This window comes from Pomacea canaliculata, linkage group LG3, assembly GCF_003073045.1.
Source record: "Pomacea canaliculata isolate SZHN2017 linkage group LG3, ASM307304v1, whole genome shotgun sequence".
Lineage (NCBI taxonomy): Eukaryota > Metazoa > Mollusca > Gastropoda > Architaenioglossa > Ampullariidae > Pomacea > Pomacea canaliculata.
The window spans coordinates 37,883,794-38,085,837 of record NC_037592.1 but is presented as its reverse complement, the minus strand read 5'-3'; the positions used below and the strand labels follow the sequence as shown (position 1 = coordinate 38,085,837).

At 40.6% G+C, this 202,044-nt stretch overlaps 14 protein-coding genes across 34 annotated transcripts; 5 read left to right on the top strand and 9 right to left on the bottom strand.

Annotated features, from left to right (window-relative positions):
- Positions 1–572: 572 nt before the first annotated feature.
- LOC112560229 (zinc finger protein 595-like) lies at positions 573–6,401 on the bottom strand. Its single transcript, XM_025231915.1, is given in 4 exon segments — positions 573–3,368; positions 3,371–3,879; positions 3,882–5,535; positions 6,131–6,401. Coding segments are annotated over 3 exon segments (1,593 nt in total). The 5' UTR covers positions 4,036–5,535; positions 6,131–6,401; the 3' UTR covers positions 573–2,438.
- A 362-nt stretch (positions 6,402–6,763) lies between these two features.
- LOC112560411 lies at positions 6,764–11,067 on the bottom strand. 3 transcript variants are annotated; one of them, XM_025232255.1, is made up of 3 exons: positions 10,961–11,067; positions 9,798–10,184; positions 6,764–9,454 (listed from the first exon to the last, which is right to left on the bottom strand). In XM_025232255.1, exons 1-3 carry the CDS (start codon positions 10,983–10,985, stop codon positions 7,836–7,838), a joined length of 2,031 nt encoding a protein of 676 aa, XP_025088040.1. In that variant the 5' UTR covers positions 10,986–11,067; the 3' UTR covers positions 6,764–7,835. The 3 variants fall into 3 exon arrangements, with proteins under 3 accessions (XP_025088040.1, XP_025088041.1, XP_025088042.1); XM_025232256.1 differs by having other exon boundaries at positions 11,015–11,063; XM_025232257.1 differs by having other exon boundaries at positions 10,995–11,056.
- Positions 11,068–13,552: 2,485 nt separating this feature from the next.
- On the bottom strand, positions 13,553–15,610 carry LOC112560222. Its single transcript, XM_025231899.1, has 4 exons — positions 15,404–15,610; positions 14,796–14,979; positions 14,011–14,218; positions 13,553–13,723 (listed from the first exon to the last, which is right to left on the bottom strand). The coding sequence occupies exons 1-4, from the start codon at positions 15,574–15,576 to the stop codon at positions 13,713–13,715; spliced, it is 576 nt and encodes a 191-aa protein (XP_025087684.1). The 5' UTR covers positions 15,577–15,610; the 3' UTR covers positions 13,553–13,712.
- Positions 15,611–19,061: 3,451 nt separating this feature from the next.
- Positions 19,062–38,057, bottom strand: LOC112558512. Of its 4 annotated transcripts, none has more exons than XM_025228988.1 (4): positions 32,501–33,031; positions 22,006–22,189; positions 19,624–19,833; positions 19,062–19,235 (listed from the first exon to the last, which is right to left on the bottom strand). In XM_025228988.1, the coding sequence occupies exons 1-4, from the start codon at positions 32,629–32,631 to the stop codon at positions 19,185–19,187; spliced, it is 576 nt and encodes a 191-aa protein (XP_025084773.1). In that variant the 5' UTR covers positions 32,632–33,031; the 3' UTR covers positions 19,062–19,184. The 4 variants fall into 4 exon arrangements, with proteins under 4 accessions (XP_025084773.1, XP_025084775.1, XP_025084777.1 ...); XM_025228990.1 differs by lacking the exon at positions 32,501–33,031 and adding an exon at positions 22,611–22,862; XM_025228992.1 differs by lacking the exons at positions 19,062–19,235; positions 19,624–19,833; positions 22,006–22,189; positions 32,501–33,031 and adding exons at positions 30,078–30,212; positions 30,993–31,202; positions 37,255–37,438; positions 37,873–38,057.
- LOC112558513 lies at positions 24,477–28,404 on the bottom strand. Its single transcript, XM_025228993.1, has 4 exons — positions 28,200–28,404; positions 27,681–27,864; positions 25,757–25,966; positions 24,477–24,614 (listed from the first exon to the last, which is right to left on the bottom strand). The coding sequence occupies exons 1-4, from the start codon at positions 28,322–28,324 to the stop codon at positions 24,567–24,569; spliced, it is 567 nt and encodes a 188-aa protein (XP_025084778.1). The 5' UTR covers positions 28,325–28,404; the 3' UTR covers positions 24,477–24,566.
- A 3,343-nt stretch (positions 38,058–41,400) lies between the features above and the next one.
- LOC112559663 (LIM domain only protein 7-like) lies at positions 41,401–123,256 on the bottom strand. Its single transcript, XM_025230998.1, has 24 exons — positions 122,345–123,256; positions 111,128–111,201; positions 109,790–109,859; positions 94,008–94,117; positions 81,006–81,048; positions 65,787–66,530; positions 64,972–65,129; positions 63,915–64,059; positions 63,101–63,706; positions 61,964–62,084; positions 57,391–57,558; positions 56,996–57,123; positions 56,789–56,881; positions 55,455–55,821; positions 54,176–54,564; positions 52,928–52,990; positions 51,266–51,357; positions 51,133–51,142; positions 50,691–50,968; positions 50,374–50,492; positions 49,748–49,887; positions 47,687–48,965; positions 46,970–47,134; positions 41,401–45,238 (listed from the first exon to the last, which is right to left on the bottom strand). The coding sequence occupies exons 1-24, from the start codon at positions 122,456–122,458 to the stop codon at positions 45,213–45,215; spliced, it is 5,502 nt and encodes a 1,833-aa protein (XP_025086783.1). The 5' UTR covers positions 122,459–123,256; the 3' UTR covers positions 41,401–45,212.
- A 10,526-nt stretch (positions 123,257–133,782) lies between these two features.
- LOC112559662 lies at positions 133,783–144,102 on the top strand. The gene is made up of 5 exons (XM_025230996.1): positions 133,783–134,033; positions 135,194–135,403; positions 135,650–135,776; positions 136,589–136,609; positions 136,642–144,102. The coding sequence occupies exons 2-5, from the start codon at positions 135,280–135,282 to the stop codon at positions 137,819–137,821; spliced, it is 1,452 nt and encodes a 483-aa protein (XP_025086781.1). The 5' UTR covers positions 133,783–134,033; positions 135,194–135,279; the 3' UTR covers positions 137,822–144,102.
- A 936-nt stretch (positions 144,103–145,038) lies between these two features.
- Positions 145,039–150,390, top strand: LOC112558883 (mitochondrial ornithine transporter 1-like). 8 transcript variants are annotated; one of them, XM_025229624.1, is made up of 9 exons: positions 145,611–145,651; positions 145,849–145,880; positions 146,079–146,192; positions 146,625–146,861; positions 147,308–147,482; positions 147,867–148,039; positions 148,147–148,308; positions 149,583–149,671; positions 149,978–150,119. In XM_025229624.1, exons 1-8 carry the CDS (start codon positions 145,626–145,628, stop codon positions 149,660–149,662), a joined length of 999 nt encoding a protein of 332 aa, XP_025085409.1. In that variant the 5' UTR covers positions 145,611–145,625; the 3' UTR covers positions 149,663–149,671; positions 149,978–150,119. The 8 variants fall into 8 exon arrangements, with proteins under 8 accessions (XP_025085410.1, XP_025085412.1, XP_025085414.1 ...); XM_025229625.1 differs by lacking the exons at positions 145,611–145,651; positions 149,583–149,671 and adding an exon at positions 145,039–145,166 and having other exon boundaries at positions 146,085–146,192; positions 149,978–150,390; XM_025229627.1 differs by lacking the exons at positions 145,611–145,651; positions 149,583–149,671 and adding an exon at positions 145,107–145,166 and having other exon boundaries at positions 149,978–150,390.
- A 258-nt stretch (positions 150,391–150,648) lies between these two features.
- On the bottom strand, positions 150,649–162,020 carry LOC112558881. 4 transcript variants are annotated; one of them, XM_025229618.1, is made up of 9 exons: positions 161,985–162,020; positions 158,242–158,373; positions 157,472–157,554; positions 156,849–156,982; positions 155,521–155,616; positions 155,252–155,390; positions 154,352–154,849; positions 153,853–154,084; positions 150,649–152,889 (listed from the first exon to the last, which is right to left on the bottom strand). In XM_025229618.1, the coding sequence occupies exons 2-9, from the start codon at positions 158,290–158,292 to the stop codon at positions 152,581–152,583; spliced, it is 1,542 nt and encodes a 513-aa protein (XP_025085403.1). In that variant the 5' UTR covers positions 158,293–158,373; positions 161,985–162,020; the 3' UTR covers positions 150,649–152,580. The 4 variants fall into 4 exon arrangements, with proteins under 4 accessions (XP_025085403.1, XP_025085405.1, XP_025085404.1 ...); XM_025229620.1 differs by lacking the exon at positions 161,985–162,020 and adding an exon at positions 161,290–161,338; XM_025229619.1 differs by lacking the exon at positions 161,985–162,020 and adding an exon at positions 161,172–161,294.
- On the top strand, positions 162,018–168,978 carry LOC112558879 (E3 ubiquitin-protein ligase TRIM63-like). Of its 4 annotated transcripts, none has more exons than XM_025229612.1 (6): positions 162,018–162,132; positions 165,071–165,641; positions 165,825–166,157; positions 166,850–167,020; positions 167,690–167,865; positions 167,988–168,978. In XM_025229612.1, exons 1-6 carry the CDS (start codon positions 162,068–162,070, stop codon positions 168,319–168,321), a joined length of 1,650 nt encoding a protein of 549 aa, XP_025085397.1. In that variant the 5' UTR covers positions 162,018–162,067; the 3' UTR covers positions 168,322–168,978. The 4 variants fall into 4 exon arrangements, with proteins under 4 accessions (XP_025085397.1, XP_025085398.1, XP_025085399.1 ...); XM_025229613.1 differs by having other exon boundaries at positions 162,053–162,134; positions 165,076–165,641; XM_025229614.1 differs by lacking the exon at positions 162,018–162,132 and adding an exon at positions 162,412–163,494.
- A 762-nt stretch (positions 168,979–169,740) lies between these two features.
- Positions 169,741–178,530, top strand: LOC112558882 (protein SGT1 homolog). The gene is given in 14 exon segments (XM_025229621.1): positions 169,741–169,813; positions 169,901–169,949; positions 170,906–170,996; positions 171,245–171,314; positions 171,529–171,599; positions 171,828–171,881; positions 172,779–172,807; positions 173,373–173,446; positions 173,669–173,765; positions 173,968–174,049; positions 174,052–174,071; positions 174,246–174,351; positions 175,200–175,387; positions 177,156–178,530. Coding segments are annotated over 14 exon segments (1,059 nt in total). The 5' UTR covers positions 169,741–169,793; the 3' UTR covers positions 177,264–178,530.
- A 577-nt stretch (positions 178,531–179,107) lies between these two features.
- On the top strand, positions 179,108–186,754 carry LOC112558878. 3 transcript variants are annotated; one of them, XM_025229610.1, is made up of 6 exons: positions 179,108–179,186; positions 180,167–180,271; positions 180,567–183,468; positions 183,798–184,020; positions 184,333–184,532; positions 185,114–186,754. In XM_025229610.1, exons 3-6 carry the CDS (start codon positions 180,647–180,649, stop codon positions 185,718–185,720), a joined length of 3,852 nt encoding a protein of 1,283 aa, XP_025085395.1. In that variant the 5' UTR covers positions 179,108–179,186; positions 180,167–180,271; positions 180,567–180,646; the 3' UTR covers positions 185,721–186,754. The 3 variants fall into 3 exon arrangements, with proteins under 3 accessions (XP_025085395.1, XP_025085394.1, XP_025085396.1); XM_025229609.1 differs by having other exon boundaries at positions 180,164–180,271; XM_025229611.1 differs by lacking the exon at positions 179,108–179,186 and adding an exon at positions 179,214–179,323.
- Positions 186,755–187,410: 656 nt separating this feature from the next.
- Positions 187,411–189,387, bottom strand: LOC112558886 (RING finger protein 150-like). The gene is made up of 3 exons (XM_025229630.1): positions 189,056–189,387; positions 188,400–188,615; positions 187,411–187,720 (listed from the first exon to the last, which is right to left on the bottom strand). Exons 1-3 carry the CDS (start codon positions 189,243–189,245, stop codon positions 187,527–187,529), a joined length of 600 nt encoding a protein of 199 aa, XP_025085415.1. The 5' UTR covers positions 189,246–189,387; the 3' UTR covers positions 187,411–187,526.
- A 1,140-nt stretch (positions 189,388–190,527) lies between these two features.
- LOC112560764 lies at positions 190,528–196,236 on the bottom strand. The gene is made up of 7 exons (XM_025232812.1): positions 195,555–196,236; positions 194,455–195,152; positions 193,917–194,135; positions 193,171–193,494; positions 192,826–192,984; positions 192,291–192,577; positions 190,528–191,909 (listed from the first exon to the last, which is right to left on the bottom strand). Exons 2-7 carry the CDS (start codon positions 195,106–195,108, stop codon positions 191,729–191,731), a joined length of 1,824 nt encoding a protein of 607 aa, XP_025088597.1. The 5' UTR covers positions 195,109–195,152; positions 195,555–196,236; the 3' UTR covers positions 190,528–191,728.
- Between the last annotated feature and the right edge of the window lie 5,808 nt (positions 196,237–202,044).

The window sequence follows — 202,044 nt, the reverse complement described above, 5'->3', positions numbered from 1 at the left end:
TGGTGCACTGGAGAGCGGTCCGGTGGCGCAACGGTTAGCGCTGTTAGCGCCTGTCACCAATACAGTGAAGAGTTCATTTCTCGTCTGGCACGCTGATCTTTCTCTGCACGTGGTATCTGTTTACAGGGCTGGCTGCTTGCCGTAATATAGCCTTAGCTGCTGACACGGCGTAAAACACCAATTCCCCCCCCCCCTGGTGCACTGGCACAAGAATACACAAATGGCTCTTCCGTTCAACTGCATGATTTTATCTGTTGAGTCTGTTGTTAGGTATCTAAAGATACTGTAATGCACAACACCAGTTTCATTGCCTTCAGCATGAAAATACCTCATTTCACATCTAGACATTTTTTCTGTTTAAATTATTGTGAAGAATAGCACTAAATTTTGTAAATAGTTTCATTGATTGAAAAGAAGAACGTGGGATATTGATAACACTCTTGAGATTAACCAACGTAGTAAAATAATTTCATTGATTTTCTTGTCCAGATAAATAGAAAACAAAATATACATATAAAAGATGTACATAATCAGAGAGCAGTCATAAAAAAGCATTTAAAAATAACATGAAATAAATTGTTCATACATATACTTTTTATTTCAAAAGAATTTTTCTTTAATTTCATACATAACCTTTACTTGTATGTATGCATAAATTTCTGTAAAGAAAAACTGGCAAAAATAAAAAATCTGATATACTCACATCACAGTTTGTACCATACAAAACCGATCTATTTTGGCTAAATATGCTTTACACAGAAAGTAACAGAGTAAAATGAAATGGTAAAATATTTAGGCTTCAATACTGAGAAAAAGGGTAATAAGTAGAGAATAGCTCACACTGAACTGGACATCTTAACAGTTGCTGTTATAAATGTATAAGAGTAAGCAGCCATCATCCGTTCAGTATTGGTTTCGAATCCAAGAGGAAGACTAAACAAGCAGTGTAGGTCAAAATCATATTGTATAGCAAAAAATCTTTTGATATCCTTTGCACTTGGTAATATAAAATCTGTGATAGTTTATTGCACTTCACAACTACCAGTCATTTGCAATAGAGAAATCGTAAGAACAATAGCATAACAAATGTAAAATAATAACCCTTTCACCAATAAACTTAGCACTCTGAGTGAACCAGAATAAAACTTGCCCTGAAAAATTAAAGGCAGGGCATATATAATTCAAAACACAAGGATTGCACTTGACCACGCCAAATATCTGTCAAAGGCTATAATGTACATTCTTGTATTGTGTTTTGGCACTAGTAACCAAGGAGAGTATTGCATTAATAATATAAATACTAATATGTAAGACAATTTATCTCTCATACAAATGTATTGATGAGCATGTCATTCTGCATTTTATAAAGATGACAATACCTGATCCTTCTAGTTAATGATGCAACTTTTCAATTGTACACAAAGCACACATGGGTGCGAGTGCACACACATTCACAAAAACCCTGAGCACACATGCAAAGATCAGCTCCACTTTTTTTTTTTCAAAATCTTCACATTAACTTATAAAGGATAACCCTATAGTCACCAATCTCCACAAAGTAAATGAGGGGGGGGGGGCCTAAGGTTGGGGAAGACTTCATCTTTGACAGTGATATTTTGAACAAGACTCTGGCAAGGTTCAATACCAATTGTCAATTAAATCTGTACATATCTTCATCATTTTATGGGATAAGAAAGTTTTTTTTTTTTGCCCAATACATATATACTTACAGATAATACATGTACGTCAATGAACAGACTGTATCATTTAGAACAGGGGTGCCCAACCTATGGCCCGCGGGCCGGATGGTGCCTTACCCCACCGCTCATTTTAACTATACACAACATAATTTCATTTTCAACATCATGATTCTGGCAAACCCGCCATGTTCTGGTCTGCAAGACTTTATATCATGTCTCGTGCAGCCCTTGGGATAGAAAAGGATGGGCACCACTGATTTAGAATAACATTCTTGTTAAGGCTTCTAGAAATAAAGCAAATTGCAAGTGTAGCAGTAAAGACCAATCAAGAACATCTATGTTATGAACAAGAAATAATAATAAAAAACTGTTATCAGAATTGTAATTTTCATATGCTATGGCTACTGATTTTTGTGTTGGATAATTCATGAAATCTTACAACCACACATCCACACCAAATGAACTTTTAAGACTCATACATCACATTGCCTTAATACAGTAAATAAACAGTTTAAAATTATTAATCTCTCAAGAACTTTGAGCTTGCTTTTATATTGCACTCTAGCAAATATTTAATAAAGAAACGATTTTTTTAAAACTAATTCCAAGAATTACTTTGTATTGTCCAGGAAAGGATGCAAATGGCAATAACAAACCATTCCATGAAAAGGTCCTTTCTTCTTAATTTTTAACCTGCGACACATCTTTTCCCATTGACAAAAATCTGTAAGTCTTTTTTCATGTATGCCTTCTCAGATGCGAAGTTAGACTATAGCGCTTTGAGAATGCTGCCTCACAGTAAGGACAAGTAAACTGCAGTTCCCCAGCATGTGTCTTCATGTGGCGTTTTAGGGCCCCAGTCTGAGCAAAGGTCTTCCCACAAAGCTTACATTTGTATGGTTTCTCACCTGTATGCACCCTCATATGCACGGACAGTGTGCTTGACTGCCTGAAAGCCGCTCCACACAGACGGCAAATAAATGGCCGTTCACCCTTGTGAATCCTTTCATGTAACCGCAGACCTGTGACATCCATAAAAGCTGCATCACACGCACCACACTGAAAAGGTCGTTCATTTTTGTGACACTGCCTATGGGCTGTCAAACTTCCTGAGTGTGCAAAAGTTTCTCCACATTCATCACAAGCATAATTTGATTCCTTACCGTGGACAGTATTCATGTGCCCTTTAAGGAATTTTATTTTGGTGAATGCTGACGGGCAAACTTTGCACTTATGAGGGCGGTCTTGGTGAGTCTTCTTGTGCTGTGTCAGAAGCGGCTTGCTGACAAACCTCTCGCTACAAATGTCACATGCAAATTTAGGGTCTGTAAAATGAGATTTTCTGTGTGATGCTAGACTACTCACTTGAGAAAATGTCTTTCCACATTTGTCACACTGATGTGGACGAGCAGTATTGTGCATCTGCCTGTGGCGCTCAAGGCTAGCAATGCTAAGAAAAGAAGAATCACATTTCTCACACAAAAATGGTCGAGAACCAGTGTGATGCAAGATATGCTTATGAAGGCTACTTTCTGATGTGAAGGAGGCTCCACACTGATCGCAAAGGTGTGGAAGGTTGTCATTCACCTTTTCTGCTTTGTTTTTCTTGGGTCTTCCAAGGTCAGTTTGTCTTTCCCCCGCATCTGGGTTGGAAACCCATGGTGCAGCTTGTGGCGTGACAATGCACCAGGTTGGGAGAATGAAGCCCCACATAGTTCACAGCAATATGGCCGCTCCCCCGTGTGAATTCTCATGTGAATGCGAAGATTTCCGCTCTGAGTGAAGGCTGCAGGGCATTGGTCACACTTATGTGGGCGTTTATCAGCATGAATGTTCTTGTGTCTGTTAAGACTGCCCAGCTGAGTAAACCCTGCCCCACATTCACTGCAAGAAAAGGGCTTGCCTGTGCTTCTGCAATGACTAGTCTTGTGCTGCTCCAACCGTTTTTGCTTTGTGAATACTGTGCCACAGGTTTTGCAAGCAAAGCGTTCCCTGTGAGACCTCATGTGGTTTTCTAGATTACGCCGCTGAGCAAATTCTCTACCACAATCTTTGCATTTGAATGTTTCTCTACCTATATGAATTTTCATATGCCGTATCAATCCCATGGTTTTTGAAAAAGCAGCTTTGCACAGTCCACAACAATATAGTTTATGGGTCTCCAGATGACTTTCATATCTGCTTTGTTTGAAAAGGATTTGATACATTCATTACATTGATAAACAATGCCTTGAGCACATGGTTCATCAGCCTGAGTAGGATTATTCTCTATTCCTTCGCTTAAACTAATTTCAAGATCTTTAGAGACAACCTCTCCACCAGAAGCAGCTGCCATTGCTGTGCCACCTAATGGAACAGGATTCTCAATATTTAGATTCTCATCAGTTAACTCAGCAGTCACTTGCGCTGAAGAAGCTGATATGTTCTTTCTCTCCAGCACAGCAATTTGATTTTTCTTGTTTAACAGCTTCTGAAAGTGATTCTACTCCCAATCTGGAAGATGAAAATGAATCAATGGTTCTTTCTCTGCATTTTCAAGGGTTCTGGAGATAGTCCCTTCGTGTTCCTTCAGATCAACTATTTCTGAAAACAGATCCATGTTTTCAAAAGGCAGATCCCAAGAATTAAAGTTTTCATAACCAAGAATTACTTCTCCATTATGAAGATGTGGAAGAAGGGTTCCATTATCACTGGTGGGCAATCTATTTGGAGCAGAATTCTCACAAGCAAGTTCAGCTGTAGCTTTTGGAGCTTCTACTTCGAAGAAACAATGATGATGGCACTGCAGGAAGTGTGCAACAAGGTCAACCGTCATAGAAAAGGTACCATCACACTGGTCACAGCAATGACGATGTAGGGCGGGAGTGGTGCTCAAGGTATTTTCACATTGATCACAGTCTTGAGACTGGACTATTTGTGTTCCCAGTAAACCTGTGATTTGCTGAACCACTTGCTGTGTTGTATCCTTTTTTAGGTCCATCATGCTAGGGTCTTGAAGGACTTGGTCAAAGGAGAAGGGGATTAATCAAAGGTTCACAAAAATATAAAAAAGCAGCATTCTCAAAGAGCACCAATATATTGGATCAATATCAAGTTTTGAAAGCATTATTAACTGATAGAAAAAACAGTGCACTAAGTGGAAAGGCAACCACAGTAGCTGCAGTGCCAGTGGTCCACTTATCTGGAAGCATTTGTAGCCCTAATAACCAAAAAAGTATTTCAAAAGCCATTTTTGTGAGTAAGCTGAGCATTCAGGCTTTTGAAGTAACAAACCTAAAAGCTACACATTGTAAACTTTACAAAACATCAGTTGTCACTGAAAAATGTAAAGTTGCGCTGTTTCCCATATATAACCCTGACGAGAACAGAACATTTGAAATCTTCAGTTCTCTTCAAGAAGGATTGGTGCTAAATATATGTCAGTTTGAAGCAACCACTACTGTTTGCATTTGCAAGGCCTCTCACTGAAATTTACACCATATTCACATATCTAACTAGAGACAACACTTTATCTTCACAATTAATTTGTCATACGCAATTAGAATTGGTTCTTTGCCATGAATTTTGCAGAAACAGCCCTAGCTGTACAATAACAAAAAATAAAAACTTACCAAAAGATGCTCACAACAATGTACAAAAATGGATGAAATTCATCCCACCCAGAATATTTTACCCCTCCCTAGCACTGTCAGGCAGCATTTCAAAAAGCAGATTGGAAGATGATCATTCCCTTTGGTTTCCATGCCAATATGACTCCCTGTATGAACCAATGTCATGGCCAGCCAAGGACACAAGCTGCTTAGTAGTTTGTAGACATCTTCCCATTTTGCACATGCTGCAAATACCCCGTTTCAGATTACATTCAATTGCAAATATGGTCTGATATTAAGCACAATACTCAACGTTAATTGTTTATTATAAACTTTCAAATTTATTTGATTCCTAATATAACTTTTTAAATGTAGGAAAAGTACAGCTGCAGAAGTTTAATCTCATTTTTGACTAGTTTAGCATATATCTAGGATATCTAAATATATCTATATCTGGATTAATAAAAAGCACTAAAAACTCTCTAAGATTATGAATTAAGTATTTTTCAAGATGTACAGAGATTTGTTTGATCCCATAAGATAAATGATTACATGGCAATATAAGTAAACGATAGCTCCCTTATTGTAAATGTTTTTCATCTCTCTCTCTTTTGTTAATGAAATATGAAAACGTTCACCTACTCGGTAGTAATTAGAAAATCACTTTTTGATCATCAGTTCATTTGGGCATCATCATGCCATTATCATGGATCAAACTAAAATAGTCTTTGCAATGCTTTGGTATCGCTCGATAGATAGATAAAAGGGAGTTACAGCTGCAATCTTTGCTACATATAAAGGCTTATAGCTGCACAGATATAAGAACCAAGATCGGCTTACCACGAAAACCAGCGGTGACCTATGGTAGGAGAACGCTGTGACCTTGACGTGCAGCTGATAAGATGAACTGGATCAGTAAGTGCAATGGACCTAATACAAGTACATCCTATAGCAAGCGTATCTAGATATGGTGATCTATACCGAAGAAGCAACTTTATTCAGTTGCATGACATCAACTACACCGTCTTCTTGCTGCTTTTCTCATGCAGTTTCAGCAAAGTTCACAGAGTAGCTTCCCTCCGCGGCCATGAATAAATCACTTGCTGTCACATGATTACCATATTTGGACATTATCGTCTGCTGTGCACGATCACTTCTCCACGCACAAAAATCTTTTCTTGCTCTCTCCAGACTATTTTAAGGATAATTTATTAGTTCATACCTTTAATAGCTCTTCCTCTGTATCTAGGTCTCTCGATGTAGATGACTCGCGAAGGTTACCAGTCGTGTTTGATGTCTATGATCTTTAATGGATGCAGGGTTTTTTTTTTTTGCAAGTGAATTAATTGCAAACTGATCATCACTTTAAAACGCTCGTAGTCTTTCTACACACACATATATATATATACAGACTGTCGCAGATGAAAATAAATGGCATGACTGAATCTACAGGCGCATATCAACACTCATGCAACACAACCTGGAAAAATTTTGAGAATTCACTTCATTTAATGACTTAATAGACTACCGTTTTATGACAAGATCGCAGAATTTCTGTTTGAAAATACATAATGATGACACAGTTACCATACATATAAGATGCTGTACATATGATTCTTTAAAGAAATGCAACAGCTACCACATAGAGCTTGCACAGAAAAAAGGTTACTGTTCTGTACAACACCAGAGAAAGCATAGACAAGAGCAGTCTGTCATCTCTTGCTTTCAGAGGTTTTTACAAAGTATCCAACATTGGCAACACTTAATGACTTTAGCAACCTCAATATAGAATTCACACCATGACCAAGATAAAGGAACCAAAGACTAGAAATATGAGAATTAAGTTCTTAAACACATCTTTTTTCCAAGTGCAAGTGACTGAGTCAGTGAACTAAAATATGTTCTCTCTTGGAGGTGTGACTTGCAACTGTATATATACAGCTAGTGTATAATTTTAAGAGATTGGTTGAATGTTAAAGAAATACTGATGTTATACTATGTATGCTTCACAAATGTATGTAAATAGCTAATGTATAATTTTATCTGATTGAATGTTAAAGAAATACTGCTGTTATACTATGTATTCTTCACAAACCATCCTCAAAGCCATTGTCATAAAAGCGTATCTATAAGAAAAATATATCCTTTATGCACAGTGTATTTTCAGACTTTAGAACATTATTGCCATGTGTCCACAACAACTTATGACGATTGCTGATGCCATGAGAGAATTACATTCTGGAGGTCAGGTCTTGTGTGCACCGGAGAAAATGAGAAAAATTTATCTACATTGATTTTTATTTAAAAGTCTTTGGAAACCTTAAAAATGTAGGCAAACTTTAGCTACAGAATAAATACACTGCACAGTGAACTAAGAAGCATAGAATTATCAAAAGCTCACTTTCTAAACTCTATGATGCAGGAATGTGTGGACTAAAGACATTTTAAACAATTCATCAACAATCACTCAAACTACTCTGATCACTTATAATATTTAAAATAACAAGTCACACATTACTTTTACACTTAAGGCAGTCATATTTTGTCACACTTCTTCTGAAGGATTGCTCTCTGATAATTTAGATTGTTTCCTTCTAGAATCTCCTTTTGTTGAGAAGTGTCTTTTGCGTGTTTGACAAAGTGTTTTAGGATCAACTTTCGCAACTTCAAATGCTGATTTGTTTTTATTTGTCAACTCTGGAGTTTTAGCAGCAGTAATTGTTGAAGTAACTGTATTCATTATGCTGTTCAGGGTATGATCATCAATTGCAGAATTTACCACGTCAATCAAATCGTTTATTTTATGCAAAATAGCTGTTCGTAAGTCTTGAAAACTGTTGCAATATTGTGCATTGTCAGTAGAATTATGCTGCTTAAGAAAGTCAGTCTCTGAATCTCCCTGTCCTCCTTGATCACAAGATGATGGCAAAGCCTCCATGGTAGGACCAGTTGAAAGTGACATTTGTACAGCATGGATATGTTTGCAAGGCAAACCTTGAGCAACATGATCAAAACAAGTGCATACAAACATAAGTGAACACACACCACAGGCTGTACAAATCTGTTTGCACTTGCAAGAGTCATGTGCTGCCTTTTTAACAAAATACTGCTTTGCACACGTTTCATCTGGTGAGTGCACCACCCACTCATCTTCCTTTTTGTGTTCAACTGTGAAATGTTTTGAAACAGCTGATCTGTGCCTATTTCTAATGTCTCTCATCCTCATTCTGTGTGCTGTTTCCCCATTCTCCATGTCTCGAGCTTTCTCATGTCCCATATGGTCTAAACAAAATTCAGCCACTACTTTCTTTGTTTCACAGCAATACTTAACCGTTATGAAACATGTGCATTTACCAGAAATTTTTCTGGAACCTTGACTTCGTTTTGCTCTTTTTCTGTCTGACTCACTGACCAATTTTGCTTCTCCAGAGCGACAGCAGTAAAAAGATTCCTTCACACATGAAATACTTTTTTTCCCCCCACGAACTTTTACAAAATCAGCCATACTTTGTTTCTCTGCTTCTTTTTTAAAATTCTCAAATTCTTCCTTACAGTTGAATGCTATTTTGCTTATTTTCATGTTTTTTCCATGTGCATCATTGTAGTGCTGAATCAAATGTTTTATAGACAGAGCTTTAACATTGCACAGCATGCAGAGGCAAGTGCCTTCGGTCACTGGAACTTCTCTGCCAGGATGCTGTCTTTTGATATGTCTGAGAAAATTTGATCTGTCTGACAGAATCATAGCACAATAAGGGCAGACTTTTCTTTTAGGGGAGTGGCTAAGGGCAGAGGGACTAGCCAGTGTGGTCACAGAACCATCTGCATGTGATGGAAGTGAAGATTTCCTTTTCCTGTTTGGTATTAATGTTGGTTTTTGTCTGGCAACAGATGGTTGAGCTGATGTTTCTTTGGCATTGATAGATAATCCCTCACTGGTACTGGATATTGATGCTTGATTCTCAGCAGGTAATGAACAGAGTTTTTGTCTGGTGTTTCCATTTACCAGAGATGGTGCCTTGGTGGACAGTCCTTGACTCTTCCTCAGTGATAGAGGGAAAACTCGTCTGGCATTTCCAAATGCTGGAGGTAGTGCCTTGGTTGCACTCAAGGGTGGTATTGGTCTCTTGATGCTTAGTGGCGGCAGGGTTCCTGTACACCTTACTAGACAGAATATAAATATCTCATAAAGGGCCATTCTAATCAAAATAAAGACTGCACCTCTTATAAGTAAAAAGAGAAAAAAAATTATTGGTCATTTCAAGAATGAAAATCCAAACAGGTAAGGAATATTAGGATATAGCACCAAGTGGAGCTGAGGAAAGCTGAAGGAGAAAGGAAAAAAGAAAGTTTGTGGAATTTATACATAAATTTATCTTGAATTAAGCATATTTTAAGCAGCATAATTTCTCATAATAACCTAAACACAATTTATAGCCAAATATAATCCTTCACTTAGCTTTATTTATTTACCCTCCACACATATACAAAATAAACATGTACATACCTAGTACAAAGAGAGTGGAAACCTTGGGAGATGATTCTTGTCTCAGGTTTCCACACTCTGGAAGTGGTACCATGGGGGTGTTGGTGGGTACTGTTTGATTTTCAACAGGTAAGCATGATGCTATTGCTGGTGCTCTGAAGGTGTTCAAAGATAGTTCTTGGCTTTCAATAAGTAATGAAGATTGATCTAGTCTGGCACTTCCACATGCTGAAAGTGGTGGTTTTTTGATGTTAGGGGCTGGTGCTTGGTTCTTGACAGATGATAAAGAGGATTCTTGATGGATGACCATGAGATCATCCAAAAACGTCAAATCAGGAATAACCCCAGGCTTTGAACATTCAGTAGTGAAGCAGAATTTTTCAGGAAAATCCATCGTCCTTTGCCTACCTACAATTCAAGTGAAATGTTGTTTATAAATAACTAAAAAAAATCACACACATCCATCTAATGTCAGCATTTTAACATCAGTCAATACTATAATGGCAATATGGCATAACAGTTGTGGCAAGCTCTCTTCGACCACTTATCATATGTATACAAAGCAGTACACTGAATAATTTAGCTCTCTACCTTTCTTGGCTGCTGAGGATTTAACACAAATTCTTGATTATCATTTAAAAATGCCTTTATTATGGTGGTTCACAATACCATTAAAAAAGATTTGAGTGTTTATTATTAATAGTAATAGTTCAGTTTGCTCCGTTTTTTTCTTCTGCTGCACTGTGTCAACGGAGTATGGCTTTCACGTCATAGCCTAACATTTTACTTATCTTCTTGAATGTGGTTTCCCTTTAGTGACGAACTAAGAATATTGCATTTTTATTTTCTAAAATGTACCAATCACAGCATGATCGCAGTAAGATTATGCTGTGTTCTCATCGACAGTTTACACAATCTATAAGGCAGGTATTCATCTACGTAACGACATAATCACTATGATGCAATGCGGATTTGTGACATTGTTATGATAAAAGCACTGAAATGTTAAGGGAGATATGAACATTGGGTTAAGAGTTTGCGGTAGCAACGAGAGACTATCACAGAAAGTGTTCAACGGGCTGAGCTGTTAGCAGCTTGCCAGCTTATTATTATTTTTTTAATAAAGGAAAGTCTGAGTCTTTCAGTACATGAAATTCCTGTTTAAATAACGAGGTTACACTTACAATAGTTTCTAACAAGCAAAATCATAGACTTTACGAGCACTCAACGTTCTTCACCCAACCCGAGTCCGTAAACCGGAAATCGACCACAACAAAATGCGGATACACTCACCAGACGCTTATTGGCTGGCTAAGTCACATGACTGTCACATGCTAGTCTTAGCAACGGACAAATGCAAATAAATCGGTTCTCTCTGTCTAATTTTCCCTCTTTAATCCCTTTGTTGTATAGTTAAGCAGTGCTTTAATTTCCTTTCTTTAAATCCAGGGGGTCGATATTAAATTATTAAATATATAAGCACAACTTCATTGCTTATATATTCGATCTCATATGTTGATGGAGGTATGAAAATTGCTCCCGCTTTACGATCTGTTGTATTTTCAGATAACGAACTATATAACTTATGTGAAGTAGTGCTTAATGTATTCCAAAATCACCTCAACTCCCCTGCCGAGGTGCTGCTAGCTGAAGAACGACCTGCGCATGGCTTCAGAACAGACGGGAGCAAATTTTGGGCAGCTGATCGAAGTTGGACAATCAGCACGTCGCATCCTTATAGAATTTTTTTTTTAAATCCTAACACCAGAGAGAAAACTTTACCACAACTTCAGCGTTTTAAAAGGTGTATTGGATAGAGTCTGGCACGAGAGGCTGTGCATGTGATGCAGAAATTCAGAAAGTTAATTATGTTCCAATGAAACGTGACCATAATTGCGGGCGATGCTGTCTGAAGCAGTCTATACCTCGATCCGGTTTTCAAACTTTTCCAGACGAGTACCACTTTCAAAATTCGAATTGACCGAATATATGACACGTCCATGCCAGCATATACGTTCTTGCCCATGAATATGCCGCTGTAGTTTTAACGTCGGTTAGCATTTTACGGTTGGTTCCCTAACCAACGGTCGTTAACTTTAACGTGGGTGATTTAACCGACGTTCCATGAATATAAGCCGGCGTCAGGATATTACGCCAACCAGACTTACCCTTGTAATCCTGATTGATAGCACTGTGCATATATATATATATTTACAGCGTTTATCCAGCTGGTAAGTGTGTGGGATCTGTGGATGTTGTGGCCGCCGGGTCACAGCTATAATATGAGTTAAAAGTTTGTTAGACCGTTGGTTGCGATTTAATTATGACCATATGCAAGGCTCCACCAGCAGTAATGACAACACACACACACACACACGCGCGCGCGCGCACACGCATATTTTGTTTAAATTTTGGTGCATATATATGTTGGTACACGTACCACAGTTTGAAAACCGAGGTTCTATACAAATCAGTCCCCGACATTGTGTGAAATAGCATGGTGTTGAAGATTACGTGCTTGGGGTAGGTGGGGTGCAAACAGTCCACAGGTATATATATATACGCCCCTGCCGAGACTGAATCAGAGACCGTCTACTAGTCCAGGAGTGAAAACCATCATTATAATGATACAGTAATAGTTGATGAAAACTCACTTTGATCCACCCTGATCATCTTGCAGCACTCGTCCATAACTAGGCCGCCATCATACAGTCTAATTTTTAGCAGGTTTAGGTAGGCAGTAAATCCCACTTAAAAGTATATCTATGACCCCTTTAAAAGAGCATGGTTAAATTGATGTTGATATGGATATTTTCAAGAGGCTGGTAATTTTTTCTATTGTGTAAGTAATGTTCAAGTTTGTAAGTGATTGCCATCTGCATGAACTTTCCTCATGCCCAGCCTCTTTCACACTATCACAATTAAGTTATTGAAAAGCCTCTTGATGTGGAATATATGGTATCGCAGTTCATAACACAATATAGTTATTTTATTTTTAGGATGTTGTAAAACTGACGCAAGACAAATTCTTCAATATTTCATAGCAGTAATGGTTACCAGGACAGTGCACGAGGGGCTATGTCATGTGATGCAAAATGTAACAACGAAGAGGGTCTGGTGCAAGTCAAGTCATGGAAGCGCTGTGTAAGAACTCAACTAGCTCAGTAATGTTGATAATGAAATGGGAGCTGACTTTCACACGACAGTCGGCGCCAGTCAAGGGTTTGTATATCTGCCATATTTTTGCGGCTGTAGGTTTTCTTAATAAGTTAGAACGTCACCAAGATAACGGAAAAAAGCAGCCCATAAATTTTGTCTGTCAAAAATTCTAACTGACCATCTTGGACTGGAACAAAGATATAAAATACAAGTATTTAGTAACTTTGACTGGACGTGCTTCTTAAATGTGTTCAAGGATTTCTTTCATCAAAGTTTTATAAAAATAATAAACTACAAATCTAATTTAAGTTTGAAGACTTGAAATAACAGGAAATATAACGTACAAGTAATTATAGTCGCACATAGACTCTCAAAGATTTAAAATTAGGAAAGTGTACTTTGATAAATAGCCTGCACTCTAATGAAATATTGGGTATGTAGAGGGGTGAGTGGGTAGATTGATGTGTTAGTGTGTTTAAGAAGAAGTAGTCTGAATAGCATCGGGAATCTTCAAGGTACAAGTTCTTTCACCAAGAATGCCACGCACGCACGCACACACGCACGCACATTGCATGGAATCAGAATATAAAAACAAATCTCACAACAACTGTAGCAGTTTTGTTTTATTGGATTTTGTTTGATGCCAACTATTGTTGCATGCAAAAGGCACTGGTTTGCAGCAAGATGATAGTAACTATTTGCCTAATCACTATGGCAGATAAATTTACGAGTTGAAGTTATAAGAGAGCTCTCACTAATTTGAAAAGGCAGCCTCCGCTAACGGCGACCTGCAATACAAGAACAGAAGCATCCAACCTTAGATTGCTCACTGGCTGTAGCTATTGCACGCAATCAAACAGCCAAAACAATAGTGATTCTTGTTTAAATTACAAGGGAAGACAAACTAGGATATTTAAGGGCAATTGAGAACTTTCTTTTGAGATTCTTAAAAAACAAAATGCGAGAACGTGTTTACAAAGACTCTAGTGCATTAATCACTACTGGAGATACAAAAACCTTCATCAGTCTATGTTTAATAATACCATTTTAAAATTATTTAAAGTAGAACTCATACCTTCAGCCCTGCTTTTAAAGATTCCCAAAAAGCTGAGCCCATGGCACCGAGGACGATATCTCTGATGATTCTGATGTCTGCCAATTGAAGATCGCACAGTCCCGGCGCCCCACCACCGGGGGACAGATAACACGTCACATGCGAATCGAACGCTGTTGACTTTATCTGTGCATGGCGAACCTGCGATGAGAAGGGGAACCAGTTTGACCTGAAACACACCATGCTAACATATTATGAGATGAAGTGAAGAACTGTCGGAAAAGAACTCCAGTTTAAAGCACCAAAACGATCATCGTCCTAACGAAAACTTTGCTACAAAACTGTCCGTCTTCCTGGTCCGAATCCTACAAAAATTGACAGTAGGCTTATTTTCTTCAGCATTCTCCTTTAAAAAAAAAAAAAAAATTCAAGAACGATATCAGTAAATCAAAGGCGAACAGCACTCCCTCACAGTGTCATTTTTGTTGTTGTTGTTGTTGTTGTTGTTGTTGTTGTTGTTGTTGCAAGAGGAGATCTTAACACACATAATACATCAAGCAATAAATTGTAAAGATGATTCGTCGTTGTTTTGTTTTTTTTCGGTGCAAGAAGATCCTTAGAAGTAAAAGATGCAACTACCTGTAGACAAGCTGCTCATCTGGTCAGCACCATGTCACGTCGGGATGAGGTAAAGTTTTACAAATGAACTATTCCCATATTTCATTGCGGCTCTACATTTGTAATCATCTGTCACAGTTATCACGTATTTCAACTGTCAACACGTCATACAGGTGAGCAAAGGTTACCTGTAAACATTTGCGCACTGCGTCGACCCACTGCTTGCCCTCAGAAGAGAATCTGTTGTAGTTACTGTTGAACAGGTTACAGTACTTCTCAGCATATGTAATAGCATAGTCGTCTGGTGTGCCTTGGCAAGGGATGCTCGCCTCCAAACAGTATCTGTACCAGCTACAGTTACCGCCGGTGGGACTGTCGACAAAAAAGGCAAGTGCAGGAGGAAGCAGCTGATATTAAATTTTATTTTTATTAGTCACAAGAGTGTAATATTCTTACTTGATAAAGCGTTTCACTGTTGTCACACAATGAAGTTTTTGCTTCTTTCTATAATTGATTTATACAAAAATATTTAAAGCCATTGGTCACACGAATACCCTATACAAAGTTTTGATTTTTAAAAATAATTTTATTGTTGTGAATTGATTTTAAAATTCTTCCCTTTAGATGAAAACTAATAATATTTATATTTTTATACTTCAGATAGTTGCAGAAGTCTATTTCACCAGTACAACTCAAGTTTACCTGTTTTCTTATATTTTTACAAGAAAATATTTCGATGCTGTCTTAAACTATCCGGTATAATATTGCTAGAAGCAAGCAGCTCCCTTTTACTTACGTGTAGCAGTCTGGGCCGATTGTTGCTTGTCTCTTTGTCTTGTTACTCGGGCGTCGGCTGACGACGACAGCAGAAACAGGACGACAGTTGTTGCCAACAAGGCGAAGGATGCTAACCGATGCATTTTCGTACTTAGCAATCAGAACCTTCACTAACCGAGAACTACCCAGCATTGAGTCTTTATACAATTCGCAACCCGAATGCTCCCCTCCCCTTTTCTATCTAGCAAAAAAGAAAAACAAGTTTTAGCTACGGTTGTGAATACTCTCAAGGAAATTATAAAAAATACTGTAGATAAAAGAAATCGAACGAGCATTTCGAAATTGCAAGAAATTTGCAAGAGCTCCACGACCATCTTTTTCGAAAACTCCTCTTTTAAATTCCTTTTTTTCTGTTTCTGATTATGGGAAAAAAAAACCACAATACCTCTGACCTACAAGTTCTCACCCTCCCCCTTCAGCTCTCCTCGGACAAAGACCAAATCTCCCGACACTGTGATTTTTCAAAAACGCTGTTTAAGCCAACATCTGCTTCATGCTTTTTCCAAAAGTTTCTTCTTGATGTCAGTACACGTGGTTATGTATAGACTAATTGTAATAATACTATTTGCTTTCCTCCCACTACCTTCCTAGATGTTTTGCTGACAAGAAATTCTCTCGCCTACACCAAAAAAAAGCTTCTGCTTGACAGCAAGTGAGTATACTGCGTTGTGCATAGAAAAACCGTAATACAACTATCTTTCCTTTCACTACATTTTTAGATGCTTTGCTGACAAGACATTCTATAGACAAACAGAGTTGATTTGTAGAGATACATTTTTATTTGCTGCAGTTCATATTTTCGTGGGGTGGGGTAAAGCTAGTGTAGAGAACTGTGACTTCTCTCATCTTGTGCACGGTGTGTAGAAGGTTCAGCCAGCTCTTTCCGCTGTTATTTTCTGTCATTATAACTTACTCATTTACTTTAAGCAACAAAAAGTTATTTTCGTAAGAAGTATAATAATAAAAAAAGTTGGTATCTGTGATACGTGGGGCTGTCTCTTTCTCCGCCCGGGGTCACAGCCCTCCCGAGTATAAAAAAGATCACGAAAGAGAACCCTGATTTTATCTACATATACTATGGCTTCTGCGATCGGGGCCGGCGCCACGCTGTGTTGCACCCTAGGCGAAAGACAAATGCTTTGACCCCACACCATACAAAATGACCAGTTATAATATTTATTTTAAAATTTATTTAGATGCCCAGGTCATGCTTTAAACATAATTTTTTCTTGCTTTTTAGCTGTGCACAAAGAGTTATAAGTTTCTTGAGATTTCGCGCATTTGCCAAGTCATGGTCAACAGATAGTGTGGCCAGCTCGATCACTCTGTTTTGCAACATTCTTGACCTCACATAATTTTTAATTATTTTTAGTTTTTAGAAACTTTGAACTGCACTGGCAACAGAAATAGGAAGGGTCAATAAAATATTGAGATCACTACAATATTCAAAGAGGGAGTTCTGAGTGTGACAAAATCGCTTTCCCAGTTGCCTAATCTTTCCGAAATAATGAGTTTAGAGTCCGGTACAGTCTGCCTGTGTCTGGCTCTTCCACCTTTTTGTATCGGCTTTTTCATCAGCTACTCCGTTCACCGACACCGTTCTTACCGAGTGAGAGGAGCTGGACAGGAGGGATGGAGAGGTTTGAGAGAATCAAGCGTTTTCCTTCTTTTGTACATTTGTGATGTACAGCACGAACAGTATATTATCCATCAGCACAGTCATAATTATAAGGGCTTATTTTCACAATATCTATACAATGCATTATGTACTGAAATGATATACGGAAAATTGTGTGTCGGGAGGGAAGGGTAGTACTGTATTAAAAGTTTTCTTAGCTATTGCTTTATCTATATTTTTGTTTTGGCACGCATATCAGTGAAACCTAGAGGTAGCAGGCAAAATATCATTGTATATATCTCTGTTTCTGTAAGAAGTTATTCCTATAACAAAAATATATATTGTGAGATAGCTTTGTAGCTATTTATTAAGGTATACCTTGCAACGACGCTACTTTTCACACTTATAAGGCTCTCTCCTCCTGCTGTTATTTGATATATGCTTTACCCAGGGCAAGTGTGTCCTGTCCATGAGCTGAATAATTGACGAAATACTCTTTCCTTGCATACGCTTTCAAGCAGTGAGGCTTAGACTTACAAACATACAGACAGCACATACGTTTACACTGACACACATGCGCACGCACATCAGGTCGTTGACTGTCACACGCTCTGTACATCTGTCACCGCCACGTCGCGGCCAAAAACGACTGCGAAGTTTAACACACAGGTTTGTGCTGGGAATTACACCGAACTGTGAAAATTTGTCAATGTTACAAAAAAACGAGAGATTCCAAGGCCCTGTGCAGACTTCTGTTGATATCTGTGTCAGTAGGACATGTAATCGGCAGCAGATCAGAGGAACAAGCTGCCGCCAGGAAAAAGGTAGTTTCTCTGTCACTTGACTGATAAAAAAGTTCCACAAAAAGATTAGAGGTGAAGGCATGGACACGCTATGGATGCAGGGAGTCATAATAATAATATTGGGAACTTATAACGCGCAGCATCACGACCAATATAGATCGCACTCTCAGTGCAGACCAATAATGATAAATGAAAGATAACAACCAGTGGACAGTGAGTTACGTATAGACACACTGAACAACATAAAGATGAGGTACAAGATAACAGCCAGTGGACAGTGAGGTACAGTATAGACACTGAACATTGATGAGATACAAGAGTAGAACGTAAAGCAATGGGTGAAGGGATGTAGATACTGTAAACAGTGTAAGATGGAGTATTTACATGACGGTTAGCACGACAGACGGTATTACCAGGGAGTTAAGAATAGTACTTCGTGAAAAGATACATTTTCAGAGAGCGTTTGAATGTAACCTTGGAGTCCGAGTGGCGAATATGATGTGGAAGAGAGTCCCACTGCTTACCAGCACGGAGGTAAGATGTATGTCCATTGTCTTTGAGGGAGGGATGGATAGATTGCGGGAGTCTGATGGTACTTCTTCTTTGCACAACTTAGAACTTCCAACGAAACAACAGTTTAACACACAGTTAAACATTTCAAACAACTTAGAGTATATGCTACACAATGGAGAACTTGACAGTTAATGGACTATGAGAGGTGAGAGGATGAGCTACACAAGATATTTTTTGAGGAAAGAAGTTTAAGGCGGACTTGAGAGCTTTGAAAGTAGCCACAGTTTGGACAGAAAGGGGCAGAGACAACGAGATCCTGCTCTGGGGCAGACGACCTCTCCGGCCCTTTTGCATGGATCATAAACTGTAATCGATGATGATGATGATGGTGACGATGATGATGATGATGATAACAGCAAGTTGTTTTATATAGCGCTTTATCCCACCATCAAAGGCAGGCTCAAAGCACTGTACCAAAACACACACACAGCTGATACATGAAGTAAGTAAAGTTCATGGTTTCTGAAGAATTATTGTTCCGTGCGCGTGCACGCACATTGCTTGGAAGCAGGATATACGAAAACTTGGAAACTTGGAAACTATTTACAGGTGAGAATAGAAAAGCTAGGGTAGTAATCGCTTACATTTCACCATTAAAAAACAAATCTCACAACAACTGTAGCAGTTTTGTTTTATTGGATTATGTTTGATGCCGATTATGGTTGCATGCAAAAGGCACTGGTTTGCTGCAAGATGATAGAAACTCCGTGCCTAATCCCTATGGCAAATAAATTTACGAGTTGAAGTTAAGAGAGAGCTGCCAGTAATTTGAAAAAGCACCCTCCGCTAATGGCGACCTGCAACACAAGAACAGAACCATCCAACTGGCATAGCGATTGCACGTAATCAAACAGCCAATAAAATAATGATTCTTGTTTTAAATTACAAGGGAAGACAAACTCCGGTATTTTAGGGCAAGTGAGAACTTTCTTTTGAGATTCTTAAAGAAATGCGAGACGTGCTTACAAAGACCCTGCTGCATTTATCACTACGGGAGATAGGAAAACCTTCATCAGTCTGTTTTTAGTAATACTTTTACCCTTACCATTAGGCGACCAGACAAGAAGCCCGTGAGCGCCACTCTCGCTTAACACGTACCTAACTGCATAAACTATACTTTAAAAGCTTGATCTGTGCTGAAAAATCTTGAAACCATTTTAAAAATATTTAAATTAGAACTTGTACCCTTAGTTCTCCTTTTAAAGAGTCCCAAAACGCTGAGCCCATGGCACGGATGACAATATCTTTGATGACTCCAATGTCTGCCAATTGAAGATCGCAAAGTCCCGGAGCCCCACCATCTGGTGTCAGATAACAGGGCACGTGCGAATCGAACGCCGTTGACTTTATCTCGTTGCATGGCGATGCTGCGCGGAGAATGGGAACCAGTTTGACCTGAAACAGACCATGCTAACATATTACGAGATGAAGTGAAATGAAATGAACTCGAGTTCAAAGCACTAAACTGAGCATCGTCCTCGCGAAAACTTTGCTACAAAAACTTAGTTTGATGGCGGCGCGAAACGTTTTTATAGCGAACAATGGGCTAAAAAACTTTCGATGAAAAAATTAATATTCTTTAATCGTGCTGGGAATCTAGAATCGCCTTTGTAAGCGTGAATAAAAGGACAGTAGTAAGTCATTCTGTATTCTCGGTTACTCTTTCACTCTCATCTATGTAGGGTCAGTGAGTTTGAAATGACGTTACTAGAGGAAGCGTTTACAATATGACAACATGTATAATAATAATTGTCACGTACGCCGGCTCTGACACGAGCAACACACACACGAGTCCTACGAGTTCTTTCAACACATAAAACAACGATTGCCTGAGGCTGTCCACATCATGTTAATATCACGTTAATCAGGATTTTACGACATAGAATACAGATAGATCTATTTATACGACAATGTCTCAGTTCTTTAGAGAAGATGGTCAAAACCATCTATGATAAGCAGACATCTAGTAATGCCATAGTCTCTACTTTTAATTATATAGGTATATCACTCTCTCAGTTTATAACTTAAAACAGTTTCCAATGTTCTAGTCCGCGGTGTATCAGTTCTCATTACCTCTTCAACATATCAGTCGTCTGTAACCATACTCACAGTGCGTAGGGTGGTCGCCCTTTGCATCTGCAGTCAGAATACGAATAACACAAATCACACTGGTAATCTACTTGAGGCGGATTTTCTTTTCACAAGGGGTTAGCAAACTCAGTGTAGCTCAGCGACAGATGACACTCCAAGGCCGTACACAATTGCCGTGTCGGGGAGGCGGTTCCTACTGTCACAGTAGCGGTACTCCAAGATGACGACACGGAGCCAACGGAGCACCGAGCCCACACACTGCTGGGTGTTTCACCGAAGGCGATCGAGGAATCGTCAAGATCTAATCCTCCTCCAAAAAGGCTTCAACACAATTTGCCCGTACACGAAAAAACCCTTGACTAGGCAAGGAATTACTTCTTAAACACTTCTCCTCTTAGCGCACGCACAATTAACGTCCTTCCGCCATTTTGTCCCTCAAAGCCGTCTGCTTCTTCTATTTCTTTGCTAGAGTGATCTCCCTTTGCCTGCTGACATTCTCACTCACTCTCCATTACGTGTTATTTCCCCTTGCAGTTCACAAACAGCGAAGGGGTTACACTACCCTAAATATTGTCGTTGCTCTGCTGAATAAAATCTTTGTAGACCAAGATGTTGATGTAGTACAGTTACAATCTACAGGTCGTAATGATGTTGTTTCTTCCATGGGGAACACAAGCAAGATCAATCAGTAGTCCATAGTAGTGATGGCTACTTGACTAGAGAAACCTTTACGAAGTCAGGTAGAACAGACGAGTTTAAGGTGAAAAATCTTTGATTGAAAGACCTCCCTGCTCCGATGGAATACATCTGTAGAAATTGTGACCAGTTACAGCTCACACCTCAAGGTAATAAATTAAATGCTTGGTCTGTGGCCAACACAGATCAACAGATACTCAGGCCAAGTGTACATTACATAATCAAGAGACTACTGGGAAGTTTATAGTCAAAGACAGAGAGAAACTATTCAAACATGATCGTTTGACGTTGATGAAAGGTAGTGACGACTTGAAAACCGCTATGGGGTCAGGTAGAAGAAACCGGTAGGCGATTCAAAGTTAGGAAGACGTGGATGAAAAATAAAAGTCAAAGTCCCCCACAGTGAAGACGAAAGAGAAAACACTTGCCCATACAAAGGTCACCAAAATAACAAAAAAATCAAACAGAAATACACGAAAAACTGATTTGTCGTGTTTGGTTTTTTGGTCGGTGCAAGAAGATCCGTAAAAGATGAAACTACCTGTAGACAAATTCCTCATCTATCAGCACCTTGAGTTACGTCGGAATTAGGTAAAATTTTACAAATAATCTCTTCCCACATTTCATTGCAGCGCTACATGTACAATCATCAAGAGTCACCAGCTGAAAAAGACAAAGCTGATCAGATAGTATATAGAGCTAATGCTACACTGCAACCTCATCTGTCACAGTTGTCACGTATTTAATCGTCAACACGTCATACAGGTGAGGAAAGGTTACCTGTAAACACTTGCGAACTGCGTCGACCCATTGCTTGCCCTGAGAAGAGAATTTGCCATAGTTACTGCCATACAGGTTACAGAACTTCTCGCCATATGCAATAGCATAGTTGTCTGATGTACCTTGGCAAGGGACCCTCTTCTCCAAACAGTCTCTGTACCAGTAACAGTCACCGCCGGTGGGACTGTCGACAAAAACGAGGCAGTTACAGAAGGAAGCAGCTGATATTCAAGTTTATTTTTATTAGTCACAAGAGCGTAATATTCTTACTTGATAACGCGCTTCATTGTTTTCACACAATGAGGTTTTTGATATTCTTTCGATAATTGGTTTTTACAAAAATCTTTAAAGCCGTTTGCCACATGAATACCTGATACAAGTAATTTAATTTTAAAAAATAATATAGTAGTTCTCACATGATTGTAATATTCATCTCTTTAGATAAAACTAAAAATGTTTATAATTCTTCACGTAGTTGCATTCAAACATCATTACAACTCAAGTTTACCCGTTTTCTTATATTTTTATAAGAAGAAAATATTTCGGTGGTGTCTTAAACACTCCGGTATAATATTACTAGAAGCAAGCAGCTCCCTTTTATTTACCTGTAGCAGCTTGAACTGATTGTTGTTTGTCTCTTCTGTCGTGTTACTCGGGCGTCGGCTGACGACGACAGCAGAAACAGAACCAAAGCCGTTACCAACAAGGCGCAGGATGCTGACCGATGCATCTTCTCATCTGGCGATCCGAACCTACACTAACCGAGAACTACCCGGCATTGAGTCTTTAACAGTCTGTGACCCGAATGCTTCCCTCCCCTCTTCTATCCCCCTTTTTATGTCCCTTACATATCACCTGTCTCAAATGAGTGTGGAACATCTGCAACAGATGGTGTAAATAAATACAAGTTAACTCTTCCAGATTTTCCGGAGCTTCAAAATCTACAAAACTGTTTCAGACACGTGACACCGATGTGATTGTCCTTCTATGTTTCGATGTCGGACTACACTAACACAGTTATCTTTGAAAATATTTTGAGAATCCTCCAGTGTCGAACCTTTGCTTGTGTGGGTATTATGGGTTTTTAGATTGTTGTTTTAGGACCCCCTGTACTCTCGCTTCTGTCCAAACCCTAATCCCACGGCAAAAAAGGAAAACAGCTTTTAGCTACGGTTGTGAATACGCTCAAAAAACTAACAAATATTGTAGCTGAAAAAAAATCGAACTTGCAGTTTTAACATAATATGGAAGGTAAATGTTTATCTACTGTGCTATGGACCATCTGCTAGGCCCGCATATTACATTATTAATGAATGTATACTATCTTTTATGTTATATATATAATATCTTAACAGTATGTCAGTTCAGGAAACAGGAAATTTGCAAAATGTCCGAGACTATCTTTTTCTCAAAAACTCCTCTTTTAAATTCCTTTTTTCTGTTTCTGGTTTATGAAAAAAAAAAGAATAAAACGAAATATCTCTGACCTATAAGTTCACATCCTCCCCAACAGCTCTCCTTCGCGGACAAAGACCAAATCTCCCGACTCTGTGATTTTTCAAAAACTGTTTAACCTAGCTCCTGTTTTATGCATTTTCCAAAAGTTTCTTCTTTACAGCAAGTCAGTACAAGTGGTTATGTATAGAATAATTGTAATAATACGATTCGCTTTTCTTATTTTCGTTTTTCTTATTACGTTTGTTTACTTTGTATTATGTTTGTGGTTTTTTTTTTCTTTTTTCTTCTTAGTATGCGATTTAATCCTGCCTTTAATGGTGGGGAAAAAGCGCTATATAAATTCAACATATTATTATTAAACGACAGCGATCTGATAGCAGACGCTAACTGCAAGCTGTAACCAACAGACACAACTTGAACTCAATATGGAATGGAGACCAGCCCTGAGGAGAGCAAAGTTATGGTATTGGCCACTACAAAGCACTACAGATAGAGTACAGCCCGAAGAGATAAACAGTTTTTAAGTAACTTGTGGGCCGCGACCCTCTCTACAGACGACAACAGCTCCACGACAGACATCCGCATCAAGCTCGCGACAACAGTAGCAGCTGTACAGGGTCTGGTGCACCCACATCATCAGGTTTAGTATGAAATAAAATTTGTACAAGTTTCTCGTGGTACCAATCCTGCTTTACAACACTAGTTCACTCATATACAAAGTAAACTACAGACACGCCATGCACGCTCGGGGTAAGAATGAGTCACAGTGAAGTCGTCTTCTGTAAAGATGTGTCTTAAGTTCAGACTTAAAGGATGTCAAAGAATCAGACTGTCGAAGGCTGAGGTAATCAGTTCAAAGTTGATGGGCTCGGTAAGAGAAAGACCTCTGTCCATCCGTCTTTGTCTTAGCTAGTGGGATATAGAAGATAGAAAAGAGACTATTTACAGGTGAGAAAAGAAAAGCTAGAATAGTAATCGCTCACATTTCACTCTTAAAAGCCAAATCTCACAACCATCGTAGCAGCTTCGTTTTATTGAATTTACTTTTTATCAGGGATTGTGGTTTTTCGTGGAAGAGTCGTTATAACTCCCTCTGGTGACTACTATTTCACCCAGGTGGGAAAATGGTGAAAAGTGCACCCTCCGGTGACCTAGAACACAAGAACAGAACCATCCAATCTTATATTGCTGACTAGCTATAGTGATTGCATGTAATCAATCATATTCAGTTATGTCTATATGACCACAGTTTAGAACAACAAAACAGTTATGGAGGTGGCTTTTTCGCTACTCTATAAAAGATGCACACTTACGTTTCTCTGGTCTACTTGACTACGGTTTCCAATAATCGGTTTAATTTTATATTTGGGTTCAACATTATGCATAATACTTTCTGTTATTCTGCTTGTTGTTGTCACTATTGCTGCTGCTGAATTAACTCGATTAACTTTGTAAATTCAGTTTGGTAAACATTGTAAACTATCAAAATCCAAACAAAACTTTTCTCGCTATTGGTTAAGAAAACACTCGCACCCGTACGACAAAGTGTGTTGTTCAATTTTTTTAAACTTCCGAGGGAAGATAAATTCGGGTACTTTATGGCCGTTGAATACTTGAGATTTTTTTAAAAGATGTGAGGATGTATTTACAGAAAATCTGCTGAATTTGCCACGACTGTAGACATGTGATGAAAAAGTTAATCATTCAGGGCAATTATACTCGGGAAGTGTGTTCAGTTATAAAAATAAAGACAGAATAAGTGCTAGTTACAAGATAAGGATAAGGCAAGCGGTACATCATAGAAAACTTAAAAGCACGCAGTTTTACCTCTTGGTTATTCTAAAGACACACACACACTTCAACTGAGCAGCTGGACTGCAGATGGTACAAATGATCTCAAGTGCCTGTTACTTCTGCATGCAAGCATAGAATACCGCGTACCTGAGCTCAGTAAAACGGATTCTCTAAGTAGTAAATGTTCTGGTATGGACGCCTTTCTAATAATTTGCTGAGAAAAAATAAGCTACATTCATCCTCTTGAGACCGATTACTTTACAACATATAGAGTATAGACCATACTGTTCAAACTGTTTTCATCATGGACGGACAGACTGCAGAACCAGCAAACGGAGAAAAAAGATGAAGGACTTGCAGTGAATGACCGATACAAATTACATAATGACTGATAATATATGTTCGTAAACGCAAAACTACATTTTAAACGCTCGATCTATGCTTAGAAATCCGTAAACCATTTAAAAAATATATAAATTTGAGCTTTTTTTTTAAATACCAGCGCTGCTCCTTTTAAAGATTCCCGAGACTCTGAAACCCAGGCACTGCTGATGATATCTTGGATGACTAGGATGTCTGAAACTGGAAGATCACACACCCCCAGAGCTCCACCACCTGGTGTCATATAACAGGGGAAGTGAGAGTTGAACGCTGTTGACTTGATCTGGCGGCATGGCGGAGCTGCGCGGAGAAGGGGAACCAGTGCGACCTGAAACACACCATGCTAACATATTACGAGATGGAGTGAGGAACTGTCGGAAATGAACTCAGCTTCAATGCACTAAACTGAGCATCGTCCTCGGTGGAAAACGTTTTTGGTGAAGCTAACGAAACTTCTTAATTAATAGTATTTTTTAATCGTGGTTGGAATCTTGAAGGCCATTGTAAGCGTGAATAAAAGGACAGTAGTAAGTCATTCTGTATTCTTGGTTACTCGTTCACTCTCATCTATGTAGGGTCAGTGGGTTCAAAATGACGTTACTAGAGGAAGCGTTTACAATATGACTACATGAAAAAAAAAAAAAAAATCATCATCATCATCATCATCTGTGAGCTTTCATAGGGCGACTCCCCGGTCAAAGCCTGGCTCACCACGCTTAAGAAAAACAAAAATACAAAAGTAAAGAAGAAAATTCTGCAGCTCTGTCATTGCAGCTAACGGAAGACTTTGTCGTTGCTCTGCTGAATAAAATCTTCTTTGTAGCCCAAGATGTTGATGTAGTACAGATCGTAAAGATGTTGTTTCTTCCATGGCGAACACAGAAAAGGTTAGTAGTCCATAGTAGTGATGGCTACTTGACTAGAGAAACCCTTACGACGTCAGGTAGAAAAGACGATGTGAAGGTAATTCATTGATTGGAAGTCATCGCTGCTCCGATGGAATACATCTTTAGAAATTGTGACCAGTTACAGCTCACACCTCAAGGTCATAAATTCAATGGTTGGTCGGTGGCCAACACAGATCAACAGATCAAGTGTACATTACATAATCATTACATAATCAAGAGACTGCTGGGATGTGAATAGTCAAAGACAGAGAGAAACTATTCAAACATGATCGTTTGACGCTGATGGAGGGGAATAGTAATAGTAACGACTTCAAATCGTTATGGGATCAGGGAGAAGAGACTGGTAGACAACACAATGTTAGGAAGAAGTGGATGAAAAATAATCGTTTTACATACATATTTTAAAGTGTTTTTTTACTATGAGTACCTTTTAATATGTTTCCATACAATATTGCGTTAAGCGATAGATAGTTGAGGTGAAACGTTCTGAAAAAAAAATTTCAACTCCAGAATCAGGTTGAATTTCATAGTGAAATGTTCGAGTTAAGATGGCGTCATGGAAGGAAGATAATCAAACAAGGCTAAGAGTCCGTCTTCGGTGTCCGAACCTATAAAAATGACAGTAGGCTTATTTTATTTAGCATTCTCCTTTTTTTTATATCAAAAACCTCAAGAACTTGCTATCAATAAATCAAAAACAGCACTCCCTCACAGTGTCATTTGTTGTTGTTGTTGTTGTTGTTGTTGCTGTTGCTGTTGTTGCTGTTGTTGTTGTTGTTGTTGTTGTTGTTGTTGTTGTTGTAAGAGGAGATCTTAACACACATAATACATCAAGCAATAAAAGCGTAAAGCTGATTCGTCGTTTGCTTTTCTTTGTCGGTGCAATAAGGTCCTTAGAAGTAAAAGATGCAACTACCTGTAGACAAACTGCTCATCTGGTCAGCACCGTGTCACGTCGGGATGAGGTAAAGTTTTACAAACGAACTATTCCCACATTTCATTGCAGCATCTACAATCATCAAGAATCATCAGCTGAAAAAGCCACAAATTGGTCCGAGGGTATGTAGAGCTAATGCTACACTACAGCCTCGTCTGTCAAACCGTCAACACGTCATACAGGTGAGGAAAGGTTACCTGTAAACATTTGCGAACTGCGTCGACCCACTGCTTGCCCTGAGAAGAGAATCTGTTGTAGTTACTACCAAACACGTTACAGAACTTCTCAGCATATGCAATAGCATAGTCGTCTGATGTGCCTTGGCAAGGGACCCTCTTCTCCAAACAGTTTCTGTACCAGTAACAGTCTCTGCCGGTGGGACTGTCGACAAAAACAAGGCAGTTACAGGAGGAAGCAGCTGATATCAAAATTTATTTTTATTAGTCACAAGAGCGTAATATTCTTACTTGATAACGCAAATAATGTAATGTTTAAAAATAATTTAGTAGTTGTCATATGATTGTAATATTCATCTCTTTAGATGAAAATATTTATAATTTATTCTTCATGTAGTTGCATTCAAACAGAAGTCTATTTCACCTGTACAACTCAAGTTTACCTGTTTTCTTATATTTTTACAAGAAGAAAATATTTCGGTGGTGTCTTAAACACTCCGGTATAATATTATTAGAAGCAAGCAGCTCCCTTTTATTTACCTGTAGCAGCTTGAACTGATTGTTGTTTGTCTCTTCTGTCGTGTTACTCGGGCGTTTGCTGACGACGAGAGCAGAAACAGAACCACAGCCGTTACCAACAAGGCGAAGGATGCTGACCGATGCATTTGCTTATTTAGCAATCAGAACCTTCACTAATCGAGAACTACCCAGCATTGAGTCTTTATACAGTTCGCAACCCGAATGCCCCCCTTCCCTCTTCTATCCCCCTTGTTATGTCCCTTACATATCACCTGTCTCAAATGAGTGTGGAGCATCTGCAACAGATGGTGTAAATAAATACAAGTTAACTCTTCCAGATTTTCCGGAGCTTTAAAATCTACAAAACTGTTTCAGACACGTGACACCGATGTGATTGTTCTTCTAGGTTTCGATGTCGGACTACACTAACACAGTTATCTTTGAAAATATTTTGAGAATCCTCCAGTGTCGAACCCTAGCTTACGTAGGTATTATGGGTTTTTAGATTGTTGTTTTAGGACCCACCTGTACTCTCGCTTCTGTCCAAACACTAATCCCACGGCAAAACAGCTTTTAGCTACGGTTGTGAATACGCTCAAAGAACTAACAAATATTGTAGGTGAAAAAAATCGAACTTGCAGTTTTAACATAATATGGTAGGTAAATGTTTATCTACTGTGCTGTGGACCATCTGCTAAGCCCGCATATTACATTATTAATGAGTGTATACTATCTTTTATGTTTTATATATATAATATCTTAACAGTATGTCAGTTCAGGAAACAGGAAATTTGCAAAATGTCCACGACTATCTTTTTCTCAAAAACTCCGCTTTTAAATTCCTTTTTTTGTTTCTGGTTTTTTAAAAAAGAAGAAAAAAAAAGGAAATATCTCTGACCTATAAGTTCTCACCCTCCCCAACAGCTCTCCTTCGCGGACAAAGACCAAATCTCCCGACTCTGTGATTTTTCAAAAACTGTTTAACCTAGCTCCTGTTTTATGCATTTTCCAAAGTTTCTTCTTTACAGCAAGTCAGTACAAGTGGTTATGTATAGAATAATTGTAATAATACGATTCGCTTTTCTTATTTTCGTTTTTCTTATTACGTTTGTTTACTTTGTATTATGTTTGTGTTTTTCTTTTCTTTTTCTTCTTAGTATGCGATTTAATCCTGCCTTTAATGGAGGGGAAAAGTGCTATATAAATTCATCATCATATTATTATTATATTATTATTATTAAACGACAGCGATCTGATAGCAGACGCTAATTGCAAGCTGTAACCAACAGACAGCTACAAAGCACTACAGATAGAGTACAGCACAAAGAGATAAACAGTTTTTAAGTAACTTGGGGGCCGCGACCTTCTCTACAGACGACAACAGCTCCACGACAGACATCCGCATCAAGCTCGCGACAACAGTAGCAGCTGGACAGGGTCTGGTGCACCCACATCATCAGGTTTAACATGAAATAAAATTTGTACAAGTTCCTCGTAGTACCAATCCTGCTTTACGGATGGCAAACGCATGTACACGCTCACTTTCACAACACACACATACCCCGGGTCACACAGGGGTTTACAACACTCACTCATTTAGAAAGTAAACTACAGACACGCCATGCACGCTCGGGGTAAGAATGAGTCACAGTGAAGTCGTCCTTCTGAAAAGATGTGTCTTAAGTTCAGACTTAAAGGATGTCAAAGAATCAAACTGTCGAAGGCTGAGGTAATCAGTTCAAAGTTGATTGGGCTTGGTAAGAGAAAGACCTCTGTCCATCCGTCTTTGTCTTAGTGGGATACAGAAGATATAGAAGAGACTATTTACAGGTGAGAAAAGAAAAGCTAGAATAATAATCGCTGACATTTCATCCTTAAAAAACAAATCTCACAACCATCGTAGCAGCTTCGTTTTATTGAATTTACTTTTTATCAGGGATTGTGGTTTTTCGTGGAAGAGTCATTGTAACTCCCTCTGGTTACTAAAATTACGGTTTGAAACTAAAAAAGTTGCGAAATGCACCCTCTGGCGACCTGGAACACAAGAACACTAGCTATAGTGATTGCACGTAATCAATCATATTCAGTTATGTCTATATGACCACAGTTTAGAACAACAAAACAGTTATGGAGGTGGCTTTTTCGCTACTCTATAAAAGATGCACACTTACGTTTCTCTGGTCTTCTTGACTACGGTTTCCAATAATCGGTTTCATCTTATTGTTCGGTTCAACATTATACATAATACTTAACTGGATTAACTCTGTAAAATTAAGTTTGGTAAAGCATTTTAAACTATCAAAATCCAAACAAAGTTTTTCTAGCTATTGGTTAAAAAAACACTCGCACCCGTACGACAAAGTGTGTTATTAAATTTTTTTAAACTTCCGAGGGAAGATAAATTCGGGTACTTTATGGCCGTTGAATACTTGAGATTCTTTTTAAAAGATGTGAGGATGTATTTACAGAAAATCTGCTGAATTTGCCATTACTGGAGATATGTGATGAAAAAGTTAATCATTCAGGACGCCTTTCTAATAATTTGCTGAGAAAAAAATAAGCTACATTCATCCGCTTGAGACCGATTACTTTACAACATATAGACCATACTGTTCAAACTGTTTTCATCATGGACGAACAGACTGCAGAACCAGCAAACGGAGAAAAAAGATGAAGGACTTGCAATGAATGACCGATACAAATTACGAATGACTGATAATATATGTGCGTAACCGCATAACTATACTTTAAACGCTCGATCTATGCTTAGAAACCCGAAAACCATTTTTTATTAAAATATATTTTTTTTAATACCCCTGCTGCTCCTTTTAAAGATTCCCAAAACTCTGAAGCCCAGGCACTGCTGATGATACCGCTGATGACTCCTATGTCTGCCGTTGGAAGATCACACACCCCCGGAGCTCCACCACCTGGTCTCAGATAACAGGGCACGTGAGACTCGAACGCTGTTGACTTGATCTGGCGGCATGGCGGAGCTGCGCGGAGAAGGGGAACCAGTGCGACCTGAAACACACCATACTAACGTATTACGAGATGGAGTGAGGAACTGTCGGAAATGAACTCGAGTTCAAGGAACCAAACTGAGCATCGTCCTCGGCGGGAAACGTTTTTGGTGAAGGTAGCAATGAGCTGCAAAACTTCTTAAATTAATAATATTCTTTAACCGTGCTGGGAATATTGAAGGCCATTGTAAGCGTGAATAAAAGGATAGTAGAAAGTCATTCTGTATTCTTGGTTACTCGTTCACTTTCATCTATGTAAGGTCAGTGCGTTTGAAATGACGTCACTAGAGGAAGCGTTTACAATATGACAACATGTATAATAATAATCATCATCATCTGTGAGCTTTCATAGGGCGGCTCCCCAGTCGGAGCCTAGCTCGCCACGCTTAACAAACACAAAAATACAAAAATAATACATAATAAGTCATGCAAACAAGTGAAAGCTGATTTGTCGGCGAAAAAAGGTCCTTAGAAGTACAAGATACAATCCGGTCGGATGAGGTACAATTTGTACAATAAAGTTTTCCCATATCTTATTGCAGTGCTGCATCTGACTTTCAAGAATCATTGCTTGCAAAATCCTGAACTCGGTCAGAGGGTATGTAGAGCTAATGCTACACTTCAACCTCATCTGTCACAGTTGTCACGTATTTAACCGTCAACACGTCAAACAGGTGAGGAAAGGTTACCTGTAAACATTTGCGAACTGCGTTGACCCACTGCTTGCCCTGAGAAGAGAATCTGTTGTAGTTACTGCCATACAGGTTACAGAACTTCTCAGCATATGCAATAGCATAGTCGTCTGGTGTGCCTTGGCAAGGGACCCTCTTCTCCAAACAGTCTCTGTACCAGTAACAGTCACCGCCGTTGGGACTGTCGACAAAAACAAGGCAGTTACAGAAGGAAGCAGCTGATATCAAAATTTATTTTTATTAGTCACAAGAGCGTAATATTCTTACTTGATAACGCGCTTCAATCTTTTCACACAATGAGATTTTTGCTTTTTTCGATAATTTATTAATACAAAAAATCTTTAAAGCAATTTGTCAAACGAATACCCGATACAAAATTTAATTTTTAAAAAAAGTTTAGTAGTTGTCTTATGATTGTAATATTCATCTCTTTAGATAAGAATATTTATAATTTATTCTTCACGTAGTTGCATTCAAATAGAAGCCTATTTCACCTATACAACTCAAGTTTACCTGTTTTCTTACATTTTTACAAAGAAAATATTTCGGGCTGTCTTAAACACTCCGGTATAATATTACTAGAAGCAAGCAGCTCCCTTTTACTTACCTGTAGCAGTTTGAGCTGATTGTTGCTTGTCTCTTCTGTCGTTTTACTCTGGCGTCGGCTGACGACGACAGCAGAAACAGAACCACAGCCGTGCCAACAAGGCGAAGGATGCTGACCGATGCATTTTTCATCTGGCGATCAGAACCTACACTAACCGAGAAGTACCCGGCATTGAGTCTTTATACAGTTCGCGACCCGGATACTCCCCTCCCCAACTCCACCTTATGAGTCATATCCGCTTCACTTACTTATTACTTGTGTCAGATGAATGTGGCATATCTGCAAGAAATAAAATAAAAGCCATGTATATTATTCCGAGTCGCCAAACATCTTTCTCCCTCTATCCAAAAATCTTCAAAACTGTGTTTCAGACACGTGACAACGAAATGACTTCCCTTCTAGGTTTTGAAGTCGGACCACACTAAAGCAGTTATCTTTGAAAATATTTTTTAGACTCCTCCAGTATCCAATCTTTGTTTACGTTGATATGGTTTTTTTTTCTTAATGACCTACCAGCTCTCTTGCCTCTATCCAAACCCTAATCTCACGGCAAAAAAAAAAAAAAAAAAAAAAAAAAGGATAGAGCTTTTAGATACGGTTGTGAATATGTTGAAAGAAACAAAAAGTGTTGTTTTCAAGTGCAGCTTTATGGTAAATGTCTGCTTGTTGTGCACTGTAACATCTTTAGAGCCAGCACATTACATTACTAAATACTGTATAATACCTAACAATGTCAGTGCACAAAACAGAAACTCACACCCCGGACAGGACATTTGCAAGACGTCCACGACCATCTTTTTCTATCGGTCAACTCAACTTTCGGAATTAATTTTTTCTAGTTCCCTCTTCAGTTAAACAATCCGGTCAGGAAACCAACACACGCCATACCTCTGACCCACAAGTTCTTCACCTTCCCCGCAACTCTCCTTGCCGGACCAAAATCTCCCGACATTATGATTTTCCAAAAACTACAAACAGCTTGAGCCAAGCATCTTTTGGCATTTTCCAAAAAAAAATCTTTCTTCAGAGCAAGTCACTCCACCCTATATTTGTAGAATAATATCGTAATGCAACTCGGTTTTCCTCTCACTATAATATTCCTAGATGCCTTGCTGACAAGAAATTCGCTCCCCTAAAACACAAAGGACATCGGATTTGCAAAGATAAATATGTTTTTATTTGCTGCCATTGATTTATATCTTTCGTGGGGAGGATGGAAGGCTTCGGCGTTGCCAGTGACAGCACCCAATGGTTTACCAGCAATGAAGACTTGTCGAAAAGCCTATTCTCCGACCACACGAGCGACCAGCCCGATCCCTCCCTTCCTGAGGCGTTTGAGAGCGTGACCTCAGTCAGCCTGCTGCTGAGACTTCGAGGCGATGACCGAGAACATGTCACGACCAAAAGTCCAAAGACTATATAGGAAACGATAATATAAGGTCATATTGTTCATCAACCTGTAGGACAAGCAGGATGCAGGTGTCCTCAAGCAAACGGACAGGAAAGTGACATTAAATTTTCATGAATTCTGTGACCAAATACAGAGGATGTCTTGTCAACATCGCTTCTTCAAATTCATCATCTGCGCCTTTTTAATTCGCTTTTCTTCCTCCATATCCTTCTTCCTTGTAATTGGGAAAAACTTGTCTCCTTTTTTGCTTTATTCCTAATTTCTTTTTTTTTTAAAGTGAAATTTCTCTTTGCTTTCGTCCAGATGCTTGTCACAAACACGGATGCGTTTTTCAAACATTAACGCGGAACAAGAACTCGGCATTCTTTCAACAATCCTGCAGAAAGGGCTTTCTTGTTATGCATCTTCAGGTTAGAATTGAAATTGAAATTGACATCTATACTCTATATTTTTATAATTATGTTTTCGTACCATGATATGTGATGTTTCCATCCGCATCATTAAGTTTTATCATAAAAGTTGTCTGTGGCAGCAGCTTAAAATTTTTAAATGTCCACACTGGTAACATAGGTTCAGTTCACGACAGCCGTGCCTTCAAGACCTGCGATCTGTACCCCCCTCAGTATGTAGTAGCCCCTATGTCCCTTTCCTTCTGTTTTCATGCTTATAGTGGCCAGGGGAGGTGCATTTATGGGGCGCCAAGGAGAATTTTCCTATCTATAGCTATATGTGCATTTTATACTTGTAGAATTCATTCTATAGCTATACAATTCATTCTATACGTATATAATGTATTCTATATTTATACAATTCCATTCTATATGTATACAATGCATTCTATAGCTATATATTTCAACGAGCTCAGTAATGTTGATGACTAAATGGGAGCTGACTTTCACACGACAGTCGGCGCTCGTCAAGGGTACGTCTATCACCTGTTCTTTCTTATATTCGTGAAACCCTCCACTACCATCATTTCCATCGGTATAAACCTGACTTGCAGCCTACATCCTATTCTCCTGAACATTTCAAGGTTGAAATGTACCTGGGATGTGTTCCACAAAAGGAACATCTGAATAAAAACAGTAATGGAGCTGATGTTACGTTCTCAGAGGGCACCGAAACACATCGACAGTGATTCTACACCTTTTTTAATTTCGTATTACGTTTGTTTACTTTTTATTATGTTTGTGTTTTTCTTTTCTTTTCTTCTTAGTATGCGATATGATCCCGCCTTTAATGATGAGAAAAAGCGCTATAGAAATTCAACATATTATTAATTATTATTATTATTATTATTATTATTATTATTATTATTATACTACAGCGATCTGATAGCAGACGCCAGCTGCAAGCTGTAACCAACAGACTGACAACTTGAACTCAATATGGAATGGAGACCAGCCCTGAGGACAGCAAAGTTATGGTCATTGGCCACTTCAAAGCACTACAGATAGAGTACAGCACAAAGAGATAGACAGTTTTTAAGTAACTTGGGGGCCGCCACCCTCTCTACAGACGACAACAGCTCCACGACAGACATCCGCATCAAGCTCACGACAACAGTAGCAGCTGGACAGGGTCTGGTGCACCCACATCATCAGGTTAAATATGAAATAAAATTTGTACAAGTTCCTCCTAGTACCAGTCCTGCTTGACGGATGGGAAACGCATAGACACGCTCACCTTTACAACACTCACTCATATAGAAAGTAAACTACAGACACGCCATGCACGCTCGAGGTAGGAAAGAGTCACAGTGAAGTCGTCCTTCTGAAAAGATGTCTTAAGTTCAGACTTAAAGGATGTCGAAGAATCAGACTGTCGAAGGCTGAGGTAATCAGTTCAAAGTTGATGGGGTTGGTAAGAGAAAGACCTCTGTCCATCCGTCTTTGTCTTAGTGGGATGTAGAAGATATAGAAGAGACTACAGGTGAGAAAAGAAAAGCTAGAATAATAATCGCTCACATTTCACTCTTAAAAAACAAATCTCACAACCATCGTAGCAGCTTCGTTTTATTGAATTTACTTTTTATCAGGGATTGTGGTTTTTCGTGGAAGAGTCATTGTAACTCCATCTGGTTACTAAAATTACGGTTTGAAGCTAAAAAAGTAGCAAAATGCACCCTCCGGCGACCTGGAACGCAAGAACAGAACCATCCAAACTTATATTGGTGACTAGCTATAGTGATTGCATGTAATCAATCAAATTCAGATATGTCTTTATGACCACAGTTTAGAACAACAAAACAGTTATGGACTGCAGAACCATCAAACGGAGAAAAAAGATGGACTTGCAGTGAATGGCCGATACAAATTACAAAATGACTGATAATATATGTACGTAAACGCAAAACTTCACTTTAAACGCTCGATCTATGCTTAGAAATCTGGAAACCATTTAAAAATATATAAATTTGAGCTTTTTTAAATACCCCTGCTGCTCCTTTTAAAGATTCCCAAAATTCTGAAGGCCATGCATGGAGGAGGATCCCTTGGATGACTAGGATGTCTGTCAATGGAAGGTCACATATCCCCGGAGCTCCATCACCTGGTGACAGATAGCACGGCACGTGCGAATCGAACGCCGTTGACTTGATCTGTTCGCATGACGAACCATTTATGAGAGGGGAACCAATGCGAGCTGAAACACACCATGCTAACATCATGAGATGAAGTGAGGAACTGTCGCAAATGAACTCAAGTTCAAGGCACTAAACTGAGCATCGTCCTCGGCGGGAAACATTTTTGGTGAAGGTAGCAATGAGCTGCAAAACTTCTTAAATTAATAATATTCTTTAATTCTGCTGGTAATCTTGAAAGCGCGAATAAAAGGATAGTAAGTAAATCTTTTTGTATTTCCGGTTACTTGTTCACTTTCATCTATGTGGGGTCAGTAAGTTCAAAATGATGTTATTAGAGGAAGCGTTTACAATATGACAACATGATGATTATAATAATGATGATGATGATGATGATCACCATCATCATCTGTGACCTTTCATAGGGCGGCTCTCCGTTCAGAGCCTAGCTCGCCACGCTTAACAAACACAAAAATACAAAAATAATACATAATAAGTCATGCAAACAAGTGAAAGCTGATTTGTCGGCGAAAAAAGGTCCTTAGAAGTACAAGATACAATCGGGTCGGGATAAGGTAAATTTATACAATAAAGTTTTCCCACATCTTATTGCAGTGCTGCATCTGACTTTCAAGAATCATTGCTTGCAAAATCCTTAACTCGGTCAGAGGGTATGTAGAGCTAATGCTACACTACAGCCTCGTCTGTCACAGTTGTCACGTATTTAACCGTCAACACGTCATACAGGTGAGCAAAGGTTACCTGTAAACATTTGCGAACTGCGTCGACCCACTGCTTGCCCTGAGGAGAGAATTTGTTGTAGTTTCTGACATACAGGTTACAGAACTTCAAGCCATATGCAATGGCATAGTCGTCTGATGTGTTTTGGCAAGGGATGCTCGCCTCCAAACAGACTGTGTACCAAGTACAGCTATTGCCGGCGGGACTGTCGACAAAAACAAGGCAGTTACAGGAGGAAGCAGCTGATATTCAAGTTTATTTTTATTAGTCACAAGAGTGTAATATTGTTACTTGATAACGCGCTTCATTGTTTTCACACAATGAAGTTTTTGATTCTTTCGATAACTGATTTGTAAAAAATCTTCAAAGCCATTTGCCACATGAATACCTGATACAAAAAATTTAATGTTTGAAGTTAATTTAGTAGTTTTCATATGATTGTAATATTCATCTCTTAAGATAAAAACTAAATGTTTATAATTTATTCTTCACGTAGCTGCATTCAAACAGAAGTCTATTTTACCTGTACAACTCAAGTTTACCTGTTTTCTTATATTTTTACAAGAAGAAAATATTTCGGTGGTGTCTTAAACACTGCCGTATAATATTACTAGAAGCAAGCAGCTCCCTTTTACTTACGTGTAGCAGTCTGGGTCGATTGTTGTTTGTCTCTTCTGTCGTGCTATTAGGGCGTTGGCTGACGACGACAGCAGAAACAGAACCACTGTCGTTGCCAACAAGGCGAAGGATGCTGACCGATGCATCTTCTCATCTGGCGATCAGAACCTACACTAACCGAGAACTACCCGGCATTGAGTCTTTATACAGTTCGCTACCTGGATACTCCCCTCCCCAACTCCACCTTATATGAGTTATATCCGCTTGACTTACCTATTACCTGTGTCAAATGTGGCATATCAGCAACAGATGTAAATAAATCACAATTTATTCTACTGGGTCGCCAAACATCTTTCTTTCTTTATCGGAAAATCTTCAAAACTGTTTGAGACACGTGACAACGATATGACTTCCCTTCTAAGTTTTGATGTCGGACTACACTAACGCAGTTATCTTTGAAAATATTTTGAGAATTCTCCAGAGTCCAACCTTTGCTTACGTTGATATTATGTTTTTTTTTTTCTTAAGGACCTACCTGCACTCATGCCTCTATCCACACCCTAAACTCACTACAAAAACAGTAAACAGCTTTTAGATATGGTTGTGAATATGTTGACAGAAATAATGTTGTTTTCAAGTGCAGTTTTAACATAACATGGTAAATATCTGCATACTGTGCACTGTAACATCTTTAGAGCCAGCACATTACATTACTAAATACTGTATAATACCTAACAATGTCAGTGCACAAAACAGAAACTCACACCCCGGATAGGAAATTTGCAAGACGTCCACGACCATCTTTGCCTATCGGTCAACTCCACTTTCGGAATTAATTTTGTCTGTTTCCCGCTTCAGTTAAACAATCCGGTCAGGAAAGCAACACACGCCATACTTCTGACCCACAAGTTCTTCACCCTCCCCGCAACTCTCCTTGCCGGACCAAAATCTCCCATTATGATTTTCCAAAAACTACAAACGGCTTGAGCCAAGCATGTTTGGCATTTTCCAAAAAAAATCTCTTCTTCAGAGCAAGTCACTCCACCCTATATTTGTAGAATAATATCGTAATGCAACTCGGTTTTCCTCTCACTACATTCCTAGATGTTGTGCTGACAAGAAATTCGCTCCCCTAAAGCACAAAGAACATCGGATTTGCATAGATAAATGCGTTTTTATTTGCTACCATTGATTTATATCTTTCGTGGGGAGGATGGAAGGCTTCGGCGTTGCCAGTGACAGCACCCAATGGTTTACCAACCAAAGAAGAAGACTTCTTGAAAAGCCTGTTCTCAGACCGCACGAGTGACCAGCCTGATCCCTCCCTCCCGGAGGCGTTTGAGAGCGTGACCTGCTGCGACGACCGAGAGCATGTCACGACCAACAGTCCAAAGACTAGGACACGAAAATGCAAAGGTCATATCGTTCCTCAACCTGTAGGTCAAGCAGGATGCAGTTGTCCTCAAGCAAACGGACAGAAAAGCGACACAAAAATTGTAGCTTTGAGCTTTCATGAATTCTATTGCCAAATATATACATAGGTCTTGTCAACAACTTTTTAATTCGCTTTTCTTCCTCCATAGCCTTCTTTTTTGTAATTGGGGAAAAAACTTGTCTCCTTTTTATTTTTTTGCTTTTTTTTAAAAAGTGAAATTCCTCCTTGTTTTCGTCTAGATTTTTGTCACAAACACGGATGCGTTTTCAAAACATTCAAGCTGAGCAAGAACTGCGTTCTTTCAACAAAGAGCCTGTCCAGGTTGTTTATTTGTATATTTGGCGGTGCTGGGCCAGTCAACAAGAGGGAGGTAGCCGTTCGGTCGTTTCTCAACCCAGTCCTGTCCCTTGATCGCAGGTACATCCAGGGGCCAAATGCCCTAAGTGCTGTGGCGTGTTGCATAACACGTAGCGAACCGAGCGAAGCTAGCGGCTAGGAAGCTAGCGGTCCCTGTGCAACGCAGAGCTCGCCGGAAGACAGAGCTTCAAAATGGCAGACATGGGGCGAGGCGAGGTTTGAATGCAGTTAAGGAAGCTACACCCCTAAGTGCTGTAGCCAAGCTTTCGCAAATGAATACCGAACTTGCGGCCCACCTGTCCACAGAAGTAAATCAGGACAAAGGCGAAAATTCCAATGCGCACATGGTCGATTTCATTGAAGTTCCACGATACTCGACGTACCAGTTTAAGTCTCACTTTCGAATGTTCCGGGCGCCTTTGATGTAAGTTACTGTAATAAAATTTAAATAAAGTAAAATGTAATAGACAATAAAATATAAATAAAAATACCAAAATCAATTATAGGGAATGTGAACGTCTTAGATATATATATAAATGCATGCACTTGTCTATATGCTCACACACACAAGATAAACACAAACTTTCATAGAAATCTTTTGTGAATTTTTTCACGTTCTCGAGGCTTGTTCTGAGCCTGATTTGCCGCAGGAACGAGGGTTCAACAATAGAACCAAACTTCTTAATTTGCCACCTTGTGGTCGCTGGCAAGTAAGGAGTCCTGTCTCAGTGTGGCAGATTGTTTTGCAATGAACAAGGGTTCACCACACAGGTGCGTGATGCTGATCTGCAGGACACTCTTTGCAAAGCAAGACGATGTCATCTAATGGCCAGAAAGGGATGCCCTTCAAAAGCTCGCTGAAAACTGGGAGCAGAATTAAAGCTGGAATGGGAGTTGTAGGTGCTCTTGATGGCACCTATGTCCACATTCTTGGAACTACAAGGCCAACAGGGGAAAGTTATATATGCAGAAAGGGCTTTCCTGCTATGCATCTTCAGGTTAGAATTGAAATTGAAATCTACAATCTGTAGCAAGTCAAAATTCAAGTGCGATTGTAAACTAAAAAAAAAAATCACAATCCAAAGATGATGAAGAAAAATGTTAGTATTTTTATAATCATTTTTACTTATTATGCCATGTGCTGTTTCCATTCGAATCATCAAGTTTTGTCATAATGCTGGGCTGACAGGCTCATGGGCTGAATCTCGCCCCGTAAGTGGAGCCCATCACACTTGATTAATTGTTTAGCAATGGTGAAGGCTGTAAAGCGAAATAATTATGTGCATATAATTACGTCAAGCTGTTTTATGAGAAAATTTTCATTTTTAAGAACTTGATGCTGCAAGTCTGGAAATTCCATGTTCATCAGACTCTCAGATCATATTTTTCATGTAACCACACATATACACACATAACATGCATAAAACATGCACAAGCGCTGTTATTCTGCACAGAGTACAGTTTTTGAATATTTTTGGAAAGTGAATAGGCTTACTATTTTTATGAACTCATCAGTTACGTAGATATTTATTTAATTCAATTATGTAAGTCTTTTCAGGCATGGCAATTTGTTTTAGTTATTTCTTTGTGACATTTTCCCCTAAGACTTCTACAGAAATCAGTATAACATCTCCTTGAGATACTTTTAATGTGCCATTTCATACAAAATCCTGTCTGTAAGATTCTAATCTCCCGTCATCTGACACTCATCTCCTAACCAGATAGACTAAAATAAGCATACACTTTAAAAAAGCAAATTTGAAACATCCAAAAGTACTTCTTGATGATAGTCACTGAGTGCTGCAGTCACTGTCCTTGTAAATGTTCAAGTACAAATTTAGCAAAATGTTTTCTTCAGTGTTTACAAAATCTAAGTAAACCACGATGGTCACAAATTCAGTATAAATGCAAATCCTTTATGGGCACTTTATAAAATACTATAAGCGCAAATGTGACAACACTTTAGATTTCCCTAAATATAAGGTGACCAGACGTTTCGGAAGTCACCGACAAAGAGTACCCCCAAAAAAGTGAAAAGCGCAAAGGAAGGGTGGGGATAATTTGCTCTGAAAGGTAGTTAACTAGGAGACAAATATAAAATTGTTAATGAAACAGCGATAGGCAAATGCCAAAATCAAAGGCACAAATGCGAGTCAATGTATGATAATTAGATTTTTAAATACAAGCTGGACACTGATCGACTTTTTAGATGAAAGCGGAACATTTTACGAACAGGCGAGACACGAGGTCAAAGGCGGGACTGCCCCGCCTAAATCGGGCCATTTTATAAAATAGAATACTATTAATGAAGCTTTCTACGTGTACACAGTCTGGACTAGCAAAATCCAACTACATAGTGTACAAGCACTTAATATCATTAATCTAGCTTTGAACGAAAAACAAATTTCAAGTTCATTTGCTTTGTTTTTTGTATGGGCACTTTGCAGCCTTTCTATTCAAGATCCTTTCTGTTCTGCTCAATTTTTAAGATTCTTCCAGTAGGCTATAACCTATAAGACAACTTTCGAAGTAAAAGACTGCAGACAATATTGGAGATTTAAGGGAAAGGGTGAGTGTTGGGTAGGGGAGTGAAACACTAAAGAGGTTCACCAATATTGTCCAGATTGTTACAACAGTCTAGCATATTTAATGTCTAATGGTTTGACAGGCCTGATGCACCAATATGAAATAGTAACAAATTCCATCAAGCATTGAGTACCCAGCTTTCTACAGAAACTAAAGAAAACAAGCAGTCAGCACTAATAAACTGTACATACTCCTCGTTTTAGACAAAATAAGCATTTATTCATTTACAGCAAACTGCATGATTTCAAAATGGCAACGAACTGGAATCAAATCACTTTAGCTAGGTACAAAACACAACCATTTGTGAAAGAGGACTGTTTAGCCATGGCACTGCATAAATTTATGTAAAGAAACAAAACTATGTTAACCTGTACATGTTTAAATTGACTACTGCTTATGCACAAAGTAAAATGACAGAAGGAGCAATAGATGATTTAGAAACCAAGTCTGCTGTGAACTTGAAAGTCAGCATCACTTCAAATGGTTAAGCTCATTCTTGCGGTTTCCTGTAGTTCTGTCTGCTTGTACAAATTGTGTGCTTCACAGAGTCACATTATCATGTCAAATTTTCTTTTTGTGATGCTTGTGAGCCCAATGCCTCTTCCTTCAGCTGAAAACTCCTGTTGTAAACAATGTTTCCTGGTTTCACATTCTTGAAACTTGCTATAAGCGGCTGATGTATTTTATGAGAGAATACATGGTTAAACACATAGAGCAGGGGTCTGGACTGCATCCACATCGAAAGGCACTACTATGGGCAGGGAGTATATAAATTTTAAAATATGGCAGAGGTAAGTATGGATAATAGAACATGTAACATTAAATATACAATGTAAATTGCATCCCATCTCCAAAATATTCCTGTTCCATCTCTCCCTTGAAAATTTTGCCAGCAGGCTGACATTGATTTTGCATCCTAAAAGATTATTTGCACGAAGAATAACTAAAGCTACTTCTGATCATGATAGGCAACCTTAAAACAGTTTTTAGGGAAATTAGACAATGGATGAAAGATTTATTGGCAAATATTTTATAGGAAAGGTAATCACCAAAAATTTTCTGTGCACTAGCCAAATGAAGCAAGATGGACAGCATTTGATAACATGAACGACATAAATTGAAAATCTAAATGGCGAGTTGTTCGTGTGGTTATTGCATCTACAGACTTGGAATCTTTCTTTTTAGTTCCAACTGTCACCCTCCAAAGCCCTGATTTCTCAATCTGATAGAGCCTTCAAGCTTGACAACTTACACTGCTGCAATGCTGTGTCAGTTGGCAAAATAATTATTGTAAAAGGGTAGCAATTTTTATCTTTCTCCCTCACTGTCATATATTTGTTCAGAAGTCGCATACATACAAAACAACAGCACTTACATCCACTATACACGTGCATCCATATGTGACTTCACCGTCTGTAATCCAATGAATGTGTCAGGCATGCACCTGCACTTCATACACACCTCTTGATATGAGCTTGAATTTCTCTTCATGTTAGCATGGAATAATTCACTTTATGGTCCAACATGGGAAATAGATATTTTCATTCACTTCCAAACAAATGGTATGGAGAGACCGCCACTATTATTAAAATGTTTTGCACCTTTAAAAACCATACATGAAGTGCAGCTGTAATAGTTCTCACCAACCAAATGTCACCATGCTCATAGGCGGCTAAAATGGCAGAGAACATCACAAATTTCCAATATCTGAACACGAAATGATTAAAACACTAACTAAATGCACATATGATTTCACTTTTAATCCAGTTATCTGTGCAATACATAAAGATGATGTATGCAGCCAGGATCAAAGTTGTTAAAAAAGAACCATAGATTTGGTGTACAGATCTTTCTCAAAAACAGGTCCAGAAATATGAACACATGTAATTCATTTGCTTCACCATCACCATACTTTGCACATCTTGCAACTTTTAAGCTTTCTCAGTGTGTTATTTCTGAGATACAAAGACTATTGACAACAAAATGGAAGAGTTATAAAAAGCAAACCAGGAGCAAATAATGATTGGTCCAGGGGTTTGATAACTATATTGAAACTGGAATGCTACCTTAAAACAAGTAAAAAGTGGTGTACACCTATGTTCCCAAGTCATGTAAGAAGATTTGTGAAGATTAAGGAACAGGTACTGTTGTGGCCCTATGCTCCTTGAGGAGTAACAATGAATACACTAACTGAACTAAGGGACAGGTATTCTTCAATGCTGCTTGATAATGCTAAAAAAGCTCAGTAGTATATTCTGCTTTCAGATGTCTTTTGTCCATTCTCCTTTTCTGAAAAAAAAATGCTTCCTCACAATATGAAACTCTGTACATCATGATTTAAAAACATTTAAAACATTGCTCTCCCATGTATTCTGATAATGTCTGAACCTTTTTATAACGTATTATAATTTTTTTAAAATGTTGCAGCACTTTGGATTGTGTTTCAGATAGGATATTTCTTGACAGGAATAAAAGATTTTTCTGGAAAGTACTCCGATTTTCTCTCAGATCCAGAATTCTATGGAAACCAAGGCTCATAGGAAGACTGGAACCAGTCTAGCTTAGTAGTATCCAATGATTTCTATTTATGAATGGAGGACATAATGACCTTCCTTTCCAATGTAGGAGCTAAAAATTTTTTAAAATTGGCTTCGGAGGTTTTACATGTTGTATCCTTCTCACAATGTCGATTGCAAGCTTTTTCAGCAAATATGAATTTTGACTACAAACTCCAGCTTAAGTGCAGGCATTCTATACACACAATACAGTCTGCACTGCACACTTGAAAAAATATTGTACAGCCTCTATTTCTTGATGTCATGTTCACATGTATTGCCCAGATGTGATCTTGGATCCTACAGCACTTTTTCTGGGCTTGTTCTTTTTTGTTTTTCACTCCAGTAGAAACACATAGCCTGAAACCACAGTTTAATGCACTTGGAATGAGCAGGAAGTGAGTAGAAGGGCAAAAGTCATGGAAATCTCACACCTTGCTGAATTTAAGTCCAGCTGCAAATAAAGAAAAATAAACTGTTGACACTGCTGTTGCGTAAGAAATATTTTTTTCATTATTAACCAAGCACTGACATACTTCATATTTTGGTAACACTTAAATATTAAATTACAGTTCTAATCTACAAACTTGTAAAATTTCAATATCGTAGATAGTTGCTCCAACAAATTTTGTGTACTACTACTTATATGAACAGAAGTGAACTTATGCACATGCCTTAGACAAGGCTTAGTGTCAGGTACCTTTCTACCTTTGACACAGCATCAAAGCTATTAGAGGTCTAACACAAGAATGAATTTCAAAAACAAACTGTAACTACATTTTGCTAGTTCATGTCCCACAGATCACAGCCTGCAGACATGTGAGAGCTTTGAAAATACAGAAAGTTTGGTTTGTGAATACATAGAATAAAATATATCTTGTAGATTCATGCTGCAGCTCAGGCAAGCAAAGCTGTGCCGTCATCCCAAATCTCAAAATATTAAGAGGAAACGCATATGTCTTGCTGCAAATACTACTCTAGTACTGTACAGTTTCTCCAACCAGTTAAGTTGCTTGTTAGGCCAGTTTTCTGTGCACAGGCAAGGTAAGTGTGGTGTCACTGTGCACCCACATGAAGAATTGTTATTTTTGTGTTGAGGTACATGTGCAAGACAATAAAGGAAATATTTATGGGTGCTTATTAATTAATGGGATTTAATGATATAAATGTTGGGTGATTAACGAACCAAAAGCAATCAGCACATTAAAAAAGCTGAAGACAATGAGACACAAATGCAGGTTGTTATATCACTTTAGGTGTCAGTGAGCAGTACTATGTGTGTAACATGAACTAAAGCGTTCCCACAACTAGATTATACTTGCACTCTTTGGTCATGGAATGGTGTGCTGTCTTTGTCCTGTGCAAATGAATACATACAACAAAGACTCACATATAATAAAATCCCTCAACAGAAATTAGAAAACCAGCACCACACCAGCACATGCCACAAAGACAACCAATAGTGACAAAAGTTTGTCACATATACCTAAAGGAACTGAGGGAACACTACTCCCTAGGCTCCAACAGACAAAGAGTCATAGGCCTACTTATAAGACCATACACTGCAAAACATGCTTCTACAACAGAAAGCGAGGGAAGATTACAGGTGATGGACTGACAGTTCAGACTCATTTAAAATGTGAATATGCTGAGTAGGGCAGAGGGTAGGAAAGTGTAAATGTGTTATAAATGGATGATGCCAAACCTTTAATTATTATTAGGTCACACTTTAGTGGTTATTTTTTTAAAAAAAAAGACCTGTGAAATTTACAGAACTTTTTTAAGTTTTACTGATACATTTGATACAAATCCTTATTTAAATGTCTTTTTATATAAACAATGTGGCTTTTCATTTTTCAAAATGAAATTTAAGCAAGATTTTCTGAAAAATTTGTTGTTGTCCCTGCAGTTTTAAAGTTTCAAATAATGATATTCTAAAAATACAATCTTACTAATTCTTTACACAATAAATAATAATAGTTTAAAAAAGCCAGGATTACTGAACATCAGAAAGTTGAGTGAGTTGCTTCCAAGCAATATGAGGTATATGTCTTTGTTACGTCCCATACACAATGCTGGGATATGTCTCAATAGTTCATCGGTCCTTTACCGTGAGATTCTGAAGAGACGCGATGAGGCCTTACAAAGGAGGTGCAAAGCTAAAACCTTCCCACACGCCTAATACCTTCATCATTGCTGTAGCAGTTGGGGCAGTGCAGTTTGTTCACACGAACTCGCACGTCTGCCCCTTGATTTCCACTGCCTAATGGCGTGTGGCACACGTAGCATCGGAAACACTGAACGTGGTAATAGAGACCAAGAGATTCTATCACCATTGCTGCTCCAAATCCTGTGCAGAAAGTGACCCAATAAAGAGAATTAAAGAATGAAAAGGAAATGCCACAAAGATGAGATGACCAAGTAGACTTAATTAATACACTTAGGACAAATCTATGTATATGTATACAAAACCATGCTAAACACTTAACAAATGAGTCATCAAGGCATGGATGGTCAAAAGATCTGAAGTATACTTCTACCACATTTATAAAGTAGATCTTACAAGTAAAATCTTGACAAGAACTCAAGTGACTACACAACTTTTCATCTCTCTAAGATGCTGCTGACTATCAGCTTCAAAGTACTCCTTCGGCAAACCATATGTTAATCTCTGCTCCTAGAGTTTGTAATATATATGTGTTCATAAAGTCTAAGGTATAGATACTTCTAATTCAATCTTTCCATCAGATATTTTCCATGTGTATATCACAGCATTTTTACTTTGCTGCTAATGTTCTTCGATTGTTACATTAACATATTTCATCACTAATGTACTTAAACTCTTTGAACTCTGATTTACTCAAGCAGCAGCACCATGGTTCTGAAAACTTAAGGCCCTCACCTAGCTCTTGGGTGCAGTGGGAACACCTTTGTTTTCCACTGATCTCATTGCCATTGTCTCTATATGACTCTGGAGAAGGTGGTCTGTGGGCAGGTGGCACCATCTCTGAGCGTGGCCCAGAGCTGTAGCCAAAATTAGCAGGCAGAGTCTGTGACATAGAGTTTGGCAAAGTGTAAGCTGGTTGATGGTGGCTTTGGGAAACAAAGTTGGGATCCTGTGGGTAGTTGTTACTGTTTGAGCCTCGAGCACCAGCTGTTTTTTGTAACAATGTTTGTCTGATTTGAGCAGGCATGCTGGATGAGGCTGGCTGGTCCAGACTTTCATCTCTCCACCGATTATCAAGCCTGTCCATTGCAGGTTTGATGGGGCCTGAATGCTGGGATCTACTTGCTCCTTGCCTCTCCGACGTTTCATGGATACGCCGTCGCTCGGCTTCCTGCACCAGCCAGTGGTCTTGAGGACTGGCAAACTGTTTTCTGTACATTTCTGACTGATGTGATGATGCAGTGGGCTGCTGTCCCCGATCTCCACCACTGCTGTAGTCCAAAAGAGCCGGTGGATTGTCCTCTTCCTCTTTTGAACTACCAATCCACTCATTGGAACTGCGAAACTTGGCACGTGGGACAGAGTTAAGTGAATGAATTTGTCCTTTGCTTGGAGCCTCCCTCCTCACAGGTTTGGCTGTGGATAGCTTGTCACTGGATACGCTATCTGTGGGTGATAGAGGTTTGGTCTGCAGAGGAGTGGCTTTTCTGTTCATGGCCACCATGTCTTCCCTTGACAGCTGCTGACTAGTGGAATCCCGTGGCAATGGGCTCGATTTTCTCTCAGCATTTTGACTTGATGGTGGCCATCGAGGAAGACTGGACTGACTGGCTGTGGCAGGCTGATGATCACTTCGCCTTGCTGGAGAAGTAGAAACACTAATAGATTTTGAGTTTTGAAGTGAGTCTGACTTTTGGGTATGGTATGTTCCACTGCTCTCCCTACCTTTGTCTAAAGATGAAGAGGCACTAAAACCTTGAGGCTGACCCTCCAACCGTCGAGTCCCTGGCTTGACTGAAGATGTATATGTAGGTGATTCCCCCCTACTTCTGCTTGAGACCGTCTCAAACTTCAAAGGTGGCTCTGCATGCACAGCTAGTGATGAGGTGGGCAAAACATTGGGTTCCTGCACAAACGTGGCTGGTTTTATCTGCTGTTGTTGCAGCTGTCGCCGCTCTCTTTCAAGACGTTCTTGTTCTTGTTTAAGTCGTTCCTGCTGCTGTTTTAACATTTCCTGCAAGCAGATGCTTGTACACATTAAAGTCAGCAAGTAAAACTTTGTTAAAAGAAAAAGCAAACAATGAATGAGCCTTGAAACATATTTCTAAAAATGTGACTCTAAGAGGAAATTTTGAGTTGCTAACTATAAAGATTACAGCCATGAAATTTTATTTCGGTAAAATTGCCTTTTACAACCCAGAAAATGTAACAGGCTAAAAATACATTGTTATAAACCCTTTAAATTTAAGCAGCTAAAACAAAAATGGTTAACTGAAGTATTTATTTTGATGAGCACTAAAATGTGACACAGACTATAAGACATACACATGCATCTATGCTTGTGTATGTGAACACATAAATGCAAACAAAATGTTTAGTCACTATCATATCCGATCCAGTCTAACCCAAAAAAGAGTGAAAAATTTAGAAATGTAAGACAAAATTCAAAGGTAAAGAATAATAAAATGAGGTATACAACAAGTTTCTCAAATTATAAAAAGAGAGCTGTATACAGAAATATATGTATTTATAACAAAAATAAAAGACAAAATCCATATGGACAGAACAGAATGAAGCAGCTTGTAAAAAAAAAAATAAAAATGGGATGTACATTAATACCAATTACTAAAAATACACTAAAAGTCCAAATACAAAAAAGCCCAACAAACCAATAATTCTTTTTCTTACACTTTCTTCTCTTGCAACTGCAGTTCAAGCCTAACTGCCAATCATATGTTTGCACATTTTATAGCACCTAACAAGTGGCACAAGCCAAATAAATGCCATCTACTGTACCTCCTGCCTTCGCAGTTCTTCTTCTTTGCTGCGCAGGCGTTTGCTGTCTTCATCTTCGCGACGACGACGCTCTTCCTCAATCTTCTGCAGCTCTTCTTGCCGGATGCGCTCACGTTCTGCTTCCAAAAATGCTTTTGGATCTGTAAAAGGTGATGAAAATGCGATTCATCTTTACTCAATAAACTACAACATTTACAAATACTCCCTAGCAATATAACTTGGTCTTCCCAAAATGAGCTAAAAGAAAGGTAAGAAATCTGAACAAAAACCTTGAAAAACCTGCTTTATTAGGATAAGGTCAACCATCATTTGTGAGAATAGAACTAAAAAAATAATGACACTAAACTTCATAACTTAAAGATAGAAAATACATTCAAATTCTACTTTAGAAATTCTATTCATATTTCATAGGAAAACTACAAAGACACTGAATACAGGTCACTGGTTCTGATATAAATGAGAAAAAAAAAATACCTCTACAGTCACAGAAGAACCCCTAAAATCCAATAAAATGTGTATTGATAAATAAACAAAGCCAAAGAATTTTTTGTCATTATACAACACGTTGACAGTTGAATGCAATAGCTAAATTTCCTCCCAGTGGCTTGCTAGGAAAAGTTACTGACCAGTAGGTGCGAGCACAATGGGCTGTGTAGAAACAAGTAAACCATGTGGAGTGTCCATCTGGTTGATTTTCAGCTGGATCTGATATGGCTGACCAGGCAGCCCTGCTTCTAAAGGAGGACTGTATGCATACAAAAATGTTTAGATAACAACCTCATCTAAAAAAAATTATACTCTAAATACATACTCATGTACACTAAATGAGCTGTTTTTCATTCTTGGCATGTGTGTACACTGAATGAGTTTTAACAAATTCTTGCAGAGCTCTGGTTTTTTTTAATGGTATTCAATCTGGACTGTGAAAGCTACTTGTACCTACCTTGTATCTTCCCCACAGTTGCGAGGATCAATAATCAGAATTCCAGGCTTCTGTCCAATGTTTCTGCCTGGAAGCTGCATGGACACTGTACTCATGTGACTTTGTGGTGCACTGTGTTGCTCTTGCACCTGGTAACTAGGCTCCAATATGTTTTCAACAGGGCGTGGAGGTGAGGCAAGTGATGTATCTGCAACGTCCATGAGCCGAGCTCTGCGCTGAGCACGCCTCTCCTCCAACTTCCGCATCTTCTCTATTTCTGGGTCTAGTAGCTGCTGCTCCTGTCACACAAAAAGTAAGCTGGTTATGTTATTTGCAGCCTAGCACCCTTTTTCAATAAAGACTCACAGAGCATCCTATGCCATGTTTTTATGACAATCAAATCTTTCTTCCCCTTCTGGGCTATGAAAACTAATATAATACCAAAATAAAAGTCACCAAACACCAAAAGATATCTGCCATTGTAGAAATTTACCCCAAAATCTCAAAACTGTACATTCACCCTAAAATAAAATTCAACTTGTTTTACTCTTAACCATGCAGTATGACTTTAACGACATCTTGTACTGATAGCTTACCTCTTTTTGCTTTTGTCGCTCTTTTTCTGCTGCCTTTGCAAGTCTGTATCATATTGGTGTTTCATCTGATTCTGACTCATCTGAAACTGCCTCTGGAACCATACCAGGTATTGCTAAATAGCAATGCAAATTTTTAAAATATTTTGTCTGCTACATTTAAATTCTTTGTAAAATTATATACAACATATCATCTGAAGCTTCACCACTGTGAAAATCATCACAAATTAAGCTAAAAATTATGAGTTGATTTACATATTTTTACAAAAATAAATTATCTTAGTAAAAACTTTATGCATAAAACAGTTAACTCCTCCCAGTAAAATGGAAAAAACCAACCCCAGAGCAGCCTTTTCTTATCATTCCAAGCCTATTTCACATAGCCCTGGTAAGAAATGTCAGTGGATGGAAAAAAAAACTATTAAAAAAGAGCATAAAAGTACAAGCCTCCTTATTACTTTATGTGTTACATTTAATGCAAAATATTCTACTTATTAAATTAAGGAGTAAACACATCAAGTTTATGAGTTAAACATAAAAAACAATAGAGGAAAAAAACTTTTAAAAAATCAATATAATACAAATATCTTTTGTCTCATAAATGTTTATTATTATTTTGTCATTTAAAAGTTATAAAAAAAGAAAAAGGAAGTCATTAATCAATGTTATGTTTTACAATTTTTAATACAACTACAGAGTATTTTGAACTATTAGAATAATTTTACAACTAAACAAGCATCAAAACCAGTAATAAAAAAGGTTGGTTGATGATAAAAGAATTAAAAAAAAATTGTTGAGTCATTTTCTGCAATTTCACAAAGATTATCCGTGTCCATTGCTAAAAATTATTTTTAAGCTTATTAAATGTTTCCTAGATTAATAACCATTCATAAACAAAAGAAAAAATATGAAACACCTTATGTATAAACTGACCCAAAATTTTAAATAGTGCTCATGCTCTGTTTGGAAATAATTGATAAAAAAGTAACCACACACAGTCTGCATTACAGCTGAATGGTTGCAATGAAATTACTGTCGTGTGAAACCAAGATTTTAAAAAACAAAGGTCTGAAAATTAGACCTTAAGTCCAATTCTGAATTAATGTGATACATAAGCAGATGCAAATGCATGATAAAAATACGATTTGTGCTGTCACACTGCATTGCTTGATTAAACAAAGGCATGGCATTTTCATAATTTTAATTTAATTCAGTGGTTATACTTTTTACCTTCTGCTACATTATGCTGACCTATTTAACACATGTACAAGAAATTATAATATAAAGAATTATAAACATTACTTGGGAAAAGTGTGTATGCAGGATTTGGTATCCCAGAACAAATAGGAATTATTTTTATAAAATTAATGGAAATGTGGTTCCCATTATTTATTATCGAAATGATTTTCTTATTAATTCCAATATCAAGGTTCAACTGTAATAAATACAATAAAAGGAAGCATATATGCAAATGAAAAGAATCCCAATACTTCGGAGTTCTCAGAACACTGAATTAATATTAGGGATATGGATTATAATGGGATTTACATCAAAGGAAAAATTAAAAAGAGGCAAAGTGGGCAAAGGCATGTAAGAAAGGATTAAGATGGGTATGGAACAAACAGTAATACAGTAATTAAGGGAACCTGCATGGATATACACTACCTTGTCAACGTGAAACTGTAGTTCTACTGCATTGTCACTCTGGCTGGTACTGACTGTGACAGGCTGGAGCAAAATGTGACAAAAAATAAGGGATGCAGAGTTAGTGTATACAACGGTACAACTGCCCATGCTGTTAGTGAATGGAAAAAGGAAGGCAACAATACAGACCTACCAACAAAGTCTCCATAATTTCCAGCAGAATGGAAGTTTATGTAGTCCAATATAAATATAAGTGCAATTTCAAAAGATTTAAACAGGAGATGCATGTTTAAAAAAAACTTGGCATTATCAATAATTTATGACAACAAATAATACTTGCAAAATACATAAAACGCAGAAAGCTGTAGTGAAATATATTAGTCTGCCTGCTAGCATTAATCATGTGTGCAAGTTTATATTTTGACTTGCAACTCACATCAATCATTACACTCCAATATTTAATTTAGTCTTTTAAGATTTTCTCTGTAATTTCCTAACGCAAGTGCTGGATGTATCATACTCATACCAAGAGGTGAAGGTACTGTTACAGATTCTAAAATTAGAAATCTGCCTGTTAACTGACAAAATTGAACATTCATATGTATTTAAATTTTCCTTTAAGACAGCAGCATTAATGTTGCTACTGTTAGGCATCTTGTTACTACTGTCCATGCAGAAACTATCATGCACAAAGCAGTGACTTACTACTCAGTCCTGTAACATGCAGGTTTGTTTACAATAATATTGCTCATTAAATAATATTATAAATGCGTAATTTGTATAGCGCGTGCTCACGCTCATAAGGAGCATGCTCTAAGCGCTTGAGACAAGAATGAAACATAGACTACAAAGGAATGTATGGATGAACAGCAGTAATGATAACTAATGAAAGACAAATACACAAAACGCAAAGAGGAATCAGATAACACGAACCAAGAGTTTTGTGATTCAGCAGAGATGAGTATGGAAGTAGCAATTAACAGAAAAGGGGTTTGAGGGAGGGGTGAAAGAAGTGTAGCAGTCTGTGAACTATAGTTAGGAGTAATGCTCAAACAAGAGGTGTGTCTTCAGTGCATATTTAAAGGATTCAATGGTGGATAGGCGGCAGACTTGAAAGGGGAGAGGGTTCCATTGTTTTGCTGCATAGTAACTAAAAATCCAAATTATGTTCTGATGACAGGAATAGCTAAGATACTTTCACTTTATAAATCTCAAAATATTTTTCAGAACCAAGGGGACTAAACTAAGAAGCTTATAACTGTTTGTTACCTGCCGCTCATCTTCCTGCCGTTGTTCCCACTCCTGCATTTTTTGTCGCTCGCTTGAAAGATTAAATGTGTGCCTTGGGGCTGCAAGAGGTGGCTGACTCTGCAGTGCAGCACTGTAACTGGCTGAAGCTTTATTTAAAATCATGTCATCTTTTCTCACTTGACCATCCTCTACCAACTGTCGTTCTGATGACGGCTGCGGCATAGTTGATGAAAATTTAATCTGGTTATAAATCTGCGGGGAATCATCCGATTCAAACATATATTCTTCTCGAACTCTCTGCCGCTGCCATTTCCGAAGAACTGCAGGTGGTTGGAATCCAGAACCACTGCCATCTGAGTCCTGGTTCTTGTGGCTATTGACAGATGTACTCTCACTGCTGGCTTCCACTGTAATAACATATAGGTTACAAAGATTATGGTCTCCAAGCCTTCGGGCTACATAAATCTGCATCATCATCATCATGAAGTAGTTTACCAAGGCATAGCCTTAATGCCTAAATTAGTCATTATTCTGCCTTTGGCCTTCTTGTCAGTATAAGATTAGGCAGAGGGAGTTTTCAAGTTACAGGCCAGGTTGAGCTTGCAACTAGTAACCTCTGAGTAGGCTGACTAGCAAGCTGTGACATTTCCCCATCATAACGGAGGAAAATGGTACACCACTTTTCTTTGTGACAAGACTATGGGTCCCACTATCCTCAATGCCTAATATTGAAGACAAATCTTTAATAGATAATTCATTTTGAGACTGTAAGATTGTTTTCTCAAGAATACAGCTGCCTTACTATGCAACATAATAAAGTCATGTCAACAATCCTTTTGAGTTATCCAACTGTGAATATTTTAGCTTCAGCTGCTTATGTGACTGAGGTAGCCATGGTGGACAGCAAGTTTTGTGATTAAGGTAATCATGGTAGACAGCAAGAAATGTAAATTAATAATTGCTTTGTGATGTAAGCATGTGGATGGAGAGGCATGCAACTTATTCTGACAAATGACTTGACTGAGCTATGCACATAAAAAGATCTAATATTAATAATAATATTAATCCTCTTAAACAGGATCAAACAGTTTGGTTTAGACTGGATCATAACATGACTTTAGCATGCTGCATTGCGAATAAAACTGAGGATGAGTCTGCACAGATCAAAATTTTTCGATTACATTCTGTTAGTAAATGCATGAAAGCTGTCACAGCTTGCCACATATAAATTATAAAACCCCTCGCCAACTCTCCATATTAAAAATAGGACCTCTGAAGGAACAAAAGGAACACTTACAAGAAGCAATTGATGAGCGGTCGTCTTTGCTGTCTTTTAAATGTGAATCATCTGCAACTTTCTTGTTCGCTGTTATTGTTGATCGCATCTCTACTGTCACTTCTTCTGAAGGCATTGCTCCCCCCTGCTTCTCAAGCCTTCCTCTTTCACGGATACGTGGTCTCACCTGAACTACCACATCGTCAGACTGCTCTTTCTCTTTGGGCAATGCATGTTGTTCTAACTGCACAGAATACTGGACTGCTTCTTGAGTAGGAGTTTCATCAAGGTTGCTAGAACTGTCTCCCTTATATGGCTGCTGAGGAAAGGTCTGTGCATCATAACCACTGTCAGAAGATGTCTGAGCTGGGTCCTCTCTTCTTTTACTCTAGACAACATCAACAAAGAATGATGTCTTGAAGTAATCCGGCCGTCAAGGCTAACTTTGAAATAAGGCTCTGTGCGGGTGTGCATGTTCACACGAATAAGCTTAACTCAAATGAAAAAGGCAGATCCAAAAGATTTTGCAGGCCATATCAATCCCAAGACAAACAACATGCATTGTCATCTTCTAAAACAGCACTGGATAACCTGCTAATAGATTATATTTACAGCAAAAAAACCAACATAATTCTATGTTTACTTAAATCCTAAACGTTTACATGAATCCTGTAACAGCATAAAACTATACTGATACATTGCGGAGTTGTGACAAACAAGCATCTTTGACTTTTTAAAAATTAAAAACACAAACACTAACAACAAAAATGAAAACAGACAAAATGCCTCTTTGTTTTTTTTTTACAAGAAGGGATTCATAGCTTACAACTGAATTGAATATGAATTAACATTTTCTTAAAATACTTTCCTAACCCCAAAATTACAAAGTTATTTTCAGAAACACATGCAATGACAATTGAGTGGCTAATACACATTATATGCTCCTTCAAATCAAGTTTCTTTTTTTAAAAAAAGCAAATTTTTATGGAATTGTTGGAAGAAATTAACTGTAATGATGACATCATAAAAATGGGAGTGTTCTGAAAAAGAACATCAATTCTTTCTTAAATATTTGTTTTCATGTGTTTAAAGATCTGTTTAAATTGAGCATTTATGAATTGTTGGGTGCTTTAAAAAATACTTGTGAATGATTCCGTAAGATGGTACAAAATATCATAGTAAGCATCCATGGTTTTGACGAGCTAGGAAAAAAGACCCTTCCCCCAAAATAAAACACCATGCTGACAGGAGACCAGAATGTGTGAAAATGAAAGTGCCACGAGACCATACAATCCAAATTTCTAAGCAGCTATTGTTGTTGTACAGTGTCTAATGTCATTCATTCACAAGCTCACCTGTGTTAATATTGGAACTGCATTCTCAATTTGTGCTTCAAGCCATTTCCTCTCCTTTTCCAGCTGACTTGTAATAGAAGTTCCCTCAAATTTCTGTTGACAGTAGATATGACAAACTTCTGTCACATCAACACTAGAATATAATAAGTATGTACACTAAAAGATTCAGAACATAAAGAATCTGCAATGAAGGAAATCACTCAATACCTCCGTGTCTTCTCTGGAATCCAGACTGTCAAAAGAATTTTCTGGTCTACCAGATGATTTTGAAATGTTCTGGTCAGGAATGCTGACCTCTTCATCACTAGAAAAGAACTCATCTTCTTCAATCTCATCTGCAATGGAAAGATCATAATATCATATCAAAACTAAATTTCAAAGTATTTAATTCTGAATAGAATTTGCTATTCCATAGAACAGTCCAGTTGTAAGCAGCAAATGCCCAAGCTCAACTGAAACTGGCATTGCGCTACACCGGAACTGAGTTGATTGGCTACTAGCTTTCCATTCCTTTTGAATTTGTGCATTTCCCCATTTTGCTTTAAAAAAAAAAAATACTGAGACAAAACACAACCACCACAATGTTCTACAACAGCTCTTACCTCCCCTTGATCCAAGGTATCTTTTCACTCGAAGTTCAATCTGACCCACACTGACAGCATTTTTGACTTTCTGTTCCAGTTCAGCCGAGGTCAGCTGAGCAATGCTTTGTCCATTAATGGACACAACCTCATCTTTTGTCTGAAGCTCACAAACATCTGCTGCACTACCTGCAACATCACAGTGAAGTCTGTACAACACCACAAATCAGATGTTCGTGCGAGCTTTAGAACTGATTCAATATTTTATAGATCTTAAATCCATTCCGGTATATCTGTGCACACACACACACACATATAAATATATGTACATATACATATTTTACGATATAGTATGAGATATATATCTAGAAAAATATAGTTGGCAGCAGGAAACAATTTAATGATTATATAAAAGTTATTGCTGACATATGGACTGGCGCTTGTTAAGCTAAGGATATGGTACTGCTAGGATGATGTTGAATCTGTGCAATGTGAAGTCAATATAATGCAACATCTTTGGCATGAAATATCAATATCCATAATCAGCTTTTCATAATAGGCAACAAGACAACAGTGCAGGTATTCATGGATTAGCACACATTTGATAAATATCTAATGAAAGTGTAACACTTACAATGTACAATATTCAATCATTTGATTAGAATAATAGAATTTAACAAAGTGTTTGATAAAACTTTAAATGTTTGTGTATATATATAATGATTAAGCTGCAATAGTACTCATTTAAAAAATTAGTTTTAAGAATCCATTGTGCCTAGTATACAGCCATCTATTTTTCTAACATTTAATATAATATAGTTTAAAATCACTAGTTCTTTGTATGGGCAGTAAAAAAAAAAAAATTCAAATAAGCAAAAGCTAACTACAGGATGTAAAAGTTTACAACATCAGAAATGGTCACAATATTTTTTTTTTAAATACTGCAAGAGAAAATAAAAAATTAAAACTTTAAAGCTACGGGCAAAGCATGATACAACAAGCAAAGTACTCAATATTAAGTACATTTTGAAACATAACAGGTGTTCACAATAATGAGGGGGTGGGTGGCTGTATAGGAAGAATATCGACTCACACCAAACATGTCACCATTTCATGTCTTTCAATGGTAAATATGAAAGTATTGCAATCATTCTAGAAATTTTGAAAACTTTAAAAATTAAAATAATATGCTAAGATTTTTTTTTCTGTATTTGCCTTAAATCTTGCCAAGAGCAGTTTCAAAATTATTAAAGAATTTAAAATGCATCTTTTGAACCTATTTAGTTTAGTCGTTCAAAATTGTTTTAATGACATAAAGTGACCAAGATAGAAAACGGGAGTAATAGAGAAGAAAAAGATAAAGGAAACATGCACTGAATTAGTTTTTAGAAGAATCACTACATGACCCGGCAGTTGAGAATCATGAATGAATGTTTTTTAATACTGACAGAGTGCAATGTAAGTGTCAAAGTTAGTAAGCCACACTTGTCAACAAAAATATACTGTGTGATGAGCAGTCTGTCAGATCAGGAGTGGATAATCCACAGCTTTGCCTTATAAAAATATATATATAAGATAGTTTACTAGAGAGCACAATGATTAAATACACATAATATATGAAAATCAAAGCTTTAAACTTCAAAAAAAAAAAAAAAAAAAAAAAAAAAAAAAATAGAAACCAAGTCACTTAAGTCATAGAAAGAACTGCACTTTGTGAAAGGAGTGCATCATGAGACTGATTGTTAGCCTCCCCTTTTCTGTACTCACTAACACACATACATGCCTGCAGCATCACACTTTAACCTTATACATCAAAATTAAATAATATCAACGTACTTTAGACTGAAGCATCCTGGATGGTTTTCAGAATATTTTGTATAAAATATTGCTTACACATGGTAATTTTGACATCTTGAACACGCCTACAAAATAGATGTAGATAAATATTTCCTGTTGCTTAAGTCTTAGTTGGCTATCAGCTTTGGCAGATATATACCTATCCACTCCTGTTATCTGCAGTACACGCTTACTGTTGAAACAGTGCAAATTGGGGAAAATAAAAAAGTGCATGTACATTATTACAATGATATCATTTGGCATAATTACACAGACAAACCACAAAAGGATAAATAGTAAAAACATACATTTCAGCAACTACTTTGCCTAGCTTTGTAAACTAAATGCTAAATGTCAAACAAACACAAAGAAAGCTGAGTTCTAAAACTTCACCCTCAGTGACTCACCACGCTTTATTTTGGGTAAATCTGTTTGATGGAAGATTAATAATTAATCAGTAATGTTTCCAAATAGAAAAAAAAATTCTGCATGGACCAGAAGATATATTAATTTTGCAAAGTTCTGGATGCCTGTACACTGTGGTGCACAAAAGGATTTTCAGCAGCATCATGTGTACTAAATTGTCAGAAATCAAACCTGGCCACTTTGTACTTCAAATGTGTACACTAAACTCTGTCAGGCACCAAAGTAAAACTTTCATCACTTTTCTTACTTAAAGCATTTTTGTCCACATACTAAGTTAAATCAAGAGCTACCTTTGTGAAATGTGTATTACTGTGAGAAAGCATCAACATGTTAAAGCATAGAGATCAATGCAGTAAAGACCAAACTGATGACTAACAACACTAACAACAGAAGCATAGACGCCAAACTCAAGGGCAAGATGCTAGAGGTAGTTGAAAGTTTTGAATATTTGGTGTAAATTGTCTCAGACGAAGGCTTAAAACCACAGTTACTTGCTATGACATACAATAATAGCTCTCACCAAAGAGATACACATTTGGAATGCCAATAGCATCTCTCTATACTGTATACAGCCATGTAAGACTTGAACTCTGATAATAGAATTACAAAAGAAAATACAGCAAACAGAGATGAGATGCTACTTAAGGAGCATTTATATCTCCAACAAAGTTTACAACAATGATGAGGAGATAAACAATTACAAAATAATTGGGCCCTTGAAGGACTTATTCACAGATAAGATGTCAGCTGAAGTAGCATGGGTATGTCTCAAGATCACTGGGACTTGCAATGACGATTCTACAAGGATTAGTACAGCATGCAGAAGATGCAGAGAAAAGATAAAATGGACAGACACATACAAAAGTGCATCCCAGAGAATGACAAGAAAATTATGACAGTTGGTGAGAGTTTGATGTAATATCAAGTGCCCCTACAACCAATAAAGACTCTGGGACTGTTGATGGTGATGTTATAAGTATGAATGTCTTCCTTTATGAACTAAGAGAGCTTTTCAGGAGACATCTTTATATCAAATATGTAAATGTAAATCGTGGCTGCAGAATATGCCATAGCATTTATCACAGTTGAAAATTGCCAAAATAAAGAACCCCAAGGAGCATAGGTAATTTTTCACAGAAAAACATCCACAGTAGAAAAAAATAAATCACTGTGATTCATAGCTCATATGTCCCATTACCATCATCATGTTAAAGTTAAAAATTGTACAAATCTGATAACTGTTTTTAGAAAGATTTAAAGTTTATTGGATTAGGGACATGACATATAGCTGACATGTTATCATCAGATGGAAAGATTGGCAGACGGCAGGACGATTGTTTCTTTTGGCGGTTCGGGGTGGTGGGTATTCACTGCTCTCTATCACATGAATCAGGATGCCATCTCCTGGACTTCCACAGCACTGAAGCTGGTGTACAATGCAATATTTTATCCCATCCCATAGATTTACTAATAACCTCCCACCCCCTCCTCCTCATTATACATTTGTACACAGATGATTGTAAATGAAAATGTTCATATTCCCTGTAAAATACATGCCTGCAAAGCAGCTAAAAATTGTATTCATGTTAACTTTAAATTTTTTCAATGTATAATGCTTGGAACTTTAATTACGAGAGATTTCTTCTTATTAATATTTTAATAAACGAATAGGGGCCACGAACATAAGTGATTCACTATGTCTAGGGCACAAAATATGAAGGGAACCCACTCCTCTCCTTTGAGAATTTTATCTCCCCTGATCTAACTAACGATACAGTACACTGATGAGAAGCAGCTACTGAAAGTGCAGGGGGAGTAATTGACCACAAGCCCAACTTTTTTTATAGCTCCACAGTTGAGTGCACTAATGACTAGATTACAAAGCCACCCAATCATTATTATTATCATATGTTATACGAGTTGGATTCATGTAAAATATTACATAGGAAACATGAACCAGCAACAAGGCAATTTTGTGACTGCTTTATCCCCAAGCAGACCCAATAACAGTTATGAAAATTTAAGTCATTTATGTAAAGCATTGTATGAAAGTGTATTAAGGAAAGATAATGGACTGAATAGACAAGGCACCTGCTGCTTACATAATTCTGACCATTCACTCTGAAAACCATTAAAAAGACAAAACAACCAACACCAAAGCCCAGCCAAACCTCACTGTCATTCAGTATTATGATTACCAGGAACAGTAAGAATCATTCCTTCTAAAGCCAATGAAACAGTTTGCACAAAGACCTTCTCTGAGGGCTTGCTATTCACTTATACATTCATGAGTGCACACACAAAATAGCTACTCTCAAAGCGAAATTCTTACCAAGTACAATTTTCTCCACCACAACAGCTTGCTTTTTGTCAGCTCCACCTGACAGGGAAAATCCAAATCCCTTTTCATTGTTGGGTTTCTGACTGATCTTGATGTTCTTTTCAACATAGTCCTGTAACAATAGGGGGGAAGCATAATGAAGTATTAGGTATAAAGTGTGTAGACAACAAAGCAGAAATTTGCAGACTTCTGAGAATGGCAATTTTTAGGCAGGGACAGAAATATGACAACAATTCTTCTTGTTATGAATTTAGTTCCGACAGGATGCTACCTTTTTTTTTTTTTTTTTTTTTTTTGGCAATAATAGAAAAACTGAAACAATTATATGAAAAGTAAGAGTGAATAATTCTACAAGATCTGTTAAAGTAGATACTAAACAATTTTTTGAGCATTAGAAACTAAACAATTTTTTGAGTATATAAAATACAGTAAAGTATTAAACAAATCTATTGAGCAATCTTACTTGAAACATACAATGTAGTTTACAAAATTCTAAAATCAATACAATAATGCTACTCTGTTCAAATAGAATGTTTCATGAAACATCAGATGGCTAAATACATGGAACAATAGTGGGCCAAAAATTGATGGTAAACTGAAAAAAACTAAACTGATAAATGGCAAAAATATAAAAGACTGCCTGACATTTTTAATTACATTAAGATTTTAGTAACCATTTTTTGCTAAGATCTGATTTTGTTGCTGATAAATCACACCTTAACATATCATGTTATTTAAGAACAAACTAAAATAACACTAATGACATTAAGTACTTTCATGATAGCCTGAAATTCCATTTCTACAGACATTTACTAACATCACTGTATATATTACCTGCAAGGAAAGCCTACAAATAATTTATGCAATTTCATTTAACGTTGGCTAGTCCACCATACCAAAAATATAAAATAATCTAACAAAAAAAATTCCTGTGTTAACAACACTCTCAAAATATGAGGCTATTTTAAAGTTCCAACATCTAAAATAAATGGGTATTTGTACAAAAAGTTGCCAAACTATGCAAGACAGACAGCATGATAGGTAAGGACACAGATTACCTGACTTCAAACCTCAGAACTGACAGAAAAAAACAAACAAAACAAAGACCAAAAGGGAATAAAATGTTACCTTTCCAGAATTTCTGCCACTAGCATAAACATTTCCCGCTGAGTGCTTTGTCTCCCTGTCCTTAGGAGTACTCCAGGAAGACATTCGATTATCATCAGCACTCCTTGAAAACTGATACGAATCCACACTTTTGGAACCATCCTGATCAACACTTTTTTGGAATGATTTGGTATTAACATCCACACTGTGCTGCGCTCTGCTCTTTGGTTTTGCTGTATCCTCCATCTGCTCGTAGCTCTTTGCCAGATTGCTGAGCCTGCCCATGGATTTGGTCAGAGATGCGTTGGCACTGTTCCTGTCATTTTCTTTTGCCACACTCTCCCCACTCCCACCACGTCGCTTTACTGTCTCACTGTTGTTTGAGTAAGTTGCACTTTGGCCTGATAATCCAGAGTGATGCAACCTTGATGATACATCAGATCTGGAAGGTGCTGACTCATTGCTTACTCCACTGAATCTGGAATCACTGGCTCTTGTAGAGGACTCATATCTGTTATTGTTCCTGTCTCCACTCTGTTTAGTCTTCTTGTCATCTTCACCACTGTCTGAGTCTTCTGTCCAGTTTGCCATACCAGACACCTGGCTTGCCTGCTTGCTGCCACTCTCCTACAAAAGAGTATTTTTTAAAAATAAACCTGCTGCTGCATCCAAATTTAACAAAGAATGTATTTACCTATAAAAAATCCTTTCGGTATTACACGCATGAATTCTACGTTTAACACATCCAAATTTGTTTTGTTTGTTTATTGCTATCAACAGATCTTTTAGTGTTATTCATACATGCAGCATGTGTGTGTTCTGCCCCTTTACATACCCAAGATGCTTCTGAATGTTCATTAGTCTTCTGCATGTAGCTGTTTTCTTCTTTTTCAGCAACAATGGGTTCAAAAATATCATCCTCTTCATCATCATCCTCGATAGGGTAGAAACGCTTGCTTCCAGCTGATTTTCTCCTTTCTCTGCAGGACAAGTAAATTAAGTAAAACTTAACTGAACAAAAATCTTAAGGTTCAGTACAGAAAAATAGGTGTTATGTGTGTTTAATTTTGCTCCTCCAAACAGTAAGCAGACTAGAAAGTGTTTTCCAACTTGATCTGAGTATTTATATTTTAGTATTTTATTCTAAAATACAGAAATTCTTTGAAAACATTTTGTGGCAAGCACAGGATCCGGATTTTTTTCTTAGAGATATTTAAGATTTTTTTCCCTGGATGATTAAGTCAAAGAAAGTCTTTTTGCAGACTGATTTTCATTTTACTTTTAAGTTAATGAGAGCTTGTGGAATTCTTCTATATGCACGACCCATGAAACGTTCCCCTTTCCTACTGAATTAATCAGCACTTAATATAACAATCCTATGATTTCTTCACCTAGGAAATAATTTCCCTTTCTTCCCCCTCCGCATTATCAGAGGAGCTCATTGCTGAACTTAATACTTGCATAAGAACTAGGGTAGTCTAATTTCATACAAGAATGTAACTTCTATCGCAACGATCTAAGAACACTTTACAGCTCTACCTGGGTGCCCTTACATTAAAGTGGTGTAGGAAGCAGGGAGGCAAACGGAAGGGGGGAGGGTCAAAAAAAAGATACTGAGGCGGCAAGAATGTGATTGTTGTGAATGTCAGCATGGAGTCTGTCCTCACAAAGCCGAGTATCTTCCTACACCACTGCATTATACAAGGGTGTCTAACCATTACCCAGGAGAGCTGTCCTGGACTGGATACCTCTCTTTTTCAACTGACTCTTTGTACCCGAAACCAAAGAAAAAAATTTCCCATGAAATTGATTACAACCACCATTAAGGAAAGGACAATGATGTTAGCACACTCATGTCTAAGTTCTAATCATCTAGTTTTCTAAGTACATGCCTTTCTTCCTTCATTTGTGAATAAGTTTTGGTGCCAACTGTTGACTTTTGACCATTGTTTGTTTCTTCTTTTTCTCTTTCCATTTGCTCCAGTGCTTCCTTCAGCCCATATGACTTCTCTGATTGACTTTTTCTCCTATTCTTCCAGCTGGCCAAGTTCTAAGATGATTAAAAAAACAAACAAACAAACAAAAAAAACGGTTACAAAGGATTTCTCCAGCCACTCTCTCTGTATTTGTTTTAAGCATTTATGCTTTTACTATTCTTAGTCGGCGACTAAATCTTTTACATTTTACAGTGAATATACACAACTGTTTTCTACATTATAAAGGATAAATAAAAATTTAACAGACTGAATTTCTTTAAAAAAAGGTGATTAAGAAGTGGTCATAACTGAATGGATGACTTGTAAGATAATTCCCAGCTCAATGGCCAGTAAGCAGCTCTCTACTACTAATTAAAAGATTTTCTCAGTCCACTGGTGTTAACAATGTGGTCAGATAATCTAAATTCGTTCTCCTGACTTTCAATGCAAATTATGTTGGCAATCACAGTGGACTGAAAATTCTAGGTGACACTTATTAGGCCAGTTTTTTTTTTAAAGTAATCTGATCAAGAAATAATCAATCATCTGTTCAACTTGCATTCTTAGTATCACTGGCAATAATTATCTGCACAAAACTAAAACCACCAAAAAATATCAACAATAATTGTAAACGATACATACCAAGAGAAAAACAACAACAACAACAACAAAACAAAAAAACACACACACACAGGGCAATGACACTTTTCAAGAGAGAGGCTGGTTCTTACCGACTGCCAGTCGCTTGTATCCTCTTCTTTGAGAGGAACGACTACACTTTTCTTGGTCTCTGCTGCAAGGCGCATTTGTTGCTCGGCCGTGATGGCCAATACTGTGGCGCCTTTACACTTGACAAACTGCAGTGGGTCTGTGGATGCCGAGGTGCTGGTCCTGCGGCTGGACGTATGCGTGCTCAAGCGGCGGCTGGGGTGGGATTCCGTGCTGTCTGACGACTGCCGAGAATGGCTGCCGTACATGGAGCCGTCCGCGCTGTCGACAGAGGACGACCTCCGGTTTGACATGCTGGAGGACAGGTCCGGGCTGCTGCGGTACATGGCACTGCCTTTGTCGTACCCGTACATGGAGGTACTTACTCCAGAACGCCGACTGCTGCCTTCTCCTGAGCGATTGAGTGCAGAAGCACTATCGTACCTGGAGATAGGCATCCCGTTGATATCGGTATCGAACACCAGTCCCTCTAAGCTGTCCTCCGAGGCTTTACCATAGGAGTTGTTCGAATCGTACGAACTGTCGCGAACGTGCTTCGCCCTCGGGTCGACGGTGTCTCTCATAGAAGCACTTGCACTGAAGTGCCCATTAGATTCCCTAGCACATGAAGACCCTCGCAAGACCTGCCTGTCAGTCAGGAAGCTGCTGCCGCGGTGTACGAGGGCCGCGAAGGCACTCTGATCAAGTTTGGGCCCGGAGTACTGTTGACTCGAAGCTCTACCCAACCAGTAGATTGTCACTGCAACCTGCAATCAGCCAGCAATAATTCTTCCCTTAAGGTCACGAGGCTTCACGAGGATAAAAAAAGTTACTCAATTCGCATTCTGCAATACAACTGTCACTGTCATTAGCGTGTTGTGGATTCCATTTCTGAAGCACGCAGATGATTATAAAGATTACACTTAATTACACACCCGCAGCTTAACCCATATCAAGAGTTTCGCCAAGGTAATTCCATATTTAAATTAGCACAAAACAGTAATTAGCCATAAAGACAATGTAGCTAAATGTCAGCTATTGACACACGAACATTAATAACTCTCTACACAATATTTTCGGCAGTATTGTGTGAAAATAAATTCCTATCAATAAAGTATCAAAAATAATCATTTACTCTTCAATTTGCATTGCATATATATAGCTAGTTTTTTTAAATATAAAAAACCAACAGCTAAAGTATTGTGGTTTACGTGTCTTATGCAGCAAACAAATTTGATGTTTAACTAACATCTACTCGACCTGTTCTAAAACTAACTTTGCTTACTGCCAATGTTCGCCAAGTCAGTGTAAACAGCCTGACCGCCTAAAGCCCACACAAGACTCTCTCATCCCCTTCTGAAAACTCTCATCGTCTTCCGCAAATATCCCGACGTGGAGATGGAGGGGCACGCCACTGGCGAGGCATGCAACATTAAAATGCTCCTTGATACCGACGCGAAACTAATTCCGACCGCACGTGCAGATGCGGCTCGTCGCGAGATGAAAACATCAAACACTTGGTAGCCACTTCTTCCTGCTTCCTCAGGTCTCGTGGCCAAAAGGCGGCCCTCGCCAAACCCTGGGCAAGAGAGCGGCGACTGCGCTCGTCCCAACGTACCCACACATTCCTGGTGACTCGGTGTGCAGAACGTCGCCCAACAGGACATGAGCAAAACGCTCGTACCACCTTATCGTGCAGTGACACCCCACCTACCCACCCAACACACCCTCTTGCCTCCACACACCATACCCTCTCCTTACGCAATGCCGTATATCAAGTGGTTGAGCGGTTTCAGTCCATGTTAAGGCACTGCAGTGAAGCCTGTACATACGTGACAAATGTTTCATGACACAAGAATGTGGCCTAACTATATCAGCAGGCATTATTTAAAAAAAAAAAAAAAAGAGCGGTAAATAACAGCTGCGCTCACATCCCTTTCGGCGTCATACCTCTCTTGGGAAAAGTGCATGTCATAATGTACTCTCGCCAAAGCCCTCTGTGGAGACAGACGAGCCTCGGATGCTGAGGCGTCCTGAGAGGTCATGGCAGCTCAAGCACCTGGGAGACAAGGGTACGCGGGTTCATCTCACTACAAGAATGAGTTGGTCCGTCGCCATGCTCTCTATCATGTTTGGCTGTGAGTACTGGTAACACTGTCCATGGTACTCGGCACCCCCGACACACAACACCCACAGGCTTCTGACTCGACGCTAGGCGCGGCTTCTCACCTTTTATCCTCAGGTATGAGTATCTGATTTACAGCAACCCGACTGTTTACCGCGCCCCAGGAATGTGGAAGAACTTGCCCAGGCAAATCATTGTTGGCGATGAGCGGCTTGACGCCGGTGTCACACTGCATGTCATCGTACAGGTCGGCGACCACGCCGGGGGCAGTTTTTCACCCTTGCCCTCGACGAGGGGATGCGTTTGTCTATTTTCATCCTCTTCCTCTTTCATACAATACTAAGGTGAATGGCGCTGCAGAAATTACGCGACTCATAGAATAGCCTTTTCTTCTCTTTCTCTCTCTTTGCAAAGATGTGACAAAGATAACTGTCATAAGAATGCACATATTATTTCAATACATTATCTGCCACATACTCAGAATGTTGCCCCCAATACCAGTCAGTACAGGTTCCAAGTACCCGGGTTGTGTCGAACAGCCGGGATGTGAGGGATTACTTACGCATTCGTCAGTCACAAGACTAACATGTTTACAAAGGCAGTTAGGAATTAGCATGCTCGGTTTTAATTTGCGCGAACAATTCACAAGACTGACAAGTTTTAACAAATTTGTCTCTAGTCCGTTGCATCCGGGTACAAGAAACTGCTGCATAGAAGCAATAGCAAGACAACAGGCGCGACTCCTCCCATCCACGTCTTTCTCCGTCAATTCCAAGTGCAATAATAAACAACAATAATTTATACAGCGCAATATCCCTGCCAGCAGTCTAGTCACTGCACTGAGCACTATTCACGAGAGAGTCACAATGATGTAAAACAAAAACAATGCGATACATTCCGCAGTCCGTGTTCTCTCATCGCAACTGTTTGTCAACCGATGTTGAATGGAATGCCGGTGTGAGTGGTTCCTCACTGCTCCCCCTCCCCAAATCGTAACACGAAGTGTATTTTGTGATGGACACAGCATTTAATACTATTTATGATCGTCCAGTGATAAGCGCTTATTTTTCGAGACATTGCTGAGTATCGGCGGAATGTTTTCGATGCAGTACTGAGCTACTGTGATATTAATACGGGCAAAGGAATGTTGTGGGGTTGTGTACGTGCTTCACAAAGTTATCTAGTTACCGACTCCATGATGTTTGCGATTATGTTTCTCTATTACAGTTTCTCACCATGCTTTCTACGCAAATGTGCGCACTCATGCTTGACGTGTGCGCGTGGTCCACAACTGAGAAGTCGGGCGACTTGATGATTATTTAACCAGTTGAGAGATAACAATGTTAACCAGCTGACCGCTGCTTTATTACACAGACATCTAGCAATGCCATCAGAACAGATCACTCAGCCCATTATGTGTACTTCATACTGCACTCTTTAATTCTCTATTAACTGCATTTTGAGCATGTAATGATGATACTGTTCATTCGACCTCTTGCAATAATGGATTCTGATTTCTTGAGCAGCTGAAGACTAAATCAGCCAGAGAAGTGACAGAATTTTAATTGGGAGGAAAGTTAGAGACAAAAAATTTTGATTTTACATCCATTTTTATATCTGTTACCAGTTACACGAAGGCTTAACAATTATTTCTGGTTTAATAATTTGATTAACGTGGTTCGAAAAGCTACTACTGCAGATTTCTCACCGGGTGGGCAAACACCCTACGCTTATTATCATAACTGAAAATACAAAGAAAGAAAGTTGTAGAACTGAAAAAAAAGTTTATCGATTCAGTCTAATCCTTCGGTGGTTTATATCTCCACTCGTCTCTTTACTATGAATCTTTTGTCCTCTCCCAAAAATTGCACCTCCACGAAAACTTTTATTCGTTTTCGCCCAAACACTAAAGCCCCCAAAAGCTGAGGAAGCTTACAACAGGTTTACAGGTATCGCCGAGGTTAAATCCTACCACGAACGTTGTCTCCACTTAATCACACGTCACTAGGACTACCCCTGATCCCTTGGTGACATGCTGACCTGCGACAGGGATGCTCCGCCCTCGCCTGCGATGCCAGAACCGCAGGCATTCTCTGCCCCTGACAGTGCTGTCAACACTCCAGCCTCGGTGGCCATGTTGCGCGTTCAAGAGCTGTCTCTTATGCAAACACGACTGGGACAACATCTTCACAGGACACAGGCGAGACCCCTGGGCGACCTCGTGTGGCAAGGCGACTACAGCACGCCTATACCAGGCTTCTAATTATGTCAACAGGCTCAAGAATGCTACCGAAGATTCTTCAATTTCATTACATCTCCGGGGTCTCAGCAGTTTGTCCACTGGGCATCAAATCCCCCTCCCCCCACAAAAAAAGAGAAGCAGGGTTTGGAGATGAGCTTGTCTGTTCGAGTGCTCTTACTCCACAGACTACAGCAAGTCTCGAGCAACGAAACTAAAATTAATTCTGGCAATTCAGCTTCCAACTGGAGTTTGTGAGGCTCTGGTTGGTTTGGTTAATTTGATAATAGCGCGGGAAGTTCGATTATAGAAAAGGTGATGGAGGAAGAAACAGAAAAAACTCTCGAGGAGCTGTGAACAGGTGTCACAAATGGAGAGGAGTAGGAGAAGAGATGTGAGCAAACGACTTTATGACCCTGACAATGGCAAGCAAACGTCTAACTTCTACGCAACATCCCCCCCTCCCCTCTCGGTCTCAATTACCCTCAACCCTTATCAACTCTGCAGCGTACCGTTGACATGCAAACTACCATGTCTGGTCTATCACTCGTCGGGACGAACAGTTGTAGTGAGAAGCCTGAGTCACCGAAATCAAATCGTTACATGTCCACACTCTCATCTCTCCCTCCCAGTCATCAAGTAAAAACACACAAAATCCCCCACACGGTCACTAGCACGGCCTCTTGGCTAATTCTAGCCTCTACCACACGATTGCGCCTGGACATCGTTTGAAGAGAGTAAACCTTTTTTTGTGTGGTCCCTGAAACTTGAAAGCTAGGGGTGAATTTGGACAGGGACTGCCTTCCCACGCATTGGGGGTAGGGGGGAAGGGGTGTCTTTTTGCATTCCTCGACGACGAGTCAAAGGCACGCAGTCGAGGGCGCAGAGGTGTGACGTGTATGTGAGAGAGAAAGGGTGACGTATGAACCTGGCTTAGCCGCCAACAGGTCTTTGATGCATAATTAGGAAGGTCGGCTTGTTCCTGGCAGCTTTCCTGCCACCCACCGTCACTGCCCCTCCGTTTAGCCTCCCCCGCCCTCTTCCCCACGTGTAATCTTCCCAGTCTTGTACTGACCTCTCTGACCACGACCTTCAAGCAAAACTGTCGCTCTCTCTCTGACACACCCTCATAAAAGCCAGCGGTGAAGAAAAGCTTGTACAAAGCTGTTGCAATGCCTTTCTTCAAGACGTAATAACTCCACCCGAACACAGGAGCGCAGGGTGTATGGCTGACAAAACGACCGGTTCTGCTCCATGCACAATAGATTGACTTGGCGATAAGAAACTTCCACCTAACCTGTCTGTCAATCCTGATAAGATTCGGTGCACGGGAGAAAAATATTTCTAAATAAAGCTTCACCCCGGGACGTCCTATTACAATCAGGACAAAAGCGACGAAGCAGGGTTTCTACAGATGTAGGGAAGACTACCTGTATAAACACCGCGCCTACTTTGATGTAGCGAAGGTGTGAAGCACCAGGTAAAACACGGGTAACCAGCATTCCACCTGAGACCTCGCTGTTGTTTGAGTCACACATAACGACGATGCGGAGGATGGGGAGTGGGAGAATAATCAGGATGAAGTAACAGGCGGCGCATCGCCAGCCAGACCTGCGCGTTGCCATGGGCAACAACTCATCGCACGCGAGCATGACGAGACAGCAGGTCGTACCGTGAGGACAGTCCGGAAGGGAGTGATACTCAAACATATGTACATACATTCTTCGGCATGTCTCGGGACACGAAAGAAAATCAGTTAATAATCTTGAATAAGGAAGAACACGAATGATGGGTGAAACAGGTCAGAGGAGGGTGAAAACGTCAGCTACAATAGAATGTGTACAATATACACACATTACAAATCTGAAAGTGATCACAATAATGAAAATGCATGGACTCAGTAACCTAACTGCATTTCTTCGAGAAAGACAACGAGGGCATTTGACGTGCCCTTTGACCTTATAGCGACAGTTGGTTGTTTAGCTATCTCCACTGACGTCATAGCTTATATCCTCATTTTCTTCCGACCTCCTTAATTTATTATGCAATCTCCCTCGCCGTCAAGCCTGGAGAGTAAATTACTTTTCACGCCACGATATCATGCCAAGACCAGCGCTACCTTTGATGGGGCAAAGGTCAAAGCCTAGGTTCCTAGCGGTTCTTACTGCCAGAGCCCCTCCTAGCCACCGCTACCTGCAGTGACACCAGCAGGGCCACCGCTACCTCACAGAGCCCTGCGTACGAACAAGCACAAGAATGCTGGGTGTGACTGCAGATTCTTTTTAAAGTGGTTTATTTAAACTCAGGGGCGTTTACTTGCTGGAAGTGTGAGACTGCGATACAAGGACACGACTCCTCACATTCCGCGAATTGAAAGAGAGAGAAAAAAAAAATCCATAGCTACAGTGGCGGTTAAAAAAATTAACAGTGGCAGGGGAGGCAAACTGTATGCAATCTGAACCAGGTGTTTAGCTTCTTCCTCCATGTTTAGTTTTAAATGAGATGTTTTGCTTCGTCCATGTTTAGCTTTATGCCAGGTGTTTAGCTTTTTCGTTCATGTTTAATTTTAAGTCAGGTGTTAAGCTTTTCTTGCTCACACCCCAAGAACCAGAACGCTAGGTTCGACACCAGAAGTTCAACAGGCGACACAGGTGTGTCAACACTCCTCTGAATGACTGGCTTTTTTAACAAATAAAACCAAACGATCAGCCACACCCCCCGCTCCATACTTTCAGTAGACGACTTCACAGATATATTCTTCCACCAACCATGTAATCCTCATTACAAACTCCCGCGTCTAGTCAACATATATCGCCGATCCCTATGTAAGTGTGTGTGTGTAAGGTGGGGAAACCGTTCTGTTCATCAAATTAATAAATCATCATTTCCTCTACAGTAAACGCACAGGTCCCATCCAGTGGTCATCCTGATGAGCCAAAGAGTGAGATACAATATCTCACGCAGCTTCAGTGCAGCCAATAACTTTGATGAGACCGGGATAGAGTACAGAAAATAGACCAAAACACCTTTTTTCCCTCCTGATTTATATATATACACACACATTTTATATCAGACTTATTTATTGTGCCCAACTCACATAAACCCTCGGTAGGTGACGCGCACTTTCATAACCTCATTTCGATAAATTGATCGATAAGCTAGTTGTTTTTTTATGTACTCAATAGGCTTGTAGCAACGACGGGAATTGCAGCCACGAGCCAAAGGCTTACAGCATAATAATATATAATATATATGATATATATTTATATTATAAATCCCTAACCACCCCAGCAATAAATTACAACGATCCGACACTTTTCACTGGTGCATCAGTCCGTTACCAAGCAACCGAAGGTAAATGGAAATGGCACCGCGGGGACTAGCACACTCTGGCACTGCAACCTCTGCGTTCGATGATTCTAAGCAGCCTTTACCTGGCGCACACCCATCAACCTGTCTCGAAGACCAGCGGCCAATACAGGCGGGGGTGGCGGGGGGATGAGATGAGAGGAACGAGCTTCCGCCCTCAACTGCCGTGAACTCCGCGCTGCTTCAGTGGCTAAGGTCAGGCCGTCAGGCAAACATCTACATTCCCAGACAGTCAGATATGGCCTTCACCGTCAGGAGACGTGGAATAATTACACCTGGGCAACAGCTTGCAATGTCACGCTGTAGGCATTAGTCACGGCAAGTGTCTCGCCGCCTGACATGGCGATCGAACAGTGCCAGTGTCACCCGATTATAAACTTACAATCCTACATGAACTGACACAACATGCAGGTATTTCTGGCACTGCCAGCACTAGGAAGACACTCGTCAAAACAAACTATGCGATATTAAGTAACCTGTCTTCTTCAGCCACATTGCTGGGTAGGTAAATATTGCCGTGTTGCCTGTACCTGAGATAATACAGGCAGGTTTTTGTCTTATCATACATACATGTATATTAATATTTTATCAGGGTGGTGAAAATTCCCTGAGTGTTAGTACCGAACACAGGAGTCTGGCGTCTCGATCGTTAAGCGAACAGGTAAGCTAATGAGAAACGACACCTTACCTGGGCTGTTAATCTCCGCTATTCCCGAGTTAAAACAACCGCAACACTGCCACCTGTAGCAGAACGGCAGGCAGGTGAGTTCCCGTCAGGTGTCACGGCCACAACATCGGCGATCTCTTTGCTCCTCACTGTGTAGCGCGCGCATGTCAGGAGGGGGCGTCTGTCCCGTAAAGATCGTCGCTCGATCTCTCGCTCACCAGCAGCACGCGCCACGCGGACGACGCGACTAGCAGGGGGAGTCCAACCAGCCTTCGTCCGCTGTCAACGGGACTCGGTGCGGCCGTTAGGCGGTGCAGTGGCGCGCTGCACAGTCCTCCCGCGATTTGAAAAAACAACTTGATTACGTCCTTGCGGTTAGGCTGTGTCCAAGCTACAACTGCCAACTTCTGGCTGGCCGACAACGCCAAACTTTGGCTAGACCCACCACCCCACCACTACCACCCTTACCTGACGACACTCGTGCCAGGGAGTCACGTGGCGTTGTGGCGAGTTGCATGAAGTGTCTTAAGACTCCAGATTGCCGAAAGTAGCGGAGAAGCCATCCCTCTCTCTAGTTTTCACTAATGACCTCTCGATGGACCGTCCATGCAAGAGGTCAAGATTACAATTACTCCGTGCCCACCTTGTTTGTTTGCTTATTTTTTTTCCACAAAACTTTGCACTGATGTATCAAAAATAAAAGATTTAATTTTTTAAACGCCTTTTTTAGTTCATTTTCCACGAACCTTCACGTGTGTTGCTCCTCAAGACCTGGTTGTAGGTCGTCCTAACTCTGGTGCCGGTCGTTGGCTGCAGAAGGCTACAAACACATCATAACACAGATACCGAGCCCGTCGTGCACCAGGTTGTTGACGATGTCGCTTACCATGTGTGTGTGCACCTAGACCTCACCTGCATCATCGGTCGCAGCCAAGAGGGGCTGACACGACCTGTCAGCATGATCGAACACTTGTCGCGCATTTCTCGGCTCTGGGTCAACACAACCGTAAAAAATTCCTGACCGTCTTTATTTTTGGGCAATAAAAACATACCTTTGATACATCCATCAGGCTACGTGCTGCAGGTAACTTTACGATACGATGGGCCACGCAGGGGGGAGGGCAGCAGGACTGAAGTGGGGGGTGTCTCTGAGACTGTGTCAGCCGGATAAAGCTCTCAAACTCACTTCGCAACAGTGTATACCCTTCACCGTGTGCTCATGTAATGCAACAATGGGGAGACATTTCGCAGGCTCGGTGACAGGTTGTATTTCCACCCTGATCCTTAGCCACAAAATTGAGTAATCTTTGTATTTATGATGCCGAACCGGCTACCTACTCTACTGAACTATTTTATTTTAGACTGTTAAGGTGAGACAACTCTCCGTCAGTGCCTCGGCAACAATACAACTATTCGCGAGGTTTAATATCGTTCTTCATCGGAAAATATGGACAAACGTTTTTATTTAACATATTTATTCATCTAGTCCTGTTCTCCTATCATCCAGCAAAGAATGGCTTTATGCGCCTAGTCTTCCACCACGCACATAACAGTGCAAACAACAAACAACCATTTGAAGTGGTGCCACCCATAAATTTTCTCGTTCACTTCTCTTAAAAACTTTAAACCAAGTTTCAGTTTATCAAAGTCTCCCCCACCTCACAAACTCCCCCACCTGTACTGCGGTAGTTCTACAGCGCATGCGTCATGCAGTCAGTCCCTCGTTCACGACTCACGCGCCACTCAAGTACTCCCGTCCTCACAAAGTGATCTCCCCTCCCGCCCCTCAAATTTACGGCAGGAGGCGCTCTGATCTCTCGCATACCCGTGCAATGAGACACAGAGGCTGTCGATGGGATGGTGACTAGCCATCAGCACACACTCATTGCTTGTCGTCACACAATGCATTGCTATAAGGCCCTACAGTCCTGTGTCATGACCTCTTATCCCATGTAGCAACCATGCGGATTCCTCCACCAGGACCCTTCCTTTTCCGAGTCCACACACGAAAAACTGCTTACAAACAATCCTGTCTCCACCTTGATGGTAATCTTCACAAGTTTGTCGGCTACTCGCGATAACAAATAAAACATTCACAGGAAAAAAAAAAACATGCGAGTGCCCCAAGACAAAATCTGCCAGCCATCGACACATATGACCATCAGATCATGCCATCTCTGCTAATGGCAAAGCACTGCCAAGGTGGCCTGCATGGTCCTTAGACTAAAGAGACTTCTATTATCGGGTTACATGCGTGCGCCAACACCTGCAACAGCCGGAAAATCATCAAGCCGTGTCCATCAGCTAGACATACCTGGGGCCGTAGTTATGAAGAACAAGTCCACGCAGTCCAAGATGAATAATTGCAAGTAAAATCCTACCAATGGAGAACACATACAGGGTCTAGCTCCCGAAGATGAAGTACACTTGCATGAATCACAATTAAGGTGTGCAGGCTTATGTACCTGTCACTGCTGTAGCAAGCACCTGACAGGGTATGGTACATGCAAGTCCTTCCAAAGCCTATCTCGCCCCTCCAGCCAGCATTCTACCCGCGAGATCAAATCCCGTGCATTGGAAATGACGAATTGGAGAACTCTGATACTAGATAAAACTGATGTTATGAACACTGCTGCTCTGGCATTTACAATGACTGACCCGGGTGGGATAAAAGACCCTTTTTTTTGAGAGGTGGGGGAGATGGTGATGAGGAGAGGTGTAGCTGAAGGCCCCACAACTCGTACCGCTATATTCAAAGGCACGGGGTGCCACATTCAGGGTGCTCCCAAAGGTGCAAGTTTATTCTTTACATTATTCCGTTCAGGCTGGGGGTCAGATAAAACTTTCTCGGCGAATAAAAGACCGGAAATGGTGTGCCTGGTAAACAACACCTACTGTGACGTCACCAGCCCTTTTGAAAGCCGGTGAGCGCACCTAACAGCCTTCATGTAACCCCTGCTGACAGTTGTTATCGATACAATACAAGTAGTAGTCGCCTCTTCGTCTGCACACGCCTCACTCATGCACACGCAAACCCATTTACGCACGCATCCACACGGGGCCACGAATGCACACAGAATATATTCTTAGTCGGACAAATATTTGAGCAAGTTTAGCAAAGTTTTTACATGACGGTTATATTTTTTAAAAAAAAAAAAAAAGCTTAGCCAAACTTGGACCCACCTTCATCCACGTTTGTTCGGCGAAAAAAATACTTAAACCAGCGACAAGATAAAAGATTAAAATGTTATAGTGATACAAAGTTGGAGGGGGGTACTCATACAAATGCTTACACCTTTCAGGGCGGACAGTGCCCTACGGCGGGTGAGCGAGGGGTGGGGTGGAGAACAAAGAAAAGAGAAACGCCCAAACCAGTCACACACGACAGCCTTTCATTAACTCACAACAACGAGCATCGCCTCCTTCCATCATCTGGCCTCGTGTGCCGAGAGTTTAGCCAGGGGCTGGGTACAGCGGAGGCCGAAAGCTAGATGACTAACGCTGATCAGTCAGCTTATAAAATGCGTATTAAAAGTATGTGAGGACAGAAAAGAAAGCCCCCGTCCGCACAGCGTTTACATGAACCACAGCTCAGACGAATACTTTACATTAAGGTTAAAGGTCACGATGGCTTTTAACCGACACGCTACTCTCATCGCTTTCATGTTCCATTTAAGAAATATTGGTACTTGTAATAGTTTAATGCTTTTTGAGGGAGGGTTCGAGAGAGACTAGTTAAAATACAGTGCTAGTGTCAGCGAATAAAAGCAGTCACGTGACAAAATGAAAAAAAAAATTCATTGGTTGTGACAGAGTACACACATTACGACGATGAGAGGGTGGCTGACATGAATCACGCAAGATCGTGTTACACACAATTTTAAAATCCCCGAAGTAGCTTTTTTTTTTATTGCGAAACAGGGTGGTAAAAATACATGACACGAGATCAAGCCGAAAATAAACATTCAACATGTCCAAGGGGCTTCAACAATGGCAAAAAAAACAAAAAACAACCAAACAAACAAAAAAACAACAACACAAAAAAACCCAAAACAAACTGGAAACAAGAGGGAAAAACTGCTACTGGAAAAAAAGAAACAATTTTACAAACAAACAAACAAAAAATAGCACGACGAGAGTAAGAAAGAATAAAAATACTAAAACGAGTACAAATTACTTCTTTAAAAAGCAGAATATAAATAGGGACTGGCTTGAACAACGGTCCGATAACTGGCTAACAATAAAGACATCGCATTAGCCAATTTCCAAAAGACAAAAGGGGGACAGGTGCATAAAGTGGAGACTAGCAAAAAAAAAAAAAAGCTGCAGGAAATATCATAAAATGTCAAGGGAACTCACAAACCATCTCATTCAGACTCGATCTTTGTGAGTGTAGGCAAACTATAAAGGTGTCAAAATCACTATTTAACAAAAGGTGCACGGAGCTCACGCTGACATCCATGAACAGAGGCTCACACTTTCATGAACAAGAGAGGGAGGAGGGGGAATCTTTCAAATTCCATCTTTCACCAGGGTTCGCCTTCAAGTACACCTATAGACTGGTCTGTATGACTGCCAAGCACAGTGTCACTCGTCTCATTAATAATGCGAGGAGAATGCAGGTGTCAAGGGTGAGAATGACAGAGCGCCACATCAGCCCCCAGCTTTTTTCTTTCCAAAAAAAAAAAAAGTTTGTTTACGAAGCGCAGGAAGGGAGTGTAGACCCTCAAAGCCAAGTCTTGTTGCATGAGTTGGGGGCGACAAAGAAAAGGTGATGAAAAAGTAGAAAGAGGGTATAAACCACTTTGGTCACCCTACCCCCGGCTTTATTTTCCTCTGACTACGATAGTCTCAGTTGTCTAAGACAGCAAGTTGATTATTTTTATCTTATTAATAAATAAGTTATTTGCTTGTTAATTTTTGTTTTTATGGTTCGACTTTAGTGACAAATTTTCGCCCTGAAACTTTGCTGTTTGAGAGTGATGTGTTGTTACAGTGTGTGTGTACACGAGGTATAGCAGTTGCACTCCGGTAATGTGCCGATCACCCGGTAAGCGAGAACCGGTTATCACAGGTTCAGATCTCAGTCCTCATTTTTATCTCGCCGTCACGTGGTCGTAATAGCTGACATCGTAAACTACCCTCCCCACAGGAAATGCGAGATAACGGCCGTTTTAACACAGCTGAGGCAACCATGTTAGGCAACTGGGAGGCCACAGCCCATATAACCGATACCTGGAGTCCCCCTCAGATCGATACTGGATGATCGATTTCTTTCAGTTACAATTCAAACCCTCTTAGTTTATGAAGAGCCGAAAGGGACTATGAACGAGTCAAGCTCCAAACTCCAAACCCTCGACCAAAGCCTTCACCACGACATAGCACTAGGTTCAAACCCGGTTTCAGTTTCACGCAAATGATCATTTTTTTCTGTCAGCAGCAGATCTTGCAATAATAAGCTAGAAGACGAGTTCGCCACAAGTACCCTACAAGAGCAAGACCTAGCGGTGACGAGCGGTTTCCGGTACTCAAAGCTGTAAACGGTAATAAATGGGTGGCGAAGGGGCGATGACGAATTCCTGTCTTATCACAGCCCCGCGGCCCCTACTTGCGCAATCAATCAGCTTCCAACCAATCACTTGTAAGTCGGGAGGTGAACTTGCAAACCGGTTCTGTGCATTGATCTTTAGAAAGCAAAAAGGCGTTTCATGGTTTAGGGAGGGTGTAATGGGGTGGTGGAGGCCAGCTACCCCAGTTCAAGCGGTCTGTCTGTCAAAGCACCATCGTACTGGTCTGGATACACATTTTAAAACCGTGTATAAAGCTCGAACTCTCTCCCTTACTCTCGGAACAGCTTTCGTCACCTGACAGTGAGGCCAAGGTACAGTCAACAACTCAGACTAACATTGTCGGTCGATGCGCGTAAACTGTTGAAAAAAACTGTTTGCCCTGTCAACAACAAGGATACGAATAAAATGATTTAATGCAAACTGACATCACGATTTCTTACCACGACTCCATCCCACCTCGCTAGAAAGTTTGCGAATAGAGGTTGGGGGTACGAGGAGGTGGGTGCGGAGAGCGTGAAGGAAAGGGGGATTAAGATTCATTACCGATGACTCATCAACTGGCACGAGACACCAGTAGACAGCCCGAGTTCACAGATGAAACAAGACACAAACTGGCCCACGGAAAAAAATACATATGTTTGTGTGTGCGCGAGAGAGAGAGCATAGAAGAGACAGAGCAAGGGATCAAGCGAGAAGAAGAAAAAAAGAATGATGGAGGAGGGCTGTGTTGTGACGGAAAAAGACGGATCCAGTATCCTACCCCCACCATTCCACACTTCTTTCACACACTGTCACACAAAGAGAGGAAAGTTTGGAAACAAAACTCTCCGGTGGTTTTTGGTCTTTCAAGCACAGCAGCGAGCGCGGCGTGCTCCTAAGTCAGATTAAAGCCATTCCACGGATGCACGAGAGGCAGCTACACAGCATGTTGAGAGAGGGAGGCCTTTGTTGCAACTTATGTCAAGACTGTGGACAATTTGTGTGCCACGACAACACCACAGGCCTGCATGCATGCCACATCCCCTCCAACCTCCAAAACCCAGCCCCGTCCTCTGCTCATCCATTGACAGCAGTTTGTCGAGTGGCTTGTCCCTCTCGTTTTGCTATCTGCTCTCTTGTGATCAGCCAAAACCACCGACACTTTTTTAGGGATGGGGAGAAAAGGATAAAAAAAAACAAACAACAACAAAATCCGACAATTGTGTAATGTATGTGGGAACGTGAGGAAGGAGGAAAGGATAAACAAACAAATAAAAAACAAACTGTACATACGTTCCGCAGTCGTTTGTCTTGCTCCTCCTTAAGGTGGTCAGACCTGAAAACATAAATCAGCATCATGATGTACAAAGACGATGAAGGACTTTGGCATAAAACTTACATAAATATAGGACATGTGAAAGTACACGTGCTTGCTGGACACACAAGTCGGTATGACACACTGTCGTCTACCTTTAGTCCGAGGTGCAGGGCCCAGACCAGAGCTAAATTTAGCAAGTGACGTCAACGACGGCCGACTATAAGTTCCATGCCGCCATGTTCTTTTTTTTATAATCAAATTGTCTGTGCTTGGTTCCGAGCGCCTTAACTACGCCGCTTGGGAGCACAGTCTCAGTAAAGGGGACATAAGAAGATAGAAAATGACAGTTATTCCTAAATCGGGATATTACTCTAGGAATTTCTGGAATATCTTTTTTCCCTATGATACGCAGAAAATAATTGTTCGCAACCGGAAGGCAATGCGTTAAAGGCTACATGGAGGGGGGGGGAGGGTTTGCATCGCTCCTTTGCTTTCAAAATCGTATTAGAATAGTCTGGGCACGTGATGAGGATAATGAAAATTGCCAGGCTGGCTAGCACTATCGTTAGCTAGTATGCGGACACAAACACACAAAGTTGAAGTCGGTGAGACTACCTGATGTTTTGTTATAACTTTCAGGGTGACGTTGCACGGTTTGAGTGGCTTTCTTCCAATGGGTTATTCTCAAACTATACTCACACGACTATTTAATATGCTAACTGTGTATCTCGATCGCTGATCTCTCCTGCTTTCCTTTGTATCATTCTCACGCCATCTTCGCACCTTGACGCGCCCCCTTATCAGTGAGGGTGATCAAGGCACATCGAACTCTTCCGCTGTCCTCGCAGTCTCGGCTGGCCTTCAGTTTCGGCTAGCCTGCTGTTGTTCCTGCAGTCACCTAACCCTGGCCCGCTGCCCCTGCCGGTTCCACAGATCCTCACAGAGCCCATGTTTAACAGGTGCACGTGCCCGTGGACGACACTATCCTCCCCACTTCATGACAGAACCTTAATTTGAGAAATGCCCTCGGCTCAAGCTTCCACAAGTTCTATTAAAATAGTAGATTAGATGCAAAAACGCAGGTTGAGCTATAATTATACATGGTGCAGCACACTGCCTAATGAAGTGGTCGCAGACAGGAGCAGTAACCGAGCTCAGGCACAGTCGCAACCACCAGTGCAAATTCGTTCACCTCCGCGGGCCGAGGTCAGCTCCCATGGATGCTGAGGTGGGCATGTCGCCCAAATTCCAGAACGATGACCCAATGTCGTGCAGCGGAAAGGTCTTCAACAAAAAAAAAAAAAAGAGAGAAAAAAAGCAACTTTCCAGTGAGGGGACAGCCATGGTGGCCTTGGCGTTCTGTTTGAGCTTTGCAGTGAGTCCGGATCAATCTCATTTGGGCAACACTTGAAGGGAGCTTTGTTTTCCTTTCAAGCTGCCGGTGGCTCAAAAGTAGTATCCAAGTGTTGTGAGCTTCCCATCTTTCCTGTTTTGTCCGAGCTCTCCACGTGATCGTTCTAAATTGCAGCCAACTGAGAGCTCTGTAAACCTGACACCACAGAGTGACCTCTATAGCTAATTACTGGACATCATCATTTATTCATTTATTCATCAACGGTTGTTGTGTGGAGGGTGGGAGGACCTGGACAGACGCAACGGCTGAAAAGCCTGTCCTTACCGTCGGTGAGTATGTTCTGGAATGATCAGTCCATCCTTCGGATCGCCCACCTTCCAAGGTCCCACCTAAAGGGCAATCTTGATGGGACACCGCATCGTGAAATATTTATGCCTCGCTTTTGCAAGTATTACTTACAAGCGAAAAGAAAGAGCCAGCAGAAGATCGATCTAAAAAAGCAAGAAATGAAGGAGCAAGCTGATAAGTCAGTATATTTCCAAACAAGTCTGGCATAAGCTTTCTATCCTTGCATTCTGTGTACATGAAGGTTTCGCCACTTTACGGCCGCCTCCTAAAAACTGGTGAAGTGTTGGATTTCCATGATAGTCTGCATGGTCAACAATGGGTGGTTCATTACTGGGGTCGGCTTGCAGCATAAAGTAGTTACTAGTGTAAATGTTCCTCTAAACAAAACTGACGAGCCTACAGACGATTAATACGATTAAATGCGAGACCGCACGGCGCCATGGGACAAGCGGCAACAACTGTCCTCGCAATACCATAGCTGTCCTGAATGTAGTCAGCCATTTTGCTACAAACCAGCCTATCCTATCTGTACCCTGCAGTCAGCTATTTCTCATGTGTCTGTGTTTTCTGTCTGCGCTCTTGTCGGATGCATTCGACCCGACATCACACCTCTAAGACCGTGACCAACTGACATTTTATGTCCCGTGCTATCTTAATCACTGCCGGAGGCCTCGACAGCAGCTAGTGTGTCAGGGTTAGGGGTTCGAGAAGGGGTGTAGGGGTGTGAACGATCTTCAATCTACACGCTTACCTCCAGGCGATTCTAACTTCGCCTGGCGATCAAAGAATAAAAACTCGATCTTGCTGATTACATTAAGCAATTTATAGCAGGCCGAGTGGGATCGGCAACATCCCTTCTCCCCCCAGCAAAATAGCAACAGTCTCACGGAGGTAAGCCTTAGTACAAAAAGTGCAATGTCGCTGATCTCTTTCACCTGACATTGTAATAAGAAGTCTTTTGCCAAAAGTTCTCTCTTAATATTTGAGTAGACCAGACAGGAAGTCACCCTGGGTGTGCAATGGTAACCAATGGGTTCGAGCGATTAAATGACTTTCAAGGGTTACTAACAAGTTATTTTCTTCTCTCTGCACGGACAATGAAGAGCAGAAGGTTACAGAAGTAAAGAAAAAAAGTTTTGCAGATATCACAGGGTCTCTTTGACATAGTTTGTGAAGATGATGATGGTGGTGGTGGTGGTGGTGGTGGCTAACCAGAAAAGCAGACGTTGAAAAAGGACCACAGAGTTCATGTATCCTATTTAAGACTATTTTCACTATCTGCATTTATTGTTTCCTGAGTGAAGTCCATCAGTGCAACCAATGTTGGTATTCCCAACTCCGCAGGCTGTCCACAAGCTAGCAGTGCAGACAGGTAGGTCATGTTGACTCGTTCACTGCTTAATGCACCAGACATGATTAGGCGGGTGTTCCAAGGTAAATCCAGACCACTAAATTCAACAATCGGGAAAACTCAACAGCCGGTTATAGTGCTACTGTCACCCACACCAAAGGCGCCATTGTAACAGCATTCATCAACCTGCACTTACTGTCTCCACTTCTGTCACAAATAAAAGAGACGTTGACTGTTTACCTTGCCACTGTGCTTTACTTTCACAATAAACAAGGAGTAGCTGCGCCAAAGGCAGCAAAATTATCAAGTCCAAGCTAGTCTCTTCACACAAAGTCTGTTTTCCCCCTGTCAGCAAAACAAAAGAGCTACAGTTCAAGAACTCGAACCTTGCCGTAGAAACGGATGCATGTTCGTCAAAGATACTGAATACTAATACTTTGTAGTATTATACTTTATTATAGTATATACTTTGTAATACTTTGTAGTATCTTTCGGTGGTTAGACTAGCAACAGTTGTTGTTTGTCTCTCTGTTGATCTCACCTCCCAACAGCTGCTGTCTAGTAGCAAGCACGGGTGATGTGTGGTTAGAACGAGAACTCAGACTAGTGGATGGAGCACCAACATCCGCGGTCGAAGTCGTTACCCACCTCAATACCCGTGTAACGAAGCGTACATCCTGAAACTGACCCAACTGTTGAAAGGATACACACGACCCCTTACCGGGTTGGAGGACAGCGCCTTCGTATTAAAAAAAAAAAAAATCGACTTGAGTGTTTCGAACAGGTGACTTCCTAACCACGGCCGAAAAGTCTTGGGGGACTACTCTTACATTTTTTTCCCCACAGAAAATGACAGGTGAATTACAAATATTTTCTCTTATCTGCTTTATCTCGTCGTTTGTCATTGCAAATTGCAGCAGAGACTCTTCCCAGGTGAGACCCAAGGAATGCAGGTAAATGCAGGTAAATGCGTGAATCGCGCAGTTCACCCAAGCTTAACGTGTCGCTGTTACAACATAAACGTGTTGAAGTATCGCCATACGTGCCCGTTAATTGGCCGCCGGGGAGGGGGAATATTCGCTGAAAGGCGGAGGTAAAGAGGCCGAGCTGTTCATACCGCCGAGGGTTACAGCAGACACGTAGACACTGCAAGTAGTAAAGTGTTGTCGTGCTGCACAGCGCCAGCAAGGCGCACAGATTTCTATATAACCCTGTGTTAAAATCAAATCATAAAATCAACCAGACGTAAAAAAATATATAAACCCTGGTGAGACAAAGTCTGCTACAAAAGATGAGGCCGTCCAAAAGGGTTTATGCATAGGGCTGGTGGACTGCCAACCAACGGCTGCACGACCTACTGTCACGCGCGGTGATCACGACACTAGATTTTGTCATTCCGCAGACTGAAGGAAGAAGTTTTATCCTGTTTACTAAGCATCATCCTCAGACGATTTTTTGTTTTTGTTTGCAAACTAAAATGTAAAGATAATCGCAAAGTCTTGCGGTCCTTGGAGAGTGTAGTTTGGGGGAACATACTAGTGGCCACCCTACCTAAAACAAAGTTTGTATTTTCCTTTCTCTCTTCTAGGCTTCGCTTTAATGAGGTGGATGGGTGAGGGTGGCAAAACTGGGGAGAGAACTCTTTAAGAAAGGTCATCACAACCACCCCTGCTGAAGTGTCAGTGATGAACTCTGACTAGTGGGATCCAATAACCACGTGGTACATAACCTCTGCTTACTGGTATTTTTTTTATTAGCTGTCATAAACCAGCCAGCCAGTGTGTGCATATGAATAACTGATACTATTTATAAACATAGGAATGTGTGTGAACATGTATGGATATAATTTTAATATCTCAATACCCCTAAGAGGGTGACAGAATAAAAAAATCTTGAATCTTGTCTCGTCCGTAATCTAACTTGAAGTAGGAAGTTTTTTTTTAATGTTGACAGCACACAACAGAATGCAGTCTATGCCCACCCAACCTTTGCCTGCAAAGCCCGAGTTTAATATGGAGGATCAGGTGAGCACAACTCAAAAGCTGTCAGGCTGGGTGATTCACAAGCTACACATCCACTGCAGTCCGTCGGGAGTAATGCCGGCTTTTGTCTGGCCTGCCTGTCCACCTCCACCCTTTCCCTTCACCTCGGGGTCACTAGCCGAGTCACTAGCTATTCAGCGCGTGACCTGAACGTTGCACGTGCAGAAAGTGGAAGGCAGAAAAGGAAGAGAAAACAGGAGGGAAAGGTCATTGGGGAGTGAGATGTTAGTGACCTCACTTCGAGGGTCAGCTTTATGTGAGGATGGTGTCCTTCTCGTATCCCTCACTGCCTTACCTTTGTAGGTTCTGGTACTCATTTCCGACAGCTGGTTCTACTGGACAAATGTTCTGGCAACGACACGGGCATCGAACCGCGGACGTGTATAGGTGAACTGCTGTCTGTCAGCTGAGACCAACAGCGATGAGCTTCCTAAGAGACTAAGCGTTGGTCTCGGCAGACAGACAGCAGTTCACAACCTAAACAATGAATGTGACTAAACTGGAAGTTTTGCATACACCAGCCTCGTTTTAGTAGCTAACTGGAAACAATCATGGACGTGTATTGAAGGACTGCTGTCTGTCTGCCGAGACTCACTCTTGGCCTCTTGCAAAGTGATCCGCTGTTAGTCTCGGCGAGCCGTAACAAAGAATGTGAATAAACCGGAAGCTATGTCGTCTAATGCCTCGTTTTAAAAGTTAACTGGAAAAATCGTCTGCAAGCAGTCCAGTAATGCAAGCTGGTGGCTCGAACTGACATGCCATAGAGCATAACCATCATCGCACACCGCCCTATCCTCTTTCATATTTTATCTCGTCTGCAACCACTCTCTGTCATGTCCCCGCCATATTATGATCTCGACGGGGCTGGCGAAATGATTGTCTCTTGTTGACAGTCCTTCCGATAAGGGTCTGGACTTGATGAATTGGCGCTAGAAATTCCACCGCGTGCCTCGGTTGCTCTAACCAGCGCGCGCCTGTTGGCGTAACCGCGTGATAACCTCCTTGTGTGTGGACCCTCGTCTCCGCCACTTTGTTCTACCCTCCAAACCAGCCACCATTCTCCAACCCTTGACAGCGAGTGTTTCGGACCCTTGAGTATCAGAGATGGGTACAGTTACATTAGCGGGTACAGCGTACCCACGGCGCCATAGTCACCACGACTTTTGAAATAATTCTGACACTTAGCACCAGCGTGAAGATAATCACACGGATAAGGCAAGCCTGTCTTTGGTGTATAATCAGTAATAAGGAAGAGCAGGGAAAAAAACCGGTATTAAGTAAGCTCGACATGTCCTCAGGCACGAACCAAGCTGTCATGCGATGGTGTTATTATACTAGGACAAGCACAGAGCCCATGATGTGTTAATATGTGTTGGGTAGCTCAATAAATAATTTCTTAATTGCAATAATAAGAAAATCCTGTAATTAAAGGGAGGAGGGAGAGATTAGGGTGGGGTGTGGGGACATGCTGATAGAAGTTTGACTTAAAACTGAATATGATGTGAAGTACCGAATGACTTGGACTACATTATCTCCAAGGCAAATGTCGACAGAGTGCACCATGCTGCATACAGGGCCAAGTATTAATCTGCTTGTTGTATGGAGGACCATGCAGGACCAAAAATTAATTTCTTGGTGTTGCACGTGTCCCGGCCTTTTACTACCCGCATACACAGTGCGTTGTCTCGCAAATTCAAAGAGAAGAGCAGTCCAATACCGAGGTTAAGGTGTGTATAAATGGAAAAAAGTTGACCGCACAGGTGAAAACCACCTGGGCCCATATATCCTGTCTCCTCGGAGACCACAATGAACCCAGGTTCATGGAGGTCACCTTTAAAAAAAGAAAGGTGGGGACAGTTATAGAGACAGTTATTATCCTCAGAAACTAGAGCGGTCCAGACAGTCCAAAAGGGACCGCCGGCTTTAATAACTTACAGGTGAACTGAGCCTAGCCAAGTTAGTTTGGAATCGTTGTTCAGATCCGTTTACCAATGTGATTAGATGGGTACACCTATGAGTAATTACTGTAATCGTTATCTACACATACTTTATTGCTAAAGAAAAAACGAAGAGCTTTTCTCAAGATATTCATGACACCCATTCTTAATCTTCTACGTGTTCAGCAGCGACCAAAGCTGTGTGGAATCTCTCCCTCTTGCTGTTGTTGGTTGACAAAGTAGAAGTAAAAGAGAAGAAAAAAGAAATCTCCCCACACACCTCCCTCCACTCTTCACATCCTCACCATGTTGCATGATCTCCCAACTAGCCGACCGCATCCATCTCCCCTGCCTGTTGCGTGTGTGGACCGCTTACCTCCCCCTCGGTCCGCAGACTGTCACGATACCTGTTTGTCGCCAGAGGCATCCACGACCAGCATTGCTAGGGATCAACCGTCAGAAACTCGACCCAACGCCTCCGTGAAACTCGAGACTAGGATGAAGTTTCTAGCCCATAATTAACACCCTCGAAAAAACCCAGTTTCATTTCTCTCAGGCATTTATTTTTATGGCTTCGCAGAGAGCTTCTGTCTACTGTTTAGAATTTTAGATGGTCTTTGCGGTTTAAGACTTCAAGATATATTGTGACTGTCCGTGTGTTTTGTGAAAACCTGAAATTTGATACCCATTCTTCACTGACTGAATATTCAAACAGTATTTAACTATTTTTTACTTTCCTTCGTTTCGTCTAATGGCTGTTCTGAAATGGGGACGACTCTACGGTACTTTCTCTCCTTCCTCGGTGTCTTCTTTGAAGAAGCAGTAGACTCTTATGTACTTGTAATTGTGTTTTAACTTCTGCGACAAACAGTAATTATAAGGGAAGGAAATTTGTCTTTATAAGCAGTATAAAGGAAAAGGTCATCACTCAATCAGTTGCAACACACACACAAACCATTTTTACAATCCCCATCACCAGGCATGCGGGACACCCGGAATCTCCATGCATCTTGAAAATTCAGGTTTACGAAGATGCACAATAGCTGGGCGATGAACTACACATTTCTTGCTCTCACTGTCAAGGTATTGTACTACGACTACTGAGCAGTAAAATTTGAAATTTAACTTGAGCACCTATCTGTGATTGAAGATACCCACGTAAATACGGTAAACATACATCACACAGCAAAGAGGTTTGCCGCTTGCGTACCCACGCCACCACCATCTTGAGCAAGTGACTGGACAGAGACAGCATCAACTCAACAGTGGCAGATCCGTTATTGGTTAAGGTATGGAAGGTCAGAGGTGAGTGTGGGGGTGGTGACTACAATTTTGATAATAACGATCCACCCAATTCATCGTTCGCCACTTTGGTCACAACGCCACCTGCGGCTGTCTCATCAAAGCCTTTGTCTTTTGAAGTTTGCTGTCCTTCATAACAGATCGGCGCTAACGTGTTTTCGTTAAGACCAAAGCAGGACCAGTTGATACTATGGGGGCCCGGCGGCACGTGTGATCAAAGCCCTCGGTGGCATCTTTTTTTTTTTTTTTGCTGCTGCTGCTGAGTGCGAGCATCGCGGCCCCGAGGACACGTAGAGAACGAGTCTCATGCAGTGGGCGGGGTGTGGAGGTAAGGTCAATGTGGGGGTGGAGGCAGGCTGGCCACACGCCAGAACAGACAGAACACAAAAAAAAACAGAGAGAGAGGGTGGGTGGGTGGAGTAACTCTGATGGGAACAGGACAGCGCAAAAGGAAAACCATGAAATGTTTTTGAAAAGACAAAAAGACAGGAAGTAGTGATGTAGGAGGATGGGATAATTTAATCTGAAAAGCGCTTGCATGTTGAGGTGAACAGAAGTCAGGTGCGCAGTTCGCCGTTAGCCATTAGATGGATGGTTGACCCTTAGCTGTCAACTAATCTAATATTGTGTAAACAAACACTGCGCACTTTCCTGTACTTTCAACCTGAGAAGATGTAGGGAGAAAACCCAAACCGCATCAAAAGAACCGTAAATGTCAAACTGTCACAATGTTTTATTTCCTCTTTAAAGAAGCCTTGACCAACATGGGTAAACAACAACAAAATTACACTCAATACACAGGCCTCAATGGGGGAGGTAAGGACCAGCGTCGGAAAGACGCATACCTGCGAATTTTCTTTCATCTGTTTCACAACCATTGGCGCACCTGAGGCAGGCCTTGCTTCTTTCCCCATAAAACTCGAACCAGCATGCTCGCACATCCCCCCCCCCACACCAACTCGCCTCCACCTTCCAGCCATCGGGTCTCTCTCCCTTACTGATGCGGTATAAGTCGGCGGAAAAGCATCCTAAAAAAAAAAAATGCTGATTGTAAGCTGATCATACATCTCCCTCCTGGCCTGCCACATAAATGTCGACGCACTGCGAGAGCACAGCTCAGGCTGGAGTCAGTACTACTCGAGCACGTGACAACGCGGTATCCGTCACGCCTGACTGCGCCAGCGGCAGGGCTGCAAAAGTTCTTCGCTCGGACCTTAACGAGTCTGAAATCTTTTCACGCGCCATTTGTCTCAACCATAAAGCCAGGTGAAAGTCGAGCACTGACATTTTTTTTGTTGTCCAAATGCCCTCCCCCCTCCCCCTATTCAGGACCCTGGACAGGTAACAAGAGACAACTTCGTGATCTGAGTCACCATTTCATTATGAAGTCGACTGGCAACGCAGCCCAAGGGAACAGTTAATGTTGGCCAGGACTAGGAAATAAAGCTGGATCGCAAGAAAATAAATGAAAGGGTCTCTGAAGAATGACCTTGCAAGACCCACGATGCGAGAGAGTGAAGGGATCGGGGAGAGAAACCTGTATCCAGCTCAACATTGGCTTCAGAAATATAGCGAGAAGAATAAAGCAGTTCAACACCCCTTCTATCTGGATTTGTGTGCAAAAATAAAACATCATATGCGAAGGATGTTCATGCCCTGATACCCAAATCAATGAATGTTTTGCCCGTTGTCTTTCTGAGTGGCTCTAACACACGCAATCAAACAAACAAAAATAAGAAAAACCAACCTCGGCTCCCCCACCCCCCACACATACATATTGTAAGAATGTCAAGAATTATACCTTCCATCATAGGAAACAATGTCCAAAATAATGTCCAAGGAATAGAATGTGAAATGTAAAGCACCTTCGTCCGGAATCCCTCCCACTGTCTCACCCACACAGGTCCACAGCATCAGCACAGAGGGGAGACAGAATATTCACGAGCAGTAACGAGACATGTCACGTGTCACACATTACTGATACACCGAGTGACTTCATTTATTTACTTTTTATACTTAGCACGTCAAGATGCTAACACGTCACATGACCTGACAGTCAATTAAAAAAAAAAAAAACACGCGGGAAGTTTTGAATCATCGATAACTCCTGACAACATTATCTGTAATCACACGTTTTGTAAGGGCCGATAATTTACACTTTGTGCTAGATTATCTGCCCATCTACATGAAGAAACTGGTACATGTACCCACAAAACAGCTGATGTCTGTACAGCGACACTGTTCTGCCGGGTACCATTCTTGCTGTAATAGCAGGACCTGCCCCTATGTAGGCAACACCATTCATACCTCCCATCCTGATTGCTCCCTTCAGGAATAAAAAAAAGAATGAATGAAAAAAAAAGAAAATCAAAGAGGCAGGTGTTTCTTTCCCAAGACCATAATTGACAAGCGACAAGTACCTGTCATTACTTTCGCTTTCGCACGTGACCAGTTTCTCCAAGGTATTAGGAAAGGTCACCACCTTCTTGTCGACTGCGGCGCAATGACACGCAGACGACAGCTTGCATGAAAATGGCGATGCATGCAGAAAGGCACATTCCTGGCATACCTGAGTAAAGAAGCGGGGCTCTTCAAAATTTAAGCTTGTGCAGGATTGCCCTAACACGCACGCAAATAAAGGTTTGTGCACCTGCAAAATACCTGCTGCCCTTTTCTCCCCTTAAATGACAGGTCTCGGAAACAACTCTAACAAGGGCTGATGGGATTATTGGGGCTGGTGGCACACATACGTGGCTGAACGTCAGCCCCTGTAATTTCCAGCGTATATAATTTATCACTCGCTTACAAAAAATCAACTTAATGCGCATGCTTGAAATGTTTAAGAAAAACAAGAGTTTTACTGCCAGGAACTGGTTCAGACTGAGCGAGGACAAGGCCAAGGAAAACCGACGTCCATTGTGAATAAAATCCCCACTTCAGAAAGAGGCCATTTCCACAAAATAGGAATTGCGCATTCGGGACAATGTCTACTCAGATTGTAGACACAATAAAAGTTTATTCAGACATATTTAGGTTTTTGTTTCTCCCGGTCTTTCACATCTGCTTCCTCGTGCTGGCCTTTCCTATAAAACTTTCTTCGACACGCGGTTTTCAAACTGTTGACATGGATCGTCCATCTTCAAAATACTAAGGCGCTCCGGCAGGTAACTGTAATAATCACGTGACACATCAAATCAATCGTCTGCTCCGAGCTTCTCGTTTTAGGTTCGAAAGGTACTATTATCTCTTTATCAACATATTTTTGTTTCCAAGACCAGCAGCCTTTTTTTCTGACCGACATCCGTTATCTCATCATTTGACACCGATTATCTCAAAGATTTAATTCTGCAGTCTTTCCCTGTTCCTTTACACAAAACAGATGTACATGCATATGCACCTGGAGCACTTGACTAACTGTTACCTACACTGTGTGCAAAGTCCGGTTACGACTGATGCAATCTGGTATCACCCAGCGAGTTCTTGACCCCGAGTGGTGTACCTTCGGTTAACTCTCCACTTTCGATTCTTTCAAGCCTCGTGTCCTGAAACGGTATCATGCATTCGCCTCAGCGATCAAGGTGGTCACGATTCACTGGTGTGAACAGCTGCAAGTGGCGGGGAGCTCAACATTGCATTCATTTCGGAAGTTTAAGTGGTCTGGCTTGTGCAGCTAAAATAGCGAGGTCTGGAGACACCAGGGGGTAGGTACACTCGCTGACCTCAAATCTTGAGCAACTTTGTATGTAGCACAAATGAACTATTTCTCACGCCTTCGTCTTCCTAACCAATCATTAACCAGCAACAGAATCTGCTGGGAACTGATGTGAAAATCAAATACCCCAAACTTCGAAATAGGTTGAGGGGTTGAGACTACTTGATTCGACCCTAGTGATCTTTCTATATTGCCTATTACTTGTGTCCGTCGCAATCCTCCTGTCTGAAGGCACATCACAACACCGCAAAATGGTGAAAATGGTTGAGAGATAATGAGGAAGGCGAGAAAAATAAGTCATGGCGACCAAGGACGAGACATGATAAAGCACGTGCTACACGAACCATCAACATCAAGGGCACAGATCCCTACTAGTGACATCGAGGCTCTGGAAATAGCGGAAAGGTGGACACGATCACATTACTACAGGCACATACAACTAGTCGAACATTTCCAAAATAGGAAGTTAATTTCATTTTCAAAAACTGGCTTATTGTAAAAGTTGTTGTTTGTTACAGGTGCAATAAAATCGCTTTTAAAGGGAAACTTCATTCTTCTTGCCCTATCGTTATTTTCAGTGTGATATTGTTAGGGAGAGGAGAGGAAGACAGATCTCTAAACATGGCGCTGGTTTCCATGTACCATGGCCTGCAATTGTTTCTACTGCTTTTAACATACTCGTGTCTTCGTTGGCTCAGTAGTACGTTAGTTTGTTCGTTTTTATGTTTTCTCCACCCAGTGTCTTCCAGGTATCGTAGACAAACACAAGCTTGATTTATTAATTTTTCACAAGACTTCTTGAGGCAGGTATCGTGTCTGGTAAACAAATAAAAAAAAAACTGTATCACTGGTAGAGACGCTAAAGTCATTGATACAGGCAGACAGCAGTCATGATTTGTATCCTTCAAAGATTTCTTTTTGCCCAACTTACTCTGCAATGGCGCGGTGTGACAAGTCCTCGAGGTCTGTGAGGTCAAACAGCTGAGTGTTGTTTAATCCGAAGTGCTCATTGCAAGCCTTCAAAAAGACATGGAGATTGTCCTGAAACAAATACAAATTGCTTTGTCTCAAACACTTTTGTTCCTTCAAAGACAATCTATAATCAATACAATCATACCAAACTGATGGACATACCCCACCCCACCCAAAAAAATTAGGATAAAACAAAACCGATTATAAATTACTGAAAACGAGTACATCATACGAAGTGAAGCGTGCAGGAAGAGGGATTAGGTAAACAAAGAATGGAGTTGAGGTGTGTGTTTTATGTCAAGCCAGCATCTATCAAGACAAAGCACCCGGCTCTGCAAACGGGTGCCACATACAGAGAACAGCATGCCCGAGACGAGATCTGAACCCAAGACAGTCCTCGCCATACTGATACCAAGCGTCAACGGTTGCACAAAACAATAGGGAGACAGAGGTCTCACGCCGTATATTTTTCGCCTTGTCTTACTGTTCATTTCCCAAGGTACTCTCAGAGATCCACCCTTGCTTTTGTACTGGAAGGACAAACATGTACGCATGTAGCTTAGGCAAAAGCTTAATAGTTGGCCTTACTAGGGGACATTTTCTATCATAAAGAAACTACACCTGCAATGTCCAAAAATAACTGATAGGTTATTCTCCTCAGTCCCTCAGTCTTCCTTCAAAGACTTTTCACTCAAAACATTATACATCTCATTTCACAAACTGGCCGTAACCGACGCTGGTGTCTCCCTCTCTTTGCTTGTGTTGACACTCTGCATTCCTCCCCATCCCCTTCTTCCTCACAGAGTCGTGGAACATTGTCCCGACCCTCGCCAGACTCTCGGCAACAAGACCACGCCAGGCCCGTATGCTGTCGTCAGCGTCAGTAACCGACGATGTCGTCGCGCTCAGTTGTTGCTGGCGTCGAAGCGGAGGAAGAGGAGGACAAAAGCATTCCCTGTCAAGTGGCGACTTGAGCTGTGCCTTGCACGTCCGCCGTAGACCGAGCCGCGGGTAGGTCGGGTGGTCGGTTGGAGTTGGACGCCGTGCCAGCAACAAAAGGCCACAGCGCGGCGACGTAGTCGTGGAGAAGACTGTGGAGGGTTACACGACACCGTGGACAGGATGTCGCCTGCACAGCGAGCACAAGTCAAGAGACTATGATAGACGAGGAGCACCAGCGGCTCCACCCGGACTCCACCCGCGAACGAGATTCCCGGGTAACTCACATCATAACCTCAAAGCGTCCTCCCCCCAACCTTTGCTCCCAGCCCCCACACCGGGCGTGTCTGCTGTCAAGCCTTCACACTGACGGACTAATACTTGAAGCGGGGAATATCGCTAAAATACCCGGTAATACCCACAGTCCTGAGTAAACAATGAAACCGAGGAGGGATTATGTCAAACGCTAGACAATAGCGCCGTTTAGACACTCGACTGTAGACCAGTGGAAGAGACTGGGGTTGTCAGACGACGCTGTAGCTATCGGATTCTTGGGTCACCTGCTTGTAGGTGTGACTCACTAACGACACAAGTGAACATAGGTACGCCAGTATCCATCCTTACTAAGGCTAGTCTGCGCCACACACACAAAAACCAAACCAAAACAAAAAAAGTTTCTACCAGCACCTAGCAAGGATAATAAACTCACGGCTGATCCACCCGTCTTTTCCGTTATACAGAACTCATGTTCAGTCACAAATTCTGCTTATAAACAGGCTGCCATCAGGGTGAGAATTTTTAGGTGAATGAATCGACACTTCAACATCCAGAAAAAAACAAAAAATATTTCGTACAAATGAACAAATCACAAGTGTACATATTCAGTTACACATGGGTTCAATCCCAGCAACAGTTCTCGCGACACGGATGGTGTGACAGTGATACCCGCAGCTAAATTCTCTCCCCTTCCATTCTGCATTTTATTGGTTGACACCACGTGACATACTGTCATATCTGCTGAGTGTCAAAAGCACATAAACCTGGGGCGTGCGTTCCTGTGGTATCCTGGAGATTACAGACACGAAACAAGAGAGGAATACCACTAATTCCGGGTGTCCGTGCGCGTGACGTACAGGTCAGAGGTCACTGTGATCAAATGGAAAGTGTACGTGGAGAAACGCTGGACAGCAGACATGTATCAAAGACCCCATTAACCACTGCCGTCTCGACTAAGCTGTTTACCCTGGTCCTTAAATGTATCGGATACCCAAGCCCACCCGGATCGCACGACAGTCGAAGACGTGCGAAAGTGGTCTTAACTCCTTATCCCCGGCCGTCCGTGTCACGCGACCGGCTGAAGAATAGCGCGAGCAGTTCCATAATTCAGTGACGATTAACCGGCCAGTCTAGCCACCAAAAACTCCTGCCACATAAAGCTAGAAGTCGTCTGGAAATAAACGGGTGGATAAGGAGAGTGACAACTAAACGGATAGCACGATTCGTATTTCCCTTCTGGTTGCTACCTGAATCACGGCGTCAGGCATCCAAATCATGTATATTTATGTCTGTGTATGGGGTGGGGTAAGAAACCAATCAGCCTCGTGCATGAGCGAGCAGATGCCCCGTTACAGCCTGCAACAAGGTTGTGTCCAGTAAGAGAGAAAGTTCGCAGTGAGGTCAGTCACAGTGGTGCCGGAAGTTGCATCCCTATAGGATGACACACCTCCATCCACACCAGCTACAGCTCACGAACAGATTCTATCGTTATCTTGGATCTTCAACCACCTCCAATTTACACTAGTCAGCTACCGGTACCATCAGAAGATAAGTGCTGCTTGTCTGACCCCCCTCGAAGTCCTTTTGTCGGGGGTCAAGTACCCGGGGGTCACACGCCGCCCTCTGCCGCAGTGACTACACAAGCGGGTTTCTTTTGTTTGTTTGTTAACAGAAAGGCAAACAGAAGGGTCACTACGGGTTACGAAAGACGCTCTGCACCAAGCCAATCAACAGTTCCCTTCAAACCCTCAACACTCCTTCACAAGGTTTCCTCTCAACTAGTCATCGCAGCAGCTGCTGTTGCTGGACGGAGGACCGGCTTGTATTTCCTCTTTGCCGGATGGTGTCTCTGTTGTCGAGACTGTCATCCTCGAATGCTGATCAACTCTTGACTGCTTGCACACGACTGTACTCCTTCACAGCCACAATCACAAGCAAATCGCCAGTGTCCTGTGAATTAATCTTTATGAAATTTGCCTTCTGAATCCCAACAAATTTATTTCATTTTCTTCGTTTAACGTGATTTTTTTTTTAATCACTCACTTCTATTTAAATTTCTGAATAAAATTCACATTCTAAATTATGTGAAGCGATGCACTGCAGACAATACCCGACACTATGCGATTTATCTGATATGTATTTTTAAAAGTGTATAAAACAGAAAATTTGCAGGAAGTTTAGTCCTAACCACACCCTCTTGTGAGTCAATACTGTGTTATGGTCAGGTGATCTCAATAATTTTCTACTGAAACCGTTCGAGTGTCATTTATTTATCTAGTCTACTCCCCTGAGCTAAAAGTTATGTTTCACGGACCGTCGTCTTTCACTCACCTCACAAATATTTCTGGATTATTATTCGGGCGCTCCAGGCAGGGTTTATTTATCTAAGAATAGGGCGATGTTTTATTTAATAGGCGTCCAGCCTTCTGTGAACTGAATTTCCCACGAACCTTCCCGGCCTCACATTCCACTGAACAATGATGGATTCTCAACACGCTTGTGTCTGTGAAGTATTTTAGTTTAGACGACAGGATATGTTTGTGAGAAACTCCATTAGAGTGTCAATGTCTTATGGACTATCGGTTGGAGTAGTGCAGTAATGGGTGTCTGTTGATCTTTACCAGGTAAGACCCAAAGTGAAACGAAACAGTCGAGGACGTACTGAAGGAGGAAGTAAGTCCACGTGACTGACGAGGACAGGCAAAACCAGTTTATGGTCGTACCAAGCAATAGCTCGATATTACATTAATAAAATGACTTCTTGTTGTTCCACCCTTTTAACTTTACATTTTAAATATTATTTTACTGATGTCACGGGTAGGTCGCTAGAGAAAAGGGTCAAACTGAGGCAAAACTAAAATAAACGCATTATTATTCACTGCTCTAAAGCTTGCACTAACTGTTAGTGAAATATATATATAAATTCTTTTCGTGATGAATGATCAATATAACAGAATTTTATTCTAACTATGCCAAACGCAGCCAGCAGGTTTTAAAAAAATATTTTGTGCCAGTTTTTCTTCACTTCCCCACTCCATGGCACTTCCCCGAAACGAAAAGTCTTGCTGACCCGCTGCCTTCTTTTGGGTCACAGGTCAGCGGGGTTAGAACAAGACCGGTATAACCTAACGCATATCTAAGGCGGTCAAGGTGCTTTAATCTTAGTATAAACACGCCTAGCAGTCGATGGCTTTATTATCTGCATAATCAGAGAAAAAGTGCTAAGTACGATAATAAAACACGATAATAAATGACGGTCTGTTAGCGGAAGTCAACGTTATCGAAAACAATGGTTTTTTTTTTCGGATTGTCGATGACTGCGAGGTAGATAACACCAAGTATGCGATCGACCGGCGCCACGCAAACGACAAACACGATATATCGGAACCTCCCGCGGTCAAGAAGGCATTTGCCGGAGATGTCATCCATGTTGGCAGGTGAGCTATGAAAGGAATGCCAGGAATGCGTTGAGACACGTGACAGCGAAACAGCACCTGTCGGTTCGTACCTGCTTTCGTCAATACTGATAACAAGGCAAGTGCAGTTCATGATTTCTAATATGCAACTATATGCGTTCCATCCTCCACCCACCACCATAACGACAGCCATCGCCGCTACTAATTATGTCTGATAGAAAAATTATCTGCGTACTTACCGTGTACAGTCAATCACACGCATGTATAGAAGAGAAAACCAAAACCAAACTCGGTCAAAGCAGACCTGCAGACACATATGGCGGCAACTTGATATCCACTACTGTCTTTCGCCTCTTCCCTCCCGCCCTACACACCATTTTCATCTTTTTACCCCAGGTACCCAGCCCCTGACTGAGCGAAATCTCCTAATAGAGGCAGCACCCCTCCCTCTCAAAGTCAACAACAAAACAACAAAGTCCACTGACGACCAGAAAGATTTCACGCTCCTATGCACACTACCAACCACAGAACAACCAAGGGCTGATACCCTAGAATCAAACGACCATTACCGCGGCGGCTTCCACCCAGGAGGTGCTCGGTTCGCGAAATCTTCATACTTCAGCGAGTATAATAGACTGAGACTTGCCAGCTCCCTACAGCACGTGCAACACAGTTCTGAAAGAATATCCCCGGCCAGCCATCAGTACTGGATGTCTAACCGCGACACATAAATGTCAACATTAAAGGGAGAGAACCTACTCAGTCGCGATTTCGTCCCTTTACAGACTGGAAGAAGAATAGCTGGAAGGATACAATGACCACACCGTATACGGATTATGCCACAAACAAGCGAGGGAATGCGGCGTGTCTTGGTTCTCTAATCTGGGTCTAATCGTGCGTTGGGAATGTTTTGGTAACTGTCGCTGGCTCGGCCCGCAAAGGTAGATGCGCCATGGCAACTGTTCACCTCAGTAACTCCAAATCGGCTTTCACGCGTGGCTGCCGCCTTGTCTTCCTACCTCCATTCCCACAGGTCGTGAGATGGATCGAAAATGGCACGTGACAGTTCCTGAGGCATTCAGTCCTCGGTCAACCGTATAGTTGTTGCTCGGCTGCCAAGCTATAAAAGTTGTGGTTATGTGGAGCCAAGCTATTCGATCCCGTCCTGCCATTCGGTGCGTGGGTGGACAGCATAACACGAATAAACCTGTCCTCACAAAGTGTTGCGTTCATTGTCAAGTGTGTATATACCCGTATCGCTTCCGGTATTGGCGATGCTTTGGTCTGTTGGCGGACAGTTACCACCTAGTCTGACCTGAACAATGGGTGGTCGATGTCTGGTGAGGTCTGTGCAGATGATGGTCTTTGTCTCTGTCAGGCTGACCTCGTTTCTGTCTTGCCTGTCTACAGTCCCAAGTTTTGACATTCTGTCAACCAGCTCATTCCATCAACAACAATGTGAGCATGAATCTGTATCCCCTGGATGGCTCGCAGACGATTTTTTTTCAAGTAACTCCTAGAACGAGGCTATCGAGAGAACAGCTACAGTTTGTGAATGACGACAATGGCTATGTCAGCAGAATCTGCGAGAACAACAACAACAACAACAACAACAACAACAAAAACAGCCTGGAGGTGGTTTATACTGCTGAGTGGAAGGACGCCATTGTGCAATTGTCAAATGTTTCGGTGGGGATTTGTTTTTTTTCGCTTTCGTGGCAGGAATATCGAAGAGCGAGTGGCGAGCGGCTCTCATTTATCATATAGGCCGTTGAGACAAAAGTTTAAATGCACTGAGAGCCAAGATTTGTTTGAAGCTGTTCTGCTGCTCGAAGATCATTACATCAGAACAGTCGAATGGCCTTTCAGGCGCGGGAATAAAGAGAAAACAGGACATCGCTACCCCTCTTCTCTCACCCGTGCACCGCACCTCTGATGTTGAGTACATGAAGTGTAATGTGTTAATGATCAGCACCTGTTAATGGAGGAAAATACCAGTTATGTCAACATCAACTTTCCTGCTCACTCACCCATTTTCTTTTATGTCCTGATCTACAACCTACCCCCCTACATAAGCAATCCCACTTAAGTGTTCGGTTATTGTACTCCCGCTACGCCTACCCGTCTTTCCCGAGGGCCCTTGAGCTGCTGATGCTGTACGAGCACCCGAGTGCAAGTCACCTGGAAACTTCCAGCAAATATTTGCTTGGGTCCTCCTTCTCTCTATAAGCTGTGCGATCACCGACATAACCAAAAGACTGCTGCACGACAAATATTGAAACACCCTGAACAAGAGATGGAAAGTCAGAGTACACAGGTGGCTGGAGAGAGTGGGCTTGGGTGTGCGATTCAAAGCGGTTCACTGACCCATGGTGTAGCGACCGAATCGGTGAATGCGGAAACAACCTAATTCCACACCCTACCCACTCTTTCCAACACACAAAAAGTTCTACTGTCCTTGAAGGTTCCTAAAAACATATATTCTTTGGGCCAAAGTCAGAGTAAGTGTGTTACCTCCTACGAGTAATTTGAACTGAACTGAACTCTGCTGTGAAGAAAAATGAGTAGCAATAAAAGGTACATACGATACTTTTATTTTTGGCATGATGACTTAGTCATCCATAGCCACGTGACAGTGTGCTGTGAAAAATACCGCAAACACAGCACAAGCGGCGGGCTTCTATTAGCCTCCTCCCATCCAAACCGAGACGGGAGCCGTTTAATAAACACGGCAGCTTTGACAGGTCCGCCAGGTGTCTGGACAAAATGGCTGGTAACATGTATCCCCATGGACAGCTGGGTGCACTGGTAAGACCACCATCACGGGGAAAGTTACAAGACTTTTCTGTCATCTTTACCTGAAAGATACATTAATCACCGTTTTCTAGTACGACGCCATTTTGTTTACGAGAGATGGTGTTGTAAGTAAACACACCTGCACAAACAAGGGTTTAAAAATAGTACCATTTGAACAGTGTTTGATTTCTGTTCTCGTAAGTTGGAAAGGGATAGGGTCAGGGTCAGAAAAATTTGGTTCAGCTGGTCTTTTAATCGTAAATACATATTTACAAATGCGACAATCGCTCAATTGTATCACAAGAAAGAAACTCCATTCTCTAGAAACGGATTTACAATCCAAGTCATCTGCAGTCTTGGTCAGTCGTGGAAAGCACTTCAAGACAACATGCATCGTAGTGTCACGATCACAATGCATGTCTATTCTCTATTCAATGTTCAGAATGTCCTGTCTACTCTATATGATGCCGAGGATGTCTGTTAAATACATTAACTGGGTTGTGTATAATCTTTAACAATGTTGATGGATGGCTATTAAAAATATTTAACCCTCAGAAACTAAGACCAGGTCTGTAGAGGTTCATGTATTGTTGCTGCTGTCATCACTAAAAGGTTGAGCGCGATCGCTGTCGGTGTCCTGAATGTTGGTCGTTAAACTGCTGGTATCCTGGGGTTGCAGATCGGGCAGTAAAATGTCGAACCAGAGCACAGTGATGAAAAGCGATTTGAAAAATACTGACACGACAGGGGGAGAGGTTACAAGGAGTAACATGCAGTTTCCATGTACCTAGTGCATACCTCGGTATGGCAATCGCTATGGAGGAAGTTGTCAAAGCAACGATCAGTCCATGAAAACTAGAAGAATGCTTATGCAAAACTAAGTGAACCTCCTTTAGCAGGAGTTTTCTTAGATTTTTTAAAACAAATATTCGCCCACAAAGGAAGCCAGTATTTTGCATCTCACCTGTTCAAAGGTAGGACACAACCAGAACAAGTCTGTTTATATCGTTCCTATGTCTGTCGCAAATCAGGGGGGCGGCAGTTGGCCAAACTGTTCAGTATCGCAGCATCACTCACCATTTTTTCTCGACAAATCGGACCACCTCGGCTAACACTGCTCCAGCATCTCTCGACATTTTACCTGTTCAATAAGTCCGCCCACGTCATGCGGTACAGTCAATCTGTTTTCTTTCGCGAAAGAGTAAACATGGCGACTTTAATGAACGGACCTGACAACGCGTTTCTTACTGTAAGTAAACGATTCACCTCAACCCGAAATTAGGACCGGAAGTGATTCACGTCGGTAACAATCATTTTAGCCCAAACTGCCATTTTCCTTGCCTTTCACTTAAAAAAAAAAATAAATAAAAAGAAGAAAAATCGAAAGTAAAATACATTATCTAATAAGGTATTTCACAGGTAGTGTGTCTAAATATCTATGTATCATATATAGATGCCCAATAATTTCTTATCTGATAAGGTATTTCTCAGGTAGTGTGTCTACATACCAGTGTATCATACAATACAATATCATACAATAGATGCTCAATACATCTGCTGATACGAGAGTCTGCACCTGTGAGGGTACTATCGTCCCAAAGCACTAGACTAAATGTTTACAGGAAGATATAAAATAAAGGTGGGGGCAGATGAATGGACACTACACAGGACAGGTGGGGGACGGCAGACAATGCCAACGAAAGGAGGAAAACACTCACCTAAGCTGCCTGCCTTGCTGTGAGGGGAAAGTACCTGTGTGCTACCTGGTCATCGATCGGGTGAAGATTACACCGCTGCACCCAGTGTAACAGCGTCTCCAGAAAATGGCGGCGGCAGCCAAGCAACACGTAACACCTTGTGCTCAGTGGAAAATAAAGTTCACTTCCGTTTATCAAGCTCTACCTGTCCGGTAATTCTAAGTTAGGTGACAGTGTTACCCACGACAATTGTTTACAGCGACTCGGGTCTCGGGTTATTTCCCTTCGCAAACACACTTGCCCTCGTAAGCCCCGCCCTCAGGGCAGGCCAGGTATCGAACTACACGGTGGCTCCAGCTTGCACGCTCACCTTCAGACTTGTGTTTCGTCACGCGCGCGACACCTCCGCGTCTCCGAGAAGCGTCTGCCAGCGAACAGATTAATTGTGCCTACCTACAGTAATGCGATGTACCAGACCGGTGGCTTCGAGACCCACAGAAGCTGATATAAAGCTGAATCAATAATACGGATTTTTTTTTTTTACCAGCAGCTTCAAAATCACACAATGAGGTACAAAAAATAAAAATAATCAATGTGTTACCTGGCTTGTCACACAGACAAAAGAATGGCGTCTTCCTCTGACAGGAAAAACCCAGGTGGAACTTGTGCACCGAGCAATACCTGCTCTACCGGTGTGTTTGGCGCAGTGTTGTGACACGAGGTCGACTGTGTTGCACACCTCACTCTCAGGTAATGGAGTCGGTGCTTCATGGATGGTCGGAGCAATGACAGGCGCGCGCACACCGTCCCCAAGCGCGGAATCACAAGGAGGCTGTCACCCCTAGCTCCCTACTGCTCCATGCTAGGGTATCGATCCGGTCGCCGTAACCCACGAGTTTCCGCCAATTTGCTACAACCCCTGTTTACAACACGCAAGGACTTGGGGCTTCAGCTGCCCCTTATCCACGTCCGGTGGTGCAGCGCTTGTCACCTGCATAAAAGGTGTGCGTGTGTGTGTGTGGTTGGTGTGTGTGTGTGGGTCACCTGCAATCTCGTGGCATCTGTTTACAGAATCAGCTGCTTCCCCCTCCCTGTCAAACAACATTAATTGGTAGTTCAGCTCCCCAATCCCCTTTATAACAGTCTATCATTTGTCTATTGACTGAGACCTGTCATTGGGAGGGGGAGGAAGCAGATGGATAGAAGTGGCAGCTGACAGGGCCCGTCCCTCGAGCCTATTTTGGTAGTGAGCAGGTCTTGCACAAAATGACCAGTCCAGACTTTGATGTTCGTTTTTCCTCAGGCCACCGCAGCATCGACTACCCTCCAAGGTACCTCGAAGGACAGTCTTCAACAAAGAGTATTCCCGGGGCACATGGCCAAAGAAGACTTGTCAGTGTTGGTCTCCATTCCATATGCGCTCTATAACAAAAGTACACCAAAACAGGGCACCACAGCCAAAATAGTTGGGGAGGGGGGAAGAGAGAGAGAGGACCAAGTCATGTGATCTGCTGTGATCTGTTTCAGAGACAGCAAGCATGAAAATTAGGGATTCTTATAAAACAAAAGAGGTTCAGAAATCCCTGCGACAGAAAAGCAGCAATAACGAGTTTTTGGGTTTGTTTTTTTTTTTCTTCTTAACTTCATGGAGTTTGTTAAATGCCTTCACTTTCTGCCGGCATCCTACACTGCCTCAGAAGCTTTGACGGTGATGCTGGAAAAAAAATCACGTGGTCCGAAAAACGTGATCCGAACCCCTGACACGTCCGTTTCTGTTGTGATACCAGTCCACCCCTGATTCCCTATCATTCCTAAGAATAACTGACCAGTTAAATGGACACGAAAGTGCTTCTTCCAGGTAATTTTGTACTGTGGGGAAGACATCGGAAGAAGGAGGTGGGGGAGGATACTGTATTACTCGGAGCAAACTCTCACCTCACGAGCCTTGTGAACAGGAGAAAAGCATGTTTGTCCCGAAATGAAAGCTGAACCAATGACCTGACAATCCCAACACCTTTTCAAAGTGCAGTGTCTGCTCGCTACGATATAAACCCAAGCCAGCGGAACGTGCTTTAATAGGTCTGAACAGGATACTCGCCTGCTACTTACAACTCCAAAGAAAACTGAATTTTAGCCAGGAAGGTGTGTGGGGCATAGTAACCTGTAACTTTATCGCCACACCTGCTATCCTGGACGACTTTAGTACCTGGCTGCACGTGACGGACGCTGCAGCAGTGCTTTAGGGTCGCGCATGCGCTGTCACCCATAGTTCTTAGAAACCTAGAGTTACCAAACTGCGTTCACAGTTAAGAGACACCTGGCACATCTTGGCGACAGTCAAGCCTTGATTGCGGCCACAGCTTTAGTAGTAACTGAAAGTGTACACTGGATAGAAATCTACTGGGTTTGGAGGTAGCTGGTGGGTGGGGATGAGGAGGTGAAGGAAAAGGTGGAAATTGTGGGAGAGAAACAAGAGATGACGAAGGCGGGTTCCCATGGATTTGTCAACGAGAATGCACATCTGCCAAATTCCGCCTACAAAATTCCTGAAAGACATTAAACTTTGAAAAGCATGCGGACATAAGAAGTCGAGAACAAAGTTACCAAGATTAAGGACTACAGATGTACATGAAAAAAAAAGTCAGGAAAATGAGCACAACCGCGAACAAAAACAGATGCCAAACAGAAGAAGACATTTTAGTGAGGTCAGAGCGATTCACATTGTGTGGTCCTGTCCCACTCATAAATGGCAGTGGGACAATCCTGCCTCTGTTCATTGCTCCCTTCAGCGCGCAGTAGGAATGAGACAAGCTGGGCCTTGAGTCTTTCAATTTGTCTCCGAGTGAAAAATTGTTTGTTCTCAAGGCATCTACACCGCGGATAATATCTAAATACAATGCACATACAGTAAAGTGCACAATATCATAACAAACATTGTAGTTGCTACGAACCGCTGGCGGAAACGACTGTCACTTTAGGTCGTTACACGTGACAGCACTACAAAAATCGCTGTACCCCTAACCCACCCCACACCCACACTCTCTGTACATCAGCACCCCTCTAATGCAAGGTAACTAAGGTGAATAATCCCTGCAGCCCCAGGTGAAATTCTCTCCCTCCGCCATCTCTTTCCCCCTCAGCAGCATTTTACTGACTGGCATGTGGACTCGAATAGACAGGTAACAGAGCCAACCGTTCACGTCGGAACGACCTGTCAGAGGTCCGACAGCGGCAGGCCAGGTATGCTGCCATCTCCCATCATGCACGCGCACAACGACACGCCCACCCGTTCCTTGCTCCCTTTACCACCCTGCCTGTGCACCAGCCATTTTCTCCATAAATCTTCTTCCTCACCCTATCTCAACAGTTGTTAACTTTGTCCATCAGTTATGGCATACTGAAATATATCTATATACACCTGTCGTTATATGGCATATAGAAATATACCTATATACAACTGTCGTTATAAAATTGTGGGCAACAACTAAAAATTGTTTCATGGCCAGTCGAGGCTGTCTTCTTTATTCTTTAACTTGCAAACATTAGTCTCCCTTGGTAATCCGCACACCTCATATCATAAACGAGAATATGCTAGTGGAAAACCACCACCTGACTCTCAACAGGATGTCGACTTCACGAGACTGTTTCTCCAGCGCCTTCAACCAGAAAGCAACTTGCAGGTTTAATAATAATAATAGTATCTAGCGCTCTGCCACAACATTAATGCCATGCTCTGCGCACTATTGGAAGTACACCACCAACATAAACGATAAAAAAATTGCACAACAAATGAAATAAAAGAAGACAATGGAACCATAACCAGACAGAAACTCATGTGGCCCAAAACTCCAGATGTTTCTTGAATACAAGAACCTTTGAAAACTCTGCTGGATGCCGATGGCATATACAGGAGGACGGTCCAACAAGATGCTCACTGGGCAAACATGCTTTCACTAAGATTGTCCTGAAAAGGAAAGGAGGCGAGTGTCTGCAGAAATGCGGAGATGCATTCTTGAAGTCCAGTAAGTATTAAGTTCAGAGAATTAAGGAGCAGAGCCTTAAAACAATAATAAATCCCGGAAGCAAAGTGTAGGAACGAGGACAGGACGCCAGTGGATTACAGAGACAAGGTTTGCAGGATCTTTGTGAGCTTGAAGTCGTGCTGCACAGTTTTGGAATTGTTGGAGTCTGTTCAGGAGATAGGACAGCCGAACATAATCGCAAGTCGAGTCTTCATAAAACAAAAGTACAGACGAGGATGTGGACAGCCTGAGTGGAAAGATATCGAGGGTTGGGGCTGATATTTCGTATCGCAAAACATGCAGTTCTGCAGACAGCACAGACTTGTCGAGAGAGACAGGCATCACAGTAAAACCAAAATACTATAAACAGTGGGGCGGCTAAGCAAGATTAGACCATCAATCGTGTCAAGGGCTGGTGACGGATTTTAAAAGGTGAATTACCTGCCCCTTATCCAGCCAACACAAAATGGCATTTACTGCCTTCACCAAGGCTGTTTCTGTGCTGTGAAAAAGCGGTAAGCAGACAGACTGAGGAATAAGAATATTAGACTCGATGAACCCTTTTTTCAGGGTTACCTTTTTCTAGCAATTTAGGGTACTTCAAATAAGAACGGTAATTTTTCAGATCATTTGTATCAAGGGAAAGGGTTCTCGAAAAAGGTTTAACCACGGTAGTTTTGAAGGAGGTAGGGGTGATGTCAAACTTTTGATTGATAATGTCAGAGACGGTTGATACATAAAAGAGACGGTTGGGCAGAAATTTATAACGCATAATGTAGTGAGTTTGGACGTATGAACAAAGCCCTTCACATCATTCAAAAATAGTGGTTAAAACGAGGAAATAATACTGTCGGGCTAAACCCGAATATCGGTAACTTTTACAACAAAATAATCTCAGAAAAGCTGATATAGCTGACTAGATGAATAAACAGGTGGAAGAGAGGAGGAGTAGGCAATAGTCTGTCAGACGACCACAGACCTTAACTTGTCGGAGGAATCACAAGAGGGAGATCTCATGTCGTAAAAACATGGGTTTGGATTTCAGAACCAATTTTTTCACAATGCATAATTCTGGTAATGGACAAAAACGCGCGTGCACACACACACACAGACCACTTGTTACACATATGAATAAAAGAAAAAATATATTCTCCCAAGGATTAGACGGTGTGGATTCTTATTGTCAAAGTTTTCAAAACTATCCAATAAAAATGTAAATGGCTGCGCCCATCCGTGCCTCGCAGCCAATTTTATGCAGTCTTTTTCCTGCTGGGCGAGGGCGGTGTGTAAGGGGCTGAGCTCAGGACAGGGCTGTGCGGGTTGTGTCCCCCTATTTACTCAGCTACAACAGCCAGGGAGGCCGCGGTGCTGTGGCATGCCAAGACAGCATCCAAGCAAAACCAAAGACGCATTTTAAAAAAAACCAAGCCTGTTATAGCCAGGAAGAAGGGTGTAGCAGGTTTTCGACAATGAATGTGACAAAGGCTAGCCGTAAATGGAAACTTGACATGAAGAATGTGCTGTCTTGCAAATTTCTTTCTCCAAACTTGTCCCTGTGACTGCTGCAGTCTATGCTTCAATGGAAAGTTACTGTTTTGTTGTGAGGACGGGGTCTTTTCCTTTAGCGTTTGTGCACAAATTCAAGTCGCTAAAGTCGCCCCCTCTCTCTCTCTGTCACACCACACTCCGGGTAAATCAGTCATCATCAGCACCTACGACTACTGAACAGTTTTTAATACAATCTCTCCAAAATTTATCATTTTATTCATATTCAGTTCGAGTCACATTTAAAAAAAGCCAGTCCAGGCTGTCTTCCTTACTCTATAGCCCGTAACAAACAAAGATCAAAGTAGTCTCCTTTGGTGCTCCGCCCACCTTAACGAATCGACAGAAGACTGCACGACTGGAATTCCCATCCTACACCCGTAAATATAGTCAATTACTTTTGTAAATATTAATAAAAGTAATGTTTAAATGAATAAAACTCTTTACTATACTGCGGTGTAGTGAATCCACAACAGCCCTTTCAGAGAAGCCGTAGGTCTGTATCCTTTAATTAGATGCATAAACGTGATAATATTTTTTTAATATTTAAAAATATTATTTTTGCATAGCTCTAAATGGCAGAGGGTCGTAAGATGGTTGGTTGGTTGGTTGGTTTATTGAGTAGGAAAGTGCTTCAACTTTGCGGCGATTTCGCACTATGGGGGGGGGGAGATGGAGGGAACAGAGTACCCAGCAAAAATCCCCGACGCCCAGCCCTGCGAACAGATGTCCCATACAGAGAGTGTCCCGAGACGAGATCTGAACCCTTAGTCGCTAACTGCAGTGGTGACAAGCGAATGTTTTAACTACTACACTATCGGGCGACCCAACATCGAGGGTCATAAGAGGTGTGGTCGGGACTATGAAGGCATACAGCTCAAGGGACGTAAGCAGTCTAAAACGTCGACGAAGAGTGTTCTGTTATCTCCCTTGTCTTGTTGACATCGGTGCACACGTTTCTCTGGCACGTTCACGAACACACACGCACATAAACATATGGTTTTGTTTATCTTTTTCACTGAAACGTGGCATATAAGGATGTAAACTCACCAGTCCTGCTATCGGGGTGGGTAGCTTGTTGATTCTCTTCACAGCTCCTGGCTTCAAACAATTCAGCAACCTGCACAGTCACACAATCACTAAACATCATGCATTTGATTTGTGTTGTCAATTGAACGCTCAGCTGAGCTCATATATATAACAGTTCTAGCTATTGAACAACCCAAGGAAATGTCTGCTTTCGTGTTGAGCTCAAGCTTATTCCTTCACCATTTCTAGTGTACGACTAACCTCTAAATCTACTGTTTCTCTACCCAATATCTACTGCACACCACATTCTTGAGACCTGCTATATCTTAGCAGATACCGTGTAATGGTCATCAGTATTTATTTCCTGCAATATTCCCTGCTGTTACCTAATCAGGACTTGTAAATTGCTCATGAGTGTCAAGACCAGACAAATGCAATCTGTGACAAAGGTATTCTGTGTTAATTTTTGAGCAGAAGTCTCTTACTGATGTATTCAAACAGGATATATTAGATTATTACATAAAAAGTATAACATGCAGAGATATTACAGAAAATATATTAAATAGAAGTGTTACAGATTATGTATGACAATGTATTACAGAAAATGTATGCCATAGAACAGGGGTGGGCAATTAATTTTCCCAAGGGGCCGGATGAGAAACTGGAATGGTTCTAGAGGGCCGGATGAGAAACTGGGATGGTTCTAGAGGGCCGGACTAATATAGTTAACTCAGTTTTACCCAATACTGTATATATAGTATATTTACTGGTAGGCGGCCAGCGGGCGGGCCGGTCAGAGACAGGAGGCGGGCCGGCGTTTGCCCAGGTCTGCCATAGAATCACAGGGGGTATTACAGAGAATTTATTACTGGAGGTATTACAGACTGTTATCGGCTCCAGTAATTTTTCTACCTTTTCACTTTTTCTTTTGTCCACCATTTTTTTAAAGCTAACACTGTTGTATCAAAACGTTATTAAATGCAAGCGGTTTTGCCAACAAATTAAAAAAAAATTCTTTCCATTTCATGGGCTTCACAATCGCTGTACAAAAAAGAACCCTGCTGTCATTGTGTGGTGACTGACATTGGTATCAGCTTTGTCAGACTGAACAGCCATGTACTTCATCATCTTCCCCAACATTACACCAGCGTTCTCACTACTGCCACATGAGAGAAGAAGTGTAGCCATGTAATTACTTTGTGAGTCACCCACTGAGCACACCATATGCTTTCCACAACTCTGCCCTCTTGCAAGCCTGAAGTCTGTGGCCTCTCATCCTAGTTACATTACCCAAGCTTTGGTGTATATATATACAAGTCACCAGGAGAAAAGCCCACTGGCATGGTGCATGGTACTTACTCGCATAATAGGATGCCGTTTTCCAATGACCTTCTTGGGTCATCTGGGTGAGCAAAATGCTTCTTTGTAACCGCCTGCAACATAAAAATTTTTTTTTTTAAATACTTGATTTGAGAGTGTAGGTGTAAAACAAACACGTGTCAGTGTCAGATTTGTACTCTTATACTAGTTGTCATAGTCGTAACAACATTGTAACCAGAACCTGCACTTTTCCTGGAGGTATATGACAGGGAAGCTTACATGCTCCTGTTGTACATAATAAACATATCCGGCTTTTATGATAGGACTTAAACTTAGAACCATTGTGTAGGTCTAAACGGCCTTTTATCGATAAAATACGTAGTCCTTTCTCATGGAATACTAATCATGTTCCTTTTGGGTATGTGTTATTCACACACAAAAAGAGTTTTATTGCATAACGTTATTTCAAATTACAATCTTTCAGCCCATAGAACTTTTACAAATGACAAAGTTTCACCTTTGATCGAGAGTTTCACTACATGTCATGATTTGAACCTAGCTTTATTTTTTAAATTGCTGTTTCAAAGAATGTTACCACGGGATGCTTCTCACCTAGCATGTGAAAGCTCTCCTCCAGAGTGCTGGTATCTGAGTATTAAGCGTGAATAGTTTAATATTTTATACCTGATTTAAAACATTTTTGTGAATCAGACACAATAAAATAGTTTTATGAAATAGTTCGATATGAAATTAGAGGAAATTCGGAGCAAGGGGGTATATTTACAGGGAAAATGATCTCCCTTTCACCCCACTTGTCATTTGTCCCTAGCCCCCGACACACACTCGACACACACACACTCGCTATCTCTCACACACACACGTCTATCACACACACACATCTGTGCACAGAGAGAAGATCGCGCATTCAGTGTGTGTGTGTTTATGTACAATGCTATCTCATGTGCATACGCATGTTTCAACAAGCCCTACTTAGCAATGATAAACCCAACGCAAACTGCTGCTAATCAATTATAAAAATACCAACTGTCGTATGCATATATGTATATTTTTATCATCATTTCGGGGTATTTTTTCACATCGTTATCGTCCCAAACGCTGACTTCTTGGCCCGCTGCCTGGGAAAGTTCACACATCAGGACGAGACACTACATGTTGTATAACATAGCGATATGCACTCTCTCAACTGTCTCGGGGCAAATGATTACCTGAAATAACGGCCCTATACCTGGAGACTGCGTTCGCAACTAACGACAGAACCCGCCAGGCTGGACAGGTGGCCGCCCATGAAAACCTCCTCATCAAATAATGGACGCGAGTTCCACTTGTCAGTGGTATGGGGCTGGAAGAAGTTGGGAGGTTGGGTGAATGTGTGTTGGGAGCGGTGGTGGTGGTGATGAAGGGAGTAGGGTAGTAGATGATGACCCGTCTCAAAATGCGCCTCATATACACACAGGGGTACGGGAAAGAAACACAAGCTTTCCTCCCAGATGAGGTGCCTTCTAAATGCGTTTAATGAGCAAACAATCACAGTGATGACATGGAGTCTGTTCGCTGCAGGTGTCATGGTGGTGTCGGGACTAGGAGTCCCTCTGGGACTGAGTGCTGACCTCAAGAACATTTGCCACACGCTGGATGCTATTTGCTTCCATGGGCCTGACTTGTCGACTGCACGCCCTCCGTCTCAACAAATCTCTCGCCAGTGACTTTAGTGACCCGCTGCTCGCTACCCATGACGATGGACTAGGGAACATCTATTGTTGTCATGGCAACTTTCATGGCGATATCTAAGACAGTGGAGCTGGTGGCCGCCAGCTGTAATAGTCATGGCGGCAGTACAAACTGTCATCATATTTTCGAATATGACTGTTTATATCAGTCCCCCCACCCCTTGCTGAGAAAGTCACGCAACAAATTTCCCAAGTATAGCCTCTAATCCGGTTAAAACACCTTTACGAAATTTAACTGAATGTGAACTTTGGTTACAGCGAGGGACTGAAATCCAGCACTGGGCAGTTTAAACCATTGAATAGGCGACTACACTGGACATTTCGTTTTAAAAGGAAGGCAACGTTCTGAGCCCCTCAGCAGTGGGAGCGCTTGAAAAAGCAGATACACCAAAAGGTGTTCTAGGACTCCGTCCGCCAGTATTTCACGCCTCTGACCTTTCACATCAAATACCATGGATGATGAAGAATCTAAAAAAAGTACTGCCCTTCTCCCTATCTGACCATTAAGCACTCAGACGGGTGTGGAAAGGGTCACACGTACGTGGCCGGGGTCAAAGGTACGGCAGGCAGAGCAATAAACACAGGAATACGGTATTCAGGTCACGAATCTCTGTCGCCCTCGCGTACTTCCGTTCATCTTTCACAAAATTCCGAAATGACATTCCACCCAGAAGTGGAGAATCTGGCAAGGAACCCGCCCTAAAACCTGAAAAGCCGACACACATACTTCGAGGTGACAAATACTAGCAGACAAGGCAATCATCATCATCAATAGGTAGCTAACCGGAAACCCGGACGTTTAAAATACTTTTGTTATATAGGTAAGCCCCGGTGGAGGGCTGTGAGATGGTGAAACTCTCCAACTAAAATTAAAAAAGAGAGATTATCAGGAAACCGAGAATCTCAGCTTCGCCGTACTAAGTTCTTGTTTGGTTTCCGCCAGTTCTACGTCTTCGATGGCTGGATCGGTCACACCTTGCGAAAGCCAGCCGCCAATGTAACCAGACCAGCTCTGGGCTGGAACCCACAGGGGGAGGCGCAGGGTTGGGAGACCCAAACGACATGGAGGAGATCGGTCCACTGAGAGGCGGAGGCAGCTGGCATGACATGGTCCCAACTGTAAAGGGATGCCCAGAACCAGGTCCGATGGCGGGGTGTAGCTGGGGCCCTGAGCTCCACTGGGGGCGAATAGGAAGAAGTTCTACGTCTTAAAACTCACATATAATGGTACATAACTATAGTATTGCTTAACATAGTTTAATTTCTCCTTTTCGCGAGTTTCATTTTAAGTATGCTGCCCATTAGCTTCTGCATTTGCTTTATGTTCTCTTATGCTTTATTATCCACAAGTAAGAAATGTTTTTAACATTGTTAGTTTTAAACAGGAAATTGAAAGGCAAAATATACTAAAAAGGCAATATAGAGGTCATTCATCAGTAACTTTACATTTTCTATTTATCTTCCCATTTAACGTTTAATATATTAAAAATCAACACCCGTCGGGATTTTTTTAAAATAATCTTTTATTCGGTGACTTCAAAGCCCTCGGTCAACGACACTCAAGGCAAGAGAGATTTAGGGTTCCCCTACTTTTAAGCAATAACATATCATACCTCGGAATGCAGTGTTTATGACTGTCGGTCTTAACAGGGCCTGTCTTTTTATTTATTTTTAAATTCCGTCCAGGTCTGTCTGGTGATTATAGACACAGGAACAATAGGTAACCCCCTCCACTCGAGATTAAGGCACTTGCTAACAATAGGTCACTGGCCTGACCTTTCTTTTGTATGAGATAAGGGGCTTTTTACGGCGCGCGCTTTCGTGAACGAGTACGTGTCTGCGAATTATCTGGGCGTGCCGTGCACGTGGTCACGCGCATCTGCAGTCAGATGCTGGGAGAGAGGAAGTAGGAAGCGGGTGATTTGTGCTGGCGAGCATTTTCTGATATGTTATCCAGTGCAGCGGTCTCCCAATCTGCTTTACCGGGGTACAAGTCGACAAAATACAATCATTTTATGCATGTCTCATGGGGTCTACGGTGCAAGTGACTAACTACTACATAGCTTCCTAGTGACTTGCTCAAAGGTGTATGTGTACAATGGCGATTAGTCGTGTTCCCCCCCCCACCCCCGGCTCAACGCCCACTTGAATGCTGTAAATGTACGAGCACAACACATGGTAGTTTGTGCGTGCGCATGTGTGTGTGTGTGTGAGAGGGTAGAGGGGAGTGTGTGTGTGTGAGAGAGAGGGTAGAGGGGAGTGTGTGTGTGAGAGAGAGAGAAGGGAAGACAACAGTAATGCGGATGTTTGTGTCTTACTATTCAAACTGTTTGACACTATGTAAGACTGTGCTATCAATTTCCACTTTGCCTTAGATTGCCAAGGACTTGAACACTAGAGAAAAAAAAAAAGGATATGTCGCCAGCGGGTCGGCCACTGTTCGGCATAATTTTAGCCATTTCTGGAAAACGGATTCTACCTTTCCGGTATTACCGTACCTATATTTCTATAACGAAGAAAACGACAATGTAAAACTTTATTTGCGGAATTTGCAGGTCTACAGAAATATTTCTAAAGCTATCCAATCTTCTTTTTATTCACTACTGCACGGTCAGTTAAAACTGTAAATACCCATTCATTATTTTATTCATCGTTGGCATGGTCACGAAATCGGTATTGTCCATATAATATTAAAGATGGCTATGAAACGAGGATACAGTACAAAGCCAGGAGATTCACTATTGTGAGAAAGCAAATATAAACTACATGTAGCATCAATTTACATCCTGGTGTCCCTCCAGCCCACAATTTTGCCCATTAAGTTATTACTTGCCAGTAACAGTCTGCTTGCACTACCCATTGGATAAAGTTTTGTCAGGTCGCTAAAATACACAACAGCCCACCATCTCTATCCAACTGACAAAGCTTTTAGAGATAAGGTTTTCGGGACGACACTCAAATGCTACGAATGTCCATCTGGCATTTACAAACTCGAATCTTTGCCCGAAGATTGGCGACCCGCCGCTTTAGTTAATACGGGGCAAAGAGGAGATAAGCTCCTGTAGTGAGTATAGTCTCTAGGCACTATGTGGATCGCGCTCCTTAAACAGTTCTTTTCATGTTTCCATCAGCTTAGTAACATACTATTTGGTGCAGTGACCTTTCTGGAAAACAACACAACTCTTTGTGAAGCGTATACAAATTTGAGAGAGAGGTACCACGATGAAGTATTGACTTGGTCTACAACTCTCCAAAAAAGAAATGCTTTATTTCTCCTTCTTTCGGAATACATGACGTTAATGGAGAGGTAATGGGATGTAAAACTGTCACAATGATCGTTATGAAATCTATGTGCTTTGTGTGTGTGTTACTATGAAGTGTTTATAATAATGTAGACAAGTCCTTAGCATTGTCAACAGTTCGTATGAGGTAGTACACATACCAAGTCGACTAATGACAGTTGGAGAGAGAAAACAATCATTACATAAAATAAACCGACTCTTCAGTGAAGAAAGAAAATAGTATAAAACTGTTCGCTTTCTCAACTTAAAAAACCCTTTTTTAACCGAACGATGAATGAACCATCGTGTTATACAACCGTTGTAAACTTTGCCAAACTAGGTCAAACTTGTCTAGTTAAGAGGTCATTGGTCAAGGACGATGCACTGAACAACGAAAGACTTACACAAGTAAAGTGCACTCGCGCAAATTTACTCAAGCAAGGAATTCCATGGTACATTCTCTTTTCGAAAATAAGGTGGTCGGTGATGACGACCAGTCTGAAGACTTTACTGATTATATTTCTTTCTGCATCGCATTCCTCCAACATGTTCCATAATATGTTTTCACGTCCGACATCGTTCTTTGTTGCGGCCCTATGCTCCTCAAGGAGTACAAGGACTAAAAATTGTTTTTGATGCAAAAATGTGGTTTATGTTTCGTATCGGGACGATGATATTTGTCAGGGACGAAGTTTTAGATCACACTTTCACTCACTACACGCACGCGTCCCCTTGCGTGTTCTTTCAATCACATATCACAAAGATTTGTCGTGGGCAACATAACTTTATATCAATCAACATTAACTAAATATATACAAAGTCAGTAGGTCTTCCACACAGCGACCTGTAACTCCAAACTGTCGTATGTTTTGAATAAATCGTTAGTCTTAGTTACTCACACCCAAAATGAAATCCTCCTTGAATTGCACATACACAAGTTCCCCAAAATGGACAATCCATTCACTCTGTCCGCTACTCGTCCTTTCTCCCAACCGTCTCTGTATCCACACGTACAGTCAGACAGCTCCTCAGTTTTCCGTCCGTCCTCTCTCTCTCTAAAAATCTTCTCCGTCCGTTCTCATCACCTCTCCGGCGGTTACGTTGGGATTCCACACTCCCAGTGAGTCCCTCTGTAGTTCCTTGACTGGGCAAGCAACTAGTTTACTTATTACCGGTCCCTGTATCCACACGTACAGTCAGACCACTTTCACGCCTGTCCTTTCCTATCTCTCGTCTTCCGTCGTCTGCTTCTTCCAAAAATTTTCACTCTCCCCACAATCTAAAACTACGTCATGAAATGACGTAGTGTTCTGACGCTAAACACGACGCAACCAAAAACACTCTCCGATACTGGTAAGGACAATAATCTCTGACAAACAAAAGACAGGGGCAACAACCCCCTGTTCCTAACAGACTGGTCCGTGACATTAAATACAAAAATTGGCATGAAAATACAACTCTTATCAGAAACTGACAATATAAACCAATGTCATATATAATCTGATCGCTGAGTTGTGAATGGTTCGAGTCCTACATGTATCCAGTAGTAATCGACCTTCTTTGCTTCTATACAGCATATAGCATCAGTCCTATGTACCACAGTTTTCCTTCAACTTACTCCTTTAGAGATAAGTGAGTGATAAGTAATCATGCCCTCAGTTGTGCTAATCCCATTACTGACAACATCAAAGACTTGCTTGACCTAGACAAGCATGAGCACAAATTTCATCACACATCCACATCTTAAGGTGATCTAATGCCAGTGTACTTGACCCGAAGCGTCCGATATCATATCTAATGGAGATTAACTCCTTCTATTCTAATTACTACTTGTTGTTCGCTGATAGGACCTCAACCATAGTCAGTGGGAAAAAAAGTAAGGGGATACATGCAGGAAGCTGAGGAGGTGGTGAGTTAATGCTGAAGACGTTATCTCACAGTTGACAGAATAAATTTGTCGGGTACAGCATTCCACTCCGCGATCACGTGATAGTACCGGAGACACTTGCGAGATTTCATGTCACATGAGAAGCAGACAGAAAGGCTGAGGAGGAAATAACCGTTGTCGTGTTCGCTCTCTCGTGAATGGGACGGAAGAGGTCTTCATTATTTATTTTAGAAATTATTTATAGAATATATCTCAACTCGTGTTCTACGCCATCTTACAAGGATATCAGTGAGAGGAGAGGATGGCGAACACAAAGAGGATATGATTCATAACCCTAGGGTAACTCTGGAAAATCCGTTGTGCTACAACGATGGCGAGATAACGAGTTGAGACTTAATTTATTCTTTATCCATTAGTTACATGCATTTAATTATTGTGGACTGTGCTAAAAGTTCAGTCCAAAAAAAGATTTTTTTTAAAGGGTACTGTTCCCTTCATATGTTCATGCGTGTCTTGAGCACACAGCTAATTTTAAAAATAGCTCCTGTTTACGACCAAATAAATTACACTCAAGCACCGTGTGTGTGAAACCATTCAGCTTCACTTTTTACAGCTTTCGTACTGAAGCACAGAATTCTTTAAAAGCGTGTTCTTTAATCTGCCGACCGTCCTTGTGCCTCATTTAGAGTCCTTCCTACCTGAGGGTTGGGGGAGAGTGGGAGACATTATTTGACTATTGGCTTAGTAAGGTCCTTATAAGAGACACACACTGTCTTCAAATACCATGGGCTCGGCGAGGCATGCAACACTTACTTACATAAAAAAAAAATGGCTTCGCACAGAAAGCCGACACTATTCACAGTCGCTCTTTATCCGCGCGTGCATCCTGAAACGCTTCTCGCTTTTGATTTTCTCATTCACGTCGATCATCTGAGCCATCAAAATGTATTATCGTCCGACCTAAATTCTAATAGCCATGCCTTCATTGCTGAGTACTGTTCAGTCTAAACTCTTCACTGGCGTCCGTATTTGCATTTGGAAAGTCGTTCAACCCTACAGCTAAAATAATTACCTACCTATCACATGCCAACACACAGTTAAGTATACCTTTGAATCCTTGATCTTTATCACCTTGCTACCTCCCCTCACCACCACTACCACCACCAACCAATTCCCCAGTCACGAGTAAAGGAAATAAGATTGCACAAGACGAGAAAAAAACGACCTACTTCTCAACCGTTCCCCACTCACCCATCCACCCGACAACTCACGAGAAAAAGGGAGAGGGCGTGACAAAAGTGGGGGTGGGATGGACAAATGACAGGATGTCTGCATTCCATGTCCTCTGGCATGTTCTTCGTTAACACTGCCCTCCCAGCGCCTGTGGGATTTGATGGACTCCACAATCGCACGTAGCCAGTGTCATCATTAAGGATCGGTTACAGCGATCACAGGCGGGCGATGTGATTCAGTTTTTGTCCGATTTCTTCAATTAAAAAAGAATGAATGTCTTCTGTTGGTATTAAGGATTTGTCTTCAGCCAATGATTTCACATCAAATAAAGTCGGGTCGCGTGTATGATCCTTTCTCCTGCATTATTATCAGAAGGATCCATTCATTGATTCTTTCATTTAGCAATCGACAAAAAGCCGTTATATTCTTTATTCCCGGGTCTACCAGAAAGTTCGTCGTGAATACTATATTAAAAAACGACTTTTGAAAGACGGATCGTGAGTGTAAGAGAAATGAATTGCAAGCAACCCCCTGCCTCAAGCCGTATTTCAGTTTCTCTGAATTCGGTCAAGCCAGCTGTCTAGCAACAAGCCCTAACAATCATTCTGCTGTGTGCTCTACTTTACAGGAAAACTGCTGACTATGTTTACCTGAACATAAGCAAAAAGCAGCTAAAACAATGGACCTTTATGTGCTGTACACTTGGGAATTATGTAGTTTCGAGATCAAAAGGTAAGTCTGCACAAGATAAATCTGGCACTTCTCTGACATAAGAATTTACTCAACCCGGTGTTTTTCTTTGCACGGCTGTTTTACTTTTTCTCCTCAGATTTGGAGTTGTGGTGAGAAAAGATTTATTACAAAATGTTTGATTCATTTTTTACTTGGCAGTTAGGAAAAGGACAATTTATTCTGTCATTCTCAGTGTAAATTTGCCTTGGACTTTACCATGCATAAAATTGGAGAAGTGGGGAGTCGTCACAGAAGTTGCTTCTGGAAATGTAGCTACTGCAGAATCGTAATATGCAGTGGCAGGGGAAAAAAAGGTATGATTACAAAAAAAATAATTTTCCACAAAAAATAAAGTTGAACAACAAAACTCCAAGGACTACATGGAGTGAGCAAACTGTGACATACTACACACCACAGAGAAGTTAATAGCCTTTAAATGCAGGACAAGACAGGGATCTCATTGTTTTGGGATATAGTCATGACTTGCCATGACTAAATCCTGTTGTTTTCTAGATTACAGCTACTGAGTACCTGAATTCCCCATTGTTGAAGAAAGAAATGCCACCGATATAACAGAGAAGCCAAGTAATGGTGGGTACGAAACAAGTCACAATGCAGGAAAGCAGTTAATTGGCTTTAATTCTTTAACTGTAATGTTTAATATTTCCCATCATTTGTGCCTTCATGACTCAGTCACATCTTGCTAACACAAAACCAAACATGAGAAAGAAATAAAGAAGGAAAATAAATGAACAAAAGGGAGGGTTTACGGAAGGGAAGAAAGATGGGTCAAGAGTAAAACACATGCCATAATTTCCTTTTTTTAAGTAGTCTAAACTACACAAAGGAGCACAGTTCTGCATTACAGCTATTCCATGGCTTCATTGTTTAAGCAAGTCTGGCACATCTGAAGGCCAGACCGCTGAAAAACAAGCATTCCATGTTATGTTGCCAACAGACTACCAGCAGAAAAGATGTGTGGATTGCCTCCTGAGTGCAAACACAGTAATATAAAACATTGGTTGGACCAGGTTATATTTCATGACATTACAGTTTTGCACTCCTAGAACATTTCAACTAATGCTAAGCACATTCTTATAGGTAAGAATGGTAAAGGCTGTTTCATTTTGCAACTGTGTAGTAGACTTCTGTGGTCTATGATGGATAGAAAGTGACAAAGAATAGTATCTGCCACAACATAAAAAATGTTTCTCTTTTCATGTGCCAGGAAACAGAAATCCCAAATCCAAGTTGACTGTCCTGTCCTTGTGACAAAGATCTTGAGTTATTGCAGCACAAAATTGACATCTGTATGCTAAAATCATATCAAAATATGTATTACCCTAGCATTAAAATTCCATGCAAATTGTACTTGCAAACTGTATGCCTCTTTTATGCTGGCTTTACGGGAAGTTCATTTTATCAGTATTATAACAGAAATATGAGTTGGTTAAATACATTCAAAGCCCAAGACAATCACTAAGCAGCTTAACCACAAATGTCATTATCTTTTGTATTTTAGCAGCAAGCCTTGTAATATTGATCTTGCTGATCTCTATAGTACAGTTGATGGAAATAGTGAGACACAGCTGGTTCAAGACTTTTAAGCAATAAATCCTATGGCACGTTAAGTTTATATGTATGTTCTCTTTTTTCTTTTTCTCTCTTCACACACATATACAGAGGGGAAAAAAGAAAAAAAACTGGTCTGTATTGCTAATAAAGAAGATATGCTTCCTTTCCTAAAGATTTTAACAAAATACAAGTTGCCTATTTAAATGCAAATAAACCATTTAAACATACACTGACTATAACAATAGAAATGTGCTTACACTGCAGGTTAAGCAGCCAATAGTAACTCTAAGTTCTGTTTTTCTTATTATTTACTAAATGGGGTTAAACAATGTAATTAGTTTCAAAACTTGAAAAATAACTTCTCTTCACACAGATATGCTAAAACAGTTGAGTGATTAATTCTATTTGCCACTTATCAGCCTAAACAAACCTGAGCTGACTATGTAGGTACTTAAGGCATCCTTCACATGCTGTAGGAGCAGACCAGTTATCTTTTTTCTTGGTGTGTCATCAGTGTGGAATGTGGAAAGAGGGCTGTAAGGACCATCATCAAAAAATGCATGTTTCCTCTGTGTATGTGTGTCTCTCGAGACGCAAATAATAATACAATGTGTCGTTATGCACTAATGCTTGTCACCTTGAACTGTTTGGGGTTACTTGCTGTTTAACTCCAGTTTACTAAATGACGAGCCACGCATGACAATAGGGCGCAGTTATCATGTTAGTGACGAGAAAACATTCAACAAATAAAAAAAAATTCATGCCTCTCATAACATTCTCCCGAGAAATATAATCTTACCGTAATCCAGCGCTCCGTTTCGTGTAGAGCCAATTCTGTGTAAAATTCCATTTCTTCCTCCTCTCGGAATTTTGCATGGAAATGAAACTCCTCGCTTGAGTCGTCTGCTGCCATCGTCTGACTTGTTGACGATCTTCACATAAACACTTCAGCAATACACAACCACACTACTACAAACACCCTACTGAACTCAAGACGAAGCAGACGACATCAGATACCAAGAAACTTCGTATCTCGACTGGTCATGTCGATAAACAAAAAAGGGGATGGAGTCTTGAGTTATACCGTTCTTATGCTAAATATTAACCATCACTGGCACAACAAAGTCTGGTTTTTACGAAGACCCATGGTGCGGCTAGAAAGAATGTGACCCTGTCCACTCCTCGATGATGAATCTTATGTATCGTCTGCCACAAACCGGCAACTTTCTCTGTCCTTCTGCTTGTCCCCCGAGAGGCTCCACCTGCTTACAACCGAGCTCCAACCCCGAGGTCCTGAAATAACATCTCCCGTCACGGCACGCCAGAAGGGTCCCTTTCCATCCAGACGCAGAGAGGCGCGGGGCTGTCCCTTGATTGTAGTGAACCACCTGAGCAGAGAGTGTTCACAAAAAAAAAGCTCGCACTATCTCAGGCGCGGAATTTCGCTCTCCGGTGACTGGCGACGTCTTTAAAGCGCGACAACTGTGTTGTGACAATAGCTTTCTTCGCTAAACTGCACCAACGACATCCCCGGGCTCAGGCAAGAGGGGAATCGAGTTGTTCTCCGTATGTAAACCACAAACTTGTATACATGTCCGTGTGTAAACAAACCCTCGACGTGTGCTTCACGCGCCCGACTTCCACTTTGTGGTCACGTGACTTCTGAGTGCGTCGTCAAAGGGTCATCCTGCCGCTGGACGCCGCGACTCCCTCACACAAGCGATGTGTATGTGTACAACATAATTACAGGGTGTGCAGCTGTGCTACAGGACGTGTGCCAAAATAAAGCATCTCACAATCTAACAATATACTTTCAGCAGCCATGTCACTGTCTAAAAATAGTATGTGGCGCTGTCACAGCCCTATATTATAGCTGTGAGCTCTTCACGCATCTCGCACATTGCTGCTGATTGTTACTCATAACAAAATCGACATTTGCAACAAAGAAAACGTGTTTTTAAAATGTGACTGTAGTAGTAGTCTTTAATGAGTTGCACATGACAAAATAATCCGTTCGAAAAATATCGCGGGAGAGCAAAAATGAACATGGAACATGTTTGTAATCAGGAAGCGCGTGTTATGTAGTGGCAGCGTATGCATATCTCCCATCAATCTCGACCGCACCTATCGTCCATGGCAGATACACAGCAACGACGAAATCATCGACCATGAGATCAGGGCCGCCGAGAGCCAGCCCGGGCCCCGGGACAAACGACCTCTCCGGGCCCCTTGTACTTGTAATCGTAAATTATTTTCCGCAGTATATATATGTATGTTTACATTCGAATCTCAATATCTACACTTCATTCAGTAACGAAAATATAGACTGCAAACAGTAGGACAAGTGCACTAGGAATCTACAATCACTACCTTGAACATAAAGTTGTTTACATGCGAGTGGTTAGTAAATGAGGACAAATGATGTTAAGGATCAGACTTGTAGCACCCCGCTCCACAGACCCCCCCCCCCTTAGTAGGACTGTTACGTCAGCAGCGATGTCAAAAACCTCGACAGATTAGAACAACGGCTAGAGGTATCACATCGCCTTTTTGTTCTAAGTGCTGCGCTTTTGTACTAAGCTCACTGACCTGCAAGGAAATGTTCTCTATGTAAGTGATTTATACTTCTACATGTAAAGAGGAAGAACCGAAGAAGTAATTGCCTAAACAAGTCTTCATCGAGTGTCGTTAATAACCTCATTAAAAAAGTGTTTGCTGCGACGAACAGCAGAGCACATCAGTTATCATTTTTCTCAACTTACATAACAAACACGCACCACCTATCGAAAGTCCTTCCTATATTATTCCTTTAGCAAAACCGCACGCGCGGCGCGCGCACACATACACACATAACTACACACACGCAATGCTGTTACACGTAAACAAATATCTGAACTGAACTGTCGCCTTCAGACTCTTTAAAGCAGAAATTTTGAATTCAATCCAACTTTTTACGAAGCATAAACTCGGTTGACTTCAACCCCCATCAGTCACTAGCCGTTAAAATACCTGCTCAGTTTTAGAAGACAAAGCAACTGTTTTAAAGACTAGTTAGCTAGTAAGTGTTAATACTTTTAATATTTAAGATTAGGTTTTGTAAAAATGACAGAAAAATATAAATGTTTAGCATATTTTAGCTGAATCGTAATAGTTCATAGAACAAAGTTATACAGTACTAATATTGTCATTTTACCTGCTGACTAAAAACTTTATGAGCTTTTCTCACAAACTTCATTATTGTCAGTCAATTTGAGACTAAGGTGACCAGACGTCCCGCATTAGGCGGGACAGTCCCGCTTTTGACCTCGTGTCCCGCCTGCTAATCGGGCGGAATGCCCAATGTCCCGCTTTCTGGCTTTCTGGCAAGTCCATCAAATGTCCCGGTGTTCTTTAAAAATCATTTTTTTCGGCGTTTTTTGACGGTGACGGCACCAACATCGGCACGTGTCCCGCTTTCGCCCCCGAAACGTATGGTCACCTTATTTGAGACGCTAGTCACTCTCATTGACACTGATGTTCCTGCCTTGTCAAATGCTATTTGCCAATAAACTCGATTACTATACTGTATGGTAGTGTGTGACATCGCAGTTAGGGGGGATGGAACATAGCACGCACACAGGGAGGGTGGAGGCTGGCAATGTGGGGGTCGGGTGGTCGCTGGCCGGGTGACAGCCACGTGACAGAGGGAAGGTGTGAGGGAGTCGACTAGCGACAGGATGCAGGTGCGCGGATGTGGTTGGGAGGGGTGGAGGATGAAGAGGTGAGGGGAGAATGAGAGGAGACAGCGAGCGAAGCCGACGATTCTTGAGAGCTTTGGACCAGACCTGGGCAAAGGCCTCCTGTCTCTGACGGCCCGCCCGCCAGTATATATACTATACATACAGTATTGGTAAAACTGAGTTAACTATATAGTCCGGCCCTCTAAACCATCCCAATTTCTCATGCGGCCCCTTGGGAAAATTAATTGCCCACCTGCTTTGGACTGACGGTAACTTGAACAAATAAAGCCGTTTTTACGAACCCTCGCTACTATGCCACTCTCGCTACTATGCCACTTTTGCTCGGTCCCGGTAGGTGGCATAGTAGGGAGATTTGACTGTATGCCACTTTTGTGTGACTGTTAAAAGGCATAAGTTGTGAAATTCCGCGCAGTGCTCGATTACTATACTGTATGGTAGTGTGGGACATCGCAGTTAGGTGGGATGGAACATAGCACGCACACAGGGAGGGTGGAGGCTGGCGATGGGGGGTGGTCGCTGGCCCGGTGACAGTCACGTGACAGAGGGAGAGCTGGAGGGAGTCTGTTACGACTGTAGCGGTAACTTGGCTGTTTAAAGATCTGAAAATCTGCGGTGTCACACTTTCCTGTACAAAGTCACTTCAGTCATCCGTTGAACAGAGGATAGAACATGTATACAGCGGCTCACACTGTAATATTTCTCAGTATTATTTCAATGTTCAACAACTCAACGTTATAACCACATAATCAGCGGACTGCCACACAGGCTACTTACATCCTCTTACTTCCAACTCACACAGGGTACTACTTAGAAAAAATCGAATAACGACCACCTAGGTCTACCCCAGCTTTTTTTATAGATCCCTTCTAAAATGCTAAAAATACAAAATTAAAAAAAAATATTAAAAAAATTTATAAAAAATTAAGACGCAGTACGCCCTGACCTTGACATCGCCACTTCCGCCAAGGCCCCGTCAAACTAAGAAAACTCAATTTCGTAACAGAGTCGACTAGCGACAGGATGCAGGTGCGCGGATGTGGTTGGGAGGGGTGGAGGATGAAGAGGCGAGGGGGAGAATGAGAGGAGACAGCTAGCGAAGCCGACGATTCTTGAGAGCATAGGACTGACAAGTAACTTGAGCAAATAAAGTCGTTTGTACGAACCCTCGCTGCTATGCCACTTTTGCTCGGTCCCGGTAGTTGGCATAGTAGCGAGATTTGACTGTATACAGCATCATATATGACAGCTTCCTTGAAGACAACTAGCGCACAATAAGAAAGATTCCGAGGTGGCTTTGGGGGACGGATGGTGGGTAGATAGTATCTCCTTTTTACCGGGGGCTTTGTCGGCAAAGAGCAAAAGAAGGTCGGAGGCCGATGTGTTGTTACAGGGCGATGCTGGTACATCGCCGGAGGTCGTGCGAACGTCCCACTCCTTTAGTTACAGTAGTCAGTCCTCCCGGTGACATAACTCTCCTCCCTACCTCTATCCGGGCCATCCACCCACCGTGCGAACACTGTCTCTACACTTAAATTACCTTTCTCATGCTAGCCTCCTCTTTATCATCCTCCTCCAGCTCCAAACTTCCCGCGACACCAACGTGATCAATGTATAAGCCTCATATTTGCGGGACAGCAGTTTCTAAAATGTTTTGCTACAATGTGTTCTATTTTGCTGGCTGCGATAGTATTACAGGATAAAATAGTCTCATTGTATCAAGGATCTACTGTGTAGACTAATGTAGTTGTTTGTTTGGTGATGGAGATACGGTTAAAAAAAAGTCTCAGTGTTGCTTAGTAACTACGAAAAAAAGCAGCCTTGATGTCTCTCGCTTACAGGCTGCAGCGCCAGGGGCGGGCCCCCACCATCTCGTTCACAGAGTGGCCACACATCAGTAACATACCTGCCTGATCTCCACTGTTCATTCCGATTTGCTTGCAGGGCCCGCCCCCTCCTCCACCCCACCCTTCCCCGTAGTGACACCTGTAACCAGCAATCTCATGGCACCAACTTTCTTCAGGGCGGTTCACACGCGATAAAATCTTTGGTGTCCAGCGGCCGTCACCTCTTGGCTTGTCCAGCGAGAATATGATACCCGCTGACTACACTTCTCACGACAGGCCCCAGTACCCCGAAATTGTATTCTACAGACTTGAAACTCAACTTCTGCATGTGTAATGCTTGGGTGTTCTGTCCTTAGACCTTTCTTTAAAAGAAAAAGAAAAGGAGAAAAATCCACTGACCAAGGCCGGGCCCCCTTGACAGCCGCGGGCCCGGGTACACCAGACCCCCCTGTCCCCCCCTCTCGTCAGGCCTGCATGAGATACCCTATAGCTGTCGGGTACAGAAAGTAGACTTCCAAAGGGCTGTGCCAGAAATTTGCTGGACTGTCAAGCAGATCTCTCTTTCACAAGCCAAACCTGATGACTGATGTTTTACCTTTACCTACCGAGAAAACACTGAATACGAAAGTTGTTGTGGGTCATTTTCGGAAAACTGCGTAACTGCCGTAACACACTTGTTGCTCTCGGTGTTATCGGGGACCCAACACACTACCGCTTGAATTACTTCTCTAACGGATGGTTAGGTGGCAGGACCAATAATATTAACGCCACCTCATTACTCTTATCACTTGCACTGTAGTCTATAAAGGTGTCATTGCTCAGTTTGAGTGAGATACTGGAATGTACCAGACAAGCAAGCAATATCTTTCGTGCACACACAAACACTGAGAGAAAAAAAATTGAATACAACTAGGACAACCATTATTAACGTATTTAGAACTGATTACTTTTAGATAAATTGTACAAATTTATTTGCATTAAAAAATTTAATGTTTATTACAAATGACTAATAACTTACGACCAGGCTGCTGTGGTTTGTAAGACATTCAGCTTCATTCCGTGTCCCTTTGTCGTGAAATGAGTCAGCCTGGGGGAAAGAAGCGAAAAGGATCGAGTGTAAATTTAATGAGCAGCTTAGGATGAGGTCAGCTTTGCCAAGCATGGACCTGACGTGCACTGGTCCCTGGTCTGTCCGCGCAAAAACTTGCAGGTGGGCGGTCCGGTGGCGCAACGGTTAGCGCAAAGGTTGGCTGCCCTGGGTTCAACTCTCGTCTCGGGGAAGCTGTTCTTTCTCTGTATGTGGCATCTGTTTACAGGGCTGGTTGCCGTGCCTTAGTCGCTGGCTTGAAGTAAAACATCGATTCCCCTGCCCTCCCCCCCCCCTTCGTTAACTGTGCAGGTGTTAAAGATAATCTTACCTAGGTATATCATGCACATTCATGCATACAGAACATGCACGCAAGCAGGCACGCTCACCCTAAACGAGCGTTGTCGACATACACAGACTGTGTAAGTGCGAGTGAAATAATTGTTATTGACATTTTGATAAAGAATATTAGATTTGTTCAAACTCATGGGAAATGTGACTGCCATCTGTTCCATGCCTTTCCGATAAACTAACAGCCATTGCGCCAACTGTCTCCCTTCCCTTCCCCTAGGAAATCAATGTCCGAGTGTGATAGAAGGTACCAAACTGCCCAAATCTACCAAACGTCACGTGTTAGCTGAAGCCAGCAAAAATGGCCCTCCGTGTGTCTGTCAAAGCACTCAAGTCATTCTGAACCACAAACATTCCATATCTTATCTATATGTTTGTTAAAGGTCTTCGTCGATCACACTAGTTTGCTTTCTACATTTCCTGTTTATATTTAAAATCCCTGATAAACCTCTGAGGTAGAGCAGGTTCCACTGACTACTTTAGAAGCATTGGTATGTTTTCTACACATAAAATTGCCCATAAAGTCTACATTTCATATGCAAGACCATGGGGTAAAATATACGAACGCGTACGCAACACAGCTCTGTGTCAAAGGTCAGATGGGTGGAGTTGCAGAACTTCATGGTTGCTGCCCTGTAACAACAGCTCATGTAAGCAAAAAGAACATACTAGTGACCTAGTGCTGCCAGACATCTGTCACCTGACTGCGTCAAGCAACCCTACTTCAGTGATATTTACATTGACAATCTATCGTCTGGTATGTATCACCTGCATACTATTTATCTACCTGCCGGCTTGTGACCTGAAGCAGCAAAGGTCATTGCACTCTTTTTTCCTTGCTCAAATTACCTCTTCCTGTGGGCAAACTTGGGTTTGGGGGCATAGCTCAAGCTTCGTCTTGCTATGCCTAGAACATACTTTTGCCATGACTCGTGAAGGGAAACATGTAAGACTTAAAAAGAGAGAGAGAGAACCACCTGCCGAGAAAAAAGCAAAGATACATTTTATTAAAGGCTACAATAATTTCATTTGTCCCTTTCCAATATAACTTTCCGGGGTTGATTTCTGCCGTTCGCTCTTTCAGCAGTAAGTGTCACTCTTTTTCATCGATCGTTCTTTGAATCAAGCTTATTCATGTGTGGCGTCAGTGTAGAGAAACTGTGAAATATCTGTACTCATGATTTCCCTTCCCTAACTTGACAGGTTGCACAGCCCCTGTTCGGCCTCGGGGACACGAGGTTACGAGTGACATTGCTCCCTTCTTTTCCCCTCCCTTTTCCCTCCCAACCTCTCATTAATTCTCGCATTGATCACCCTCACATGATAATGTTGTTCAGATCCGTGCTTCATAATAGAAGTATGTCAGAATGTCTTCTTTGAAGTTTTAGGGCTTGGAGCGACCGGTATCATCTGACAATAGAGAAAATATGAAAAATAAACAACGAACACTATTGTCCAACACCGAATAATAGACGATGGGAATATGCCTTCCATATTTGGTGAAGATTGGAAAAACTGTATTTTTGCATAATTATGAACTTCCGTCCGCCACACTGCTGTAGTTATAAGAGATTAGGCTGTTACAGGCTCCCAGAAGTCCGACAGGCAAACCCGCAGACATTAATGGATGGCGGTGAAACTTACTTACATATACTCATATGCTGTTCATATGCTAAACAGATGGAGCAAGGTTTTGAAGATGTGCATAACTGATTAAATTTTTTTCCCTTAAGGGGCATAACTTTTCTATGGAATCTTGCCTTTAAAAATCTGCTACATGAAAATGAAACACCGAGGTAGCCATTCTCTCTGCTGTGAGTGCCTTGAACATCGTCAAAGCAGGAACCATCAAACCAAACAATTTAAACAAAAGACGCCATTTTCCGCGGTACGCTCGAGAGCCCAGTACCATCTCCCGAAATTCTTGCCCCACGATTTATATATCTGAGAACTGGCAAGAGCCAAGATTTCCACATAAAATGATTTCTTTTTCCAGCTCTGTGCTGTACCCTTATGACGTCACTGGGACGTTGGTTGACAGGGAAAGACAAGTTTACTTGTGTCTGTAAAGAATGGCACGAGCTTGGCCCTAGCACCTCAACATGTACTGACCAGTCGTAATACACTTTGTTATATATCTCCTACATGCGCATTTTGATAATTAAGCTATATTCTTCCTGGACGGCTTCTATCTCTAATAAGAAACCGTTCCGCCCGGCTGAGGCTGGTTACATATTGAAACTTTTACCAGACAAAGCTTTTTGTTTTGCGGGTTTTTCGTGATGATCGTCTTTAAAAGTTAAATTTCATTTCCCTCAATGGTAACTTAATTAAAATAAAATTAAGCATCGACAGATCGACTCATTGACAATGGATTATCCGTTAAGCCCCGGCACCTATTTTAAACAAGAAAGCAATTTGAACAGAAACTTACGGACAATATCATCCATTTGAACGTAACGTTTGATGTTCAGATATTTTGTAATCTGCACTGTCTTTGAAATATATATTATTAAGGTGGTGACATGTAAGTATCAAAGTACGGTTTTAGAAAAACAGGCATACGAGGTACACAAATTCAACTGATCTTTTAGGGAGGAATATGAGCTAGGCACAGTAGGGGACGCTGCCTATTATCTCCTCCACAAGTGAGCTATGAATGGCCATAGAATAGATATGCAAACACCCAAAGGTTGACTACCCTTTTCTGTTCAAATAATGCCTGGCTACAGAGATCATATATCACTAACTCTTACTGTGTCCTCTGATATTATTCAGCTAAACAGGGTGATGTCAGTGTAGAGTGAGATTATGACTGTAGGCCCGGGTGCTCAAATGCAAAGTTCATGTACATGTTCCTGCTGAAAATTTCTCCTCTTCTGCTGCCCTCCACTCACCGTTCTGAAGATAAAGGTTATTTGTAGTCATACGGTTTTCAACCTGAAAAAAATGAGGCTGTCGATTCATATTTTTTCTAGCTAAATAAACAAAAGTAACGTTTATATTTTTCTTTGACAGTATTCCATTAATCTGCAGTAACAATTAAGATTCTGTTTCTGTCGCGCTGTCCTGAATAACAGAAGAGCAATTAAAAAAAAAAAAAAGAGCAAATCCAAGAAGCTTCAAATCCTCCGCTACAAAGATTTCTCACACTACGTTTCTGGATAAAATTCACCCATTAAGCCTCCTTGCTGTTCTGCCTCTTTCCAAGGACCGAAGATTATGAAACTGTTTATTCGAGGCATAAATCTTAAAATGCATTCATCGAAAATAATCTTGAAGTGAACTCCATCTTTAAATGGACTCATCAAGATGCTCATCTAGGAATGGATTCAGCAACACGTTTTAACTGCGTTCGTCCTTGCAGCAACCAGAGAAGGGTATGATTACAGGGGGTCTCCGGATTAGTTTGTAAGCCAAAACACATACGTATGGGTCATCTTTATACCTTACTTTTCAATACACAAAAAACATTTCAAAAACAATGAAATATACCATTAATTATCTGGACTAAATAGACCTTGCAGCAGCTCGTTCGTAACTCGGAACCTCATTAACCGGGAACTGCCTGTATACATTTCAATCTTCGCGGCGGCAAAATAATTCTGAGGATACAGAACTTACAAAACAAAACAAAAAACAAACAAAAAATCCTCCTACATTTTGCACTCAAACTCCTAGTCTTGTCGACCTCCCGTCGACAGCAAATCTCTGAGCAGGACATAAATGTCTGAGGAGTCGTTATATTCTGTTAAGAGCAAGGTAAACTGGATTCTCTCTCTTCTCTAAACATGATCTCCCTACACCACTAACCCCTACCCCCAACCTCAGCGCATTTCCTTTTCAACAAAGTGTATAGAGTGTCGATCGATCTTCTCGATAAAGTTCGACCGCACAGTCTTCAAAAGGAAGGCAACGGACAACGGTGCGCTAGGTAAGAACCAACTAGTTCTGCAGGCAGTAAATTGAGACTAGGAACAGAACGACGTCAATGTCAAACAACATAAGAGCCAGGAGGTGGGGTGGCTAGTAGAGAGGAGGGGTTGAGAGGGTAGAAGCGCAGGAAATGAAAGGGTCCATCACGTAAACATGTTAATGGTAAACAAGGTTGGTTTTTTTTTTTTTTTTTATAAGGTTGGTGGTGGTAGTGGAATGTTTAGAGTGGAAGCAAAAAGCACAGATTCGAGCAGAACCTAAAAAGTAGATTTCCAGGGCAGATGCTTGAAAGCAGGTTTCCCGCATTTTTCATAACTTTAATTTTTCCCTGTAGAGAACAGTAACTATATAAGATCCCTGAAGTGAGACACGCAGTCACCCAGACCTTAATGTATATTGTTCGTATGCTAAACAGACTAAACAGATGGGGCATTGAGATAACAGCAGTGATCGCCATAAAATTATCATGGCGATGAGCGTGGTTAACGACTCAAATTCAAAATTAATTGTTGTGTTGTACAACACCGGCTTCTGTGTTGTTTGCGTTAAATAGCCATACTGTCACCACCTGTAGTCAAATGCTTCTCAGCTACAACTGGAGGTACATAGATATACTCTGTGGTATATAATTATAATATAGCGAGAAAGAGAGAGAAAAAAAATCCGATGTAAGGGAAGCATTATATATACTCCTTCGTGAAGTTAAAAAAGTTGCCGGCGTTGCCGTTGTTTTATCTCTCTTCGATGTATTTGTACATTGATTCTAGGCCATATTGTCAGTGTAATGAACTTTTACAACAACAACAATCCCCCCCCCCCTTCATACACACATACACACAGAGAAAAGCATGCATGTATGCTCATCCAACATATGTTTATGGACGTCAGAGCTGCCTGTGAAAAATTGTGGACGCAGTAAGGTAAATCGTGTCTCAGATGATTAAGAGCCGTCAGAGATGGCCGATTAACTGAACTGTGAGTGGAGATGCTCTTTTATTCAGCGTACGGACTGGTGAAAAAAAAAAAAAAAACTGCACTGACCATCAAAGCCAGAGGTAGCCTTATAGTCAGTAGCATGGCTTATCATCATCAGTGGCTTCCCTTTGACGGTAAGCATCAGCTGAGTTTTCCGTTTGCCGCTTTGCAGTTAAACACCTCAATGATCTATCGTCACAATTTGAAGTTGATGTTAGGTACATTTTTTCCTACTTTCAACAAATTTGCGATGCCTCCTTTATCGCTGACGGTCAGTATTTTGACTGCAGTTAGGGCAAACTGGAAATCCATTGTCTTCACAACGAAGGGGTCACGTGATATGCGCAGCGTGGGCGGACATTTTGTGCACCAAGCAGACGATATCTGGCTTTTGGCAGATACATGAAAGAGTGTTACAAAATAAATTAATTTATGAAGCAGTAAATGAGTGGCCGTGCCGTATTTGCCGTATTAATATTCGAAAATATTAATTATGAAGTGACCTGAGTTAAAATCGAGCGATTGACGCTGTTACGATGCTTGTGTGAACTACAGGTAGCAATTAAACTATTTTAATACTGTTAAAGACAGCTCAGCATGAGTAGAATAGTTTTGTTTTTTTTTAAAAATGAAAGAGTAGCGTTTGTAATAAAATTAAAAATGACAACCATTTAAACTTCTCGCTGACTGTCAACTGCTAGATTAAATTTTGGCTCGCGTTATTGTCATTATAGGCATGCAAGTAAACTTTAAAATTATCTCATCATGCAAGCGATCCATTCAGCAATTAAATTTAGATTTTGCAAGTTTATCTTTGAAATGTTGAAATTAAGTCTATAAAATCCCACAGCTTATGTATGATAGTTACTGTCATGCTGTAATAAGCTATAGATCATGATTATTCAGATAGTGTTGATTTATTTAGAAAAATATACTGGTACAGCAGGCTACTAAGAAAACTATTTGAAACTCCCATCTACATCATCAGTTTTAAACAGAGATAACATTATTTTTAGCTGATTTATGATTTTATAATTGATGAGAATAAAATAGCTTCAATTAAATGTTTCAGTTTAGTTTCTGCATACAAAGCTCAGGTAAAGAAATTGACTTTTCCCCCAAATGCATTAATATGTGATAAACTGTACTTTTTCAAAAGTAAAAAACCAGTCATATATAAAAAATATAAAAAAGTAAAAATAATATAAAAATCCCTCACTAAGGCATATTTTAAGTAGCATAAATATCCGAAATATAATTACTGTAAATTTAATTGTATATAACTAACTCGCATTCGATGGGATGTTGACAGTGATCTGTTATAAAAATTAGTGCTGTACTAAATCAGATGGGGTCTCATGCTACTGCAAAACCTGTGACATCGAATGACAACAATGGATATGGAACTGATAGACATTCTATGCATGGTCCTTGGTCTGAAAATATTTTAGTAGTGTTGATAATGGTAATTCCAAACTCAGAGTAACTAAAGCAACTGCTTTTGTCATCTTGTCAGCATAACAAAGGCTTTTTTTTTATAAAGTAATTTTGTATTAGTTTTTATGCCTGGATTTCCTGTATTAATGAAGATGTGTGGGGAGAAGTATGGAATGTTTTGTGCTACCTCAGCATAGTCATATATTTTGCAAGGGGAATTTGTAATAAAGTCTACATCTAGAACAATATCATTCTTAATTTGTGCACTTTTCTTTCAGGCAAACATTATCAGCATAGATGGAAACGGAGTTAATTTTGTGAACTATCATCTGTGATTTTATATCCTTCATTGAGGATCTCAAGTATGGGTAACATGAAAAGCACCGAGTTACAGTCAAAGGCTCGTTATGAAGTGGTCCTTCCTACCTGGAAGCATTCCTGGGAAGTGCTGTTTGCAGGTGACATTGAAACATGGGATACAGTTGCAGGTATGTATATGTCTAAAGATCCTTATTTGATTATGTCTGAATAAAATTTTAATTCTATACATAATTTTGCTTTCACCTGCACAGTACTTTTCCTTCAAATAATCAGCTTGTACCCTTTTGAAAATAGTTTAATAATTGTGTGCATATATACAGATTATACCTGTCCTATATTTCAGCAAGATATTTCAGTACCACATCCAAGGTAATGGAAGTGTAAATGACAAATAGTTATTGTTTTCATTTCAGCAAATTATGGCATGGACAAATATGCTTATACCTGCAAGGAGGCAAACTGTGAGCGTGAACCTGTGTGCATTCGCTATTTTCGAGCTACATACAAAGCAAGCCTAGGCTATTTCATTAATGTTGAAAGGTATAATTTTGCATGGCATTATTTGACTAGGATATTTGTTTTTTTATGGTTTAATTCAAGAATATTTTAGGTCAAAGCTCATCCTGGTTTATGCCAATTTATTGGGACAACTCTTGCAGCTTAAATATTATACTGCGATGATATGTATAATTCATTTGATTATATAATAAAGTGCTTTAATTAAAAAATTTGGTGCAGTAGAATATATTTTAATGTTAACGCTGGCTAGACTATCTTTACTTGAAACACTGCTTTTAGTTTGGTAAAAATCTCAGCAAAAACACTTTTGGTGCTACAAAAAAGTGAATGGGTTCTAAAAGTTCCTGTTTTCATTTCGCAAGAGTTTGCAAACTGTTGATTTACTTGTACTGTAAATATCAGAAAAACAAACTATACTTAGACTGTCAGACAAATTGAAAACTGTCAGACTGTGTCAGATTATTTATGTGAACAATCTTCACCAGAAAGCAAAAATATTGAGAAAAAGGAAGAATTTGTTCTAAGAACAGAATATAGCTGGTTTGCCAAAATTTCTTGCAAGAGCACACCTCTTCTTGAAAAAGTTTGATACAAGGCACAAAGGCACTTAAGTAATGTACATTATTGTTTAACAGCAGTTCTTACTCATGCCAGTAGTTAGGACTAGAAGCCTTGACCTTCATTTACTGGATAAGTCTCTCATTTGTTGCCTTTTTGCCCTATCATAACAACGAACCTTTGTTAAATATGGGTTTGTGACTAGGAGCATATTTTACACAACTTATTTTTACTTTCCAAGAGTGCTGTTAATTGTAACACATTTGTTTTTCCAGGTACAAGCGCCCCCCTTACAGGTTCCTTTCTCAAAGTGCAAACGACTGAAGGACATGCTCAATGCAGGGTTCACACTCAGCGAAGTGGCGATAGCTCAAAGAGGAAGGTTACTTCTTCTGGTCTTAAACAAACTGGAAGAGTTCACCACCAGAGTGGCCTTTGCATTGGTGTCTCTAAAAGATGAAGATGAAGAAGACAACAACGATGGCAGAGACCAGTCAAAGTTCTGGTTATTGAGGAGAAGCAGCAGCAGAAAAGAGAGAGAAAATGGAAAATTGTCCAGAGATGGCGTTCTTGGGCCTGCACTACAAAATGGCGAAGACAGTGGTGTGGTGTTTGGAAATGTAACAAAATGCCTGGGTGTGCTAGAATCCCCTCACAAAGACATGACAGTGATCAGTTGCCAGATTTCTCCTGACCTCACACAAACAGCAGTCCTCTACTACTCGATGTCCAGCAGGCTGAATTGCTTTTGCTATGATCTTCATATCTACTCCAATGAGAGCTTGCAGAATTCACAAGAGATGCCAAAAGCAGGTAAGAGCAGAGACCTGGAATGCAATGGTTCAGATGCAAACAACTGGCATTCTTCACTACACCTGAAACGTGTTGTTACCTTGAATAGGGAAGTGCAGCCATACTTTGTCTATGACCCCCGCTATCGCTGCTCTCGCATTGCAGTGGCAAACTATGAGGCTAAAGACAAAGGCATTGCTCATGAACTGGTTGTGCTCAGTTTAGAAGACAACCTGGCAGAGACAGTGGTTCATCGTGGGAAACGAAAGCTACCCAATCTCTTTGGGACCAGTCGCTTCAATCTGCTGTACAGCAAGAATGGGCAGCTCATCATAATGCAGAAGCTAACTGATGACAGGTTTGGTGTAACTTCCTTCTGTGACATATACATTTTTAGTTCTGATTGTCTGCAGCTGATGAAGTACCTCACAGCTTCTCTTCCTGGCCTCTTCCACATCTGTAAGGTCAACTATGAGCCAGTGTTTTCACGTTGTGGTAGCTTCATGCGGGTGCTGGATCACCGAGTGCGGGACACTCGTAGGGATGAAGGTGAAGAGTGCACAGTTGTGCAGATCTACCAGTTGCCACGTTTGCTGTGTCTAATGAGCCAGTGTCGGGTTGTTATATTGCAGCGGCTGTCAACGTGTCGACACATTGCTGCTTTACCCATTCCATCAAAACTGAAAGATTACTTACAGTTCAAACCCATTTACTGAGAGCATTTTTAAAACAATAAATGTTTTATTGCCCATATCAGAGATAAATTAGGTACAATGTAGAAAAAGTTAAATTAGGAGTTTCTGTGAAGATTGTGGCAGTCGAAAACTTTTTTGTTTACTGTAAGATTAAGGAAAGTTGACACCATTAAATGCTGAAAACTAATCTATTTATACAGAATGTTGTGATTTGTGTTTCATGAGCATTTCCTGCTCATTTTGACAAGACTTTGAAGGTAGTGGTGGGAGGTACCTGGAAGACAAAAGGTCAACAGTTACGCATGGCTTTCTCATCCTCCAAAATGTGGTTGGAGGGTGGGTGGGTTTTAAGTAGTCATTAGGTTCAATAGTTAATGTGTTCAGCAGCAGTAGCAGTAACAAGAAACAAAATGTTTTGACTAGCCTGGTCTTCTAGTGAGTGTGAAGATGTCAGGAAAAGAAAGGCAACTGTGATATGCCTGCCTTTTCTGAAATTTTGTTTGCATTATAATTCTGGAATAGATTTGTCCATTACATTGCATTTGGTATTTTCTGTCCTATGGTGCTTTATTATTTTTTTTTTTTTTCAAAAGTCCATCAGTTTTCTGGCTTCTGCATGGACTAGCTCATTGCATGTCACAAATTCACTTTCGCACTGTAATATAGTGTAGCATTTACAGAAATAAGTTGTCAGAACCTTGAAGCAAACATTAATTTTTCAACAGTTCCACCTTTGTTTATCCACATTACCTTAAGGAACATGGGTTGTTTTAGAAGTCTTAAAAATATGAGTTTGGTGACACAATAGATCTTGTTTTTTATGTCCTGAATTTAACTTGTAACATTTCAGTTGGTTATAAGTCCAGGTCAGTGGGGGCCTGTTACATTTCAGACGCAGGTTTTGAGGAGAATTAGTGCTTATTTACAGCAACTAATGACTTCTGTTTATTGCCTGTCACCTCCGCAAAGTCTACGCTGAAGTCAGAGGTGCTTTTGACCACACTTTTTTAAGTGTAGCCTGTCTTATTTTTCTGCCAGTGAGATCTTTGATACATAATGAAGCAAAACTGATTATTGTTATCAGCAAAACCTAGGCTGCACCTCAGTGTTCTGCAATGAAGATGGAAGTATTGTGGTCTGCAGTGTTTTTACATAACAGCATTCACAAAAATGTTCAGTCACATAGCATAGAGCTTTATCTTAATCCAGGTAGACTGAAGGTTCATTTTCAACGAAGCACACAACTTTAGCTGTTGATCAAAAGCTGGACATGAAATTTTAAAAGTAAAAAAAACCAAACCTATTGGTCATTCAATAAAAAGAGTTGCTGCATTCAAAAGCAGCAGCTGAATAAATGGGAGATTCTCTTATACAGCTGATGAAAAGTTCCTACAGTCTTTATGATCTTCACAGAGTTCGTTTTTCACTTTGTAATTTATGTATATATATATCTTTAAAAGAGACTTTTGTTGATGCTTTAGATATTTTAGGATTCTAAACCAGAAAATCCATATACCTTTCTGCTTTAAAACTTGTCTGCTTTTGTGTTTTCTCTGCTTTCCTGATCATAGGGTTGGGCGAACACTGATAAGTAATACTTACCACTATCTTAGCACTGGCAGAACATCTATATATATTATACGGTCTAGAATTCTATATCTTAAGAGTTCATTGTAGCCATATTGTTCACAGCTGTGCTGAAGTCTTCCCCTAATTTTTTTGTTTGTGTCAGTCAGCTTTCACTATATTAATTGGAATAAAGTCTGATTGGAGCCCATAAAAGCATTTGTTTGCATATTTCAGTGCAGAATTCTGCTCTTGCAGAATTGTTCTTCTTGTGGTATGTGCTCTGCATTCAGTTGACAGCTTTTGCTGCTATTTTGTACACACTACAGTATTTTAATTCAGTGTATTGGGATTGTTTTGTCCTCTGATGTTGTTTACACTTCCTAATACATGTCTTTCTTTTTTCTTTCCCTCTCTATACTGATGGGCTGTTTTACAACAGATAGGCTTTTCTTTAGGGTCCTCATCACACTGTAGATGATTCCCATGCTTTCAAACAAATATGTGCATGACACAGGCTGCAAAAGGTTTCATTTTACTTCTGTACACAGTATAATTCAAGATGTACAAGATCAGATTGTTTCTTTAGTGGAAAAATGAACATTCAAAATGATGTAGTAAAGTTAGTAGTGGTTCTAGCCATAAAATGCAAGGTGCTTTCAGACTTGCATTTAAAGTTGTTGGTGATTTTCAAACCCTAGAAAAAATTATCTAGAACTTTATCAACTAGTCTTTTTCATATAAATATGTTAATTGAACCCTGATGTCAGTAAGTTGCTTGAATTAAATTAATTCCATGTTTTATGCATGTAGAACCGTGTTACTGATAACTGACAGTATGATGAAGTCATTATGTTTCTGGTTTATTGCAAACATTTTCTTAAGTGATGAGACCTCTGACCTTTATGCTTACATTTCAGACTCCTGATGCCATATCACTTAAAGTTTTCATCTGGCTTATTTTCTTTGATTTCTTTTATGTGATTTATGCACATTTCTCTGTGATGGAAAACATTAATCTGTAACATAGTTTATTCCTTGTTACTCCTTGAGGACCATAGGGCTGCAAACAGTAACATAATGGATGTTAATGTTTTCTACATGTTTCCTAAAGCCTTACTACTTAAGAAACTGGGAATGAACCCCTGAACCATTAGCTACTGAAACATTTTGCTGCCATTAAGATTTTAGTAAAATTATTTTTTTGTCAGCACAGAATTACTGACATTATGGGTGCAGGTATTGTGAATGTTGGCTCAGAAATTTTTAACTTCTTTTAGTGAGAAGTCGCATTACCTATTAAAGTCATTTTTTGTGGTAACGCAGAACCCTTCTTGATGATAACTCTAATTTTGTCCAGGAGAGCTGGGTTAAGAAATGAATGCTAGTTTTCAGAGAAAGAAACCTTTGGTTTTGACCTCTTTGTGCTGTTGTTTAACAAAGGTAAAAGGCAAGTGCATGAACAAATATAGTATTACATGGATGTGTTATTTGTTAACAGAGTATTTTTATGCATTCTTTGCAACATATTTTTTACTCACAGCCTGTTTGTAAATTCTAAAAGCTTCATAAACATATTGAATGGTACTACTCTGCATTAAACATTATAAGTAATCTTAGTACCGTAAATTTTGGTCTGTTGAATGCACCCACTAAATTTGTTAAAAATCTCTACTTTTTTCGCAAGTAAGCCGATCTGGTTTATAAGCCGCAAATATACACAACTTTAAAGCTGCATCATAATCATTTCGTCTTATTTTTGGCACGATGATTGTGTGCTTCAGCAACTGACCTGAATGTTTCAATTGTATTTAGCTATGATTTTGTGAAAAGTTGACACTTTTAATATAAAGTTCATTGAAAAATTAATCAGAATCTAAAAAAATCTGGCAAATCCGCAAACAAGCCGCATCGCTGTTTAAGCTGTAAGGCTTAAAGCTGGGGAAAAAGGTGGTGGCTTATAGTCTAAAATTTACGGTACTTAACTCAGTGAAGATGGGTGGCCATTGCAATATGAGGATTGACTGTTGTGGGTTCAGATCTTACCTCGGGCCCACTGTTCTTTCTTTGTCTGTAACACCGGTTTGCAGGGCTGGCTGCTTTGCTGTGATAAAGCCTTAGTTGCTGGCTCAGTATAGACCATGATACTTCACATAGCAAAAGTAACATTACTTTTATATAAGAGTACACTAGCTGTTATAAATTGGTATGGCTAGTTTTTAAAAAATATGTATCCTGCATGCAAATCTTGGTTTTTATTCCCCGTAATATTATGCATTTTGCATCATATCAGTATGCTCTGAACTTATTGTGTGAAACTGATTTGTGAAAATAGTTGTGAGGCCTAAGATTTGGTGGTAGTTTGTGGATCAAATGTTGTATTTACAAGTATGCTTGCCTGTTTGATGCTGTTTTCAGCTGGTCAGTAGATGCTAGTTATCTCATGTCCCTCTTATGTATTCATTGGTGATAAGGAAATATGCACTCTTTATGGGATGGGTTATCAACATGTTGAAATTTAATGTTTCAGTTTTGAATGTGATTCATTTGTTTCTGTTTATTTCATTTCCTCTGTTCTCCCCTCCCTACCCCCTGCCAACAGTGCAATCATAGAACTGGAAGTGCTACCCAAGCTACTAAACCTCATATTTTTGTGATGTTGAAGAACTTATTCATTTTTTATGGTTTTCCTGTACGCCACACATTGGGCTTTAAAACTGCATTTAAACTGTGCATTTTCTAATGCAGATATTTGGACATTGCATTTGTATTGCTATTTTAATACCTATGTGGTCGTGTCATTTTCCTAGAAAAAGAGAGCAGTGTAACTAATGGCATGCAGCATTTACTGTTTGAAATAATAAAAACACTGGCACTATCTGCAGTGAATAGAATGTATTTTCCCCCTTTCTCTTAATTTTTCTTTTCTTTGACTCCACCCCATCTTATTGCAGCAGGAAATTGTATTCACCATTAAGAATTTTTTAAAACTTGAAACTTCTGAAGTTTAGAGAATTTACCTTGTGACTAAATCATTGTGTTCTCTTTTTTTGTGAGTGCTTAAAATCAATATCCAAACATCAAATATTTAATTTCTGATTTCCAATCATTTTTTTTACTGAGAGCAGAGGTTTGGTTTTTTTTGGTGTCACATGACTAGATGTAATCTCTTTATTTCCCAAATACTTAACATATTTCACAGCAAGTAGAATATTTTTTATTTCAGCTTTGTGGTCCTTAAATATTATAGAGGTTACTTGTGGGATATATCTAACAGTAAAATATTTATCCTGGATGCAAGATCTTTTAATGTGTGCCCTGCAACTATTCAACACTTCTGTAATATGCAGCATCATGATTTTTGGTCTTGTGTGCTGGGGTGAGAGCATTGAAAAACAGGATAGAAATAAGCTGAACAAAAACAAAAAAAAAAAAAAGCAGTAAGGGTGATTGGGAGAGGAGGGGGTTGGTGTTTTATGCTGAGCCAGCAGCTAAGGCTCTGTCACTGTAAGCCAGCCAGCCAGCTCTGTAAACAGATGTCACATGCAGAGAAAGAACAGCGTGCCCCAGATGAGAGCTAAACCCAGGACAGCCAACCTTCACTGTATTGGTGAAAGAGCTAGCCAGGACCACCCTTTGTGATTGGGAGGAGAGATACTATACCACAAGCTTCTGTACAACAGACTACAATTTCAGCAGATGACTCTTATCCATTCTGACAGGAATTTGACAACAGATGCATAGACAGAAGTGGTAGGTTTAGAGTTCCCTGAACCAGAACCGCACACTGCACTCTTTTATTTCAGCAGCAATCTACATATACAACCGAATCATGCATAAGACATATCTTTGAGTGAAGACTCTTACACTTCAGGCTTCTGGTCCCGAAACACCGTTCTTTCTAGTATTTTGTTTTTATGTATGCTCATATTTACTGTCATACTTGAGATATCATGTAATGTCTGATGTATTATGTAATAGTAACATTTGCAGACAAACATTATCCTGAAAAGGATTAATAAAGATATTTTGTATTGTATTGTAATATCAATATGCATAAATTTTGTAAAGAAAAAAGTGGTATCAGTTAGCAGGTTGCCATCTTTTGTCTTCAATGTACCTGTTTTACCATGTGGAAGATGGAATGTAGAAATTGTAATTCCTTGCAATTTATGAAACTGGCTATCCTTCTTACCTCCTTATATTCATGCAGAATGTAACTTTTTTTTAAAACAATCTGCAATATTTCTGTATCTCCTTATTTTGTTGTTAATTGTGCCTTCTGTATCTCCAAACATTACACATTGTTGCTGACTTTAAAATATGGCTCTTAAGGCAGGATATGTGTAGGATTAAGTGTACATGGTTTGGATATATAAGTACACATCTTTGTTGTGTTTACATCTATGTACATTTTTCTTAAGAATTTTTGTACATAGAATTCTTTACATAGATTTTACTTTTTTGTGTCTTTTACAAAGACCGTTAATGCAATATTTTAAAAAAATGGTCTGCACAAATATTGTGATGCTTCTTCCTATAAATTATAAGGCCTATTGTACTAATTTCCTGAGCTATGTGAACACGAAAGATAACCATTATTGGCACAATTCATAATTTCCGTGTGATGAAATATAGAAATATGGTTTATAACTGTAGCAATAAATTAATTGATCTTTTCTTTTAATTTGTGGCTTGTGCAGAGATCTGGGAATTAAAAAATGTTTTAAAGTGAATAAGAATTTTGTTGGACTTATTGATGGTTGAAATCAATTTAAGTATTTCCCCTAAAGTCTATGGAGGACCGCCTGTACAATTTACTGATATTTTCATCCAATCTTCTCCTACGTTCATGATAATAACTATAAGAGCTGACGACCAATGTGCACGTTCTGGTGCTGTTCATTCCATACAGGTCTGCATTTAGCCGGTTGTAAACGGTTGTTCACATGGCTAATGTCAAGTTCGTGTCATCAATATCAATTTCTAATAATAATGTCCTTATGTAGGACGAATTTCTGCTCAGTGATGCAGTTTCTTCTGCACAATTTCCTCCTTCCTTAAAAAAAAAAAAATCCTATAGGTATTTTTCTTCTCCAAAACCGTTTGTTGTCGTTGATCGATCTGTCTCGTTTCTACCCGTTCTTACGCTTTTTTCTGTTTGTGTGCGAGGGCGAAGAAATTTGTCATTATTTTCGGTTTTGTGCCATAGTATATGGTGGGTTGATGTTGTACAGGTCATGTTATGTCGGTCCGTGATACAGGTAGTGTAGAACTCGTCACTTCAATTACTTCAGTTTCGGGAAAAGAATTATTCACACGAAATAAAAGCAAGAGGCATGGAGACGAGATTCTTTATTAATTGGTCATTAAAGTATAAAGCCCATGCCAGTCCAAAAACGATACAGAAAACTCACTGCAGACTTCACTTGAGACTTGCGTTAGTTTGACAGAAAATGCTTCCAGCTAGGGCTCGATCTCTCGTGTCAGGTTGACATGGACGCCACGCTCCGGAAGCCATCACACTCCTAACTCTTATTTTAGCCTCCTTTTTCGGTCTGTAAAAAGTGTTATGGTCTCGCAAGACCTCATTAAGTTCTGCCTAAGACTGTTACAGTGTCGTTGTTGATTTTTGGAAGGGAAAGTGCTTCCACCTCGCGGTGATTTCGCATTTGCAGTGTCCCGAGCTTTGTCGCTGTTTCTACAAGCAGCCAGCCAATCGCTTGTCTCGCTTTAGGAAGGTGTGTACTTCCGGAAAGGAGTCAAGGTCGAAACAGACCGCGTATATCGGGCACCAGATGTAAGTACCTGCAAAACATGAAAAGTTACACATCATGCTGACAACACTTTGATTAATGTGTGAGGTGCAGTGAGTGCTGTAGAAGCCACCAGATGAATAGCCTAAGTAGTAGAGCACTGCAATTTGTGTGAGGTCAGAATTTGGGTAGCAGATCGATCATTGGTCAAACTGGTGACGGGGGTTTTTCTTTTAGAACATTTCCTTGTTCCTACGAGACGTATGGAGAACAGTGCAAAATGAAAGTGAAGAGCACAGTGTATTAAGTGTGTTACAAATAAAAAAAAAAAAAACTTGTGAATAATTTTCAAGAAATCGCCAGCGGTAACATTACATAACACGTCAACAGGCTAAAAGGAACATCTATAATGTCAACATATATTCTAGCACAAATCTGTTGTAATCACCCTCCTTGGATTATACCATTTCATGATACAGGAGACATGGTTGGACTAAATTCTGATGTTTGGTGCTGCATGTGATCGCTTGTTAGTATGCAGTCACTATCTCGTTAACCTATTGACGATTGTGGTGTCGTAACAGAAGTATTTCAAGGTGACATGGGGAAGGTTTTATTTTAAACAGTAATGTTTTTATTGGTTTAAAAACAGTTAATGAATATAAATTATCTATGATTCTTATTAACATATTTAGCAATTTGCTATTATTTGTTTTTTATTAACAGATGTTTTGGAGGAGATTCTCATACAAATAAAGGTAACTAAAAGATTGAGGTAAATTATTTTTCTTGAAAACTGGCATAGTTCCATGGTTAAATACACATTCTAATGCTTTGATTTTGGCAAAATAAACTGTTTAAAGATGTAGAAATTAACAAACCACTTTGTTATTATGCAAGTTTCATTTTTGTAATAGTAACAGTTTCATGATGGAACTTTAAACAAGATCCTTCAGTTACAGGTATCATGGAGCCTGCAATGGAGCTGATGGAGCAGGAAATGGGACTGAGAGAAAAGTCCCGTTCCACTGTGCTTGATGCCATGATTGATTTTACCGGTGGCACCATAGGTGAGCTGTATGGTGTTTTGCACCACATTATATTTCTAGAATGGGTATATAGACATATAGGGAATAAAGGAATCAGTGAAGGATAAGAGTCCGGTGCTGGCCTGATAAAGAATGCTGACCCTGAGTTAAGTGTGATCTCTAACATCTTCCTTCCAAATGACCAGATGATTAAGGGACTACCCTTACTGGTAAAGGACACATCAGACCATTATGAAATGTGTCATAGATTTATTGGGAAGAAAGGATGAAAATACAACACACATTTCTTGAAAGAAAAAGTTTGCTGTTTTTTAAAGGTGGACTTACCACCATAAGTTTTTATTATGACATTTAACACTATTGGGTTTATCTAAAACTTTATGAGAAAATAAATAAAAGAGAACAGGGGAGAGGGGAGAAAAATTCAATTGACATTACAATTTTGCTGTACAGGTGGCATTGTGACAGTTTATGTTGGCCAGCCATTGGACACCGTCAAAGTGAAGATGCAAACATTTCCTACTTTGTATGGTAATGCAGTACAGTGTTTCATTAAGACATTCAAGCAGGATGGCATTGCTCGTGGTCTATATGCAGGCACAGTTCCCTCTCTGGCTGCCAATGTATCTGAGAATGCTGTGCTCTTTTGCTTCTATGGCATGTGCCAGAAAATAGTGTCTTTTGTAACAGGTAAAACTATAACCTATTTTGTGTTTAGGAGTGAATATTTGAAGCATAAAGGCAAAATTATTCTCAAATGAATGGGTGTAATTTATTATAAGATGCTCATTCTCAAGATCTGTTTTTCCATTGTGAAGATGAAGACCTTGAAGTTAGTCTAACTTGAGTTTGGGAAAGAGGCTAGGGTCTCATTTTTCCATGACATTACAATAATAGACTTGCTGATTAGACACTTCTTTGACACACTAGAAACTCTTGAACTATGGCTTTCATGGGTATCAGTTGTGAGAATTTAGGTTTATAGTTGATTAGGTTTATATATAGGTTTATATTTGATAGGTTTTTTTTTTTGTTCTTCCTTTCACCTAAAAATTGAGGTGTTAACATTTTATTGTCACAACTTTTTTTGATCCATTTTTGTCGGAATAAAATTAATCACTGTGTTTTTGAAACAGGCACTCAGTCAGTGGAGGTCATGAGTCCACTAGAAAATGCGGTTTCGGGTGGAATGGCTGCATTTTTCTCATCATTTGCCCTTTGCCCAACAGAACTGATTAAATGTCGTCTGCAGGCTATGCGTGAGATGGCTACTAGAGGGCAGCAGGAAGGTGGACTGGAAAGGCTGAAAATGTTAGACACAAGAATATTGATGTGAAGCTAACTTGTTATTTAAGTTTACCATTCTCTTAGGAAAAGTTCATATTTGTCTTTTAGTAGACTATTTTCAATCGGGTTTGTGTTTATAAAGCAGAGTTATTGGTGGCGGTACTAAGGCGTTAAGATATTTTTTTTTCCATTTGAAGATAATTTAGAAACCATCCTCAGAACTAAAACCATGAATTCAGTGAAATATGTTTAGAGAGAGTCTTAACTTTGATCCTTTAAAAGTAATACAGGTGACTTAAAGAAGAAAAGTGTTTAGTTACAGGTAAACTTCAGATTTGTAGATTTTTCCTATAAATTGGCTGTCTGGTGCTTCTCTCTCCATCCATGCCTATATATGTTGTGTTGCAGAGGGCCATTTGGTTTGACAAGAGAGATTTTGAAAAGTGAGGGCATTCTGGGCCTTTACAAGGGCCTCACCAGCACCTTCATGCGTGAAATGCCTGGCTACTTTTTTTTCTTTGGAGGCTATGAGATCAGCAGGCATCTTCTAACCCCTGCTGGAAAAAAGAAGGATGAAATTGGTGAGTACTTCTCTATCGTGATTTTTTTCCCCTTTAATTCCTTGTACGTCTTTGCTATACATGTCAGTAATACATTACCACTATCACAGAAATTAACATTTTTTCAGGCGCACTAAGAACTGTGGTCTGTGGTGGCATAGGAGGTGTGTCCCTCTGGGTTGCTATATTTCCAGCAGATGTCTGCAAGTCCCGTATACAAGTACAGTCAGTAGCTGGAACTAAGCCACCAACATTCCTGCAAATGTTCTTTGGCATTCTTCGAAATGAAGGTATTTTATGTTTTTTTAATTCTGCACCACATAAATTTTCCCTTGATACACTTCTCTGATAGGCTTTTGCAGATTGGGCTATTTTGTTCTTTTTGGGAGAACTTGTTAAACAAGTCTTTTCCAAAGTGTGGTTAGTACAAAAGACTCAAAAGCTATGCTTAAGAGATACTCTGAAACTGGATAACTGCCATTGTATCTAATGTCTCATTAAGTGATAGTATAGGCTGAAAATCAATATTTTCCATCAACAAGCAGGTTAATGCATGACAAAAAAATTTGAACCATTCCTGCCGATTATTCCAACAGAAGATAAATTTTAGTGGGAAACAACTTAGTTCAGTTGATTTAGAAATTTCGTATTGGATTGTTTCCCTTTGACATATGGACCATGCCCGAAAGGCTTTTCAGCCAGCAACTGCAGGTGCTTCTCTTTTGGTGTTAAGGAAAGTACAAATGTAAGCTGCTTTGATACGGTTTACTCATGCTAGTCATGCTAATGTTTACTGCAAATAGCAAGTAATGATTGCGAAAAGAGCATACAAATGTGAAGTGCACATTGTGGAAAATTCATTGACAGGAACAAGGTATTTTTTCAACTCTTTCCAGAAAAAAGGAATAAGATCTATAGAAAAAGGTTCCAATTTATGGTAGCTGGCTTTCAGATTGCCACGTTTTTCTTTTTCTTTGCCTCATTTGCAATTTAGTTTATGCAAAACTTGAATGTGTCTATTTCTACACACATAACAGAGCACAATCAACAGGCTCACATCATTTATCATTACGGTGTAAATGTTGCATTTTTCTTCCACTTAGATTTTGTAATTTTTAAAACATCTTATATTTCTTTGGTTCTAGTGTCAGGGATAGAGGGTCATCATGTGAAGAGTGTAGTCTTCTGGCTGGGATGTAGGGGAAGAGAAGTTCAGAGAAATAGGGCAGAAGCCTGCAAAGAAATTAAAACAAGGACAATTTGTACTGGATGTGAGAATGGATAAGTAGGCAGTGCTGAAAATAAAGGAGAGGAATGGCATAGTCCTGTTTCCTAGCACCAGGCATGCAGTGGAATTTCGGTACTTTCTGGAGATTATAAATAAGTTATGAGGGGCAGCTTGAGCAGGGAGTTGCAGTAATCAAGCCTAGAAAGAACAAACATGCAGACAAGAATGTTGGTGTGTGCATAGAGAGAATGTGATGGATGGTACTGATCTTATTTAGCTCACAATAGACAGACTGACAGACAGCTGTAACTTGTTGGCCATGGGTCGTGTCTACAGTGACAATAAATCCCAGATTTCTGATGGATGATGTAAAAGGATGTTGGTTTTGCCCACCTCGACGGGCTTGGGCAGACTGACAAGTGAAGGTTGATTTCTTCTTTTTGAGCATAAGCCTTTAAGATTTAAGTTGTAGTGCAGACCGTGATTCATGGAGGGCAAAATTCCACTTTATTGTAGCACTTGTTTTGGTTTTAGTTGTGCATGGGCTGGATATTAATGAAAGAAACTTTATCAAACTAAAGAGAGAGTTAAGAACCTTATCTAGCATGGTCCCTGAAGGTTTGGTTTTCAGATTTGGTAAGGAAAATGTAATTGTAGGTTGTGTAGATTCATGATTCATGTTTTACAAATGTAAAGTCTGGTTCATGACTTCACTCAAAATATTTCAACAGGGATTGGAGCATTATACAAAGGACTGGGTCCAACAGTTGTTCGAACATTTCCTGCTACAGGTGCTCTTTTTCTTGCATATGAGACAACCAAGAAATATGGCAACAGTCTTGCTGACTATCTATCAGGAGGATAATTTCTAAGAGTGAAGGACAGATCCAGAGAAAGAGTATGCGTGTGAGAGTGTGTGTGTGCATGTGCCATTACATCAGAGAAACACATGTCCAGGACATTTCGTTACAGAAGAATTTGAAATGCTTAGAATCATGCTACTTTATATTCTGAGAGAAATTTTCAGTCAATGAAACTGTATTTTGCTTTTTCATTGAACTGAGGTGTAAAAAAAGACTGAAGAGACACATATTATATTACAGGCTGAATGAAAAAAAACAAACAAACAAACAAACAAAAAAACCTAAGCTCGTTCATTGCTATAAATTTAACTTCGTGCCTTTATGATATTAAAGACTGATGAGAAAAGGATAGTTTTATGCTTAGCATGACAAGTTTTGATGTGGACAGAGAATGCCTTAAATGGTCTGGAAGTACAAGTACATCCCAAACTATTGCTGCATTTTTTGTAATTATATTTTAGACAAAGATGTTGCATGTTAGCGTACCTCTGCCTCAGATGTGTTACACATTAAAAAAAAAAATTGCAAAACCTAAAAAATGTTTTAGAATCTTGCATTTATTTTCTTGAACATAATCAAGGAGGTAAAGAAAAGAAATCACGAGAATATATTGGATAATTATACGCTGTGGTCAAAATGAAATGCAACACAATGAAGGTGAAATGAAAGGCACAACTTCCTTAACTCTACAGCACTAGTTTGCTGTAAAGGACAAGTGGAATGCAAAATGTTTTTCTAATGATTGGAGAAAGCTCAACGCAAGATACCATTTCCTCAAATGTCATGGAATACCCCACTTCCACCCACAAGCACCACCATGCACTGAGAGGGAACAAACGATGCCAAGATTGTACATCAGCATGCTTACATTGTGAAGCCCTCATGTTAAGCATATCTGTGCATGGTCATGTTCGTAGATTGGAACCAATCATTAGAAAAAAAAATACACGTTGCATCTTGTTACAAAGATACTTTTTAACAAATAAACAAATTGTACACATGTGGCTTTTCTTTCTTGTTCCCGAAAGAAGTTTAACTTAACAGATAATTTTAAAAGGTCACACCAAAAGGTATATGACCTATAAATACTAAATTGCAACAAATTTAATATTAAACACAACCTGTCGCTTAAACCTGTGAAAAGAACAGTGTGCCAGAAAGTAATTAAAATAAGAAGGATGTAAGACAACTTCAGGATCAGCTCTGGCAATTGAATCTCTAATCAGTTCCTACCTAGTTTCTTTTCTTTTAAAAGGAAAAGTTGAAGAACAAAGTATTAAAAAAAAGTGATAGATATCCCATCAGGACTATTACTCCCACTAGGTTTTATCAGTCCTTCAGTGAAAGTAAACAGAGATGACAGAACTGAGTTTCCAGGAGGTAGTTGTTGCTAGCCCTGTCAGTAACTGTGTCAAAGGTACAGCTGTTGCCATAATTGTTAATCATCTGTGCTAGAGATTCAGCTGTTATGTTGTCAGTCAAATGTGGCAACATCCCACTTTTGCTTGTAAAGAGAGTGCCTAGAGGAACAGGTCTTTTTTGTTTTTCATAAACCAACTTTCTCACCCACTGTTTTAAGCTTAATTATAAATGACTTATAATCTTGCCTCATTATAATAAGGTGCTAATGTGTCTAATAATTACACAGCAATAAACCTGATTTCCTGGTTGGAAAGTTGACTGGAAGAGGCAACATTAATATTATTAAAACATTCAATGTCCTATAGCTTGTAGAATGAGTTTGTTGACATGAATGTGTCTATTTTGTAAGGTCTTCCCACTTGCAAGCAATACACATTTTACATAATATGGAGGGCAAAAATAATTGGTATACTTCAGCCATTGCATGTTAAAAAAGATGGAAAATCTGTATTTTTGGAATATTAAAATAAGGGGGTGGGGGTGGTAAATGCAGTTTACATGAATCATTTGCTTATCTAACACTACAACAGCTTGAAAAGCCACTCATATTTCCTTTGTGCTTTTATACAAGAAGTTGCACAGAAATAGTGTTTTTTAAGGATTCCCTCTACTGTTTCTTTTTAAATACAATTTCCTCAAAACCTTATTTTAAAGATTGTCTAAAAGTCCACTCATTGTAGCTCACCAAGCTTTTGATTAGTCAGTCATTGCTAGTTTGCAATATTCTCTCATAAAAGCTGATTTTAAGTCAATAGTTCTCATCCTTGCAACTTTCAGTTAAGGTGGGGAATGTAATTCAACACTGATGCAAAAGTAGCTACAATGTTGTTTGTGTTGTTGGATGTTTTGTTAGTGGTCATAAACAGCTTAAAATATCATGTGTATTGAATGTACAGAATGACTAGTTGAATCTCCCATCAAGAAACAACTGACTCAGCATTTGTCCACGGCCTATTCCTCTAGAAAATGACTTCTGGCTTGAAACTGCAGAAGGTACCATTTCTTTCTTTTTAACGTGTTTCTCGTTGCCAGATTCTAAATTCATTTTTTCAGCTTATCTTTCTTCCAGAAGTTTCGTGATTCACCTCTCCTGCACATGTAGGATCCACTAGCAGATCTTTGTTCTCTGGTGAAGATATATATACCTTGGATTTAGCAGTGCTTCCAAGACCAGTTCTGTTGCTTGCAGATTTGCCAGAATCAAAAGACTCCTCTCCTATACCAGAGTCTCTGGAATAAATTTCAGATGATTCTTCGGTGTCCCAAGAGCTGCTCAAAAGTAGCTTGGAACATGCCTGTCCATGCTGTCTTAGGAGTGTCAAGTATTCCATGTTTTTATGCAGTTGCAGGCCACCTCCCTAGGAACAAGCCAAAATAAAAGTAGATTTTAATGCTATGCAGATTCTATCTTCTACAGGTAAAAAGTAGTCATATTCAAGTTTTTTTTCACTCATTTGCAGCAGGAATGGTTGAACCCCATAACTTGTGCTTAAAGGCAGAACTTCTTATGGGTGGTTTTTAAAATGGTTTTGCCTGGGCGAGGTATGATTACCCATGGGGTAGTTATTGGGGACGACTGACCACAAGTTGTCAGCACATGTATTCCTACCTTCCCTCATACTATTGTTTTCCAACGGTTCAAAGAAATTCTGCCTTTAAATCTTCCCCATTTTTAGAATTACAGTATCTTCTGTCTTGCACAGAATAAAAAGTATGAATGAATTCTTCCGTTTATCACAAGTGTAATATTCCCCTTAAACTGTTACATATGCTTGTGTAACAATCGTCGGGGTATTGTGTATTTAATATCTGTAATGCATATACCTCCTAAGGTGGAGCTTAATCTGTTTACATGGATGAAAGTTTTCCAAAATTTAAACACTAGGAAAGCAGGAAGTAAAGTTGTCTTGGGGCTCTGCCCCTATATTGTGGACATATTTCATAAACTTAAAGGAAGGAAAAATAATGAAAAAAAGGTAAAGGGGCAAAATTGGGCACTTTCAAAAGCAGATTCCAGCTGTGAAAGCTTGCATTTATATAAATCCTGTCAACAAACATACATTATATCCAAATACCATTTCTGCCTAACCCACCCAAACTATTCCATTGAGCGTAAATAACCCCGACAAAAATACAAAAGGGTGTCACTGTCAGGGCTGATACATATATCTATGGAAAAGATTTTCAAGATTTTATGAAGTTGTCTGCAATAGAGACAGTAGCTTGTTTAACCCTTGTCACCAAGAGATGTCATCTCAGCATGGTGAAATATTAATGCTAGAGCACATGCAGGTCAATATTTTTTTCTGATAAGCTGATACCTGTGTGCTATTGTCTAGAAACTGTTGTAGCTTTCTGGGCATCTCAATATCCTGTATCCTTCCACCAATTGTTGGTGTTGATGAAGATGCCTCCTCTTTTAAACCTCTTGTAAAAAGGTCCCAGCCCTTCTCTGCTGAAGGATGTCCATCTAGTTCTTGCATCTCATTTATGACTGAATGCCAGCTCACATTTTCTTCTGGTGATGGTAGAGATGCATCTGTTTCCTGCTCACTTTAAACCCCCCACCCCCACCACAGACACACAAAAGCAACTGCATGTCAGATGTTTGACATTAATGCTTGTTCAAAACATTACACAAGTTATTGACCTTTTATGTTATAGATTGTGTCAATAGATGGCATGACTTTAACTATCAATCAACTTACATTAGAAAGGGTCTAATTCATGGCAAATGCAAAAAAATGTCTCTGAAATCAAGTTATCCAATAAGATCCAAGAAAATTACCAACAAAATTTCAAATGCAAATAAAGCAACACCTAGAAGAGGAAGATGCAAGGTTGGTGGATGTTTCTGATGAAGAAATGCTAGCAGGTTTCTGGATGGGTTTCAAATTAGAATAAAGACCAGACACAGGACTTTGTAATGCTGAAGAATGCCTCCGAGTGACTGGATGGAAAGACTCCTTGGGTTGGCTTCCCTTAATAGTGAGAGGAAGATTAAACTCACGAAGGTCGTTTCCTTTAGTCTTAGATGGCTGATAGCATTTATGTGGGATGGGTGACCTCTGTATCGCATTAATCCCTGTACAGACCATGTCTTTATGTTCCTGCTCTTTGTGCTCCTGCAGTTTTTTACTTTTGCTAGCACAGTCTGATGCAGACTGCTGAGTTTGAGAGTGTGTCAAATTCAATTCTTCATTCTCCTTTAAGTGCTTTTTGTGAAACTCATTAACATCATCTGAGATCTGTTTTAAAGCTGCCCAGAAACTTGGAACTTTCACACAACTTTTTTGTGGAAGTGGTGAAACTAAATGTCTGCAAAAGAAAATTAAAGATTAAATATGTCGCAAATAGCATGTAGTTTTTTAAAATGAATTTTTTTTACCACACCAAATATTTTATTAGGAGGATGAAGCTGGAAAAATCTAAAGATTTTTCAAAAACATATTCGGGGACAGGTGGTTACATATACATGGAAGGAAGAAAGCGAGTGTATTTAGGTGAAGGCAGATGTGATTGCGAGATTTTTGTGGATATTATTTTATTATCACTTGAATATTAAATCTTTATGGATACCCCCTTTTCGATGTGTTTATCACCACATTTTTGTTGTAAAGATATGGCAGCAAAACAATATACAATTTCCCTGAGACAATAATGTTGTAATTGCCAACCTAAGCTAAAATGTCTTGAGTTAACTCAGGAAAAGAATCATACCCAGAAAGCAGCTTCTCGCTCAGAATATTTAGAGATGTCAAGCACCCAGGGTCAGGTATACCCCTGACCGTTAGCAGTCGGCGAGGCCCATGATTAATCATCTGGCCCATAACCCAATTCACATCGACAGGAGTTTCTCCTTCAAGAAAAAAGACAGGATTAAAAAGTGCTTCACATTATTAAGATTTTCACAACAGTCATTCAGAACTTCCTATATTCCAGCCTGACAGAAGCTTACCTGAATGTATTTATAGGCATTTCATCCTCACCTGAGATGTAGTCCACACCACGGTTGACCTCAATGCATGCTTCTTCTATTCTTGAGCAGGCATAGCTATTCTTCTTTATTTTGTGTGTATTCTTCCCTAAACACAAACATTATTCTAAAATTATCCACAATTTTGTTTGTTTGTTTTTATGTTACTACTTTATCCATACATGTATAGTAATAATAATCATGGGAACTTATGCAGTATCATGACCAAGATAGATCACACTCTATGAGCAGACCAATAATGATAAATAAAAGATAACAGTAGCAGTGAGGTACTTATAGGCACACTGAACAACATAAAGATGAGGTACAAAGTACGATGTAGAGCAAAGGATGAAGATATAAAGATGGAGTTGTTACATGACGGTTAGCATGACAGAGAGTATTGCCAGGGAGTTAAGAATAGTAATTCAGGGATAGTACTTCGTGAACAAATATATTTTCAGATGACAGTTTAATGTAGTCTTGGAGTCCGAGCGGCAAAGGTGATGTGGAAGAGAGTTTCACTGCTTAGCAGCACAGAGGAAGAATGTCTGTTGAGACTGTCTTTGGGGGAAGGAGTGATAGAATGCACGAGTCTAATGAATAGTTAAAGTTTCGAGCAGGGGTGAGGACAAACAAGATTTTGGTAAAGTAGTGGGGCAGTAGCCTTCGAAGAATCCATAGCCTAGTGGCATAGAGTTGAAAGCTTGTAGTGTGTTCTAGCTTTAACTGGTAGCCAATGAAGAGAGTGAAAAAGTGGTGTGACATGTTCAGATTTGCGTGTCCAGAAAACAAGATTAGCAGCTGAGTTTTGGACTTTCTGAAGCTTGTGGATGAGGTATTGTGGAAAGCCAGCAAGCAGAGTTGCGGTAGTCTAGTTTAGACAGAACAAATGAGCAGATGAGAATTTTGATGGTTGAGATGGACAGAGTATGGCAAATGGAGCTGATCTGATCCTTTTGGTATACAGATTTTTTTTTGGGGGGGGGGGGTCAAAATGGACACTGAAGTCACCTACAACCACAGGTATGGCACTGAGCGTGTTGCAGTGGTCAAGCAGTCCATGAAATTCTGAAAGACATGTTGTCAGTCAATTTGTTTGTGGTGTTGGGTGGTAGTCTATATAAACACATAAGATAACTTCTCTGTCTGCAAGGAAAGTCTTGCATTAACAAATTCAAATAAAGAGTGTACAAAAGGGAGATCAGTGCCAAATGCAAGGTGACTCATGAGAGACATTTTAAAGATCACAACAATCCCTCCTCTGTGACTGGCACGGGGAAATTACCATATACTGTAGTTAGCAGGAATGATAAATGTTAACATGCTCTTTAATCTCACCTGCACATTGTTTTGCTAAAAGCTCTCTAGTTTCATGACCAATTTGTAGAAAAAGTTTTTTCCCCTTCAGTGGCCAATTGTTCAGCTCAGAGATGGCTTGTGACATGGACTGCAAATTGTTGAATCTCACAAATCTGGACAAATTTTGTCATCATTTATTATTTCTCAAATAGCAATAACAACTCCTCAAATCAACCTGATCAGCTATGTTACCACCACTGCAGCAACTACAGGATACACTAGTAGCTTAGCATTTTATAATTAAGTACAAGACATATAACTGCAACAGTAAAAATAAAAAAATTAATATTTACTGGATTATAAATTTCTTCTGCCTACTTGAAACATGATAGTTTGACCTTAGACGTCCCTTAGTGCTTTCTTAGCAGGTCTGAAATGTTTGCAAAACTCCCTCAAAACTGATAAACTTTTAAACTTAATCACCGATTTCCAGGTTAACAAGATGATGATCCAGTTTTTTTATATTTTTAGACAGTCCTAGCGTTTGCTGTAATGGACTGGTTCATTCTTTTTGCACATTTTGAATACTCTCTAAAGGGTATAAATAAATGCAAGACTTGTTAGCAAAGTAACAAAGCAGTAAACTGATAAAAATGCCTTACCCAAAAATTGATGAATCCTCATTTTTTTTCAAAAACACACTGTGTATGCTTCCACATTTCTCAAATACTTCTCTTAGATCATCCTAAACACAAATACATCAGGAAGTAAGTCTGCTTCATTGCCAACAAAACATTAAATGCACTGACCAAAACATAGCGATTCAATATTTTATACTTCAGTTTGAATCCCAAAATTACCAAACAAACGAAAGTTTTATGCACTAGTTTTATGTAATATATATATATTTTGACAATGTGTTGCAGAGAAATGAACATTACAATACATGAAATAAAGCATAAAGGTTTCATGCAGATCTAAATGTTTAAAACTAAGATTGTAATGGTAATGAAGACCACCCTGAAACTGTTTGTGGCTTGATATATCCTCTCTCTCTATATATATATTATGTGCTCTATTGCCTGTCTTTTACAGAAGTGCCTGGACACTTTTTTCTTCTGAATATCCAAAGTACTCATTTTCAGTATGGTTTTTATCCATAAAAGCAATCACCGACTTAGACATGTACCATTTATCTTTAACGTCACAGAACTGGTAAATTTCAGTTTTTAAATTTGCACCAATACCCTTTGATTTTGAATCAAAACTAATTCTGAAATATTTCCCATATTAAAGGAGTTTCCAGACCAATGATGGCCAAACTCTAGAACTTAGAGTGACATTACAATGAAATCTGTTCATTTTAGGATCCAGTACTCAACAAATATTACATCTAAAGAAAAAACATGTACGCACACCCACACACCCCTACCTCTGTTACATCTGTTGCTAGATTTCCAACATACACCCTAAACAAGGTCATTTTATACTATCAGCTCCTTCATTTAGCAAGTGTCAGACTTCTACACCCTTGTGGTCAATAGGACCCAGTTCTTATCCAAATCTGAGACAGAAAAAAATATATATCAGCACAAATCCACAGGGAAGCAAAGCAAATACAAGAACAAAAAACACTTGTTTGCTATGATGAATTATCTCATCATAAACATGAACATCACTTAGGAAGCTGTCTTAGAACCTAGAAGGTGTATGAAAGCAAAATCTAAGTTTTTATTTTAGGTTTAACATTGACTCCTCAGCTTCCATTGCTAAATCTCTTTTTCTCTGCATGTAAAATGGATGGGCAGTGATGAGTGGCTCAATAGTTTAGAAGTAGTTTGCATCAAGATAATCTGCATCATCCCTGCAAAACTGAATCATGGAGAAATCTGATTCTTAAGTGTCCAGAATGTCTGCTGAGTTTTAGAAATGGCAGCAAAGCAAAAAGTGTATGATTATACGAAAATGTCTGTACAAGCTGATTTATGACAGTTATGTTTATGTTGAGAAATTACACCATGTACAAATGTAGGAAATGCTTGTACCAATAAGTGGCAAAATAAAACCTTTTCACTAATTTTATTTAATTTTTAAAGCTCTGCTTTTCTTCACAAGTTTTATGCTCCATTTTCATAAAAACACATTTTCTCTTCCATATACGGTAAACTGTTCAGAAGCAGGGTAATGGTTTGCTTTTAAGCATTTCCTTTCTGAGTTTGTGGGATTTACAGCTGTAGCAGCACTAGGATCTGTAGTTACTGACCAAAGGGGGTGGGGGAGGAAGGGAAACTAGTTTTATGCTGAGCCAGCAACTAAGGCTATGTCACAGCAAAGCAGCCAGATTTGTAAACATATGCCAGATACAGAGAAAGAACAGTGTGCACGAGACAAGATCTGAACCTAGGAGTGCCAATCCTCACTGTATTGGTGACAGGCACTGACTGACCAATAAAAGAGAAGGGAATGGTATTTTTTACATGTCTACTAAGATTGCATTGAATCACGGCTCTCTAAATGAAGACCACATGAAGAGAAACACCAGCATACCCCTGAATACCTAATCCTCACTTTTCCACCCATCATTGATTTGAATCAATCAGGAGGAAGAAGAAACTAAAGAAAGACGAAAACACTGACAACTAGACTCAGAAATGTCTTTTATGATGAATTTTGCATGTCTCACTGTGTTTATCCTAAAAGCTACAACAATAATAAGTCCATAAATTAAGCCACAGCGCAGTGGAAAACAAAAGCAGCATTGTTTATGGCAGCATGTTATCAAAAGTTTTCGATGGGCTTGAATGACTATGACATCAATCAAGTTACCTAAAGTGTGATGGGTTTTCAGGCTTTCATTCCTTTCAAAACTATGTGACACTGGCACGGTCTTTCACTGTCTGATCAGTCTGCCAAGGGTTTTAGCAAAAAACTGTTGCACTAGCTGTTCTACAGTGTCTAAAGAGATAGCAATCCATTTTCTAGTATATCCACATGCCCAGTTTTTAAACATTTTCTGCCACTTTTCTGCAAATGAAGATGCAGTGTGATATAGTGCACCATTCATTGTACCTTATACACAAATCAGGAACGATAACGAATAATAATAATAATAATAATGGGTACTTATAATGTGAAGTAATAAAACCAAGATAGATCACCCTCTCTGTGCAGACCACTAATGATAAATGAAAGATAACAGTGGACAGTGAGATACGTATAGGCACACTGAATAACAAAGATAAGTAAAAAAGTAGAACATAAATCAATGGATGATGGTATGAAGATATATAGGCAATGTAAACAGTGTAAAGATGGGGTTGTTACATGATGGTCAACACGACCGACTGTATCGCAAGGGAATTGAGAATAGTAATATCAGGGCTAGTACTTCATGAACAGATGTTTTCAGACAATGTTTGAATATAATCTTGAGTCTGAGTGGCAAAGGTGATGTGGAGGGAGTTCCACTGCTTAGCAGCACAGAGGGAGAACGTCTGTTGAAATTGTCTTTGTGGGAGGGAGGAATAGAATGAATAAGTCATTAGACTAAGGGTAAACTCTGGCTCTCCTCTTTGAAAAAAAAAAAAGAGCTCTTTTTCTTTCATTTGGTTTTAGCTTGCCGTGGGTCATCAATAGTCTAATATCAGAAATACAGTCTTGGATGCTCTGGATGGCAGTGTGTGCCTAAGACGGAGAATAGCTGGTATACAGCTGAGTGTTGTCAGCATAAGATTGACCGTATAGAGTGAATTAGAGCAGAAAGTGGCTTAGAGCACGTGACATAAATCTTGTTTTCGCAAATATTATTTGAAATGGTTGGAGATGCTTTAGTTGAAAATGTTTTACATCCAAAATATTCTGGTTACACTATTTCTTTTTTTGTAAAACGTTGATAATTTTCACTACAGCTATTTACTTACAGAACTAATGGTGCACGAGAACGGATGCCGATTTGAAGCATCCCGCCATAATATTCTCAAGGGGAGGTAATTGACCACCACCCCCTCCCCAGTTTAGGAAACGTTATAACAACAATAATAAACAGATATTTCTTTGTGCTTGCACAATATATTTTATGTGTTTAAAGGAAATACGAACATATTTAATGATAGGAAAACATGTTTCCACTAATTCTTGTTTGTGCGTGGAGTCGCACGTACGTGATTGTTGTATTGTAAACGGATCGCTTGTTATGATGCTATGCATGGGTTGGCAGGTTAAAAACACATCACGGGGAAATTAAATGGCAATATGCAAAATATCTTTCAGCACATTTATATTTCTGCAAGGATTCATTCTGTAATAAAAGTAATATTTGTTCGACAGATTTATTATAACGTCATATTGCAAAATAACTTTCACCATTATAAGACTCTCTCTTCCTGCCAGCTGTTATATCAGAATAGCGTGATCTTTACTCTTCCAGTAAATCCAAAAATACAATTCTATAACTTTTCTTAATAGTTATTTTCCGGCATACCTAGAACTATAGTTTAGCAAGAGAGTGATGCTTATTTCCCGCAGGAGAATTTTCTTTTGAAGAAGTACAGAAAAAGCTTAGATACGGGTGATCTCTGACGTTGATTGGCTACTTGGCTCACGTGACTAGTCGCCTTGGAAGCGTGTCTTCAATGCGTTGCTGAAATATATTTATTACTTATTAGAACCAGTTTTATTTGTTATGAGATTTTTCCAAAAGCGTGGCGCACTCCATCTGTACGGGGTTTTATTTTTTGTGTGTATTTTAGTGAAGAGGGGCTAATAACAGTTGAAATATACGTTCTTCAGTGACGCCTTAATCTACAGTCAGATTCAGACTAGTGCAATCATGATTTCCTACACTTTAAATGTGATTGGTTTTGTCATTTCGAATTTTAGACATAATTTGTATATGGACGACTAAATTTATACCTGTATATATTAATCTTTCACAGATAGAACAACAAAGTATTTATTTTTTCTTTGATAAAATAAAGGCTTTAAATTCTGCATGGTTTCTAAAAAAATAGAGCATTTATGATTGATTAATCCGTTCTCAGAGGATCAATCGATTCAGTTTCAAGGCGGCGCAAATGCAATAAAATATTGAATTAAGTCGATAATACCCAAGCTCTTAAAAGTATGGAAAAGATCGGTTGTAAGTCATATATTTTAACAAACATTCTTAATCAATACATGTGGTACTTGCACTGCACAGTCCCAGCACGCTCGACACTATCACTACTAGTAGCCTGCATGTTACAACATGCTTTTTTAATATGGCGAGTGGCAGCACCAAGCCCGAGGCTGAAGTTTCCTGTCCAATTTTCTTCACCTGTGCGCGGTAAGGATAAATATATACTATTATATGATCAGAGAGCCGAAAATTGTACACCATCAGCACGTACGTACAATGCTGTGATTTTTCTTTACAACGAGATTACAGTTAAGGTCACAGTATTACATGCATACGTATAAGGGGTTGAGAATAGAACCTAACCTTAGTTTTGGTATACGAAACATTTTCACTCGCTCGTGTAGCTACAGGATCGTATATAGGATCTTATCTTTACTGGAAAGTAATAAAATATTTACGTCAACCCTTCGAATCCTTCTTTCTAAAGCCACCATTTTTGACAATTATGCCACCGGCATGCAACCCTTCTAAGCTGAACCGTCCTAACACCTACATTTTACCTTTAATCTCACCTTCACAGACTTTAAGTTAAAGCGCTAGGACAAGATCGACATGACAGAAGCAGCTTCACAAACTTTATGATTATTTGTCTCCCAGCCCCAATCTCTTCTTCATCTTCTGTCTTCTTCACTTTTCCGATTCTTTGAGTCCTCTGTCGACTGTGTGGACTTTCTTTCTTGTGGCAACTATTGTTTTCTTTTAGGAAATATATATGATAAGATATTTGGCATAATAATGTATCGGCTTGTAGTGCATTTATAGCTACTCATTCTTGAACTCAGCTTTATTTCACATCAATATCGTTGCTCGGCTGACATTAATTTGTACTTGAAAAACTCAGCAGGTGAGAGATTAAAAGTGTCATATATATATCTTTCACCAGCCCAACAGAACTTGAGTGCTTGCATATGTATGAGTGCTTGCGTGTGTGACTGGCTGCTGCGTGTGTGAAAATTTACATTTTGAACTGATAAGTGTCCGATATTGACCATTCTCTGCAGTGCTAGGTAAATGAGATTAACATTTTTCCTAGTTTTGTTTGTCGCTTGGTGTTGCATTTGGCACCAAGCCATGCTGTGAATTTAGCCTTTAGTCATAGCTCTAGGCCAGTACCCTTCTGCTGGCCCGCCCGCCACACCATGGCAATAGGTAAACAAAACGACATGGCAGGGAGACAGCAGAGTCAATATCCGAAAATGGCGGGTGTAACAACTGAAATTAAGCCTCCATGACGATCAAACTGAAAACAAAACGTGGTCTACAAAATCTGGCCGAATAGATGGACCAATATTTTTGTAAAAGATAGCAAGGTTCAAAAGACTGAAAACAGGTTCTTTGTGTTACGGTTTTGGAAATGAACATTTGTTCCCGACGAGCATTGTATTTCAAAACATTGGGACGTGACTAGACTTTTACGACTATAAAAAGCACAATGACTGAATGAAGTCAGCATGCTCGGCAGAACGACGCTTACACCAAAGATTTCAAGCTCACCCAAAGATTTATCTGGTAAGCAACCACCTTTTTATCGGTTTGCAAGTTCAAATCTTTTTGGGAGAAACTCTTATTCCTCTGATTATCAATTTGTGTGTTGATCAGCAGTGTTTTCTTTCATCAATACATATACATATTCAACACGCCTATGCTATACAATAACAATAAACATGCAGGGGTAGGTATCAGGTGTGACACTGCGATAAGAATATCTAAGTATAAACAAAGCCATAATCCATTTAACGCGAAATTATGTGAACTTTTCGAAATCGTAGCAAAGCTACAACAAACGTTTACCACTGTAATCTACCTTTCCGAAGAAAAGTTTACAGGAAATAAGGAAAAAAAAAATGGTAAAGTTATTGGTAGCCCCATGATCTTTTGGTAGTTTGGGGAGTATGGTGTTAGAGACTTCACTTTTGTCGAGGTCAGTTTTTTGTAAGGGTGGTGCGCCCGTTTCGTCTCCCTTGCTGTTACATTCTTCAATCCTGTACACTTGTGTAGAGAATCAGATATCCACATCACAGCTGGGTTAAGGAGAGTAAATACCCAGCGCCACATGGGTACCGAACTGACTAGTGTGCGCGCCCTCAGGTTGTGACACTTGGTGGATATGCACACACAAAGTGGTGACGAAGTATGTGGTGTTAGGCATGACAAGACATGGTCAGTATCAGACTTTGCTCGTGTACTCCGAGTGATAAGATGGAGGTGCTGCTACTATTCCCAGCCAGTTAGGTACATGGGAAGCCGAAGAAACCTAAGAAACCCTAGGTCACGAGGGAAGTTCTTGCTCTTGGCTCTTAGCTCTTTAACTGAATCATCTGTAGAACTAGAACATATCAATAAATACATGAAAGGCCATGCAAAAGCTAATCTGTTAAAATACTCCTTAGAAATGCGAAATGCACAAGATATATTAGAACAATCTTTATAGCTAATAGATCATCATGTAGACAGGACTTTGGAAATATTTAATGAATATGTGGAAGAAGCTGGTTTAACTGATTGAAAAAAATTCTTCTAGTCCATAAATAGAAATTTGCTATGACCTATTCTGATAAAAATTGTTAGAATACTTATAAATTGTGCTGATCCCATGAAAACAGTGCATGGTAGTGATGAAAATAATTCATTTGAAAGAGGTGAGTCAGGCCGCCATCTGAAGCCACTTCATGAGACAGACTGGTGTAGCGGCGAGGGGAGAGTGTTTCAAGCAAATAACCGACGAAGACAAGCTCGCCGGTTGGCAGAGCAAAGTGCGATGAATGTGGAACCTGCTTGTATCAGCAGATTGTTGAAGTGTAATAGATGGAGTCAGGATAGTGATGCAGGTACACAGTGATAAAGACATTTACAGAAAAGATTGTCCAATGATTACTTTCTGCATTATCAGCCAGAGGCAGTAATACCCCTTTTCTTGTTAGTTTTCGTTGTTAGGCAAGCATCCAAGTACACAAGGTTCAAGTGTAAAGTGTGTCTCATCAGAGATTGCTGAGAGAGAGATGCTACAGAGCCCAGACACTTCCTAACTCTTGTTGCTAAACCGTGTGTATGTAAAGTGCACGTGAAGTACTGGTGCTGTTTTCAGGTTAATAAGGATGGATACAGACAACGCCAGTGGCCCAGCATCACTGGACGAGTCCAGACCACAGACGGGCCGCTCTATCGTGGTGGACACAGCAGTGTTCGAGGAGCAGTTCCTCCGCTGCCAGATCTGTAATGAGCGTTTCAACAAATCCGAGCGCTCACCCAAGTCACTGCCATGCAACCACACATATTGCCTCCCATGTCTGACTCAGATCTTCGACCACGCGCAACCACAGTCGCGCCGGCATCTTCTGTGGGCAGATGGCGCTGCAGAAGGCACATTGAAGTGCCCGACGTGCCGGGTGGAGATAGTCGTCAGTAAAAATAAGATCAAGGACCTACCCAATGACCACCGGGTGGTACAGATGATGGACTTCCTGTCGCAGGCCGTCTCGGCCACGACACAGAACTTGTGTAGTCGCCACGAGCGACAGCCGCTCAACTTCTTCTGCCGGAAATGCCTTATGCCCGTGTGTCGTGACTGCACTGTGCTGGACCACAAGGAACAGCAGGGCCACATCATCGTGGACGTCAAACAGGCCGTCAGCGACAGTTCCAGTGACTTCAACCAGGTCAGATTACCTCCACTCTTTGTCTTTTTACAGGCCTTCCTGTTAAGGTCAGATAACTTTGTCCGAGGGAGATGATGCTTTGGCAATGTAAGATAATTTTCTAAACTTTTATGTTCATTCGTTTTAAGTATTGCTTTTTTGAACATCTTTTCTCTGACTGTTCATCATCCCTTTTCCATGCAGATGGAGAATTCAAGTCGTCAGATTCTTGAAAAAATGAAGACGAGGTCCGACTCCCTTGCCAACGCCTCTAAGCGACTGGACATACAAGAGCGGCAACTGCGGGCCGAAATTAAGGAGACTTTCATCGAGTATCGTCTACTGCTTGAGAAGCGGCAGGAGGCCATGACACAGACCCTCCAACAGAAGATCCGCGAGCAGAAGGCCCTCATTAACACACGCTTCGTCAACGTCTGTGAGCACGGGACCCAGCTGCAGAAGCTGTTTGACGCCTTCACCAAAGCCAAGAACTCCAACGACGTCCAACAGCTATTTATCTTGCACAAACAGATGAAGGTGATGAAAAAAAAAACCAAAAAAAACATAACAAACATAACAAGAGAGAAGTGTTTAGTATGAGTGTTTGGTCACACGTGGAGAGAACCAAACGGTTTACATTTTTACACAGATGAATATAAATTACACAAGGAAACAATAATCCCATAATCAAGTCTTTACAATAACTCAGAGCAAGTTACACTCTCCTAGAAAGGTAAAAGTATTTTTGTTAGTGTATGTACTTGAGAAAAAAATATTTGAACTGATCGTGCTAGAAACGAATTCTTTAACTTTGCTTGAAGGCTTATTCTAGCGGAATTTTGCAGTTCTGTATAATACTTTTTATTTTTTCAAAATGATGCTTTACTTTTTACCACACCACTGCTATCAATACTAATTGTTTAGGCTCAGATTTTTTATTGTTTGTGTTGAAGTTCGGATTATTATCAGTGATTTATACTTGTTTAAATAATTGTTACTTGGAAGAATTAAATAGAAACACAGCCGGAATAAACATGTTTGATGCCTTTCAAAAAACACACCATGTACGTCTTCTGCTGCGTATGTAAGGGAGCGTGGCGTGCAGGTGCACGTGCACAAATAAAGTTTTGTGAGTTTGTACATGCGCGTCATACGTCTTCTTCTTCTTGCTTACCCTCGAGTGAGTTCAGGATAAGAAAGAGAAATTTCTTTTTCTGAACATGTTTCAGGACCAGGAAGAGCAGTTCAAGACCATAGCCACGGCAGAGGACAACGAGCTGTTCAAATCGTGCTCCTTCGAACCGACTTTCGATTGTGAATTTCTCTCACAAATCAGCTCCCTGGGGAATGTATCGGTCAAAGACGACCTTAACCTCAAACAGCCCGTGTCCGCACAACAGGTACATAGGTTCATCTTGGGGACGATTAAAATAAGACTCTTCGAAGCTTTCTTGTTCTCAGTCTCACCCGGGGCTAGACACCCATCAAGTCCAATGAAGAATGACAAAAATAAATGACTATGAAATTTTAATTTACCTTTGTACACTACAGCTGATATAATTGCACCAGGTCCTACTTATCCTGAACAAGATCCTACCCAAGCTACTCTGTTTGCTTCTTTTGCACAATAAATCTTCCTACATACATTATGAAATATGTACCTATGTCTTTGTCCATCTATAATTAACTTTATATCGTTTTCCTCCGAGGAGATCTGAGACGTGTTAACGAAGTTAGTGGGAATTTAATTTTACAGGGAAATGGGAATTAACTAAATGCTAAACACATTTATTTATGATTCGGTTTCACAGAGCAAGCTCATTCCTACAGAACTTTGGAGAAAAAAATTGAAACAAGTTCATGTGTCGGAATTATGACGAATTAAGTACACGGGTACCTATAATCAAATGTGAAAAAAAGAAGAAAAGAATGAGTTTGATTTAGTCCATTAAAGTTTGATTTACTACGCAACAACATTGTTAATACAAACAAGGATTCATGGCGCATGCGGCTTCTGAGATGTGAACAGGGCACTACATGACCACTTTGTGTTGCGCTGTTGGCTGCAGCTGGAGTTCCTGGAGTCGGAGGAGCAGCGCGAGCGTGAGCATGAACGGCAGCTGCAGCGCGACCACGAGCTGTACGACCTGCAGAGCGTCATCCCCAGCCGCTTGAGCATCGGAAACGAAGACCTGGAGCAGGAGCTGGATGACTACGAAACCGGCATGGACAGGCTTCTGGCGAGGTAGTATTTTCTAACAGAGTAGTAGATCGACATGAATCAAACTAGTTTCTGCTGAAGACCTACTACACTAAACTATCAGACTGACATTTAATAAGTTCTTTTTCTTTCCGTATAACAACCAGGTATCGTCGAACAGAGGACCCGGACCATGACGACTTTCTTAATCCCCAGCATCTTATTTATAGCCGACCAGGGCGTCTGGTGCGACAGGCGCAAAGAATACCATCTTTCCCCCAGTTGTATGTACCCGAATTGTCGCAGCACGATGTGGCAACGACTGCGCTTCCTATCGAGCAGTTCATCAGGACCAGCAGTGGCAGCCGTCAGAGGAGCAGCTCCAGGCCGTCCAGAGGGACGTCCAGAGAGCAGCAGCTCAATCACCAACATCCGGGAAACTATCGTGTTGTGCGGCATGCGCAGAACGTTTCGCAGCAACCAGACGAGGTCCAAGAGTGATCGACGGTCTTCCCCCTCACACGGCATTTTGTAGCTGCCTTCGCATGCTCCGGTGCATTTAGGACAACGTTGTAGATCATTAGTTTAATCGAATTCTTACGGTTGCGTTTAATTTTTTTTTTTGTATCTTCAAGGTGTAAATATTTATTTTAAAGCAGTGATTATGACTGATGCTATTGCATCAATGGGAAAAGTGACGTTAAGACTTGATGCACTGTGAGATACTGTCCGCAATTTTTTTTATATCAACCGTCATCGTGAGTCTTCTTATGAATGTTGTCGTTATCGTGACATTTTTTTTTTACATATGACTTCTGTTTTAAGTAATAGAAAGTATGTGGTCTTTCAGTCAAGTGTCTTTCTCTTCACTGAAATTTCAAAATGCAGTCATCTTCACACATCCTATTATTTCATGCAAGCGAAAGTGATGATAAACGAACATAACTAAACGAAATGAATCTCTTGCAAATTGCAATGTGTTTCTGTTAGCGTACTCCAAACAAACGTAGGCTGCAAAAAACACGTCTCATAAATGTTTAAAGAATTATGTAACCTTTCAAAACTTAAGTAGGCTTCTTTTTTTAATTACTGTTACGGTTAAATAGAAAGGAACTGTGCCACAGAAGCAATAAAGTTAATAAACTTAAATACCACAGATTGCATGGTTCGTGATCTCTTTCTTATCGTTTTTTGTGCACGTTGTTACAGTATTATTTTATTTTTTAGCAAATTATTTTTCCTCTTTAGGTTGAGTCGAGGGCTAGAAGTATATAACCACATTGATTGCTTTTGCGATCACCTTCTGTGATACATAAATAAATGAATAAATTTCACTGCCATCTTCTCCCTCGTCTCTCTGCATCTTCCTCTCTTTTTCAAGATGTGACCGATTTTACCGATGAATAATTTAAAAGTGCTGAAATGAATAGAAAAATTTTACTCTTTAATGCACTCCCATCAATAATAATTCGAACCTAATTATTACAACAAACACCCTGGCTGTTCGTCAACATTGGTGGCTCAAGAATTCGCTTAAAAAAAAAAAAGCAAAAACAAAGAAAACAAAAAGAAATAAACATTCGTATTTACCCCGTCGTCGGTCGTCTGTATAAAATAAGAGTATGGACGCGTATATAACACAAGATCGTGATAAGAGCTGTACGCCGAGTAAAGTTATGATCGAGTCGTCCGTCTCTCTTCAATTACAAGAGAAATTGACGTCGATTTTTTTTGTGTGTGTTTGGCATGAAAACTTATACCTACAAAATAAATAGGGAGCAAAAGCAAATTACCCCCTGGGATAAATCAAGTGTTACCTAAAGCCCCCGCACACTCACACAGTTAAAACCTGTTCGGGCTCAGACAGCAAAGAACAGCAACCTGCTATCAACAGATTTCCACGAGTTGCGTCCCTTACTGGCCTTGACTAAAACAAGAAAAGACAACTCTAGTGTTGTAGACTTTTCGAGAAGATGGCGATGGAACTGTTCAGGCAAGTCTGCTCTAAACTTTTTCTCGCGTATCCTGTGTGATTTTTGAGCATAACAAATTTGTGATAAAAAATCTTTTTTTTCTTCAGTAAGGCCAACGAGGAATACATCAGCGAAAACTACCAGCATGCAGTAGAGGTAAGGAATTTTGAGTCACATTAACGACAGGTGAAATTCAGTTCTAAAATCTGCATTGTATTTTTCTTGATCTGTTTACACACGTGTTCACCGTAGCAACCAGTATTGCAAAAACAGTATTAAAACAGAACTGCAAAGAAGAATTTACGAACAGTTTAGATCGTTGAAGTTAGTTGTCTGTTCCTGAATGCCAATGTAAAATGTACGATATATAACTCTGGAACATGGTGCAAACTGTGACATTATTCCTATCCATGTCTTATGTCATTTATTTTCCAGAAGATGCAAGTCGTAAAGCGTTAGCTAAAAGTCTGTTCAAATTCTCTCTTAGCTGTATGTTTTCTGATTCCCTGAGTGCATGCTAATGCCGCTATGTGCATTTAATGCGCAAAAAGAAGATAAAGCATTTACTACGCTGAAGAAACTCACCATCTTTATTTTACAGCACGTACAATAGCGTCATGAAAACCCACAATCATAAGCTTTAATAAACAAAAGTAGTTTCTCTGCACATGCATTTTTCGACGCCAAGAGCAGTGAGAAGGTTGGTGTGGGTTGTGGAACACAGAGGCTCCCATAAATGAAGGGGAGTGGAAATCACCAGACTTCACACTGAGTGCCATTATTAAACAGTTGTTAATAAACCAGGTTAATAGGGATATTTTAGGGTTTTTATATTATGCTGGGACCTTCCTAAGGATGTACCTGACTTCCCTTATGCTGTACCTCTTGTTCAATTAATGAAGGAAAAAAAAATATTTAGCACTAAGTCAAGCAGATTTTTTCCCTCAAAAGAAAGAGCCTCATCGTTTAGTAGAGTTATGGTTTTTAACACACAAGATAAATGTAATTGTGAGTGTTAAATTATAAAGAGATTTTTTTTCTCAGATTATTTTTGATTTTAAAATAATTTATAAGTCAATCGTTAAGAATAAATCATTAAAAATGTTTTTCAGCTATATACAAAAGCACTTGCAGAGGACTGTAACAACGATGATGTTCTGGTAAATCGTGCCCAAGCTTACTTGAAACTTAACAGATTTCAAGGTAAAATGGTGATTGCTTTCTATATGTGTATACATATATATGCATTTTGGAAAAACATTATCAGTTTTTACCAACTGTAAAAAATTTAAGACAAATTGCAATGGACAAATTATCTTTGTATAAACATGTTAAGAGGATTTATAAACCAGTTGTGGGGGAAAAAATACAGATCAGGGTGCATCTGATGATAATATCAAGGTTTTGATTCATGATCAGAAGAAATGCTTTAAAATTTTTGGGTTTTTCAGAGGCTGTTGCTGACTGCGATAAAGCAGTACAACTGAATTGTAAAAATGTGAAAGCCTACTTGCGTAAGGGGTGAGATGCATTATTGCTCATTAGAAGCAAATGTTTTCTTATTTTACAAAATAAAAAAAATTGTGTGTTTTTAACAAGAGAGTTTTGCTATTTCACATGTTTAACATTTCACTTTGAAGCAATTATTTAATTTATGAATAAATATTGCTGTATTTCTAGAGAATTTCTGGATTTTTATGCTTCCTTAGGAACTAATATTTTGACTAAATTGCAGATGTGCCTTTTTCCATTTGGGTGATTACAAAAAAGCACTCAATACCTTTAAAGAGGGTTCAGAAATTGAAGGTACTTTTTTCTATTTCTGGTTTTTCTTTATTTTTTTCTGCCATCTTAACTCTTCAGAATCAGTTAAAAAAATAGTGTTGATAAAAAAAAAAGCTATGTAATGGTACTTAGTATTGAGATAACTCATTTGAGGTTAAGGTCATGAACTTCTATTTATCAGAAATATATCTCAGGGTTCTATCCCTTTCTGTAAATTTCTTCTCCATGAAAGTTTTAACCATGTTTCAGGCGAGAACTCAGGATTTACAGACTGGATTGAAAAATGTGAGGTGAAACTAAAAGGTAACTAAATTGTTATCATGCTCTCATATGGTTTACTCTTGTCCTCTCTCTTTTTTTTTTTTTTGTACAGCATTCAGTTTCATTATTATGTTTCATGTTGAGTTGTATCCTTGCCATATTTAAACGGATACTTTTTCACACATATATAGTCTACATTCTGACTGCACCTTAGACATCAAGTGGCTGTGTACAACATACTATTATATTTTTTTCAATCAAATGTTACAGACTTGGAGGAAAAAAAAAAATCAATGATTATGCTAGCTGAAGCATTTTAGAATACAGCTATATGCATTAGATCATAAAGGAAAGGAATTTGAAAGGACCTTTAGAAATTTCCCATCACAACCATCCTTTCTGCATAAAAATAGCAGTTGAGAGAGGAAGCAATAAACTAGTACCTATTAAAATCAGTAGTATTATTGTTACATGCAGTATTTTCATCACCATTCATGCAGTATTCATTCACTTCATCTTGATGTATGACTATTTCAATCTAATAGACTATTAGAGGGTGACCATGTATAACTCTGTATATAAAAGACTTTCAGAATTACATCAGATATACCTTATTCTTTTTGGATTTACACAAAAAGTGCACTGTCAGGATGAGTTAAACTAGGAACACTTGGTTTCTGCTATTTTCATAGACTTCTTACAATTTGTTTTCTTCATTTTTCTCTCATATTTTTGGCAAGATTTTCCAAATGAAACTAGCTTAATATTGTCGTTGTATTGTGAATGGATTTTTTTAAAAATGCTGTGTTTCTCTAATTTTATGCTGTTATGGTTACTAATAAGATAATCCCTTGTTCAGTATACTTTTTTGTAGAAATATAACTATGCATTTTATATCTGATTCTATCAATGCATCCTATGCATTATCTGTCTTAACAGCAATGGAGTCTGAAATGGCCTCTGCAAAAGTAAGACAATCTATTGTATTTAGATTTTGTTTTTAAACTTTTATTTTTGCTTATATGTAACAGATACATTAGTTGAGTTTAAAAAAAATCAACTAAAGGCTTTATTTTATTTTTTTTAAAGGGGGGATGGGGAGGCTTATTGATTACCAGGGTTGATGGTTAGTGTCATGCAGCATGCTGGTGGTCTTATAATAATTCTCATCCCAATTCCGAACCTTACCAAGGGAGGCTTAAGCTTAGGAGGTTGATCATTGCTTCAAGAGAAAATCTCCAGCAAGGGTGTAAGCATCTATCAAACTACACAACAACTTAAAACTGCTGGGCATACCATCCAATAATAAATAATGTCAAGACGAATTAACTTATGTCTATACACATGTACCAAAGCTCTACATCTACATGTAAAATTTAGTTGAAAAATAAAATGCAAACTATTACCTTAAGAAAAGGTTGTCAACCTGATAAGCATCTTAATTGCAAGCATTCAAATTTAAATAGTATAAATTATGATGGTTTATAGGGAAACAAAATATCATAGTGTATTAATATTTTCTTCTTGTTTAAGACTAATGGTACAGGTAGTACTGTTGAAGGTGCAGTACCTGTCACAAGTCATTCTTCTTCGTCAAGCAGAAGAAGGTATGTCTTATCTGCTTGGGCTTTATGCTTTTTCTTTTTTTTTTTAAACTATGACAAAAAATGAATTTTTAAAACATTTCTTTCAATTACATCTTTTGAAAACATAAAGATCCTACTGAAAGTTTTGCATAACTTGTCTTTTAATGTTGTACAAAATGTAATAGAAATTTAAAAAAAATTATGATTTTGTGATTATAAACTGAAAAGGAAATATGTTTGCAGGTATGATTGGTACCAAACCCAGACACATGTGATTGTAACTGTATTGCAGAAGAATGTTAAGAAAGAGGACTTAATTATAACTGTTGAAGAGACTTCAGTAAGTTGTCTTTTACATTGATGTCTTTAATCTCTGTGCATATTATTATTTATAATAAATCATAAATCAGCTGTGATGCCTGGTCATGATTGGATTGATAACATCTTATTCACCCCTTCCCTTTCTCCCCCCCTACTTAAAAAAAAAAGCTTGTCATATTTTAGAAGGATTGCTTGAGCAGGCAGTAATGTTCATTTTGCAGTTGTCTTTGAAAATCCGATGTGAGGATGGCGAGATCAATCTTGATTTTCATCTTGCTCATCCCATCATTCCAGATCAGACTGTCACAAAATCTTGGCATCTAAGGTATGACTTTTCCTAGTATTACATTTTACCAATGGGGCTTTGTGTTCTCTGAACATCTCATGAATGCCTCTTGCTTTACAAAGCTGTCTAGCTGTCTTAACTCCTGTGTTATTTATGAGAACAACTACATGATAATCTCACAGGTTTGCCTTTTTTAAAAAAAAAATATTTCAGATAGAAATCAAGTTGAAGAAAGCAGAAGGTCTGCAATGGACGAATCTTGAAGGTGATGGACAGAGGTTCCATGTCAAGGTTCCATTGACTGGCACAGCATCTGCAGGTTTGACACTAATTTTTTTTCTGACTCGCATGACATAATGATTAGAGCCTAAAATAAAGTTTTATTTTTTCACTATGCAAAAGAGCATGATGTGAATTATTAGTGCTATTTATGAAGAACTGACTTCTTTTTCTTTACGTTATAAAGAATCACTAGACATAATATAAAGCTTAACATCATTTCCTGGTGATAAAGACAATTCAATAACAGTACAGAAACAGTGCAATAGTGAAACGGATTGGACAGTTTTTGCCTGATGACCATGGTTAATCTGGTTAATGAAACTTTGCAAGAGAAATACTATTAATCCAATATACTCGTGGTTCTCAAAGTGTGGTCCACGGACCACTTGTAGGCCGCATGCGTAAGTCAGGTGGTCTATGGCTGACGTCAGCAAAGTGACGTTTAAATCTCCAGGTATGCTAACTAGTCCAGTATTGCTTTCACATGAGCTTTAATTTTATTGATGCCCCATGCTTGCTTGCCAACTTAACTTATATCCCAGCGCGAGTATTGCATCATTTAACCGTGTCATCCATTATACTGAGTAACACTGTGCACTTCCTTATTTTTAATTTGTTTGTATACTTTGCAATTATGAAATTTATTACTATGTTACTGTTACAAAAGTGCATTTAGTTTTGAATTGTAATGAACCAAATTTGGCAATTGAAATTTGAAACTCATGGTACAGAGTGATTTTAGGCCTAGGTGGTCCACCATATTTTTTTACTTCAATGAAGTGGTCCGCGGTATGAAATACTTTGAGAAACCACTGAAATAGACTACAAATTTATTAGTAGTTTTAAGATTTATACCCCAGGCAAATAATACAATGTTGTGAACAGATGCAGAAGCAGTTAAGAGGTATCCATCTTCAAGCCACTTCACCCGCAACTGGGATAAAATTGAAAAGGAGGTAAAGGAAGAAGAGAAGACCGAGAAGCTGGAAGGTGATGCTGCTCTCAACAAACTTTTCCAGCAGATCTATGCAGATGGCTCTGACGAAGTTAAAAAGGCCATGATGAAATCCTTTGTAAGGGTTGCTCACTTTTGATAGATTAAAGCAAAGTAGTAAATATAATGCTTGATGCATTAAAGGGAAAAGCAAGGGAACTGGTATGTCAGACTCAAATGATTGATGCTGACATTCTGTATTATGTCTAATCAAAATTTCAGTAACGAAACAATTGTTTGCTTAGTCATCACACATAAATGCAAAAAGTCAGTGTTCTAAGATCAACGAAACACTGTCATCCTGGATTTGGATATTGTGGGGCGAAATTTTAAACCAGTGATGATAAGTTGAGCAAATTAGAGAAGACTGGGTTGAGAGAGGATAACGTTACAAAAAGTAATGTTGAGTTTCAGTGCAGCTACTGCATGTCAATATGTTCTTGTGGGAAATAATAGACATCTACCTCTACAAAATTGAAAAAATCCTCCTTCAGCATCACTCTTATTAAGACCAGTTATTCTGGCAGTAACATTTTTACATTTTTAAAGATCTTAGCACACAAAGCTAATGTTTCATGTATACCCTGTGCTTAGCACCTACCCAGCTTTCAGGATGCAAACAAGTCCTTTTACATCCTTCTCATAAGCCTTTCCACAGATTGCAAGCTTTCCACACGTCTTGCAGATTGCGTGATATAAATCAAGGTCATGCTGGTTAGTCAGCAACACTGTTAACAATATCAGCATTGCTCAACACTTTTCTTGTCAAATATTGCCTTCACAAAACTGCTGACACTACTCTAGCAATTCTTGATGCTTGTCCAGTGGCATTGGAGTGAGTTTTCTTTCATGAAATAACATGCAAACATCGAAGCCTTCATGAATCAAACCATAGCTCTGATTAAGACATGATTATAAGCAATTCATTTGCAACCCAAAGTTTTGATCAGGCATAATAATATGTTGATTTGTATAATGCTTTCCCCACCATTAAAGGAAGCTCAAAGTGCTAGGCATGACTGTCCACAGTTCATGGCGATTGATGAAGCTACAGTAATGTGGGAGAACAGTCTCATGTTGTAACTGTCCTAGTTAATACAACTTCTTTCTGTGCATAAGAGAACTTGCGATCTAAGTTTTCAAGGTCAATCCGTTTAACAACAACTTTCAGTTCTGTTGGTGAGTGCCGAGTGAGTGGTGATGCACTGTGGTTGTATCTTTATGACCTTTGTCTATTCTTATATAAAGCTGATAGACACAGGCAACAGTGTCAAACGGCATGATGACCACTTCTAAAGAAGATGACTGATGTTGCTGGTATCGATGCAACCACAAAGCAGAGGAAAACTGCATGAAAAGTTTAAAAAAAAGGGACTGACCTTTAAGATCTTCAGAAGAAACTGTTAGGCAGAAAAGACTGGCAGTCAACGGAAAATCTAAAAGTTGCTGAAGAAAACAAAAGTCAAACAGTCGTGGACAGCAGTGATGTAATGAAAAAAGCACCGGCCTACACAAATGGGCTCCAAAAACACGGCAAACTAAAAAAAAAAAAATACAAAAATTGCAGACAGCCGTCTCCCTCAAACCCACTTTGGAGCATCTGTCTTTTAAGCCTAACTGATTATTTCCCCTTTATTATAACTCCCAATATCATTTCTTTATAGGTAATATTTTATCTAGTGAAATGCCAACAATTAAGATATTTTACTAGAATATTCCGAGAAGTTGTACACTGTTCATTTCTCATGTAATAGGGAAGACTTGTATTACAGTAACAATCATTATAGTTACTGCTAGGACTATGCAACTCCTGGACTATCTCGGTGACATCACATTCTCTGTTGCAGACGGAATCCGGTGGCACAGTGCTGAGCACCAACTGGTCTGAAGTTGGCAAGGAAAAGGTAGAGGTGAAGCCACCTGATGGTATGGAATTTAAAAAATATGAGATGTAAGTCACAGAATAACCACATAAGGTGCAGCTTGCTCCAAACATAAGGACATCTTGAGCAAACAGGAGTGACAGTGCAGCTTACTCCAAACATACAGGACATCTCTAGCAAGCAGGAGTGACAGTGCAGCTGCTGAACGTTCCTGCTAATGGCATATTCCTTATTTTGTTTTGTGGTGATTCAGGGAAAACAGCCTTAGTTTTAGTTTTGTTTTATCAAAAAAACAGTTTTATAAAGCAGCATTGGGCTGTTTAAAGAAAGTCTTTATTGCTGAACTAGAACTATATTTGACAGTTAGCCATAAGAATGACATTAAAGTCATTTTCAGACTTAAATGTGCTTGAAAATGCTGATCTTTGTAAGGAATAATTTGTATATAATCTTGACATAAAATGTTAGAAGAAATGGAAAACGCATACTTAAGATTCATCAAAAACTTTGAAAGCAGGACTCCAGAATTTATTCTGGTTATTTGTGTCTGTCGCATTTTATGGTATTGTCATAAAACAGTCTTTTTATTAATACTTATTTTTCCCCACCATGGAAATATAAAATTTTGTGCAAAAACAGGTGACAACAAATACAAAACAATGCAAATGATTGTTGAAAGCTCAGTTGTTTGTCAATCAAGAATTTTGATTTGTGCAAGTGGGTTTTTTCCCTGTGCTTTAGAGGCTGGACAGCTGTGTTCTTCATGTTCTGTAAAGTACAAAAGTTGGTAGGTTGTGTTACTTTGTGTGGAGAGATGTCAGGTGCGTGGATAAATGTTTTAAACATCAGATACTCAGCATTAATAAAAAAAAAAAAATGAGTTTAAGATTATTGTTAGCTGGTGGTTTTTTTTAATAGCAGGAAAAAAGTGGCAGCATTTCTGCAAGGGGTTGTCGGGAATATGAAATACAGTGCATTTATGAAGAGATGTGATTTCATGTCTGACATTGAGGTTTAGAGACAATAGTGGTTGCTGACAGAGGATGTAGACTAGTAAAAATTATTCTGGGAATTCTTATCACAAAGATGGTTAGATCTTGTATAGATATTTAGAAGATATGACTTTTTCCCCTTTCTCGCACCCAGTCTATAAAGTAAATCTTTTCACCTTTAAGACTTAGAATTGTTCCATGGATGTTTCCTCCAGGAATGCCAATTTTGTGCTAAGGTTCCATATTTGAAACTGTTTTTTTTGTCATTTGAGGGCAATATAATGGAGAGCACATGTGAAATCCAGCTGATTATGTGATAAAATAAAAATGACAACTGGAGAAAAGCCTTTTTTAAACTTTTTTTTTTTTTTACAAAAAATGAGCTACCTAGGTTAAGAGACTGGATGACGTGAAGTGATTGAATGAGAAGACATGTTATCACACACATCAAAGTGTAGGTTACGCACTCAGGTGGAAAACCTCGATTTCTATCTCGAGTAACCTATATTTAGAAGGATTGCTACCCTAAAAACTTCCATGCTTTTAACAAAAGAATCACGACCCTTGCACGAGGACCTATTTTATTGCTCTGGCTTCACTGTGCATGATTCTCAAAGCTGCTTCTAGTTCCTAATCACCCCTATTGGCACTTAGGACCGCAACTACACCCCGCCATCGGACCGGTGCTTGGCGTCCCTTTACAGTTGGGTCCATCACGTCCATGTCATGCCAGCCGCCGCCGCCTCTCTGTGGACCGATCTCATCATTGTGAAAACCAGCTCCAGGATCGTTATTGTTAGGAGCAACAAGCAAACACTCTTAGAAACAACAAGCAAACAAACACTCTTAGAAACAAGAAGTAAAAAACACTCCATCTGACGTCACAAGTTACGAAACTTTTTGCTACAGATGACGTTTTACGACATTCATTTTTTTCGTCACGTTTGAACAGAATGTCTGCTGACATAAGCGGTTGACACGAACAAATCGTCTGCAAAATTGGGTAAGTGTTCAACCTGAAGTATTTAATTAAATAAAAAGCCTTAACTACTATCATACAGAAAGTCATCAGACTGCGAAATAAAGACTTAACAGAATATTTCACATCAAGACATCGCTGGGGTTGATGTTCAAAGGAGGGTGAGTACTGGTATCAATTGTTCAGTTTGCTTTGACGGCCAGTGGCCTTGAGGATGTTTTCTCTTTTAAGATTTCCTTTATATAAGTCTTTTGAAGTCTATGGTGATGATGTACAAGTAGGATTGTGTGCGTGTTCGTGTGAATATATTTCTAGATGCTGTGTTGTGATGCGTATGTATATTTATCTGTAGAACTCTGTGCATGTGTTTCTTGTTATCAGTTTTAGGGAGAGTCTGTGTAGAGGTAAACTCCATTTTGGGTATCTGATCTGAGAAATGGCAAAACATCATTATGCAATATTGAGATCGACAAGGAGGCAAAGAAGACAAAACCTTTCAGGAATTTGGCAAACACAACGCAGGAAACACGAGCGAGAAACAGAAACAAAGAACACAGTCACTTGATCGCAAATAACAAGAAGGAAAAAGAAAATAGAGTATTTATTGTAACCAGCTGACGAGTTGCTGTAAAGAACGCATTGGCACTGCATGAAAGAAATGCAGATCTCTTCGTCCATTGAACAGACAGCAAAAAAGCAGCTGCACGACCACAGTGAGGGGCTCAATAAAGAGCAATAAGCACCACGATATCCACAATGGGTTAAATACAGGACGACAGCTAGAAATGTCAGACAAAGTAAACATAAGGGGCACTTTCTTCTTGTGTATCTGTGGTGAATTTGTTCTAATTTTCGATTGAATTTATGAATATATTTACAGAAGTTGTAAGTCTGATGAAATCAGTAACTATTTAGGAGCATCAAATGCATGTTGGCTTATCTTTCTCTTGTTTTTTTGGTGTGATAACACTTATTATTATTCCTTTTGGCTTGTCTTCCAGTAGCACAGTTTCCGATGTGCTACCGATGTGCAGGACAACACAGAAAAGGGGACCTGTGTAGCATCCCATAAATACTCAGAAATATCGCCGAAACTACACCGTCCATAGGTAAGTTTTGATCAACCCCATGAGCTGAAATAAAAGCAAGGATATTTCGGTGTTTTCACGGTTCCTCTTTGACGGAACCATGTGTTTTTCTCCATAACACCGGGGTGAAAGTCTCAGGGATGAGTGGGTGAGGACTTAGATTGGGGGTGTAATATATGTGTAGTGTGTCAAACTCTTTGCTATAAGAAAAAAAAACCTCCAACTAGTTGCGGCAATACTACAGCAACTGTCCTGCATGTTAAAATGATTAGCCTCTTAAAGCTAGTCTTGACACCATGCTTCCCATCTTCCACAGCTGAAGAAGGAGTGGTTACGTCCCTGATCTTTGTCTGAAATCCGGATCCCAAGCAAGGCTCGTGGACGCAGGCAACAGCCATGTCTGTCGACAACAATACTCTCGATGATCCTGAGGATCCGCAACTGAGAGATCAAGCGGCAGAAGGTTTGCTCTGGTTTCCACCAGAAACAATGCGAATCTCTACGGTCGTAGTGCTGTGGCTCCTGGTCGTTGCAGGCTTGACGATGAACATGTTTCTGCTGTTCTACTATTTTCGCGGCAGGGGCCCAATACCATCGTTTCCGCATGTGCGGGTCGCAGTCAGCCTGTGCGTCAACAACCTTCTGTTGGTGACGGCCGCGCTGCTCGCAGCCTTGGTCCTCTCCTTCGGTCACGGGGAGATTAGCAGCATCGTGGGTGGCACACAGGCCTTCCTGGCCATTCACGTGGTTGTGCAGTCGTGGATGGCTCAGGTGATGTCCGTTTTCGTTTCCACCTCCACGGCTCAGAGGCCGCAGTCGGAAAAAATGAGCGGCAGGGACATCAACATTCCAAAAATATGGAAGGAGCAGACAGGAAACTACTCTGACGAGTCATCGTCATGGCGTGAAGGGGTGACCTGGAAGTCAAGACCGTCCCGAGAAAATGTCGAGGCGTACGGCAGAGGACCGAGTCACACCAAGGTATCAGTCAACGTCAGCCAAAGAAACCAAGAGCTAGGACCGCGGACACTAAAGTGGTGGCTGCTGTGGGCGTGGGTCTTGTCTATTCTGTCGGGCATCTCCCTGCTGTTGTGCTCGGCTCGGGATGAGAACAAGCTACACCGCACCTTCAACCCGTTCAGAAGAGCATACTTAGTGCCATCCGGCAAAAGTAACACAGATTATCTGGATGATGGCGACGTTTTCTTTGCGCAGCGCATACCACTGCTGCTTGTGATTCTGCCTGTTTACTTGGCCGGGACCATCGTTTTCGTTAGGTCCACCGTGCGCCTCAGGATGGTCCGCAGACTACAGTATCACCGACAGCGACTGGGTTTAGATCCCAGGGCCCTAGATCACATGTGTGTGCTACCTGGCAGGATCACGCCCCCGGATCTCAGGACACGAGAAACCCATTTAACTGAAGTACCTCTTTTACCAGTTTCTCAATCTAAGTCGTGCTCAATCTGCTCGGACGTAGACAGCTTAGAAGAAGACGGTGATTGGGCCAAGGAATCCAGAGGAAGAGAAAGTGCACTTGACGCTGAGGACGAAGTCGCCCTCAGCTGGGCTCGAGAGCACAAACGTGACGTTTGCGACGCAGCCAAAGACGTGACGCAAGCGACTGGATTTAGTTCTCGCTCTCCGTCCGGCCACTGTTGTCTGGAGACCAGTGGTGAAGATAATATCATGGAAGTAAGCAAGAAAGAAAATGGCCTGGTGGTAGAAGGTGCCAAAATCTGTAAGGATGATAACCAGAACAAAAGCCTAGAAGACATCGACAAGAAGATTAATCAAATAGAGAAAATCTTCAGTGATGTACTGAACATGTCTTCTAACGAAATGAATGATAATCGCGGGCCATCGGCATGGGACAAGGTCGAGTTTGCGTTTGCGGATGATGACGACAGCGATCAATGCACATCACCCACGGGTGATTACGCGGAAGATCATCAGCACAGGCATGAGGTGCGGGAGGAGGACAGTAAAGGAGCCTTAGATCTTCGGGAGCGTTGCAGTGGAACGGACTCTGAATCTGTCATAATATTTTCAGAAGACCACTTCTCGAAAGGTCCATGTGAACACGTCACCCAAGAGGCAGTCGACATCGCTCACGACGATCTCAGCCTAAACGTCAACCGAAATGCCGACGACGATCGAGACGAACACACCCAGTCAGGGGACCACAACAGAACGTATGAACACAAACAGGTTCAGAGGTCAAAGAGCTGTAAAGACGCTGTCTCCCACCAGCACTGTATAAAGTCAGACGACAGTTCAGACGACTTCTCTGAAAAAGCTGACCAGCAAGCCAAAGAAGTTTTAAGCTCTTCTTCTTGCACGACAGGCCAACAATGCAAAGACACTCTTGACGGCCAGTGGTTGAAGAACAGTCTTGATGGTTCTTCCGATACGTCCGCTCACAAGTCTAATAGTTGCCAGGAATCTCCTTCCAACATAGCCGGTCAGATGTCGGACAGCTGTCCAGACGTTTTCTGCGACGATCCAACTCGGGAGAAAAGACGCTGCGAAGATGCTGCTTTCACTGCACGACCACAAAAGATAACAAACGACCGACCTAGAAGGCGTCTGGGCACAACAAGGAGAGGGTCGAAACATTTATTTGCGTACGATGAAGAATTTCTTGATAGGAGTCCCCTAAAAACCTTAAACAAGAAGGATGTTACTTCGATCGACACAGAAAATGACGAAAACTTCTACTATTCCAGGAATGAAACTGGTTCCTATAAGGTGAACACGGGTGGCTTTCACGTTTTTCAAGACGGACTGTTTTCGAAAATCCGAAAAGACAACCCAGAACAGATTGAGAACCAGAAGCCAAAGATGCCGACAAATAGTTTTGCTCCAAAGCTGACAAAACTGTCGTTCTCAGGTTTGACACGCTCCCGCAGTGAACAGAAGTTCAAGAAAGGAGTTGGCAGGAGCACCAGCGTCGGGCTGCTGGCCGATCCCAGTGTTAGGGCCCAGGCGATGGCCTTGCTGAAGCTGACTCACCCGACAGCCGTCGAAGGTTTCGACGACAACGTCAACGCCAGCAACAAGCGGCTGTCGCAAAGGAGGCCGGGCTTGCGGATGGAAAACGAAAGGACCTCAGACACGGTGGAACCTACCTCGTTTCTGGACGAGGATGTCAGCGCTGATGACCTTGACACATATTCACTTTCCTCAGGCGGCGACTTAGGTATTATCGACGACAAGTAAGTTTTTGTTCACAACGCTGAGTAAGAAATCTTGCATAAGATTCTTGATCATTGTTCATTCTGTTTCGCAGATGGACTGTATATAATGTTATATTGAACTGCGAACTGTTTGGATTGATTGGCTGGATTCGATTCCGGTGTGCTTCCTCGCTTCGGCACTGACCTTGAGTTGCAATGACCAAACTGACGATGACCTATTTGCGGCTTAATATAATAAAATGATAATATAATATTGTAATTTTAATATTATAATATTGATAATATAATTGCTTTGTATAAGTTTTCATAGGATGATGATGATGATGATGACGTCCATTTAACAACAGGTTATCTAGGGGGCAATCCACATGTGCACCCAGACATATGTACCCGAGAGCTCCACAGGACAGGAGCACCTCGGCGCTACAGCACCGGAATATTGACAGTGGACACATACCAGGGTCAAACACCCCGGTTACAGACACCTCCTCGGGTAGATCCAGAGAAAGCACAAGGACGGGAAACGCGATGACTATTGTATCCAGTAGCATGCATCACTTCACAGTTCAGGTCTGTATTTGAACACATAATCCAATCAACCTCAGTTCCTGCAATCTTCTACCTGGATTGCTCCTTCTTCTTCTTGAATCTTCAACATTTTGCGATTATGAATAAATTTAGTATCTTTAATTGCTCTGAGAACTGCTTAGTAATTATTACATAAACCTTCAGGTTTGAAGCTATCTTCAGAAGGTCTTGGAGTTTCCATTTTTCTCTGTTTTCCCCTTAAAAATGCACCTTCTTCTTACTCTGTGTGTGTGGTTGTGTGGTTGTGTTCGTGCGAGCGTGCCTGGGTTCGAAAATTGGTGCACGCATGCATAGGGTCACCCGACAGCTCCATCCGAAATGCTGCCGGTCGGCTGGTTGCCCCAAAGACATTCGCAGAATCACCAGATTTGGCAGCAAAACCACCAGCAACAGCAGCAAAAGCAACATCACCGACATCGACCACCACTTTCCGTCTTCAGGTCCCGTAATTGGTTGCGGACTAACAAACGTCGGGGCTATGAGTCAGCACAGAGGTTAGCGCCATCTGGGAGAGCGTGAAGTCACTATTTTAAACTCATTGAGTTGGCATCACGCTGTGTGGGTTCTTTAAAGACCAACCTGTTTGGTTTGCGTTTTTTTGCAGATTTCGGTAGATGTAGACGATATACAAAATGATATACTACTCAAAACAATATTTTCTGCGTTATCAACTGTGAGAAATTCGTTCGAAATATTTTTTTTTATTGAAGTTGTTGTGTGGACAAGCAGTCAACGTAAATTTGATGACAATCCAGTTTGGTCTTGTGCATGCTCAGTACAGCAGTCACGCAAAAAAGGTCACTGAGTCCACAAAAAATGCGTGCAATTGCAACACATCCATAACGACAAGGCAGATGATGATGATGATGATTATTATTATTGCATGTTGTCATATAGCCTGATACGAGTTGGTTGTACTAGGGTCAATCAGAAGCATGCGATTGGTAATCGAACCATCGATTAGCACAGAGGAAAAAAGATTGTTTGCTAAAGCTAACTGTTAATCGGCCAAGGAAATTTCCAGTTGTTTTTTTTTTCTAACCATCATGGTTTCACTAAATTGTTCTTTGTCTAGGTTACTGTTTCCAGATGCATCCAGAACTAGAGAAGAGATGCTGGAACTGCAAGGAGCCGCGATGCAGGAAGATCTAAGGGACGAGATCAGCGCCAGGTCACGACGCGGATCTGGCGCAGAAGGCAGCGCCGTCTGGAACTACGTTGGAGCAGCAGCTGCCGCAGGTGAAGGTGGCGACGACGCAGATGGGGAAGTGCTGCCGCCGCCCTTTCCAGACGACCTGGACCTCTCTGACTCGGACTTGGCCGAGTCGTGTGCGTTCTACCCACTCAGCCATCGTTCCTCGTCGTCGTCTACCCGCTTTGGGCCCCAACGCAAGGGTCTGCAAACCTCGTTGCCACGGACGATGCGCAAGGGGTCGGTCTCAACAGGTTATGCGCATGCGCGAGTGGATGAGCTCCTGCCCTTTTCTCCGGCGTCCCACCCCTTCCAGAGGGCTACATTTTCGTCCCGGCATGCACTGGCAGACGTAGCAGCGATAATAAGAAGAGGTGGAAGGAGCAGTCACCGCTTGCAAGGAAATCCGCAGGTCCGCAGGAGGTCAAAGAATTCAGCCAGGACCTCACCGGCGCCAACGACAGCGATATGGACACCGACAGCAGCATGACGGACTCACCGCGGAGGGGAAAAGTGATGACAGCCTTCTTCAAAAATCGCGACGGCGTTTGGACAAAGAAACTGGGACGCGGTGATGACGGCGGCTGCTTGTACACCAGAAGCAACAGCGCAGCGGGCGACAATAGAGGAGATGGTTCGGAGGTCGTGTTCTCGGGAGTGGTCCTCCATGTGGTCATCTGCATGCCCTACGTCCTGTCGCTGCTGCCTGGTCTGCTGGATGTAGCTAAACCCCAGGATCGCTTGTTTGCCTTGGCTATCGTGCAGATGCTGCTGTTCTTTCACGTCGTGGTTTTTCCGTTGTGGCTGTTGGGGCGACAAGGGTTAGTCTGGCGCTGCATGTGACACCCTACCATATCCCCCAACCGTAACAGCTTCGTACTGCCGGTGGCCGTGTAAGCAACATTTATCTTTTTAACCTGTTTGCTGATTGCGTCCGGCGTGGAATCCCACGACCGTGTACTTTATGGTGACGATTTATGTAATTTGCTCGAATAGAAAAACTAATCCAGCTGCGGAGGCCGATTTTTAAAGGGTTAAACAAACCGATGCTCATTTCAAATTATTTCATTTTGGATTTTGTTTTCGGAAAATCAGCAACTCAACATTCTTCAGTGCATGTCACACAGCCTATCCTTCATTCTATGTGTGATGTCCTGATACACGCGATAACGCCATACAACGATTCTCGTTCCTCATCGTAGACGTGAGACAAAACTCTCCTGACAGGTATTTTATTTCCAACAGCACTACGACCCCCAAATAGCTCTGTCGTTTCGAAACCAAAAGGTTGCAAATCAGAAAAGTTCTGATTTTGCAGCTAAAATATGGAAGGAAAGCTGAAAATTTGTCCAGAGAACGTAGGATAGACGGCACATGGACGTCCACTGGCTGATGAGTTGAAGGGACTTTGTGCTCCTGTTGTTAGGACAATATGGCAGTCATTTTATTACTTAAGTACTTCCTGTTTGCTTTCAGACCGCTAATTTGTTTTTAATAATAATAAATTTCTTTTTTCCAAAGCAAGTTTGTGTGTATGTTGACAATGCAGTTCTTGATTGTTTTCCATACAATAACCTTTCATATAACAGATAATACATTACAGTTTATGTATAAATTTAAATTTATCACATTAATTTGAAATAAATAGAGAAAACCTTGTGCTGGGGGAAGTAATGACAGCGTGAACTCTTTATTGTTCCGCTAAAAGACAGGAGTTGGGAAGCCTAAATGAACTTTTTTTCTTGATATTTCTCAAATATTGGAACCATCTGTGGGCGATTGTCCCCCTTTCCAGGCCATCAAATAGTTCGTCATTTACTGCAGCCACCTTTGAAATACTTTGTACACCAGAAGCGTAATTATGTGCCCAACGAGTTATTTCGCTTTGTGGCTAAAGACTAAAGTTATCAGTGAGACCGTACGAAGAAACGATGACATAATCTTTCACCGACTTCAGGTGATAGGCATGTGTATGGCTAAAGAATATGAGAAGAGACGAGGACATGAGAATTTTCCGCCGATGTCAGGTACACTGGCGGTGATCTTTACAGATCTCTTTCTCTTACAAATACTATTCATCCAGTAGAAATAGAAAGCACGCGCGCACGCACACACACACACACAGACACGAACCTCGACGCCTGCATACATAACATTCAAAGAATTTCATAAACAAACACTGACCCATAGAAATAAACGATTTTAGCATTTTTTCAAACAGTTGGAAAAGTAAAGGATTTACACAACAAGCTTGAATTTGTTTTCAAGATAACAGCTTTATCGAGGCTCTGACTGCTTATCCGATGCTGACTAAAAGGGCAATGATACAGACGATGAAGGAGGAGAGAGCGGAGGAGATGATGGAGGTACTGCTGTTATCCATGGTGAAAGCAGCTGTGATGTTGACGTGCACGTGGGAGCCGGCGTCCACCATCAGCGCCAACCTGCGACCGACGTTTTGATGCACGAATACGTAGACCTCGTCGTCAACTGGAAAAAGCAGAAAGGTTAGGGTAGATAAGTGCTGGATGTTTGTCTAGCGCCAGGTTGGGAGTCACGTACAAACATTGCCTGTTACATGTCGTGATCAGCCTCAAACCCAAATCCCAACCATGAGCTAATCTAAAGCTTTTATCCAGTCATAACCTTTATCCATAATCTAACGCTAACTTATTCAGTAACTCTAGACGTACACTTCTCGAGATAATGAGGTAAAAAATAATTTTTTAAAATCTAACAGACAACAATCAGAAAAATAAATTTAGAAAAAATAAGCTTCAGCCATGTTTTAAAGACGAGTAATCCTGTAATCCTGATAAAAGAAAATGTGAGGGCGGATCAACCTAGTCACGTGGGAAGACTCATAAATTACCATTTTGTGCAACTCTGAGCAGAAAAAGATGAGAGAAAGAAAGAAGCAAAATAAGAGGAACTATTATGTGAACTCTCTCTCACACACACACGCACACACATGCACGCGCGCGGAGCTAGAAAGACAACAAAGTGAACAAAGTAAGGAAACAATAAAACATACTTTTAAAATTATAAAATTAAAGCAACAAAACGTGTACTTTGCATTTTTCAAATTACAAGGGAAAATGTGTATATTCTGAAATCCTAGAAACGTAAAAGAGTGTTACTCAGAAATTATTGGAGGGAGGGAACTCACTGCGGCTGATGATGTTGACGATGTTGTCGTTAGCTTCGAGGTCATAGACGATGACTCCAGTAGCGTTGAACTGCTTGGTGGCGATTCTTATCTTCTGGGTGAACATACACTGACCTCTTTGAATGAGAGCGATCCAGTCGTGCGAGGGCAGAGTGTGATTGTAGTCGGTGCAGCCATGACGTCCTTCATCTGCTGTTCGCACGTGGACCAGCATCCCTAGAATGACCATACATCTGCTTAAAGAGGTAACGATAATCTGATGAAGTAGTTTGCACGTGGACCAGCATCCCTAGAATGACGACACATCTGCTTAAAAAGCCGACGATATTCTGATAAAACAGAGTCCACGCGCCTTCAACGAAAACTCTTTTGTTATTTTGAAGAAAGTATCGGCTTTTCTATTTTCTTCATCTTCTTACCAGCAGTATGTGAATGTTTGCTAGAAGCTTTCTAAGTTTACTGTAGCAGAGAGAGAAAAAGAGAGAGAGAGAGGGTGGAGATAAAACCGTACCCAGCAAAAACGAGTAGCCACTTTTATTCTTTTTTTCCATCTTTGTACTAGTAGTATGTGGATATCGTTAAAGCTTTATATAAAGGGACGCTCAAGATTTAAAGGACACACAGTACAGTCAGTTACCAGGATGCTTCAGTCTTACCAGACACCGGGTTGGTCAGGCTGCGAGCCCCGTATATTCCCGTAAAACTCTCTGTCGTCTGGCTTGGACCGTGCGGCGTGAACACATGGATGTTCGCCTGTCTGTTAACTTTCTTGTCATCGTCGGCTGATGCAGATGAACCCAGCAACACGATGACTGAGAAGACGAAGATGCTGGTACAAGGGTTCATTTCCAATGCTGCTTGGTTCTTTCTGCTTCCTCAAACCGTCATCTGAAAGTAAAGGAAGATGTGTCGGGCTCTTTCTCTCACCTCTTTCTCTCCACGATGCCAAGAGGATAGAATTCGGTCTGTCATGTGCCGCTCACAAGACATTATCAGCTTATTAAAGCAGTCACTGATAAAGCGGAACGAGGTCTAGGGGGGATGACTCGTAACAACTGAGTGAGTGATCTGCCCTGAGACAAATTTCATTGGACATGCGCAGAACTAGGCTGGCATTGTTCCTGACGCCATTTTTGACCTGTTGTCTCTGTATTGTCAACAAATCCCTATTGTTCTCTCATTAATTTGGAAACAGGCCATACAAATTAGTTTGGACAATAGGTGCCAGCTTGCTTTAGTCTCATTTTCTTTCACTAATGACCCCTCAAACACCGAAAAGTGTGACGTAGCTTCTTTCCCAGTTTTCTGCATCGGAGAGAGACAATGCCTACAAATGAAGGGGAAGAGACCCGAATAGGATGACTATGGTGTGTCACGTGACACACAAGTGGGATGCCGAATAGACATTCTGCACGGACGTCACGTAACTCGACGAATGTTCCCAGGCTCGGTGCATCTGTCGACGATGTCAATGCGCATGTCCTGTACACACTGGCTTTGTAACACGCTAAAAATAATTTTAAAATCGAAATTTTTCTGGAAACAAATTCAAGATATTTTCTGAAGATAACTCAGTTTTCTATGGGTTGATTTTGGTATCACTGCCGCCTGGAATGGGTTCACGCATCACGCTGAATGAAACCAGACTCCGTAGCCAGCAGGTCTTATCTACAGATGAGTGTAAGCTGCAATGAGAAAAAGAGTCTAAGGTCTGGACAGTGTGAGACCCAGGTCATGGCAAGTGCCCCACATATATATCTATGGATGTTGTATATATATTTTTTATTTTTATGCCATGTGTATCTGCAGCAAAGTCCTTTCACAACTTATTTATAACGGATTTTTTAAATGTTGACTTTTTGAAAAAAAGCGACTAAGAGATATGATGTCAACTATTGTTATTGTTGATTATTATTATCATCATCATCATCATCATCATCATCATCATCATCATCATCATCATCATCATCATCATCATCATCATTATTATTATTATTATGTGGTGGTGTCCATTAGGACTGACGAAACCAGGTGTAAAATAATCTGTATTTATAACCACAAAGATTGTTTCCCACAAAAGGTATTTATTCGGTGTAAAGTATCCAACATATATTAACGAGGCTGTAGATTCATCCCAAGGTGTTTATTTGATTCAACACATAATAACAAGTTTCCAGTTACAATGTGGAGTCACAACTGGTCGTCAGTTATCTCACTTGACGTTAATGCACGTGGAAGTAACGATATTTTTTCTCTTACAAATTATCTGGCATGAACATACAGGCAAAATGGCCGTCATGACAAGTAGTAATGAGTGTATTTTATCACAGGCAGCCATCACCTACTACAGAAAATTCAATGGTGATAAGTAAGAAAAAGTTAACTAGAATAAATTATTATATACAAATTTCATTTCCTTCAACTAGTCATTTCACCCTAGACATTTTTTTCAGGAACATGGATAAACTAAATATACATATTTAAAAGATTTCTTAAGTAAAACACATCACATGCTGAGCTCGAGCTTAACAAACATCTTACTCAGGACTAAGAACATCACAAACTGTCAGTTAAAGTAAAATGCAGTATTAGTGAGAATGCCCAGGTTTTCTCCTTTCCAGTGGCGAGAGATAACTAAGGTGAATCAGTTTGCCAAATACTCATGTTGTGTGAAGTGTCGAGTAGACTGGCTTTGTGCTCAACAAACAGATGCACTTAGCTACACTTAGCTACACTTAGCTACACCTCATGTACCTCACCTCTGAATGTCACATCTAGTGAAAGGCTGTTGACATCAGTTTAAATCTAGACATGTCAAGTGGCAGGAACTTTTTTAACCTGCCTTTGAAATAATTTTATCACGCCTTTCACTTTGATGTCAGGGAGACAGGTGTGCACACTGTCCTGCAGATGAACTCGGGTTTTCCTCGAAGATGAATGTTTTCATTATTGAGTTCACACACACACAGCCTATGAATCATTGTAAATAATATCTTATATGTTTCTGGTGTTACATCAATGTTTAAACATAGACACGAAAAACAACGACCTATATATGCATGTATCACACACTCATTATTTCCATAATATTTGAATGATACAAATAAACTGTTGAGCTGTTCATGTTTCGGCTTTCAACAGACAATAACAATACTGTCAGGTGAGTTGGTGGCAAGTAGCTGATGAGTGGGGATAGAAAGACACCGGGATGGTTACAATAACGATGATGATAATACTTTTGATAAGCAAATGGACATGTAGTTACACTTCGTTAGTCTGCTGAATGAAGGGAGAAACGATACTATCTCTCTCTCTCTCGGTAAATCCGGTCATGCGCGGATGGTGAGGCGGATGTCGGGACTTTGTGTGTTGTGATAGGATTCCACTCTTCTGTAGAGTAAGAAGTCGCTGCCATTGACAGCTGTCCACCTGCCCATCGCGTGCACAGGTCCTTGTAGGTCGCTCTGGAGGCTGTCCGCATCCGCCTTTCCGAACTCCACAAACATAGACCTGAAAACAAACACGTGACGTCAGAGAGTGAGTTTATCTTCTTTTATGCGATAGCAATGCTTGACTAGTGTAGCCTGTGGGTTGGTGGAACGTTCCACCTCCAGCCTACTCGGCTTGTATGCCACTCCTATTGCAACCGACCGTCACCAGTAAATATTCCTCCCACCTGATTTATTTTTTAAATATTTGTTTAACGCTTGTTTCTTTCAAGCCGAGCAGTTGACTGTGTGCCTACACATCTGTGTGGCCGCAGGTAACTCAGGACACCTATCCTTTCAATTATCCAGTCTCTTTAATATTCAGGGAGAGGGCACACTTTTCTATTTTCGTAATTCAAAGAGGTGAGCAATGCTGCCGCTGTCGGCTCAGTTTGTGACGTACCTGAAGGTTGCAAAAGGTCCTGATGTCGATGGGCCAAATTGGACATTGTTGACGTGCAGAACCGTCTCCACAGGTGAGTAGGTCAAGGTAATGGAGCACGAGCTGCCGTCGTAATAGGTCAAGGCCATGCTGAGCGTTGCTGGGTCGACTTGGATGGTTCTGATGGGGGCTGATGGCCGTGGGTCGGACACCTTTGACTTTCCGAGGAGAATGGAGGTGCCGAAGGGAACCCACTGTCCTTGGACTGGTGAAGATGGGGGTGGAGGCAGCAGACGTACGTTACCGTCCTGGATTTCAACAAAAGTACATCTAAAATGGCGGCGTGAAGGGTCGTTTTGTAAATATATTCAGCGTCATGCATGGACGGATGGAACCCACATATGGGCGGCATAATTACCTATAAAAAGTCCCCCAGAAGCTATTTGAAAACCAAATAAACTGTGTAATTCTCAGAATACTTCTAAAAATACGAATTTAATTAAATTTAATTAAATAGGTATGCACTAAGACAATATATTGCTGCTCTTTAACTCACCTGGTAGATGACTAGCAGTTGTTGAAAGCCTCCTTTACTGTTCCACGGCGTAGCCACGTAGAGAGCGAAATAACTGAAGTCTGTGAAGTATTTGTTGCCGACCTGAATGGTGAGAGACTCGCCAGCTGGCTTCCTCCACCAGAAGTCCACATCAAAGCCCTGCAAAAGAGATGCGAACATGACAATGGTCCATAACATGTTTTTATGATACTGCCAATAGAAAAGTGTAAGCAACAAATCAGATACAAATTTATTGTCTTAAACAAGAACTATTAACAATATGGCTGAGAAGAAACAGCACAAGCAAGTGCAATGAAGACGATGAAAATGGTGAAGAAAGATTACCTGCAGAATGATCGCGTCGTTTGAATACATGACAGTCGCTGTGTCCGGTCTCATGGAATCTCTTCTCAGCTCCATCCTCTGAATGATGACGTTTTGACTAACGTACACGTAGATGACATTCGGTTGGTTACCCGACCACGTCATTTCCGGGAATGTCCACTTTCTAGACACAGAGTAGTCGGAGGAGAACTCATCTAGCACCTCCTCCTTTCCGTTTTTCCGGACGAAAGCTACTCTAATCCTTGCAGTTGACCCAGCAACTGGGACAAAGGTCGCCTCCAAGATGGATCGAAATTCTGCGTCAATGAAGCCGTCACTTATTCCCTGTTTGAATATCAAGAAACCAGAAGAAAAATGTCAATGGATGTCTACTGAAGAAGAGGAGACGTTCACGTGGTATCTGGGAGAAAGAACTGGGAGCTTTTTGATTTCAAAGTTATAAAGAATAGAATTCAACTAATTTTACTCGTACAATGAAGTGCTTTCTCTTTCAAGTTAATTTCTAAGGCAGATGCCAAAACAGTAGCTTAACACATAAAAACACAAGTGAAGGCCAAACATTCTCTAGTTTAGGAAGCTATGGGGAAAGCTGGCTGGTCAATGGGTTTCGAGCCGGTCGTGATCATCCCTTTGGTCCCAAATGGCGTTAATATAATAACTCGGTTTTAAATTTTCTTTAATAACACTAGGACAATAAATGAATGAATGAATGAGTGAATGAATGAATGTGATGTCATGTGACTTGCCTTAAGTGTGAAGGTGATGGCGATCTTGTCACTATAGATGATATCATCGTAGCTTGTGGTGGACACAGTCACTGTGTTCGTCTCGTTGCCCTGGGCGATGCTGCCGTTGTCGTTGGCGCGAACGTCCTCCAGGTGCCAGTAGTTGGACTGTAGTCGAGGGCACGTGCTGAAGTCAGGCTCTTTGTAGTCCTTGTAGCTTCTGTACAAGGGGTTTGTCGCCTGTAAGCAGTTGAGTTGCTGATGTTACTTAAAGGCTGACTAGAGACGAATATCTCAAAGTTGATGGAAGAACTCAATGCCTTAGTTTTGCTACAAAAATAGTTTACAATGAAATAAACTCACGCACCTGAAAATAAATCAAGCTTGTGACATACACGTAAAAATCATCCGGAACGGTTTTAGGAATTTTGTATTTTGTTTAAAATTTGTAATCGGATATTACGATATCTATTCACCTCAGAGAATATCTAAAAGTCCGTAGAAAGTTTCTAAAGGTTTTAACAACATAGTTCATCGTAGTGGCTGTTGCGTGTCCTACCGTGATGGTGTAGTTGACGACAGAGTCGTGGTACGCCGCCAGGTGTACATTGTCCTCCTCGGGGCAGGTTGTGACGTAGCTGTGCTGCTCCACGTACCCGGATTTCACCCGCTCGTTTGTGTCTGATTTGCCGATCTGCGGCTCTCCGGCCAGTGCCAGGCTGCAGTCGAACGTCTTCTGGTTGAGGAAGTCGTCGTACACCGTGACGTCAAGGCAGTCCACCTCCACGCCGTAGGCATCCACCTGGGAGAACTCCACCGCCAGGCGGCGAAGACCTTGTCCCAGGGACACGTTGTACACCGTCTCTTCACGCATCACTTCCCAGTTGTAGCCTCCCTTGGATTCAGCGAAAGTCAGGATGGAGCCGGCTACGACATTGTCCACCTTGACCTTCACTACGTCACTGCCGCCATCGTTAGAGTACCGCACGGTGACGTCAGCGAGGACGGGTTGGTAGAGACAGACGGGGAAGATGAGCTCCTCTCCGGGTGTGATGCTGTACACGGTCCTGCCCCCAGATGCTGATGTCCGGAAACGAGTGGCGTGGGTCGAGAGCAGAGACTCCGCTTCGAGACGAAAAGTTGCGGTCGAGTCGGCAGGTGAGGGACAAGTCAGCAGCAGGATCGGAATAATGCTCTGAATGACGTTTCTCATTTTTTCAAACTTACTTGTTGACAACAGAGAGAAAAATACTCAGCCTGCACCAAGGAAAAAAAAAAACGTGTATAGAACAGTAATAAAAAGTGAAACCGGATGCAAAACATTTTCAACAAGTGGTGGCTGCAAATCCATGCAATACTCAGTAAACATTAGTTCTTTACAGCTTACGCGAAGAGAAAGCTCAGTAAACACCTCCCAAATGTAAAGAGCTGATGGAAAAAATATGAGTAAAGTTATAAATAGTCTTTTTGAATCTCTTCCTTTTCCCCAATCTTAACGTCTACACTCGATTAGAGAATAAACATCCTGTTCACCAAACATGAAAAATCAACCAAATAGACATTACTCATCGAGAAATATGAATGTTTTTCTTCTTTAAGCGATGCTAGATATTCATGTATAAATATATAAACATATCACATTGAAAAACTTTGTCATACTATGGCGGTGCACGAGCTGAAGTCTCTTCTAGACCAATCTGTGGCTTGCGGGTCTTCTCCACCCGCTTTGGTGCTGTGAATGGAAGGTCCACCTTTTATAGAATTGGGAAGACTGCGTCATAGTCTGTCCCTGAAGGTATGGCTCATTTGCGCACTGGAAAGAGGTGTGATCAAGTAGGTGTGATCAAGCAGACGCCTTTTCCCGGCTGACCTGCTGACCTGCTGGGTCTCGCGAAGGTGCGAAGGTGCTCTCGCGCATCCTGAACTCAAGAGCGGACGTCATCAACGTCTCGAGGTGGGTGGTATGGAACTAGGAGAGCTAACGTCTACACAACACGAGAGTTGTCAGGTAGGTGGGGTATCGTTGAGCATAATGTCTCAAAACATTTTCGTGTCGCATGTAAATTCCATAAACACCAACAGCAAAGGTGAGAGTGAGACTTCAATTTTTAGACAATACATTAGCAGGACTGTAAACAAACCGTTTACTCTTTCCACCCCTGGACTCAATCTTGCAAGGGATGGAGGCAACAGTCTGGTATCAAACAACTGGACTACGGGCGTTGCCAGGATGACATGGCCTCGTCTAGGTTAGGTCCGCTCCTGTGAAAAAGCGAACATGTCAGTAGGGCGGCTCCTCCTCAAATAAGCCGACGACAAACGTCATGGATGGCTATCCTCTCTACCAAGCCTTTCATTGTAAATTTAAAATTTACAGAGCATTTTGCTCCTTTAAAAAGGAATAATAAATGTTGAAAGCTTATCATATATCAACTGTTGGCATCTTTGGCATTGTGGTACAAATTTGCTTATGACGGTGTAGATTTTAAACATCTTTATTTAATTGCTTTTACTAGAACTTTCAACAAAAATTTTTTCGGCGGAAAAGACAGCAAAGATTTACTGAGTTGAATTGAGAGGTGGAAGAGACAGATGCAGGCCGTGGACATCAGGATACATTCTTTCTACACACACCTTTGCCCATCACGTGATCAGAAACTAGGATATGGTCTATTTGTTTGATCATTGTAAGTGATGGACTTCCGTTAGCATTTTTCTTATACAAAAGTTCATCGTTCGTCAACATTTACTTTGGAAAGGTCAGTTTTGTGCTGGCTGGGCGGACTGACGTCACCAACCATTTCAAAAACATCATATTTATGAGATCAGCTTATCCGAAACATTTATCCTGCGACAATCCCTTTCATTCTTAACATGTAGCAATGCACCGGAATGTATCTGGACCACCTGCACTGTGTGGGTAGCAGATATTAAAATAAAAATCGTTGCCATGAAGGATTGGGGTGATGACCTGCAGGACAGGTGTTGTGTACTCTCCCACTGTAGCTCAACAATCCCTTCCCACCTCATGCCGCCCACCCTGAGTCCCGCCAACAGGTTGTGAGCCTCGTGACGTAAGGTGGCCGTCACGTGCAGTGCACACCTCCACCCGCTACCTGTTGACAACTGGTCGAGCCGCTCTCCACGGTTAAGCCCTCAACTATTTTTACAGTTTACCTGTGTCTACACCAAACATTGTTGATCTGCGATGTTGGTTGCTTAGCGAATCTTTGTGTCCAACTGGGATTTGGGTTCTCACGCTGTTGTGGGGGTGGAATGTGATTAGAAAAATATACAAATATGCTCTAGGGGTGTCTCTCCTGTGTTTTTTTTTTTTTTTTTTTTTTTTTTTTTTGTGAATAAGATTTCCAGACTAGCTAGGCTAGGAACAGACGGAACACCTTATCTAGATTTACTATTACAAGATAACAGGTAAGGGAAAGAGTCGGCAGAGCGAGTAGAAACGGGTAGGAAAGTAAAAGATTTACTCATGTATTGCAGCTAGTTAAAAATATTCTCTCATTAAACCTCCCCGACATATATTAGCACAGCCCAACGAGCTAGAAAAGTGGGCAACAGTAAGACAACAATAGTCTGTTGGTCAAGATGTTTATGAGTTCACAAAATTCACCATTACTTTTCCACTGCACCTTTCACATTATCATGGGATGTGGTGTAACCGAGGGTTAGCGCTCAACTTCAGATTAAACGCTCGCTGTTCCGAGGCCTGCTGTGACCTGTGTCGGTAAAAAGCCCTGACATCCACCTACCCACACGGCCAGCCCACCTCGGTGTATAATTTATCAGGGGAAGGTAAAGATGACACAAGTGGGTTGGACTCCGCCATCACACGCCGGTCCCCACTTGACTAGGGCCACGGTCAACGCTCCTAAGGTCTGTTCCGGATACTTTGCCTCTAATACCTTTATATGTATTAAATATACGTATTATTAGCTCACACAAGATTTCCGACATGTCTTTGTCAGAATTTAAATGCGAGAACTGGATTTCATGTGTACTCAAAGCCACAGAGATTTTCGCACATAGTCCAAACAGTTTCCATGTTGTGATGCCCGCTAACAACAGTTCTATCCGACTGCAAAGCTAGGATATATAATAATATATAATGATATACATGATTATGTGCTTGTGGACACATCAGCAGCACGATGCCTGTAGTTGTGGACCAGCATGTATGTAACAAGAGAGAGCAACATTCTGGGCTGGCTTGCGTGCTCTTGTGTCTGTGCACGTGGCTGCTCGCTGCAGTTACAATGTGACGTCACAACTGAACGTCAGTTATCTCACTTGACGTTAGTACACGTGGAAGTAACGATATTTTATTTCTTACAAATTATCTGGCATGAACATCCAGGCTAAATGGCCGTCTTGACAAGTAGCAATGAGTATATTTTATCACAGGCATCCATCACCTACTACAGAAAAGCAAAATTGAAAACAAGTTAAAATTTAAACTGCAGCAGATTATTACATACAAATCTCATTTCCTTTAATGATGGCATTTCACCCGAGAAACATCTTTTAGAATATCGTAAATAATCTCTTACTTATTTCTTCTGCCACATTAATGATTAAATATACAGTGGCGTAGGAACCAGGGGGGCAGCGGGGGCAGCCGCCCCCCCAAGGAAAATACAGGGGGGGGGGCAGGAATATCCTTTTGCCCCCCCAATATTTGAGACGTAATTCCTCACAAAGAGCAAAGAACTGAAGAAAGGTAGTGGAACGTAGAGAGGAGACGGTCATCACCATCACAAAAGCGAGCCCTGGGGCAAGTGGAGGCTCTAACACCTCTGACGATCAGATCGGGGACAGTCCGTTGGTCTTGTTTGCCATGCTAATGCAGGCTGTGTTGAAGCCTGAGCGAAGAAAGCAGCCGACAGTACATCGGTACATCGAGTGTCGTCTCCCTCCCCCCTCCCCCATAATGCGACGCCTTTCTTTTTTTGGCGGTTTTCGTTTGACCAACATCAAACATCCCCACCCAGTCGCTGTCACCCACGGTGTGTGACCGATGTGACTGCGTGGCCTGTGCATTGCGCATGTGTGCATAGGTGTGTGCGCGCTGGTGTATATGTGCAGAGCTGGAATGTTGATCGTTGCTGTCACGGGGTTTGGTGTTTTCTTTTTTGGTCATACTCTTTGGTAGTGTATTTTGTAATAGAGGTACTGGAAGAGCTGACCAGTAGGTAACATGGGAGACGGGGGGATTGCTCTTGGCCGGAAGGGTTAGTGAGAAAGATGTTAAGCGAGATTCGAGAAGCTTTTGAAACTGTATCTTACTATCCAGTTACCACGGCAACTGCAGAACGCAGTTTTCTTGCCTTAAAACAAACAAAAAACATACCTGAAAGTTCATGACACAAACGCGCTTGAATAACTGTTTCATTATGCATTGTATTTAAAGAGAAGGTTGATCTGCTTAATCTGGACGAGATTGCAATGGAGTTCATTAATAGAAATCACCGAAGACACAATGTTTTTTTGGCACACTGACTTGCCAACCTTGATTAATATGATTTATATGATTATAACGTTTATCACATTTCTTGTGAATGCGTTAGCCGGGAGTCATTCTTTAATTTGTTTTTCTTATTAATGCTGCTTTGCCTTTTAACAATAAAGCAGCGTGTTGTGGATGCTACCAATGTGTACGTGCGTGCTCTACCCCCCCCCCCATCCTTTTTTTACGTAATGTGCGTTCACTGTCAGCAGGGGAGTTTTGCCCCCCCAAAGCCGAACATCTTGCCTACCCACTGATATGACTCCACTTCATGATTTGAGAAAAAGTCTGTTTGACCAGACGTTTAACAACAAAGAAAGTAATAATATAATGTAAGATTGAAGTATGTCACAAACGCTGCGCTATATTTTAATGTTTTTCTTTTTTTTGAGCTAGGAAGGAGACAGGGAAAAAGTAACTGGAAGGGGGAGGTTGAAAACAGCAATTACTGTCTGAGTGCGCGCCACACAGGGATGGCCGGCCGGCTTTGTTTTTTTGTTGTTGTTTTTTTCAATCAACTGGTGTTGATAGGTTGTTTTGTTCAAGAACAAAGGAAAGAGTGTTTGAGTGTTTGGGAGTTGCTGTGTGAGTTTTTCCTTGACGGGGGGACCGGGAGAATAGTAACAGTTCCCTCGTGTCATATCAGTGTTCCGGACGTTGTCTTGTTTGCAAAAGTCTGCTTAGACCGAACTTGGTGTTGTATACCGTCTGTGACCGACTGTGCACATCCTGACAGAATTGTGTTATTTAACAAGTCCTGAGACAGATGAATTGGAAGTTAGCCTTGACTGGACTGGGCACATCCTGAACGAGGAATTTGTGATCTTGGAGGTCGCAGTTGTGGAATATCTTGTTGATGTGTTCGGTGAGCATGTGTTTAAATGTTTGAAGAAATTTCGTAAGTTTTGAACTTGCCATTTAGCTGCTGAAGACTTTTTTTTTCTCCAAGGTTTTGTGTGGGTTTTTTTTTCTCACTTTTGTTGTTTGATGCTTCGCTATTCATCTCGATACGCCTCTGGGCTCAACCAACCAGCAGCTGAATTGGAGAAATAACTTCAGTGAGAAGAGCATCGGTGTCAGTGAAAACTTTGTGTTACTTTCAAGTGGAACATATTTGTGTTTACTTAGAAGTGGAAACTTTGTGTTATATTCAAGTGAAGACTTGGTGTCATTTTTCACTGGAGATTTTTTTTTTAGGGGGAGGGAATTGAATGGTCGGAAGGAACATAAGATTTGTGGTGACAGTGGAATGTCGGACTGTGGGTTCGGAAATTTGGAATTTGTTTTTTGGTTGCATGGACCAGCTGGGAATGTGCAAACCATATCTCACATAAAATAAATTGAGAAGTCCGACATATTTGTTGCCAACACATCAACTTATCTATGTAATGTTACAGCATTGATGCTGCAGAAAGCTGGGCTGACTAAAATCAGACTTTTTAAAAAATAATGTATGAAAATTTAACATCTACATGTCGTGCGAACAAATTTTAAAATGACAACAGGACGAGAGGATGTAGTTTAGCTTATAGTTTGACTTATTTTACGAAAATAATAATTATATATTAAAAACAAACTTTACCACAGACAGTCACAATAATGCTGGGTTTAGTCGGCTGTCGTGTAACCTTGCATGTATGTAGGTGTTAAAGGTAATTTACTGTATCAATTTGACACTTTGACACTAATGACCCAGCGTGTCTCTTCACACCATTGAAAAAAATCTGTTCAATACAATTTGCATGATTTATTTATATCTGATATCTGGATATCTGGGCATTCGACATTCTCTCAAGATAGCCGTTTTATATTTTGCGTTTATTTCTGAACTATACGGCGTTTGTCTTTTCTTGGAGGTGTTTCTCAAATGTAAGTTTACCATTCACTCCTTAAAGGATATATGCCTGAGTTTCTCTTTTTCGTCTTTCTCTCTCGCACGAGCGCACACAGATGTGGGTCCCGCTCTACGGTCCTGACAGAAGCGGGGGCGAGGGCAAACTGCTCGGCTGTTTCCCTCCGACAATGGGAAGAAGTATGCTGCGGTAACCTAGTCACATGATGCCAATGGTGTGTGAAGGCGCCATCACTTTTCATGCCACTTCCGGCGTGTCAAGCTGTATATCCCCGCGCACGACTTCTCTTTTGCCAGGGGAGGCTATTGAGGATGTATGTAAGCAGTGAGGCTGGGTGGGTGCACGGAGTGGTACTATCGGGGGGGACTCGACCCGAGGTCGGCGCGTTCGACGAGCCTGCGCAACTTTGCGCCGCACGGAAACAGCCCCGACGTCAGGTCTGGTGCACGGGCCGCCCCTCGCGCTACGGCGAGCTGACCGCTCATTAGGCGCACCGTGTTCGCCGCAGCGTCGTTGCACGCACTTGGTCCGCGGTCCCTCGCGCGGCACACGAACTTAAGTTTGACTTGCGGTCCGCCCCCGCGCCCACTGGGCTCCAAGGTGCAAGGCTCGGCAGCTAATCGCCGGCACTCCCCCGACTAACTTAGGTAGCCGAACCCCTACCCCCGTTCCGCTGATTGCATGCGCGCTGCGTCTGATATGGTCACGTAAAAGGTGTTCGTCACTGGTAAATACCCGAGGAATTCTCTTCACCTTCTCAACTGGCGCTCCG

Excerpts from the sequence above, each read along its gene's own strand:
- LOC112560411 (XM_025232255.1), bottom strand. The coding sequence starts at position 10,985 with ATGATTTTGCTTGTTAGAAACTATT. Across the intron at positions 10,185-10,960 it reads TTTGCTTGTTAGAAACTATT|GTAGGCAAAGGACGATGGAT; the intron begins GTAAGTGTAACC and ends CTTGAATTGTAG. Across the intron at positions 9,455-9,797 it reads TTCCACTCTCTTTGTACTAG|TAAGGTGTACAGGAACCCTG; the intron begins GTATGTACATGT and ends TATTCTGTCTAG.
- LOC112560222 (XM_025231899.1), bottom strand. The coding sequence starts at position 15,576 with ATGCTGGGTAGTTCTCGGTTAGTGAAGGTTCTGATTGCTAAGTACGAA. Across the intron at positions 14,980-15,403 it reads ATCGGCCCAGACTGCTACAC|TCCCACCGGCGGTAACTGTA; the intron begins GTAAGTAAAAGG and ends TTTTGTCGACAG. Across the intron at positions 14,219-14,795 it reads CAGTGCGCAAATGTTTACAG|GTCAAACTGGTTCCCCTTCT; the intron begins GTAACCTTTGCT and ends GGTGTGTTTCAG.
- LOC112558513 (XM_025228993.1), bottom strand. The coding sequence starts at position 28,324 with ATGCATCGGTCAGCATCCTTCGCCTTGTTGGTAACGGCTGTGGTTCTG. Across the intron at positions 27,865-28,199 it reads ATCAGTTCAAGCTGCTACAG|TCCCACCGGCAGAGACTGTT; the intron begins GTAAATAAAAGG and ends TTTTGTCGACAG. Across the intron at positions 24,615-25,756 it reads CTTTAAAAGGAGCAGCGCTG|GTCACCGGAGGGTGCACTTT; the intron begins GTATTTAAAAAA and ends CTTGTGTTCTAG.
- LOC112558512 (XM_025228988.1), bottom strand. The coding sequence starts at position 32,631 with ATGAAAAATGCATCGGTCAGCATCCTTCGCCTTGTTGGCACGGCTGTG. Across the intron at positions 22,190-32,500 it reads ATCAGCTCAAACTGCTACAG|TCCCACCGGCGGTGACTGTT; the intron begins GTAAGTAAAAGG and ends TTTTGTCGACAG. Across the intron at positions 19,236-19,623 it reads CTTTAAAAGGAGAACTAAGG|GTCGCCATTAGCGGAGGGTG; the intron begins GTACAAGTTCTA and ends CTTGTGTTGCAG.
- LOC112559663 (XM_025230998.1), bottom strand. The coding sequence starts at position 122,458 with ATGGCAGCAGACGACTCAAGCGAGGAGTTTCATTTCCATGCAAAATTC. Across the intron at positions 51,358-52,927 it reads TACAGTTTCACGTTGACAAG|AGGCAGTTTCAGATGAGTCA; the intron begins GTAGTGTATATC and ends GTATGGTTCCAG. Across the intron at positions 45,239-46,969 it reads CTGCTACAGCAATGATGAAG|CTGGACTTAAATTCAGCAAG; the intron begins GTATTAGGCGTG and ends CTTTATTTGCAG.
- LOC112559662 (XM_025230996.1), top strand. The coding sequence starts at position 135,280 with ATGGGTAACATGAAAAGCACCGAGTTACAGTCAAAGGCTCGTTATGAA. Across the intron at positions 135,404-135,649 it reads AACATGGGATACAGTTGCAG|CAAATTATGGCATGGACAAA; the intron begins GTATGTATATGT and ends TTTTCATTTCAG. Across the intron at positions 135,777-136,588 it reads TATTTCATTAATGTTGAAAG|GTACAAGCGCCCCCCTTACA; the intron begins GTATAATTTTGC and ends TTGTTTTTCCAG.
- LOC112558883 (XM_025229622.1), top strand. The coding sequence starts at position 145,626 with ATGTTTGGTGCTGCATGTGATCGCTT. Across the intron at positions 147,483-147,866 it reads GGACTGGAAAGGCTGAAAAT|AGGGCCATTTGGTTTGACAA; the intron begins GTTAGACACAAG and ends GTTGTGTTGCAG. Across the intron at positions 148,309-149,977 it reads TGGCATTCTTCGAAATGAAG|GGATTGGAGCATTATACAAA; the intron begins GTATTTTATGTT and ends ATATTTCAACAG.
- LOC112558881 (XM_025229618.1), bottom strand. The coding sequence starts at position 158,292 with ATGACCTTGTTTAGGGTGTATGTTGGAAATCTAGCAACAGATGTAACA. Across the intron at positions 156,983-157,471 it reads GAGGATTCATCAATTTTTGG|ATTTGTGAGATTCAACAATT; the intron begins GTAAGGCATTTT and ends AAATTTGTCCAG. Across the intron at positions 155,391-155,520 it reads TGGTGTGGACTACATCTCAG|GAGAAACTCCTGTCGATGTG; the intron begins GTGAGGATGAAA and ends TTTTTCTTGAAG.
- LOC112558879 (XM_025229612.1), top strand. The coding sequence starts at position 162,068 with ATGGCGAGTGGCAGCACCAAGCCCGAGGCTGAAGTTTCCTGTCCAATT. Across the intron at positions 165,642-165,824 it reads GTTCCAGTGACTTCAACCAG|ATGGAGAATTCAAGTCGTCA; the intron begins GTCAGATTACCT and ends TTTTCCATGCAG. Across the intron at positions 167,866-167,987 it reads ATGGACAGGCTTCTGGCGAG|GTATCGTCGAACAGAGGACC; the intron begins GTAGTATTTTCT and ends TATAACAACCAG.
- LOC112558878 (XM_025229610.1), top strand. The coding sequence starts at position 180,647 with ATGTCTGTCGACAACAATACTCTCGATGATCCTGAGGATCCGCAACTG. Across the intron at positions 184,021-184,332 it reads TGCATCACTTCACAGTTCAG|GGTCACCCGACAGCTCCATC; the intron begins GTCTGTATTTGA and ends ACGCATGCATAG. Across the intron at positions 184,533-185,113 it reads GGCTATGAGTCAGCACAGAG|GTTACTGTTTCCAGATGCAT; the intron begins GTTAGCGCCATC and ends TTCTTTGTCTAG.
- LOC112558886 (XM_025229630.1), bottom strand. The coding sequence starts at position 189,245 with ATGAACCCTTGTACCAGCATCTTCGTCTTCTCAGTCATCGTGTTGCTG. Across the intron at positions 188,616-189,055 it reads CCTGACCAACCCGGTGTCTG|GGATGCTGGTCCACGTGCGA; the intron begins GTAAGACTGAAG and ends TGGTCATTCTAG. Across the intron at positions 187,721-188,399 it reads CGTCAACATCATCAGCCGCA|TTGACGACGAGGTCTACGTA; the intron begins GTGAGTTCCCTC and ends TGCTTTTTCCAG.
- LOC112560764 (XM_025232812.1), bottom strand. The coding sequence starts at position 195,108 with ATGAGAAACGTCATTCAGAGCATTATTCCGATCCTGCTGCTGACTTGT. Across the intron at positions 192,985-193,170 it reads ACGACGCGATCATTCTGCAG|GGCTTTGATGTGGACTTCTG; the intron begins GTAATCTTTCTT and ends TCTCTTTTGCAG. Across the intron at positions 192,578-192,825 it reads AACTGCTAGTCATCTACCAG|GACGGTAACGTACGTCTGCT; the intron begins GTGAGTTAAAGA and ends GTTGAAATCCAG.